The sequence below is a fragment of the Dama dama genome, chromosome 23 (genome assembly GCF_033118175.1).
Source record: "Dama dama isolate Ldn47 chromosome 23, ASM3311817v1, whole genome shotgun sequence".
NCBI lineage: Eukaryota > Metazoa > Chordata > Mammalia > Artiodactyla > Cervidae > Dama > Dama dama.
Window position 1 is genome coordinate 72723374 of NC_083703.1, and position 286507 is coordinate 73009880.

The 286507-nt window shown below is 48.7% G+C and overlaps 6 protein-coding genes, 1 non-coding gene and 1 pseudogene across 10 annotated transcripts in view; 4 read left to right on the forward strand and 4 right to left on the reverse strand.

Annotated features, from left to right (window-relative positions):
- The window catches only part of SERINC3 (serine incorporator 3), a 17657-nt gene extending 16940 nt beyond the window's left edge, over window positions 1-717 (reverse strand). Inside the window, exon 1 of the mRNA XM_061127336.1 lies at window positions 561-717. Within this exon, the coding sequence (XP_060983319.1) occupies window positions 561-599 (39 nt within the window). The 5' untranslated portion in view covers window positions 600-717. The remainder of the gene's footprint in view (window positions 1-560) is intronic.
- A 13044-nt stretch (window positions 718-13761) lies between these two features.
- Window positions 13762-90429, forward strand: PKIG (cAMP-dependent protein kinase inhibitor gamma). 3 transcript variants are annotated; one of them, XM_061127339.1, is made up of 4 exons: window positions 13762-13862; window positions 68138-68207; window positions 86078-86251; window positions 89699-90429. In XM_061127339.1, exons 3-4 carry the CDS (start codon window positions 86101-86103, stop codon window positions 89776-89778), a joined length of 231 nt encoding a protein of 76 aa, XP_060983322.1. In that variant the 5' UTR covers window positions 13762-13862; window positions 68138-68207; window positions 86078-86100; the 3' UTR covers window positions 89779-90429. The 3 variants fall into 3 exon arrangements, with proteins under 3 accessions (XP_060983322.1, XP_060983321.1, XP_060983320.1); XM_061127338.1 differs by lacking the exon at window positions 13762-13862 and adding an exon at window positions 58085-58305; XM_061127337.1 differs by lacking the exons at window positions 13762-13862; window positions 68138-68207 and adding an exon at window positions 80019-80233.
- A 489-nt stretch (window positions 90430-90918) lies between these two features.
- ADA (adenosine deaminase) lies at window positions 90919-117219 on the reverse strand. 2 transcript variants are annotated; one of them, XM_061127340.1, is made up of 12 exons: window positions 117048-117219; window positions 106319-106380; window positions 100722-100844; window positions 97643-97786; window positions 96797-96912; window positions 95461-95588; window positions 94476-94547; window positions 94286-94387; window positions 93909-93973; window positions 92447-92576; window positions 91722-91824; window positions 90919-91239 (listed from the first exon to the last, which is right to left on the reverse strand). In XM_061127340.1, the coding sequence occupies exons 1-12, from the start codon at window positions 117078-117080 to the stop codon at window positions 91226-91228; spliced, it is 1092 nt and encodes a 363-aa protein (XP_060983323.1). In that variant the 5' UTR covers window positions 117081-117219; the 3' UTR covers window positions 90919-91225. The 2 variants fall into 2 exon arrangements, with proteins under 2 accessions (XP_060983323.1, XP_060983324.1); XM_061127341.1 differs by lacking the exon at window positions 100722-100844.
- Window positions 117220-136191: 18972 nt separating this feature from the next.
- On the forward strand, window positions 136192-136264 carry TRNAG-CCC (transfer RNA glycine (anticodon CCC)). Its single transcript has one exon. It is a non-coding gene; the product is annotated as a tRNA-Gly (tRNA).
- Window positions 136265-137560: 1296 nt separating this feature from the next.
- On the reverse strand, window positions 137561-137678 carry LOC133045372 (U2 spliceosomal RNA; annotated as a pseudogene).
- Window positions 137679-176454: 38776 nt separating this feature from the next.
- CCN5 (cellular communication network factor 5) lies at window positions 176455-190402 on the forward strand. Its single transcript, XM_061125854.1, has 5 exons — window positions 176455-176539; window positions 176697-176811; window positions 180847-181063; window positions 187257-187511; window positions 189492-190402. Exons 2-5 carry the CDS (start codon window positions 176752-176754, stop codon window positions 189710-189712), a joined length of 753 nt encoding a protein of 250 aa, XP_060981837.1. The 5' UTR covers window positions 176455-176539; window positions 176697-176751; the 3' UTR covers window positions 189713-190402.
- A 15996-nt stretch (window positions 190403-206398) lies between these two features.
- KCNK15 (potassium two pore domain channel subfamily K member 15) lies at window positions 206399-211770 on the forward strand. Its single transcript, XM_061125855.1, has 2 exons — window positions 206399-206681; window positions 211088-211770. Exons 1-2 carry the CDS (start codon window positions 206399-206401, stop codon window positions 211768-211770), a joined length of 966 nt encoding a protein of 321 aa, XP_060981838.1.
- Window positions 211771-214667: 2897 nt separating this feature from the next.
- On the reverse strand, window positions 214668-282748 carry RIMS4 (regulating synaptic membrane exocytosis 4). The gene is made up of 6 exons (XM_061125856.1): window positions 282652-282748; window positions 236738-236876; window positions 223573-223685; window positions 223189-223290; window positions 222449-222588; window positions 214668-217375 (listed from the first exon to the last, which is right to left on the reverse strand). Exons 1-6 carry the CDS (start codon window positions 282746-282748, stop codon window positions 217157-217159), a joined length of 810 nt encoding a protein of 269 aa, XP_060981839.1. The 3' UTR covers window positions 214668-217156.
- Between the last annotated feature and the right edge of the window lie 3759 nt (window positions 282749-286507).

The window sequence follows — 286507 nt, forward strand, 5'->3', positions numbered from 1 at the left end:
GAATAATAATCCACAAAGCCTTCTTCCCTTGAGCCAGAATCGCATCCAGGCCTTGGTTAAAAATCTCACCTCTGCCACATACTCTGTAGCTTTGGCAAATCCTGTGCAATGGGATAAATATACTATCCACACACCCCCCCTGCCCCCACCGCCCAAATAAATGACGCCACCCTAAGAAGGCGCTTGGAAATGAACCAGAGACCCCGCCCCAGGGAGCCCAGACCCGGGTTGTCCCCCCCAACCAGCTCCAGAGGAGTCCAGAGCCGGAAGGCTGGCGGGGGCGGGGCAATCAGATTGTAAACAATGGAGACCTGGCCTCTTACGTTCCTCAGCAAACGCAGAAGGAGAACCGCCGCATCCGACCGCAGCGCATCGCGGATTTCACCCTGGACCTCCCGGGATATATCTACCCTCTGCAGCCCAGGGCCGGACCCCCAACCCCCGGGCCTCCCGGGCCCAGGCCCGTTCGGGACTCACGGCTTGGGGAGCCCTATCGCCGACCCCCCCCACCCCCGCCCCCAAGCCATAAGACCAACAGAGACACCAGACCCCGAACTCACCCAGCTGGCGAGGGAGAAGACGCCCAGCACGGCCCCCATGGTGACGCGGGTGATGGAAGTGGCCGATACCGGGGTTCCGAGCACGGCGGTTAACTGCCGGCTGAGGCGTCACCCCAGAAACGCGACGGTTTCTCGGGCCGGAAACGTGCGGCCTGCGTCACCGCGTGGCCCCGCCCACCAGCCTTGGGGATTCGGGGAGAAGGCGGGGCTCCACTGGTAGGGGCGGGTGCAGAAGGCGAGCTGGTTGCGTTCGTTCACCGCGTTTGTATTCCGTCGCGCGCGCTCTATCAAGATCTGGGGTACAGGAGTGCACGAGAAGTAAATATATGGGTGAAACTAATGGAAGATAAGGATTGTTTCAGTCAGTTTGTTTTGCTTGTTCCTCTCACTGATAAGAGTCTATCTAGAGTTGTCTCTCCTGTGATTAACTTTTGCTCTTCCTGGTAGAGAGGAGATTAGGGACACCTCCACGAAGGGAAATTCTTAAAAATTAATTTATTTTAATTAGAAAGACGGTAACAATGATCCTACATACAGGGCAGCAAAAGAGACACAGATGTAAAGAACAAAGGGAAATTTACAAGGGGACGGCAGAGAGCTTTTCTGCATCTGCTTCTCAGTTGTCTTCAGCTGGAAATAATCCTTATGCCAAAGTGGTGTATTTGGGGGTGAGAATGATCTCATCACTTATATTCCTATATATTGTTTGAAAAGGTAACCCATGTATTTGATTTTTTAAAATACCGCATAAAAGAAAGTCGGCTGAAAAAAAACAAGCACAACCTAAAAGCTGAGAGTTGTTTTATTTGGCGGACATTCATGGAACTTCAAGCCCAAGCCCGGGACGCAGCATCTCAGATAAATGCTGAGAAAACTGTTGAAAAGAAGAGAAGAGGCCAGGATATATAGAGATTTTGTGACAACCGCTAGGTAGTCAGAACAAAAGGTTACTGTTGTTCAAAGAAAACTAGATATCTCAAGTTAAGGAATTTAGCGCTTTCCTATGTATGGGAAGATGCGAGTCTAGGCTCACTGAAATCATTCCTTTGATAAGCACTTCGGCTATCTGTATTTATCCTGTGTTTTCTCATCCTGAGATTCCTCAAGATGACTGCTAGATGGCTGGCAGTCTGTTTCCTTCCTGAGTTCCCTCAGGGCTCACTGCCTGAGGAGGCTGTAATCTAGTGGCTGGATCCTTTGTTTACTGACCTGACAGGCAATATTTTATTTCACGAGAACATACAGTGAAAATGTATGAGCTTACTTCCTCCATCTCCCAAATCTGTTTCCAGAGTTCATGTATGCCCATGCCAGCACTATGTGTATTATCTACCTCTCCCTTTTTTACCTATAGTCGCAGTCCAACCACGTGGTGTTGCAACATTGCTTATTTCACATAACTTATTCATTCATTTAAGAAATATTTACCAAGCTCTTACTATGTGCCAGGCACTGTTCCCAGTAATGAGAGGAGAGCAGGGAGCAAACAAAATGCTTGCTCTTAGAAGAGTTTATGCTGTTGTCCACTAAAAAATATGCACAATATGAGAGTGGCAAGTTTAGTTTTATTGGGGGCAAAGCAAGGATTGCAGCCTGGGAGATAGCACCTCAGATAGCTCTGAGAGACCCCTCTGAGGATTTTGTGATATGTGATTTTGGCAAAGGGGGAAGTACATGCAATCAAGCACATCTTTTTTTGTAGGAATTTTCTGCTGCTCTCAAAGTTTGTGCTGGTCATGAGAAGCAATAGCCACCACGAAGGATCTTAGTGCTTCTCTAGATTGAGGAAATGTAAGAACTGGGCTCATAAAATCAGCTCCCGAGAATATCTAACTATCTGAAGACCTGTCCTGCCAGTTTCCCAAAGCGCAAGGTCCCTCATTTCTGCTCTCCACCCTGAGCTCCTTCGGGGGTGTTGGAGGTCAGCAGCTGCAGTGCCACATGATTTAGTCCTTGTAGGGGTTGATGGCAAGCACCTACAGCAAGTGCCAATCCGTGGTTGACACTTCCCAGGTGGTCTTAGCGGTAAGGAACCCGCCTGCCAATGCAGGTTAGACGTAAGAGACGTGGGTTCGATCCCTAGGTCAGGAAGATCCCTTGGAGGAGGACATGGCAACCCACTCCAGTATTCTTGTCTGGAGAGTCCCATGGACAGAGGAGACTGGCGAGCTACAGTCCATGAGGTCGCACAGAGTCGGGTACAACTGAAGCAACTTGGCACGCACGCACCGCATGCGTTATACTGAAATGTTAGAGCAGGTAAGGAGCTAGGTTTGAGCAGAAGAATAGGGGCGAGAGGGCAAGAGGCAGGACAATGTGGCCGAAATCTTGGCTCCCTGCCCACTGATGCCAAATAGAAATACGAGATAGAATTGGAGAAAATAGAAAAGAGTAGCTTTATTATTTTTGCCAGGCAAAAGGAATACGCACTAGGCTAGTACCTCAAGAACTGTGCCCTGTTCTCTTGGGAATAGGGAAAGGTCATGAAGGTCTTGCTTTTTTTTTTTTCTCTTTTGTGAAGTTTTAAAACGGCTACAGCTGGCACCAGGCAACTCAGCAACCAGGTCTAGTGTCCCTGAAGTTGTCGGCCCCCGACCTTTTTGAAATACAGAATGATACAACAGAGTGTAGGGGGAGAAGGATGCCAGGTGCAGAGTACAATTCATAAGAAGTCAGAGAGTAATTAGCTTTGTGAAGGACAAGCCCAGCTACAAGTGTTTGTGAGTAGTAACAGCTAAAGAATAACCAAGGTTGTTTAACTCTTCCAAGCCTCTTTGGTTTGTATGTGCCAAAGGCCTTTCACTCATTTCTGTTTTTGCTGTAAACAGCAAAAGTCCAGTGACAGACAAAGAAAGGCAGGAACCTCCAGACTGACAGGAAACCACACCTTTTGGGTGATAAGTATCCTGCAAGCAGAAAAAGAAAGGCGAAGAAAGGTGGGAATCTCCTGCATAGGCATGTAACCTGTTGCTCATTATGCTCTCATCACAATAAAATTAGCTTCATTAAGTGAGCAGATAAGTTCCCATCATGCACCAACGCCATGACCCCTGTGATCCAAGCTGAATAAGGACAAAAACCCTTCCTCTGCTTGGTAAGATGGCGCTGGGATAAAAATCAGGGACTATGACCTCCAAACTCCCCCTTCCCCAGTGAATATTCCACCCCTTCATTTGTATGCCCCTCATATCCGGCTTGCCAGAGAAATCCAGGGCAGCAGCTGCTGACCTGTCTCCCCGCCCTCCCTCTGAGGGCATTGTAGTTCAGTCCCTAAGTCATGCCTGCCTCTTTGAGACCCCAAGGACTGCAGCGCGCCAGGCTTCCCTGTCCGTCACTATCTCCTGGAGCGTGCTCAAACTCATGTCCATCGAGTCAGTGGTGCCATCCAACCACATCATCCTCTGTCGTCCCCTTCTCCTCCTGACTTCTATCTTCCCCAGCATCTGGGTCTTTTCCAATGAGTTGCCTTTTCGCTTCAGGTGGCCAAAGTATTGGAGGGCATATTCTTGCTTAAATAAATTCTCACTTTACTTTCTTAGCCTCCTTGCTTGTCTCTGAATTCTTTCAAGATGAGGCAAGAACCTTAAATTCACTGGGAACAAAAAGAAACAGGCAACAAATAACTGTATAAAATTGTTAGGGGAAGCATACTGATTGAAACCGCCCACCCTGGCCAGGCACCATAGTAACCATTTGCATGAGTTGTTTTATGGCAGGAGATCCTGATAAGGAATACAGAACTAATAGGCCACCACCAGCCAGAAGAGTTCGAGAAAGATCGGAAGAGTTCGGGAAAGATCAAGAGGAGACACTACCTGTCCGTCCACTTCCCAGAATCCCTCTTGCTAGCATCCATCTTGGCTGAGCGATGCGTGCACCACCAGGAAAGACTCTAAATTAGAATGATTGGCCAAAGACCACCCGGAAACTAATCCCATCACCATAAAACCCAAGACTGCGAGCCATGCGGCAGAGCAGTTCTCCTGGGTTCCCTTACTTAGTGCTCTCCACCCGGGTGCCCTTTCCCAATAAAATCTCTTGCTTTGTCAGCATGTGTCTCCTCGGACAATTCATTTCCGAGTGTTAGACAAGAGCCCAGTTTCGGGCCCTGGAAGGGGTCCCGCTTCCTGCAACAAGTGGCGACCACGAAGGGACATCTTCTTCGCTGAGACTGACATCCTGACCACTCGGGGTACTCAGGGGCCAGCTTGCCTGCCAATGGACCAGACCCAGCGGCCGCAACTGGGACCCTTTTGTCCCTGGTCTCCTCCTGACGCGGACAACTGGCCAGAGTGCCCCGACCGGTAAGGAACAAGAGACTTTATTGACCTCCCTCCCCTTCCCTCTCTCTTTCCTCTCCTTAGCCCTTCCTATCCTTCCCGTTTTTCTAGTCCCCCGGTCCTGGACGCAGGAATCTGGTCGAAGGGCCTCAGCTTGAGCTGAGGATTAGAGACTGATCACCTCCTCTTGGCAGAGAACTCGAATTTTCTGGTCTGGTTTCTGGTAGGGCCGAGTTCCAGTCCTCCCTTTTCTGGAAGCCCAGGGAAAAGTCCCGTAACGCCTGGGTGTCTGCAGGTGGCAAGAGACGTCTGTGAGGCCACCCCTTTTACCCCCCTTTCCTGCCTCCTCCTCCTTCTTTCAACCTGGCTTCCTTTCCTCCTTTTGAAATCTTTGAAGACATCTGAAGTTTTGTGTCTCTATAAAAGGTTTTCTGAGAGACTGTATTCTTGTATTTAAGAGAGTGTCGGATGAGGACTGCCAGGTTTATATGTGTGTGTTTTAACTCTGTTCTGTGTTGTGATTTGTGATGGCCATTTTGCTTTGTTTGGCTACCATTTAGACCTGCCACCATTTTGTTAGAGCTTGATTTTCTTTCCCTGTGACTTGAGACCAGGGCTCTCAGGAACACTTATCTAGACCATCTCTAACTCCTGAGACTGAGAAAAAAAAAAAAAAGAAAAAGCCTTTAAAAATGTTATTTATTTCAGCTTATTTTATAAACTAGTAAATTTTATATTGTAATATCTAATTCATGGCCAAACTTAGAAAATGAAGCGAGATCTTACAGTGTGTCTGTCTAAATATGTCTTGGTATGTTTCTGTCTCTGGGTAATATTTTTTAGGTTAATTTGTAAATGAGCTCTATTTAACTGGCTTAAAAAAGGTAAGTGCTTACAAATCAAATAATTCTAAATTAAACAATAAATTCCAGGTTCAGGTGAACTGGGAAATATTCAGTATTAAATACCTGATATTAATGTTTTTTGTTGACCTATCTAATATAGACATGTCTTAGAGTAATTAACATCAAGTAGAATATTTTCATTGTACCTAGGTTTAATATAAGTTAAATATTATACCTATTACAAGTTTGTCAACAAAAAAATTACCTCGAGTAAAAGAACTTCTAAAAAATGTAAATGAGGTATGAGTTTATATATAAACTCTATTAAAAATAATTATTCTTTAAAAATATCTGTCTACAATAGTCTCCCCAAATTGGCGTAACTTAAATTTCTAAGGGTTGTGCTAAACTAAGTATTAAAAGTCTATTAAATAATTAGGTCATTTCCAAATAAAATAAGATTTTAAAACATTTACTACTAAACACTGATTTCCTTTTACAGAAAAACTAAAGAGATTTGAGACTATAAATAAATAATGTTTGATGCCATCCTAAAATGTTTTTAAAAAGCAAGGGTTTTAAAAATTATCACTGGTATTTATTCTCACCAATCTTTAAAATGCTAATATAAAAGTTAGCTCTTGGTTGCTAAAGGAAAGCAAGAAGTGTGCTTTCAGTAAAAAAAGAATAAAAAAATACTAAAAAGAGTTATGCATGATCAAGATTTTCTAAAATTAGATTACAATTAGTTAAATAAATAGATTTTGTTAAAAATGACGCGGTCATAAGAAAACTGGTTAGAGCCAATTAGGTCCAAGATGGCAGAGCTGACTTTCACTAGACCTTGAGCCTTGGTATTTGCGCCCATTGTGACATACTTACAAGCTAAATGATACACCCATCAACATTGACTGAATCTGACCAAATGTTCTAAAGCTTTTAATTGATCTTTTCGATAAAACTTCCTAAATCGAATTCTTTTAAAGTTTCTTTGACATCTAGCTAACTTTGGGGTGTTTCAGAGGGCCCCTGAAACATCCCAAAGAGAGATATTAAACTGTTTATTTGGTTGGTTAAATTACATAAAAAAGATTATCAAATGAGTAATAAATCTGCTCATGTTATAATGTATAAAAAGTTACTAATACAGATAGCCTAAAAATTATATAAAGTTCTTAACATTTTGATATGTCTTGATATTCTGATGAAAAACCTGATGACTTCACAAAAGTTAACAAAGGACTGAATAAACCAGCGAATATGCTTATAACTTTTATGGTTTCTATCTGAAAAATTACAGGTTTAAATCGTGTTTTTTCTGAAAATAAAAAAAAACCTTCCTCTTAAACTAATTATAAAAATAATTTGGTAAAATTACACGTTATAAACAGAACAATTATATTTTCTCTCTATCTGACTCCTCCAGAAATTTAAAACTCTTAAGTTTCCAGTAAGTTTATCAAATGAGCTAAAAAGGTTATCTCACTAACAGGTACAAAAATCTCAAGAAATTTTTGAGACCTTAAAAGAGTTCATCTAGATTTGTTAGGCAAAATCTGTGATAAGCCTTTGGTGTGAGTTTCCCAGTCCTGTTTTATATTAAAAGTTCAGTCTGAGATCCTATAAGTGTTTCAGCAAAATAAAAAGTCTATGATCAATTCTGTTATGTGATATTAATGTAAAAGTTTATTTCTGAAGATTATCTCAGTAATCTATCTTTGGACGAAGATCAGATGCCTCGTGACCTGCAACCAGGACTGGAAAAAGACATAATTTAAGAGACTGTCTCCAACCTGGATGGAAAGACTTTTTATCAGGTACTCTTAACTAGCTCATGCACAATGAAACTGAAGGGAAATTAACTCTTAGATTAATTCCCACTTCCAAAGGCCCCTACACTGGATTGGTCCATAGAAAAGACAGCTGACCTGATCTCACCTTAAAATGATGCTCAAACAAAAAAAACTACAGTACACCAGGATGAGAAGACAACGACATCAGAGGTAGACAGCTTGTCCAAGATACTGGACCTGATTCGTATGATCGTTTATAGTGTTCTCTTGACTTCTTAGACCTTTGTATATAAATCAAATGCTTTTCTATCATAGGCCTGATACTATGCTAGTTTTAAAAATCAATCCAATTGTTGGGTTTCTGGCCAATTATCTGTGTCTAGCTCTGGGTTACCTTGGTAAATTTCTCTACCTACAAGACTCTAACTGGTTGGCCCTGAGGAAATTTACTTGGAAAAATTATAGTCATATTCAGGTTACTATGATACTACCAGATGGGATCCCCTCACTGGGCCAATTAATAATGCCTACTCTGACTCTGGCTATAAATTTGAGCCTTTTTCTATTCCTCAAGCTCAATCAGAGCAACAAAAAAGGTTTTAGCAAAAAAAAAAAAAAAAAATCTCCCACAATTATGAGATAGATTTATATAGATAACACTAAGCTATGGTAATTTAGGTTTAAAGTCTCCTCTGTGTTAAAAACAATTAAATCATACTAAGGATAATCAGTCTAGTAACACTAGAAAACTGGGCTATGTGCCTTATAGATGGTGGTGCCAATGAATAATTTCCCTGAAAGATAAAGATTCGTACAGAGTAGACTAAGTCAGATGACCTGAGATATACTGGGCTACATCTTATAGAAGCTCTTAGGTCTTACTTGTGACTTTACTAATACTGCTGGCTACGTTCTTTGTATTTCACCTGTTTTACAAAATTGCTATTTCTTACAGTGCCAAATGTGTGACTGAGGCCTCTGATAAAATAATATATAGTTCCTTATGAAATCGATGATGATGACAGTGTAACTCTAGATATGAAAAAAAGCAACAAGAGAAAATGTTTTCCTGGACCAAGAAGCTAATAAGACAGGTGGTCCAGAGAGTTTTAGATACTGTTTTATGGCCTAATCCAGTAACAGCACATTGAGAGGCCGGTCGACAAAATCTTTGCGAAACCTGAGAATGGACATTCTCAGCACCGTGGGATAAAATGGTCATGAAATGCCCCCCTCAAAGTCGTGGTCAAGTTTGTGAGCAAAAAGGGGCTTTGCCAACTGAAGATTGACACTTGCCATCTACATCTACAGCGATTCTATCATGGCCACTGCAACTGCTGACTTCCAACGGCCCTGCAAGGACTTCAGGGTGAAGATCAAGAATGAGGTGCTCCGTGCTCTGGGAAAAACTGGCAGGGCAGGCCTTCAGATAGTCAGATCTTTTCAAGAGATTTTATGAGTCCCAATTCTTGCATCTTCTCATACCTAGAGAAACACTGACATCATTAATAGTGCCATCTGCTTTGGCTATTAAAGAAAAAATTTTACAATTAAAAGTCAAAATAGAGTACTCAGTTATGGTTCAGACATTCTGGAAAATAACCAGGTGTTACTATGGGTGTAATTTCAGATTAGACATTATATTGCTAAACACTTGAGTTTTCTGAGTCGTGTCAGGCTTAGATGCCACCATTCTCAAAACAATGTCTGCTAAAAGCTAGTAGCTTCTACCTTACTTTTTATAAAACTAGGCAACTGGCCACCTGGCTACAAGTCTCCGTGAAGTGCCAGGTCCAGACTGGATTTCAGGTCTATTCTTCTAAAAGAAAGAGATTTACTTTGTCTATTAAAACTCCAGTTATCCCTTCTCCAGCTACTACTAACTGGATATGTTACAACAAAATGGCAGACCAAGGGATTGAGATTTTAATCATACAAGGCTCAGATCTAAGACTTGAAACTCAAAAATACTTCCAATTCAGTGTCTCTTCTCCAAGCTGAGGCGGTCCTATGCCCCATTTTGACAAAAAGTTATCACAGTCATAGTTGCCCTGTTCCCTAAATAAAACTGAGCAGGACTCTGTGGGGTGGCGACTCTGGAGTACAGATCTGCTGTACTGTAAAATATAGGCTTTATTCAGCCTCCTTGACCTTCCCTGAGTTCCAAAGGGTAGATTCAAACAATTGCCAATCAAAAAAAAAAAAAAAAAAAAATACAAAAACAGAGGGGAAACAATCAAATGGTGGTACAGCCTTGAGACAGGTCCTGGTTCCTACTCAAAAAAAAAAAAAAAAAAAAATGCATAACAATGTCTTTTGAGTTCTTCTACAGAACTAGAGCCGCCACCCAGGTGGAAGATGGTAACTTCAGACTAAACATAAGATTCTTAGAACACAGCTCTGTTGCTTGACCACCAGCCAATCATCCCAGCAGTGCCTCCTGTTTCTAGGGACCAGTGATGACCATCCTTTTAGGTCTGTTTGGCCCCTGTCTATTTTACCTCTGAGAGGTGCTGACAGTTCCAAACTAAGTGGCTGTTATTACAAGAGTAAAAGCTGGTTTCAGATATAAAACACCCCAACTTAGGTCAGGTATAGAGAGACTTCTGCTCTGCTAGGCAGGCCTACGCCCAGGCACAGCAGGAAAAAGTTACAGAAGAAAGAGACCTCCGCCCCAATTCCCAAGAAGCATCTTGAGTATGAAGTCTCTCAGGGGGGGAGTTGTTAGGGGAAGCACACTGATTGAAACCGCCCACCCTGGCCAGGCACCATAGTAACCATTTGCATGAGTTGTTTTATGGCAGGAGATCCTGATAAGGAATACAGAACTAATAGGCCACCACCAGCCAGAAGAGTTCGAGAAAGATCGGAAGAGTTCGGGAAAGATCAAGAGGAGACACTACCTGTCTGTCCACTTCCCAGAATCCCTCTTGCTAGCATCCATCTTGGCTGAGCGATGCGTGCACCACCAGGAAAGACTCTAAATTAGAATGATTGGCCAAAGACCACCCGGAAACTAATCCCATCACCATAAAACCCAAGACTGCGAGCCATGCGGCAGAGCAGTTCTCCTGGGTTCCCTTACCTAGTGCTCTCCACCCGGGTGCCCTTTCCCAAAAAAATCTCTTGCTTTGTCAGCATGTGTCTCCTCGGACAATTCATTTCCGAGTGTTAGACAAGAGCCCAGTTTCGGGCCCTGGAAGGGGTCCCCCTTCCTGCAACAAAATGACATCAGATACTGACAAGAGCTGTGAAGAAAAAATAAGCCAGGAGAAGACAAGACAGAGTTGGTGGGCCTTTTTTAAAGAAAGTAGTCTGGACAAATCTTTTAGAAGACCTGACATTTGAGCAGATATTTGAAGGAAGTGCGAAAGTCATGGGAATATCTGGAGGAAAAGTGGTTCCAATGTGGAACAGCAGGAGGGAAATCCCTGAGCTAGAAGTATGCATGCATGCCCACTCGCTCAGTTGTGTCTGACTCTCTGCAACCCCATGGACTGTAGCCTGCCAGTCTCTTCTGTCCTTGGGATTTTCCAGGCAAGAGTCATTTCGTCCTCCAGGGGATCTTCCCAACCTAGGGATTGAACTTGCGTCTGCTGCATTGGCAGGCAGATTCTTTACCACTGAACCACTTGGGATTCCCATGATAGAAGTTTGCTTAACTTAAAAACCACAAAGCCAGGGAGACTGGAGCATGGGCAAGAGGGAACATGGTGATAGATAGTATTGGACTGGTATGCGTGGAGATAGTTCACCGGGGGGTGTCTGTCGTTGACCATGGTAACTCTAGATTTTATTCAGTACAAAGTTTTTGAGCAGGGGAAGGATGTGACCATGTTTACATTTTGAAGGGATCATTTTGGTTTTGGGGTAGAGAGGAGACCGAGGCAGGGCTGGAGGTTAGAGCAGAAGCAAAGACAGGACTAGTTAGGGGACTATTAATGTGTGAAATGAAAAATGTTGCCTGCCATGTGTCGACTGAAAATAAATGCACGTGAGAGCAAAATGAGGACTATAGCCTGGGAGACAGCATTTCAGACAGCTCCGAGAAGCTGCTCCAAAGAGGTAGGCAGGGGGGCGGGGAGGGGGGTAGTTCAGTATATATGTGATTTTGATGATGCGGGAGTACATAAAATCAAGCATGCATTTTTGCTGAAGGTTGCTGCTGCTAGTCTCATGAAGACTACTGTTAGTCATGAGAAGCTGACATCACCATCAAAGATTTTAGTGTTTTTCTTGATATGATGAAATGCAAGACTGGGGCTCATTAAAACCATCTTTTGAAACTATTTAACTATCTGGAGACCTGTTTTGCCAGTTTTCCCCAGAGCACAGAGTGCCTCATTCCTGATCTCCATCCCTGACTTCTTTCAGGAGGTGCTGAAGGTCAGCAACTGCAGCAGCTCTTAACTGCCACAAAGGTAGACAGCAAGTACCAGTGGTAAGTGCCAACTTCTAAGTGACACATGTCAGAAAACAAAGGATGTTGCAGCCATTAAGCCATTACCAGCACCTAGGACAGTGAGCCCTGAAGGAACTCAGGATGGAGACAAAACCCTTGGCCACTGCAGTCACTCCAGCTGTGCGCCTGAGGGAATTCAGGATGGAAAAATCTGGATACTGGCCCTAGGTAGTTACGGTGCACATCAAAGGAATGATTTCAGTGTGCTCGACTCTTAACACAGAAAAACCCATACGTAGAAGAGCGCTAAATTCTTAAACTTGAGATGTCTGGTTTTCTTTAACAGTAATCTGTGTTGCAAAAACTCCAACATATCCCAGATCCTCCCTCATCTTTTCAGAGCAGTTTCTCAAAGTTATCTGAGAGGGTGTGTCCTGGACTTAAATCCTCAATTTTGTCTGCCAAAATTCTCAACCTTTAGGTTGTGCTTTTTTTTTTTTTCCAGTTGATAGCTGTATGCACAGCTTGAAGACCCGTCTATAACTACAGTGTATCTATGTCTGTCTCAGTCCTCATTAGTTCTTTCTATGATAATCCATTTTATGGATGTACTATAAAGTACTTAATTCGTTGGTCCTGGATGTTTAGCTTCTTCTCAGCTCTTCTACTGTTATAAACAATGAACCAATGAATATCCTTTATGTTCATTTCCCAAGATTATCTGCAGGATTATTCCACGAACTATAACTGCTGATCACAGGTTACAGTATGTTATTTCTCACACTGAAATTAAATCTGGTGAACTCATTCTCACCATGAACCCAAAGAAACAAGGGGTTTTGTTTGGTTGGTTGGTTTTGTCAGGCAAGTATATGCTCCTGGGTTCTTTGCCTCCTCACACCAAAAATTTGGAGTGACGGATATTAAAGCCCCCTCGGCGGGTCACAGCTCTCGGGTCTTGGACAGAACGTGTTATAGCTCTTAAATAAATCAGTGTTACAGCTCTATTTTATTCAGATAATAGTAGGAAAATCCATCTTCAAGGCGTGAGGGCACGTCGATCCAAAGACGTGAAGAGAAGAGCGCCCCATCGCGGGGGAGAGAGAGAGGGAAGAGGGCTTTGGCTCCTCTTTTTATATGTTTCTCTGTCCCTGGGCCTGTCCTATGTAAATTGGACCAGCCAGAGTGTTGTTTGTTTTACCTGAGGTTCTCATTCCAGTACTCGGACCTTTCTTTGTTCTATTTTCGTGGGCTTTTCCCTTCCAGGTCTTTTAGTCACCATCATTCTGGACTCCTTTTCCCTATTCTAACTACCTAAGTTTGGTTTTGGTTTCAGTTAAAAAAAAAAAAAAAAAATCTTTGGGGAATTGGCTGGCCATCCAGTGGTTAGGATTCGGAGTTTTCACTACCCACGGGTGGTGGGCATGACCAAAAAAAAAAAAAAAAGAAAAGAAAAGAATTCTTTGTCATACCACTGCTTCGGAAATTAAAGAGAGGCATGCGCCACCCCTCCCACATCAGTTTTCTTCTTTAAATATTCCCAGTCTAGCAAGATTCCGCCTGCGGCTCCGTCATCTCTCCCAGAATAGTCTCCATCTCAGGTGCCAGAAAGAGAAACTGAGGCACAGACAGAATCCGAAGCACAAGTCCTTCCCCCGGTCTGGCTGTCCCCTTTTCCCCCTTAACATTTCCTTCCCTCTCCCATCCCTCCGGGCCAACTTTCAGGCTGCCAACCCCAACCCCGGTCCCTCGCGGCTCAGAAGCAGGACTTGCACCCGCTGCCCCTCCTCGGCGCGCTCGGGGGCTGCGGAAGGGGCCGCGACGCCTCCTGGTCCCCTCCGAGCCGCCGTAGCGCGAGTCTCGGGAGTTCGGCAGCTCCAGTCGCCAAGGCAACGGGCTCCGCTGAGCTCGGCGGGCGCCTGGCAGCCCTCGGGAGGCGCTGCGGGCCGGCGGCCCGGGCTCGGCTGGCGGCGGGTCGGCAGGTGAGCAGGGGCCGGGTGGGCAATCGCGGCCCAACGCCCGGCTCCCGGCGTCGATTCTTCGCAGCGGGCGAGGGGCTGGGCGCTGGGGTTTCCGGAAAGGAGACAGGGCCTGACCTTTATCCGCGGCTCCCCACTCCTCCATCCTTGGCGCCGGGGAGGAGCCCCTGGAGCAGTTTAATTTCGTCGGGCGCGGGCGGGGAGTCGCTTTGCGTTGTTCATTATGTTGGGGGTGGGGGTGGGGGCAATTGGCCTGATTCAAAAGTTTTTTTAAAAGCACCTCTTATTTGGGGGTCGACAAAGAACTCCGAACTGCCGAAAACGAGCATCTGTGCGACTCTTCTGGGGCCAGAGAGGATTAACTTCTTTGTACATCAGTTTTCCCATCTGCAGAATGGGGACAATCACAGCACCTGTTTTAGAAGGTTCAGTTCAGTTCAGTTTAGAAGGTTATTACAAAGTAAATAATATATTTCAGATCTTTGCAGCTAAACCCTCAATCCTTGGGAGCTTTTATCATTACTACTACTACTAAAGAAGGTCCATTATCGAGCATGTGTTGTGTTCCAGGGCCTGGGCTGATCGCCAGGGGTAAAAATAAGTGAATGAGACATCTTGTCCTCAGGGAACTCCACAGTGTTAAGGTATAAATAGGAGCGCATTGTGGTTCCAGCTATGATTTTGGACATTCAGGGGGCTGTGAATACACAGAGAAGGCAGTTAACCCAGATTTCTGGAGATGAGGTTGGGGAGGATGGTCAAAGAGAGATTCCAAAAGAAGATGCTTTTCAAAGTGAGACATGACAGCTACCTTTGTATTGGCCGGAAGATGAAGCTGGTGGAGTGCATAGTGTTCTGGGCAGAGAGAACCGACCAGCGTAAGGTCCTGGGGAGAAAATGCAGGCTTCTTGGACATCTGTTAACATTTCATAGCCTGGTTAGAGACGGATTCCGGGAAGTGGAAGTGGTCTAGCTAGGTGTGTCTGAGAGAGAAGCAGGTGCCCTTCTGAAAGACTTTGTTGTATCTCCCTGTAAGTTTGGACTTTGTTGTGAGGGTTGGTGGGGAACACCAAAGGATTTAAATCAGGGCAGTGAGTGTGTGTGGGGGGTGTGTGTGTGTGATCAGAAGTGTGGTTTCCAAAGATCAGGGGTTTGTGTTCCCTCTTGGTCTCGTCACTCCTCCAGTCTGTTTTTCACGTTGCAGCTATTCATTTATGGTGATTAAAAAAAAAATGTATTTATTGAACATCTGTTATGTGCCAGGCCCTGTGTAAGGAATCAGGTTCCTACCCTCATGGCATGTATTCTAGACATGTTCAAAGGTACATCCATGGTGATGGAAGTAGTCCAGTACAACTAGAACTGAATCAATACCGGAAGAGACCCATCCAGAGAGTGTTTTTTTTGTTTTTGTTTTTTTAAGGCCCTGATCATTCAGGGTCACTATCTTGTACACTCTTGGCAGAACCATTCACTTAGAACTACACCAAGAAGAAATGGCCAGAGAAGTGGGAGGAAAACTAGGAGAGTGTCGTAAGGAAAGCCCAAGGAAGAGATCCACTCTGTTGGATGCAGTTGAGATTTCAACTAAAATAAGTTACATGTTAAAATGCGCCTTTTGCTTAAGTAAATATAGAGGTCACCGAGAAACCCAATTGAGCAGATTTGGTGAAATGATGGGGGTGGAATCTATAATATCGGCATCTTCCAAAGGTTCAGTGTAATATGTCAGTGGAATGAGGAGCGAGTGGGATGTGAGAAAGTAACGTGTAGGCAGCTCCAAGAAGTTTGGCTGTGAAGAGAGGCGAGGAGAAGGCTGGAGAGCAGTTGGGGAATCAGGTGAAGTCTTTTTAAGCAGCAGACAGACAGGAGCAGATGTCAATGCTGATGGTAGAGCCAGTAAGGGAGGGAGAGACTGAGAAAATACAGGAGATTTTCTCAGGGGAAAATAAATGGCACAAACAACTTGCCAAAAATGTGAGCATGGATACGATCCACAGCACAGATCCCTTACAAAGAGTCTGATGACGTGTTTCTTGTTTTTTTTTTTTTTTTCCTGGACATATGGTAAGCAAGGTAATTGCTGAAAAGGAATGCGCCGTGTAATGCCAGCAGAAAAATAAAAGGTGTAAATGTGGAAAGTTCTATATTCCTTCTCATCAGATAGGAGACATTTATTGAACTAGCATTGTGTTAAGCCCTCTCCAGGTACACTAGTCTCCATTGAAAGCATGCTCTTTACAACAACCCTGGGAGAGAGAGAGCCTCTAGTGTAATTCCCAGCTTATGGATGAAGACGTTGGGGTATAATGCTTAGCCCGGGTCACATAGGATTTGAATCCAGTCCTGAGCCCAGAACTTTTGCTCTTAATCACTCCTTAAATGATGTGATTGTCTCCCTATGAGATGATTATCTGCTGAAAAAAATCCAAGCGAATTGAGTTAAAAATAGGCAAGCTACAAGAGAGACAAAAAACAATAGCTTTATACCAGCAGTAGGAGTAAGAAAATGGAATTGTAGGTGAATTGGTAGTAGCAACATGAAAAATAAATACTTAAGAATAAACCTTAAAATAAATGTACCCAGGCTAGTCAAATAGGATAAGAGTTGGCTGGAGGTTGGGGAGTATAGGTCAGGAAGTGTGTTTGTATGCAGAGGAAGCAATTTTTTCTTTGGGAAAATCAGGGTATTGATACCGGGAACAAAGCATGTAAAAAACCCAGATGTCTATTATGAAACATCATGAGAAAATAGGCAAAGATGTTGACTGTGATGTTTTTATAATATTGAAAAAGTAATAACAGACTGGCTACATTATGATGCAGTCATGTGATAGGTGCAATCAGCCATTAAAAAAGAGAAAGGTGGTAGCCATATATATATATGAGAAAGATGTTTACATCACATGGTGTGAAAACAGATTTCACTTGGTTGGTTTGGGAGTTTTTTAAGTGTATACATGTATATTGATAGGAAAGATGTCTAGAAAGATGAGTTCTTTATTTTTAAAAAATATTTATTTTTTATTTAGCTGTGCTGGTCTTAGCTGGGGTCCACGGGTTCTTCAGTCTTCACTGTGGCATGAGGGATCTTTTTAGCTGTGGCACGTGGACTCTGTTTCCCTGACCAGGGATTGAACCCAGCCTCCTTGCGTTGGTAGCATGGTGTCTTACCATTGCGTAGAGTCGCTACCATAGTGTAGTGACTTACCACCAGGGAAGTCCCAAGATGAGTTCTTTAAAACAGTTTTTTATTTTTTATTGTGGTAAGCAATCCATACATTTATCATAACCATATTTAAGTGTACAGTTTAGTAGTGTTAAGGATAGTTACATCCTTGTGCAATCAACCTCCAGAATTTTTTCATCTTGCAAATCTGAAACTTTATGCCCATTAAGACAATCCCACATTTACCCCTCTCCCTAGTCTCTGGCAACCACCATCCTACTTTCTGTTTCTATGAATTTGGTTACTCTGAATACTTCATATAAGTGAAATCATTCAATTTTTATCTTTTTGTGCTTTTTTTTTCCCCATTTAGCATAATGTCCTAAGGGTTTCCCTGATGGCTCAGCGGTAAAGAATCCGCCTGCCAGTGCAGGAGACATGAGTTCCATCCCTGGGTTGGGAAGATCCCCTGGAGAAGGAAATGGCAACCCACTCCAGTATTCTTGCCTGGCAAATCCCATGGACAGAGGAGCCTGGCAGACTATAGTCCATGGAGTCACGAAAGACTCAGACACTACTTAGCTACTAAACAACAACGGCAGCAACATAATGTACTAAAGGTGCGTCATTGTTGTGGTATGTCAGCATTTCCTTCCTTTTTGAGGCTGAATGATATTCCACTGTATGGATATATACATTTTGTATATACATTGTATGTATGAACACGTTTTGTTTATTCATTCCGTAGATGGACATTTGCATTGCTTTCCCCTTTTGGCTATTTTGAGTAATGTTGCTACAGATGATGAATGTGCCAGAAAGATAAGTTCTTTGTGTCCTGAGACCCATGGGGAGCCTTTTATTCCTTTCCTTATTGCCTTATTTTTCTTTTTTATGAGCATGAATGGCTTTCATAATCAGAAAAGAACAATAACGATATATCCTATTTGGGGAGATGGGGGAATAAAGGTTAAAAAAAAAGAGAGACAGAGAGAGAAAAAAGAGTCAGACCTAGGGCAGTGGCTGCAGGAATGGAATGGAGTGGGCTGATTTGAGAGACCTTTTGGGACAATCAACAGGACTTGACAACCAAGAGGTAAAGGAGAAAGGAGTTAAGGACAGAACCCTGGGGGCCTGTGGGGAGAGAAGGCTTAGACTTGGGGAAGTGAAGTAAAGTGAAAGTCACTCAGTCCTGTCAGACTCTTGCGACCCCATGGACTGTAGTCTGCCAGGCTCCTCTGTCCATGGGATTTAGACTTGGGGAAAAGAGAGGGAATAAGGTTGGAGAGCCACCTGAGCCTTTTTGTTCAGTGGTTTAGACTCTTTCCTGATAGTAGAGGGAAACCGTTGAAATGAAGGGAAATGACTTAATCACATTCGAGTTATAGAAAGATCACCGTGGCCAATCCATTCTGTGAGCTGAAGCCAGAGTGCAAAATTTCCCTTTGTGTTACTTAGACTTGAACCTTTGTTCATTTCCCGTTATTTGAGACAAAGCATTGGTGTTAAAAGATGCATATCTACTCTTCTAAAAGCACCTGAAATATTTTAAACAAAGTCCTATTTAGGTTACATTGATTCTTAATTGCATTCAGTTTTATCTTAACAACACAGTCTCCTGTTACTTGACTTTCTACCTTTAGCAGGGGAAATATAATTGGGAAAGCAAACAAGAAATATAAACAACTCAAGTTATAGACCTTCAGTTAATTGCAAATATCTTTGTCCTTTGGGGAGAAGAGGGTCAATGAGGTAAACAGTGTCTTACCAAATGCTTACTACACAGCAAAAATTGTTAAGAGTCCAAATGGACTCAGCTCATTACCTACTTCTCTTCCCACAAACCTGTAATGTCTCTGCTCCCAGAGCCTCCCAGAGAGGGAACTAACTGTTGTGCTGACATCTAATAAGCATTTTGCAGTTTTTAAGAGCTTCATGTCCAAAAGATGTGAACCCACGATCTCATTTCACTCCTTCCAATAATCCTTAGATAGGGATTATCATTCCTATTTTCAGATGAGGAAATTGAATTTCAGAGGATTTAAGAAACCTCCTAGCTCCTACATCTAATAAATTCTGGACTTTGAATCTAGGTTTTCTTATTTTCTTTTTATATTATAGCCTCTCCTTATGTACAGTTTTAAACATATACAAAAGTAAAAAAGATGGTATAATACATACCTTATACTCATACCCCAGCTTCAACAGTTACCAACATATGGTCAGTTTTATTCTATCTATACCCTCCACTCCCTCGCCACCACAGATTATATTAAAGCAAATCCTAAGACATCATATCATTTCATCTATAAAGACTTAAATATGCATATGAGAGATAAGGATTTTTCTTTTCCCCCCTATAATCACAATATTATGATCACACCTAAGAAAATGAACAGCAGTGATTCCTCAACATTACCTTGTATCCGTTTGATGCTCAGTTTCTCATTTTCTCATAGATGTTTTTGCACACTTGGTTTGTGTGAATTGGGATCTGAACAAGGATCACATCTGGGTGATAGTTGCTTAAGTCTTTGAATCTATAGCAATTTTGCCTCTTCTTTTTTCCCCTTACCTTTCATTTGTGGAAAACTCAGGTCATTTGTCCTGTCCAGCTACTCTGGATTTGCCTGGTTATATCCCTCTAATGTCCTCCTCCATTCCCTTTATTATTTTTGGCAGTTGCTCTTTATGGCCGGTGCTGTGTATCATGTCAGCAGGCAGTAAAGGCTGATTCTCACCTGGTAAGACTGATCATGGGTTCGGGGGTTTGTTAGCATGATCCCTTCATTTTAAGTTTCTCATCAGCCTTTCACAAAATGGTTTTAGCAGCTGTTGATGATCATTGCCTCGATCTATTTACTACTTCATTGCGTGTGTGCGTGCTCAGTCATGAAGTCATGTCCGGCTTTTTGTGACCCCGTGGACTGTAGCCCACCAGACTCCCCTGTCCGTGGGATTCTCCAGGCAAGAATACTGGAGTGGGTTGCCATGCCCTCCTCCAGGGGATCTTCCCGACCCAGGAATCGAACCTACATCTCCTGCACTGGCAGGCGTATTCTTTACCACTGTGCCACCTGGGAAGCCCCGATCCTGAGTCATGTTCTCAGTATGTGCTCAGAAAACAGAGCCCATATATTCAGTTCAATACTGGTTACTCACAGCATTGCTTTCCTGGGTTGGTCTTATGTGTTGGCAAAACCACACTGTGAGGGGCTGCTTGTATCCGTGCTTTTCAAACTGTACCTGCAGTTGGTTGGGGATTAGTAGGTAGAGGAACTGTTTGGGAGAGACGTTCCAGCGTAACGGGAGTTAATCCGCTTTTCTCCCATTCTCAGTTCCATAAGCCTGCCTGCTGTGTGCCTCTGCCTACCACCAAAAGGAAGCTTGAAAAAGAAGTGCTGGTGATCTAATTTGCAACACAGATTAGTCACTCAGTTGTGTCCGACTCTTTGGGACCCCATGGACTGTAGCCCTCCAGGCTCCTCTGTCCAATGGAATTTTTCAGGCATGAGTACTGGAGTAGGTTGCCATTTCCTTCTCCAGGGGATCTTCCCGACCCAGGGATTGAACCTGGGTCTCCCGAATTGCAGGCAGACGCTTTACCACCTGAGCCACCATAGAAGTCCCATGCAGTTATATTGTCTTGTGTGCATAGGGTTTAACATGCAGTGTTTCTTGATGAGCTCTGCTTGTTGTATGTGGCGCATATGGCCGTCTTTTCCAAACCAAACCACTGGGACTTTTATGGTCTGCTGAGTATAGTGTACTTAGAGGGTCAAGAGAACAGATTATTTTAAAACAGTGCAGTCTCAGGAAAATCATAGATGTGTTTTTATGTATCCAGAGGAAGCAATATGAAGGCATGATTAGGAAGTATTGGAGTCCTTTGGACATGGGTTCAAGTCTTGGCCCTTTCTTCTACAAGTTACTTAGTCTTTCTTTCCTTTTTTTTTTAAAAATGTGTTAATTTCCTTGATAACGTGTAGAAAAGCCCTTATTGTGATTAGCATTTGAATAGGAGGATCATCTTTTTTTATTTTTAATTTTTTTATTGAGTGAAAGTTTCTTTAAATTCTATCATGCTTTACAGTTTTCAGAAGCCTCACAAATATGGTTTCATATAATCCCATAATAACCCTTTTTCTCCCACCCCTATAGTGCTCCTCCCACTTCCCTTGCCCCACTAGTAACCACTAGTTTTTTCTGTGAGTCTTCTTCTTTTTTAAAAGAAAACCTTTCTTGCTAAGCTTCAGCATTTCCTCATTGTAAAATGGACATAATGAAAGTTCCTCGTCTCTTGTGAGGATTGCATGAAAATAAAAGGCTCAGCACAAGGTCTGGCAGGTAGTTAGCAAGCACTTGACATTATCTGCTAACTGTTAGGGTTATTATAATGCCTTTGAAACATGTACACTTATTCAGTGACCTTTTTTTATATATAAATTTATTTATTTATTTTTGGCTGTGCTGGGTCCTCCTTGCTTTGTGGGCTTTCTCCAGTTGCTGTGAGCAAGGGCTACTCTCTGGATATGGTGCACGGGCATCTCGTTGCAGTGGCTTCTCTTGTTCTGGAGCAGAGGTTCAAGGATACGTAGGCTTCAGTAGTTGCAGCTCATGGGGCTTAGCTGCTCTGAGGCATGTGGAGTCTTCCTGGACCAGGAATCGAACCCATGTTCCCTGCATTGGCAGGGGAATTCTTAACCACCGGGCCACCAGGGAAGTCCTTTCTTGGCAGAAGCCTGTAGAAGACCAGAAGAACAAAAAGTTCTGCTAGATAACTCAGTATTTGGTACCTTCCTGTGTGTGTAGTAACTTCTTTATCAGACCTGGTATGGAAAAGGCGTGTGCTTCCCTGGTGGCTCAGATGGTCAAGAATCTGCTTGTAATGCAGGAGGCCTGGGTTTGATCCCTGGGTCAGGAAGATCCCCTGGAGAAGGAAATAGCTACCCACTCCAGTGGGCTTCCCAGGTGGCCAGTGCAGGAACCCACCTGCCAATGCAGGAGACATAAGAGACATGGGTTTGATCCCTGGGTTGGGAAGATCCCCTGGAGGAGGGCCCGGCAACCCACTCTAGTATTCTTGCCTGGAGAATCCTATGGACAGAGGAGCCTGGTGGGCTACAGTCCCTGGGGTCATAAAGAGTTGGACACAGCTGAGTGACTAACACTTTCACTTTTCATGGAAAAGGCACAGAACTGTTAAAGACCCAGTGCCTGACTTTGCATGCCCCTTGGGAAGACCTCCCTTATTTGCCTTTCTCACAATATTTGAATAGCACTCAGCGCCTAGTCCCTTGCCTCTAAGATGATCTCTCTGTACTGTGGATATTTTTTGGCGCATATAACATATAGGCCCCAGAGGTAGCACAGACTTCATCATTAACATAATCCACTGTCTCAGGCCGCTCTGCCCTCCCTGGGGTGTTGGCTTCATCCTCAGCCCAGAAGCAAAATATGGGCAGCAATTCCCGGCCCCAGATCCATGGAAAGCACCTACCAAAGGAATAGAAAGATTCTTACTTCCTCTGTTCTCCCAAGAGTGAGACTCTTTCTCACATCCCCCGCCCCCAGTACTAATCCTGCAATGTCATTGGCCTGAATCGAGTCATGTGCCCACTTCGTGAGCCACTTCCTGTCGCCAGGGCAACGCCATGCCTTGTTGACTTCAGCCTGGTCCTTAAACAAGTTATTTACAATGGGGATGAAATTATCTTTAGGCCAATCCCGAACAGAATTGTGTGTCTGTTAGGAAGTTTTCCTGTGGGTAGGAGGAATGGACACCAAGTAGTTTGGTCAGCTAGGATTTGGGTTGGCTTTAAGGCAAATTATTTTTCTTTGAAAAGACATCAAGTCCAAAATAGGCAATCTGTTGCTGGCATGGCACTGCCACAGTCTAGATCTTTCTCTCTTTCTGCTTCACTGTCCTCATAACATGGCTGGCATGCTCCTGGTCACCTTGAGGTCACAACTGGACTTCTGGCTCTCCAACCAAACAGTCCTTCCTTGAAGCAGGAAGAAGTAGAAGGGAGGGCCAAGGACACCCTTTCAAATACCAGAAACCTCAGCCAGCACATACAGCTTACACCTCATTAACCGTTTATGTCTGTGAGGAGGCTGCTGCATGTCCTTTCTTAGCTGGACACACCACTGTCCCCAACAGTAGAGGGATGCCTTGCTGCGAAAGAGAGGGAAAATGTCAGCAGATATGGTGACGTGCAGTGCCCGCCTCTGAAGGCAGCCAGCCATGACCTCGATACTTTCCATTTGGAGGAAGCCAGTCTTGAATGAGTGTACTGTCTTTTTAGTCATGTTTTTTTTTAATCCAGTAACGAGACATACTTGATATAATGTTTTATAATCTCATATTTTCCATTTAACAACATCACAAGTGTCTCCTCATTCGGTTGATATTACAGTCTGTCTGTGTTAGTTGCTCAGACTCTGTGTGACCCCGTGGACTGTAGCCCACCAGGCTCCTCTGTCCGTGGGATTCTCCAGGCAAGAATACTGGAGTGGATAACCATTCCCTCCACCCAGGGATTGAACCCAGGTCTCAAGCATTGCAGGCAGATTCTTTACCCATCTTAGCTATCCAGGGAAGCCTTAATATTACAGTGAAGTGAAGTCACTCAGTTGTGTCTGACTCTGCGACCCCATGGACTGTAGCCTACCGGGCTCCTCCGTCCATGGGATTTTCCAGGCAAGAATACTGGAGTGGATTGCCATCTCCTTCTCCAGAGGATCTTCCCGACCCAGGGATCGAACCCAGGCCTCCCGCATTGTAGGCAGACACTTTACTGTCTGAGCCACAAGGGAAACCCAATATTACAGTAGGAGCTTTTAATCCAATCTCCACTTAATGAATGCTAACAAAGCCTCTCCTTTGTCCCTGTAAAACTTAGTGTTTAATTTTCGCACCCTTCTGAACGTTCCCAGCTAGTAAATAGCTCTACTTTGCTGTCTGATACAATAGCCACTGGCCATATCTGACTGTCTACTTTTTTTTTTTTTTTAAAGATTTGTTCGTTTATTTATTTATTTTTGGTTCTGCTCTAGAGCCCCAGCACACTGCTGTGCTCACCATTTGGTTTAAGCAAGTCACTAAGCTGGAACCAGATGGCCTGGGTTTGAATTCTCAGTCTGCTGTTTACTAGTTGTATTATCTCAAGCAAGTTACTTAACTTCCCTGTGCCTCAGTTTCCTTATTTGTAAAAGACTGTTACTGTGTATTAAAGAACTTCTTATACGTACAATGGGTTTCTTAGAACAGCGGGCTTCCCTGGTGGCTCAGTGGTAAAGAATCCGCCTGCCAATACAGGAGACTGGATTCGATCCCTGGGTCAGGAAGCTCCCCTGGAGAAGGAAATGGCAACCCACTCTAGTATTCTTTGCCGGGGAAATCCATGAACAGAGGAGCCTGGCGGGCTGCAGTCCATAGGTCACAAAGAGTCAGACATGACTGAGCCCATGCACCCCCACCCAAAAGGTGAATGAGTATTTAAAAAGTTCTTGTCAATTTTAGAGGTAGAAGAGACCTCTGAAAAGATTGAGAGAAAAAAAATTCATCAAAATGTAGAATTTTTGCCATGTCCAGCTCTTTTCAACCCTATGGACTGGACCCCGCCAGACTCCTGTCCGTGGGATTCTCCGGCAAGAATACTGGAGTGGGTTGCCATGCCCTTCTCCAGGGGACCTTCCCCACCCAGGGATTGAACCCAGGTCTCCTGCACTGCAGGCAGACTCTTTACTGTTTGAGCCACCAGGAAAGCCCTTTTGCCTTTGTACAACTTCACAAGTGGCTTTTCAGTGAAAACTGGAGGTCATTTCCTGGGTGTGGTCATGCAGAAACTTTAATTGCTAGAACTTATTCTCAAAGAAACCATCTCCGTCCCTTATCAAGTATTTGGCAAGTGAACCTACATTTCCAACGATTTCTCTTTTTTAACTGGCTGTTTTTGTTTTTAATGGATTCTACTGTTATTAGTCCTGATCCCATCAAGAAGAGAGCTTCTACTTTATTTCATTTTAAATTCTTATGTAGGGATTACTGTGCATCAGTTGCCATGAATGATGATCACCAAACCCTGTTGTTGGACATTTATTTCTCAGTTTTTCGTATTTTGGGTGTTGTGCTGTTGATCTTTACAGGAAGACCTTCTCTATCAGTATATTTTAATCCAAGGACTTGGGAGGAAGGCCAGCCGCTTTTTACTGAGAGGCCTGAGTTTCAGTCTGGAAATCATCATAACACTGTAAAAGAGGGTGTGTGGGCATGCCAGCCCTAACTCTGCTTTTGGATTTAGCTCCAGTTCTCCTTGTGGGCCACTCTCAGAGTCTATATTATACTTACTGTTTGGTACACAGAAATTTCATACTGTCCTAGAAAAATCTGTAATGCAAGTTGTTCTGATGTAACTTCTTTTCTCAATTCACATAGCACTTTATTTGAACCTTTTTTAAAATAGCATTTGTCACAAATAGTCTCCTCTATAATTATTTTTGCATCTGTTTTGTACCTACTCCTAAACTCTTAGCCTGTTGAGGGCAGCAGTCTTTTATTGGACCTTTATAGATCCTAACCTATGGGCCCTCAATTTATGTTCATGGAATGAATGAATGAATTTGTCATTTTCTGTTATTACATAGCCATCTTTCATAACATTTCCTTTGAATTCATTGTTAGTGGATAGTCTTCTAGTTAAGTCAGATTCCACAGGAGAGCAAAAAAAAAAAATGTTTATAAGGTGATGTTCAAACGTAAACATACATAGAGGGACTCCCCTGGTGGTCCAGTGGCTAAGACTCCACACTCCCAGTGCAGAGGGGGGCCTAGGTTTGATCCCTGGTCGGGGAACTAGAACTAGATCTCGCACGCTGCGACTAAGACCTGGTGCAGCCAAATAAATAAATATTAAAAAAAAAAAAAAAAAACAAAGCTAGAGGAGTGTAAAGAAACCCCTACTGCACATCCTCTAAACTTCAACAATTAACATTTTAGAACCAATTTTTGATTTGGGTAGAGAGAACATGAAGGCTTTGGGGTGCCCACTTTGATTTTGGGGGGAAGGCTGCTGGGCATATGTGATGGGCAGTGTGGAGAAAGAGGAGGCTGGTGGTCCACAGACAAACCTGCCTGCCGCCCTCCCAGGGCTGTGGTGAGGGTTTCATGAGCTGACACACACACAGTGCCAAGAGCAAAGCCCAGCCACATGGTGGGTGCAGCTGAAGAGCTGCCCCTGCCGCCACCGTTCCTGCTGTCCACTGCTGTCTCTGTGGCTCGGGTTCAGGGTGCTGAGTTTGGCGGCTGTGGCGCTTACCTTCTGTGGGAGCCTTGGCCATCAGACTTTCTGAGCTGCAGTTTTTTGCATCTGAAAAGTAAGAATGATAATAGCATCTGACCTGCTACACAAGGCAGTGGAATCATGCCTGTAAATGTGTTCTGGGTTAATTAACATTAATCCCAGTTTTCTGGGGGTGGTGTTCCCATCTGGTGAGACCCTTTGGAGCTCTTGGGAGCTTTTTGTAAGTCAAGCTTGTCTCTCGTATGAACTCTTGTTCTGAGATTTTCTGAGCCCCAGAGTCATTTGTCAGTCTAACAAGTACTATAGCACAATAAGCTTCATGTTTATTTGCAAAATGTTTGTTCCTGAAGCATGACAACAATTTTGCTTTATATAGCTTGTCCATACTTGCGATGGAAATGAAATACTTATCAACCAAGTTGATAAAGGGATAAAAATAGTTTTCCTAAGAAACGGTTTGCAGGGGATTAATGTTGGAAACAATTTCATAGCAGAATCTGTTTCACCATCTTTGAAATATAAACAGTATCTTCATTTGTCTATATTTTTCTTATAACACTTTGCTCAACTCCTAATTAAAAATAGCTTTCCCAAAGCCAGAATTCCTCTAAAAAAATCCATTTTCTTTTAAATGAAGGCTAAGTTTTAAACACTCTGCTTTCTCCTTAGCACTGCAAAGAATTCTAATTATGCAGAACATCCATCCAAACCACACACACACATATCTGTCTGAGATAAGAGTTAGGAGATACTGTGGGAAGAGAAATGGAATATCCCTGATGGTTATAATAAATTTCTGCAGTGTTTGTTTGGACAGACAATCAACTGTTAGGTCTCCTGGGTATGAGAGTTAAATAAATCCAAGTCAGAAAGTCAGTGCCCCAAACTTAATTTCTCAGGAAGATAGTCCCTTCTCAAACCATTACTTGCCATTAGGTTTAGCGTTTTAAAAAAGTTCTATTTTTTAAAAAAGTTCTATTTTTTAAAAAAGTTCCTTCAGTTAGTAAAAAATGTTGTCTTTTTACCATTTATAATTTATAGCATCGTAAACTTTTATAAACGTCTTCATTCAAAGAAACTAAACACTTGTTCCGTATCTCCAAATAACAAAAACAAATAAAAACAAAAATGCAGTTTTATGTCAAAAAAGAGCAAGCTCTTAATTCCACTATCTGGCCCCAATGACATATGATCTCTTAGCTTTATTTCCCATAGACTGTTCTATTTAAATGTTTTATTACCCAGGCTCTTGACTATTTTTCCCCTGAAATCCAAGTATATTTTGGTGATGGTTCTTTTCAAAAGACCCAGCACAAATCATCTTTGGTAGTTACCTAGCCAGTTAGAAGGTATGCCACTTCTCATATAAATTTAAATCTTACTGAAACTTGTAGATTGAGAAGATTGGCCGAAAGAATTTTGGATTTTTATAGCCACAGGGCTCCTTTACTTCACTGGGATACGTGTTTATGTCTTTTTGATTGAAGGGGATGTTGGAAAGGGGTCTAAATGTACTGCTTGATCCTCCTTGTTAAATGTTGAAAAATGAAGTCAGGAACTAGTTTTAAATTCTAGAGGAACTGGGAGATTTTATCCAGTGTCTGAGATTCACCTTAGTTTTTTATATGCTGGAACTTCAGGCTCGAATTTTTCTTTCACTTTTCACATATATTGAGCATCTTCTGTGTGCCTAGCAGTGTGTAGGGCGTCTTACACATCTTGGCTCCTTTAATCTTACAGCAGCACTGGTGGTTAGATAGGACTCAAATACCCGGTTGCTTAGGCTGCAAACCTTCTTCCTTGATCCCTTTCATTGTTCTGTCCTCACCCAGTCCATTTGGTTGTGTTGCTATAGAAGCAAATCACACCCTTCCCCAGCTGCCAACTGCGAGCTGCCAGATAGCAGGAGTGGCCTGCTTCCTGGTCTCCCTGGTTCCCTTCCTGTCCCACTGCAAGAGTTTTGGTTGGACACCTAAAACTAATGCACTGTTGTATGTCAATTATATCTCTAAAAAACTGGGGGAGGGGAGGAGAAAAGTGAGCGTGGACACAAATGAGGGTCGAAGTTCCATGCTCACGATCAAAGGCCTTGCTTGGAACTCTGTAGTGGGGCTGTCCAGTATGGTAGCCGTTAGCCGCACGGGACTACTGAGCGCCTGACGTGGCTGGTCCAACCTGAGATGTGTTGTGCACAGTGGATTTCAAGACTTAGTACAAAGATGAGGAATATGTCATTAATGGTTTTTACGTTGATTACATGCTGAGATGATGTTTTGGAAATACTGGGTTAAATAGAACAGATTATTAAAGTTAAAAAAGTTTTGTGTATGTATACATATTATGTAGGTTTGTACACAGTAGCCTTGTAGTAGTAGCCATGGTGTTTGTTTTTTTAAAAACTTTTTGAGATAGTTGGAGACTCATATGCTGTTGCAAGAAATAATGCAGAGTGATCCCACGTGCCCTTTCCCCAGTTTACCTTAGTAATAGATCTCAGCTCAAATGTCACCTCCTCCAGGGAGCCTTCCCTGACCACTCTAATGTAGCCTACTTTCCCCACTTTTGTTCACCTGGCCTATTACTCTGTTTAATTTTATTCATAGAATTTGCTTATGTTTGAAATTATCTTTTTTTTAAATTATTACTGTTTAATTGCCTTTTGCCCAGTAGAAGGTGAACTAAATAGAGTGGGAACCTTGCCTGTTCTATTCATTGCTTTATCTCCTGTGGGAGAAGAAAAACTCTAGAGTCTGTGCTTGTTGCCTCTTTTAGGACCTCTCATTTAGTGGGGGCTGGATTGATTCCCACCCCCCCAGATTTTTATTATGAAAAACTTCAAACATACAGAAAAAATTTTTAAAGAGTACAGTGAGCATCTGTATCAAATACCTAGATCAAACAACATTAACATTTTGCTGTATATGCTTTATCAACATATGTGTCTGTGTTTCAATTTTTGCTGAACTGTTTGAAAATATGGTACTGACATAATTCACCTATGAATACAAAGCAGAGCATCGTCTTCCTTGATATTTACATCCACAATATTTCCATTCTTCCTCCCCCATGCATTCTTGGAAAATACACTGTCTCCATGTAAAAGTATTTTGTTCCATGTGAAAAGAAGTTCTAGGCTCAGATAATTTTAAGCCATCTTTCAACCTACATGAAGGTCTTGGTATTTGAAAGATAGCCAGGGTAAGGGCAGTGTTCCTCTAAGAGTACCTGACAGTTTGCTGGACTTGTAACATCTTGTGTGTGTTAAACACTCAGTCATATCCAACTCTTTGTGACCCCATGGACTGTAGCCCACCAGATTCCTCTGTCCATGGGATTTTCCCGGCAAGAATACTGGAGTGTGTAGCCATTTCCTTCTCCAAGGGATTGTCCTGACCCAGGGATAAAACCCAGGTCTCCTGCATTGCAGGCAGATTCTTTACTGTCTGAGCCACTGGAAGAAGCCGTCAGAAGACTTGTAACATCTCGGGCCTCACCTATTAAATACCCATTTGAGTGAGGAAGCCGTCAAATGTTGTGACAACCCAACATGCCCTCCCCTTCTTCCCCATTTCCAAAAGGCCCTGCGGTGTCTGTGTACGGAGAGTCATTGACTTAGCTAGTTCCCTCAGGAAAGAGCTATAGGTCAAATGAGAAGAAAACTTGGATTCACAGAATAACTGCACTCACTGTAACAATTCAGTATTGATGGAATGGAGGTGGTAGAACCTATCTGCAGCACTCCTTTTGTAATAGAAGCACGTGTGTTCTAGATTTGTATACATATTTATTCAGTTTATTTAATTGAACAAATGTATCCATTTATTTGATTCTACCCCTATACCACCACCACCACTCTGCTCCAGAAAGACTATATGATAATTCTTAATTTATTTAACCACTAAGTATGTCTTCTGTACTGTTCTGAATCACCTAGGGAGTGTTTGTAATTCTTGTGCTTTTCCACACAAAGGGACTTGAAGCAGACCCAGGGCCCCCTCAATTGCTTTATTTCTCCCTGTTTAGCTGGAGGTGCCGAAGGATGTCTCTCAGTGCTTCTGTCTGTTCTGCACTGATCTCTTTACTTTTCACTGTCGCCTGTCAAAGTCCATTTGTCAAGCTTATCTCAAATGCCATGTTGGCTGTGGGTCTTCCTCAGAGCCCTGCTTCAAGATCTAGTCTAAACCCCCCTAACACATTCTTTCTCGTGCCACTGACCACAGACTGCCTTGTGTTATTTTTGAGTGTGTGTTTCCCTTATCTCCTACATATGTTTCGGTCACCATTCCCTGGGCAACTCCTATGTGATAGGCCTTGTTCAAGATTCTGGAAATGGCGATGACTGTCTCCTAGAGAGTCCCATTTTCTTCTTACTTTTCTCTCCTGAGAATAGGGTATCCTCTTGTTCCTTTGTATCCCAGGTGGTGCCTGGTAAAATGCCTTTGCAGTGATTCATGTATATTTCTGAATTGGGCCTGGGATCCAGGCAAAGCAAGCACTTCCCAATGAGATCTGAGTTCAGTCATAGACTGCCTCTGTGCAAACCTGGGTAAATCACTTAACTTCTGTAAGCTCCAGGTTCCTTATCTAGAAAACACTGAGAATGATATCTATCCTACAGGATTGTTGTAAATTTAAAGATGAATAATATGAAGTGCCAGGACTGTTTTCAGCACATAGTAGGTGCTCATTAAGTGGTAGTTATTATAAGGGAAGCTCAGTGCTTCCTTTAGTCACTCCAATGAACAGTACGATTATTTAGGCTCTTAGTTGTCTTAAAGGAAGCACTGACTTTGTCTTGGGGGCTTCTCCCAGAAGAAACAAGCCCTAGGGATGGTCTGGCCCATCACTGATTAACTGTTCCCTTTTTAGAGTCAGTGATCTGAGTCTCTGTTTTTGAACTACTTATATAATATATACCACCTGTTATTTGTGTATTTTTAGCAGTAGGAGCCGAGTAATCCCAATCCTGTCTGTAAAAGAGCAAACTGTTTACCAGAGCAGAGGTTTTTTTTTTTCTTTTTCTTAACACTGACTCACACTGACTCATCCATCTCATTTTCCTTCCCTCCCCTCCTAACAACCTTGCAAGGGAGAGAGTTTTTAGGGAATTTAGTTGGTTTACCTTTTTTTCTTTTTACTTTCCAAAGATGAAAGCTTGAAGGTGTCACGGTGTCACATGATTAATTTCATCTCAGGAAGGGCTAAGGTCTATGCTGCCCTGGGGTGGCCAGAATGACCAGTGCCATGTAGCCAAACATCTCACGTAAAACCTTGTCTAGACAAACCAATTCTGTTGGCTGAGAGATTGGACACGTGCCTGAAACGTACATGTTAATCGGCTTAACACATGTTGTCAACTCAACTTCAGTTCTTTTTGAACCTAGAAAATTTCTTCTGAGCTAGGAAACCTGAACACAATTATTAATAGAACCAGAGCCTATGATGCCTTAAACTCAGATTTGAGATGACAGACACAAAATTCAAGCAGCGGCATATTAGAGTCAGTAAAATGGGGAAGGAAGGTTCTAGATCAGAATGACTGATATCCTTATGCCTCCATCTGACATTTGTTGTGTGAATATTGACTGATCATCCATGATGTGCCAGGTGCTTGGGCTACAACAGTGAAAAATAAAAAGACGATGCCTGCTGTCATGGATCTTCCCTTCTGATGTGTGTTTCTAATAAATGCCGTGGTGCTAGGAATAGAGGATGCTGAGGAAGCAGAGAAGCGCCTTGGCCTGCATGTGTGAGCACGTGGTCGTCCATGAGGATGAAGGGAGGAAGGAAGGCTTCCTGGAGGAAAAGGTACCCAAACTGAGACTGGCTAGATGAGGAAAGGTGTAACCAGAAGAAAGGCAATAGGATGGGGCCAGATGGCAGCAGAGATACCAGATGGACAGGGCCATGGGTGTGAAGGCCTCAAGGTGGAAAAGAGCTTGCCTTTGGAGGAAGTAAAACAAGTTCCAGTGTCAACAAAAGACAGCTGAGTGAGGGTGAAGTTTGGCACAAGCTAACTTTGACAGGAGCATTGTGGATCTGTTTATTGTCTCAGACTGTAAAGAATCTGCCTGCAGTGCAAGAGACCCGGGTTCGATCCCTGAGTCAGGAAGATCCCCTGGAGAAAGGTACAGCTACCCACTCCAGTATTCTTGCCTGTAGAACTCCATGGACAGAGAAGCCTGGAGGGCCATAGTCCATGGTGTCACAAAGAGTCAGACCTGACCGAGCGACTAACACCTTATTAATTAAAAACAACTTATTTTAACTGGGGTAAATTTTCCATACAGTGAAATGTGCATGACAAGTACATATATTTATCCTTGTAACCAATGCTCCATTTTTTTTTTTTTCTTGGCCACACTGCACAGCATGCTGGAAATCCCCAACCAGGGATTGATTCCAGGCCCCCTGCAGTGTAAGTGCAGAATCTTAACCATTGGACCACTAGAGCTTTATTTTTTAAATGTTATATTGGCTGCACATGTCACAGATCTCCTTTGGAGGAGGGAGTGGTTATTTTGAGATGTACTTCTGACATAACTTCATAGGTAAGCCTGCTCAGGATGATTTGAAGTCCTGGGGTATGCTGAAGTGATGGAAAATGGGAGAGAGCAGGAAGACAGACAGTGATAGGTGTAAGAAGGGGAAATGGAATATGAGATGAGAAAGCCAGCGTGCATGCTCAATTGTGTCCAACTCTTGTGACCCCATAGACTATGGCCAGCCAGGCTTCTCTGTCCATAGAATTTTCCTGTCAAGAATACTAGAGCAGATTGCCATTTCTTATTCCAGGGAATCTTCCTGACCCAGGGATCAAATGCCATTTCCTACAGTTAGGGATCTTCACAACCCAGGGATTGAACCTGCATCTCTTGTGTCTGTTGCGTTGACAGGTAGATTCTTTATCAACCGTACCACCTGGGAATCCAGAGGAAAGCAACAAAGGGAAGATGGCATCCTTCCATTTTTTTTTTTTTTTTTTTTTTTTGGCCATGAGGCATACGTGATCTTAATTCCTCAACTAAGGATTGAAGCTATGCCCCCTGCAGTGGAAGCAAGACATCTTAACCACCAGGGAAGTCCCAAGGGATGGGTTTTGAGCAGGACCCTCACTGCTTGCTAGCTTAGAATGCCCTGAGGCTGGGGAGGGGCGCCAGTCAGACAGGACTGGAATGGGTAGTGGTCTGCTGGTGGGTGGGGAATGGTCTGTTTTCCTAAGATATTTTTAGCAGAGGACAAACCCCTACATGCTTTGTAGGATCTGGAGCATCTACACAGAGCACAGAAGACTGGTTTTCCAAGGTCTTCCTGGAAGGAGTCCCAGGCCACCTACATTTTGAAGAAAGCCTCCTGAAAGCATGCCTGGCTTTCCAGGCAGTGTTTCTTCCAACTTCATTGATGAAACACAAGACAACAGTCACCTTATTGGTTTTTTGTTGTTGTTGTTGTTACCTACCATACACGTGACATTTCCCTTTTCTAGAAGTTGGGTATTAAAAATATTGTTACAGTTTGGGGTTTTAGGGATTTACTGAAGTTTTATCATTTAAATGTTCTGACTATTTCAATATCTAGGTTTTTGACATAGTGCCAGAAATCACTGAACGTGTTACTATGCTCTGGCTAGGATTTCCAGGACTATGTTAAATAGACATGGCAGGAGTGGGCATCCTTGTTTTGTTCCTGATCTTAGAGGAAAAGCTTTCAGGTTTTCACTGTTGAGTATGATGTTAGCTGTGGGCTTGTCATATATGGCCTTTATTATGTTGAGTTACATTTCTTGTATACCTTATTTGTTGAGTGTTTTTATCATGAAGGGATGGTGATTTTGTCAAATGCTTTTTCTGAATCTACTGAGATGATCATATAATTTTTATCCTTCATTTCTGTTAATGTAGTATGTCGCATTTATTGATTTGCTTATGTTAAACCATTCTTGCATCCAGGGGTAAATTAAATTTGATCACAGATCTTTCAATGTGCTCTTGAATTCAGTATTCTAGATTTTTTTTTAAGTCCGTATTAAAAAAAAAATTTTTTTTATTTATTTACTTTTGGCTGCATTGGGTGTTGCTGCGTGCAGGCTTGCTCTCACTGTGGTATGCTGGCTTCTCATTGAGGCGGCTTCTCTCGTTGTGGCACATGGAGCCTAGGACTCATGGGCTTCAGTGGTTTCAGCTTGGGGACTTAGTTACCCCGAGGTGTGTGCGATCTTAGTTCCCTGACCAGGGATCAAGCCCATGTTCCCCGCACTGCAGAGAGGATTCTTAACCACTGGACTACTAAGGAAGTCCTATGCTTAAAATTTTGATGGCTATTTCCGTTTTCATCCTTGGAAGTTTTCACTAGTTTCCACTCTAATCTGCAGACTGCAATGGCTTTCTTTTGACTTACAAGATTCAGAGTTCCTTATAACCAGATATTCTATGAATGTCACAAAATATCAAAGCAGGTGGAAAAGCTAGTCCAAATGGCTAGAGTATATAATTTCAAGATTTACCAAGGAATATGTGTATCAAGGGGTTTTGATGAGCTCCTTTTATTTTTCCATTAAAAAGTAACATGTTCGTCAGTATCCAAGATATTCCTGTAGCTATTCTATAAAATGCTAAAAGGTAAATCAACATCCCTTTCTTTTCTCCTTTCCATGTTTATGTTTTCTCAGTGTTGTACCCTTCTATCACTCTACTTCCTATCTTTTCAAAAATATGTTTATTTATCTGAGTAGACAATACCATTTTATAGTACAAAATTCGCAAGTTATTTCAAGACATATGGTAGGAATTTTACTTCCAGTCATGGCAGTCTAGGTCATTTGAATCAACCATGCTGATGACAGTTTAGAAAGCTGGACAAGACGTAAAAACATTTTCTCAGAAGCTTTAATAACTTTGCAAGATATTGGAGGATTCCCATACCAACATCTGGAAGAATGAAAAAATCAAGCAGGTAAGCCTTGCTAGCAAAATCATTTTTGCCCTGAAAACATTTGCTTATCCTAAGAAAGCATCAGTGAGGTTAAGCAGTGCTTTTGGTAGACTCACCCATGAGGGCAGAGTTTATAGTTTGTTGACTGTCAAGGATAGAGACTCGAATAAATCACCCCTCCAGTTTGAATGGAATCCCTAAAACATGAAGGGGATCTTGAACATAGCCTTACCACTAAGCTTCCAGGTTCAGGGAAGCTTTATCTTGATTGTCCTAAGCTAGTAGCATCATTGGGCAACTGATAGAAGCAAGTGACAAAATCCTCTCTAGGGGAAGATGTTATCATCCTGATCATCAGAATAATCATCCTCTCAATATTTTTTTTTATATAATGAGCAGCACATAAGTAAAAAAATTGATTCACAAGGAAATAGGACACCCATGAAAAGAACTAGAACATGAAAACAATCAAAATATTCTCAAAACCATGAGATATTGGAGTATCAGACACAGACTCCAGAACAACCACATTCACTATCTAAAAAGAAACAGAAGTCAAGAGTGAACATGTCAGTTAGTAACTGGACACTGTTAAAAATAACAAGAGGTTTGAAAAATAAAAACCAAATAGACATTCTAGAACTGAAGAATGTAATGACTGAAAACAAGAACAGTGGATTTAAAAGCAGATTACGTAGCTGAAGAGAGTTCGTGAACTATGAGATAGATTAGAAGACAGTGATCCAGAATGAACCATCATGAGACAAAAATATAAAAAATACAGAAAAGATGGTAAGATAATTTAAAAGGATACAGTGAGAAGGTCTAATATACATTTACAGTTGACCCTTGAACAACACAGGGGTTTAATCTGTGTATAACTTATAGTCACCCCTCTGTATCTGTAGCAACTCCACGTCTGTGCAATCAACCAACCATGGACTGTATAATACTGCAGTATGTACTATTGAAAAATATTCACACCTAAGTGTACCTGCGTAGTTCAAACCCTTGTCATTCAAAGGTCAACTGTAACTGGAATCCCAGAAGAAGAACAAAAATGGTACAGTGGTAATACTTGAAGAGATCATTGCTAAGAATTTCCGAGAACTACTAAAAGAGGTGAATTCACAGATTCTAAAGTATATAACCTTAAATGCATATATTAGGGGAGAAGAAAGGCTAAAAACTGAACAAATATTTATCTTAAGTTAGAAAAAGCACAACAAAATAAAGAAAATAAGGGGAAAGAAAGAATAAGGAAAAGAGGAAGAATGAAGTATAAAGCAAATGTATAATAGAGAATACCAATGAAAGCAAAGCTTGGTTCTTGGAAAAGACTGATGAAAATTACATACTTCAATGTTGATCAAGAAAAGGAAAAAAGGGTACACATAACCTGTCAGGAGTGAAAAGGGGGATCACATAGTTATGAACAAGGTAAGCTATAATGAGCAATTTTATGCCAAAAATTTTAGAAATTTAGGTGAATAGATAAATTTATTAGTAATATAACTGTTAATAAAAATTAAATCACCAATTAAAAACCTTTCCACAAGGAAAATTGCAGTCCTATATGCCTTCACTGGGAAGTTATATCAGACACTTAAGAGAGAAAGAATTAATATTACACAAACTTTTCCTGAGAGTAGAAAAAAGGGTTAGTAAAACTAAGAAACCTGATAATGACGTTATGAGAAAAGAAAAATCACAGGCCATATTACTCATGGGTATTTGCTAAGCTAAATATTAGCAAAGCAAAATCCAGTATTTCACTTACTACAGTGGTATAAGAAACTAACCAAAATGCTGTGGCTTAAAACAGCCATTTGATTACGATAGGGATCCTGTGAGTCAGGAATCTGGACAGGGCAGAGTGGTGACGGCTTATCCCTGCTCCATGTTGTCCGGGCCCCGTGTTCGGAAGTCTCAGAGAAAATCTTGGAATCATCTGGGGGCATTTTCACTTGCAGGTCCTGCAGTTGATGCTGCCTGTCACAGAGACCCTCAGCTGGCTGCTGTGTAGAACCTCAGCTTATCTCAGCTGCAGTGGCTGCATGTGACCTCTCCTTGTGGTCTGCCGGAGTGGGGTAGTTCAAGCTTTCTCACTGCATGGCAGCTGGGTTTCAAGTGCAGGGTCCTAAGAGAGCAAATTGGAAGTGCTTAGCATTTTTATAATCTGGTCTTAAAATTCACATACTGCCACACCCATAGTGCTGTCTTGGTTGAAAAAATTGCAAAGGTCCCATCCCGATTCCAGGGAAAGGATCATAGAACCTACCACCCAATGGGAAGGGTGTCGAGGTCATGTTGTAAAAGCATGTGGGATGGGATTATATTGTTGAGGCCATCTTTGGAAAATACAGTTTGCTCTAACATAGGTGAAGTGAAAGTCACTCAGTCATGTCCGACTCTTTGCGACCCCAGGGATATTCAGTCCATGGAATTCTCCAGGCCAGAATACTGGAGTGGGTAGCCATTCCCTTCTCCAGGGGATCTTCCAAACCCAGTGATCAAACCCAGGTCTTCTGCATTGCAGGCAGATTCTTTACCAGCTGAGCCACCAGGGAAGCCCAAAAGGGATAGGACCAAGTTGGGTTTATTTCAGAAATGCAAGATTCATTTCACATGGAGGACTCAGTATAATTTGCTGACACATTAAAAGGGGGAAATGATGATTGCATGATAAAATTCAGCATCCACTCCTGATTAAAACAGCAACCACAGTAACTCTTAGCTGCCTAGGAATAGATGGGAACTTTATTACTCTGGTGAAGGAGTAACTATAAAACAGGTACAGCAGACATCATACTGAATGGTAAATTTTCACTTTGAGTTCGGGAACCAGAGTTGCCCATTCTCATCATGTCCACATTTCTTGGAAGTTCTCGCAATTGCAATGAGAAAAGAAAGATGAAATGTGTAAGTATTAGGAAGCATTAATAACTTACTGTTTATAGATGACATGATTGTTTATATAGAAACCACAGAAGAATTCTATATAAACATTACTGTATTAAAGTTGAAAGTTTTGCACATTTGCTCAATACTAAATCAATATACAAAATCAGTTGTATTTTTTATACACCAGCTGTAAATAGAAAATTGAATTTCTAAGCCACAACATCCACTCTAGCTGGTTGAAGCAGAAGTAGTTAACAGTGTCCAGGAAGTTGATAAGTCTGGACTTTAACGTTACACAGATGGAAATAAAGCAGTCAGGGGCAGTGTTTCCATAGAAATGCCCAGTCACACTAAGGAGGACTGTTTTAGAGAATACACCACTGCTGCCTTGACTCAGTTATTCAGCGCAAGTAGCATAGATGCTGGACATCAGAAACTCTGCCCCAGAACAGCTCTATAACCTGGGTTCATAATTTTATTTAAGGTCTTCAGTGCAGTTAAATGCACTTTCATGACTTTTATGTTCTTCATGCCGTCATTGCCCTACAGCACCACTACCTGAGTTTGAAAAAGGTTTGCATTTAGTATGTACTTTACTTGGGATGGCCATAGGTGATGACTTTTACAACTCTTTCAGCACTACATGCCTTGACTACCAGCATCCCATCCTCTAATGACGAGTGGGCATGCTCTGGCCTGCAGGTCAAATCTGACCTGCCATTTGTCTTGGTAAGTAAGCTACTATTGTAATACAGTCATGCTCATTGGTTTAATACATGGTCTATGGCTGCTTTTGCACTGTGACGAGTTGAGTAGTTGCAACAGAAGTTACTTGCTGTGCAAGTTTTTTAAGACTATTGGCGACTTGTTCAGGGAGACACACTCTGTGCAAGAGGCTTCTTAGAGACAGACAGAGCTCCAACACTCATTCTGGGCCTCTTGGAGCTCCCTGAGTAACATGATGTCCTCATCAGGGTTCCCTTGAGACATTAGCCCCTTCAGTCAAAAGCTTCACCGGGAGTGTCAGTGTTGATCAGTACATTCAGTGCTACAAGCCTGTCTTGATTGCTAGGGTCCAAAGAAACTATGGGCTTCCCAGGTGGCTCAGTGGTAAACCATTCACCTACCAATGCAAGAGACGTGGGTTCAGTCCCTGGGTCAGAAAAATCCCCTGGAGAAGGAAACGGCAACCTAATCCAGAGTTGACCCAACTGAGCCACTGAGACAACAACAAAGAAGCTGTGGGCTCTGTTTCTGTGATTAAAATGTTTTATTTTATTTTTGCCTTTGCTCTGTTAAAGTGTCCCTTTTAGCCCTCAGCTTCAGATAAAACAGTGTCTTCAGCTCGTAAGAGGGTTCCATGGTTAGAAGTCCGAGAAACGCTCTGTGATAATGTATGGATAATCTTGGTATGTGGCCAGAAACTAATGGATACTGAAGAGTCCTTGGAAGAGCAGTCTTTCCTGTAGCTTAAGGCCATTAAATCAGAATCATTCTTGCTGAATTTGTAAAAAATGGAGTTAGTAGTTAGTGCCTTAGAATTGTACGGACCAGAAACTTTGTTCTTCTCCTCTTTGACCACATGTAATATATTTAGCCCACTTTGAAGTCTTCTGATCTTGAAAAGTGAAAATGTTAGTCACTCAGTCATGTCTGACTCTTGGTGACCCCATGGACTGTATGTAGCCCGCCAGGCTCCTCTGTCCATGGAATTCTGCAAGCAAGAATACTAGAGTGGGTAGCCATTCCCTTCTCCAGGGAATCTTCCCAACCCAGGGATCGAACCCAGGTCTCCTGCATTGCAGGCAGACTCTTTACCATCCAAGTCACCAGGCAAGCACAAGGCAGTAGCCTGGTTCTCCTATCATGAGATCCATGGGATAGAGAAGTCTCAGTGTATTTTTCCTCTCTAACTTTTTTTTTTCTCAAATTCAAACTGACTACTTAAGGGCTTTTGGTCAGCTTGGGCTAGTTTCTCTCATAGAAGCATCCTGTCTGCTTTTGTTCTGTTTCTAATTTGTTGCCTTTAAATTTATCTTTAAGTGTATCATCTTTCTTTTTGTTTTCCTTATTGGAACTTTAAAAACTTGAACCTAAGTATCTGCAGAGTCTTCTTATCTCTCAGCCAACAGCCTTTGTCCTCCCATGTCAGAGGGAGGATCCCTTTGATCTTTTGCCAGTCTGCTCTCTTTAAAGACTGCACTGCTTCTGGCCTGGAATTTTTTCCTGGCAAAGAATTTTCATCTGTGGACACGTTAGCCTCTTTGCATCCCTTTAATAAACAGTCTTTTATAAATCATGACAGTGGTGCACATCAGTTTGAAGCTACCTTTAGTTCAATGGGCTATCAGCCTTGTCCTTGATCTAATCTTTCGTTGTATTGAAACCCACTGGATGTATAAGTATCACGGAGCTGCTGGGAGCAATACAGTCCATCATGGGAAATGAGAAGAAGGCTCCGGGGTCCTTTCTCTGTGATTGTCTCATCAAAGCTTTCAAGGCGAGGCTCTGTCTAAGGAGTTCTGAGGCTGCTCAGGGCACTTCCATCTTACAGGCCCTGCCTCACACTGTCACCTCTGTCTCACTTTTCTCAAAATCCTCCTTTTTCTTCACTTATTTTGTTTTCCTTTCCGAGGACCTGCTTCCCTCCATCCTGTCTCCTTTTCCTTTCTCTCTCCTTATGCTTGTCAATCATTCCAGTCATTCAGGTGGCCTGGGTCATGGCTGAGGGACCTGGGCAGAGCTTGAAGACGTCCCCCACCTTCCCCCACCTTCAGTGCTCCTCTCCTTGCTCCTTCTACAGATCTTGGTCCTTCTGGTTTTCTTGTACATCTCCCACGTGTAGGAATGATTCTCTGTGCCAGGCCCAGGCTGGCAGCTCACCTTCTGGGCCAGGTCAGGGGGACAGAGGTCAGGAGCAGGGCCCTGACAGAGTGTGGCTCATGTCTCTCTCCATTATTTTAATGGCCAGTGTGTTTGATATTTTGACTGTTTCCATCTTTTTTCACTATTATGAATAACTACCAATGTCTCTCTCACAAGTTAGAGTGTATGCCTATTTGTAGCAGTTGGTATATATTGACCAAAGGAACTCAAAAGTAACTTTCTATATGTTTTCATTTTATAGAAATAATACTGTATATTTGTTATAAAAAGAATGCTTTGTCATTTAAAAATTTAAATGCCAATAAACTGAAAGAAGAAAATAAAAAGTACCTGTGATATTACTAATAGTTTCATTCATTTTTAATGCAAAATACTATTTTCCCTTTTACAAACATGAGCCCCTTTATATATATTATACACGCATAAACATTAAATGGGGCTTCCCTGGTGACTCAGATGGTAAAGAATCTGTCTTCAATGCAGGTATACCCAGGTTCGATCCCTGAGCTGGGAAGATCCCCTGGAGAAGGAAACAGCAACCCGCTCCAATATTCTTGCCTGGAGAACTCCATGGATGAGTTCTCCTCCATGGAGGAGCCTGGCGGGCCACAGTTCATGGGGTCGCAGAGTCAGACACAACTGAGCGACTAACACTTAAACATTAAATGAGACTTTTCATGTTATCAGGACTGCTTCTATACTTATGACTGCTTAATATTTCATTCTATAAATGCACTAGAGTTTACTTAGCTACTCCCTAATATGGACTTTTAGAATTGCTTTCAGTTTTTCACTGTTCTTAGCCGTGCTGGAGTGAACAACCTTGAGTCTCATCTTTGCACACATCCATAATGCCTTCTCTAAGCAAATTATTAGAAATGAAATGGCTGGGTCAAAGGGCATGTACGTATTTTTAAATTAGTAAACTTTATTTTTTAGACCAGTTTTAGGTTCAAGCAAAATTGAGTCGAAAGTACAGTTTCCATGTCCACAACCTGCCCCTCCAACCTGTGCATGTATAATTTTAAAAATTTCTACATATGTTGCCAAATTGCCTTTTAGGACTATTGTACCAGTTTCCATCCTTACCTACATGTTCCCAGAGCCCCACAACACTTGAGTATTATCGTTAAAAAGAAATCTTTGATACGGCACATTTAAAGCAGAATACCTTTTCCTGTCATCATAAGATTCAATTTTTTTTCTTCTGAAATATATATTTACATTATTTATAACATTACTATTTATTATGGTTCCTTTGCCAGTTTAACAAAAATATAAAAGTAATACATGTACATAAAAATAAACACCTAGATAGGATAGACAGATGCAGAGCTGTCTGGGAGGAAGGTTTCAGGATATTTGGTTCATCGTATTGATTGAAGTGGCCAGTGTCCTAACCCACTCACTCTGTATCCTTTAATTCCCCTCTGTGCAAAATGAAATTATCATGCCTCCACATTACTCTACCTGCTGTTCTCCCCTCCGCCTCCTTACATTCAAATGAGATAGACACTGTTATGTTCGTCATTTTACAAATGAGATGACAGAATTCAGAGCGGTGAAGTGATTTGCCTGAGGTCACGCAGCTAGGAAGTGGAAGAGGGAGCCAAGATTTTCCTTTAAGTCCATACGATTTCAACACCTGTACTTAAAAGATGCCACAGTTCTCCCTCTTCCCTGTCCCTCAAATCTGCTGCCTTTCCTGACGTGCCTGTTTCTGTCATTACTGTCATCTTCCCTAAAGTTTGGGAAAAGGTGAAAGTGAAGTTGCTCAGTTGTGTCCGACTCTTTGCGACCCCATGGACTGTAGCCTACCAGGCTCCTCAGTCCATGGAATTTTCTAGGCAAGAGTACTGGAGTGGTTTAGGTAGGTCTGTATTTTTATTTTGGCTGTAGGACTTAAAAGCTGTATATGACCCTAGGTGGACTTCCCTGGTGGTCCAGTGGTTAAGAATCTGCCTGCCAATGCAGGCAACACAGGTCCAATCCCTGGTCCAGGAAGATTCCACATGCCGCTGGGATGCTAAGCCCATGTACCACAACTACTGTGCCCACCAGCCTAGAGCTAGTGCTCTGCAACAAGAGAAGCCACCGCAATGAGAAGCGCATGCATCACAACTAGAGAGTAGCCCCTGCTTGCTGCAACTAGAGAAAGCCCAGCAACGAAGAACCAGTGCAGGCATAAATAAATAAAATTTTTTTTAAGTTGAAAAAAAATAAATAACCCTTGGCCAGTCTCTCTGCCCTTCTTTGCCTCCATTTCTTCTTCTATAAAATAGGAGTATAATTATCTGTGACAGGATGTTTTGTAGAAAAAGGGACACAGTCCATGTGAAAGTCCCATGTAATGCAAATATCAAGTATTATTATTTCAGAGTCTGGGAAATAATTGCTGATCTAACAAAGTAAACTGGCTATGTGGACATAGGCTTCTCTTAGCATAGATGACTTTTTCAGAAGAATCTTTGAGTTTGCTTTTTTTTTTTTAAAGTACATTGAAAAAAATCCATGGTTACTCTTTATTAAGGAAAAGAGCTCTATTGTTAACTCCTTTTTAAAAATGTAACATTGAAAAAAATTCATGGTTACTGTTTAAGGAGAAAAGCTCAGTTTTTTGTGGGGGGATGGGATATTTTTATGCAGACACAGGGAAATCCCAAGTCCACGGAAGAGCCAGCTGGCTGTTTCCGTGGCCCCAGTGTCCTGATCGGGCGCTGCTTTCCTCTGCTTGTCCTCAGTATTCGTGTAAATCTGTTCCCACCTGTTGTTTCTCTTGTAATTAACAAATCCTGGAGCCAAAAGTTGAGGGGTGAAGTTAGTCTCAAACGTAGGTGGCTCACCCATCCTCTTGTAGCGGTCTTTCTTCTCATTTCCTCCCCTCAGTTGACCGGAATTCCATGAATACAGGGGTCACATTGCATTTACACCACCAGGACCTGGTGTATTAGGTCTCCAACAAATGTTTATAAACGAATGAATGCTGGCAGTGTCCTTAGGCCTTCTGCAAACTACAAGATGGCTTGTGGTCCCTACGGTCAACAACAAGCAGTGTCCTTCAACACTGTTATGGTTTCCCTAGAGCAAGAATTCTTGAGCTTGATCTCTGGACCTGTCATGGATCCAGAGAGGGCCTTCAAGGGTTCCCACAGACCCCTTTAAATCAGGTCCATTTGAAGACAGGCATTTTCGGAAGAGCAGCATCTTAGCTTTCATTGCCTTCTCAAAGGAGGATGTGACCAAAAATAATTAGAAATCACCGTACAAACTGTGGAAAGCTTTTCAACGGGGTGGAGTCCTCTGGCCTACTCCTTTTCCTGCGCACATGCTCATATTGACTCGTACCTTGATCCCATTTGGTTAATGAACCATACCGTAACCAGGAGGAGTTAGCACCTTAAGATCTAGATCAGGTTAGCATGACCCCTGGCTTCACATGCTATAGATAAGCATGACCTCAGGCTTCCTGCGCTGTACAAGTCCAACGTTCCCCAAGATTGTAAAAATTCCTTCTTGAAGCAGGAGTGACTTATATTCTCCTGGTTATCTCTGCCACCTCTTTCTGTTTCTCAGCCTGTCAGCTCATAATAGAAACTCAGTCCCCTCTGGGTTTCCATCAGGAACACAGAGCACACCCACAAAGAGCATCTGTGTCATCATCTTTGCTGATGTTGGAAAATCCCAGAAAGAGGTCACGGTGGCAGAAAACCCAGACCTCTGACATCTTCCGGGCTTCTAGCTCCATCCCCTTCTGCTGTTCCTCACAGATTTCCCTTAGAAGTCCAGTTCACCTTTCATTACTGCGCAGAGCTACTTGGCAATAAAAGCCTTCAGCTTTTATTTCTGTCGTTTTTTGCATGGCTGAACCCCAAAAGAGGATTAGCAGCCAGGAGGGCCTTCCACTTGACAGGAACCTTTCTGTTCAGAAGGCAGATGTGGTTATAAAGACTTTCTTCTTTTTGTACATGCATTTCCTTAAATTTCATGAAGCCATCTAAAAAATTCTTTAGACCTGTATTCTTATTAAGAATTGCTCTCACTTCACTGTGAATGTAGACTCTGCCATGAGATAGAGCCTATAAGCACATTGAAGATCTTGTTCTTACATAGAACAAAAAGGCAGGAACATTTTTATTTGAGATCTACTAAACTAGTTTCCCTGTCCTAAAAACTGAGTTTTTTCTTCTGTTTAAGTTCCTCCAACTTTATTTTCCTCATTATCTTTTTTTTTAAGTAATATATTTATTTTTGAAGAGTATAACACTAATATGCATCTTATAAAGATTAGAACAACGCGGAAGTATACTACTTAGTGAAATCTGTAACCCAGTTTGGTATATTCTGTATCCTTTTAGAGATTTAAATGCATACAATAACAAAACAGTGATTGTGAGCCAGGTACAGTGCATTGTCTCATAAAATTCTCACAGTCTCTGAGATGGGGCCCCTGTTTACCAAAAAGCAAAGTTGAGGCTCACGGCTAACTGGTGACTTGCCTAAACATATTTCCAATAGATTGCTACTTAAGCAATCTGTGATAAATCGAGACGTATCTAACTATGTGTTCTTGTCTGATTATCTCCATGTAATAAATTTCCAAAACTGGAATTGCTTGGTCAGACAGTGTGCATGGTGATGGGACTTCCCTGGGGGTCCAGTGGCTAAGACTCTGCTCCCAGTGCAGGGGGCCCGGGTTCTGTCCCTGCTCAGGGAACTAGATCCCACATGCTGCAGCTTAACAGTTCACAGGCCCCAAGTAAAAATCCTGAATGCCACAACTAAAGAACTCTCATGCCGCAACTAAGACCTGGCACAGCCAAATAAATAAATTTTTTTTTTTTAAAAAGTGTGTACATTGAAATGTTGGTTCATTTGGAGAAAGGTAGTTAAGAGCTTTGGGCTTCCCAGGTGGCACAGTGGTGAAGAACCTGCCTGCCATTGCAGGAGATGCGGGTTCGATCCCTGGGTAAGGAAGATCTCCTGGGGTAGGAAATAGCAATCCACTCCAGTGTTTTCACCTGGAAAATCCCACGAACAGAGGAGCTTGGTGGGCTACAGTCCATGGGGTTGCTAAGAGTCAGACACTACTGAGCGTGCACACACACACCAGTGTTCACATTCCCACTGCCGATTTGCTGGCCACTCACTAGACTTAGAACTTCCTGGTGGCTCAGACGGTAAAGCATCTGCCTACAGTGCGGGAGACCCAGGTTCCATCCCTGGGTTGGGACGATCCCCTGGAGAAGGAAATGGCAACCCACTCCAGTATTCTTGCCTGGAAAATCCCTTGGACGGAGGAGCCTGGTAGGCTACAGTCCATGGGGTCACAAAGAGTCAGACACAGACTTAACCTGAACCTCAGTTTGTTCTTATGTTAAGTGGAGCTGATAACAGAAACCTCTTGTGGCCATGAGGACTGAAAGAGATGATGAATGGTATGTCCCTGGCCAGTGTCCAACACATAGGAAGAGCAGTATATTTAGAAAGACTGGCCCCTGCTCTTACAAAGTTGGCATTTTAATGTGGGGGTAGGGGAGGGAACAGTGAAAGACTGGCAGTAAACAGATTAATGAACAGGGAAAAGAACAGTGCTATTCAGACAATTAAAGTGATGTGATAGGTAGATGGGTGTTTCCTGGTGGTTGCCAAGGGGGAAGGGGTTGATGGAGGAGGGATGGAGTGGGAGGTTGGGGTTAGCAGATATAAGCTTTTATATATAGAATGAGTCAACAACAAGGTCCTGCTGTATTCAGTATTCTATGATAAACCATAATGGAAAAAAGTTTTTTTTTTTTTTTAAAAAGAATGTATATGAATGTATTTAGTTGTATCCCTATCTGTACAGCAGTAATTAACACAACATTGTAAATCAACTACACTTCCACTTTTAAAATTTTAAAAATTAAAAAAAAAGTGGGGGTCATAAATTGACTAAATACTGACAAATTGACCTGCAAAAAATTTCCTAAAATTCCATTCCCTCTGTGTATAGGCGTGTTTCTTTTCTTCACCCTCACTAGCACCTTTCTCCTGATTTTAAACAGGGGCGTTAAGAGATTGTCTTAGAGACCTTTCTGTTCGTCTTCTAAGGAGCTTCACGGGCAGGGGGAAGAGATAAGAAAACCAGCTGATACCTCCGAGGAGTCCCTTCTGCCCCCTCTCCCTCTGAACGGTCCAGCACCAGCCCGCGCACTCTCAGCCTCCCTTCGCCCTGCCCCTTCTGTGCCAGTTCCCGCCTGCACCGTGTAATAGGACTGGAAGCCACCAGCGTTTTAGCCAATATCCATGTGCGTCAACCGCCGCTGTCCCCCTCCGGAATTAGGCAGTGCCTGGCTCAGGGGAGACGGCTGATCAAACATCGCTTTTACTATACAAACAAGGCAGCTTTTAGAGACAAGCTGGTTTTTCCAAGCGAATTTGTTGGCAAGGATCTAGTACCTCCTGTGAGTTAAACCTACACAGAGGGCTCCGTGCCTCTTTCTGTTACAGTCAGACCCTCTCCTGCTTGGCAGCCAGTAGAGGGGGCCTGCCCAGCTCTGAACCCTACATCTGCTTCTGCCCCAGAGTCAGTGGGTAAGAAGACCTCCTTTGTTTGTTTGTAATGCATCTATGATTGCATATTGTTTGTGGACCTGTTCGGTAAAGCCTTTCATCATCCCACACAAACTGTGTCATAAGAAACATTCTCTTCCTAGGTCTTAAGCTTGGAGCCGCAACATTAAATGATACAGCACATGTTAAATTACAGACCTCATTCAGGTCCTGTTTTTATTTCAGTTTTGTTTTTTTTATAGCAGTCACATGGTATTAGAATTTAATGTCTGATTCAAGCCTTAGAATAATATTGTGTAGCTTAAGCCCGTAGACAAATGGATTAAACATCACTAGTTCTTAAAATGCGATTTCTTTTTAAGATCTTTTTAAACTCACTCAGCAACTTAAGTAAAACATCCCGAGGGCAACATGTGTTCGTGATTGGGTGGTGGCTGGGTCGGGGTGGGGGGGTGGGGGGGGAGAGTCTGGGGGTGGCGTGGGGAGGGAATGTGTTCAGTGAAATTGTCCAGGAGCAAAGCACCGCTCACTTGAAGCCCAGAGATTTGTCATCCAAATATGTGCAGATTGCTGGCGCTATAAATAGTTTGAGCTCAAGTAAACAGCTTTCTTCCCCCCTAGCTGCGGTTTGGTCATTGTTCAGATGCCAGAGCTGCCCGGGGAGCAGCAATAGCTTGCGCCCTACTCTTAGGCTGCCGTCAGCGACCATGGTACCCAGGGCTTGAGATGACGGGGGGCCCCCATCCTCAGGCCTTTCAGTTCCCCACCTTCGCTTCCCACCCTGCCCCCGCCTGTCCTGCAGCTCTGCAGAGGCAGAGGAGCCCAGACCTGAGATTCCCAGCAGCTCTAGAAAGCCCCGGGGTCACCTGGTCGTTGACTGAAGTAGACTGAGGCAACACAGACGTTCAGTTTTCAGGGCAGAAGCACACACGACTCGTTCCCTTCTGTTGGAGCTAAGAAGAGCGGTGCGGTGGTCAGACCTGCCATGGGCTGCCGATGCCAGCAGCTGTCCCGCCGTGTGCCAGGCAGAGAGGCAGGCAGGCGGCTGACATTTCCAAAGCCCCATTGGGGACTCAAACAAAATGCTGCCGTTAGAGCAACTGAGGACATTCCACGGTTTATTACTCTACTTCCTTTGGAAAAAATAAGTCTCTCTCTCTCTTAGAATCCCTGCTGCAGCCACGTTCATCTGCTGTGGCTCTCATGTCAGATACCCACGAGGAGCCTAGGAAGATCTTGACATTTTGTTGTTGAGGGCGCAGGGGACAGAAATGCTAGCAAGGACCGGACTGGGATCAGGAATCCTGGGATCCTTGGGCAAGTTACCCAACTTTTCTTAGCTTTAGTTGCTTCATCTGTCAGGTGAGGATAGTCCTGTTTCATGGAGTTGATGAGAAAATGGATGTAGCAGTACTTTCTGGATTGTCCTGAACAGTAGGCTATAAAGGAGAGGTGGGGAAGTGGAAGTCTGGCCTTGTGGACTGTGTGACCTCAAGCCCATGAGCCTGTGCCTCTCGGCCTCAGTCTTTTTATCTGTAAGATGGTAATGTCAATACCTGCCTTGCAGCGGTGTTGTGAAGATTAGCAATAACACATGTAAAGCTCTGACAAATGGCAGATAATAGATAAATGGCAGTCCTGGTGTTGTTACATTTCATGTGGAGATAATCACTCTGGCCACTTGAGGATTCTTCACCTGGAGAAACAGCTTCAGTTTGTAGATGTTGAGATTACCGAAAGGCTCTGCGAAATGCTCATGGCAATCAGTGGTAAAAATAGATAACATTTAAAAAAAAATCAAAGTAATGAAATTATTAAAAAAAATAAAATCCTACAAGTCCAGAAAGGCATCAGTCTACTGCTTACGCCCTCACCTGACACAACCATTGAATTTTTCTGCTTTTAGCCCTTCAAGTGGGGTTTTTTTTTTCCATTTCTTTAAATAAAATTACCTCTCTCACTTAAAAAAAAATGTTTCATTTATTTTATTTATTTATCTTTGCCTGTGCTGGGTCTTCACTGCTGTGAGGGTTTTCTCTAGTTTCGGTGAGCGGGGGCCCCTCTGGCGGTGTGCGGCTTCTCTTGTTGCAGAACGCAGGCTCTAGGGTGCTTAGGCGTCAGTAGTTGAAGCCTGGGGACTCAGCAGTTACAGCTCCCTGACTCTAGAGCACAAGCTCAGTAGTTGTGACTCACAGGCTTAGTTGCCCCGTGGCAGGTGGGATCTTCCCAGATCAGGGATTGAACCCTGTGTCTCCTGCATTGGCAGGCCGATTCTTGGCCACTGAGCCACAGGGAAGCCGTCTACTACTTGAAAAAAAAAAAAAAAGTCAAAATGACACGTGCACACAGGTTTGCTTTGTTCTTTGTAAGGTCAAATATCTTTATAAATTTACACTAGAAAACAGTTGTCCCCTGCTCCCACCCCTTCTTCTTGCTCCCGAGAGCACACACTTTTGACCCTGTTAGCTGTTTGTCCTAGCATTTCTCTCTCTATATCTAAGTAGTATACAGCTGTCTCCCTCTCTTGTAAATTTTTTTATTATGGAAATTTTCAAACATGTTATCATAGAATAGTACAGTGAGTTGTCCTGGACCACTCATTGCTCAGCCCCAGGGTTCATGACCATTTTTGTTTCCCCTGTGCTAGTGGCCATTTTCCCCCTGCTCACAGATAATTTGGGCATAAATTCTAGACAACATTTCATCAATAACTACTCGAGCATGTATCTCTAAGAAAATAAGGACTTCTTTAAAAAAAAAAAAAAAAAAACTACTCTACCATTATTATGCAATAAAATAACTAATAATCCGTTATTACTAGCAAAGATCTCTGATGAACTAAAAATATTTGTTTTTCAAATCAGATCCAAACAAGGGCCACATGCAGCCTTGCTGCTCTTTCTTTGTCAGTTTTCGACATTGCCTGTTGACTTCCTTGGCTGGCGCGTGAGGCCTTAGCCTTTGTTCAGACACCTCAGCCTCGCTCATATTCTTTTCTCCCTTTCCTCCTGGCAGCACAGTTTTTTGGTTAAATTCATATTCAGTGTTTTCAGTGTTACGGCACTGTAAATATTATTTACCACCCAGCCAATAACATTCTAATTATTTTTTTTTCTGTCTGATGGTTTTTCTGGACTTGTTGCTTCTGCTTTAATATGCTCAGTTTTCCTTGTTCCATCGGGCTGAATCTTTCCACACTTCCCTTAGTCTTTGAGTACAGTTTTTGGCAGGCTTGTCAAGGAGTTCCATGAGGTCCATTTCCCTGGAGCTTCCACCTTCCTGCTTTAATCAGGCTGGTGCTCCCCAGGCTCGAGAGTCAGCCAGGCCCTGAAGCCACCTGCTTCATCATCATCGCCATCATCCTTGACGTGTCTTTCACCTCTCTTGTTAGATCCTTCTTGTCAAATTCTTACTTTTTAGTTTAAACCCTTGTTTAGGTAAATTTCTCCTCCAGAAGTTTACTGACAAAACCGTGTACAAGTAAACTTGTTCTAGGTCCTGGCAATTCTGAAAAAGTCTTTATTTTGCCTAGCTGAATATACATTCTATGTCCTGAATCATTTTGAACTTTTTTCTTGGAAAGCATTGCTTCTTTTCTTCAGTCACCAGCATTGCTGGCAAGAGGTCTGATACCAGTTTGATTCTTTTCTATTGAAATAATCTGTCTCTCTACAAAGGTGTAGCTGTTTTTCCTTTTTGAATTCTGAAAGGTCAAGGCACTATGTCTTTTTTCATCCTCTTGGTGCTTTTTAAGCTTTTCAGTTTGAAGATGCAGTCTCCCTTTGTCTCTGAGAACTTTTCCTCATGATTTCTTAGATAACTTCCTGTTGTACTTTCTATTCTATTCTTTTTCTGGAATTCCTATTTAGTCTGACGTCGAACTTCCTGGACTGTTGTTCTATGTCAAGATCTTTTTTTGTCCTATGAATATTTTTTCCCTATATTTTGAAAGATTTCCTTTTCATGTTTTCCAGCCCTTCTCCTTAATTGTCAATTTCAGTTTTCATGTTGTTAATTTCTAAGAGCCCATTTTTGTCTGTTTATTTTATGTTTTATGGACACAGGATCTTCAGAATCTCTCTGAAGACATAAGAATTTTTTTTAGTAAAGCTTACCATTTGTCTGAACCTTTTTACTCATGGTGGAGTCTATTTTTCTCTTTATTTCAGTCTCTCTCATGCTGTTGGCTTTCATCAGATGCCCTATGATAGTTTTTTCTTTCTGCCATTTATAGTCAATAATAAAAGCCTCCTTTTAGGAGTGAGGCCTTGAGTTCCTCCAGAATTGGTTGTCTGTTTGCCCCCAGAGACCCTACCGCTGCCTAGGAAGCTGCTGGGAGCTCTCAGTACAATCCTGAAGGGTGCATCCTACTCTAGGGCACCTGATTCTGAAGGTCCTTTAAAAGTTAAAATAAGGATGCCCACTCTCTTACTCGAAGCCCTAGCTCACCCCAAGGCAGATCATTCCGTTTATTCAAAGAGCCCTCCCGTCTGCCTGGGGTTCTGCAGAGCTTGCTGACCCTCCGTGTGCTGCGGCTGTGTTGTGGGCAGCTGGCTGGCACAAGGCCTTCAGTGGGTTCCCCGATTTTCAGTCCTCTTCCCAAATCCAACTGATGCCCACCGTCCCCAGTCCCAGAGCTTCCCTGGGCTTCCCACGTTTCCACGGGTGCTTTTCTGTCCCTGTGTTCTGGACTTCATCTTCTGTCATCCTGAACATCTTTTAGAAATTATTTGGAGTGAAATCTTTTGTTCTCTAATGATTCTAGCTGACAAGAGGGAAAGCCTGGTTTAAAGTTTAGAAGACATGGTACTTTTTTTTTAAACATCAAACAATTGCATTAAGGGCTTCCCTGATAGCTCAGTTGGTAAAGAATCCATCTGCAATGGAGGAGACCCTGGTTCGATCCCTGAGTTGGGAAGATCTGCTGGAGGAGGGATAGGCTACCCACTCCAGTATTCTTGGACTTCCCTTGTAGCTCAGCTGGTAAAGAATCCACCTGTAATGTGGGAGTCCTGGGTTCGATCCCTGGGTTGGGAAGATCCCCTAGAGAAGGGAAAGGCTACCCACTCCAGTATTCTGGCCTGGAGAATTCCATGGACTGTATAGAGTCCACGGGGCTGCAAAGGGTCGGACAGGACTGAGTGACTTTCACGTACATTCATAAGCCTGGACAATCCGGGATATGTGTGTGTGTTTAGAAAATATTTGTTGAGTTTCCTGTTCTGTACCAGTGAATGAAGGAGACATGTCATTGACCTTGTGGTGCCCACAGTACCTGTAACGTGTTAACAATAACCTGTGTTAGCAAGTTAGGGGAGAGAGGCAGAAGGTTCCTGGAGACGCTGAAGCGTGGGGGAGCCCACGTGGTTCAGAGGGAGACCTCCAGAAGGAAGTGACGTTTAATCAGATCTGATGGCTGAGTAGCAGTTAACCAAAACAAGAGGGTCGGGGAACCTCCCTCGTGGTCCAGTGGCTAAGACTCTGCTCTCAAAGCCGGGGGCCCAGGATTGATCCCTGGCCAGGGAACTAGATCCCACATACCGCAACTAACATTTCACATACCACAACTAAAGATCCTACTTGTTGCGAGGAAGATCAAATATCCCGCATGCCACAGCTAAGACCTGGCACAGCCAAAAATGAAGAGAATAAATAAGTATTAAAAAAAACAAACAAAGAAAAAAACAAACAAATGGGTGGGGCCAATCAGATGCGTGTTCAACAGTGCGGTGTCAGAGAGAGCGCGCCTGAAGCCAACAGAAGGTCTTCCTACGGTTAGAGCACCAGACTGCTCAGCCTCAGAAAATACCCCTGCTTTCTGGGGCCTGGCATTCCCCATCTCAAAAGTGAGGAGACCACATGCTCTTTTCAGCTCTAAAAGTCAACACGTCTAAGATTGTTTAACTCAGGAGTTGGAGATCACACCTGTCCCGCAACTGCTCCCATCTGAAACCCATCTCTTGCTAGGGGGAAGCAGGTCCTTAAGAAAGCTGGAAAAGGTAGGGAGGGGCAGTGTGGTGGTCGCATATCTTTTGGGGAGTTAACCGCCCCCGCCCCTGTTTTGAGTGATGGTGCAGTTCTTTCTGGGTCGGTGCCCCCAGGAGGTTAACAGGCTGTTCCTAGTGATAGAATGATGGGTCACCTTCCTTTTTTTTCTTTTTTCCTGATCTTTTCTACTTTCCTATTTTTATTTTCTTTTTTACAATGAACAAGTATGATTCTAATTCGAAAGTAAACAAAATCTACTTTGATTTATTAAATCTCAGGCCATATGTTTCTCAATTTGTCTGAAAAAAGGGGAACTTACAGCTGTGTGGCATAGGGAATAAGTGCGTTTGAAACGGCATGACAGCTGAAACTGGCCTTTGAGTGGGTGAAAAGTTAATTGTATTTTAACAACACGTGTTTGGACTAGAGGGTAGGTGCTTGCATGTGTGTTTAATTACTTACTCTTGTCCAACTCTGTGACTCCGTGGACTATAGCTTGCCAGGCTTCTTTGTCCATGGGGATTCTCCAGGCAAGAATACTGGAGTGGATTGCCTTTCCCTTCTCCCGGGGATCTTCTCGACCCAGGGATCGAACCCATGTCTCCTGCATTGCAGGAGCCACCTGGGAAGCCCAGAGGGTGGGTGGTTTAGTGGTGGCCAGAATTTGTTCATTCACAACCTCCTTTCAACAGATATCCACCATGTTAGATGTTTACCATCTAAACAAGTTATTCAGGTGATCTGTGTCTGGAATTTTGTCCTGTGTCAAGTGGAGATAATAAATATACCTGCCTCGTAGGATCCTTGTCAAGATTAAATGAGGTAATTTATGTAGAGCAGTTAGAATGTCATCTGATATATGACAAACATTCAGTACAAGTTTTTGTTATTTGTGGATTTCCTTATTTTAATAAATGTCTTATAACATGTACAAAATGCTCATAAACTGGACAGAGCTTTTGCTTAAGAAGCTCAAATTCTACAGCAGAATAAGCTCTGTCCAGATATAAATATGCCTCGAAGGAGAAAAGGATAAGTCTCTTAAGAGAGAAACAGATCAAGTACTTAGAAAATTCAGGGAGAAATCCCTTCAGGACCAGGGTTGAGGGGATGGGAATTAAAGGCAGCTTTGGGGCCAAGGGGCTTCTGGGCCCTGCAGGCCAGCCCTGGGCGCCGAAGCTGCCAGTTTCCTTTATCCTCAAATGGGGCCAGTGCTGCTGGCTGGGGAAGTCCACCGAGTTCCTCCAGGTGAGCATTTAGAAGGCAGCAGAGGAAGGGGCTCAAGGAGACAGGTCTGGCCCAGGCAGCCCCGGCTTGGAGCACAGGCTCCATCTCTTACTCCAGGGGGCCCTCCGGGCAGCCCGGCCAGTCCACCTCGGCACGCATTGGTTTCCACAACTGTCGAGAGACCGTGAATAACTTTCCTGTCGTTGATTCAGGTAAGGATGCCATCCAGCGGGGGTTTTATAGCTCGGCGCGTGGCCCCGGTCCACGCAGCGTGTCCCCTGCCGTGGTCAATAGAGGACAGACTGGGTGTGCTGATGTCATCACAGTTCTCTCTTCTTGGCTTCTGTCACAAATGGACGGTTATTCGGTCCACAGGGCTCGTGTGACAGAATGCGTGTTGTCAAGGAAAACGCTATCTTTGTTTTTATGAATGAGCACCTTCCTAGTATTTTTCGTTCAAGTGACAAACTGTGCTTCAGCGCGCCGAGGGTGATGTCAGTAGACTGACCTGTCAGGATCTGGCCCCACTTCCTGACGCCCACTCAGATGTCTGGAATAAAGGCCCAGCCGAGCACCACCCCGCCTCCGGGCCCTGCACGCGGGAGAACGTCAGAGGCTTTGTTCCTTACTCATCCTGACTTTCTAGACAAGCACCAGCCCTCCTCTCTGGCTTCCCGACATTCTTGACCTTATTCATTGTCACGTCGTGCTCAGGGCAGAGGGTGGTGGCACGGAGTCAGACTGAGAAAATGATGTCTTTAGGATGTGCCAGCTGATTTTTACAAGTGTTTTTGAACTTGTACTCTGTGCTATAAGTCGCCCAAGAACTTTGAAGGGGGAAGCTGTTATTATTCTCATTTTCCATTGGGAAGCCAAAGCCCAAAGTAGGCAGGGTCCTGCTCAGGCAGAAGGTCCAGGGACGAGAAGGGAGCGGCCTCTCCCATCTGTGGACCGCCGCTCTCTGTGGGTGACCAGGCTGGCGTCCCGTGTATTCTCCCGCAGTCTCACACCAACCTGTGGGCAAGCCTGCGGAGTGGCACACTCCCTCCTAACACACACTCTGTTTGCTGGGGCCTTTTCTGATTAACACCAGAGTTTTCTGAGCACTCATTAAAATTCTTGTTCAGTCACACACTGCCACAGCCTTCCTCCCACCTGTAAATAGCTTCTTTCCCAACAGGGCCTAAGTCCCAAATGGCTTTAAGGCAAATCAGGTCTGTGTCTTTGAGGGGAGGAGCCCCTGAAGCCCAGATGTGCCTCAGGCCACACAGTATTTTGGTAGAAAAGCAGGTAAGCACCCCTCTTACCTAGCTGCTCGAGTGTTTCCTGTCAGCCAACAGCCTGACGACCTTTCCCCGTCCCAGGCCTGGTTGAACCCAGGAAGACTCTCCCTCCCACTGCTTCCCCACTGGTTTGAAGAAGCTTCGCCTATTTCCCAAAGTGGGGATGATCCCATTTAGAACTGAGGGCCCGGCTCGGCGGAGTAGCCGTTTTGGGAAGGAGCACTGGCTGTTGCGTGGCTTGTGTGCTGACCTCAGGAGGAGTTCAAAGACTCCGTTTCCAAGTCTGGTCCTCTCCTCTTCAGCCGTGTGCCCTCAGGCACATCTCTTAACTTCTCTGTGTTTCATTTTCCTATCCAGGAAAAGGAGATTAGCAATGACCTAATTCTCCTCAAGTGAGAGTCAAAGATTTTTTAAAAATTTTTTTCTTTCGTTATTCCCGGCCGTGCTGGGTCTTCGTTGCTGTGCCTGGTCTTTCCCTAGCGACGACTGCTCTTCGTCGTGGTGCGCAGGCTTCTCATTGCGGTGGCTTCTCTTGTGGAGCACGGGCCCTAGAGTGTAGCTTCAGTGGTTGTGGCACATCGGCTTAGTTGTCCCTAGACACATGGGATTTTCCCAGACCAGGGATCAAACCTGTGTTCCCTGCATCGGCGGGCAGATCTTAACCGCTGGACGCCCAGGGAAGTCCTCAAAGGAGAATCGTGTACAGCAAGTGAGAGCCACCATCTGTCGTCACTCACGTGGCCAAATACCTTCAGGTCCCTTTCATTTATTATTTCATTCTTAGTGTCCTCAAAATGGAGTCCCTCATATCCCATTTTGCAATTAAAAAAAGAAAGGTTCAGAGAAGTTAAGTCACACAGGAGTCGGAGCAGCTGCGTCCCTGGCTCCGAAATTGATGCTCATAATCGCTATACATGTCACATTGCTTCCCACTGTACATCAAAGCACAGAGGCTTTATTTGTCTTTCTTATCAAGCACTCTTCAGACGCAGGAGATTACTTATTATCTCTCGTAACCATGACTGTTTCATGTTAGTCCCTTAGGACAGTTAAATTCTCTTGCTGCTCTATCTTATCTCATAGTTTATGCTGCCTCTTTCCATATCCTCCAGGACTTGTTCAGTGAATTCTTGGGGGTTTTCTCCCAGAGAAACTGTTCAGCTCCACCAGAAAGGGGGTTGAAGGGGCCTGAGCTGAACCAGGCATCTTGAGCGGTAGCCTCTGACCCCTCCAGGGTTCCTCCTTCCCTCAAGCCTGTGATCAGCCTCTCTGTAGTAAAGTTCCTTATGGTGAATTTGTTGATTAAGCTCATCCGTTACTGAATTCTAGAAGTAGAAGATACCAAAACTCTTATTTTATTGATGAGAAAACTGAGGTCCAAAGAGAGAGGTGACATGTGTGGGGTCATTCGTTCAGTTAGGAGCGTGTTGGGGACCAGAGCCCAGTTCCCAGGCAACAGCCCAGTGCCTGTTCTAAGCCTCCGGTGTGGACACGTGCCATCTTCTAAGAAAAGGACAGACTGTAGCCCTCTGTCCAGCACGCACCTAGGAAACTTTCTGGAGAAATTCCACAGCTTGGAAAATTGAGCAGGAAGAAAAAAGATGGGGACGGTATGCGGTGGGGGTGGGGGTGTGCGGCTCCCCACCCTAACTAGCGTTATCATACACCCAAGAAGTGAACCGGACCACGGCACAGCACCCTGGATCAGCCCAGGGTCAGCAGTGACCAAGAGGCAAAGGGATTCGCGCCGGGAACCCCGGCCCAGGGAGCGAATAGGAAGCCTTTTGTCACTGAGGCCGAAAATGGAAGGAAGGATGTTAGCAAACGTGCCAGCCCGGGATGCAGTTCAGCCCCCGCGGCTCATTGTCCGGAGGAAACGGATCTCTCCTGTGGACAGAGAGGTGGAAACTGAACCAGGGAGCTGAGTGGTTGACATCATCAGGCCGAGCATTGGGTTACAACAAATGGGGACTTACTTGGCCCGAGACGTGGGAAACACCCACTAAAACCTCGAAGTGCATTTCATTTAGGAGAGAGGGAGAGAGAGAGAGGGGGGCACGAGAGAGCCCGCCTGCCCCCGCTGGCCTGCCCTGCTAGTCTTGCTTACCCTCCGAAGGGAGGCATCCTGAATGCTGGCTCCTTAAATTCGACCTTCCCTTCTGACCGATGACTGCTGGTCTTGGAAGGAACTCTCTGCTCTCGTAAGTAGGACTTTCTTCTCTGCCGCCCCCAACCCCAGGGAGAAGCAGGCTGGGAGGCAGGGCTCTCCGGAGAGTTTGCTTTCCAGCCCGTTGGTCACCAAGTGTCTATTTTTATATTATGATATATTATTGCTCTGAAAACCATGGCTTTGTCTGAAACCGCCTAGGGCTAGAGTCTGAACTTCAAGGCTCACAGACAGGGCTCCAGTCAAACGCTGTCTTACTTTGTTTCCCAAAGAACTTGGGCAGAGTCGCTCGGGCTTTAAAGGCAGCTCCTTGCCCCAAATATAGATGAGGAAAGAAATCCTCCCTTAGAAACTGGTGTTTGGGGAAGCTTTTCTTAATTTATTTTTCTGATGACCAAGGTGGGACCCCCAAATATCTTAAAGATTTCTAGAGAGAAATGTCTCTGCCGATGAGAATTCTCTGTAATCTGCCGCTCTCAGAGGTAACAGGGGGTATTTTCAGTTTAAGAATCAGAGACGGTTAGATTTCATGATGTTACCTCATCACTTCTGCCCAGTGCTGCAGGAACTGCCCAGGAAACTCCAAGACAGAAATCTTTACCTTTGGCTTTCTGATCTTTTAATTGCTTCCTTAAAAAAAAAAAAAAAAAAGTGCTGCTTATTCCTAGAAAATAAACACGACTTTGTAAGCCCTTGGGCATTTTCTCTGTTGGGTCCTGTCCTTAGGATTTTAAACCGAGGGAGGCACTCGGGGGGTGGGGGGGCAGCCGTACCTGCGGGGGCTGAGCCGAGGGTTCTCAGGTGGCTGAAGATACAAAGCTTGCAGGTGCTGTGTGTGCTCCGCTCACCCTCCTCGCAGGTAAAAATGGTTGAAAAATCACAGTTAAAGAAGAAAGCCCCCAGCTTTAAAAAAGGAAAAAAAAAAGCAAGAGCCACTATATAACAGAATGGCCACCCAAGGAAACTGTGGGGCCCTGGGCAGGTGTTTTATCCTCTGGACCTCAGTTCCCTTGTTTGTACCTAAATGAGGGGCGAAACTAGATGATCACTCCATCTGAACAACATGCCTTTAAACCGTGAGGGTCCGCTATCCTGCAGATGTTTTCCCATAAGTAACGCGCTACAGAACCAGGAGCTGCCGTTGGTTGAATCCACGGATACAGGCCCAGGATGCTGCGGACACGTGGATACAGAGGGCCGACTGTAAAGTCACACTTGGGTTTTCAACTGCTCAGAGGATCGGTGCCCCTCACCCCTGTGCTGCTCAAGGGTCAGCTCTGTTCCTAAATTCAGCCTGAAAGAAACCACCAAAGCCCTTTCCCCTTTGAGGAGAGCCCTTAGGGCTCGAGGAACAAAGGGCCCTTGGTTGTCAGCATCCCGGAGTGGGTGAAAACTGGTGCCTGTAGGAGAACTAAAAGAGGACACCAAATAGGCACTGTGGTTACTTGCTGAGTTTAAAGTTTGCCAGAGTTTGTGCTCTGGAAGGAGAAATCCTCAGTGTATGTGCGTGTATACCGGGGAGCGAGGAGGAAAAAGAAGCAACAGTGAGTATAGAGCGCCTGGTAAGAGCCAGGCTCTGTGTTACGCTCACCCTTTCACAGAACGCCAGGCGGTCGGTGTCAATATTCCCCAACTCCACCGACAGGGTCACTCTCCACTGTGTGTTACCGTGTTTTCCTGAACTCCTTCCTGTGTTTACCCGAGCTGTGAGAGACCGAATCCTAACCTCTCGACCGTCAGGGAGTCACACCTGAGCTGTGCTGGCATGCCATCCCTTCACTGCTTCCGCTGGACCGCAGGCCTCGTCTCCTCGTTGCCTGGTAGAGAACTTGGGATATAGGTACAGAGGAGACACATCATACTCGATTTCAACTTCAGGCCCGCTGTCCCACTCGCTAGCTTGGCCAGCGAGAGGGAGAAGAGGAGAGGGAAATCTCTGTTTGCCTTCCTCCCCTCTCTTTCACCTCGACACAGTCCGCACCGCTGCAGAGAAACGGGGCATGAGTGTGCCTGCTCAGTCGCTTCAGTCTGACTCTCTGCAACCTCGTGGACCGTAGCCCGCCAGGCTCCTCTGTCCATGGGATCCTCCAGGCCAGGATGCTGCAGTGGGCATTGCAGGGAAAGGTTGGCCAGGGCCAAAGTACAAAGAAAAGCAAAAGAAGCTGTCAGGTCTTGGACTTTGGGTTTCCAAGGCTCCAGGTCTTAGCAGTTGAAGGGTTTTTCTTCTCTTTAAGAGCCTATCAGAGACCCTAACCCTAGGAAGATGCAGTATTTAAGACTATTTGGGTTAAGACCATATTGCAGTACATGGGGTTGCAAAGAGTTGGACATGACTGAGCGACTGAACTGACTGGATTAAGATCGTGGTGAACTGGAGGGCTCGTGAAGCCCCTTGGCAGATCTGAGAGCTGCAGCGTATCTCCTCCCAGCAGCTGAGCCCTTTGAAAGTGGACCGTTGCCGCCAGGGCACCGCCCCGGGGTGTGGGCACCGTCCCAACCTCACCCAGGACCTCGAGCCCCCAGGGCCCTGACACTTGAGCTGCTTAAAAAGTCCGTCCCTCTCCTAGGCTGGTGGTGAAGAGGAGGTGATACCGTGGAAGGAAGGTACCTGGTTTGCGTTTTATTTTTGTTGAATGTGAATGCTTGCCTGGTCTGTCTGGTGCTCTCTAGGCTCCTGCCTGGCGCTTGGCCCCTGTGGGCACTTGTATTTGTGGCCCCCGGGCTGACTGGTGTCCGCAGTGCCTGTCTGTCATCTTAGACAGTCTAGGGTTCCATGAGAGGTTGAGCCATCTCGGAGAGATTCCTCCCCACCCCCCTTCTTTTCTCAGAAATGTGGGGTCACAATTTTACCTACCTCAGGGGGTGCCGGGGCTTCCCTGGAGGCTCAGCAGTGAAGAATTTGCCTGCAGTGCAGGAGATGGGGGTTCGATCCCTGGGTCTCCAGGGAAGATCCCCTGGAGAAGGGAATAGCTACCCATGCCAGTATTGTTGCCTAGAGAAGCCCATGGACAGAGGCGCCTGGCGGGCTACAGTCCATGGGGTCGCAGAGAGTCGGACACAACTGAAGCAACTTAGCAGGCAGGCAGGGGTGCCATGAGGACAAAGCAGCTTAAAGCTCACAACACGCTTAGTTGACTTAGTAATATGTGCTCAGGATTAGCCGCTTTATGGTTTCCAGAAAGAGAATGTTAGCTGACATCCTAGGATGTGAGCTGGCATCCCCTGGCCCCTCAGTCCCAGGATGGCATTTGTGTGAAGAGCCGGAAGTCATCTCTGAATTCCTCAGTCTTCACACACACACACACACACACACACACCCACACACCCACACCCCCACCCCACGCCAAGATGGCCCTGGGGCCGCCATGCTGGCTCTTTAACCCTAGCCCCAGCACCATTTCCTGTCACCCACTGAAGTGCTGAGGCCAGAAGCTGAAGTGGGTGCTTTTTCCTGACACCAGAGGTCCCCGGTCCACCCAGCGACCAAAGGGAAAAGCTGGTGGCAGGCGTTCCTTTCTGAGCATAATGGGCAGCTGAACTCCCCCAGTCCACTCCGCTAGGCTTTCACGAGCGGCCAGGAGTGATTCCTAAGTGGAGACAGACGTGGAAAGTCTAAGGTTCTCGGAAACAAGTCATCAATCAGGACCCAAGGCTGAGCTCACTACCTCCTGGAAATCTTTCAGAAACGCCTCATGAAAACTTTTAAGTACTGCCCCTTCAAAGAATGGTTTCTTTGGGAGTTGCACTCAGCTGCCGCGCTAAGTGATTCTGAATTGCCGATGATAATAAACGCATCCACTCTGACCGGAGGAGGCCAGCCTCTCCTAACTGTAAATGTAGTCTCTCATCTTCCAAGAAATTGCTGTCCTTCAACTTGGCTCTTCCGAACTGAATAATGGACCTTCAGGGCACTCGAATAATGAAGCATTTGGTTGCTAATGCATTCTTACTATGTCCCGGGGACCTGGGTCTGTTATTTTGTTTAGTACTGTATGGCTGTGGGCCCTGCCAGTCAGGGAACCGTGCTGAGGGCTGGTGGGCCCTAAGCGCGAGGCTCAAGGAACAGTCTGATGCGGAGACAGTCTGGTGCAGTTCTCAGAGCATCGTGAGGACAGGCAGATGAGTGAATAATTATGGCGGATCAGCAGCAGGTGGAGGAGGTCCTGATCCTGAGCTGGGTTGATTACCCCCACGCTCCCCTCCATTTCCTGACGCCCAGAGCTGTGCCAGCACTTGCCTTAAGGAGAAATGAGAGCCGCTCCTGGTGAAGCCTTCACCCCCAGCACCTTCCTCTCCCCCAGGGTTTCAGAGGATAGAAAGGAACTCGTCATGAAAATGCAACGGCCCCAACTTAGAGGACACGGAATCCTCGGGATGGGTGATTCTGTCATCTAAAATCACCACCAGGCTTTCTGTTGGTTTGTTTTTACAACATTTATTGTGGCTTTTTTCTTTTTTTCCGGATTACAAAGTTAGAACACCTTCATGGAAGGATAAGCTAGATCCAGTGGCTCAGCCGGTAAAGAATCTGCCTGCAACGTAGGAGACTGCCTACAATGCAGGAGACATGGGTTCAGTCCCTGGGTTGTGAAGATCCCCTGGAGAAGGAAATGGCAACCCACTCTATTATTCTTGCCTGGGAAATCCCATGCACAGAGGGGCCCGGCAGGTACAGTCCATGGGGTTGCAAGAGTGGGACACAACTTTGCAACTAAACCACCCCCATGGAAAGGAAAAGCTAGACAGTACAGAAAAACATACTGAAATCATCACCCAGTAATTTCAGTTCTCTGAGTTTTAAATAAGACATGGTGAGGTCAAAGAGCATGAATCTTTTAGGTCTCTGATCCGCATTTACAGTTAGCCACCGGGAAGTTTTCACCTGTGTGAGTTCTCATTCACAATCCATGGTTTTGCCCCCATCCCCTTCTTAGGTGCACACCCGCTGCATCGGGAGTTGAGCTCGTTTTACTCTCTCCCCGGGCAGAGTCCCTGTTTGTGTATCTCAGAGGTGCTCAGGTTCTCTGTTGCTCTCCCCTTGGGGGGGGCAGAAACCAGGTCTGCCGTTGGTTAAGGACCCCAGCTTTCCTTCGTATTTTCCTGTATGGATGTGTGAATGCACCCATCATTAAGAACCCTTGTGTTTTCAGCATTAGGGGCAAGGTGCTGTCGGCAATACCAGGGTAAGTAAGACTTGTAAGTAGCTCCCAGCCTGATAGGAAGAAAAACTCTTAACATGTGTGATCACGTGCCCCAAGAGAGGGCTAGTGCTATGGAAGCCTGACAGAGCAGCATTTAAGCCGAGCGTTCGATTCATTTCAGGAACTCTTTCATGTATCCAGCCAGTATTTATTGAGCACCTAATATCCGCCAGGCACTGGGGGAGTTGATAGTTGGAGAGCGCTGCACAGAACAGCCATGACCCCTCCTCACCCGTAGCGTCCAGGACTGATAGTGGTATTGTGAAATACCCAGGACGAGTGAGGGGTGCGGAGGAGTGTGTGGTCAGGGCAGGTCTGCCGCAAGAGGTGGTGTTTGAACCCAGATGCGTCAGTTATGCTGAGAGCTAAGGCGGGAGCAGGGGGCTGGGGCGCAAGGGTGCTGCGTTCTGGGAAAGACTGTTCCAGATAGGGGAACACCGGTGAAAGGCCGGAGGCAGGAATGTTGGGGAAACTGAAAGGAGGCCGGTGGGGCTAAAGCCTAGAGGGAAAGGCAAGAGAGAAGATGGAGGCAACGAGGATGGGACCCAGGAAGGATTTTCCTTCTCTTCTTCAGCAGCTGGATTCCAGTATATGAGCAAAATTTATCCCTGAGGTGGCATAGAATAGTCCTCTTGGTCTATAATTTTTTCATAAGGGGCAGGAAAAATCTGGTATTCCCAAGAGCCAGTGTTTTCATTCATTGGCTTGCCTGTTAGTTCCCTTTCTCTCTGATTTCAAATGTGAGCTCCTGACTGGACTTGGGTTTGGAGAACAGAGTTTGTGTTGCCATTCTATCACCAACTTGCTGTGTGACCTTAAAAGATTCTTAACTTCTCTGGGCCTCATTTTCATCTCCAAAGGAGGATGATGCTGATCTGATCCCAGGTCATTGTGAAGATCGAAAAAGATAAAGTATTTTAAAGTGCTTTGTAAAATACGAAGTCTTATAGACACATGCAGTATCATTATTATTTCAGTGAAAGATTTCTTATTAGTGAAGTGAAATAAAATTAAGCTAAAAGCAAAGCCCGGCACCAGGAAAAGGCAGACTGGACCCTTCCAGGTAACTCAGAAGCGGCAGAGTCCACCTAGGGGGCTCGCCCTCCAAAGCTGCTTGTGAGTGCTGTTCCTCTTTCCTCTTTCACTTCATCCATTGGAATAAACCATCTCCTTCCTTTCTGCTTCCGTCAGAATGGGTCACAGAACAATCCATTTCACTTCTCTGGATTCCAGGACCCATTTGATATCGAAGCCAGAGAATCTGCTTGGAGGCCATGAGAGCCTTGTGAGCACAGCCTCTGCGGTTTACTGGGCCCTGGTTCCCGGCAGACACAGGCGCCTGGGAGTGCATTTATTTGGGTTTGGGGAGGAAGGTAACTGGGGGCAGGGAGCCACAGAAAACAGTCAACGGTGTGGAACCAGCCCACACACCACCTGAGCAGGGCAGTGGATTTTTAAAGGGGAGCTTTTTTTTTTTAAGTGAAATAAAACACATAAATGCTTAGGGGAAAAAGTGCACCTTTTCCCCATCTCATGAAGCTTTTAAAAATGTCTTCCAGGGGATTCCCCTGCTGTCCAGTGGTAAAAACTGGGCGCTTCCAATGCCCAGGGCGCGGGTTTGATCCTTGATCAAGGAACTAAGAGACGACATGCCTCAGAGCATGGCCCCAAAAAAATGTTTTTTAGATAAATTGTCTTCCAGCTGTTAAAATGATAGGTTGGAAGACCGGTTCTATTTGGCCAAAAAAAAAAGTGAGAGGAAGTACAGTTAACTGTGCCATGTAAAGATGAACGGGTGGCGGGTGACATAGTTTGCTGTACTGTATGGCTCTGCGCTCGTGTGTTTATTTCTTTGTTGTTGTTTTTGCTTTCTTCATTGATTTCCCCTGGAGATGCATGTGCTCATTGTAACTAACTGAATAATTTGAAGATGTATACAGAGAAAGTTTATAATCTCTCCTCTCCTCCTGCTCCCCATTTCCATCCTTCTGAGATACCCAGGGTAGTTAGTTTGGTGTACATCCTTCCATACCTTTCTCCGAGCTCCCGTGTAGATGGATATTTTGTGTATGTATGTGGTTATTGTGTTTTGTCAGAAGTGGGATTGTACTTCGTTATTTTACAGTTTATTTTTCCCACTAAATAATGCATCCTGTGTAGGTACAAAGCCAGTTCAAGCTTAAATAACTTCAGGGCTATAGATCTAGAGGTACCACAATATATTCAACCAGTTCTCCTTTGGCAGATACTCGAGTTACTACCATTTTTTCTTATTAAAAATCTTGTTGCATTAAATATCTTCATGTACATATCTTTCTTCACTGGTGCTTTTACTTTTATAGATTATATTTTCAAAAATAGTATTGCTGGGTTAAAAGGTATTCATACTTGATATCTTGGTTGATAATATAATCCTACTTTACAAAGAGTTCTAATAGTTTACGTTCTCCCCGGCCACATGTGAGCACTTCCATTTCCTTAAGTCTTTACCAGCATTAGGAACTCTCTCTTCTGTCCATCTCTCCCTTCATCTCTCTTGTTTTATTTGTGACCAAGCTGATGGGGAAATGGCATCTTACTTTTGTATATTCTTTGGTGAGATTGAGCATTGTTGCATGTTAAGTGAGCTTTTCATTTTCCTCATCTGTGAATTTCCTTTGCCCATTTTCCTATGAATTGTTTGCCTTTTCTCAAGCACAGGTAGGAGCTCTTAATGTGTTTATGTATTAAAGATCCCATATGTGTTGCAAATAATTTTCCTAATCTATTATTTATTAATTTGTTTCTGTATTGCTCTTCATAGTACCTGAATTTCTTGCCTTGTTTAGGAATAATTTCCCCACCTCAAAGTTACATAAATATTTTAGTAAATGTTTTTCTAATACTTATACGGCTTTCATTAATTTAATCCTGAACCTTTAATCCCTTTGGAATTTATGTTTGTGCATAGTGAGGAGTAATGATCAGGCTTTGTTCTAGATAGGCCAGCAGCATTTATTAAATACACCATCTTTTCTGTTTTGTATTGAAACCCATCTTTGTCATTAATAAGTTCCTTTATGGTATGTTTCTGAACTTGGTATTCTAGCCCACAACTTATTTGTCTATTCTTCTGTTAATTCTGTATCTTTTTGTTATTATGTCTTTATAGTAACTTTTTAAAATTTTAAGACAAATCCTCTATTTACCTTTTATAATTTTCTTTAGTCCTTGGCTAATTTTCTTGAATGCTTACTTTGGTTACCTCATGCGAAGAGTTGACTCATTGGAAAAGACCCTAATGCTGGGAAGGATTGGGTGCAGGAGGAGAAGGGGACAACAGAGGGTGAGATGGCTGGATGGCATCACCGGCTCAATGCACATGGGTTTGGGTAGACTTCGGGAGTTGGTGATGGACAGGGAGGCCTGGCATGCTGCGATTCATGGGGTTGCAAAGAGTTGGACACGACTGAGCAACTGAACTGAACTGAACTGATTCCATATGAACTCTAAAGTAATTTTTTTCATTCCCCCATCCAAGAAACCTATTGGTATTCTTATTGGAATTTAATTAAGATTATATAGTAAATTTGGTAAGGATGGCATTTTGGGATAACTAGACTTTTCTACCCAGGAACATACTAACTGGTTTGGACTCATGCGTTCTATTTCTATATTTTGTTGTTTTTAAAATTTCAGTATACATCATGGATGAGTTATCTAAAATAAAATAGCATTTCTTTGTCCTGAATAATCAAGGGCCTTGGAATATTTATCTCTGATTTCGGTTCCATCTTACATGTTATCATTGTCAAATACTGTCAAGTTTGTTTTTATCTCCTCGTTTAGCTTTGTTTCACTCAGTCGGTACTTGTTTAAATGTAACCATATTCTTACTGCTTTTGCTCACTGTTGATCCTAAAATCACACTGATACTCTGTGTTCACTTTCTCTTCTGTTGGAGAATGTTTTGGAGTCTGTCAATGGTAAACTTGCTTAGTCTTTGTCCAAAAATGCCTTTTGCCCTTACTCTTGATACTTTAGCATTTAAATAGTATGTATAGTGACTACGAAAAATGTGTGTGCCTCTAATGAAAGTTTTCAGCTGCAACAGAAACAGTTTGTGTAAAAACTGAAAGCCTTTCATTTCTCTCCCCTCGGTTTCTGAGTCCCAGGGGGAGCTGCTGTTTTTGGTTTGCTGTTTGCCTTTTTCTAATATAGATACAAAAAGTGTGTATATACACAAATGCTGTACTTTTTTTCTAAGGATAAACAATCATGTTCATTTTTAACTAGATAGACAATAGTATATACAATTTTACAGTTTTTTAAACACCAGAGTATGTACGTTTTCCCATGTCAGTACAACAAAATCTCCGCTGTTCTTTGTAATGGCTGTATAGTTCCTCCCTGCGTTGATATCATAATTTAACTCTTTTTCCTAGTAACTTGTTTCCTTTTTTTTTTTTTTTTTTACTTTTACACATTATGTTTTACTGGACATTTTTTTTTAAACTTATGTGAACCTATCTATAGGATAAATTTTCAGATGTTTGAGTGAGCCAAAGGATGTACACAGTTAATAGATTGATAGATATTGTGAACTTGTATTCGTAAAAGACTGCTTCAGTTTACAGCCCTAGGGGATGTCTGGCTCTAATTTTTGTTTTTCTTCTGGTTCCTTAGAATTTCCACATTGATTAGTCAACAGTGGAAAATCTGAAGAGATGCGAGCAGGAAAAAGAAACTAAACCAGGTGGGTAGTCCCATTGTTCATACCACTCTGCTGTAGCATCACGAGTGTTTGCCTGAATACTCTTACTTCCGTTTGAAGAAGGAAGAGGAATTGGTTCCAAATGAAATCAGAGAGGACTCAGTGTCCCATGAGGGAAAGGCAGGATGGCCCTTTTCAGAAGTTACGTAAAATCGCACTACAGTTTCAGTCATGATTCCATTTACACCATTTCTCTGATGCTGTAGAGAATCAGAAAGACAATTTACCTCGGTGGCTTACAAGAGAATGGGTTTCTTCAACCATCTACTTAAGCAGATGGACTCATACACAGGAGTTATTAGCAAATCTGGGTGCGATGCCAACTTCCTCATCCACCAGTTGTTTGTTGTAAAAGTATTTTCATAAAGACCAGGGCACATGATGGGGATTTTAATACTGTGGTACAGAAGCAAAAGCAGGCAAAACCAAGCCCAAAGAAGCAAGTACAGCCCAGTGATCTGATGAGGAGAGATGGTGCGGGTCCCTTCCAGCTGGAAGAAGAATGCAGTTCATAGATCCTCTGCCTGGAAGTATGGCTGCCTTGGGTCAGTGTTCGTATCTTTATGGTATCTAAACATTTTTTAACAGCCTCTGATCCGTGGCCCACCCACCTCCCTTGCCCCCAACTTTTCTACCCCTTTCCAGCTCCATCTTCTTGCATTTGGGCAGAATCTCCATTTTTTATTTCACTGTCCAAGTCCTAGTAGTCCTGGGAGTTTGGGGGATTTCCAGCTCCTTCGATTTCCCTCTCATGGCCCAGCCTGCCTCTAACACCACTCCTAAGATTCCTCTTCTGTTGGCAGAGAAAGGATCTTATCTGGCAGGCAGCTGCCCTGGGTCTGAAACTCCCCAGCTGCTTATCAGCAAGGCATTTGGGCCTTGCCCTGTAGCAGCTTCCCATGCCACCAGGCTTGTGTCCTGTTCTGACTCGATGACGCTGGGAAGCCCCTGGATACAGATGTTTGCAGTGACTTGGATGTGGCAGCCAGCTCCCAGGACTGTTTATCTGGCCAAGGTCAGAGGGCCTTCTGTTCCAGTTGCTGTGGGAGCACTGGGACCTAGCCACTGAACCTTGAGGATGCTAGGGTTATGTGAGGTTTAGAGCCAATGGATTTAAACAGGCTTCTTCTGGGATTCAAGATTTTCCTGTAAACATGGGTACAGTTTTGTATGTATACACACACATACTCTCCTGGGCTAAATATCTATAGCTTTCCTTGGATTCTCAGATGTGTCTGTGACCTCTGAATGTTAAGAATCAGTGGTCTAGAGAGGGGCTTCCCTGGTGGCTCAGTGGTAAAGAATCCACCTGCTAATGCAGGAGATGTGGGTTCAATCCCTGATTTGGGAAGATCCCCTGGAGAAGGAAGTGGCAATCCACTCCAGTATTCTTGCCCGGGAAATCCCATGGACAGAGGAGCCTGGCGGGCTCCAGTACCTGGGGTTGCAAAGAGTCGGATACGACTTAGCGACTGAGCACGCACGCATGGTCAAGAGACAGCCCCGAGTGTTTCAGGGTCCCGGGTCTCCTTAGGCACCAGCCTTCCTTATGCCAGGATATCTTGGGCGACTTCATCTAGGTTTTTCTGTTTAGGGGTGAACTGGGACAAACTAGCTAATATCGCTGGAGCTTACAGCCATCTGATGGCATGTCCCAAAGTCTAATCACAAAATTGCACCCCAGCCCCTGCTTCATCTCACTGAGCACACTTTGGGGGTTTTCTGGTTTCTGAGTCTATGGCTCAGAGGGGCGTTACAGCAGTGGGAACAGTGCTCTTTCTGTATGCTCAGGCGTGTCCAACTCTCTGCGGCCCCGTGGACTGGAGCCCGCCAGGCTCTTCTGTCCATGGGATTTTCCAGGCAAGAATACTGGAGTGGGTTGCCATTTCCTCCTCCAGGGGAACTTCCCAACCCAGGGATCGAACCCGAGTCTCCTGCATCTCCTTCCTGAGCCGCCAGGCTTGTGTCCTGTTCTGGTTCAGTGCCACTGGGAAGCCCCTGGACGCAGATGAATCTGCAGGCAAGTTCTTTACCGCTGAGGCACCTGGGAAGCCAGCCAGTGGGAACAGTGTTGATGGATAGCTGAATTTCAGTCTGGTTTACCACCACCAGGAACAGCATCCAGTGCTTTGTATACCCTATCTTATTTGATCATCACAACTTCCCATGTAGGTTGAAGCTCTTATTTTACGTGTGGAGAAACTGAAGCACAGAAAAATCTTGTAATTCACCAGGGGTCACACAGTCAGTAAGTGGTACATGACCCAAGTACATGAGCTTAACCACCAAGCTTTATGGTGAAAGTAAATTCACCGATTTTAGAAAAAAACAGTGCATTCTGCAGAGTAGGTCAAATCACTCTGTATCTTATAATACTGAGAAGATTGCCACGTTATACAAGATACTAAAAACTATGCACACAGCACTGATCTTAAATCATTAAGAAAAGGTTAGTGGGTAATACGCTAATGCATTAGCGCAGTGCCTGAGAAGAGTCTCTCTCCATTTTAATTCAGATACAGGTTTTTTTTTTTTGGTACAACTTTACTGAGATAATTAACATGCCACACAGTTCACCCATTTAAAGTATGTACAATTCATTGGCCTACAGTATATTTCAAAGTTGCATATCTGTCACCATGATCATTTTAGAACCTTTTCATTCCCCTCAGAAGAAACCCCACATTCTGAACTCATCACCCTCCCAAGCCCCCCAGCCTCCCCAGTCCCAGGCAACCACCAGTCTGCTTTCTGTCTCCACAGAAGGTTCTGATGCTTAAAAGAGTAACAGTGTGGGAATCTTGGTGATCTGGAGTGAGTCATTCCCTGAGGAATAATTAGACAAATGAAATTTGACTCTAATGTATTTTATAAATGGTTTTATTAGCTAAAGAAGCTACGAGCTTATCTTTGATATGCTCAAATTTAGGACTGACAAGAGACAAGTTTCTCTGAGTCATTTCCACTTCTCAGCATCACCTGTCGAGTGGGCTTTTCTCAGCGAGCAGCTGTAAGACGATGATGGTCTCCAGTGGCGTCAGAACCAGCGGCGGTTCGGCCATGGGATCTCTTTCCTGTCGCCAGAGTCCCCGGCTCGCTTTCTCTCTCTGCCTGGCTCTAGCTGTCTAAATGAAGGGGCCCTACGCTTGTTGCCCATCACTCTGAGATTCAGGGCAGGACCTCGTCAGGCGCGTGGCGGTTGCGTGCGTACCACACACGCTCTCTTGGACTCTTTCAGGTTGGCGGATCCACTGTGTGTCTCTCCTACCTCACTCGTTCCTTCCGAAAGCATTTCCTGGGTGCTGTGCTGCGGGCACAGTGTGGGCGCTCGGTCAGTCCCTCCGCACACTCCTCATCCCGGTCAGTAGAGCGCCTGGCCTTCCTGGGCCCAGGGGGCCGGGGTCATTTGCGCTGAGACCAGCCAGAGGGGCAGGGAGTTTGGTGACAGAACAGTCCTCTGTTAAGGATGAGACAGATGCCGTGTCCACCCCCTCGATACAGAGCCATCCCCAGAATGCACCATCCTAGAGAAGGCGCTCGGAATCGGGGCGGAGGAAACCCAGGTTCAAGGCCTGATTCGGTCAGTAACTGGTCAGAGGACCTCAGGGGACTCATATGACTTCTCCGAGCCATGGGCTGTCCATTGTGAGGGTTCAGTAATGCAGGGCCTCCCAAGGTAGCTTCAGTCCCAGTGCTGGGAAGAGTGCATACTCTGTAGGTGTTGAAGGGGTCCCTCAAGGAGAGAAGGAGCATCCTGTGATTCTCAGAGCTGGAGCAGAGCCCTCGAAGGTCAGGTGACTAGGTGGAAAGAAGGTCTCAAGGAAGACCAAGGGGAACCTCCTTCTCCTTCTCCAGGAACCTCAGTCCTTCCTGCCGTTTCAGCCCCTTTCAACTCACCTGTCCTCTGCTTCCCCGAGCCAAAGGGAGCCACCACCTTTGAGGCCTTGGGCCTAGGAGCCAGGCACCTGGGCGTGCAGGGCGGGGTGGGTTCCCATACATCCTCGCCGTGTGTAAAAGGGGCCTAATTGTACAGGGCTACCAAGAAGCACTTCTTGACCATACCCGACGCATAGCACGTATACCCTGTAAATAGTACCATTTTTAGTTTATTATTCCCTTTGTTATTTGTTGGGTCAGGGACCAGGGCTCGGGTGGTTGTTTTCATCACTGGCTTGAGAGTGCACATGTTCATTGCTTATTTTGTTTGTTCATTAGTGCGTTCTTATGGATGCATTTACTGAGCATCTTCCATGTGTCACACACTGTGCTATGTGGCGGGGATAGTGACCAGAAGCGATGCCTGTCCTCCTGAAGCCAGTGGGGAAGGCAGATATGGGACAGGTGGGCACATATGGGCAGATATGGGACACCTGGGACAGCAAAGCAGGAAGCCCTTATCTTCTGCTGGGTCAGGGAAGGGGTCACTGGGCCCTGGGGGCTGGCCATCCCCTGAAGACCCTATGCCTGGAGGTAGGGGGCTGAGGGCTGGGGTACTGAACCGAGGGACTGGAATCTTGTGCAGACTCTGGGCCAAAGGCACAGGAGAACCTGATGTTGTTGAGTCACTGTTGTGTCTGACTTTGTGCAGCCCCATGGACTGCTGCATGCCAGGCTTCCCTGTCTGGAGCTTGCTCAAACTCATGTCCATCGAGTCAGTGATGCCATCCAACCATCTCATCCTCTGTGGCCCCCTTCTCCCCCTGCCCTCAATCTTGCCCAGCATCAGGGTCTTTTCCTGTGTCTCTGCTCAGGTCTTTGGAGAAGGAAATGGCAACCCACTCCAGTGTTCTTGCCTGGAGAATCCCAGGGATGGGGGAGCCTGGCAGGCTGCCGTCTATGGGGTCACACAGAGTCAGACACGACTAAAGCGACTTAGCAGCAGCAGCAGCAGCTGCTCAGGTTGGACGGTCCCTGGCTTGGAGACATGTGACTCTGCCAGGTTCTCTTGTTGCCTCGGTCCTCTCCAGTGTTGTGCTGTGTGGATTCTGAGCTCTGCTTCTCTCCAGAGACAGGAGGAATGGAATGAGAACCTTGTCTCTCCTTTAGCTGAAGACTGGAGGCCCCCCGCCACCCCAGCTGGCCCTGCTTTTGGGTCAATAGTGTCTGTGCCTGTGAGGGGTGTGTGATGAGATGTCCTCAGGCCTAACTCCCCGTCCACTCGAGGTTGGGGGGTGGTGTGGGGAGGGGACTCTGAGAACTGGCGTGGAAGGGAGCATTAATGCATTCGTCTGGGAATGGCCCTGAAAGGGTGAAGTCAAAATCGGAGCAAAACTCCAGGTCAGCTCTTATCCTCCAAGGCCCTGCAAGGCCCCAGCCACCCTCAGCCTTCTCTCTCCCCAACTCGCTGCGCACCAGCCCCACGGCCTCCGTGTCCTCTTGCTGGACACCAGGGGGGCCCCGCCTCTTGCATGCTGTTCCCTCTGCCTGGCACACTTACCTCGGTATCCCCCCCAAGGCTCTGCACCCATGTCCCTCCCCCAGAGGGGCTCCCCGTCTGCTCTGAGAGAACCCCCTGCCCCTTGCCCTCTTGCAGTTTTCTCTGAGGCACTGGTGCCCCTGATGGTTGTTCTGTTTGCTCGTGAGTATGAGTCACTCCAACAGAGCGTGAGCTTCCTGAGGGCAGAGACTGTTCTATTCCTTGCTGAATCCTGGGTGCCCAGTGAGCAGTAAGTATAAAGGAGTGGAGGGGGTTATTTCTTTAAAGTTAGTGACTGTGTGTAAGTGGCTGGTTTCTGAGCCCACTCTGCCTTGTACATCTTATTGTTACAGCTCCTAGCAACCAAGCTTTTCAGACTCTTAAAGTTTTAAAAGATTCCTGTGCAGAATCAGTCCCTAAAGTCTCTCCTCTCTCATCATGTGTGTGGGCCATGACACCTTCCATCAGGAACAGAGGCTGATATGGGCAGTGGTCATCAGCGACAACACACACACTGCATCCGCCTCTGGATCATTGTCAGATTCCCCAGGGGAGGCAGAAGGGATAGTTTGAAGCTGTGGTTCACCAGTGATTTTGGAATTCTGGTATGTGCACCCCTGCCCTTCATCCCTGGTTAAGAATTACAGTGTTTGAGTCAACCTCCCTAAGTAGACCTTGACTGTCCCTCTGGGGCCCCTGGTGTCTCACTGCTTTTGTATCTGTGGCACCTGGTCCCAAGCCTGGTATACACTGAGTGATCAGTAATATTTCATTACATGAATAGATGAATGAATTCATATTGTAGATTATATCTTGCTTCTTTTCATTCTCCATCATGGCTTTGGGGCATGTTTTCTGTAGACTTTTAGAGGTACTGTAGAGGGACCCCTAGCTGGAAGTCACGTTAGAACTCACCCTGTTTATCCACTGCCACGTAACACTCCACTGCCAGTATTCAGTGGTTTAAAACGACGGCAGTGACGCGTTAGCTTCCATGCTCTTTCCTGTGGGTCAGGAATTTGGGAGCCGCCCAGCTGGACACTTCTGGCTTGAACCTCCCATGCAGTTGCAGGTGGTGGCTGGTGTCGGAGCCTCGAGGAGCCGGCTTGGGGCCACCTGCTGTATCTCCCTCCATGGCCACCCCAGGACCTTTCCATATGACTGGTTTGGGCTTCCCCAAAACGTGGCAGCCTCAGATTTCCTACACGCAGCTCAAAGCTCCCAAGACAAGTGTCCCAAGAGAGAGCCAGATGGCAGCTGTGAGACTTTTTCTGACCCCATCTTGGAAGTCACACATCATCACTTCACTTGTACTCTGTTAGTTAGAGGCAAGTCACGACAACCAGCTCATTTACAAGGATACAAATTACACTCCACCTCTTGACAAGAGAAATGTCAAAGAACTTGTAGATGTGTTTCAGAAACACCACAGGGATGCCCAGCTTACCCCTTCCTTCTACACTTGAGACCCCCGAGGTTGGAGAGACAAGAACCTGGCCCAAAGGCCCCCATCCTGGCATCGGCAGAGCTGGAGCTCAGTCCAGCCACTGGAGCTCTGGCCAGCCTGTTGGGAAGTGATCTCACTTCACCTTCCGGTCCTCCTTCCACATTCCAGCCGGGACTGCTGGCCTCTGGGAACCTTGTGTTTTAGCAGAGCCCTCACCAAGTACAGATAATGTGCAAACCACAGGAGACCCAGGGAGACTCAGTCTCCAAGCAGTAATATTGTTGGGCTATATTCTGCTTCTTTCCCAAGGCTCCGTAGAAGCCAGACTCCCGTGGATTGAAGAGCTTGTATCACCATCCCAAAATCCCAACCCCAGCCCTCCATGAAGTGCTGACACTGCCTAGCCATAGGGGGAGACACAGTGGCAGAGTGGGCGAGGGTTTTTGAAATGTGTACCCCCAATACTTGTTCACCAAAGTTAGATTACAAAAATTAGAATTTGTTGTGGCAGAGTTCAAAGAATCAATTCAACGTCACTGAATAGGTTCGTAAGATTTTACATTTACAGTCAAACATTCTCAACAGATTTTGCTTAAGCCTGGGTAAAGTGCATCTGGGTATATGCTTTCGCCAGCATTGTAAAATGGTTTCCTAGGACTTCATTGCTTTCTTGTCCTTCCTTCAGAAATGCCTTGTTATGAGGTGGGGGATAGAGGAGAAAAAAGGGGAGAAAGGGAAGTAGACGGGTTTCAATGAATCCTTACTGCCTGCCAGGCCTGATGCTCATTTCTGTGCTTCCTGTCCCAATAGTACAGGCTCCCTCCTCCTCCACACTCAGAGGATGGTATGACCTTGGGCAAGTACTTAGCCTCTCAGTACCTCAGCTTCCTCCTGTGTAGGACAGAAGTAGTAATGCTTCCTACCCCAGAGAGTTGCTGTCAGATTAAGTGAGATGCCTGTAAGATGCTCAGCAGTGTGGCAGGCAGTCAGGACTTGGTAATTGCCGGCTCTGATTATCCCCCACGAGCTCCTTTCCAGGCAGTTGGCACACCCCCATTTTCCAGAAGAGGATTCTGTGGCCATTGAGGTGCGCAGCTCTAGGGACAGCAGCTGAGCGACCCCAGGCCCTCGCGGAGTCACCGTACCACGCAGGATTCCAGGTGTTCAGCCCACACGCAGCTGGGTGACCTGCAGGGCCCCGTGTCAGGGTCCCAGAGCAGGAGTGCCTAAAAAGGCAGGGTCAGGAATCCATTTAAGAGGCTCTATAAAAAGAAAAGTGACAGAGAACGTTCCAGGCAGAGCACGCTGTCTCATGAAGGCCCTGAAGTCCGGAAGAGCTAGTATGAGGAATTAAAGACCCGAATGGGCTGCGAAGAAGGTGGAAACGAGGCAAAAGCTCACAGAGGGCGGGGCCGGGTCAGTGCGGGATGTCAGGGGCTGGTGTAGAGAGCTTGGACTTGGCCAGATGTGAAAAGCTATAGCAACCAAGGCCGGATGAAGCGGGGGAACCACGGGACCCAGTGTCTGAGGCGCGTACCGTGCCCTGGCCCTCGTGGCGAGCGCAGACCTTGGGTCGAGGGCAAGCGGGGAGCAGCGAGGTGGCGAGGCGATGCCGCCGCTAGGGGCGCACGTGAGCAGGGATGGAGAGCAGGAGGTGGACAGGAGACGGGGCCCATTCAGGCTCAGTTACGCAAGTAGAAGCGACCGGACCCGGTGACAGACCGGACCGGGAGTGAAGAAGGAGAATACTCCGTTCCCCAGGGGCGGCCCCAGGTTTCCAGCTTGAGCAGCCTCGACATCTGGTTCCGTCACTGACCTGGGGGGTGGCTGGGGGGAGCAGGCTTGTGACCGGACACGTGAAGCTGGAAATGCTGGTGAGACGTTCAGGGGAAGGGCGGAGTAGGCGGTTAGACTGCCCGTTCTAGAGCTCTGAAGAGAGGCCTGGGGAGCCATCCACACGGACTCTTAGGGGCAGAGGCGGCCTGGTGCTAGGGTGGGGGCCTCTCACGTGGAGGACCCTGACAGGCGCCTGCACGGACCAGGTTAAAAAGTGGCCCGTGAGGCTGGAGGGAGGCCCAGAGGGTGTGGGGTCTGCAGGCCCCCCGCGGAGAGTGGCCTGAGGAGAAGGGCGTCCGTGGAGACCTCTGTGAGTCAGCACCGCCCCACTTCCCTCCCAAAGCAGGTCTCTCCACCGCCTGCCCCCCGGCCGCGTGGCTTGGGGCCCCTGGGTGCAGAGGCCAAGGCCCTGCCCAGCTGCCTCGAAAGGATGCCTCCCTGGGGGCATCAGGTGCTGCCCTGGTAGGAGGGTTCCTCTCTGGAGACTCCGCCCTGGGTGTGTCCCTCAGGGACTAGGTAGAGCTCGGGGCTGGTCCCCAGCAGACGGAGGCACGTTCTCAGAACCACTGCCCTGCCCTTTCCCAGGTTCTGGGAATGCACTCAGTCTGGGGCCCTGGCCTTTTTTTTTTTTTTTTGCCTGCCTCAGTGCTTCTCTGGGTCTGGCTTCTCATCACAGAGAAAAGCCGCTTCCTCTGAATTTGAGGAATGCCAGCTCGGCAGGCCCTGGTATTTCCATCAGGTTTCCACAGCCCTTGCTTTCCCTCAGAGGAGCCTTAGAAAGCATGTTCACCCCTGAGGAGGCCTGTCCCAGGGGACTAAGTCCCACTGTCTGCTCCGTGTCCACTGCAGAAGGGTCTGCTTTCTTATTTGTACGGTCTCTGCAAATACTTAATTTTTTAAAAAGAAAAAAAACAGGAAATGACCTTTCTGGTATATTTGGAAAACAATTTGGCGCTGTCATGGAATCTGCCTGAGCTATGAGGACTAATAGCTGCAGACTTGGAACAGACTGTGTAGCTCTTGGCAAAGGCTGGGGCCTCTTCAGTTTACAGAGCTGGGGGGAGAATAACAACCAAAGGGAGAAGACGGCTTCCTGTGGGGAAACCAGACAGCACCTGGGCAAGCACCTGCGAGCGCGCAGCCTCTGGCCCCAGGCCACCAAGGGTCTGGGAAGGTGAGCCCAAAGCCTCTTCCTTTTCAGGGCCAAAACCTTCACCCCAAGGAAGGCCCCCAAACCTCCCAAAGATGAGGAGGAGCAGAAGAGCGTCAGGCTTGAGCACTGCTCAGGGCTCAAGCTGAGATAGAAGACAGTAGATCACTTATTCCCAGATTGGCTGTTGACTCTGCCTAAATCACCCTCTCTCTGACTTTCCTGTGGACCTCAGTGCAGGATCACATCTTTAAGGAGGCCTTTCCTGACCATACAGTGTTGAACTGAACCACCCCCACACAGAGAAACCTGTTCTCTTCCTCCACAACACTTACCACAGTCCCTGATGATAGATTTGTTTATTTGTTAATGCCCCTCTCTCTTTTATTAATTAAAGTATAGTTGAGTTACAGTGTTTCAGGTGTATAGCAGAGCGATTCAGTCTCTCATATATATATATATATCTTCAGTCTCATGTATATATATATGCACACAGATATATATTCTTTTTCAGATTCTTTCCCATTATAGGATATTACAGGATACTGAATATAGTTCCTTGTCTAATATAGTAGGTCCTTGCTGGTTATCTATCATATGTATAGTATAGTATGTACCTGTTAATTCCAAATTCCAAATTTATTCCTCCCTCCCCTTCTCCCTTTGGAAACCCTAAGTCTGTTTTCTATGTCTGTGAGTGTCTGTGAGTCTATTTCTGCCTTATAAATGAGTTTATTTGTACCATTAGTTTAGATTCACATATAAGTGATATCATATTGTATGTGTCTTTCTCTTGCCTGACTTACGTCATTTAGTGTGATAATCTCTAGGTTCATCCATGTTGCTGCAAATGGCATTATTTCATTCTTTTTTATGACTGAGAAATATTCCATTATATATATATGTGTGTACATGTATATACACATACTACATCTTCATCTGTTGATGGACATGTAGGTTGCTTCCATGTCTTGCCTGTTGTAAATAGTGCTGCTCTGAACTTTAGGGTGCTTGTTTCTTTTCAAGTTAGAAGTTTCTCCAGATATATGTCCAGGAGTCACATGGCAACTCCGTACTGTTCTCCAAGCTGTATCAATTTACATTCACACCAACAGAATAGGAGGGTTCCCTTTTCTCCATACCCTCTCCATTATTTATTATTTGTAGGCTTTTTGATGATGGCCATTCTGACCGACATGAGGTGACATCTCATTGTAGCTTTGATTTCTGGTGCCCTTTTCTGTTATCACATTGTAAATATCTTTTTGGCTCCAATGCATACCCCATACCTGGCGTAGTTCCTGGCATATAAAAAGTACTCAGTAAACACTGAATGAATAAGTGAATGAAATTTCAGGACTGGAAGACATTTAGGGACCATATTTCAACCTGATTATTCTGATGGAGGGAGAGGAAGCTGGGAGAGAGGGAAGGTCCCAGGGGTCGGGGAGCGGTGGCGGGTGGTCACCCTGCTGTGAGGAGACTGAGCCAGACCTCTGGCCCCTGTTATAAGGCAAAGCTGCATAGTCTTTGCTCTGCTCTGGAATCTAGACCGTCTTCTATTATTCACTCATTTATGAAATATTCATTGGGCTTCACCTCTGTGCTAGGTCTATCAGATGCAGCAGTCCACATGTCAGTCAGGGCGTCACTTTTGTGGAACTTAATTCACTCAGCACCGTGAAGCACAAAAGCAGGAAGTGTGAGTTTTGGCTTCTGTGCATCACTAAACACAGAGTGAAAACAAAGAAGCTGAAAGAAAGCGTCAGTAGGACAGTTTTACTGATAAGTCACCCAGTGAGAATGGACTGTAGTAATGACTTATTGTGAGCCTCTTCCCTTGCGCGCATCTTATCAGACTCTTTTTGAGCACACTGTCCCGTTGACTTCACAACAGCCCCCTAAGCAGAAGGTGTTACTGTTATCCCTGTATGGCTGGGGAGGACACTGGGATCCTGAGAAATGGAGGCAGTTGTCCAAGGTCTCTGAGCTCATAAACAGTGACGTGGGCTGCACACTGGTGCTGGAGGCCTCCTGGCAACCACACGCCCTCGAGAGATGGGTCGTATCACTGGGCACCACGACCCCCAGGGGTGCAGCAAGGCATGAGAGAAAGAGCTCTGGACTAGGAGGTCAGATGGCTGGATCAAGAACTTTGGGTGAGTCACTTTCCTTTTCTGAACCTCACTTTCCCCCAGCTATTAATGAGAAGTTTGTCTCTGTGAGCTCAGGGAGCCGTTTCAATTTGATGATTCTACAAGATGTTTTGAGACAAGTGGGAAAAATTAAGGTAGATTCCCTACCTCATACCTCATAGCAAACTCGAGCTCAATCGAAGATTTAAATATGAAAAATAAAGCCACGAAAGTACAAGAAATAAGCAAGAGAGAATTCTTCACTAATCTTGGAGTAGGGAAGACATTTCTAAGTATGATCCAGAACCCGAAAACCATGCAGTAAAATATGGATCAGTTTGACTACATGAATATGAAAAAAAAAAAAAAAAGTGTGCACACAGAGAAATAAAATCAGGGAACAAAAACCAAAAAATACTTGTAATGCTTCTTATTGTAAAAGACTGATTGTCTCAATATATAAAGAACTCCCACAAATCAGTGGGAATGCTACCATCTACTAGAAAAGTGGGCAAAAGGATTTGAGTACAGTTCAAAGAAAAGGAAGTACACATGGAAAGATGCTGTGTTTTACCCCCAGGAGCAGTGCAAGCTGATACAGCCAGGGACTGTTCTCACATGTCAGCTTGCTGACTTACTGGCTCAAGGGTATGAGAAAAGTTGAGGTTTCTTGGTGTATCGTGTCAGGTCACTCCTCAGAGAGTTTCTGGCGTTGATGCTGTCGTTAACAGAGTCTGAGAATGACCGTTTGCAGATACAGCTTCCAACTCTGAGGATGGTTGCTCATATTTCCCCACTTGCTGTTGACTTTTAAGAGCAGAGAGTGAAGGGAAAATATACAAATATTGCAGAAAAATGAAAATAGTATGTTCCCTAGACCTATCCCTGCGGAGGTGGAAGCGGGGAGGCAGCTAGAGCACGCTCGTGGCGGTTGGCGTCTTCCAGGATCGGCCTTTGAGCTGGGCACACTTCCCTCTCTGAGCCAGGGAGGTTGGCCTCCTGCTCTGGGCAGCTTGTAAGGTCAGCTGGGCAAGGGCAGGAGCCAAAGCCCCAGGGTGCCAGTTCGAGCAGGACGCTGGCCTTTCCGATGGAGCCTGTAACTCCATCCGTCCCACAGTGTCAGATGCTGGAGACCCTGGACAGGAACATCAGCAGAGCCGTCTACGGCCAACAGAGGCCTTTCCCACTGGTTCCCACAGGCAGGGAAAGAGGGCTGGAGATGAGACAGAGCGATGGACAGACTCAGATTTAATCTGACAAGTGTTTCCTGAGCACCTGCTGTTTGCCAGGCCCTGGGCGAGAAGCTGGAGACAGAGCAGCCAGAGCATATTTTTCAGCTGCTTGGGGTTAGACCTTTTGGCCTGGCCTGGTGACAACCCAGACAGAAATACCGGTTCTCGTGGAGCCCACATCCTAGTTGGGGGAAAAGCCCTGAGGAGCCGGGGCTTGGTTGCTGGTGTGGCCTGCCCAGGGTCTCCCTCCCTCCTGCCACCTGAAACAGACCTTCCCAGGTCGTGGTGATAAACTCACCTCACAGACCTCAGAGGCTGCTGTGGAAATTTAGTAAGTGAGGTACAGGAAACATAATGACTTGATTACTGTTGCTTTTACTGTTATGGTTAGACCTATCATTATAAATTTTATTCTGTTATTACTGTTATTACCACAGGCCACTCCCCAGTTCTGAAGCTTTGAGCAGTTTCCCCAGAGGGAGAGTGTAGGAGTGAACCTTCCGTGACCTACGGAAGAACCATCTCTTGGCAGATTCAGTCTGGAGTTGGTTTTTTTTTTTTTTTTGGCCAAGAAGCAGCCTGCAGCACTAGGGCAACTTCTTTCTTTCAAGGCAGCTTAGAAAAATTGGCTTGGTGCGCCCCCTGCTGGAGCTGCAGGGATTGCCTTGGAATTCTGGCCCAGCCTTCATTCTGTTTCACAGACCTGGAGGCCCAGAGGGGGCAATCTTGCTCAAGGTCTGACAGCAGAACAGGTCACGTGTCTTTTTCTTTACTCTTCCTACTACGGGATGCCTCCCTGTCTCCTCCTCATTCATTCTCCAGGTGTCTCTTCTCAGCCTGGGGTTGTGGGGAGATGTGGGTGCCGCCCTCCATACTGGCCAGTCCCTCTTTTCTCTCTTTTTTCACACACACACACACACACACACACACACACACACACACACACACACACCACTTACTGAGCCCCACCCTGGGCGCTTTCCGGGAGCTTCCTGCCAATGTCGGTTACTTTCTGAAAGCATTGCACAATGACTTGGGCTTATACAAACTCCTTCCGTTATAAAAAATTTAGTCTTAGGCGTGGAAGTTCCTCTTCGTCATAAAGTACCACATTCGGCAAGGTGTTTTTCTTGTATCTCTCTGTTCTCCACAGAAACTGGGTTATCTTTCTTTCTTTTCTTTTTTTTTAAATTGAAGTGTGGTTGATGTACAATATTTTGTTAATTATTTCTATACAGCAGAGTGATTCAGTTATACATACACACGCACATATACATTGTTTTTAATATTCTTTTCCATTATGGTTAATCACAGGATATTGAATATAGTTCTCTGTGCTATACAGTGGGACCTGGTTTATCCATTCTATGTATAAAAGCTTGTATCTGCTAACCCCAGCCTTCCACTCTGTCCCTCCCAGCCCCCTCCCCTTGGCCACCACTGCTCTGTTCTCTGTTTCTGCTTCTGTTTTGTAGGTAGGTTCATTTGTGTCATATTTTAGATTCTACATATAAGTGATAGCATACATAGTATTTGCCTTTCTGACTCACTTCAGTTACTATGATCATCTCTGGTTGCATCCATGTTGCTGCAAATGGCATTATTTCATTCATTTTTATGGGTGAGCAGTATTCCATTGTGAGTATGTACCACACCTTTATCCATTCACCTGTCAATGGACATGTAGTTTGTCTCCAACGTCTTGACTGTTGTGAGCAGTGCTGCTATGAACATAGGAATTCATGCATCTTTTTGAATTGGAGTTTTGTCTGGATATATGCCTAGGAGCGGGATTGCTGGATCATGTCAGTTTTCTGAGGAACCTCCATACTGTTTTCCACAGTGGCTGAACCAAGTTACATTCCCACCAACAGTGAAGGAGGGTTCCTTTTTCTCCATACCCTCTGTGAGGTGGTACCTCGTAGTTCTGATTTGCAGTTCTCTAATAATTAGTGATTTTGAGCATCTTTTCATGTGTCTGTTGGCCCTCTGCATGTCTTCTTTGGGGAAATGTCGGTGTAGGTCTTCTGCCCATTTTTCGAATGGGTTGTTTTTCTTTTGGTGTTGTTGAGTTGTATGAGCTGAAACTGAGTTTTCTTTAAGGTGTTGCAATCTGCATTTTTCTCTTTTTTAAATTTTTTTTTTTGAGGTGGATCATTTTTAAAGTCTTCGTTGAATTTGTTACAATATTGTTTCTGTTGTATGTTTTGGCTTTTTGGCCATGAGGCATGTGGGAATCTTAGCTCCCGGACCAGGTGTCTAACCCACACCCGTGCTTCAGAAGGCTGAGTCTTAACCCCTGGACCACCAGGAACGTCCCTGAATTTTTCAGCTAATAGTTTATCTCTGACACTTTGCCATCAGTATGTGTCCACCCAGTTTAGGTTATTTTTTGAATACTCTATATTCATGCAATGCCTAGCCTTTTCAGGGACATTTGGGAGCTTCCCTGTCACTGACTGTGTACAGTAAACATCCTCACACTATGAAGAGCATTGGCATTTGCCTTCATATGTCTGGAATTGGGATTTGCTGGGCCCATCTCAACTAGAGTACTGTGAACTCCTATGGTCAGGCCAGTGTCTTAGACCCCACTCCCCCACCCCTGCTTCCTAACTCAGGGTCTGCCCAGTGGCCAGAATCCCTGTGGTGACTGTGTGATTTGATTGCCTTCAGAAAATCATCGGTGCTCAAAGGGAGATACTTCTATTCCCTTAGCAGATTAATCTTTTAAAAATATATATAATAGCAGTATCCATTCTTGACAAGGGTGCAGATAAATGGATAGTCTTACAGGCTGCTGGTGGGAATATAAATAGGAAGAGAACTGAACTTATGAGTTTTATATACTCATCTTCTTTGGTTATTATAGATACCATTATGTCATTCAGGAAGGCAAATGTGTCAAAATATTGTGTCTTAAACATTATTTCACCCTTCCCTTTAGCTTAGCAATTCTACTTCTAGGAATGTACTCTAAAGAAATAGCTAGACACAGGCTGAAATATTTACATAAAGACCTAGTGCTGCCTATTTGTTGTTGTTTAGTCGCTAAGTTGTTTCTGACTCTTTGCAACTGCGTGGACTGGAGCCCGCCAGGCTCCTCTGTCCATGGGATTCTCCAGGCAAGAACACTGGAGTGGGTTGCCATGCCCTTCTCCAGGGGATCTTCCCGACCCAGGGATCAAACCTGGGTCTCCTGTGTTGCAGTCAGACGCTTTACTGTCTGAGCCAGCAGGGTTGTGTTCATGTCTAGGGGACTCTTCAAATATCTTATGATATACCCAAGCACATGTGCAAAAATCATCTATAGAGAACCTTCATGACATGCTTTAGGGAGTTTCAAACAGTAAACTATAAAAGACAGCATACTATAGTATGATCTCCAGGTCTTTTTTCATATGCATGTGGTTCTTTATATATGTGGCTCTCCTCTCTCTCAGCTGTAAAATCAACCAGCAGGGCTGTTGACCACCATCTCTGTAACCGTCTCTGTAACAACAGTGCTTCTTTCTCTGCTGGCTCAGACAGTAAAGAATCCACCTGCAATGTAGGAGACCCAGGTTCAATTCTGGGGTTGGGAAGATCCCCTGAAGAAGGGAATGATTGTCCACTCCTGTATTCTTGCTGGAGAATCCCATGGACAGAGGAGCCTGGAGGGCTCCAGTCCATGGGGTCACAAAAAGTCTGACATGACTGAGCCACTATCTCTTTCACTTTGACTGTAGTAATAAAGCCTAATTACCTGTCTTTCTTCCCCGCCCACCCGGTGTCTCACAAGCCATCCTCTGTCCACCTGCATTATTCACATCAGAAACATCAGCTGCACGTCAAGTCCTGGTGATTGATCCACCAGATCACATCTAGAATCTGTCTGACCATCACCACCTCCTTCCTTCACCCACCATCTTTCTCATACCGTAACTGGCCCCCTTTTGGGCCTGCTCACTCCAGGGGCCAGAGTCATCTTTGGAAATGCTGATCTGATTGTCCTGAGGGAGAAGCTGCAGATGCGAACAGGCCCCTGCCCAGCTCAGCGGTGTCCTGGGTGTCTCAGTGCCACGGCCCTTGCATTTCTAACACCCACCATGCCTTCCCTCCGCAGAGCCTTTGCACTTCCCTGCAATCCCAGACTCCTCCTCTACCTATCCCTCCTGGAATCTCAGCTAAAATATCACCTCCTGTCCCCCAGCCTTGGTCAGGCCCTGGTTGTTCCTCTGGCACACTGCTTTCTCTCTGCAAACCCCGAGCACCGTGGCTGTTACTTAGGTGTTAGAACTTAATTACCCTAAATGACCCAACAGACTGTAAGCTCCCTGAGGGCAGGGACTGGGGCTGACTTGTTCATTGCTGCATCTGTGGCCCCTGGCCAGTGCCTGGTACACAGTGTTGATAAGCGTGTAGAGGGTTATCATGAACTTTAGAGGAAAAAGAAGATGTCCTTTAAAATGGTAGTGGTAGCTGGGGGTATAAAATTATGCATGACTTCATTTGTTCTTTGCAGTTTCCTGTGCTTTCTGTTTTATGGTCCATGAGCAAGGCAGCAGTTGTCATTTTGTCAGAAGCTGCCAGTGCTGGGTCTTCTCTGGAGGGTACGCCTGGGCTCACCTCTGCCCTCCTGCCCTTGCCTCCACAGGCCTGAAGAGCTATGCGACAGGCATGATGGAGGTTGAGTCCTCCTACTCGGACTTCATCTCCTGTGACCGGACGGGCCGCCGGAACGCGGTCCCTGACATCCAGGGAGACTCCGAGGCCGTGAGCGTGCGGAAGCTGGCTGGTGACATGGGCGAGCTGGCCCTCGAGGGCGCAGGTCGGAACCCACGGGCACACTTGGGTTCGAGCACCTGGGGCAGGAGACCCTCTTCTGGGCTCCAGGGCCAGCCTCTTAAGTCCCAGGCTGCCCCCTCTTTCTCAGAGAAGAAACTGCCTTTAAATCGGGCCCCCTGCCCAGGGTCAGTGGCGGAGGGCAGCCAGTCCCCAGGCGGGAGGGTGCCAGCGTCTCAGGCCATCCTCATGCCCTCTGGCCAGGCATCCCAGCGCTTCCCTTGCCCCTCAGCCTCCCTGCCCATCCACAGGCCCCGTCGGTTCCCCTCCGCCATCCCTCCCGGTCCCTCTGCTCCTCTCTGTCCCCACGGCCACCACCGGGCTCAGGCCGCTCCCAGCAGCACAGCAGCCTCTGCCCGGGCCTCCCTGGCCCGCCCTCACCGCAGCCTTCCTCCCAGACAACTGCCAGCAGGATTCATCTATAGCCCCCATCCCACCGTGCTTCTTCCAGTTCATCCCCCGGCCCCCTTCATCTCCCAGTTTCCTCCGCTAGAACGTCCTTCACCCAGTCCTGGCTGCCCCAGGAGCCTCCCCCTCCATCCTCACACCGTCCTATCCATCTGTGGTCAGCCCTCCCTTGTCCTGCGGCCCGATCTCCCCAGGCTCTGGAGCCTCCCCGGGTCTGAACCTGCTCTCCTCCACCCTCCAGGCCCATCTTTCTCCCCTGTGCCTCTGATCCAGCCGAGGAAGGGACTTCCGTTTCTTGAAAATCCCCAGTGGGCCTCCGTGCACTCTCCCTGTCTGGTCCTTCCTGGCCTCCCCGTGCCAGTCTGGCTGTTCCTCTTTGTTCTATAGCCCAGACTGCTCTGCTGAGAAGTCTCCTCTGACTTCATCGCCCTCCCAGGACGGGGAGGCGCCCTCTCTGGCCACCTCCATGATCCCACAGAGCCCAGAGATCCTCTGGGATCCGCGTCCTGACCTCTTGGGGCCTGGCAGTGTTTGGTTCATATCAGGGGTGCCTGGTTGGTGGCTGTTCGCTGACCAGCATATCCAGCTGCCATGCTGGGCCTGCGGCCAGGGGACTGGCTGCCAGGCCTCTGCGTCTGCCTGCTGGACTGTTTTCTGCCTCCCTCGACCTCAGTGTAGCGGCTCATCCACCCACCCAGGCCCTCTACTGCCTGCTCCCACCCGCATCTGATTTGAAATCCCTGAGGTTATCTGGGCGCCTTGGCATCTGTCTGCCCAGGTGACAGACCGTTAAGAAGGGGACCTGAGGAAGGAGTACTGCTAGCTGCAACTCAGTGAAGCCCTCCTGGTGGAGTGCAAGCTACAGTGAGTGGCCAAGGAACCTTCTAGTAGGCCCTGCAACGAGCAGCTTCCCCTGCAAGTCTTACAAGGCGTGCTCAGTCCAGCGGACTCACTAGGTTACAGAGGTTACAGGTGCTGAAGGCCCCGGAGCATCTGCTTGCTTAAATCTCCTGGGAGACAGATGCCCAGCCCGGGTGAGGGAGGAGGAACCAGGGCTTTCACCTGTCCTTGAAGGCCTGGCCTCCAGGCTTCCCCAGGTCACCTGTGTGTTAAGGCTTCTCAAGCCCTTTGCATGCAATCCTTTGTCTGCTCCCGTATTTCCTTCTGTGGGGAGCACCAGTGTTTCCTTACTTGGCCGAATAATGAGACATAAACCAAGCAGGACCTGAAGGAATACGAATGCACCCCCTGGCAGTATGTGACTGGAAATTTTCCAAATCATGCTCTGAAACTGGCCCCAAGGGAGTCCGTTCCAGGGGGGCTTGGGGACCTTCTCTCTGGGCCAGAAGAGAGCTGGGACCTGCAGAGGGGAAGCCCTACCCCTGGGCAAGCTGTCCCCCGGGGCCCTGCGACTGCGGAGGGCTGGAGAGCCGGAGGTGTCGTCATCCTCACTTCCTGGATCAGGAATTAGAGGCTCAGAGAGGTTAACTGTGTTGCCCGAGGCCCTACAGCAAGGACATGGCCAAACAGCAGGTCCTGGGAATCTGACTAGAATGTTCTGCTTGCCAGGGCGGGAGCTTAGGACCCAGCAGGGTGTCACACGTTGGGAAACCTGCCCCAAGTGCCGGCTGCTTTGTCAGGCTTCTGGCGGGCCAGGAGGACCCTATGGGACCAAGTCTTTGCTGCAGGCAGCGCCCCAGGATAGGCAGGGTTGGAGGGGCTGGTGGCCAAGTTCTTCCCACATCCCCGCCCCACCACTCACCCCAGTCCCCAAGACAGCTGCCAGGGCAGAAGGAGGTGGCAGCAGTGATGGGCCTTTACAAACCCTAGAGAGAGATGCTTTAGCGACCGGGTTCAGTCAGGGGAAAGGTCACTGCTCCCTCCACCACTTGGCTCTCAGGCAACTCAGTTCACCTCTCTGAGCCTCAATTTTCTCCTCTGAACCTCAGTTTTTCTCACTCAAATCGTATCATGACCCTCATCATGCCTCCAGGCTGCTGTGTGACCACCTGGAAAGTACTTGTTAGCCTGCAGTCTAGGGATCCTGGTACACGGTAGTTTCTCCTTCATCCTGTAAAGGGCTCAGCCTAAGGATGCAAAGACGGGGCCCAGAGAGGGAGATAGGCGTGGTCTAGGGAGAACACAGCACAGTGAAACAGCCTAGACCCTCTGCAGGCCACCCTTGGTGCTCCCCTGAGTTGGCATCTTCATTTTTAAAATATTTATTTATTTGGCTGTGCTGGGTCTTAGTTGCAGCAGGCGGGATCTTCGATGTTTTTTTTTTGGCATGTGAACTCTTAGTTGCTGCTGATAGGATCTAGTTCCCTGACCAAGGATTGAACCTGGGCCCCGTGCATGAGGAGCGTGGAGTCTTAACCACTGGACCACCAGGGAAGTCGCAAGCCAGCATCATCTGATGCCCTTTTCCCTGTCTTGTAAGAATTACTGTTTGCTGAACACCCATCACATGCTAGAACCTCACATGCCCTCTCCCCCCTACCCCAACCCACACAAATGGTGGGTGAACCCACTCAAATATCCTGACCCTCAACAGCTCTTCACCTGATGCTTGTAGCATCCATCCATGATCCTGGCCCTTCATTGATTTTAATTATTCCCCCGTGGCTTAGTTGGTAAAGAATCCACCTACAATGCCGGAGACCTAAGTTCAATCTCTGGGTTAGGAAGATCTCCCGGAGAGGGACATGGCAACCTACTCCAGTATTCTTGCCTGGGAAATCCCATGGACAGAGGAGCCTGGCGGGCTACAGTCCCTGGCGTCACAAGAGTCAGACACGACTTAGACTAAACTACCACCACTGCATACCAGTAACAGCAGATGCATTTCCTTTGTAGAAATTAAAAGGATGCAGACCCGGATAGAGTTTCCTTTGGCCGCCACAACCCCAGTCCAGCTCCTGTCCTGCTCCCCAGGCTTATCCACACCGTTCCCATTGTGGCCAGGCCCTGCCAGACCTTCTACCCTTTAAGTTTGTGACTATGTCCCTCTCCCTCTCCTCTGCAGAAGGACAGGCGGAGGTGGGCACCTCAGACAAGGAAGCCAGCAGCCAGCCCAAGAGCAGCGATGGCACCACCTCATCTTGAACGTGACCTTGCCCGAGGAGGCTGGACGGGAGATGCGCCGTGGGCCCGGAGCCCTGGCACTGCTCTGAGCAGTGTGTTCCAGGCAAGCAGGGCCAGACTGAAAGGCGGGCCCAGGGGCTCCTGCGGCCCCCTCCCTGGAAGGCCCTCTGCCCGCACCCCCAGGCTCCACGCCCCCACCACCTCCCCCCGCGCCCGGGTACATTTCAAGACACTGTAACCGCAATGATGTAATTTATCCAGGGGGTGCCGGGACTCAGGGGCTGGGTCCTGGCCCCAGGGGTGAGCGGCCCGGGCGGGATCAAGTCCCAGCTCAGCCCCCTTGTCTCCAGCCTTTCCAGCCTTCTGAGTCAGGACACCTTCTTACCCTGTTTTTTAAAAAGCACTTTTAAACTTTTTAGAAACTTTCAACCTTTTCTCAGCAGAGAAGGGAGGGAGCTGACAATTTACTTTTTTTTTTTTTTTTTTGGAAGCCATTGTGAGCTAAACTCTTGGACCATCTATGCAGCTCTGAGGTTCCCTCCTGGAGCTTCACAGATCCATTTTTAGGGAAGGGATTTTTGTGCTCAAAACCATCTTGATTAACTCTCTGCCCTTTCTACCAAGATAAGTGACACCTAGAACCCAGGAAATAAATGCTGACGATTTGTGTGACTGGTTTACGATGACTGTTTCTCCTGTAAACAGCGAAAAGCAGGAGCTGGGCCTTGTTTCCCCAAGGCCACGACTAGCTGAGACCCAGTGCTGCCCCAGGCTCCCACGTACCTGGGAAGTAGCTGAGAAGATGCCGGGGTTCCACAGAGCCGCCACTCCTCGGCCCAGTGGCTAATGAGTCCTCTTCCACCTCACCCTCTCCCACCCCACTTCACAGCTATGGGAACCCAAAAGGAAAGTTTCCCCCTTAGGACCTAGGGTAGAAGGGGGTTAAGAGTTCAGGGAGCATTTAAGAAACTGACTCTTCAGGAGAAGCCTGGTTTTTTCTGGAAACCTTTCTGTCCTCCCTCTTCCCATTCATAACCCCCACCAGGCTCTCAGGACACTGCTGCTGGGCAGACTGCCTGCGACTGGGGGCCCCAAAGCCCCTTCCATTCTCTACAAAACCCAAGTCGCCCGCCCCAGACCGCAGTGCACACACCGTGGGGCTGCACGACCCCAGCCATTGGCTTCTTTATTGAGCACCAGATTTTCAGCACAAGTCACCAGAGGAGGAGGAATTCAGATTCAGCCTGCCCTAGGCCCTGATCCCGGCCCAGTCACACAAAGGAGAGCCACGGCCCTGCCGAGGTATATGTGTGTACGGAAGGAGGCACGTGGGCTTCATGATCATCGGTAGATGATTCTGGAAATCACAGTCTCCCTGGAAGGAGTAAAGGTAAGCGTGTCGCTTGACCCCGGAGCTGTGAAGGCTCCATCCACAGGGCCAGGACTTGGAGAGGTAGCCACGGCGTCTTCACGGACGCTGCTCTGCTTGACAAGTCAGAGAAGCAAAAGATTAGGCAACTTGTAGTATCCAGGACATCAGACAAACAAACAAACAGAAAAAATCACAGGACATCAGAGCCAGAGAGGAATCCCTTTGTACAGATGGGGAGACTGAGGCTTGGAGCAAGGAGGGCTCTGTCAAGGCCACAGAGGAAGGAAGGAGCAGAATAGAGCTGCAACCTGGGCTCAACTCCCTGCCCTTGACTTTGGGCAGCCCTGGAGATGCCCCAGATTGCTGAGACCTTGGGCAGTGGGTTTCAGAAAGTCTTGTCCCCAGACCAGCCTCATGAGAGCCTTACGCAGAACATAAGCTGGTCTTGTGAGGGGATACCACCAGCCAGGGAGTCATCACCCAGCCTTGGTGCTGCCCAGGAGAGGAGTGGAGAGCATCCTGCTAGAAGCCCCCAGAAGCCAGGCGGGAGCCAGGGCAGGACACCAGCCCAGCAGGTCCACCAGAAACATACCTGCAGAGGCCGAAGAGGGCATCCCGTAGGCCTTATAGAGCAGATCCAGAAGCTCCCTCTTCTCATCTTCAGGGAGGAAACTGGACTTTGCCGCATTGATGTTCTGGAAGGGCCAGCACGACAGACAGCATGTAAACCAGACAGCACGGGAGGAAGCCCTTGGCAATCTAGTGACAGTGCAGCCTCTTCATTAAACACGGGCAATTCGTTAAGCTCAGTGTGGGGAGCCCTTGTCCAGGCTCACAGGCAGCAAGTGCCAGAGCAGAGACCATGAGGGTCTGTGTTGTTAAAGTGATGGGACGTGACACACAGATGCGGGAAGAAGGCTGGAGAAACCTTTGAAGACAGGGCAGGATGTGTGGGGCCAGAGAGAGAGTCCTGTGGGGACAAATGGGGTATCAGAACCACTGAAATCAAGGGCTCATCCTGGGGTCCAGAAGTAGCCTGCAAACCACATGTAGGATGTAGAGCTGAGCCCCTTTCTGGGGAGATGTCAGGATGGCTGACAGCATTGAGGGTCTCTCAGAGCACTTGACCCAAGCACAGGATAGAAAATCCAGTCCCAGGTCAGGATCTCAGCCACAGATGTCTTCTCTGTGGAAGACCTCAAACTCTGGGTCTGGCTTGGCCTGGCCTGTTGAGACTCACCCCTAGTTCTCCAGAGGTTCCAGGACCTGCAGGCCACACACTCACACAGCCCAGAGTTAAGGCTCACAGCCACTCACCAGTCTCTTAAACTCCTCTTCGGTGAAGCCCATGTCGCGCTTGGTCATCTGGTAATCAGTGTCCAGCGTGGACTTGAAGATGAGCGGGTCATCCGTGTTGAGTGAGTAGTTAGCCTGGTCGTTTTTGAACCTGGATATGGGGGAGGGGAGCAAGGGAGAAGTGCCCCCCGCCCCATTACTCATGGACGTCCACCCTCCTCTGAGCCTCGTGGCACCCTTGGACATGCCTGGAAGATCTCATCATTGTACAGAGGAAGAAACAAATTCAGAGAACTCCGGTGACTTGTCTTAAGGCCACAAAACCAGCAACTCAAGACTGAGAGCATCCAGCCAGGCTTAGAGCCAGCTAAAGGCAGGAGAGGAGCCAAGCAGAAGGGGGCTTGGGGTGGGCTAGAAAAGCAACACCCACCCCCAGCTACCACCCTCTCTAGCCTTCCCCTTCATAGCCGCCACTCTGGAAGAGTTGTCTGCACCCCTCCTGCCCCAGCCATCCTCAGTCCCACTGGGATCTGACTCTTCAGACCCACCATGGAAACTGTTCTTGGCACCGTCTCTGACTGCCATCTTGTGGAGGCCAGAGGGCTTTTCCTAGCTCTTACCTCACCAGACTTGTGTCGCAGAATTTTATACTGTTGACCTTTTCCCTAGAATTCTCCGACACCACCACTTGGCTTTCCTTCTACCCGTCCCTTCAGTATCACTGTCCTTCTGGGTTTCTCTCCTAGGCCCTCCCGCTCCACCACCTGCTGAGGGCTTCCCCTCTCCTTCAAACACCATGTCTGCTTAGACGACTCGGGTCTTCCTCCAGCCCACAGACTGTAGGAAGTCCTGTAGGTACCACTCACTTCACGTGCTAAAGCAGACTTTGGGCCCCTGTTGTAAATGGAGCCCAAGCTCCTTTCCTTGTTATAATCTTGGCAGACAGACAGACCATCAGTGCTGGCCTGACTGTGATCACCCAGAGTTCTTGGTGAACTTCTCCTGGGTCAGCTTTGCCCTCCTGAGGCTTCTTCCAGGACACCCTGAAGAAGGGCCAAGGCCATGGGGTGGGACTGGATGGATGGGTAGGGGAACAGACTCTCCAGGGGGAAGTGTCAAGATGGTGCTGGGGGAATGCCCAGAGACCACGTGGGCAAGAGAGACTCATCTTCCTCATTGCTAGGAGGCAGAAGTTGGAGTGTGGATGTTCCCTTGTGGGTAACAGAGCATTCTGCTAGAGCTGGATGGGGCTATAGGGCCCCCAGCTCTGCTTTCCAACAGCTGAGTGACCTTGGCCAAGTTATATCACATCCAAGCTTTGGATTCCTCACTTGTCATAGGATGAGGACAATAATTCCTGCTTCCCAAGCACTGGAAGAGATTCTATACCCGAGAGACCCAGCGGGGCCAGCGCCCAGTGTCTGCACCCCCTTCCCACCCTTGGCTTTCCTAGTAACAAAAACTGAGTGGGACCAGGCCTCACCGAACAACCGGGTGCTCCGTGTCCGGCTTCCAGGCGCCGGTGAGGTAGCTGGACCAGGGGCAGACCTGGAAGAGGCGGCGGGTGGCTGGCACGAACCTCCACATCCTCCCGGGCCACGCTGACCCCCTCCCCCTTCCCCTGGCCCTGGCCAGAGCCACCTGCCCTGGCAGCATGCTTGCCCTGGTCACGTCAGTGGCCTTGTAGCTGAGTCCAAAGAACCTGTCAGCCCTGGTTTTCTCCCCCACCTAGCAGCAATTAGGCCAGAGCCCACGCTCCCATGGCCCCTGACCCCGCCCATGTGGCCCTGGCCACGCCCCTTACCTCTGGCCCCGCCCCACTTACACCGCCTCCCTGTCCTCCCCTCCCCGGCCCCTCACCTCGAAGTGCATGTTTTCCTGCCGCAGCCTGTTGTAAAGGGCTGCATCCTCCAGGGTGTGGTAGCCGTGCCCCAGCCTCTCGGTCTTGAGCGTGTCCACGGCCTGCGGACAAGCAGCGTGGAGCCCAGCGTGGGCCTCGGGAGCGGGGGGAGCAGGGAGAAGGACCCCTCCACCAACCCGTACCACTCACCTCTTTCACCACCTCGGCCGAGCCCACCTCCCCGGCGTGGACCGTGCGGTGGACACCGCTCTTCACGGCCTCCTGGAAGGGCAAGGGCAAGTTCAGGGGCGGCCTGGGGTTCTCCCCGCGGGCCTTGCCTTCACCGCACCCTGGGGCTGAGTCAGCTTGGCCTGCTTCCAGAAAGGGAGGTCTGGGTGGGTTTTGTTTTTGTAACCACGTGTAAGTGGTCGCTCTCATTTATTAGACAGTTGTTACGTGTCAGGCACTGTACTTGGTCTGGATACCCGATGGTAACATTCGCAACTGCTCTGATACTTATCTTACAGGGAGGGGCAAGGGATCACAACGGAGGTCAGACAGCTAGGAAGTGGGGGCTGAGCTCTGAAGGCAGGCAGACTCCAGAGCTTCTGTTCTCCACCCCAAGCTTCACCCCTTCCACAGGAAGGATATCATGAGGTTTTAAGAGGTTGGCTCCATTCAACCCCGTCATCCCACCAGTTGGAACAGGGCCAGAGAAGAGACCGTCTTGCCCAAGGTCACAGAGCAAATCATTAGGCAGAAAGGCTCCAACACAGGACCCCCAGCATCCAGTGGGGTTTTTTCCTTCATACCAGAGTTCCAATTTCTAGAGCCCCTTAGATAGCTTCCCTGGTGACTCAGATGGTAAAGAATCTGCCTGCAATGCAGGATACTGAGGTTCAATCCTTGTGTTCAGAAGATCCCCTGGAGAAGGGAAAGACTACCCACTCCATTACTTTTTGCCTGGAGAATTCCATGGACAGAGGAGCCTGGCGGGTTCAGTCCATGGGGTTGCAAAAGAGTTGGACATGACTAAGCCACTAATACTTTAGACCCAAGTCAAGAACACTTGGAAGCCCAGGGGGCCTTAGGATCCCCGGTGCATGTGACCGCTCCCTACTAGGGTGGAGATAAGCTCCCTGCATGCGGCTTCCCCATGCCTGCAGCTCCCCGACCTCCTTCCCCCAGGACCCACCGTGTAGGCCTGCATGTGTCCAGGGAAGAGGCTGCTGCCTTCAATGGTCTCATCTCCGGCCAGGTCAATGGCCACCACAGTCTGCTCTCGGTACTTCTTACACAGCTCCACCACCTCGGAGGACCAGCCTGTGGGCGAGATGCCCGCTGGGCCTCTGGCAGCAGCACGGAAGAGAAAGACCTCCCACCCCACACACCCCTGCCTCCCACCCAAGGCCAGTGCAAGGCAGAGGGCCCTGGGTTCCGTCTTCCAGGCCTGACTCCATAGCCTTCTGGGCCTCAGCGTCCCCTCCTTGCAGAGCGGACGCCACCCACTGTGGCACAAGGTCACAGGGATGCTTTTGCCAAGGCCCCACGGGTGAAACCCTGAGGGTAGGGCCTGGGCTCAGTAAAGGACAAAAGGCAGTTCTCTTTCTCAATCCCTGACACCACGTCAACTCAGCAGAGGGGCTGGAGGTCCACACAGGTTAACATTTAAACCTGAAACGTAACTCACACTCGTGTTACTAAACGTATTCCTAACTACTACACACTTGCAACCAGTGAGGTCATCGTAAAGAATGAACCACACCACAGACTTTGCAACCAGATGGCCCTGGCTTCCGATCCGGGCTTTGTGCTCTTCTGATTGAGCCTCTACCTCAGTTTCATCATCTGTCGAATGGGGGTAAATGGTGGTCGAAATTATCGACTGCCAATGTCAAATTGGTCCTGCCTCCTAGGCCCCTGCGAGGATTAGAGAGAATACAAGCCACTCTGTCCAGGGAGGCCCTGTGGGTTGACATTAGCCCCTCACTGAGGTCTCACTCCTCCGTAGGGCAGAGAATAGGGTGAGTACAGTCACCTCCTGTGACAAGGTGTATCTGAAGTCCAGAGAGGTGATGTGATCTGGCCAGAGTCACCCAGCCTTGGAAGCACAAACCCTGGAGATGTGACCGGTGTCAGCCATAGGGAGACCCTTCAGGCCCCAGAGCTCAGACCCTAGTCCCAAGTTCTGCAGCTCCAACAGGAGGGGGCGCAGCCCACAGAGTCTCCAGCGGGGACTGCGCACTGATGGGAACCTGGCTTAGGCGTCTGTCTATTGCGCAGGCTCCCTTGGTTTTGAGCCTTCTGCAGGTCACATGGCTCTCAGGCTCAGCCTCCCTGGGGAGCCAAGTCTGTTGCAGGAAGTTCTGAGCCTGCCTGGAAGGAAGCCCCGCCACGGTCCAGCTGATGGGCTCAAGGGAGACCACGGGGTGGGGGTGGGGGGACACAGAGGAGACCAGGTACGAAACCCGTGCCCGGCCAGGTCACGGTGGTGGCATCAGATGGGCGGCCGGGGCCGGGGTCACACTCACTGGGCTGGTGGCGCATGCAGCACAGGATGGACCGCACCTTCACACCGAAGTCCCGCTCCCCCTCCTGCAGACCCTGGCTCACCAGCGACACCACCTCATCCGGGGTAAGGTCCCCTCTGTGTATGGGGAAGAGAGGCGTGGGCCCGAGACAAAGGCAGGCGTAAAGGACAGAGGCTGGGACGGAAGAGGGAGGAGAGAGAGGAAGGAGGGGTCTTCCAGGAGAAGCCCTCGGCCCCACTAACCCACTGCCTCTGCGGAAAGGCCAAGGGAGATGGCCCCAAGGCCTAGGACACCCCCTTCCATCTTCCTTGGGTCTGTCTGGGGGGCTTTCAGACCCACAAGTGCTATCCCAACTTGGGGGGTCATCAGACAGCCCCCTACTCAAGATGAAGAGCTCTGCTAAGCTAAGGTGCTCTGATTCCCACTTGTCCACAAGTATCAGAGTCATGGCTAGAAGGGGGCAAGGCGGTTGAGAGGTACCACGGGGGTCATCCCTGGGGTCTAGGCAAAAGGGGCAAGAATGGGTCATATCGCTTCAGCTACTGGGTGAGGAAGTGACCCCTAGATGTCACTGGATATGCAAGTTCACGTTCCTAGACCACAGGCCTGTGCCCAGGACTATGGATGGCAAGACACAGCCAAACGCTTCTGCCCAAGGTAAGACCAGAAGCCTGGGTGAGGGATGGGGACCACGTCCCTCGTGGCAGAGTCAGGCCCATCTTGCTGAGGCTGTGGACCAGCTCAGGATGCAAGATCAAAGTCTTGTGTGGGCCAGGGCTCCCAGTGTGCCCCTCGGCCCCGGGCCCGGCCAGGCCACCCCGCCACGGCCCTCCGGGGGTCACTCACTCAGCCTGGTTCCAGGGGATTGGCTCCACCTTGGAGTTGGCCAGCAGGTGCGGGCTGTAGCGCACCTCCACGTACACCACGCGCTCCTTGGCCTTCATCTCCACAAACTCATAGGCAATCCTTTTGACGGCCTCCCGGCAGCCCCTGGGAAGGGAAGAGAGGACTTCGAGACAACCTTCCCCAGGTCCCTTGGGAGCTCCAGGAGTGACAAAGCTGTCCCCAACCCATGGCAGACCAAACCCACGTGGGGCCCCCAATCTCTCATCCCCCAGCCACAAGCTCTGGGCCTCAACTGGAGAAGATCCTAGAAGCCCAGCACATCCTGTCAGCTCTGCTTCCCAGCTCGATGCCAATCCTCGCCCCCTCCAGCCCGGTTCAACCACCTCACCAGCCTCTCCATCTCCACACTTGCCCGGGTACAGCAGCTCCTGCAGTTTTTTAAAAATGGAAATCAAAGAATACTGCTCTGGGACTTCCCTGGTACAGTGCTTAAGAATCTGCCTTGCAGTTCAGGGAACCAGGGTTCAATCCCTGGTCAGGGAACCGAGATCCCACAGGCTGCCGAGCAACTAAGTTCACGTGCTGCAACTAGAGAGACCCCGCACCGCACCTAGAGAGTCCTGCACCAAACTAGAGAGACCCTGCACCACAACTAGAGTCCTGCACCTCAACGAAAGATCTCACATCACACCATGAAAGATCCTGAGTGCCGTAACTAAGACCCGATGCTGCCAAAAATAAGTGTCGCTCCTCCACTCTGAACCCTAATGGCGTCCCACCTCATAGAGGAAATCTCAACTCCGAGACCCTGCCCACAAGGCCTGCATGATCCGGTCCCTGCCAACCTCCCTGTTCCTTCCTTGAGGCCTCCAGGGCCACCTTTGCACCCAGCGAACAGTCAAGCTAGTTTGCAGGTCGGGGCCTTCGTGTTTGCAGCTCCCTGGCCTGCAGGCTCCTCCTCAGATCACCCTGTCCTCCCTGCCCCCTCCATTCAGAGCCTGGCTCCAGCCTCACCTCCTCCTTCCCTGGCCACTTCATTTTAAAACAGCCCCTCGCCCGTCTCCAGCCGCTTCCCCTGGGCTTCAGTTTTCTCCCTGCCGCTTAACGCCAGCTGACATGACAGTTCACGTGGTTTCTTTATTAGCCGGGTTTCACCTCCCCAACCTAGAACATAGTCTCCATGAGACAAGGACCCTTCTGTCTTGTCATGGCTACGATCCCTCAGCCAAGGACAGAGTCTAGGACACTGCAGCCGCTGAAATATTTCTTGAGTGATAGATGTAGGCCAGCAGGGAGGAGAAATAGGAGAAAAGGACACACAGAGGCAACAAAAGCAAAACTAGAGGAGGGGGACTGCACCAAACTGAAGCGCTTCCACGCAGCAAAGGAAACCAGGAGCAGAGAGACAGGCAACCTACCGAAGGAGAGAAAGTGTTTGCAAACCACACATGCGGTAAGGGGCTAATGCCCCGAATGTGGAAGGAAGTCCTACAACTCAACAGCAAAGCAAACAACAACACAAAAACTGATTTAAAAAAAAAAAAATAGGCAAAGGGGACTTCCCCGTTGGTCTAGTGACTAAGACTCTGTGCTCCCAATGCAGGGGGCCCAGGTTCGATCCCTGGTCAGGGAACTGGTCCCACAGGCCACAACTAGGACCCAGCACAGCCACATAAATAAATAGTTTTAGAAAATAGAGGACCTGAATAGACATGTGTCAAAAGACATACAAATGGCCAACAGGCACACGAGAAGGTGCCTGACGTCACTAATCACCAAGGAAATGCAGATCAAAACTGCCTTAAGCCTTTAGGAAGCTGGCTGTCTTCTGTCTTGTGGCCGAGAGACGGGAGCTGGGTAGCAGCGCAGGAGAGGCACCTCCGCCTGTATATGAGCTCTGCCCGTCCATGTGTCCTGGTGCGGGGTGTCCAGGGGGAGGCAGCATGTGTACCACAGCATCTACTGATGGGCCGAGGATGGGCACCCTGGGGGCCCTCCAGGCTGAGTCCAGAAGCTTCCAGAAGCAGCCAGCAGCCTTGGCACACATCTTCCTTCCTTCCCCAGGACTCCTCATTCCTGTCCTGCCACTTACGCAGGCAAGTCTATCCGACTCACACACCCTCCTCACTGGTCCTCCAACAGCTTGTCCTCCAGACCTTTCCTTAGGTCCAGCCCTCTGGACAATAGCACACCTTTCCCTCCCAAGGATCCGTCCATACTTCCTCCTCCAGGCAGCCTTCCCTGCCTCCTCCAGCCCCCTCCACCTCATCCCCCTCTGATCTCTGGGAGCACTGACTGCCAAGGCCCAGTTATCGCCTGCCTTGGGAAACTCTGCTTCATGCCAGGAAGCTCTAGGTGACACCAGGACGAGAATCTGGGCCTCGCCCCTTGCCGGCTGTGTGGTCCTGAGTAAGGTCCTTCAATTTTTCTGAGCCTTCATCTCCTCCTCTGCCAACAAGGAGGGGGTCCAGCTCTCAGGACTGTGAACAACTACAAAGAGGACAGTTCTGTGAGCTGTACACATTACCTTCTTCTATATCTAAGATAGTCTATTTTTTTTTTTTAATGGAAGGAATGAAAAATAAATTTAAAAATGGAAGGAATGAAAAGTAACATCAAACCAGCAGTGCCTGGCTGTCAATAAAGGTAGCAACTGTCCTAATAGTAACAGGGGGCTTGCTGAGGACAGCGCTGTGTCCATTCCAAACCCCAGCCTGGGAGGGAGAGGGTCATAAGCCTCATTGTCTAGATGAGGGAACCGAGGCCCAGAGAGGGCAAATCTCCCCAGTGTCGCAGTTATCTCATGAAAGATTCTGATACTAGGATCTGTGTTCTCAACCCCCCACATCCTGTCACTTTGCTATGGAAGGAGAGGAGTTTCAGCCCATCACACCCACTTTCCAGAAGGGAAAACCAAGGCCCAAAGGCATGGGAGATTTGCAGCAGGCGTGCAGCCAATGCTGAGAGGTAGAGCAGGGTGGCTCAGTGCCTTCCCCTGCCCCACAGGCTGAGGCATGCAGGCTGGGGGCCGGCAGCATGGCATGACGCTGCCCAGGGCCTAAGGGGTGGGAAGACTCACGCGATGGCAGGCATGTAGTAGTCAAACTTGGCCAGGAAGCCTGGGAGGCTGAGTGGCTTGTCCATGCCAATGATGTTCTGTAGCCCCTCTGGTGTGTCAGCGGGGAGGGGGACGCCCCTCTTCCTGGGGACGAAACAATGAGGATGGTGGATGACCCTGGGCAGGACCCTACCAGTTCCATTGGACAGATGGGAAAACTGAGGCCCAGGGCGTATAGAACCAGGACCCAAGTCCTTCCAGGACCTCCTGCCACCGAAGCCATGACCAGCCAACAAATCTCAAGGAGGACAACTGGTGTTAAAGCCCATTTAACACATGAACACACACACACACACACACACACACGGGTGTCTGGGGACATGCAAGGTGCAAGGGCAAGCTCGCTGTAGAGCTAGCTGATCCTGTGCCAGGTCAAGGGTTATCAGGGGCAAGAACTGCAGCACACAATGCCCGGGGCAGGGGCAGGCGCCGGACTTCCCCACCCCACCCTCCGGTGGCCAGCACATCAGAGAGGCTGGCCCAGCCCATTGTCCCGGCAGAGCACTGGGGCCTCCCCAGCTCTCTCCCCTCCCTGCCCACAGCCCCCCACACGTGGCCGCTCAGTACAGGCTGGCTGAGAACAGCCTTTGTGCTCCAGGGCCTCCGATTCTCCGCAGAGCTCCCGGCCTCCTCCCAGCTGGGGCCCACTGGGTGCAATGCTGGGCTGGCTTCCTCACTTCTCTGCTCTTCTGGGCCCTGTCCCCAACCATGAGTGACCCCGGGCCTCAGTTTTTCCACTTGTAAGATAAAAGTGACAGGCAAAGAATCCCAGACAGTCAAGAGAGGCTTCTCCCATGAGGGTCAAGAGATCAAAGGAACTGTAGGAAACAAACAGGCAGAGAAAGTTTAAAAACCTTAAAACGAACAGCCTCAAGGAGAGGAGACAATGCTCCATCCTTGAAACGAGAACAGTCCTTTTTAAAAAGGGGACATTCAAGGAGGAAGAAAGAGCTTTCGGAGATCTAGAAGAATAGGGCAGTGAACATCAGAATGTAATAATAAAAGGAATGGAAAATAGAATTGAGAAAATCCTCCTGCAAGTAGAACAAAAGACAAGATAAAAAAATAGGAGCAAATGATTAAGAATATTAAGTGATTCAACCAAGAGGTTCGGCCTCCAGTGACCGGCAGAGCAAGAACAGAAGACAGAAGGGATGACACTGTCAAAGAAATGGAAAATGGACCAAAGTGTTGCAGTCCTTTTAATAGCTTGTTATTAAAATACTAAAATGTTTCTCTATATAAATACCTGTTCCCTAAATCTCCCTAAACATGTCCTCTTCCACTTCAAGGTGACCCCAGGCCTCATGAGTGTCCTGTGGGTATCACCAGGGGTCACCCTGGTGCTCAAGCTCCTATCAGGCCTCCATCCCTGCCAGGTGTTCCCAGGGAAGATGATGCTCATGGTGTGGTCCTGGCACCAAGGTCAGGTGCTCAGTGCCCCCTGGGCCTTCCCCTGCTGGCCAGCCTGCCTCAAAGTCACCCTCATGAGGCCATCCCCAGTCACCATGGCCTCTGCAGAGCCCATACCAGTTGTTAGATGCTATATTTGGCATATCTTTCTGGGAGCTGGTGGGTGGAAGGCAGAGACAGTAAGGCTAAGCCTCCAGCTCCCACATTTCCAAACACAGTGGCCACATTTGCTGCAGGCCCCCTGGACCAATCCAGAGATCCAGAACTTTTTTTTTTTTTTCTTTTTCTTTTGCTACTCCATATAGCATGGAGAATCTTAGTTCCCTGACTAGGGATCGAACCCGTGTCCCCTGAATTGGAAGTGGAGAGTCTGAACTGCTGGACCACCAGGGAAGTCCCAGATCCAGAGCTTTCAATCTTCTCCCTCTTCCCATTGCCATCTGAGGACCCACAGTGTGCTGGCCCTGGATAGATAGCCAAGACCAAAGCGACCCTTGTGTCTGACCACCCACTTTGTGCCTCCCCAAAGCCCCACCCTCTCCTAGGCTCCACATTTCCTAATGTGGCTCATCCTTCCTGGCGCTAGTTAGGATAAAGACCCCACCTGCCAATGCAGGAGACACAAGAGACACAGATTCGCTTCCTGGATTGGGAAGGTCCCCTGGAGGAGGGCATGGCAACCCACTGCAGTATTCTTGCCTGGAGAATCCCAGGGACAGAGGAGCCTGGCGGGCTACAGTCCATGGAGTCGCAAAAGAATCAGACATGACTGAAGCAACTTAGCACGCACACACTCCTCCACACACTCAGTTGCCTGAACCCGAGTCAGGAGCCTCCCCCAGATGCCATCTCCCTTACTCATCAACAGCTGGTCCCCAAGCCCCAGTTATTTCATCCTAAATATTTCTCCTATTAGTCTCTTTTTCTCCACAGCCACCCAAGAGAGATCTTTTTGCCCCACAGATAGAGTGACCTGGGAAGGCTTTTTGGAGGAGGTGACAGTTAAGCAAAGAGTAAGATTGTCCTTTTCCCCTGAGGGAGCAGAAAGAGAGATACGGGCAGGTAGGATCAGAGCCCCGCTAGAGCCCCAGGAAAAAGCAATGAGAAAATTCCAGAGCAGGGCAGCTGCAGATCAGAGCGGGGCCAGTGGTAGATGAACCAAGGGGTAGGCAGGGCCAGATGGGGGCTTCGCAGGAGCTGGGACCTTATCCTGAAAGCCCTGGGAAGCCACTGAAGGATTCTAAGCAAGGGGGTGACATGCAAAGATGTACTTTTTAAAGAGCTCCTCCTGGCTGGGGTGTGGGGAACAGAGGAAAACCAGGGCAGAAGCCAGAGCTGCTGCAGCGGTCCCCTAGGAGACGGTCCAGCACCGCTCAGGGGACTGGGCCTCTGGAAGCTGCTAGACTAAGATGTAAAACTCCTCCCTGGGACCCAAGGTTGAGACAGGAAGGAACGGTTCCTAGGTCCCTTGCCACCCGGTGGCTCAAACAGTAAAGAATCCACCTGCAATGCAGGAGACCCGGGTTTGATCTCTGTGTCAGGAAACGCCCTGGAGTAGGGCATGGCAACCCACTCCAGTATTCTTGCCTGGAGAATCCCATGGACTGCGGAGCCTGGAGGGCTGCATACAGTCAGTGGGGTCACAAAGAGTCAGACATGACAACCGAGTGGCTAACACTTTCACTTTTCACTTTCCCCTGCCACCCACAGCCACTCACGGCAGCCAAACCTCTCTCCACCAAGGGCCAAGCTCAGTTCTTAGATGGCGCCCCAATCAGCCATGGTCATGCCCTGGTTGTTGCTCAATTCTCTGCCTTGCTTGGTGTTGAGATACACTAAGAGCCAAGAAGATTTCCTCTTCTTAGGCTCCAAAATCACTGCAGACAGGGACTGCAGCCATGAAATCAGAAGACAACTGCTTCTTGGCAGGAAAGCTATGACACATCTAGACAGTGTGTTGAAAAGCAGAGACATTACTCTGCCCACAAAGATCTGTATAGTCAAGGCTATGGTCTTCCCAGTGGTCACATATGGTTGTTCAAGCTGGACCGAAGAAAAGGCAGAATGCCGAGAACTGATGCCTTCAAACTGTGGTGCTGGAGAAGACTCCTGAAAGTCCCTTGGACAGCAAGATCAAACCAGTCAATCTTAAGGGAGATCAGCCCTGAATATTCACTGGAAGGACTGATGCCGAAACTGAAGCTCCAGTATTTCGGTCATCTGATACAAATAGATGACCCATTGGAAAATCCCTGATGCTGGGAAAGATTGAGGGCAGAAGGAGAAGAGGGCATCAGAGGATGAGATGGCTGAACAGCCTCACCGATGCAATGAACATGAAGCTGGGCAAACTCTGGCAGATGGTGAGGGACAGGGAGGCCTGGAGGGCTGCAGTCCATTGGGTCACAAGGAGCTGGACATGACTGAGCAACTGAACAACAGGAACAACAAGAGCCCAATAAAGAGGATGAACACAGGCTTTGGTGTTCAAAGTCCATCCTCCTCCAGTAGGAACCAAGTCACCTTGGGCAGGAGCTGTCCCCCTGAGGACCTCCACATCCTTGTTAGTAAAACACAGATTGTACTTTCTTTTCAAGGTACAGGAAAGAACAAATGAGACTATTTGTGTGTCCAGGGAAAGATGGCAGACTCTCAAGTCCAATGACCTGGGTTTAAATCCCAGCTCTTATTTAAAGGCTGTGTGATCTTGGGTAAGTTACCCAAATTCTTTGCTTATGAGGTCTGGCATGTTTGAGAACATTTGGCATTAACTAACCAAGATGTAGTAGAAGAGGTCAAAGAGATTAACACAGGCTTTGTAGAACTGCAAGGGCCATGTGTGGACACTGGCTTTGACCCCAAGCAAGTGGGGAGAGTTTGAGCAAGGAAGCGATCCAATTGCACAATGTTCTAAGATGATTGTTCTGACTCCAGTACTGTGGGGACAGTAGATGGGGGAGGTCAGGGTGGACACCTGGAGACCAGTCAGGAAGTCGTTGCACTAGTCCAATGGCTCAGACCAGGATGGTGACAGGGAAGAGACAGTGGTCAGATTCAGAATGGGCTTTGGAGAAGAGTGGCAAAGTCAGGAAGGAGATTGAGAAAGAAATTAAAGCTCCCAGAGACAAGATAGAATAAGAAGAAACAGGTGAGGGGATTCTCTAGTGGTCCATTAGTTGGGACTCTCTAGTCTCACTGCCGAGGGCGGTCAGGGAACCATGATCCTGCAAGCCATGTGGCATGGGAGCCGAAATAAAAAAGAAAGAAACAGGTGAGAACATAGTCAATGAAGGCTCAAGGCACAGGGCAGGTAAAAGGCCACTGGATTTGGCTGGGGTGGAGGAGGCGTCCGAGCATGCTTCTCCCTCTCAGCCCCAGCCCACCCCACCAGGGAGGCCTCCAGCATGTTCTGTCCATATTCCAGTCTGACTGACTCCCCGGTCCCCTGCCTGCTGACCTCACGATCAAACTCCAGCTGGATCAAACCCACACCCCTTCTCTGGAGCCCAAAGAAGTGCCTAGATGGTTCCCAGCATGCCAAGTGGACGTGGGAAACAGAAAACCCGACCAGCTGCCCTACAAGAGCTCCTTCCTTTCCTCCTCCCTCTAACCTGCCCTGGACGCTCTCAGATTCTTGCTCCACTAATGAGCGTGATATGACCCCTCAATCGGTGCCCGCGATTAGATCCCATCTGGGTACCTGGTTAACCCACCCTAATGGCCTCATTAGGGACCCTGTGTCAACAGCTGGTACTTGACATTGGGCAATGGACAGGCAGAGATAAGCCCAGTGGCTTCACCCCACTTAGTCAGAACTACAGGTTATAATTAATAATAGTAATATCATTATAAAGTGACATTTATGGAGCTCTTAGCATGCTTGCCCTCAGCTAAGTAGTTTTTGTGCAATACTTCATCGAAACCTCCAGCTCACTGGGGCAATGGTCAGGGGCATGGACTCAGGATCACACCTGTTTACATCACAACTCACTTCCCCTACCCTGACTTGGTTTCCTTGCTGGTACATTGGGGACAATAATATACCCACCTCATAAGTTGTCACGAGATTTCACTAAGTCAATCCAAACAACGTGGAACTCTCCAGAGGCCTCCTGGGGAAGAAGGCCTCTTATCTGTGGACTTACCTGCCATAATATAAGATGGTTTCGGGCTTAATGGCGCCATCCAGGTGGACATGCAGTTCTACCTGCAAGGGAGCAGAGGGGAAAAGAGAAAACACAAACACCCATAAACTGGAGAACCCTGTGGACAGAGGAGCCTGGTGGGCTATAGTCCATGGGGTTGCCAAGAGCTGGACATGACTGAAGCGACTTGGAACGCGATGTGTTTGTTTCAAGTGGACAGCAAAGGGACTCAGCCATACACATACATGTATCCATTCTCCCCTTGTGTTCCAAGTCACTTCCCCACAGGGAAGACCAAGCAAGAATACTGGAGTGGGTTGCCATGCCCTCCTCCAGGGGATCTTCCCGACCCAGGGGCTGAACCAGAGTCTGTAACGTATCCTGCATTGGCAGGTGGGTTCTTTATCACTAGCACCACCTGGGAAGCCCTAATTGGCTATACTCCAATACAAAATAAAGTTTTTGCTTTTTCTTAAAAGATCTTCCCACAACCCCAGAAAGGGCACTAACTACTTGGCTATCTTGGTGATCCTATCCCGTATGCTCATCCCCACCAATGACACTCGGGACCCAAAGCGAAGAGCTTATAGACAGGGACTTGGGGACCAGCTCATCAGACTGGACTCCCAGCTCTGCCTCTTCTCCAGCTGTGTGATCTTAGACAAGACACTTGAGCTCTCTGAGCCTGTTTCCTCAACAGCCAAAAAGATTGCCTCCCTGTCCAAGAACAATTTAAGGATTTTAAAAGGTGGCAGGTTCAGCCCATGGGCAAGAGCCCCTGCCTCTCGGCTAGGGTCTTTCGCACAGGCTGTTAAGAAAAGCAGAGCAGGTGCTGGGAGATGGTGGGGAAGCAACTGTCATCTCTCTGGAAGAGCTTTTCCCCAGCCAGGGAGAGACTCAGACCATTTTTAATATCTCTACCAGGGTGGGGCCTTCTCTGGAACTTGGGAGTTTGGACAAGAAGTGGTCACCCTGGCTGGGGAGGGAGTAGCCAGGGACCCACTGGCCCAAGCGCATCCTGGGAACACCCACATGAGCTGTCTCCTGTGCGGGAAACCCAGCCTGGGGCCCCCAGGGGGCCAGCAGGGCCAGGGCCGCCAAGCCCCCCATCAGCAGGATATCAGAGTAATCAGATCTCTCCGGAAGTCATTCAGCCGACAAAGAACCGACTCTGTCGCAGACTCTGCATCCAGTGAGTTGTTGGATTCCCTGACAAGATGAATTGAATGCCCACTCAGCCAAAAGTTGATTGGATTCTCGAAAAGTACTCTGCGCTGGGAACACTGAAGGGCGGGGAACTGCCAACCAGCTGTTTGACCTTGGACAGGTGACCTCACCTCTCTGAGCCTCCAGTTTCTTTCTTCTCTTCTTTTTTTAAGTCTTTATTGAATTTGTCACAATATTGCCTCTCTTTTATGTTTTGGGTTTTTTGTCCACAAGGCAAGTGGGATCTCAGCTCCCTGACCAGGGATCCAATCCACACTCCCTGCATTGGAGGAGTCCTGGTCCCATGAGGCTTACAGTTCAGCAAGAAAGACAGACGTTAAGTAAATGTCACACTGGTGAATGCACAGTCACAAGCCAAGTCAGCTCCTGGGAGGCATGAACACAGACCTACCAAAGAGGTAACAAACAAAAGAACTCACTCAGCTAGAGGGCTGATGATGGTTTCCCAGAGAAAGCAGAGGTTGAGCTAAGAGCTAAGGATGAGATTTCCTAAAGGAAATCAACCCTGAATATTCATTGGAAGGACTGATGCTGAAGCTCCAATACTTTGATCACCTGATGCAAAGAGCTGACTCACTAAAAAAGACCCTGATGCTGAGAAAAATTGAGGGCAGGAGAAGATGGGGGCAACAGAGGATGAGATGGTTGGATGGCATCACTGACTCAATGGACATGAGTTTGAGCAAGCTCCCAGAGATGATGAAGGACAAGGAAGCATGGTGTGCTGCAGTTCATGGGGTATCAAAGAGTCGGACATGACCTAGCGACTGAACAGCAATAGGCAAAAGCGGGGGTGAGCAGGAAGGCTGGAAGAGCATCTAGACAGAGGGAACAGCATGTACGAAGGCCATGCAGTGGGAGTAGAACATGGTGTGAGAGGGACTAAACACACGTCCAGAGAGGGGAGCACTGGTGGGACTGGAGAGGCTGTAGGGGCACAAGGAGGATTGGGTTCTGATCTGAGAGTGACAGAGACATGGGTTTGATGCTGAAGAGGGCAATGCCTAGCTAGAGACAGCTGCAGTCAAGTTTTTGAATGATGATGGTGTCTCGGACTGGGATGGTGAGGCCGACATGCCAGGTGGACAGAAAGGGGTGTCAAGGAGGATGTTTCAGGTCAGGCCTGGGTGAGAAGCGATTCTGACTCTGAGACAGAGAGCCCAGGAAGAGGATCAAGCTCTGAGCAGGGAGGAGGGGTGGAGGTGTGGGGAGAGAAGAGCAGTCGGTGTGATCTTGGGTATGTGAAGCGGGGACGCCGCTGAGACCTTCACGTGCACGGGGACTGAGCCAGCATCTGTGCAGGTCTGGAGCTCCCAGAGAGATCCAGGCTGGAGCTATGAGTAGGAATACGGAGGCTGTGGTCTTGAATGAGCTCCCCCAGGGAGGGAATGTAGAGGAAAGAGCAGGAAAGGAAGCCTGGGCAAGCACCAGCGCCCAGTGGCTTACAGAAGCCTGTGAGCCTGGAGAAGAGCTGCCAGAGAGATGGAAGGGAAGCCAGGAGCGTGCGGGCTGCAGAAGGTGAAAGGTGAGCAGATTTCAAGAGGGAGGAGTCCCCTCCCCAGCCCCTGCGGCTGGTGCAGGGGGCTGAATGGTGAGCCCCGCAAAAGACAGCTATATTCTAATCCCCAGAACACAGACTTCTGTACAGGGCAAAAGATGGGATGAAAAATCTTGAGTTTTTCCTGGATTATCTGGGTGGCTGCTGCTGCTGCTAAGTTGTTGCAGTTGTGTCTGACTCTGTGACCCCATAGATGGCAGCCCACCAGGGTCCGCTGTCCCTGGGATCCTCCAGGCAAGAATGCTGGAGTGGGTTGCCACTTCCTTCTCCAATGCATGAAAGTGAAAAGTGAAAGTGAAATTGCTCAGTTGTGTCCGACTCTTCGCGACCCCATGGACTGCAGCCTACCAGGCTCCTCTGTCCATGGGATTTTCCAGGCAAGAGTACTGGAGTGGGTTGCCATCGCCTTCTCCATATCTGGGTGGGCCCTACACCCAATCCCCTTTTCCTTCATGAGGGAGGCAGAGAGTTTTGAGAGACACACACGAGAGGAAGCAGCACTGGGACCACGGCAGCAGGTGAAAATGAGGTGACCGCAAGGGACACCTGGAGCCCCCAGAAGCTGAAGAGCTGACAAATGGTTACAAGAAGGTAGGAGAGGTTCCCTCTAAGGAGAAAATAGAGGAAGAGTCAGCAGGGGGAAGGGACAAGGAAGGAGAGCTATCAGTCGCCTATCAGAGGGACATGCGGGCGTTAAGTGTCTGAATCAGATGGTGAGAGATGAGGCCAGAGAGAGAGTTAGGTGGGTGGAGGGCAGGGAGATCTCACAAGTCACAGGAAAGGGCAATCTGCTGAAGGGTTTCCCACAGGGGAGTCCTGGTAAAAGCTTCCGCTGGCTGCTGTGTGGAAAACAGGATGAAGGAAGTCAGAACAGAGGACAGAGACCTGAGGGTGTGGTCCAGATGGGAGACGAGCCCCACAGGGAAGCCTGGCTGCAGCACCAGACACGGTACATGTTCAGGGAGCAGGAACTGGCTGGTTCCCCGGGGAAGGAGGCCTCAGGGAGCCCGCAGGATACAGGTGGCAAGGGCGCCCCGGGGGAAGGGAAAGCAGAGCCTGCCTCTTGCGCCCACCCCCTGTGCTCTTCAGGGCTTCCTGGGAAGCTGCCCAGACACATTTCAGGGGAGGAACAAAGGCCAGGAACTGCCTGCACTGGCGGTCCATGCTCAGGCAGGCCTCCCACTGCACTTTCTGGAAAACAGGTGACCCATGAAGAAAGCTGTCAGCCTAAACCAGATGATAAGCAGGCACAAGCTCAGAGACAGTGGGGGTGGGGGGACCCAGCTCTGTCGGCCCCCTTCAGGGGAAAGAAATAGCAGTGACCTCCAATTTACCATCTCCTATGTTCTGGACCATCTATATCCATCATTTTATATCATCCTTGCTGGGAAAGATTGAAGGCGGGAGGAGAAGGGGACGACAGAGGATGAGATAGTTAGATGGCCTCACTGATTGAAGGACATGAGTTTGAGTAAGCTCCAGGAGTTGGTGATGGGACAGGGAGGCCTGCGTGCTGCAGTCCATGGGGTCGCAAAGAGTCAGACACTACTGAGCGACTGAACTGAATATCATCCTTACAACCAGGGAGGTAGGGACTTCACTCCCACTTTACACATGAGGAAACTGAGGCTCACAAAAGTATCCAAGGATGCAGAGGCGGTGATGGAGTTAGGATTTGTACCCAGGTCTGAACTGAGCTCCTGTTCCACTGTCTCTGCAGGCCTAACCTCAGATGTAAGGAGCTGCTTACTGTTATCAGACCCTTTATTTCCTTTCATCTTTGCCCCTAGGCAAGCTCCTCAGGGGAGCTTGCTCCATGTTGCAGATGGGGAAATGGACTTGCCAAGCTGAGCTCAGAGAAATTCAGGAATCTGCCGGGTTACCGAGACCAACAGGGGCAGAGCTGGGGCAGAACTCAAGCCCCTCCACCTCTAACCCAAGTCCTGTCCGCAGGCCATACTACCTCCCTAGAGCTTGCAGCACACCTACAAAGACCTCCTGAGTGCCGGGATGGGGGGTGGGGTGAGGGAATCTCAAACCCCGCCCGCTGCACTCACTCTCCACGAGGCTGACTCACAGCGAGCATCTGACAGAACTGCAGGAAATCCTCCAGGTCCGAACAGGAAACATCCCCAGTTACCAAAAAATATTTACTAAGTCCCCCCACCCCCAGGTGCCAGGCACTGTGGGGAACACAGGGAATCTGTGCTCTCAGGAGATACCAGGCAGGCAGGTAAGGCCCAGGAAGGAATCTGCACTCCCCAAGGTCCCTGGTGACTAGTGGTAGAGAATCCGCCTGCCAATGCAGGAGACCTAGGTTTGATCCCTGGGTCGTGAAGGTTCCCTCGAGAAGGGAATGGCTACCCACTCCAGTATTCTTGCCTGGAGAATCCCATGGACCGAGGAGCTTGGTGGGCTATATAGTCCATGGGATTGCAAGGAGTCAGACATGACTTAGCTACTAAACAACAACAACCACAAAGGTGTCACGCAAGGTGTCAGTGGCAGGGCCAGGATGAGGACCCAGGACTTGAACTCTAGGACCAGACACTCCCAGATCTGACTCCCACTCACGACTGGCCAGGCTGTCTACCTTCAAGGCACGCCTGAACTGAGACTACTTCTCCCCAGCGCACCCCACCCCCAACTCACCAAACATACCCATTTTGTTTTCATCTCCCTGACTTTTATTTTTATTTATTTATTTAATGTTGTAGGCCACATTGTGCAGGATCTTAGCTCCTCAACCAGGGATCGAACCCAGGCCCCCTGCATTGGGAGCTCAGAGTCTTAACCACTGGGACCACCAGGGAAGTCCCCATCCCACTGACTTTTTCAGTCCACCTACTTATCATGCCTGTGTCCCTGACTCTCAGTTCCCTTAAAGCGGGGACTCTGTGCTATCCTGCTGTGCCCCCAGTGCCTAAGACAGAGCCCCGCAGAGCAGGAGGTGCTCAGGAGGTGCTGAACAACTAAGTGGTTGTTTTCTCCTCTCCCTGTCCTGGGTCAGCAGGGCTGTGTCCTCTTTCTGCAGCAAGGGAGGGCTGACCTGCTCGCCTTGGGCCTGGCAGAGAACCCGGATGGGGCAGAGTAGCCAGGGTGGCTTGACCAGCCCCCAGGACCCGGCGCTGCAGTCAGTACCGGGAGGAGCCTCAGGTGCCCGTGACCCTTCTTAGCCCCACTCTCGGCACTGAGTTGGGCAACACCAGGGGTCGGTGCCCTCATACCACCACAGCCTCTCAGCCAATTTTTGGGGTGATGTCAGGAGACAGAGTAGCCTCAGGGCTGCCATTGTTTCAACCACACCTCCTCCAAGAAGTCCTCTGGGCTCAGCCCCATCTGCACCTGTGGCCCCGAGGTACAGAGAGAAAGGGCCGAGCAGTCAGTGCCTCTGTGACTGACTCGGGGCCCAGCTGAGCTCCCTGGGCCTCTGTGAGCTTCCCCAGGGGGTTTCACAGATGGCAAGGTGTGTCCTCAGCCAGAGGTCAACCTATGGGGCAACAGCCTAGGAACTCAGGGAGGTTACCCCCATTTTATAGATAAGAAGACTGAGGCTCGGTGAGATTTAAGAACTTGCCCTAGGGCACAGTCTAATGAGTGCCATGCCCAGAAGCTGTTTGATTCTAAAGAGGGAGGTCGTAACCACCAGAGCACACTCTGTTCATCCTGCATGTCCGTGCTGAGTCAGTGCTGGTCAAATCTAAACAGGATGATTAATAACCATAATGAGGGTGATCAACAGCAGCTAGCATCGGCCTGCCCACTCACCCAGGCCTGCACTTGGTGTTTTAGGTAGGGTGGATACAAATATGATTTCCGTTTTACAGATGGGGAAACTGAGGCACAGAGAAGCAACTCTCTTAAGAACCCCAGAGACTTTCTCTCCCCTGACCTTGCTCCTCTGGGGCCTCAGAACCTAAGTAGTGAGGCTGAGATGGCCCCCAACCCTCTCTAAATATAGGCTTGACCCTCACCTTGGCTGCCCTGGCCTTTCTTCTCCCTTGTCCAAATCCAGGCCACAGTCCTACCCTTCTCCAGCCCAGGGGCATCCCCCAGGACAACAGGGCAGGCAGACAAGCTTCTTTCAGCTCCCAGGGGCCCTTCCCACGCAGGCCAAGCCCACCCTGAGGTCAGATGTAGACTCGGGGGGCTGTCTGCCCCGCCTGCCCTGCCCAGCCTCGCTGTGTGACCCCAGACACCGCACCTCCACTCTCTGGCCCTTGCTTCTTCCTCTGTGAAGCACAAGGCTTCAGGAAACCCAACCTCTCGCTTCCCCTCCCTCCCACGTGCATTGTGACGGGTAAGGCCGGAGGGCTCCTCCCGGCCAGGCCGCATTTTTCTTTTAAACAGCAAAGCCCCAGGAGCCACAGCGGTGCTAAGCCAGCGGGCTCTGTGGCCGGAAGACGCGAGGCGCAAGTGAGAGCTGCAGGTGCAGGGGGAGAGCCACCGCAGCCCCACCGCGCTCCCCAGGGAGGAAATGCACCCCCGGGGACCTCCCGCCAGCCAGGTGCTTCACCGGCCCCAGTCAGCATCCATTTCCCCCCAAGAACTGCGTGACCCTGGCTTTATCAGCCCACTTTACAGAGAAGGAACCTGGGGCTCAGGGAACTGTCCACCAGAGCCCTTGTAGCTGCTAAGCGGTGAGGCAAGGATCCCTGCTCAGTCTGTCTGAAGCCCACGACCACCCTGATTCTAACTCCGCCCCGGCCCGCACAAAGTGGGGTGTAGATCTGCAAAGCAGTTAACAGCATCTACCTCCATCTTGGGTGGGTCTGGGTTCACGTCTAGCTCTGCTGTTTTCTGGCCGTGTGACTTTGACAAGTTCCTTCCCCTCTCTGAGCCTCAGTCTCCTTATATGTATATGAAGATAATAACAGGACTGTATTTCTTTTTTTTTTAATATTTGCAGCATATATGTCCACATTTCCCTGACCAGGGATCCAACCTGCGCCCCCTGCATTGGAAAGTGGAATTTTAACCACTGGACCGCCAGGGAAGTCCCATAATAGGACTTACTCTAAAGGACTGCTGTGAGCATTAAATGAGTTAATATACACAAAACAGTTAGAACAGTGCCTGAAACAGAGTGAACATTCAAATAAGAGAAAGAAAAAGGTATGTTAGACATTGAGCCTCAATACTCTGCATGAGAGGGGGGCCTGGGCTGTTGCAACCCGGACTGGCTCCCTCCGCAGCCTACAGCTTCAAGGCTGTCAGATTTTGCGTAGCATTGAACAAGCCACTTCACCTGTCATGCCTTAGTTTCATCACCTGTAAACCCGGACGAAAACATCTGCTTTGTCGAGCTGTCCAGAGGATTCTGCGAGATAAATCACCCAGGTGCATGGTACCCACAAACACTCAAATGGCACATCGTTACTCTTATTACGGTGACAGCCGTGTATCAGGATCGCCCTCCATGGCACTGAACACCTGAGGGCCATGAGATTTTCCAGCCTTGCCTCCTGTGGAAACAGACTGATAAGGGCCACCCCTCCACCCACCTTTGTACCTCCTCCAGTGCCCAGCAGGTGTTCAGGAAGTTATTTGTTGGAATAACATAATCAGAGCAGGTAGGCGGCTGCCTAGGATTTTGCTCCTCAAAGTGTGGTCCGTGGCCCAGCCATGTTAGCCCCTCCTGGGAGCTTGTTAGGAGCTCAGCATCTCAGGCCCCAAACCCAGATCTCCTGATTCAGAGTCTGAACACCAACAAGTGTCAGGTGACGTGAATACACTTGGAAATTTGGAAGACATGGCTTTGCTTTGCCTTCTCAAAGTTGGCCAGTCCTGAGAAACCAAAGAACCCAGCAGTGGCTTCTGTCCCAGAGAGGCCACAGCTGGGGCACACCACCCCCAGTGGCTTTGGCACAGGCAGTTCAGGAAAGCTGGCTAGGGCACGGAATTTTTGAAGCCAGCCCACCCTGGGCTCTAACCACATCTTAACACATCTTAAATGTGTGATCGTAGGCCTCATTAATTTCTGTGTCTCTCTGTTCATCTGTAAAATGAGACGACACCAGCTACCACCCAGAGTCACTGCTAGGATCAAGTGAATTAATGAAGGGTAGTATATTCAGAATGGTGCCTGGCACAGAACAACAATTCAACTCAATAGGGTCTAGCTATTAATTCTAGTGGTTCCCCATCCTGCACACGGGAAGGCAGGGAGTTGGCTCTGGTCACAATGGCTGAGATCCACACCCCTGGCTTCACTGACCAGCTCGGACGCATTCCATCCTCTCAATTATGCAAAATGTATTGCATCTCACGTACGTAGTGGGTGACACTCTATCTTCCCTCCCAAGCATTGCCTTTTAATCTTTGGACACCTCTGTTACAGGTGGAGCCCATTTCCCAGCTGCAGAAACTGAGGCCTAGAGAGGGGAAATGGCCTGCCAGCTTGAAGCAGAGAGGATTGGGAGAGGCCCAAATAATGGGCACAATAATAGTCCCTCCCTCACAGGGCTGTTACAGATGTGTTGTAAGGATCAAGCCGGTGCATAAAGCAAGTTCTACAGAAGGGTCGTCTGTGATCTGTCTCCATAACCCCCATTTCACTCCCAGTCAAGAGGTTTTGTCTACTGCCTTGGGATGCATATTAGGGTAAGGTGGTTCTCCAGCCCAAAGGCAGGGGGACTCCCAAAGCATTGAAAACAGGGAATTCCCTGGCAGTCCAGTGGTTTGGCTCTGTGCTTTCACCAAGATTCTTACTGCACTTCCCCTGCAGTAAGACATTGCACTTCCACTGCAGGAGGCATGGGTTCCATCCCTGACTGGGGAACTAAGATCCATCATGCTGCATGCACAGCCAAAAAAAATAAATTTACAAAAGGGGGGGAAGCCTTCAAAGGAACAAAACACTAGTGATGGGACATAGGGCATCCAGGTGAGCTGCGAAGGAGGCATGTGGATGGCAGATGTTCAATCCCAGTGCCTGAAACATCTGGCAGGAACAGCAGAGGCGTTTGCCCTCTGGTGGGGGGGCGGGGGGGAGCATCAGAAGTGGGGACCAGGCTTTACCTCGTCAGAGTCCCCCTCCCCTTCTCCCCCACACCCAGGACTCTCACCCATGCTTTAGCGATACCTGCCATCATCATTCACACCTATTTCTCAGAGAGGCAAGTTAAGGCTGATTGCAATTCCTTCCTCTGACCCCACCCAATCCGTCTCAAACCCTACAAGCTGATTCACTCTGCTGGACAGACTCCTGGGCTCCTTTCCCTGGACTCTCTCAGTGCTCCCAAGCCTGCCAAGTGGCCCCAGACCCTCCCTGACCCCACCATTCCCAAGACACCACAGCTGGTGGGAGAAGGGACAAGGAATTTATCCCTTGGTGGCTAGTGGTCATGGCTTGGCCCAGAGTGAACCCTATGGGGGCCCAAGGCCTAAGGCCCATCCACCCCCTCTAATGTGGGGAGAGGGGTTACCTGTTCCCCCTTCCTACCCTTTCTGGCATGGCCCACTGCTCTCACAGGCACATCCACAAACCGGGGTTCCTTGGTGCTCACAAAACAGTCATAGTGTTGGAGCATAAAGCTGTTTCCATTCACCCTGCACTCATGTGTTGTTCACACTAGGTGCCTGTGGGTGTAGACACAGGGGCCGGTTTGACAGCCATGGTTCAGAGAGGTTAAGCCACCTGCCTAGGCTGCTCAGCGCAGGCATTGCTAGGATGCCCATTTGACAGACAGTGAAACTGAGACCCAGATGGGCCAGATCAGAGGCAGAAGCAGAACTTGGAGGCCAGCCAGGGGCGCCTCCAGATTCAGGACCCTTCCTGTCTCACTGCCTCTCATTAACCGGCCTGGAGGCAGGCAAGGACTTGAGCTGAGGGAAGAACGCGCCTGCAGCTACCCTGTTCGCTCCGGGAGCTGCGGATGCCCCCGAGCCCTCCAGCCAGACAAGGAGCCGGACCCCGGAACCCGAGCCCCCTCCCGCGCTCACTTTGGGCTTGTCGAAAGCTGGCGTCTGGGCCATGGTGCCAAGCGTGCGCCCCAGCGCTGCTCGCTCTGCCGAAGGAAGATGGGTGGTCCCCGCTGGGTCGATGGCCGGTCCGCTTCTTCGGGGGCCCGCAGTGACCGCGGCCCGCCACGCTCCTCTTAACGGGGCCCGGCCCCGCCCCCACCGTCCGGGCCCCGCCCCGCCCCGCCCCCTCGCCGGAGCCCCCGCCCCGCCCCTCCCCATCGACCGGCGCGCTGCGCATTTCCTGGAATTCCTGCCGCTCTGGGTGGACAGATCCGAGTCCCCTCGGAGCCTTGACCGGCCTCATGTCTCTGGCCCGGAACCCCGGGTTGGAGCCACCTGTGGGCTCAGACTCCAGCCGCCTGGCCGGGCTCTGCGCCGGCCCGGTCCCTCCTGAAGGGTCACAGGACTGCCTGGGCGCCTACATGTGCCAGGCCCCAGCTGGAAACTGGGAAATCGGTGCGCTTCACAAACTTCGTGGGGCTCACACTCTACCGGACAAGACACACGCTCATCGCAGAATCACACAACAGAAATGTATAATCAAGAAGCTTTAATGGGGACCAGTCGTGGCCGGCAGGTGGGGGAAGGCTTCTCCTGGGATCTTAAGGAGTTTATCAAGTGAAGGGGGTTGGGGTGGGTGGGGGTGGAGTGGAAGAGGGCAGCCCGGGTGGAGCGGGCCTTCTGTGTTGGAGACTCCAGGGAGCTGGGGAATGAAAAGAGGAGGGGGCATACAGCAAATTCTCTCCTAGGCGTTTACCCTTGAGAAACGACCCACAGTACAGCCGGAGAACGCCTACAAGAATGTTCCCACAGTGCTGTTTCTAATGGCAAAAACATTCCAAACACCCAGATGCCCATCCCCAGGCAGGTGGGCAAATAAACTGGAATATTCACACTGTGGAATATTATACAGCAGTGAAATTGAATGAACTTCACACAACAACACAGATCTATCTCACAAGCAATGCTAAATAAGTAGCAGAAAACTACAAACACGATGATGCAACATCTAGAACATTTAATGAAAGCAACACCCAAACTATGCATGTTTAGACAAACAGGCATCAGTAGAAAAAAAGCAAGGGAAAATATTTGAGAAGAATGGTTATCTCAGGGGAATGGGGAAGGAGAGGAGGAGGGAGGAGCATACAGGTACTTTCAGGTTATTGGCGATGGTCCAGTACTTGGGTGGGGTGATGGTTCTGTTTCATTTCATTATAGAATAAATACAGTAACAATACATAAGGGAGAAAGAGGGGGTAGGAGAGTGGAGGACAGGGGCCAAAGTCAGGCAAGGAGCAGATCGCAAGGGACCTGTTGGATTTGGTGAGGATTTGGTCTTTTCCCCTCCAAGAGCACTGGAAAATCAATGGAGGGTTTTAAGTGGAGGCAAGATAGGATGAAACTTTCATTGAGAAGAAACATTCTCCAGCAGCTGCTGTGAAATTCAGAGTGTAGTCCTGAAATCATTAGCATGATAACCACCTAGGAGTCGATCTGAACCGCAGACTCTCAGACCCCATTCTAGCCCTCCTGAACTGGAATTTGTACTTGAATATCATCCCCCATGTGGTTCCTATGCAGATGGAGGGGAAGCCCAGGCTCGCTGCTGTGAGGGAAGGCACTGCAGAGGGGCCAGAGGAGGAAGGCGGTAGCTGCAGTGATCTGAGTAGAGATGGCTGTGACCGTGGGGAAAATCAGATTCAAGCCACATCTAGGGGGTAGGATCAATGAGGCTTGGATTGAATTGTGTGCGACAGTGAGGGTGAGAGTGAGTTAAAAATGACCCTTTTTGACTCTATCACCCTAGAACTTCCCTGGCAGTCTAGTGGTTAAGACTCTGGGCTCCCAAAGCAGGGAGCACGGGTTATCTTACCTGATCAGGGAACTGTGATCCCACATGCCACACAGTCAAAAAGTTTTTTTTTAATAAATAAAACACATTTACTAGTGGAAAGAAAGAGTAAGACAACTATCTCAAATAAAAGTGAAATTAAAAAAAAAAAGATCCTTGATGCATTGTTGAAGCCAGAGGAGTTTTCTGTAAGACCGTTTCCTGGCTTCTCATGTCACTTAGAGTGCACGATAATGGCTCCTGTTTACTGAGACATACTTGAAGTCAGGTACTCTGGGAATCACTTCTTAAGCACCATCCCATTTAGTGTCTACAGCAATTCTGTGAAGTAGGATCAGATCCCATTTTACAGATGAGAACACTGAGACTTAGAGAGCCTGCTTGGCACACGTGTTGTATGTGAGGGAGCTAGGATTTGAATTTGAATCTGATTCTAGAACCTTCCTCTGTACCTTATTACTGTGTCCCCATCCCCTGTTATGACAATCCAGTCCCTCTCCAACATCAGTCTCATCACTTCCCAGCACATTCCCCAAACACCAGTCAATCTGGATGGCTTTCTGGCCAGCGAAAGTTGACCCAATTCTTTGCTATTCCTCCCACTGTCCGATGGAATCTAATTTTCCTCCTTCTGTTCCTGCGCTGTGCTGAGTGACTTGTTTGATAGAACGTGATGAACGTGACATTCCTGGACTTTGAGCCTAGATCAGAAGAAGCCTTGAAGCTTCCACTGGGGCCTAGTGAACATTCTTTCTGGAAGCCCCAAGTCGCTATGTAGGAAATCCAACTGCCTTGAGACCATCACACTAAAGAATCCTGTATTATCACTTCAGTCCACCAGCCTTTTCATTGTCTCCACCAAGAAACCAAATACACTGGTGGAGCCACGTTGCACCCTCCAGACCAGAAGAGCTGCCGGCTGAACTTGTGACTTCAGTCTTGCTGTGTGGAACAGAAGAATCACAAAACAGCCAACCCCGGGTCTGGGGTCCTGCCCTACACAATTGTGGTTTATAATACCTGGCTGTTATTTGGAGCCTCTGAGTCTCGGGGTGGATTATTAGGCAGCCGTAGATAACAGAAATGCTGACCCACTCCAGCCCCCCCAGTCTCTGCTCTTAGTTTATTCCACTCTGACATCTGGAAAAGCCTTTTCCTGGATCCTGGAAATTATCCAGATTATGCTTTCCATTCCGGTCAAATGCAAAGGAAAATTATCAGCCTATATGCTGCATTTATATCTCCTGTTTGCCCTCCCAGATGCATTTCCTGCCCTTCTCATTGCTGCTCTGTGCCAGGCAGCCTGACCATCAGCAGGCTCTCTTGCCCTCTGACTTCTGGTTGGATTTGGTCGATAGGGGGCACCACTAGGAGATCGGAAGGTGGGAGGAGGGAGAAGTCAGAATGTTTATTCCCTCTTTTCTGCCGCTTGCACAGTCCCTGGGTGAGCTCTTGTCTCTCTACCAGGGTCAAGGCTTCCAGCAGGTGGCTCTCTCCACACCATTCCATCTCCAGGTTCCCTCCTGCCCCTTGGGCTACTGCACTGGCCTTTATTGATTTCCCAGAACTCTGCTTTCTGGGTTAGGGTCCCCCGCCTGCCCCTCCCCCCGGCCTTCCCCCACCCCAGCCCGGGCCCCAGAGCTTGAGATAAAAGAGTCAAAACACAAGTAGTTTGGGAAGACATCCCAGGAAACACGGGAAGGGGAGGGCAGCAGTGAGACAGGATGTGAGAGCAGCGGAAACTTCCAGGCAGTTTACCAGACGGGACCCTGGACCTCAGCCCCTCAGGGACTCGGAGATTATACAGACGTGTCCCAGAGGCAGCTCAGCTGAGGGGCGAGGGAGCTGCCGGGTTTATCCACCTTCTGCATGCTGTCATTGTTGGGAGGGTTGCTCCAAGTTGTTAAGTTCCTGGTGCTTTTAGCTTGCTCAGGACACTGGCTAAGCTTACCCCCACAGTTAGAGAAAACACCTGCAGGGGAAGAGTGTGGAGGGAGAGGGGGGCAGGAGAGAGAGGTGCTGACTCAGGTGTTAGCAGCAAGTAGCTTCTGGCATGTAGAGGTGATGGTGAGGGCATACAGGCAGTGTACTGACAGCTATGCCTACCTAACTCTTTGTAAATAATTCCTTTTTAAAAATTTTGTGTTTTTTCAGCTTTACTGCTACTGCTAAGTCACTTGAGTCGTGTCCGACTCTGTGCGACCCCATCCCTGGGATTCTCCAGGCAAGAACACTGGAGTGGGTTGCCATTTCCTTCTCCAATGCATAAAAGTGAAAAGTGAAAGTGAAGTCGCTCAGTCATGTCTGACTCTTCATGACCCCATGGACTGCAGCCTACCAGGCTCCTCTGTCCATGGGATTTTCCAGACAAGAGTACTGGAGTGGGGTGCCATTGCCTTCTCCGCTTTACTGAGGTATAATTGACAAACTGGTAAGATATTTAAAGTGTACGATGTGATGATTTGATATACATATCCATCATGAAAGGATTTCTCCCCATTAAGTTAATAATGCATCCATCACCTCACATATTTACCTCTTTTTGTGTGTGTGAGAACGTTTAAGCTCTATTCTCTTAGCAAATGTCAGCTGTACAATAGAATTATCAACTAAAGTCACCATATTACGCATTAGATCCTCAGACCTTATTCATCTTGTTGTTGTGTAGTCACTAAGTCACGTCTGACTCTTTGTGACCTCATGGACTGTAGCCCGCCAGGTTGCTCTGTCCATGGGATTTCCCAGTCATGAATACTGGAGCAGGTTGTCATTCCCTCCTCCAGGGATCTTCCCTACGCAGGGATCAAACATGCATCTCCTGCACTGGCCGGTGGATTCTCTTCCACTGAGCCATCAGGGAAGCCTCATTCATCTTATAACTGAATGGGAATAATTCCCCTATTAAACTGTCCTTGATTACTCAATTTGAGTGAATCACCTGGTTCCTACCGGAACCCTCAGTGATACAGGCTGGTGATGAATCTATCCACATTAGTACACAGTGGGTCAATGTCTACAGAGTTGGAGGAAGGATGGAGAGAGATACTCTCCCCCAAATTCATTATCCACAAAATTCATCATTCATGTGTGAAGAAAAGCAAGACCTATCCTCAAACATGCAGGAACTGTAACCCTCACATACCCTTCCTGAAAAATCTAGTTCAAGATTTAATTCCAGCCAACAGCAACACACACACACAAAAAAAAAAAAGAAAGAAAGAAAGAAAGAAAAGAAAATGCAGAATTAATGAATAAGAATATCCCAATCTGAACCAACCCTGGTCAGGGGTATTATCTCCAGTTAAAGAATTAAGTTGTGACAAAGAACATTGGTAACTTACAACTACAGCACTAAATGTTAACTGTCAAAGTTGTAAAGAGGGAAAGTGACATAATGAAAACAGATCTGATTTTCAAGGCCAGTGTCTTAGAGTTAAGGTAGCTACTGTAACACACAGAGTGTTACAAATACCTGGTAAATAGAGGAGAAGAGTTTCTTTCGTGTAACAATTCTGGGTGGGCAGAAACTCTCCATTCAGTCCTTCTGGAACTCAGGCTGAATCTACAATATGTGGGTCTCAAAGTCACCCCGGGGGTCATCTTTATTAAGGCGCATTGGGAATTTTGAGGGGCCAGGCTCAGAAGCGGCACACAATGCTTCAGTCCACGCTCAGTCTCCACCCCTACAACTGGGTCCTGTGGTCACACTGGAGCGGAGACTGGGAAACTTAATCCAGTTTGGGAAGGAATGGAGAGCCAGGATGTGGGTGAGCCTCTAGCAGTCTCTGTGGGGTTGGGAATGCATCTTCCTGGAGGGAGCACCTTTGCTTCCCTTTCCATAAGACTTGTCATCATCCACATATCGAAGAGTCATGTGACCTTGTCTAACCTCACCAGCCAGCTGGACAGTCTTCAAAGGCAGGACAGTTTCAGTTTCCTCAAAGTCTCCAGCCCTGACGCAGGGCCTGTTGGAGAGTAGGAACTTGTTATATATTGGTGCAGAGATGCAAGGGAAGTTTCGGGTCATTACTCACAAGCTCCTGAAATATGCAAAGCCCTCTGCTAAAGCGTGATCTTGTGTCCAGTCCTTTGAAGGGTTCAAGCTGCCTTGGGTTAAGGGAAGGCAAGTCAAAGCACAAGGGAAAGGATTTCAACCCACAGGCAAATTAATCCCTCCCCACCCCACGGCCTCATACAAAATACGTGTCACAGTAGTAGCTCCCATTTAGTGAGCACCTATTATGTGCTGGTCATTGCGGGAAGGCATGTGGCTTGATCTCATCAAATCCTGCCAGCGGCCCGATAAGGTAAGTGATTAGTTCCATTTTCTGGGGCAGAAACCGAGGCTCAGAGAGGTGAGAGATGAAGCTGGCATTTGAGTGAGAACAAGCTAGGCTTCAGCCTGTGCCCTTGCCCTCTCTCGGCATCCTGAAGAAAGCGGGGCAGGCTGGGTGACAGCCAGGTCTGGAAGAGCCCTAGGTGGGCAGGTGGGAGCCTGGAGCTGGCATCCCATCCCTGCATCAGGCTCTGTCTATGTGACTGAGAGCGGGTCACCTCATTCGTTCAGCACAGAGTTCGCTGGCTGGCTCTGTACCAGACACACGATGTAGAGAGGGGAAAAAAACAAACCATTCTTGAGTTGGTTTGCTCACAGTGTAGCAGGGGAGCCAGGGCCGTTGGTTTGACATGACATGATAAAGGTCATTTAAGTATTTCTTCCTCTTCGGCTGTGTTGTGTTCCTCTGAGGAACTTCAAGCAAGGGATCCAGACCTCAGTGGTTGCAAACTCAAAGGCTGACAGGGCCAGCATGGAATGCAGACGGTCTGGAGTTTCAGGTCCAATGCTTCCAGCTTTGTGACCTATGACTTGGGCAAATCCCCTTTGAGCCTCAGATTCCTCGTCTGTTGACTGGAGACAATACATACGTACATACCAAGCTCATAGAGTACTGTGTATATTGTTTTGTTGTTCAGTCGTTCAGTCGTGTCCAACTCTTTGCAGCCCCATGGACTGCAGCACACCAGGCTTCCCTGTCCTTCACCATTTCCCAGAACTTACTCAAACTCATGTTCATTGAGTCGGTGATGCCATCCAACCATCTGTGTGTGTGAATATATACATATATATATATATATATATAGCCAATACTCTGGCCACCTGATGTGAAGAGCCTTTTCACTGGAGAGTCTTTTCATTGGAAAAGACCCTGATGCTGGGAAAGATTGAAGGCAAAAGGAGAAGGGGATGGCAGAGGGTGAGATGGTTAGATAGTGTTACTGATTCAATGGACATGTATTTAAGCAAACTGTGGGAGATAGTGGAGAACAGATGAGTCTGGCATGCTACAGTCCATGGGAACTGGACTGTACATGTACAGGGAACATGTACAAAGAGTCAAACACAGCTTAGCTACTGAACAGCAACATATGTGTATTAATATATACCTAGCTCATAGGGTTTCTATATAATATAGGATTGTGCTCTGCTTAGTCGCTCAGTCATGTCCAACTCTTTGCAACCCCATGAACTGTAGCCCGCCAGGCTCCTCTGTCCATGGAATTCTCTAAACAAGAATACTGGAGTGCGTAGCCATTCCCTTCTCCAGGGGATCTTCCCAACCCAGGGATTGAACTAAGGTCTCCCACATTGCAGGCAGATTCTTTACTGTCTGGGCCACCGAGGAAGCCCCAAACTGCAATTTTAATATTCAAAATGTGCTCAAATAGCTCCTGATTTTAAAGACTCTGTATGAGCTAAAGAAAATATCTTGAGGTCAGATTTTGTCCCTGGTCCTGTGGATTCCGTAACAGCTAAGTTCTCTGCTGATTCTCATCTTCTAGGATCTCTGAATAGGAAAGAGGACAACAAGGGAGGGATTGCTCCCAACTCAAGTTTACAGGATTAGGATCAGAGGAGAATCCTAAACAGAAAATCCCAAATTTATAGTAGCCAAAACAAGAAAGAAGTTTATTTCTTTGTCATGTGAAAGAAGCAAAGGTGGGCAATGCAGGCTGGTAAGGCAACTCCATGAAGATGGTTTCTTCCATCTCTAGCAAGTGGCCTCTTTCCTCATTGCCCAGTATGGCTGCTGGAGCACTGGCCATCACATCTGCAGCCCAGAGAGCAGAATGGCGAAAGACCATTTCTCTTATAAAAATAGTTCCTCACTTGCTCACAACACTACTATTTATATAGTCACATGGCCATATCTAATTGCAAAAGACTGGAAAATACCTTGGAGCTAGGAACAAGATAGCTATCTAAAAAAGAGATTGTTAATGAAGAAGGAGAAGATAGTAGATAGTAGAAGGCAAATAACCTAGTGTGTGAGGAGGGCATGTGACTAGCTGGAGAGGATGTTACCAGGCAGTCAGCCTCTGCCGCCCACGTGACCTCTTCTGCCTCATGTCTTTGAGCCTCTTTCTGACTCCAAGAAGAAAATTAGAGAACCAGACAGAGAGAGGCCAACTGAATACAATGACAGCAACAGCTCACCCAGGACCTGCTATATTCCCTGCCCTTGCTGAGCCTTGTAAGAACATCCTCTCAGGTCATTCTCTCTCCCAAGAGGCAGCCTTCTGCTCCAGAAGGGAGGGGTCATGTCCTGCCTGTACCTGCTGTGGTAGGAGAAATCCAGTTGTCCCACAGACAGTTACTAACCAGCCTTTCTGCTTTTATCTGCTCTGCATCTCAGCCTTTGAAGATTCCCGGTTCCTCCAACCCCTGAGCCTTTCTGAGGATCTTAAATTGTCTTGTGTCCTGATGAAAGTGAAAGTGTTAGTTGCTCAGTCATATCAGACTCTTTATGACCCTCCTGGACTGTAACCCACCCAGGCTCCTCTGTCCATGCAATTCTCCAGGCAAGAATACTGGAGTGGGTAGCAATTTCCTTCTCCAGGGGATCTTCCCAACCCAGGGATCAAACCCAGGTCTCCCACATTGCAGGCAGACTCTTTACCGTCTGAACCACCTGGCTCCCCCTAAATTGTCAGGTTTTAACCTCTCGGGTTTCTTAAGTCGGTCCCCACTCACCATCTGCTTTCCAACTTACAGAATGTGGTTGACTCTCCAGATCTGCTATCATGGCCTCACATGGTCTCCACATGGTATCCCCAGTGGATTAGTGTGTATTTCTTTTAATGCCTTTATGTCATTATACTGGAACTCCAGAGAACAGTGAAGGTAAATATATGTGCCATGTTTAACTGGCAACCTCCAGCCTGCATCCTTGACTCGGGCAGCCCTCAGCAATCTGAAGGATTCCATAGCATTCCCATCCCACCCCTCTTCCTCCTCACCAGCTCCAGGAGCCTGCTGGACCCGCAGCACATGGGGCTCTCTTTCTCCCACTGAGCCTGGTTGTATATATCTCCTGCTTCGACAGCCCCAGATTTGCTTCTCAAGGTCGAGGTCTTGCCTCTTTCTTCTTTGCCCTCCGACAGGTCTGGGCAAGCCCATGGCAGGTAGCTCTGAGTCTCTGGTGTGGCTCATTCCTGAGAGGTCAGGTGTGGGCCTTCAAGAGTTAAAATTCAAAGCTGGGGATGCAAGCTAGCCATTTCTAAATTGGAATTGCAGAGTAAATCTCTCCCTAAGGGTATATCCCCACTGTGATTACAATGGAATCCAAAGTCAAAAACCTGATAGAGTGCACTCCTCCTTGTAAACCCCTTAAGAAGGTGCTATCCTAAAGGAAATCAGTCCTAAATATTCATTGGAAGGACTGATGCTGAAGGTGAAACTCCAATACTTTGGCCACCTGATGCAAAGAACTGACTCATTGGAAAAGATTGAAGAAATCTCAGAATCACCTGATTCTGAGAAAGATTGGCAGGAGGAGAAGGGGACAGCAGAGGATGAGATGGTTGGATGGCATCACCGACTCAATGGACATGAGTTTGAGCAAGCTCCAGGAGTTGGTGATGGACAGGGAGGCCTGGCGTGCTGCAGTCCATGGGGTCACAAAGCATTGGACACGACTGAGTGACTGAACTGAACTGACGGTTCACACTGCTGCTGGGTGCAATTGACCTGGCCGGCACCTCTTCCAGGGTTTCCTCCCCATGTCTTGGTTAAGCGCCCCCAGGAGGTCCCAGTTTGGGTTCAGAAGCCATGTTGTATGAATGTCTCCAGACCCCTGAATCCCCTCCGTGGGCCGTGATGCTCATGATACTCATAGAGTAAGAGGCACATGGTCCTCAAGAACTAAGTGAGCATCCATCCCTTCTGTTGGGCCTGAGGACTGTTCTGGGATGCAGGAGTTGGCTGCTGAATCCAGGACAGTAGCAGGGCAACCCAGATGCTGGTCCCCCTGTGGGGACACCTGTAGCGGCAGGTTTGCTCCTCATACGCCATCCAGGCTGTGCACTTGTTGCACATGCAGCTTAAAATAGTTACCTCCCATTTCCCAACCACCCCACCCCACTTTGCCCAGCAAGGCAGATGGTGGAGTGGTTCAGAGAGTGGGCTCTTGAACTGGGATGCCTGGGTCCAAACTCGGGCACCAACACCAGCTGTGAAACAAGTCATTTCACCTCTTTCTGCCTTGGTTTCCTCGTCCATAAAATGGGGAGACAAAGTCCAAATTCTACCCTGTAGGGTTACTATAAGGATTAATGCATGTAAAGCACTTCGAAGTTTTATACATTCCTTGCCTAAAATCCCTTACCTAAAATACCAATATCTCATGATCCTCATGCATTTGGGGATTTGGGGAGTTTCGGAGTTTTAGAAAGCATATGCTGCATGTTATATTAAGACACTAGGGAGAGGGATAAATTAGGAGTTTGGGATTAATATATACACTTGTTGTTTTAGTCACTGAGTTACGTCTGACTCTTTTGCGACCCCACGGACTGTAGTCCACCAGGCTCCTCTGTCCATGGGATTTCCCAGGCAAGAATACTGGAGTGGGTTGTTGTTTCCTGTTCCACGGGATCTTCCCCACCCAGGGATTAAACCTGAGTCTCCTGCATTTTGCAAGTGGATTCTTTTCCACCAAGCCACCTGGGAAGCCCAACATATACATACTACTATATAAAAAATAGATAACCAACAAGGACCTACTGTATTGCACAGGGAACTGTACTCAATATTTTGTAGTAACATATATGGGGAAAGAATCTGAAAAAGAATAGATATATGTCTACATGTAACTGAACCACTTTGTTGTATACCTGCAACTAATACATTGTAAATTAACTATACCTCAAAATAAAAAAAAAAAAAATTTATGATACTAGTGGGGACCTGGGTGAGCATGCCATAATTAAACAGATTAATATCTCTGCAGAGTAATTATCAATATTCATACAACTGTTCAGGTTGGGTTTTTACCACCAGAGGAGTTTTGATGCTAACCTTAAATTATTTTGCTCACAACTTTTTCGGCTCCCAGACTACAGGTAGGGGATTGTAAGCCTCTGTAAGGGTTTTTGTTATTAGTGTTTAATGAACATCCGGTGTCATGGCCATGTAATCACTTCTTGACAATTCAGAGCTTTCACGCTCAAGGCTCTTCTGGGTTCATGGAGTTTTCGAGCAGAACCTTTCTGCACCAACAGCTCTGAACAACCTTCAAAGGCAGAGCGGACTCTCTTCTCTCCTTTCTCTACCCAGGCCCTCAACTAAGTGGTTTCCCTCTGTGCCCTTCAATGTGGTGGTGGGCTGTGGACACAAATTCAAGTCTTCAAGAGCCTTCCCCAGGGAGCCAGCTGGCCCTCAACAGGAGGGGGGTGGATAAGCCACGAGAAACTGTTGTTTCTGGCAAAGATGCCGTGGGTTTCAGGCAGGAGTCTGGTCTGAGCAGGAGAGATCATGGAGCCAGAGAAGGATTTACAGCTTCTCCACAGCCCCTGGGTGTCCACAAACATCTCTAGGGCGGATGCAGTCACACTTGTGGGAAAGCTTGGGAAGGGATACTGGGAAGTTTCCTCGGGTGAGCCTCCAGAAAACACGTGTGTGACAGGTGCTCAAGGCATTAAGGGGGCTTCCCAGGTGGTAAAGAATCTGCCTGCCAGTGCAGGAGATGCGGGTTCAGTCCCTGGGTCGGGAAGATCTGGAGAAGAAAATTGCAACCCACTCCTGTATTCTTGCCTGGGAAGTCCCGTGAACAGAGGAGCCTGGCGGGCTACAGTCCGTGGGGTCACAAAGGGTCAGACACAGCGACTAAACAGCAACAACGAAGTATTAGGGAGTTAGAGTGACTGTTGCCGGGGGCAAAGCCCCTACCCCAGCATGGCCACGGAGAGAGGCTTCACCTGGACAACTCTGTCCACATCTCACAGAGTTCCCTCCCCTGCTGCCTGCTTGCTCGAACATTCCTGGCACAGCTTTCTCAATGTGGGACTTTATTTTGCAAATTCATTTCTTTTGGGATTTGTCTGGGAGGGAAAATTCGTTCCTGCGTTCCTGCGTCTTGTCAGTGGAGCTTAGGCAATCAAAGACACGAGCCCTTTCCTAAGAGGGGGAGAAGAGGGTATTTGGACTCAAACTTCTGTACTCAAGCCCAGCTCCTCAGTCCGCCTGTTGGGCACTTCTAAGCCGTATGCCAACTGGAGTCACAGAGGAGCCAGTGTTTCCCCTCCTCCTTTCATCCCCTCCACCATCTGGGGTGCCCCCTTTTCCTCTCGGCCACTTAACGCCCCCTCCACCCCCAAAGGACCTGAGACTTGGAACAGTCCCTCTTTTCTCACTTCCTAAGAAAGGACCCCCCACCCACCCAGGAAGAACCCCGGAGTAGGAGTTAGGAGAATTCAGTCCAAGTTTCAGCTCTGCCCGTCTCACACACTGCGACCTGGAGCTGGTCCCTTGTCCCCTCCGTGCCTCAATATCCCCATATACTGGAGGGAGAGACTGAATTTGAGCAGAAGCTGTAAAATCAAATAGTCGGGGAAACCAGGCAGAGGGAGAGCAAAGATCAGATGAGCTTAGAAAATGCCAGCCCAGCTGAAGGGGACAACAGCTACCAAAGTCCAGCTCCTCACTGCCGTGTAGAAGAGTAAGCCCAGTGTTGTGAGATTTTTGATTTTTCAAGAGAAGATTTACTAGTCAGGATAGGCTGCTATAACAGATAATCCCAAAGCGCATTGCCTTAATATTGTAAAGGTGTTATTTCCTGTTCCCATCACAGTCCAATGTGGGTCAGCGGGGGGCTCCCCACAGCCATGGAAGGGCCCCATGCCTTTCATCTTGTGTCTCTGCCATCTCCTCAGGCCTAGGGGCCTCCCCTGGATCTTCCCCACCTGCCCCACAGACCCAGAAGAGAGTGTGCAGGATCGGGAGGGAGGAAGTGGGCAGTAAGTACTACATATTGTTAATACTTCTGCCCACATTCCACTGGCTACAGTGTAGTCACATGGTCCACATAACCACGAAGGAGGCTGGGAAACTGAGTCTTGCTCTCTTCAGGGGAAAAATAGGTTATAGGTTTGGTGAAAGGCAGACTTTTGGTGCAAGTCTCTGCCACAAGGTGAAAATCTGGATTATATGTGAAATTTTCTAATTCTTAAATATTGGCAAGTCATTAAATTTTTACAAAAGATATTATGTGGATTAAACAAAGCCTTCTTATGAACGGTATAGCCCACATGTTATGTCTGTGGCCACTAGGTTAGAGGGTCTCATCTTGCCCAAATGATTCTACATGGATGGGCCATGGATTGGTGAGGTGGCTGCTTTCAATTACTCACTTACACGTCCACACAGTCATTCAACAAACATTTATTCAACTCCTGCTCCATGCCAGACCTTGTGATAGTCAGTGAGGACACAAGAACAAAAACCCCACTCCTTCCCTTGAAGAGTTCACAGTTGTTTTTACCCCCGGTTCAATTTTTAAAATGAAATTTTAGACTTATTTGACATAGTGCTAGATTTTAGCAGAAGAGCACTCCTTAATAGGAAAAAAATGACTTCCTAGGGGGAATTCTGGGTTAAGGACTGATAGGGAGATAGTGTCAGGAGCCCTGATTGGAAAGCTTGTCCCCTCCAAGCTTTACCATTCAGCATGTGGGTGGGCTCAGGCAAGTGGGTTGTCTTGTCTGAGCCTTAGTCTCCACCCCTGTGAAATGGGGATGATAGTACTTATTTTACAGGACTTCTGGGAAACAAGAGAAGCAGGCAGCAAAGCTGAGCTTGGTGCCTGACACATAGCGGATACCTTACCCCTTGTTTCCCAGCGGCCACGGTGGTGAGCCAGGGGTGATTAGTTTGGGACAAGCAGTGTCCTAGCATCTCATTTAATTCCCAGTCGGCATTTACTGGGTGTGACCCTGGGCCAGGTCCTATACTGGGTGCTGGGGACACAAGGTGAGAAAGGGCTGGCCCACCGAGAGGAATTCATAATCTAGAGGCAGCTGCCTTCTGACCTCGGTGGGTGTGAGGCTCACCCATCACAGATGTGTGCCCTTCATCACCTCAAATCAAGAGGCAGATGGGAGGGCAGGATGCTTGGTCCAGAGTTACTTTACCAACAAGCATGTTGGTCATCTCGGTTGACAGGAGCTGGGGACTGCACATAGGCATGACTATATATAAAATAGATAACCACTCATAACCTACTGAGGAGCACAGGGAGCCACTCAATATTCTGTAATAACCTATATGGGAAAAGAATCTGAAAAAGAATGGATGTGTGAATAACTGAATCGCTTAGCTGTATATCTGAAACTAACGCAACATTGTAAATCAACTATACTCCAATACAAAATAAAACTTAAAACAAACTAGCAAACAAACAAAAACCAAAGAGCTTTGTGACTTGACACTGTCCCCAGGGCCAGAAAGCTTCCTCTGATCTAAGGCTGTCCACAGTCCTCCAGCCAGCACTGCGTGGGGAGGGACAGTCATAAGACTCAGCTGAGAACATGGAATGAAGAAGCAGAGAGATGATTCCAGTTTGTCCAACGCTACCCAGCTGCTAAGGAGTGGCCCGGAGATCCGAATCCAGGTTCGCACTCTTACTACGCTTCACAACAGCGCCAGGGAGAGAGATTTCTGCCGTAGGGCTCAGGTGACCTTCTCTGGGGGATCCTGATCAGCTGCCCCAGGATGGTGGGAGGGAAGCCAGCCAGTGAGGGCTCTGAGGGGTCTGGCAAGAGATAAATTTTTCTGTCTGAGGCCTGCAGGCTGTCTGAAAACTGGAGTTCCTCCCTCCCTTCCTTGTTGACTGCCAGCTCTGACTGTTACGGTGACCTTGGCAGGTCACTTCGGCCTTCCGAATCTATGGTTCTACTATGCACCAGGCTCTGCTCACTCACTGAAGTACAGGGTGAGCTAGACAGACAGACTGGACTCCAGCTTCACGGGGCAGCTGACCTATTCTGGAGGCCTCGTGGACCAAGCGATGCTTGAACACAGATGAAGAAGATAAGAAGCTGTAAGCCACATTCAACAGGAGTGGGCAGGGCAGAGGCTCCATTCTGGGAAGAGGCAGGAATGGATTTACCAGGCTTACCTTGAAGCTCGGAAGCTTAAGCTCCAGAGCCCCGCATTTGCCAAATGCCTTCCAGTGACCAGGCAGGAGCCCAAGCAAGACCCATTCAGGATCATATGCTGACGCAGAGTTTGCCAAAGCAAGCTAGTTTAACTGCAGCTGATTAAGAATGTTGCCGCTTCACTCTTTGACATCCCCCTTGGTCATAGTTCCCCTCACTGGGGTGTCACTGGCACGGCAGGGGCCTTTTTGGGGATCTAGCTAAGGGGAAGCTGTCACAGAATGCCACATCGATGAAAAATAAAACTCAAAATATATCATTGCTAAGAGGACATTAGCAACAAACTGCTTAATAGGCAGCATCTTAGTCAAAGGGTTTTTAAGATGCATGATCAAGGAAACATGAAAAGTCCTGAAATCTTACAGCTCCCCTATGAAAGAAACTTAATACATGTTTTTCTAAATTTGACAACAGTCTTAAAAATTTATGACTTCATCTATCATGAGTTGTGAAGTTGGGAAGAAACTTTTCTAAACTATCAACAATTAAAAAAAAAATCTTTTGGTCAACTGTGCTAGAGAAAAGACTAAGTGCTCTTGTTTTCTCTAAAGAAAATGACACTACAAAACCAATGTCATATGAAGAGGTGATCCTATAAGTATACAGCCAAAACTTAGGAATAAAATAAATATTATGGATGTGTATCAGGCAATAAATATTATTATTTTTCTAGATATTGTCTAGGGTCTATCAGCTTGTTAAAAAATATTCATTTATTTGATTGCTCTGGGTCTTAGTTGCAGCACACAAGAACTCTTAGTTGTAGCATACGAACTCTTTGGGGCATGTGGGATCTAGTTCCCTGATGTGATCAAATCTGGGCTGTCTGCACTGGGAGCACAGTTTTAGACACTGGACCACCAGGGATGTCCCTGTTTATCATCTTCTAAAAATTTGTTGTGGTGGCTTCTCTGGTGCCTCAGTGGTAAAGAATCTGCCTGACAATGCAAAATTTGTTGTGATTTTGTTTCTTATTCTAAATATTCACATTCTCATCTGATTTTGTCTTCTTTTTTCTTAAAGAAGGTCTCCCACCTGTATGTTTCAGGTCCACAAAACCTGGCTATCCTCTTATGGAGAGGGTAAGGCATGTGCAAAGGCCCAATGGCAGTGGGGTGGGAGCTGGGCTGTGATCAAGAAATAGAATCACAGAGAAGACCAGCAGAGGGGAGGGGGGCATACTGCCTATAACCCCGACTTGACTTCTCACTGACTGTGTGGCCAAAGACAGGAGGGAGCCTTCGGACCCTGATCCAAAGAGACGAAGGCCAAAGAAAGGACCTCATAAGTCATTTCCTCCATCTCCTACCAGTCCTGGGATCCTCTTCTTGACAGCTGCCTACTGAGGCTTGGCTCTGCACACTTCCTGAGTTGGGGAGCTCACTTCCTCCCCCAAATCTGATACTACCACAGGTCAAAACCCTGGTTGTTAAACTTCCTTCAAGTTGACCCCGTCCGTGCTTCCTTCTTGGGTTGTCTTCTTCCCTAGTGTCCTCAGAAATAACTGGTTGCTTCTCATCTCATTATAGCACTGCAGACACGTGAGACCAGTGCTCAAGTTTGTTCCTGCCCAGGATTACAGGGCTTCCTTCAGAGATTCTTCCTATGACTTGACTTCTAAAGATTTCCCCACCCATTATGTCGAAGATTTCTAACCACACATACATATGTGATGATGATGATAATAGCTGACACACCTTGAATGCTTACTGTGTACTAGACTCTGTGCTGGGTGTTGTTTGTGCTTAATCCTTATGACAGTCCTGGGAAATAGGGGCAGCTATGAAGCCCATTTTACAGATGAGGAAACTGAGGCTCAAAGTAATTAACCTTTCCGGGTTACATAACATATAGGTGGTATAATCTCCAGCTTTAGAGCTCATGCTTTTAATCACCACATGAAGTAGCTGGAAGTAGGGAATTCCAATTTGTGTAATATGAGAATAATATTGATTGGGCTTTCCTGGTGACTCAGCTTGTAAAGAATCTGCCTGCAATGCGGGAGACCTGGGTTTGATCCCTGGGTTGAGAAGATCCCCTGGAGAAGGTAAAGGCTACCCACTCCAGTATTCTGGCCTGGAGAATTCCATGGACTGCACGGTCCATGGGGTCACAAAGAGTCGGACATGACTGAGCGACTTTCATTTCACATAATCAATGTAGGTCATTTCATCAGGAATCTCTGACAGTTTATAGTTGTACAAGTGTCAAATAACTAAACTGTAAAATACACAATCCAAAATTTGACAGAATTGAAGGGAGAATTAGAATCTATAATAGTTGAAGATTTTAAAAATATTTCTGAATTATAATTATGGTAGAAGACACATAAAAAGTTTACCATCTTAACCATTTAAAGTGTATAATTTTGTAGTATTATGTATATTTACATTTTGTCTAAATGATCACAAAAGTTTTTCACAGTGTACAGCAGAAATTCAATTCGTTAAGCAATTTCCCATTTCCCCTCCCTCAGCCCCTCACCATCATCCTTCTACTTGCTCTCTTTTTTTTAACATGTGTATGACATACATTTTATTTTGTTGACGTATAGTCAATTTACAATGTTGTATTAATTACCGCTGTACAGAAAAGTGACTCAATTATACACACACACACACGTCTTTTTTCATATTCTTTTCCATTGTGGTTTATCCCAGGATATTGAGTACTGTTCCCTGTCCTATACTGTAGGACCTCATTGTTTATTCATCCTATATGTAATAGTTTGCATCTGCTAATGCCCACCCTTCTGCTATGAATCTGACTAGTCTAGGGAACGCATATAAGTAGAATCATATAGTTCTTTCTTTTTGTGACTGTTTTGTTTCACTTAGCATAATGTTTTCAAGTTTCATCATGTTGTAGCACATGTCAGAATTTCCTCTTTTTTAAGGCTAAATAATATACCATTGTATGTAGATATGCATTTTGTGTGTTCATTCCTGTGTGTACAAATATCAGTCGTGGAGATTTTAATACCTTTTTCTCAGTCATTGATGGGTCAGGTAGTGATGAACCAGACCAGTAGAAACATAATGTGGGGCTTCCATGGTGCTCAGTGGTGAAGAATCTGCCTGCCAACGCAAAAGGCTCCGGTTCAACCCCTGGTCCAGGAAGATCCCACGTGCCTCAGACCCCCTAAGCCTGTGCACCACAACGACTGAGTCTGTGCTCTAGAGTCTGGAAACCACAACTACTAAGCCCTCAAGCCACCACTGAAGCCCACACACCCAGAGCCTGTGCTCCACAACAAGAAAAACTACCACAAAGAGCAGCCCACGCACCGCAACTAGAGAGCAGCCCTCACTTGCTGCAACTAGAGAAAAAGCTGCTCAGCAACAAAGACCCAGCACAGCCAAAAATGAAATAAATACAAATTTTAACGAATAATGGGGATATATGGCATCTAGAAAAATGGTGTTGATGAGCCTGCTTGCAGGGCAGCAGTAGAGACGCAGACGCAGAGAACAGACTTGTGGACACAGCGGGGAAGGGGAGCGGGGGACAAGATGAAAGAGTAGCACTGAAACATATGCGTCACCACGTGTAAAATGAATAGCAAGTGGCGATGAGCTGAATGATGCGTGGAGCTCAACCCAGGGCCCTGTGACAACCAGAAGGCTGGGATGGGGAGGGAGGGGGAGGGAGGGGACATGTGTATACCTGTGGCTGGTTCATGTTGGTAAATGGCAGAAACCAGTACAACATTGTGAAGCAATTATCCTCCAATTAAAAATAAACAAATTAAATTAAGAAAACATAATGGGGACTTCCCTGGTGGTCCAGTGGCTAAGACTCTGCACTCCCAATGCAGGGGACCTGGGTTCAATCCCTGGTCAGGGAACTAGATCCTGCATGCCACAACTGAGACCTAGCACAGCCAAATAAACAAATAATAAATATTTTAAAAACATAATGATCTAGATAATACCAGCAACCACCTTGAGCTAATTGATACTTATGGTTCATTATAACCAATGACTTCTCTTTAAGTGCATGGGGTACCTTCACCAGGGTAGATGTATGTGCTGCCTTAAGCCAGTCTCACTATATTTCAAAATACTGAAATCTTACAGAGTGTTCTCTGATCACAGTGGGATGGAATGATATATTAATAATGATATATCTAAAACAAACCCACATATTTAGAAATTACACATTTATAAATAACTCGAGCATCCAAGAAGAAATAATGAAGAAAATTTAAAATATTTCCAACTAAGTGAAAATGAACAAACAGTATGTCATCACCTGTGGGATGCATCAAAAGCAATGTCTAGGAGAATTTTTAGCTTTTAATGCTTATGTTGGAAAAGAATAAAATTCTGATATTCTGGCCTTTAATGAAGAGTCTCTCAAATATCCTCTAATAAATCTCTCCTATTCAAATTAGCTAGAGTGATTTCTTTTGTTTTCAAGTAAGAATTTTGGTTGATCAAGTAATTAGTACCAGGAGTGGGGCCCATGATGATTAATTTTATGTGTCCACTTGGTTGGGCTCTGTTGTCCAGTTGTTTGGTCAAGTATAGAGGTTGCTAAAGGTATTTTATCGATGTGATTAACATTTACAACCAATCAACTTTAAATAAGGAAAGTTACCCTCCATAATGTAGATGGGCCTCCTCCAGTGAGCTGAAAGTCCTAAGTGCAAAAAATGAGTTTTCCCAGAGAAGAAGGAAATCTGCTTCAAGACTGTAACATAGACCCTCTCTCCCTTTCTCTCTTTCGTATGTGTGTGTGTGTGTGTGTGTGTGTGTGTCTTAGTGAGGCATCTAAGATGCCTAATTCTTCCTGATCACCAAGTCCTGTTAGCATGATGTCATCAGTGAATTGGACCAGCGTGGTACTCATGCCACAGTGAGATGGACCCAGGGAGCTGGAGGACTGACCTGGCACTAAAGCGGGGGGTGAGGCTGAGCCACTCTCCCTGCCAATGAAATCAACCTCCTCTGGGGCAGGAGAAAGAGCCCTGAGTGTGATTTTGCTGATTCTGTAACACTGGTAAGTCACTTTCCTTCTCTGGATCTTAGTTTTCTCATCTGTAAACTGAGAAGGCTGGATAAGACAGCCTCCAAAGACCCTGTTTTTCCTTCTAATCCTGAACTTCTGCCAATGATCAGAGCTTCCTGTCTCTCCAGCTGTGGGATGCTGTCCAGTCTACTAATCTCACTCATTCTCAGTCTTCTTCCTTGAGAAATATATTAAACTGATAGGAACAAATACTACACTTGATCTTAGCCAAAAGGCCAAGAAGCGATTCCTTGAGAAATATAGTTAATAACCTACTGTCTCTCAGCATGGCTGTGGAGCTGAAATGCAGCCCCAAGGCAGTAAGCTCCGTGATTAAGGGCACTGGCTTTAGCCATGGTCCAAACTTGACTTTGAGTCCCAGACCCACCACCGCTTGGCCGAGTGAACACCTTGGGCAACATTCTCCTCTGTCAGCCTCAGTTTCCTTATCTGCTAGATGAAGACAATAGTACCCACCTCAAAGGATTGTGTGAGGATGAAATGAGATCCTGATTGTGAAGTGCCTGTCATATCTTAGGTGTCTGATGAGTTTGGGCCTCTTCTTTGCCTGAATCCACATGCTCATTTTCTTTCAAAGCTTGAATTCCCTTGTATATGAAAAGGGAATAGGGACTCCTCATTACAATCACAGTAACTTCATACACAGTTTGAATCCACTGAATGCTCCTGCTAGACAAATACAAGGTTCAGTTGTCTTTTCCACTAGGGACACAGGCATAAAAGGATTCTGTAGGGTAACAGATGAGTCTAGGTGAAGGACACACACTCGGCTTCCTTAAGCACTAAGGGGGCCAGGAATGGGCCAGAAGAGCAGAGGGCGGCACCTGGAACTGGTTATTTAGAGCCTCTGGCATCCTACTGCCCCCTGGGGCTCCCTCTGGGAGGAGAGGAGGAGAGCCGTCAAGTCGGCAGCAATGAGAGACCCCCAATGGCAGAGGCATCAGGGCTGCCCACCCCGCAGCCCACCCCAGGCCCTGCTGGCTCAGGAAGGCGAGGTCAGCTGTCACCAGTTATCTGACCCCACGGAGGCCCCGCCAGCCTCAGCTGGTCCATGCTACAGGCCCGGCCACATCTGGTGGCAATGATCTCAGAGCAATGATCTGTGGAGGCCAGACACGTGCAGCCTGGGGCAAAGTGGGGGCCGGCCTGCCAATGCAGTCCCTCCTTCCCTGACCCCATCCCTCCTGATCATCCATCAGGAAGCTGGGCCCCCAGCTCTCAGCACATTATAATAACAACCATTCTCCCTGCACGGTTCACCATACAGGCTCCACTGTGGGCCTCAGCGGACCCTCCTAAAGGCCTGCAAGGGAGGGAGGGAGAGGAGGGCAGAGAGAGACTGGGCAGATGACCAACTCCACTTTACAGGCGAGGAAACCGGGGCCCAGAGAGGGCCAGTTTATCTGTCTGCCTCCCACTGGACTATGAGCAACTTGAAATGAAGGATTAGGTCCTGCTCATTCTGTCATTTATTCCTGGCAGAGGAAATAGCAAGTGCAAAGGTCCTGGGGCAGAAATGCATTTGGTACCTTAGAGAATGATCTCAGTCAGCAAATGAGAATTACAGGAGATGAGCTGGTGAGGTAGACACTGGCCAGACCACACAAGGCCTCATACAACATGGAAAGGAGGCTGGCTTTTATTCCAATTGCCAAGGAAATCCCTGGAAGGTGTCTACTCTGAGAACAGACACTGAGAAGACAACAGCCAGTCAGGCGGGTCTGTTCTCATCTTCTGGTGTCAAATGTGAGAATCAGGCAATTAAATGTCCAGTCACAGAGCATGACCCATGCCATGCTGGGGACCCAGGGGAGTGGCGAGAGAACATGGGGTCCTGCCCCAGCCCAAGTGGCCAAGAGTACTTCCCAGGAAAAGAGGCGTTTCTGCTGAAACCTGATGGCTGACCCAGAGTCAGCTGGTTTGAAAGAGTTGCAGGAAGGGACAGGAAGGGACATTCCAGGCAGAGGGGACAGTAAATACAAATGCCTGAAATGAGGGAAAGCCTGGGGCTTTAGGGGACCGTAAGAAGTTTAATATGGCAACACAGTAGATGGCAAGCAGGAGTTGGCCTGGGTGGTGGTGAGGTGTGGGGAGGCCTAGCACGTGTCTGCTTCTCTCATTTGACCTTGACATATGAGCCTCGTCCTGTTTTAGGAAGCAGTCCTCTACCATAGGACTTGACTTCTAAGGGCTACTTTGTATTATTCCATTGTACATTCTGTTGTACAGTAACCAGTCCCCCGGCGTTGACCATTCAGAGTCTCTCTAGTTTTTCCCTATTATAAACAATACTGTGATGAACATCTTTGTCCATATATCTTGGTGCACACATATTATTATCTCAGTGTAGCAAAGATGGAAGTCGTGGGGGCTGACCAGGGCCCAGTCCTGGAGGCCTCTTGGGCAGCCCTTTGTTGAGTATCTGCCTAAAGGGCCATAAACAAAGAGATGCTGGGAGAAGGCTTCAGGGAGTGATAAAGAGCCCTGACCATGAACTCTGGCTGCCCAGGCCAGATAAAGACTAGGAAGGAGCCCCAGGCCTTGGGCCCCACATGTACTGTAAGCTGCATGTTTGTCCAGCTGGCCTGGTGCACCGGCCACTGGCCCCTTCCAAGAAGCAGCAAAAATACTTAAGATGCAGGTCTGAAAAGTTAGCATGCCAGATGTGGGGTTCAGACCTTTCACTCCTCAGGGAGAAGGTCAAGGTTTAGAATTCCTTCTTAATTGTGAGTCACCATGCCAGGGATGGGGTCTGTGATGAGATTGTGTCCCAGCCTGTCCTACCTGCTTCCACGTGGGCTTTTTCATGTTCTCCTGATGTGCAGGAGTCCCTCAGCTAGTTTTAGAGGATTTTTCCCATAGGAAACAGTTCCATATGTAGCTGGAGATTCAGTGAGTGTGTGGGAGAAAGTGAATTCAGCATCCTCCCAGGCTGCCATCTTGCATCGGAACTGCAACAAAATACTGCAGGCTGAGCATGGACCTAAAAATGATCCTAGATTCAAACCACAGCTCTACCACTAAAGAGCTGAGTGACTCTGGGCCACTTACTCAAACACTCTGAATCTCAGTGTCCTCATCGGTACAATGGGGAAAATAACCAAGATGTTTGTGAAAGTTAAATGAGCTTACCAAGCACTTGGCCCGAGGAGGAGCCAAGATGGCGGAGGAGTAGGACGGGGAGACCACTTTCTCTCCTACAAATTCATCAAAAGAATAACTGAACGCAGAGCAAACTTCGCAAAACAACTTCTGATCGCTAGCTGAGGTCATCAGGCGCCCAGAAAAGCAGCCCATTGTCTTCGAAAGGAGGTAGGACAAAATATAAAAGATAAAAAGTGAGACAAAAGAGCTAAGGACGGAGATCCGTCCCGGGAAGGGAGTCTTAGGCGGCATTGCTTGGGGTAGGGTCCGGGCCTGAGTGCCCTGAGGACAATTGGAGGGAGCTTCTGTGAGTTGCCAACTTGAACTGTGGGAGACCAAAGGAGAGAGAGTAAATTAGCCGGCCCGAACACACTGCCGGCCGTTCGCAGAACAAAGAGACCGAGAGGGTCCAGAGAGGAGCTCGCAGGCTGCGGACCGGCCCAGCCCCGCCGGAGGCAGGAGGCAGGGGGGAGGGGAAGGTCGCGGCGAGACACAGGGCGCAGGCACCCGACCGGCGCGGGCGGGGACTGGGGCTGGGGACGCGGAGGGCAGAAGGCGCGCGCACCCGACTGGCGCCAGCGGAAACTGAGACTGGGTCCATGGAAGGGAGGGGGCGCGCCACACCTGGGGAGAGTGCGCCCACCAAGCCCCTGGCTGCCTGGACCGCTCTGACGGGGAAGGCACAGAGAGCAGGCGCAGCTTTTCCTTCCGTGCTTTTGTGGAACACCCGAGGGCTGGAGCCTCGCGCAGCGTGGGGCGCGCGCCATATAGAACAGCCGGGAGCCTGAGCAGCGCAGACGGAGAAAGCAGAGTCAGCCTCTCCCGGCAGCGCCAGCCCATCCCCGCGGCGCAAGCCCCGCGGCGCAAGCCCCTCCCCGCGGAGCGACGGACCTAGCTACCTGAATAAGAGTCCACCTCCGCCCGCCTGTGTCAGGGCGGAAATGAGGCTCTGAAGAGACCGGCAAACAGAAGCCAAATAAACAAAGGGAACCGCTTCAGAAGGGACTGGTGCAACAGATTAAAATCCCTCTAGGAAACATTGACTACACCGGAGGAGCCTGTAGATATCGAGAAGTGTAAGCTGGAACGAGGAGCTATCTGAAACTGAGCCGAACCCACACTGACCGCAACAGCTCCAGAGAAACTCCTAGATATAATTTTACTTTTTTCTCTTTTTTTTTTTTAATTTTTTTTATTTTTTTCTTTTTTTTCTTTTTTATTTTTTCTCTTTTATTTTCCTTTAAAATCCTCTATTACTCCCCCATTACTCCTTAACTTTCATTTCCATAGACTTTTACGATTTTTTAATTGGGGGAAAAAAAAAAATTTTTTTCTTTCTTTTTTTTCTTTTTCTTTCTTTTTTTTTTTTCTTTCCTTTTTCTCTTCTATTTTCTATTTTTCTTTTTCTCTTATTTCTTTTAAAGTCCTCTAGTACTCCTCTACTACTCCTTAATTTTCATTTCCAATACACTATAACCTTACAAAAAAAAAAAAAAAAAGAAGAGAAGCCCTATTTTTAAACCGAAGATTATTCTCTCCCAATCTTGACTCTCTGTTTTCTACCTCAGAACACCTCTATTTCCTCCTTTCCCCTTCTCTTCCCAATCCAATTCTGTGAATCTTTGTAGGCGACTGGGCTATGGAGAACACTCTGGGAACAGACAGCTGCGTAGATCTGTCTCTCTCCTCTTGAGTCCCCCTTTTTCTCCTCCTGTTCATCTCTATCTCCCTCCTCCCTCTCCTCTTCTTCATGTGACTCTGTGAACCTCTCTGGGTGTCCCTAACGGGGGAGAATCTTTTGGCCATTAACCTAGAAGTTTTCTTATCAGGGCTGTATAGTTGGAGAAGTCCTGAGACTACAGGAAGAATAAAACTGAAACCCAGAGGCAGGAGACTTAAGCCCAAAACCTGAGAACACCAGAAAACTCCTGACTACAAGGAACTTTAAGTAATAAGTGACTGTCCAAAAGCCTCCATACCTACACTGAAACCAACCACCACACAAGAGCCAATAAGTTTTAGAGCAAGACGTACCACGCAAATTCTCCAGCAACGCAGGAACATAGCCCTGAACATCAACATACAGGCTGCCCAAGGTCACACCTAACACATAGACCCATCTCAAGACTCATTACTGGGCACTCCATTGCTCTCCAAAGAGAAGAAATCAAGCTCCACGCACCAGAACACTGACGCAAGCTTCCCTAACCAGGAAATCTCGACAAGCCAATCGTCTAACCCCACCCACTGGGTTAATCCTCCACAACAAAAAGGAACCACAGACCTCCAGAATACAGAAAGCCCACTCCAGATACAGCAATCTAAACAAGATGAAAAGGCAAAGAAATACCCAACAGGTAAAGGAACATGAAAAATGCCCACCAAGTCAAACAAAAGAGGAGGAGATAGGGAATCTACCTGAAAAAGAATTTAGAATAATGATAATAAAAATGATCCAAAATCTTGAAAACAAAATGGAGTTACAGATAAATAGCCTGGAAACAAAGATTGAAAAGATTCAAGAACTGTTTAATAAAGACCTAGAAGAAATAAAAAAGAGTCAATTACAAATGAATAATGCAATGAATGAGATCAAAAACACTTTGGAGGGAACCAAGAGTAGAATAACGGAGGCAGAAGATAGGATAAGTGAGGTAGAAGATAAAATGGTGGAAATAAATGAAGCAGAGAGGAAAAAAGAAAAAAGGATCAAAAGAAATGAGGACAACCTCAGGGACCTCTGGGACACTGTGAAACGCCCCAACATTCGAATCATAGGAGTTCCAGAAGAAGAAGACAAAAAGAAAGGCCATGAGAAAATACTCGAGGAGATAATAGCTGAAAACTTCCCTAAAATGGGGAAGGAAATAGCCATCCAAATCCAAGAAACCCAGAGAGTCCCAAACAGGATAAACCCAAGGCGAAACACCCCAAGACACATATTAATCAAATTAACAAAGATCAAACACAAAGAACAAATATTAAAAGCAGCAAGGGAAAAACAACAAATAACACACAAAGGGATTCCCATAAGGATAACAGCTGATCTATCAATAGAAACCCTCCAGGCCAGACGGGAATGGCAGGACGTACTGAAAGTAATGAAAGAGAATAACCTACAACCTAGATTACTGTATCCAGCAAGGATCTCATTCAGATATGAAGGAGAATTCAAAAGCTTTACAGATAAGCAAAAGCTGAGAGAATTCAGCACCACCAAACCAGCTCTTCAACAAATGCTAAAGGATCTTCTCTAGACAGGAAATGCAGAAAGGTTGTATAAACGTGAACCCAAAACAACAAAGTAAATGGCAACGGGACCACACCTATCAATAATTACCCTAAATGTAAATGGGTTGAATGCCCCAACCAAAAGACAAAGATTGGCTGAATGGATACAAAAACAAGACCCCTATATATGCTGTCTACAAGAGACCCACCTCAAAACAAGAGACACATACAGACTAAAAGTGAAGGGCTGGAAAAAAATATTTCATGCAAACGGAGACCAAAAGAAAGCAGGAGTCGCAATACTCATATCAGATAAAATAGACTTTCAAATAAAGGAAGTGAAAAGAGACAAAGAAGGACACTACATAATGATCAAAGGATCAATCAAAAAAGAAGATATAACAATTATAAATATATATGCACCCAACATAGGAGCACCGCAATATGTACGGCAAACGCTAACGAGTATGAAAGAGGAAATTAATAGCAACACAATAATAGTGGGGGACTTTAATACCCCACTCACAACTATGGATAGATCAACTAAACAGAAAATTAACAAGGAAACACAAACCTTAAATGACACAATGGACCAGCTAGACCTAATTGATATCTATAGGACATTTCACCCCAAAACAATCAACTTCACCTTTTTCTCAAGTGCACACGGAACATTCTCCAGAATAGATCACATCCTGGGCCATAAATCTGGTCTTGGAAAATTCAAAAAAATTGAAATCATTCCAGTCATCTTTTCTGACCACAGTGCAGTAAGATTAGATCTCAATTACAGGGAAAAAATTGTTAAAACTCCAAGCACTTGGCCCATAGTCTATGTCCTTAAATAAACGACGGTGTATGTTTTCATTGTCATGTTGGGTCTCTATCCCTTTTAAAAAATATTATAGCAGTTTTGTTGAGATAAAATTTGCATGCTATACAATTTACTCATTTAAAGTATATAATTCAATGGTGTTTACTATATTCATCACAATCAATTTTTCATCAACCCCCCCTCATAAAATTCTGTACCCATGAGGAGTCACTCCCCAGCCACCCCCCTCCCTGCTAATCTCCCACCCCTCCCAGCCCAAGGCAACCACCAATTTATTTTCTGTCTTTGTGGATTTGCCTATAAATGGAATCATACCGGATAGAAAGCATACAGAGTCCTCTTGTGACTGGCCTATTTCACTGAACATAATGTTTTCAAGGTTCATCAATGGGTAGCATACATCAGTACTTCATTCCTTTTTATTGCCAGGAAATTGTCTATGGTGTGGATGGACGGTGTTTAATATATCCATGCATCACCTGATGGACATTTAGATCATCTCCATCTTTTGGCTCTTGTGAATAATGCTGCTGTAAACATTTGTATGTGGACATATGTTTTCATTTCTCTTGGGTATAGACCTAGGAGAGGAATTGCTGGGTCATATGGCAACTCTATTTTTAATCTTTTGAGGAACTGCCAGACTGTTTCCCAAAGCAGCTGCACCATTTTATTTTCCCACCAGTAGTGTACAAGGGTTCCCATTTTTCCACACCCAAACTGACAGTTGTTATTGTCTGTCTTTTTGAATATAGTCACCCTAGTGGGTGTGTAGCGGTATCTCACTGTAGTTTTGACCTGCATTTTCTTGATGGTTGTTGTCTCATTTTTTCAATGGAATCCCCTTCTTGTCCAGGGACAGATAAATCCTGGGACATCCCATTCCTAATATGGAAGCACTAACTCATCACAAAGAAAGAAAAAAACCTTACAGGTCCGTTATTAACCCACAACATTTCTTAAAGTGGCTCTTCCATAAATCAACTATTTCCCAGCTTTGGGAGCGTTGGGACAATTCTAATTTTCTTCTATTATTTCTAATAATTATAAATTACTGGCCATTCCATGGAAAATGCCCATAATAAGTGAACACAAGCAGGATAAAAAATACAGTTTAGTTGATATATATACACTACTAAGTGTGAACTAGCTAGCAAGTGAGAAGCTGCTCAGAGCCAGGGAGCTCAGCTCAGTGCTGTGATGACCTGGGGGGGAGGTGGGCGGGAGGGAGGGTCAGCAGAGAGGGAATATATGCATACACAGAGCTGATCCATGTTGTACAGCAGAAAGCAACACAACATTTTAAAGCAATTGTACTCCAATTAAAAAATAATAATAATAAAGGTACACTTAAAAATTCTCAGTTTAACCATCTAAGCTGAAAAAAATGTTTAATCCACCCAAATATGCTTTAAGCACCATCCTGGTGCTAAGGTTCATGCGATCTTATTTATGGACAAAGTCTGAAAAGGAATAGCAAAAACGAAACTACTACATGGGGGTAGAGAAGTAAGAAGTACAAACTACTAGATATAAAATAAGCTCCAAGGATATTCCCTGATAGCTCAGTTGGTAAAGAATCTGCCTGCAGTGCAGGAGACCCCAGTTCGATCCCTGGGTTGGGAATATCCCCTGGAGAAGGGAAAGGCTACCCACTCCGGTATTCTGGCCTGGAGAATTCCATGGACTGTATAGTCCATGGGGTCGCAAAGAGATGGACATGACTGAGCAACTTTCACTTTCAAGGATATATTCTACAATATGGGGAATATAGACAATGCTTTACAATAACTATAAAAGCAAAGCAAGCAAAGTCGCCCAGTCGTGTCCGACTCTGCGACCCCATGGGCTGTGGCCCACCAGGCTCCTCCGTCCATGGGATTTTCCAGGCAAGAATACTGGAGTGGGTTGCCATTTCCTTCTCCAGGGGATCTTCCCGACCCAGGGATCGAACCCAGGTCTCCCACATTGCAGGCAGACGCTTTACCCTCTGAGCCACCGGGGATGCCCCTATAAATGGAGCATAACCTTTAAAAATTCTGAATTGTTATGTTGTACATCTGTAACTTATATAATATTGTACAGAAACCATACTTTAGTTAAAGAGACTAAAATACTACTTGTGTTGAGGGTGACAGGAATTCTGGGTGAGAGATGTCCCACCCTTCCCCACCTCTATTTCCCAAAATAGAACATTGTTGTATTACCTTTGCAATGATAAAACCAAGGGAAAAGGAAAAAGAAAAAAAAAAACTACTAATCTAAGGACGATGGGAGGAACAATTCTTGAGCCAGACCCTCAAAGCCATTATTTTGTGGAATCTCCACACAGCCCCTGGGAGATTATTGGTAATAATAACAACCAACATTATGGAACTTTCTGTGTGTCTAGCACTGTTCTACCAGTTAGGGACCAGTATTGTTCCCATTTTACAGATGAAGAAACTGAGGCTAGGCAAAGAAATGCCCTTCCACTTCGGTGCTCTGTTTTTCCACATCACATACATGTGCAAAGCCTCATATAAACTCAGGCTCACATTTAAGTCCACACGTGCACCCTCAGACAGGAGCACACATACCACGGCCAGATACACGTGTGTACTCACACACGACGGCTCATATCCAAAGGCATGTGTATGGGAATGCATGTGTACATGTGGGCTCATCTGCATATATGTATATGTGTGTCATGTGCACACAGCCCATACACTACTGGACAAGCATCCGTCTGAGAGTGGGAAAGGGGTGCAGATGAAGGGGCCAAAGTCCGGCCTTGCCTCCTCCCCACACCCTCAAAGCGCTGCTGCCGGCAGGTGTGTACAGGCCTGGGTGGGGCACGGACAGGTAGGCCTAGACTCAAAGGGTAGAGCTGACCTTGCACTAGAAACCCAGGATCACCAACTACCTTCCAAACGGGGCTACAGTTACCAAGGGGCCTCACCTGATGGCCACCGCCCCCCCCCCCCCCGGACCAGAGGACCCGAACTGAAGGCCTGAGGTGCGCCCAACCCTGTGCCCGGGACCGCACAGAAAAAGGCATGATCCAGGGCCTCCAGGGCTCCCCAGGGTATCGAGAAGACAAGATTCACATCCAGCCACCCCTCTGGGAGGCCGCATGGCAGAGCGGTCACCTGCGAGCGTTGTAGCAACCAGCAGGCTTAGAATCCTGGTCCCATCACTTACTGGCTGTGTGATCTGAGCAAGCTGGTTAACTGATCCGTGCCTCAGCTGTCCTCCCTGTAAACGGGGTAAATTCTGACACCTGCCCCTTGGGGTTGTTGCTTAACCAGAACCACCAGAGTCTATATTTGTAAAATAAGCTGTTTGGGGCAAAGAGAGAATGAGGATGGAGGGAGGTAGGACAGACACTGAGTGGAAAGGAGCTCCTCCGGATCCCAGCCCTGCGTCCCACTGGCTGGGTAACCTCGGACAGGCCGGACCACCTCTCTGAACCTCAGCTCCTCCTTTGTAAACATTGCCCAAGTCATTCTTGGTCATTAGACATGTTTCTATTGAGGACTTACTACGTATCAGGCATCATGCTAGGCATGGAGAATGCGGCAGTGAGCAAGCCAGCTGGTCCCCGTCTGCCTGGAGCCCGCAGCCCTAGAGGAAGGATAAAGCAGAAACGTCTGGTACATAGTAGGTGTCCCATCAGCATTCCTCCCTGTCTTCCTTTTCTATCACTGTAAAGTCAGTGCATCCACATTGTAGAGAGTTTGGGGACTTCCCTGGTGGTCCAGTGGCTAAGACTCTCTGCTCATATTACAGGGGGCCTGGGTTTGATCCCTGGTCAGGGAACTAGATCCCACATGCCACAGCTAAAGATCCCATATGCTGCAACTGAAAAAAAAAAAAAAAAAACCCACATGCCAATCCCACATAATGCCACTAAGACCCGGCGCAGCCAAAAACAAAAAACAAACTTTGCGTAGAGTTTGGAGGATACAGAGGGGGGCTGAGGTGGGGAATATCTATCACCCAGAATCCCACTACCCCTAACAAAACCCCTAGCTTCATTTTTGCCAATCTTCTTAAGCAGTACAGGGCTAGGTTCATGGTAAGATGCTCAGTACAATGTTCGGATTAATCAACACATTACCTTTGTCACCAACAGGAAACAGCTGATTACACTGTAGTATATTTACTGACTGTAAGCAACACAAACCATCAAGGCTGTACCTTCTCCACAGAGAGGCTTTTCCCTTCATTGGGACCAGTAACATTTCCATTTTATAGAAAAGGACGCCAAGGCTCAGAGAGGTCAAGTCACTTGCCCAAGGTCACGCACACTGGAACATGAAAAGCCCTCTCAGGAAGCCAGAGTCTCTTACCCACACTGTCCTGGGCTGTGGGATGCGGTGAGGAATGGACATGAGGGCTTAGGGAGTGCGAACCAGCAGCCCAAGGTTTGGGGAGCCCTTTTAGGCCGGATGCAACCTGCCCCATCATTGCTCCAGACATAGAAGCACAGGAAACTACCAGGCTCGAGGCTGGCCTTGTGGAATCTCTTTTGGGTCCAGAAACCCCTTGCTCTCACCAGCTTCAGGAGCTCCGGGACGCCTGCTTAGCCAGGGTACAGAGACGGCATGTCATTTGTGGTTTCTGGTGCCCTCCAGTGGGCAGAGGGAGCAAATCTCTGGATCCCTCAAATTGCCGGGATTATCACTTGTTATAAATAATCTGAGACTTGGGAAAACGGCTTTCCAAGGGCACACAGGTGGTTGGTGACAGAACCAGGAATCAAGACATTGGAGCTCAGTTCCTGCGCTGGGAGACAGTCCCTTGGGGCTGGACACAGAGGTGGATTTACACCTCTCTCCCTGGCAGCTCGGCAGTAAAGAATACGTCTGCAGACACGGGCGATGCAGGAAACACGGGTTCAATTCCTGAATCAGGAAGATCTAGAGAAGGAAATGGCAACCCACTCCAGTACTCTTGCCTAGAAAATCCCATGGACGGAGGAGCCTGGTGCAGGCTAGTGTCCATGGGGTCGCAAAGAGTTGGACACGACTGAGCGACTTCACTCACTCCTGTATTCGTGCCTGGGAAATCCCATGGACAGAGGAGCCTGGCAGGCTACAGTCCATGGGTTTGCAAAAGAGTGGGATACAACTTAGCAACTAACCAACCAAGACTTTTGCAGGCTGGGGGGTGGGGTGGGGGGGAGGTTCTGCGATGCATTTACAGGGTCACATTTGAGAAAATGTGCAAAATTAAGACATTTTAGTTACAGTTGGTTAAGACCACTGTCTCTTTCTACTCCAGCCCTAGAACGATGTCTTTGTTTGGTAGGTGATAAAGATGTATTAATAAATAATTTATGTGTTTAATAGATTGTGTTGAATGAGCAACTGCATGATAGGGGAATAAATGACTAAAGTGCCCTTTAATCTTAAAGGAAGCACAGGGTTTTAGTGAGTGGTCCTCATGCAGCCTCGGGGTGCCCTTCACAGACAGATCGAAGTTGGGCCATGGGCGACCTTGAATGTCAAGGCAAAGAATCAGGCAATGCGCAGTCACGGGAGGTTTTAGAGCAGAGGACGGACCTGAGGGTAACCGTCAGTTAGGCAGGAGTTGACTGTCACGTATGAAGACAGGGCCCTGTGGCTGTTTGATTGGCTCATGTGAAAACATTCCTCACCCAGCAGCACCAAAGAGTGTGATCACAGGGGTCCCCTCCATCGGGGTGCTTCTTGGGGAAAAATGCCTCCAGGAGGCCCCCGTGGGTCCCTGGGATGGAGAGTCCAGGCTAGAGGAGCCCGAATGTCTTGGTGGGTGTTCAGCCTGGATTTGCTCAGCCCTCTGTGTGCCTGGCCCAATGTAGGGGGAGGCTGGGGCCCTGCCCAGGTCAGGCATGGGGTCCCAGGGCCCCGGGCATTGCTGCATGTCCCACCCGTGCTGTGAAGTGCAGTGGCCATTCCTCAGAAGAGGAAACTGAGGTCTGGAAGCTGGCGAGGCAATGGTGAACCCGTGGAAATCCAGCCCCAACTAATGTCTCCTTTACTCAGCTCCAGGTCAGCCTTTTTCTCCCCCTCCCTGGTCTTTCTAAACGTCAAGAATTCCAGCTACCAGCAAAACAAACAAACACCCCCTCCCAAGAAAACCCCCAGCTATTATTTATTTAGCTTGTTTTGAGCCATCTCCTCTGTTAAGCTCCTGCACATCCCATTACCTGATTATTCCTCCAACAAAGCTGTGAGTGAGACGAACAGTTATTATTCCCATTTTGCAGATACAGAGTTAGCCCAGAGAGGTGAAGCTATTTACCCAAAGCCACACAGCGGTAAACAGCTGAGTGCAATCAAACTGGGAGTCCAGAGGCACCCGCAGATCCCCCTACCACCCCGCCCCATCACAGAGCTGCCCAGCCTCCTCTGCTGCTCCAAGCTAAAGTGGAGAACTCATCTTTGCCAGCAGAGGGCAGTATGCCCTCAAAAATTAAACCCTGCTCTTCTGGTTTGCTCAGACAGAAAAGAATCTGCCTGTAATGCAGAAGGCCTGAGTTCAATCCCTGGGTCGGGAAGATTCCCTGGAGAAGGGAATGGCAACCCACTCCAGTATTCTTCCCTGGAGAATCCCATGGATAGAGGAGCCTGAGGGTCTACAGTCCATGGACTTGCAAAGAGTCACAACCCAGTGACTAACTTTCTTCCCAGAGGCTGGCCAATTGAATTCTCACACCTGGGAACAGCTGCTGCTGCTGCCCAATGATTCAGAAATCCTCAACTCTGAGAACTGAGTTAGTCCTTAAACCTTAGTCCCAGGTTCTGGTCAGGGTCTGGGGAGCATGGAGAAATGTGTAGAGAAATGGAAAACACAGTCTTCAAACGAGGTGAGCCAGTGGTTCGTGGAAAAGGAAACGCAATGGTTTTAACGTACGAGATGCTTAGCTTCACTCTTAGTAAGAGAAACGTGTGTTAAACCCACAAGGAGCAGGCACTTTATCAAACTGGCAGTTACACAGCTGAGGGCGTGGAGAAACACACTCACAGGCTGCTGGTGGGATTAAAACCTGGTTTAACACCTCTGGAAGGGAATCTGAGAATAGCTACCAAAATTAGAAACACATGCGTCCCACTGAAACAAAATGCCTTCACTGGAAGACTTGACAGAGAAGCAGAGGGGGCATTTCCAGGGGGTGGGGGAGAAGTTTCCAGATCAACACTCCCTGAGTGGGGGGGGAGGTGTGTATGGGGGGGAAGCTGGCAGGGGATCATCTTGGGTCCAGGCCTGTAGGACCTCCCAGAGGGGCAAGAAGCTGGCACTGAATGCTGAGTCCCCAGGGCTGAGCAAGGATGGTAGGACCCCTCGGGAGGAGAAGGGCTGCCCTGCAGAGATGACCGTCTCCAAGGGGCACAGGTCAGCGCTGCCATCCCCAGCCACTGTCTGCAGGGGAGGGGAGGGGAGAGGGAGAAGGAGCCGCACCCCACCTCGTCCACCTTCCCCGCTGCTGGGAGGAAGCGAGGAGAGAGGGTCTAACCCCAAATCAAGCTACAGTTTCCATGAATGTCTTGACATTTAAAATCTGAATGCATGCTTGTGACTTAAAGCCACAGTCCGGCTGTCTGTCATCTAAAAGCTGGCTGAGACAGTGTGGCTTCCCTCTGCATGCCCTTCCATCCTCACATTCTATTGATTAGAGGGTGCTAAGGCCAACCCTTATTTGAGGGGAATAGAGTTTGCCTCTTGAACAGGGGAGCCAGGGCAAAGTTACATTGCAGAGAGGCATGGAAAACCCCTACCCAGAAAGGGCTTACTCCCCTTGCAAGGGAGGCTGGGAGATGTCGACCAGCCCTGTGCCCAGAAAGAGGAGGGAATGGGTTCAGAGAAGAGCTTGCACCAGCCTCTGCCACACTTGCCCCTCCCTGATGATGCACGTTCAGACGGGTCCTATGGTGTGCTTAGCCCTGCAGGGAGGCTTGGTGAGAGCAGGGACCCCGGGGAGAGGCGTCCCGACTCCCCAGCAGCGTGACCACTTGCTCCTGCTCTTGGGACCTCCATTTTCTCATCTGTAAAATGGGCACACTCATCATCCTCTCTTCCCACTGATACAGTGGTCGTGAAGGCATTCTGATTTGTGAAAGCCTCCAAGTCGGCAGAGAAAAGGATGACACTGTCCTTGCCCCCAAAGATGGTCAATAACAAGAGGAGACAAGAATTCAAGACATGTCCAGACCTGGGGTAAGGGTAAGGGTCCTGTGAACAGGGGCAGAGACCAGAGGAGCTACTGCAGGACAGGGCTTGTGGCTGAGCCTCAGTAGATGATGAACAGGCTCAGAATAGACCTAGGGCACAGGGTACCGTATGGCAGGAGGGAGAATCAGCCCTTGTACAGATGTGGAGGCTGGGACACACGTGGTTTATTGAAGGGTCCTGCACCCCCCTTTAAAGCAGAAATTCCCAAAGGGTGAGATGTTGGCTGGGCTGGGAGCTGATGCACACTTTCATGCTTGTTTCTTGGCAGAGTGAGTTTGAAAAAGGAGAGGAAAAAAGGGAATGAGATTGAAAACAGATTATTGGGGAGAAAAGTATTTCAGACTCGAGACAACTGTCTCTATAGCCTCTGGCCCCTGTCCCACTCATTCCCCGGCCCTGACGCAAGTCTGGCAGGAAGAAGGTGTTTCTCCTGGGATTGTTCAAACCGAGGACCAAACCCTGCCTGAGGTTTAAATATCTGCATAGGCTGACAGCATGCCCGAGGCCATGCTAAACGGGTCTCCAGGCTCCTTGAACTCTCCCCTCGAGGTACATGCTGTTATTGCCCCATTTCCCAAATGAGAAAACTGAGGCTCAGAGAAGTTAGCCGGCTTGTCCACAGGCACACATACAGTCAGGGGTGAATCTGATTCTATTGGTTTTTCCTGCAGTTGGGGTGCAGACAGAGGAGGGGGAGGTTTAGGACAGCAAAGAAGAAGGTTCCGGGGGCAGGGGGTTGGGTGTAAGAGGCAGTATGGGACAGTGGTTACGTGCTTGACTCAGGAGTCAGATTTGAGAATTGTTTGTTACAGCAGCATGACCCAGACTATCTGACTGATACAAATCCTGGTAACTAAGTTACCAGTCAAAATATTAGTACTAAAAAAAAAAAGGTACTTTCCATCTTCTTCTTAGAAACAGCAATTTTTTTCATTTTAAAAATTTTGCAAAAAGCACATAACAGGAAATTTGCCATCTTGACCATTTTTAAGTGTACAAGTTCAGTGGCATTAAGTACATTCAAGTTGTGCAATCCATCCCCACCATCCAGCTCTAGAACTTCATCTTGAGACAGAAACTGTAACCATTCAACACTAACTCCCTATCCCCTTGCCTCCAGCCCCTAACAACCACCCTGCCACCTCTGTCTCTGTGAATCTGATCGTTCTAGGTACCTCATATAAGTGAAATCATACATTATTGGTCCTTCTGTGACTGCCTTATTTCACTCAGCGTAATGCCCTACAAGCCTATCCATGTTGTAGCCTGTGTCAGAATGACCTTCTTTCCTTTCCTCTTGCTGTCTTTTTTTTTTTAGTTGAAGGATAATTGCTTTACAGAATTTTGTTGTTTTCTGTCAAACCTCAACATAAATCAGCCATAGGTGTACATATATCCCCTCCGTCTTGAACCTTCCTCCCACCTCCCACCCCATCCCACCCCTCTAGGTTGATCCAGAGCCCCAGTTTGAATTCCCTGAGCCTACAGCAAACTCCCCTTGGCTATCGATTTCACAGATGGTAATGCAAGTTTCCATGTTACTCTCTGCATACACCTCACCCTCTGCTCCTCTCGCTCCGTGTCCATAAATCTGTTTTCTATGTCTGTTTCTCCACTGCTGCCCTGCAAATAAATTCTTCGGTACTATCTTTCTAGCTTCCATATATATGTGTTAGTATACAATATTGATCTTTCTCTTTCTTACCTCACTCTGTATAACAGGCTCTAGGCTCACCCACCTCATTAGAACTGACTCAAATGCTTTCCTTTTATGGCTGAGTAATATTCCATTGTGTATGTGTACCACAGCTTTCTTATCCAAACATTTGTCAGTGGACATCTAGGTTGAGTCCATGTTCTAGCAATTGTAAATAGTGCTGCAGTGCACATTGAGGTACATGTGTCTTTTTCAATTTTGATTTCCTCAGGGTATATGCCTAGGAGTGGGGTTGCTGGGTCATATGGTGGTTCTATTGATTTTATTCCTAGTTTTTAAGGAATCTACATACTGTTTTCTATGGTGGCTATATCAATTTACCTTCCCACCAACGGTGCAAGAGGGTTCCCTTTTCTCCACACCTTCTGCAGCATTTATTGTTTGTAGGCTTTTTGATGATGGCCATTCAGAATGACATTCTTTTTAAAGGCTGAATAATATTCTGTTGCACATAGAGACCTCATTTTGCGGATCCATTTATCCGTCCGTGGACACTTGGGTTTGCTCACACATTTTGGCTGCCATGGATGGTGCTGCATGAACATAGGTGCACAAAGATCGGGCAGCATTTCTCTCTTTTTTAAAGTTATTACTATTTATTTATTTTGGCCATGCCACATGGCATCTGGGATCTTGGGTTCCCAACCAGGGATGGAACCTACTCCCCCTGCATGGGAAGCACAGGCTTTTAACCACTGGACCCCCAGGGAAGTCCTGGGAGGGGGCAGAATTCTATCATATATTAATGCCTAGATATGAGATCTGGTACTGATGAACCTACTTCAGGGCAGCAATGGAGACGCAGACATAGAGAACACACTTGTGGACCCTGTGGGAGAAAGAAAGGGTGGGATGAATGGAGAGAGTAGCATTGAAACACACGCATCACCAAATGTAAAATAGAAAGCTAACGGGAGTTTAAGCCATAAGACACAGGGAGCTCAAACCTGGTGCTCTGTGATAACCCAGAGGGGTGAGATGGGGTGGGATGTGGGAGGCAGGTTCAAGAAGGAGGGGACATATGTATACCTATGGCTGATTCATGGTGATGTATGGCAGAAACCAACGCAATATTGTAAAGCAATTATCCTCCAATTAAAAACAAAGTTTTTTTAAAAAGAAAGTTGAGAGGGAAACAGCACTGATGAAGAAGCCAGGAGACAGGAGGCTAGACTTCGCTGGGTAGCATCAGGTACCTCGCTTTCTACATCTGATCCTCGCTTTCACTGCCTACTTCAGAGCAGCACCCTGAGACCAAGTGAGACCCAGGGCTATCAGCAAAGGAAAGCCACGAGGGACTGTTATTGTTATTACTCAGTGGGGTGAGGGCAATGATTTCCCAAAGGCATGATTCACGAACGGTGGAATTCCAGGCATCAGGAGAGGCAGTTCTGGGCAGCAGAGCCCAGATTCCACACAGAGCCATGACCCTGACCTGGAACCGCAAGGGAGCCGCACCCTCCCTCCTTGGCCCCTGGCCGGTGTGAGGAAGGAATCAGTAAATGTCATAAGCAGATGGGTCCTTAGGCTAGAGCCCACGGTCCCATTGCCTCACACGACTGTTAAGGAGGCCCAGAGAGGGTGATGCATCTGCCTGGGGTCACACAGCCAGAGGGCAGTGGACGCTGGACTAGACTCCTAACCCCGCACCAGGCAGCCTCCCACGTGGCTCCAATTCTAGGGAGAGATGTGAGTGTTAGAAGAGCCATTTGAGGCAGGGGTAGTGGGGGGCTCAGAGGGCCTCTAGGGGAGGGTGGAGCTTTCCTCTTTTGTATCTCATGGAGACTGACCTGAGAACTTTTCAATTCAGAGCCCTCTCTGTATTGGCCCAAATCTTGAGACTAGTGGTAACAGCAATAACGGGTACTTTTAAATGAGCCCTTCCAAGTTCAGCTCTATGAACACTTTATATCCCTGGTCCCTTTTATCTCTCCTCGGAGGTAGGAGCCAGTATTACTCCATTCAGATGCCTCCCAAGGGGCTTCCCTGGTGGCCCAGTGGTTAAGAATCTGCCTTGCAATGCAGGCACCTGGGTTGACTCCCTGGTCTGGAAGCTAGGATCCCACAAGCTGCAGAGTAATTAAGCCTGCGTGCTGCAACTGTGTGCTCAACAAAAGATGCCACATAACCCAACAAATATCCCACGTGCTGCCACTAAGACCCAACACAACCAAATAAATAAACACATTTTTAAAAAATGCCTCCCAAACCTTAGACTGGCGCCGTTTTCAAGGTCACAAAATGAGAGGTGGTCAGAGCTGGGATTCCAACCCAGGGTTGGGCACCTGTGGAGTCTGTCTGTTGGAGCACAACGATTCGCTTCCTCCGTTGAGTTCTGTGTGATGGAGGCAGAAAGAGGAATGTGCTTGTGGTCCAGGTGGAGAAACTGAAGCCTGGCAAAAACTGAGATCGGTGACATCCTGGTAAGAGGAGGAGTCGGGGCTGGGACCCATCTGCCAGGGCCGGCTTCCATGCTGCAGCGAAGAGAAGCTCTTCTCGGGGTGCTGTGGCCCCTGGCAAGCCTCACCTTGGGGACGCAGGATGGGGAGAGGGTGCTGATGGAACCCAGAGGTGGACCCCTCCCCCCAGCGATGATGAGGGCAGCCAACACTTAAGGAGCTGTGACTGAGTTCAAGTCTTTGGCTCAATGCTTTATCTTTTATATTACTTATTTTTGTGCTATGCTGGGTCTTCACTGCTGCACGGGCTTCTCTCTAGTTTCAGAGAGTGGGGGTACTCTCATTAGGCTTCTCACTGAAGCGGCATCTTTTGTTGCAGAGCACCGGATCTAGGGCACCGGGGGCTTGAGTAGTTGCTGCTCCCAGGCCGCTGTGGCCCACGAGCTTAACTGCTCCGAGGCATATGGGATCTACCGGGATCAGGGATCGAACCTGTGTCTCCTGCATTAGCGGGCAGATTCTTCACCACCAAGCCACCAGGGAAGCCTTAACACTTTATGTTGGTGATTTCCTTTCCTCTTCACCCATGTGGATGGAGTTCATTTTATTCTCCCTCTTTGCAGATGCAAACCCTTCTGTTTAGAGAGGTGGACTCACCTGTCCAGGGGAGCAGCCTAGGTAGCTGTGGAATTGAGATGCTAAAGTTTGGCCTCTTATGACAATATTTTCCCCTCTGCATGGAGAGGAGGGAGAAGCAGCCCGAACAACCCTGCCCCAGCCCACCAGGCCCCAAGGGCCTTCGCACCTGAGATTCCGTGTGCTAAAAGTCCCTGAGCACAGGATCCTAAGGAACCCAATTTAATGATATTAACCCCACCTGACAGGTGGGAAATCTGAGGCTCAAGGAAGTGAAGACCCAGGATGCACTTTGAACCAGCTCTAGTTGAGTATCTCCTATGTACCAGACATTGTGTCAGGTGTTTAGATATAGTCTCCCATTAGATTCACAAAGCAGTCCTGCATAGGAAGTAATATTATTGATATTACCCTTGCGGGACAGATGGCAAACCATGGCTCAGAGAGGTGACAAGACTTGCTTACAGGTAGTGTCAAAATGTCCACATTTGAGCCTAGGTCTGACTCCAGCCTTTATTCTTTCTACTATGTATAAGCCTCCCTAATAGAGACCATATCTTTTTGCCTTTTCACACTGTTCATGGGGTTCTCAAGGCAAGAATACTGAAGTGGTTTGCCATTCTCTTCTCCAGAGAAGGGAATGACAGAGGATGTGACGGTAGGATGGTATCACCAACTCGATGGACTTGAGTTTGACCAAGCTCTGAGAGCTGGTGATGGACAGGGAAGCCTGGCGTGCTGCAGTCCATGGGGTCTCAATGAGTCGGACACGACTGAACTGAACTGAATAGAGACCCACAGGCTATTATGATGGTGTTTCAGGCATCAAAGGGATAATAGATTTGGCTCTTAGGGCTGTTCAGGGTTTCATGAAATCATTCCTGACTTCTAGCTGGCTGCCTGCTCAGCCTGTCTGCAAGGTCGTGCTGGTGACAGCTGCATCCTTACTTTCCCAGGAAAACAACAGGAACTTGGGCTGGAGGTTCTCAAGAGAAAGTCTGGCTTGCTCTAGAAGGCAGAACGTTTGAACGTTGTTTTTTTTTTTTAATTAATTTAATTTTGTATTGAAGGACAGTTGCTTATTTGAGCCGATCCATAATGGAGGAGGTTGCCTCTGGATGTGGTGAGTTTCCTAGCCCTGGGAGGGTACAAGCAAAGGCTGGGAGCTGCCTGTGAAGAAGGTGATAGAGCACCTCCGGCATGAAAAGTGATACTGTGGGGACTTCCTGGCAGTCCAGTGGTTAAGATTTCAATCTTCTAATGCAGGGGGCATGGGTTCGACCCCTGGTTGGGGACCTGAGATCCCACATGTCTGCCACATGGTATGGCAAAAAAAAGAAAGACTGATACTGGATTCAAAGACCTTGCCATTTTGAAAGTCTGTAATTGTAAGATTCTCAGATCCTGTTTGCTCAGACCGAGTCTAAAATTGCACAATACTCAAAAGCTAGGAATCAAAGACTGCATGCATTTATCCTTTTTGTGTTTTCTAGTCCCTATGTGGGCAGGTAGACTGTGGAACATCTACTTACTCGGGCAAGAGACAAGTCAGTTAAATCAGTTTGGTTCAGTTCAGTCGTTCAGTTATGTCCAACTCTTTGTGACCCCATCCATCACCTGATGGACAGGCCTCCCTGTCCATCACCAACTCCCGGAGTTTACTCAAACTCAGGTCCATTGAGTCGGTGATGCCATCCAACCATCTCATCCTCTGTCGGCCCCTTCTCCTCCCGACTTCAGTCTTTCCCAGATTCAGGATCTTTCCCAATGAGTCAGTTCTTCACATCAGGTGGCCACAGTATTGGAGTTTCAGCTTCAGCATCAGTCCTTCCAATGAATATTCAGGACTGATTTCTTTTAGTTAAATCAGAGAACAAGTCTTTAGGTTTTAAGAGCACCCCTTCCTCCCCCAAAACACCATTCCTGAAGGGACCTGGGACACAGTGAAACCTCATGAATCAGAGAAAGGTGGGATTTGATACCTTTCTGTCCCTCTGCTATACAATATTTGGGGTGGTGGCTGTTCCATCAACCTGGATCCTGGAGCAAGGAGATCGGAACTATACGGGACACACAGCAGGAGTGGCTGAGGAACAAGACTGGGGGTAGTTGTTACTGCACCCTAACCTGGCTGACCCTGACTGATACACAGCCCTGCTCTCCCCTCTTGCCTTTTTTCCAAATAAAAAATCAGGGAGAGAGCCAGGGAAAAAAGCCATGAGTGAACATGTTTTGAATTTTGTGGGTCAGCGTGACCCCAGAGAACTTTGAAGAGTCCAAAAGTAGACAGTGGGGAAGGGCTGGAGTGATGAATTGGTCATGTGGTGTGTTGAAGCCAAAAGAGCCTGAAACAACCTCACAGTGAGCTGTAATCACAGAGATGCACGCGTGAATGATGGGCCGGGGGGAAATAAATCAAAGTGATCAGGATTAATTTTCTGCCTGCATAGGAAGTAGGGTATGTGTGTGCTAAGTTGCTTCAGTTGTGTCTGACTCTTTTTGACCCAATGGACTATAGCCCACCAGGATCCTCTGTTCATGGGATTCTCCAGGCAAGAATACTGGAGTGGGTTGCCATGCCCTCCTGCAGGGTATCTTCCCAACCGAGGGATTGAACCCACATCTCCTGCATTGGCAGCCAGCTGGGTTCTTGACCACTAGCACCACCTGGGAAGTCCAGGAAGTAGGGTATGGTCATAGAAATTAACTCAAAATTCTGTTTATCAAAATTTTGATTTGAGACACATAATTCGGAAAGTTCACCATCCCAAGGGTCTTGAATTCGGGGCTTTCACCATCCCTCTTTCACTGAGTGGGTAGAAGGTGGATGTGGACACTGGAAGCACCCCAGGCTGGAAACCAGGAGAACTGAGCTCTGCTCTTAGATTTCACCTTCCCAGGGAGACCTTCCCTGACCACGTGGTTTAAAACATAACTCCCCCCACCCCGACCCCACGGATGCCTGATCCCTCTTCTTTCTTTTTCTCCAAAGTACTAATGGATGCAGCATTCTTTACTTATCTCTTTATTGTCTATTTCCCCCACTTGATTGTAAGTTTCAAAAGGGCAGGAATTGTCTCTCTTCCTTCTTTCTTTCTACCTTTCTATCTCACTGCTTTCCCCCCCCCCCACCCTCTTTCTTTCCTAGTTATAGAAAAATTTCAAGCATTCAAAAAATCATGGAAAACAGATGATGAACACCACTTTGCCATTTGTCCATCACCTAAATTTAACAACTGTTAACATTTAATCATCCTCGCTTCATTTTTTTAAATTTTTTTGGGTGCCAGCGTTTTCTAAAGAAAATAATACTCATCATGTTATTTCCTCTTTAAAAACTTGAAGGAAGAGAGCTTTGTCTCTTACTTGTTGCCATGTTACTCACTGCCTGGAAGCTGGTAGAGCTCCAACAAACAGTTGTTGAATGAGTCTCACTTAATCCTCACGGCAACCCTATGCAGTAGGTGTTGTTATTATCCCCATTTTACAGAAGAGGAAACTGAGGCACAGAGAGGTTAAAGTAACTTGCCCAAGGGCACACTGCTAGGAAGTAGTGAAAGGAAATCGGGGGCCCAGGCAGCCTGAATCCAGAGTCCACACATTCATATCTCTCTGGGGACTCCTTCAATTGAGATGTTCATTCATCCTCTGTCTACCTGTCCCATCCAGACACTACCCACAGAGGAGACCCAGAGGGGTTCACAGGCCAGAAACAAGACATCCCCGTCTGGGAACCCAGGTGGTCTCCAGAAAGGCCAGGGCCCTCTTTCCCTCCTCCCTGGGGAGGAGACAGAAGGCTCCTTCCCAGACAAGTGACCTTTGGGGTTTGTTATGAGTAGAGATTCCTTCTGGGGAACGTGATGGCTGATGCCGGGAGCCTGGGTCCTCAGACTTAACCCCCAGGAATCTGGAGAGGAATCGCCAGGCTTCCGCCCTGCAGGCCAGCGTTCCCAACAACCCAGGCCAGCCAGAGGAGGCCACGCTAGGCTGCTCTCCAGGTTGCTGGGCCTTCTGGGGAGATGAACTGAGACCTTCCATGCTAGGCTGGGAGGCAGCTCCTCAGCGTAAACAGAGCTCCAGGCTTCAAAATCAAAGAACATGGCATCTGTCTCTTCCTTCCTAGTCGGGTGACATTGGACAGGTGCTCAATCTGGGGAAGGCTCAGTTTTCACATCTATCAAATGGGGATAATTACTATCCCAAGCTTAAATAGATCCAGGACTAGGGTGAAGCAAGCCAGGTGCCCAGGGCATGGCCTTTAAGGAGGCGCTGGCTCTCAGGTTCAGACCCTGCACTTGCGGGAGCCTGAGGATGAACACCTTCTTAAACATGCACCAAGATGGTCTAATCCCATAACCCACAGATGGCTCCAGGAAGGGACCCCAAAGCCCTTTGGGAGAGATGGACCCCTGAGCTAAGTCAGGTCCCTGGTGACTGGGGACAGGCAGATGGCCCAGAAGCCTTCTGGGCATTATCAAGCCACAATAGGCATTTCTGAGTTCTTCCCAGGTCAGAGAGCAGCCTCTGTCTCCAGGTTGTGATAATAATGACATTGATCTCATATTTATTGAGCTTTCACTCTGGACCACACTGAGATCTTGGTCAATCCTCACTACAGCTTTCTCATGTATTATTGTCTCTATGCTGTGAATGGGGCTTCCCAGGTGGCACAGTGGTAAAGAATCTGTCTGCCAATGCATGAGAGGAAAAAGAGGTGGGTTCAATCCCTGGGTCGGGAAGATTCCCCATAGTAGGAAATGGCTACCCACCCCAGTATTCTTGCTTGGGAAAAGTGATGGAGAGGGGAGCCTAGAGGGCTATAGTCCATGGGGTCACAAAGAGTCAGGCACGACTGAGCACACACACACACACACACACACACACACACACACACGCTATAAATGAGGAAGACCTCAAGGCGCCAGGTCAGGGTCATAGCCTAAGTATATAGTAGGTCCAAGATCCAGACTCTTATTTGTCTGAATTGCAGGTAGGCTGGGGCCTGAGGTTTGCTGCTGAGGGCTTTGTGGGCCCTTGACCCCGTCACCTTTATTTTCTTTGCCTTCTCCCTCTGCTGGCAGCCACTGTGGCCAAAATGGAATTAACCTCAAAGGGTTAACCTGCAAAGTCATTGCATGGGCCAGGCTGGGGTGGGTGGGGAGGAAGGCACGTTTCTGGGCTCTAAGGATCTGAAACCTGTGTGCTCTATGCCCAGGTCCTGGGTCCCCAAGGCAGGCACACGTGGCTCTGGATGAGGTGGAACACGGGGGCAGGTAAGTTTCGATCTGGGGGAGATGGCTCAAGAATGACACTGAGCTTTATTTGTTCATGTTCATTTTCTCCCTGCCTCCGACCTCCTTTCTTGGGAATTCATCTTCCAGCCTAGCCATGTGCTAACTTCGCTCAGGACTCTCCAGGAACTCCCTGGTCACAGGAGCCTCTAAATATTTTCCTGGCTTTCAAGGCTATCTGCGGAGACTAGAGTAGAGGGCTGATCCTGCCTCTTAGCCTTTCCACAGGCTGGTCCCTCTGCCTCAAGTGTCCTCCTTCCAGCAAGATCCTCCTGGATCTCCTTCTCTGGCAGGACTGGGGAATGTAAAATGGTGCAGCTGTGAACTCTCAGACCTGAGGGGGGCTGTGCAATTTTTTAAAGTAATTAATCGATTTATGCAGTTATTTATGGTGGCACTGGGTCTTCTCTTGTGAAACGCAGGCCCTAGAGTATACTTAGTGCACGTAGTTGGGGCGCACAGGCTTAGATGTCCCAGGGCATGTGGAATCTTCCCGGATCCGGGATCAAACCCATGGCCCTGCATTGGGAGGTGGATTCTTAACCGCTGAGCCACCAGGGGGATCCAAGGGCTGTGCAGTTTGATGCCACGCTGGCCTCTGGGGAAGACAAGAGGAGCTTAGCGTTTTAAAAGGCAGGTTTTGAACTTAGACATGAGTTCAGTCCCAATCCCTCCACTTACCACCCGGGCCTCAGTTTGCCTCTCTGAACACAGAAAGAATGATCTTACTTTCTCCACTGGGGCACTGAGGGGCAGGAAGCGGGCCATGCACGTGATGCTCTGGAGTCAGGGCCAGGTACCATGGTCAGAACTCAAAAAGCACCAGGTATTCACCCACTCATTCCACACCAGGTTTAGGCACCCACTTGGTGCCAGTGTTTGACTGGGTGCTGGGATGGAGCTGTGAATGGATTCATGTGGCCCCAGCTCTTAGAGACTGGAGGGGTGGATATTCACCAGTTTGTTGCCACTGTGACTATGATTGGGGAAATCACCCCCTTCCCAATCTCTTAACCCTCCGACCTCCATCCGTCACCTTGACTTTGAAGCACCCTGGGCAGGATCTAAATCAGATGTAGCTCCATAACCTTAGCTCCTCAACTGAGGCCTGGAGGCTCAATAAGTATTTAAACTGAAAAGATTTCTGTAACAAACACAGCCCTGAGTGTGTGCAAGCCACGGTTCTGAGCACTTTACAAATATGAAATCATGTCACTGTGCCTGGCAAGGAAGTACTATTATCACCACCCCCATTTTACAGATAGGCAAACTGAGGTTCAGAAAAGTTAAGCAAACTACCTTAAGTTACACAGCCAGAGAAGGACACAACCAGGATTTGAACTCAGGCCGCCCGGCTCCAGGGGCCACTCGTTCCATGCCTCTCCCGAGCTGATGCCACTTCCCAGTAGGGTCCAGAAAGGGCCTGATAGGTCCACAAAGGGCCAGGTAGAGACCTTGCCTGTCTCTACCACTCGCTAAACCTTGGCGTCCTCAGCTCTCCATTCCCCAGGTGGGCTCTGGAGGAAAACAGGGTCCCCGCTGCAGCCTTTGATGTGCCCTGCCAAGCTGGCACTCTGAGGCCTCGGGCTGCCTCAGGGGATCCCAGGCCAGCAGCTGGGCCAGCCCCGGGGCCAGTGTTTCCGTAAACATCCCCGCGAGCCAGCCCCGCGTGGTCAGACTGTGGGCCGCTGGCTTCGGGGGCTGAGGTTTGGCGGGCCCTCCTCGGCTTCCTCCAACACAGCCACTTCCACCCCCTCTGCCTGGCTGAGCTTCCAGTAATGAAGTGTTTTGCTCTGGGGCTGGTGGGGTCGATCAAATGGGCCATCAGGGCCTCTCTGTCTCACTTGCCCCTACTTGGGCTCCTGGAAGCTGGTTAGATGCCCCTCACCACAGCCTGGGCGACTTATTGGCCACCCTGGGGGTCAGAGGAGGAACTGGTCTCTAAGGGGACAGGTCTTGGGCTCTGAGTCAGGAGAGAGGGTGTGGCTGGAACCGACCCTGTGGTCCTTTCGGAGGGGTTGGGAGGTTGGGGAAACAGCTCCTGGAGACAGAGCCAGGCAGCTTGGTGACAGAAGGGAAGGTGTCTTAACCATAGCCACCGCCTCTCCCCACCAAGACAGTGGCTGCAGGGAGGGGCAGTGGGTGGAGACTGAAGAACCGTCAATCACCACGAGTGTGCCATCCCTGAAGGAAGAAACTTTACCCCAGCCCTTTAATTTTCACAGCAACCCTGCTGGGAAACAGAGGCCCAGAGAGGTGAGGTGACTTGCCCAAGGTCACACAGCAATTGACAGAATGAGAGTGTGACTGATTCTCTCCCTTCCCACTGAACCACTTCTAGCTCACTGTCTGAATCCCAGACAGGAGGGACTGGAAGGTGAGTCCAAGCCATATTTTGAGAGGCAGTATAGCACAGTGGGTAACCACAGGGCTCAGGGGCCAGCTGCCTGGGTTCAAATTCCAGTTCTGCCTGCTTCCTGCTATGTGAATGTAGGCAAATTACTTAACTTCTTGGTGCCTCTCATCTGTGAGACAAAGATAGTAATGATGCATCAATTACAGCAGGGGTCCCCAACCTCCGGGATCTAATGCCTGATGATCTGAGGGTGGAGCTCATGTCGTAATGATAGAAATAAGTGCACGGTAAATGTCAGGCCTTGAATCAACTGAAAACCACCCCCGCCCAGGTCTGTGGAAAAATGGTCTTCCACAAAACTTCTCCCTGGTGCCAAAAAGATTGGGGACCTCTACCTTAAAGGGTTGCGGTGAGGATTAAGTTCATGCCTGATACCCAGAAGCCTTCCATGGATGCAAGTGATTTCCAGTCTCTCCCCAGTCTTCCCACTGCAGAGCTGGGGAGACACAGCCCAGAGATGAAGGCAGGAACTGCCGGGGTCTTATCTGGGGCAGAGCTCAGCTTTAACCCCCGTTCCCTGTGGTGTCACTGAGAAGCTATGATGTTGGGGCTGAAGGAGACCCCAAGAGAGGAGGGGAAGATGGAAGAGATGCTTGCTTTGATCCCCATCCTCCAGGGCTGGAAAAGGGCAGGGTAAGAGCCCCAGGGGGAGAGTAGCAAGGCCACGTGATAGGTGACCCAAGGGGCAGCCCCTTCCCCCTCTGGGTCCCAGTCTCCCCTCCTGGGGACGATTGGACCCTTGAACCCAAGGGGGCTCCTTGGTAGGGCCTCAGGAGCTGCTGAGAGGTGGGAGAAGGTCCGGAGCCCCAGCCTAGGGCTCCCACCCTTTGATTTATCTCAAATAATTTTCCTTAGTGGGAAGCTGCTATGTAACACAGGGAGTTAACTCGATGCTCTGTGATGACCTGGGGGTGGGAAGGCGGTGGTGGTAGGAGGGAGCTTCAAGAGGGATGGAATATTTATATATATATGGCCCATTCATGTTGTACAGCAGAAGCCAACACTACACTGGAAAGCAATTATACTCCAATTTAAAAACTTAAAAAAGAAACAATTTTCCGTGGACTTGCTTTTTGCTGAGCAAGGGACTGCTGGCTTGAGAAGGGGGCTCTGGGCAGGGAGAAGCAGGGGATGGGCCCCCCCTTCCCACACCTGGGGACCCTGGGGCCCAAGCGGATGACTGACTGATGACTCACTCCCCACTCAGCACATCCTGCAATCCCATGACTGGGAGCCCCACGGGGCGGCCCCTAACCAGGGCCCCTAACCAAGGCGCTCCCTCCTCGACACGCACAGGGACTGGGAACAATTAACTTGCTCCCCAGGCCAGGCCAAATGTTCACATGGCTGTTGGTTTTGCTGACCACATGTGGCTCAAGGACATCCTCAGCGCTGGAAGGGTCCCAAGAGGCCACAAAGGGCAACCCTGTCACGTCACAGCAAGGGGACTGAGGCCCAGAGAGGTGAGGGGACTTGCCTAAGGTCCCTCAGGAGAAGGAGGAAGGAACCCAGCCTTCGATGCCTGACCCAGAGCTTTTCTACAGCTCCAGATGGTCCCTGGAGACCCCAAGGTCTCGGTCCCTCTTCCCAGCCCGGGTCCAAGTGTCCTCCCAGACCAACACAGGCCAGGCTCCTCCAGCCTCACCCACCCCCCTTCCTCCCGCCAGGCTTCATCCAGACTCAGCCATGCACAGCGCCCCAGACACCCCGGGTCTTGTGATGACTTCTGGCCTCTATTCTCTCAGTCCCCCTGTGTTGACATTTTGCTTGGACTCCTACTTTTGCTTCAAAATTCAGCTTGGATGTCACCTCCTCTAATAAGATTTCCAAAGCCTCCTCTCCCTCCTCCCAGGCTGGGTCCTCTTCTCATTTCCCTCAGTGACTAGTACTCCCCACTCACTGTTCTGCCATCATCTCTTTGCTTGTCTCCATCTTCTCCTCTAGTCTGTGAATCCATTGTGGACAGAGACCTTGCTTTTTTATTGTGTATCTAATATGAGGGCATGGTCCCTGCATTCAGCGTCTGTTAAATGAATGAATGGATATACGAATGTACAGATGAATGGGTGAATGGATGGATGGACAAATGGGTAGATGGATGGATCATTAAAAGAACAGATAAATGGATGAATGGATATCCTGAATGATGAGGGGGCTCCTGGATGGGGAGGCAGTAACCTAACCTGTTATCTGTCTCCTCTAAGGGATGTCTGGCCAAATGCAAAGCCACTTCTGCTCTGGCGTCTGGTTCCTCCTGACCAGCTAATTCTAACTCAGTGGGGTCCCCTGAACTCTGATAATTATTCAGACATCAGAGAATCTATAGGAACCACCTCTGCTCCTGACCTTTCAGAATTCTGCCTTCTTGAGGGCCCATACTGCATACTTCCCTCTGGGTCAGAGCTGCCACTCCAGAAATGCTTCCAGAAATCCCTAGAGAAAGAGGCACTATAAGATATGGAATCCACCCCTCTCCCATTTTACAGATGAGGAAACTGAGACCAAGCAAGGCCAAGAAATTTGCCCGAGAATGTACAGAGTGAAAAGGAAATTAAAGCTTGGGTTCCTCCATTCATTCATTCATTCATGTATTCATTCATGCAACAAATATACATCTACTATCCAACACATGCCAAGTTCAGTGTCTTTTCTCTGGCATTCCAGGCCTGTGAGTAAACTCTGGTGCCAATTTCTGAATCCCATGTTCCATCATGACGTCTCCCAGCTCCCCAGCCCGCTTGCCTTTGCCTCACCAGCTGCATTCTCGGCCCCCTGTTCCAACCCCCTCACCCAGCAAATGAGGACCACCCCAGTTCACGCTGGCATGAGCATCCATGTACAGAGGCAATCACACGTGTGACCCGAGAGTACCACCTCTCACCCCCTCCTTGCAGGACCGCCTGGTCCCTCACTACACACAGAAGCACACCAGTTCAGACTGAAACCAAGTGTTAAAGCCCCATAACTGTACTGGGGTGTTGGGGGCAGGGAAGGAAGTTCATGGTGGCACCTGGGATCTCAGGGCCAGGAACAGACCTTTGAGCTTCTGCCCAGACTGAGGAATGTGCGGAAGAGGCCACAGAGGGGCACCTGGGGGCTGACTATCTGCAGGCTGGATGAGCAGGCAGCAGCAGCAATTCGCCCACCAGCCCCTCCCAACCTGACCAGAGGCGGGGGCAGTGTAGGGGCTGCCAGTGTAGAGGAGATGGAGCCTCGCCCTCTGGGGCAGGAACCCAGACTGGAGCAACTCATGGCCATTGGCGGGGCCCCCTCTCTGGACCTTCCCAATGGAGGTGGCCTCGCTGACAATGTAGAACACCTCAGGACTGCAAGGGCCAAAATAAGATTCAGCTGCACAATGCCCTGCCCATTCAGAACACCTTCTGGGAATGAACTAAAGAACAAAAGACTATGAAAAAACAATGGGACCCAAAGCCACTTCTGGAACGGAATTCATCTGAGACAGGGTCCTCATAAGATTGATCATGACCAAAGAGTTAAGGTACAGTAGATAAACTATAGTGTGGAAAAGGAGAATAATATTGATTTAACAGGGACTAAGCATAACTTTAAAACTACTGTGAACAGTTATATTGTTAGGAATTTGACAGCTTAGGGAAAATGGATACATTTCTAGAAAGTTATAAGATGCCAAAAGATGGGTCCAAGAAGAAATAGAGAATGTTAATAGGTTAATTAGTATTAAAGAAACTGAAGTGGTAGCCAGAGCTCTCCTGCTGTCCCAGATCAGACCCAGACATCCTTATAGGTGAGTTCTGCTGAATTTTAAAGGAACAATGAATGCCTAGCTTATACAAGTAGCTACTCCACATCCCCTCAAAAGCCAACCTAGTTTATTGATGAGACAAGTGTCATCTTGGTTGCCAAAACCAGAGAAGACAATACAATAAAAGAAAACCATAAGCTCATTTCACTTATGAATACAGGATGGAAAAAATACTAACTACAGTATTAGTGGACTGAATTCAGCAGTGTGTTAAAACAGTGATAATACCTTACCATTAGGAAGGGTTTATCCCAGAAATATATTAACATAAAAAAATCCACCAGTATGATTCACTGAGTCATTAAATCAAAAGCGAAAAAAAAAGGCCAAGGACTTCCTTGGTGGTCCAATGGCTAAGACTGTGTGCTCCTAATGTAGGGGGCCCGGGTTCAATCTCACATGCTGCAGCTAAAAAAGATCCTGAATGCTGCAACGAAGATCAAAGATCCCATATGCCTCAACTAAGACCCAGTACAGCCAAACAAACAAACAAATATACAAAAAATCTTTTAAAAATCCAATGATTGTCAACTGATGCAGAAAAAACTTTTGATAAGAACCTTTGGTACTTATTTAAAAACCTTAGATATTTATTTTTTTTTAATCTTAGCAAACAAGGAGCATAAGAGAAGTTTCTTCATTTGGTTGATAGGTCAGTATCAAAAAACCTCAGAAAATATGATTCCTAGTGGAGAAACTTCATGTGCGTGTTAGGATCAGGAACAAGCCAAGAATGCCCATTATCACTGCTAATGCTTAACTCATCTGGAGAAGGAAATGGCAGCCCACCCCAGTTTTCTTGCCTGGGCAATCCCATGGACAGAGGAGCCTGGTGGGCTACAGTCCATGGGGTCGCAAAGAATAGGACTCAACTTAGTGACTAAACAATAACAAAAAATGCTTAACACATAGTGCCAGATTCAGACTACAGCTAAAAGGAAACAAAATAAGAGGTATAAAGATTGAAAGGGAAGAGAGAAAACTATTCTTTGTTGATGGTGTGATCCATTACCTTGAAAAATGAAATAAACTGACAACATATCAGAACAAATAAGAGAAATGAGTAAATTTGCCAGATACATGATCAATAATAAAAATCAATAATACTTTTACATCAGCAATACTCAAAACAATGGTGGCTTAAACAAAGGGGCATAAACATGCACCTATTATATGTAGACAGAATAATAATAGTAACATTATATTATTACTATATTAATATTCTCATAGTATTCTTGTAGTAATATCTATACTATTTTTAAAATCACGTGAATGGCCTCTGTAGGTGGAATCCAGTGTGCACATGGCAGCTCTGATGTCATCAGAGATCCAGGCTCTGTTTTTATTTCTCCTCTTCCTTTCTCTGCACCTGAGGGCCATCTTTAAGATACCCTCTCAGTCCAAGATGGCTGTCAAGCTTCACCATCACATCTGATGACTGACTGGAAGCAGGAGGAAGGAAGGAAGGGTGGTATTGGGACAGGAGGGATGCTCTTCCCTTTCAGAAGCCTTCCCAGAATTTGCACATAACACTTCTTCATGTATCTCATTGCTGGGACCGGTCACATGGACATGCCTAGCTGCAAAGTTGAGTGCACTGCCAGCCCAAATAAAATCAAGGTTTGATTATGAGGGAAGGAGGGGAGAAAGGATATTGGAATGGGTCTCCATCAGGCTCTGCCATAGATCCCAATTTCCACAAAAGGGAAAGAGAGTCCCAGAGAGGTGAGGGCACTTACAAACAGCCATGTAGCAAGTGTCAGAGCTGGGATTTTCATCTGATTCTTGATCTTCCCATGGTACGGGGTTCCCTCTTACCCGAGTATGTCCAGCCATGACCCTGACTCTCTCAGCCCTGCTGGGGTCAGGGTCTGTTTGGGTTTGTCTGTCCCCACGACCCTACTGTAGCAACAGTGATGTCCCCAGTGTTGAACATTTATTCACACAGACCCACCCCCCCCACCCCAACACACACACCAATCTCTCCAGCTTCTTGCACAGGGCTTGGCATGTAGACGTGCATTGAACACAAAGGAGGAAGGCAGGGAGGAAGCTGACAAGCTGTGAGTGGCTGAAACTGGCTTCATCCTTGCAACTGCAGACACTTGTTCCTGGCTCCCATATGCTGCACCCTGAGCTAAAGAGGTGTTTCCCCAGTTTCACTTTTCAGAGGCATTTCCTAGACTCTCAAGTGTTAGGCCTGGCTTGGGTCTGAAAGAACAAGAAGCCCACCTCAAAACAAACAAAAATGGGTGAAATCAAAGGCCACAGAAGTCTGTGTCCCAGATCCTCAGACACTGTGGCAAAGAATGTGTCATATGTTTCTCACTCTGATTCCTCTTCAGGGACCACAGAGAAAGATCACATTTCCCAGCTTCCCTTGCAGCCAAGTTGGGGTCACGTGACTTGTTCTGGCCAATGAAATATGAGCAGAAGAGATGAGCATCATCACTTCCGGTTTGAGCCAGTGAAGAGCCAGTGTGCCTTCTCCATCTCTCTTCTCCAAGGTGACCTTGGAGCCCACTGGTCTAGAATGGTGATTCACAAACTGCAATGTGCATACGAATCACCTGGGAGTCTTATTAAATGTAGATCCTGCTGTGGGGCGGGGAGGGGAGGATCTGAAATTCTTCATTTCAAACAAGCAACTGAATGGTGTTGCGTATCAGAGCACACATTTGAGTAGGGAAGGGTGGTCTGAGAGGATGCAGCTACAAGATGGAGATGATCTGCCCAACTTCACTGGACCATTTGAACCAAAACTAAACCTTTGTTGGGCTAAGCCATTGAGGTCTGGGAGTTTATTTGTGACCTCAGCATAGCCTAATGTACCCCAATTCAAACATTGGGATAGGGAGTTGTCATTCAGCCAGTCAACCCATATTTCTTGAGTTCCTACCATAAACTCATTTTGTGCAGGTTTTTTTTTTTCCCCTGTGCAGGCAGGATCTTAGTTCCCCTACCAGGGATTAAACATGTGCCCCTGCAGTGGAAGCAAACAGCCTTAACCACTGGACCACCAGGGAAGTATGCCTGGATGCCTCACTTTTAAGGAGTCCCTCACTCTCCCGGTCCTACACGTGCCAGGTTAGCATCTTATAGTGAAAGTTCCTTCCTTTTTTCTCCCTTGGCACCTCTCTTTCTGCATCCTGGTCCCAGTGCCAAAAGTCACTGGGGGAGCCAGGATTTGAAGTGGGGACTTTTTGGCTTACAAGCCTGAAATTTGCTTCTGGTAGTGCAAAGAGCATCTATGCTCATTCTAGGGCCTTATTTAGAGGAACCTATAGCACTAGCCAAAAGTCTCATGGGTTCCCCGGACTGTCACTTCCCTCTAGTGCTGAACTTAGCACTTTGGGGGCCTGAACCCCAGTAACCAGTCAGCACAGGGGCAGCTCCTGCCGCGGATTTTGGGCATTTTGTGATGTGTGTTCATCACGCACACTCTCATCACCCGACGCCGTGATGCCAACCCACGTGCTTCCTGAACTGGCCAGGCCCCAGGACCGCCCGCTGTCCACACTTGCCCAACTTCGGTTATTTAGAGAGAACAAGTTCCAAGCACAAACACATGCTCTGACTCAGAGGGGCCCCTGAGGAAGGAGGCAGCGCTTCCACTGGAGTCTCGTCACCTCCCGGCACAGCACGCTCTGAGCCTCCTTCACTTGCCTCGGAAAGCACACCGGCCTCCCCCCTTGATGGGGGCGGGACTCCTCCTCTGATACGGACACTGCTGTGAACAAAGTGCCTTTCTCCACCTCCCTCTCACACCTCCTAGCTTTTCTATCTTCCTTCTTGCCTCAGAGGCAGAAGTGGTTCAAAGTTGTTCCTCCCAAATGGATACATGTATGTGTATGGCTGAGTCCCTTCACTGGTCACCCGAAACTATCAGCATTGTTAGTCAGCCATCCCCCAACACAAAATAAAAAGTGAAAAAATAAAATAAAAAGCCAAAACAAAACTGTTCCTCCCTGCAAAAGTTAATCCATGGTGATAGAGGTCAGAACAGTGAGTACCTTGGGAGGCAGAGTGTATAGTTTTGGAAGAGGGGTCAGAAACTTTCTGGAAATGTATCTTGGTGGTGGTTACATGGGTGTGTACGTATGTGAAGAGTTGTTGAAATGTGCATTTAACACTAGTGCACTGTAAGCATTTCTGTTTATATGTTACCCCTCAATTTTAAAAAATATATGCCACAGAGAGCTTTCTAAGCAGTAGCAAAAATAAATAACCACAGCATAGGTTTTGGAGTCATATGAACCTCCGCTGAAAATCTGGCTCTGTTTTCTAGCTGTGTGACCTTGGGCAAGTTGCTTAACCTCTCTGGACTTCAGTTTTTCTCTTTTTTTTAAATTAAGGTATGGATGACAAGGATTAGAAACACCACTTTTTATAAAAAGTACTCAGCATAGGGGCAGCTCCTACTGGGTGCTCAATATGTAATCACTTTCATTATTATTAAAACCAAGGACCTAGAACTTCTCTAGCTGTCTAGTGGTTAAGACACTGCACTTCCACTGTGGCAGGCATGGGTTTCGATCCCTGATTGAGGTGCTAAGATCCTGGCATGGCCAAAACATAGAAAATAAATAGATAAATGTGCAGTTGCTTACTCACATCTAACTCTTTGCGACCCCGTGGACTGTAGTCTGCCAGGCTCCTCCCTCCATGGAATTTTCTAGGCGAGAATACTGGAGTGAGTTGCCATTTCCTCCTCCAGAGGAGCTTCCCAGCCCAGGGATTGAACCTGTGTCTCCTGCATTGGCAGGCAGCTTCTTTACCACAAGGGCCACCTGGGATGGTTTAGTTGCTAAGTCATATCCGACTCTTGCAACCCAGGAGACCAGGGTTTGATCCCTGGGATGGGGAGATCCCCTGGAGAAGGGAATGGCTACCCACTCCAGTATTCTTGCCTAGAGAATTTCATGGACAGAGGAGCCTGGTGGACTACAGTCCATGGGGTTGCAAAGAATCAGACATGACTGAGTGACTAACAACAGTTGTATTTTAACAACATGTAGCTAAGCTTCACATCAGCATGTTTTGATTTATCCTTTAATAAACCTCTTCGACATGGAGAATTTCTAGGGATGCAGTTGCCACCAGCACACAGGGTCTCGGGAACACAGGTTCACCAAGAGAGTCAGTTCCTAACAGCTTGGAATCTTTGGTACTTGCTCCAAGTACAGTTCCTGCCTCCAACGCCACAGTATCACATATTTCTGCATCTCACGAGTAGATTAAAAAAAGAAACCAATGACTGTAGAGTGATGGAGAAGATGAAGATACAGGGAGTTCAAGTCTGCCATCCCAGGTGACTTCTTGAAATTTTAATTTGTTTAAAATTTAGAAAAGTCAAACAGTGTAGACTGCGAAGGGTAACATTTTCGCATGGTAAGTGCAAATTCTAGTTCATAAATGAACTATATTTGTTTCTTCTCACATTGATGACTGATAACACTTTGTTATAGGAAGGTGGTGGGTATTCCAAAACTGATCCACCCTGGGTGTAGAATACCCTAAGCCTGCCTCTAACTCAAACACGAGCCTGAATAAACAACACTGTTTCTCCTTCTCTCCAAGTCTGGGGACCCGCAACCCTCACCCTCAGCCACTTCCTCCAGCAGTAAATGATCAAATCCCACATTTTTATCTTCAACCTCTGTTCATATTAACTCCTCGTCCTGGAATTGCTCCCAGTATCGAGTCACTCTTCTTCCGTGCCAACTGTGCTTTCCGGACTCTTCTGCTGGCCAGCTCCATCACTTTGAGATTTGGGATACTGGGGGAGATGATGGGGACCAAAGCCTTCTCCAGCCACACTTGACACCACCTCTAGTATTACCTTTGCCAAATTCTACAGTCAAAGCTCATGTCTTTATACCTTCCCCCTCCTAGTGATACTGGTGGTGAGGTTTTAAAAAATATCTACTTATTTATTTGGATGCACCGAGGCTTGGTTGTGTCTTCGCAGGATCTTCATTGGGGCATGTGGGGTCTGCACTGTTTTTCTTTTACTTCCAGTATTCTTTTTTTAATTGGAGTATAATTGCTTTACAATGTTGTGATAGTTAATGCTGCACAACAAAGTGAATCAGCTATGTGTGTGTATATTAGTCACTCTGTCATGTCCGACTCTTTGTGACCCCATGGACTATAGCCCTCCAGGCTCTTTCATTCATGGAATTTTCCAGGCAAGAATACTGGAGTGGGTTGCCATTCCCTTCTCCGGGAGATCTTCCCAACCCAGGGATCGAACCTGGGTCTCCCACATTGCAGGCAGACTCTTTACCATCTGAGCCACCAGGAAATCAGCTATATGTGTATATATATATCCCCTCCTTCTTGAGCTTCCCTCCCACCCTGACTCCCATCCCATCCTTCTAGGTCATCACAGAGCATCAGGATCTTTAGTTGTAGCCTGTGAACTCTTAGTTGCAGCCTGTGGGATCTAGTTCCCTGAGCAGGGATCAAACCTGGCCCCCTGCATTGGAAGCTCAGAGTCTCTGGTGGTGTGAATTTCATGTGTCTTACCCCCTCATGTGTGACACTGCTTCCCTCCTCACTGTCAGCTCCAGACACAGAAGGCATTCCTGGCTCCCAGAATAGGCCCTGCTATCACGCGGTCCCCCACCTCTAGGCATCTATGTGCTGTTCCCTCTGCCTGGAGCATCGCCCTCTCTCACTACCTTTATCCCTGGTTCCCGCTTCAGAGAGCTCACCCTCACCTTCTGTCTGAACAGGACCCTTCCTCTATATTCCCGGAAATTCCACCTGCCCCCCCTTACTGTCCTTTCCCCCTCTCAGCTTACCTCCTCTCCAGGAACTGGAGACACCACAGAGGGGCCTCAGAGTTGATTGAATTCAACAAAAAGGATTTGGTTCTTGCAGATCTCTGTTGAGGACCCCAGCATGTAGCAGGGCCCAGCAAGAGCACACACTAGGTCCAGCCCGCGTGGGCTCAGCCACCGCAGGTCACCATCCACAGCTCAGCAAGCAGGCCATGGGGAGGCTCCTGATTGCCAAAAGCAAACGGGCCGCCCAGGGAAGTTTTGCTGTGGGTCACACCCGCTTCTGGACGGCTGCCAATCTTCCTGCCAGAAACCGCAGGCCCACTGAAGCCGCCGGGAGTACGGACCATGGGGCTTGGGAGGACTTGGGTCAGCTCTGCAAGGGGGGTGTCTGCAGAGCACTTTCTGGATCCACAGCACCCCGTCCACTGCCGGGGTCGGCCAGGGGGTCTGGGGCAGGGCTCCAGCAGCAGCTTGGGCAGGCCCTTTGGGGCTGGGAGGAGCTAGTGAGGCCCCTGCCAGCCTGTCACAGGCTCTCAGCATTGGCACTGGCTCTGACTTTCACACACACACACACACACACACACACACACGCACACACACTGGCAAGCGCCCCCGTGGTGGCCTCGGAGGTCTCACCTCCAGGTAAATGGGCTCATCAGGGGGAAGATGAGGATGGGAGAGAAACAGGGCTACAAAGGCCAGTGTGTGTGTGTGTGTGTGTGTGTGTGTGTGCGTGTATGTGTGTATGTGTGTGTGTGTGTGTGCCTGGGAGTGACCTCACAGCCGCCGGAACATAAAGACTTACAGGTCCTGCCTCCGAGGCTCAAAGCTGGCTCCGTGGGGGACACAGTGACATGCGAGGCACATTTCAGACCCACCTCCTCGCCTTCTCCCTCCTCTGTCTCCTCTCCAAGGTAAGGGGGCCCCGGGCCTTGAAATGTACTGCTGGTTTCCTTGGTGTGGTGGGGGAGATGTGAAATCACGGTCAAGGACCCCCTGGAAGAATTCCTGTGGGCCTCCTATGATGGGACTCAGCTGAGCTTCCCTCCCAGGTGCCCAGAGAGCTGCCTCCCTTTGGCCAAGTCTGCTCTGTGACCTCAGACAATCCCTTCCCCTCTCTGAGCCTTAGCTCCTTCCTTAGGTAAATGGGTATAATGTCCATGAGGCCTTTGGGAAAGTCATTTATCATAGTTCATCTCCAGAGCCTAGCACAGGACCTAGAATATGACAAATGCTTAAGAGAGGACTTTTATGACTATCAATCCCTAAAGTCCCTTTGCAAACAGAAGTTGGTCCCCTCATTATAAATAGGGAGCCTCAAGAGGGGGCCTGCTTTGTCTAACTAGGAGCCAGGATTTGAATGGATGTTGGGTGCCTAGCCCATTGGAAGGTTCATACAAAGGCATTAATGCTGTTTGTCCCTCGGGCAGTGAATGGCCTGCTGACCCTAGCTGGAGGGGGTAGGGAGACAGCTCTAGAGAATAAAGACCTTCTCCTGTGGGATATTTTCAAAGGGCCCGTTAGGCATCTACCTTGCCTAACATGCCCAACAAACTCATCAGGAATGATTATTTCCTGTTTTCAGTCAAGCAAGGCTCAGAGAGGGTAAGTAACCTGCTTGAAGCCACACAGCATTGGAGCAATAGAGGAGACAGACCAGGACAGGCCTGGGTGTGAGGAGAGGGGACTGCAGTCTGTATCTCTCCACCTCCAACCTGGACCAAGGCCACAGTTGCTGAGCCTGCCATCACCTTAACAAGTGCCAAGTTCCTGGTGTCATGGGGATTGGCCCTGCTGCAAGCTATGATCTCACTATATTTTCATGCTCTTTTGAGAATCACAGGCAGGAACGCCTCTCTCCTGGGTCCAAGCAGTGGTTGGGGGAAGGCTGAGAACCCTGCTGGCATCCTAACCCTGCTTTTTATTCTTCCGAACCAGGATGAGCAGGAGATGATGCCAGGAAGTGTAGCTTGGGTAGTGGGAGCCGGGGACTTGGGGTTCTAGGCCTGGAATTAAAGGCAAGGTCAAAATGAAGCAGTCCTAGACTCCGCGTTCTCTCACCCAGCCCTCCATTCTTCCCAGACCCCAGGGAGCCAGGCAGCATCCCACACAGAACACAGGGACTTAGTCATCACGCACATGAAAGCCGTGACAATCCTCAGAGAGAGAACTGCAAGTCTCGCAGGCGGGCTGTGAGCTCCTGAGCTCAGGCCTGTGGACAGAGGCAGGTGGTAGAGACCTGGAAACAAACCAGGCCACATTGACCAGAAGCTGGCCATGACTTCATTAAATCCCTGACTCCAAGACAGGTGGTCTCCACCCCATTTTCCTGAGGAGGACACCTCCCCTCTCCTGATGCAGCAGCGAAGTGTCCAAGGCCACACAGCGAGTCAGTGGTAGAACTTGGATTTCAACTCTTGCCTGGAAGATTCCTTGTCCAGGGCTCTTGCCCCGCTGGGGACCACAGCAAAGGTCTGGGAGAACCAAGTGTGAAGGGACAGCTTGAACATAGATATGGGCTGGTTGGAAAGGGAATAGAGATAGAGACTAGACAGGACCTGTCTCTCCTTGGCTGTGCTGAAACACCCTCCCTGACTTGTCCCCATCCCTCTTGAGCAAACAGTAAGTTGATGCAGAGGCTGAGCTGGCATCAGAGCCATAGGTGACAAGAGGTGGGTGTCGCAGTTAAGAGCCTGGGCTTGGATCCACATGAGCCTTGATTCTGTTCCTGATCTACCTGTTACTGGTGATGTCACTATACAGCTTTAAGCTTCGGTTTCCCTGTCTTTAAAATGGGTATAATGCTGGATTTCCCTGGCAGTACAGTGATTAAGACTCCGTGGTCCCTCTGCAGGGAGCATGGGTTCAATCCCTGGGGAACTAAGATCCTGCATGCCACAAGGTGAGCCAAAAAAATAAATAAAATGGGCATAACGCTGTAGCTCCCACTGGAGGGTTAAACTAGCACGTTACACAGCTCAGCGCATGGTGCGCCTGTGGTGAATGACAGCCACGGTCATCAGCGGTCCCTCCTGTAGATCCAGCCTTGTCAAGCTTGCCCGGTAGAGAGAGCCCAAAGTGAGAACCCGGGTGCAAAGCACATGGCTTATGTCCTGGCACCTCTGCTTTCAGGAGGAAAGGACCCAAGAGCCAGTTCTGGTCAAAAGCCCACCCCCTCACTCTGCTTACTTCCCCCCAACCCAGGGAGCTCAGCCTCTGAGGGTTTAGAAGGGAAACCCAAAGTCCGGCTGATTGTTTCTCAGGTCAATGCCATGTGGATCACATCTGAATTTATGAAAATGCAGATTCAGAGTCATAAGGAAGGGCCCTAGATGCTGCATGTCTAACAAGCTTCCAGGTGATGCTGCTGCTGTGGGTCCACACCATACTTTGAGGGGTTGAGGCTAGACCATCCTCTCTAGAGCCTGATGTCACCCAGTCTCCTGCTTGAAATGCCCGCAGAGATGGGAACTCGCCCTCTGGCGAGGCTCCGGGCACAGAGCTGCACACTTGCATCTATTGTCACCAGTGCCATCGCTTATGGGCCCTGTCACTGCATCCTGGTCTGCAACCCACCCTCCCACACACACACACCGGAGGTTGGTCTGCTAGTTTGGGGCGGCCCCTAGTGGCCATGATGGGAACTGCATGCCATAGAGAGGTTTGCAGGACTCGGGAGTCCTGGGGTGGGAAAGGCAGGGATTAGGGCAAAGAGGTCATTGCCTGCTTTGGGGCCACACACAGGACATAGGAGGTTATTAATTTCACCTTCCTAAACTGCATCCACTTCTTACATCCTCTATACAAAACCCTCCAGCCCTCCAAGGATCCACAGATGAGGTGGGTCACTGGGAACCTCTTGAATTATGCGTGGCCCTCGGTCCCTACCTTCCAATGGACATATGGGGAACCCAGAGTACCTGGTTTCTGGTTTGGTTGTTTCTCTGTCCTAAGTGAGGAGGGGCAGTCAGGACACTTGGGTTGATACCTTGAGCCTGCCCCCAGGGGTGGGACCCTGGCTGGGGTTTTTCCCTGTTACAGGAAGTCCACACCCACTCTGGGTCCGTGGGTCTTCAGTGGGGAAGCACACTCCCAGCCCTGTAGCTAACCCACGGGGACTGTGTCCCTTCCTCTCTCTGGAACTCAGTCTCCCCATCTTTACATGGTGGGGGGAGGGGCTAGAGTGGAGGTGAGGTACCAGTAACCTAGCTGTGCATCAAATGCCCCTGGATGGCTCGTTAAAAACATAGATTCCAGGGCTAGGCCTCTGGAAGCTCTGATTTGATAAGTCCCATGGGAGGCCAAGTTTCCTGGCTGATTTGAGGCTCATCTGGAAACATATTCTAGATTGTTCCGAAGATCAAAAACATCCATGATACTGTTAGATTTATTCAGTCCTCAGGATAAATATCCACAGTCCTCCTGCTAGAAAACATATAGTACCCTGTCATTTTAATCCTCTGTTCTGTTGCTTTTGCCTCTGTAAGTTCCCAGAAGGCAGAGGCTAAGCCCGCTATTGTAATTCACATAGCAGTCATCATAGCTAAATGCATGGAGCATCTCCTGCATGGCAGGCCGTGTACTAAAGGTTTTATACGCCTCATTTCATGTACTCCTCAGAACAATCCTCTGAGTTATACATTATTGCCCCCTCTTCACAGATGAGGCAGTTGAGGCTCAGAGAGCTTAAGTAACTTGCCCAAGGCTGCTCTGCTAATAAGCAACAGAGTTAAGACTGGAATTCTAATCCAGAGCCCTTGCTCAGGACCACGATGCCATGCTGTCTCATACAGAGTGATGGGGGGGTGCTGGGGTTCAAGGCCAGGTCTATGTGACTCCAGGGCCAAGGTGTGGACACTACTGCACAGCCTGGCAGAGAAGGAGTCAGTCGTGAAGGTCTCACTGCCCGCCTTGAGTGACCTTGGCTGAGGGGGTCTCTGTCTCTGCAGGTGTGTGCCCAGCTGTGTCCCACACCATGTGCCTGTCCCTGGCCACCACCCCAATGCCCACCGGGGGTGCCCCTGGTTCTGGACGGCTGCAACTGCTGCCGGGTATGTGCGCGGCGGCTGGGGGAGCCCTGCGACCATCTCCACGTCTGCAACCCCAGCCAGGGCCTGGTCTGCCAGCCCGGGGCGGGCCCTGGAGGCCGGGGGGCCGTGTGCCTCTGTAAGCAGGTTTGCGGGTCTGGTGGAGGGGGTGGTGGGGAGGGGGTCAAGGCCTTCAGGTCCTGAGTCCAGGAGAAGTCCTTCTCATTCCCAGCCAAACCTGGTGACACAAGGTTCCCTAAGCCCACTCCCCACTTCTTTTCTTTTGTCTTTGCTCGGATCACACCCACCACCCAAACAGCCTACCTCCCTTCTTATCCATCCAGATCTAGCCATCTTTCAAAGCCGAGGGCAAACACCTCCTCCCCCGAGCAGTGCTCCCAGATTCTTCAATCCAGAGGTCACCACCCTTTCTCAGAACCCTGGACACCCTTGGGAATATGAAAGGGCAGCTCTCTATTTCGGGCGTAAGATGTATCAGGCCCTGTGCTAAGCACTTAGCTCCTAAGTCACACAATCCTCACAATAATCCTTTGGGGTAAGTACTTTCAGACCCATTTTATAGATGAGGAAACTGAGGCTCCACAATACTAACAGACATGTTTAACATTACACAGCTGAGGACTGGGTCAAACAGGCTCTGAAGCAGCATTCTATTCTGTCTTTTTCTGGGGTCGGGAGCCCTTGAACCTGTGAATCCTGAGTTTGCTATCTGCTAGCAACCTTGAGCATGTTACAATTCCCACCGCTCTACTCTTGTGCCCTCTGGGTGGGCTTTAGGTCAGGGTTTCTCAACTTTGCTCCCGGGTCATTTGAGACTGAGTGATTCTCTGCTGTGGGATGCAGTTCTGTGCATGGTAGGAATTAAAGCAGCATCCCTGGTCTCTACCCGCTGGATGCCAGTAGCACCCCAAACAGCAAGTTGTGACCATCTCCCTTCAGATGTTGCCTGGGGAGAAAAATCACCCCCAGTGGAGAACCACCACTTTAGAGAAATAGAAAAGGGTGAGGGACTGTTCTGTGCTCTATTTTTTTTTTTTTTTTTTTTAAGTAATAAGCCTTATAGAGCACTTTACCACTCTCATCTTTGTGCATGCAGCACTTTAAAAAAAGAATGGGAGAGAGAAAGGAAGAAAGGTTCATGAATCATTGACAATGAATCGATCTATAGAAAAAAAACTTGTTAAAAAGAAAAACACAACTTATAGGGACTTCCCTGGTGGTTCAGCGGCTCAGCCTCCACACTCCCAACGCAGGAGGCATGGGTTCGATCCCTGGTCAGAGAACTAGATCCCACATGCCACAACTAAATTGATCTTGCATGCCACAACCAAGATGGAAGACCCCGCGTGTTGCAACTAAGACCCAACACAGCCAAATGAATTAAAAAAAAAAAAACTTATAGACATAAAGTTATCAATGGTAAATCCCTGTTAAATACTTTTTTATGATAAGGGGAGTATAATAATGAGAAAGGGAAGATGTGTTTTATAAACTTATAGATGATTGCTAATAAAAAGGTACCTAAAAATGTGGTTGCCCAAGGGAGAAGTGTTGCGGATGGAAGGACTGAAAGTTTGAGATAAGCAGATGTGAACTATTATATATAAGACAGATGGCATGGAGGGGACACATGTATGCCTATGGCTGGTTCATGTTGATGTGTGTCAAAAACCATCACAATATTGTCAAGTAATTATCCTCCAATTAAAATTTTTAAAAAGATGAACAGAAAGAAAGGTCCTACTGTATAGCAAGTGCATAGCACAGGGAACTATACTGGATTCCCTGTAGGCACACCATAGTGGAAAAGACTGTAAAAAATGTCTTTATGTGAATGACTGAGTCACTTTGCCATACAGCAGAGATTGGCACAACATTATAAATCAAATATACTTCAATTTTAAAAATAAAATAAACACCACCTATGAAGGGAGAGAAAAATGTATCTAAAGAAAAAGACTCAGAAAAGCAACACTTAGCTTATAAGGCTGTCATCTAGATAAACCATCACACATGTCAAGCACTTGGCAAAATTTGTTTATTGAACACATGCCTAGCACTTACCATGTGCCAGGCACTAGAGTTTCAAAATATCACCTCATTTAATCTCCCAACAACCATATGAAGTAGCTCCTAATGTCATCCCCATTTTGGAAATGGGAAATAGAGGCCCAGAGAGGTTAAGTAATTTGCCCCAGGTCACACAGCTCAGAAGTGGCTGAGCTGGGATTTGAACTCAAGGAGCTGACTCCACAATCTTTGTTTCTTTCACTCTACTGTCTGACACTCAGTATATGATTAGTTACTGTCACTAACTTTATTACGGGGCTTTTCTTATTCCACCTTGATTCAGACTTTAAATACCTGGAAGCCAAGAATTTATTTGGTCCTTGCTCCTTCCTGCAACTTCCAGCTCTGGTTGGGTGACACCAAATGTGCCTCTTGAATGTATAATGAATTACAGGTGCTCATGAATGTGTAATGATGGGTACTGAATTTGGAGGCTGGGAGCTGGAGAAGCCACAGGTGAGGCAGAACTAAGACTTCACAGAGGCTGAGTCTAGGTCTTGGCTCTGGAGGGAACATGCTGGCCCAAATCTCTCCTCTCACCCACTAGTTGGACAGTCCTTCTCTGAGGGGACCGCCTCTGAGCTGTGTGCACCTTCAGTGTGGCTCGCTTTCTTTTAAGATTTTTTTTTTTTTAATGTGGACCATTTTCAGTCTTTATTGAGTTTGTTACTGTATTGTTTGTTTTATGCTTTGGTTTTTTGACGTCGAGGCATGTGGAATCTTAGCTCCCCAACCAGGGGTCAAACCCGCAGCCCCTGCATTGGAAGGCTAAGTCTTAACCACTGGACCACCAGGGAAGTCCTTCTCCTTCACTTGAAAAGCACAGCTTCTCCCGCTCAGCTAAGGGCAACTCCATCTTTTCTGTGGCTCAGCCTCAAACTCTGAAGTCATCCTTGACTTCTCTTTTGTCTTTTCCCACATCCCACTCACTCCCCAGCAATCAACTCTTCACAATATTTCCACCGGGTCTGATCCCCACCGTAACTCATCTGGATTTTGCAGAAGCCCCTTAACTGTCTCCTTGCTTCCGTCCTTGGCCCCTAGTCTGTTCTCAGCACAGCAGCCTGACGGCTCCTTCAAATATGTCAATAAGATCACAGGTCAAGTCCCTCCTCTGCCTAAAATCCTCCCACAGCCTCCCATTTTCTCAGAGTAAGAGCCAGAGCCCTCTCAGTGAGCGACAAGGACCCTGCTCCTGTTTCCTCTCTGACCACATCTAACTCCCTCTCTCTCTCCTGCTCTCTGCTCCATCCTCACTGGCCTCCCAGATACCCCAGGCATCTCCCGCCTCAGGGCCTTTGCACAGGCTGTTCCTGCTACCGGCACCCTTCTCCCCAGATTTCTGCATGGCAAGTTCTCTCAGCTCCTTCCCATCTTTACCCAAACACCACTTTCTCAGTAAGTCCTTCCCTGATCACCATATTTAAAAACTACAACCCTGCTCTGCTCCTCAACCCTGCCCTCCTTTATTTTTCGAGCACTAATCGCCATCTGACATCACAGACTCAACTTTGTTTCTTGTGTTTGCTTCCACTAGAGCGAAAGCTCCAATGAGGGCAGGATTTTGGCTGGTTTTAGGCATTGCTATGTCACAAGTTGCCTTGAACAGTGTCTGGCACATAGTAGGCGCTCATAATTGTTGAATGCATGAATAATAGTTCTGGTGGGGCTTATATAACAGGTACCATTTGGTGGGGTAATGATGCAGTAACAGGCACCAATTATGGAGCGGGTACTATGAACAAGTCCTTTATATACATGATTTCACTTTATCCTTAATAATGAGGTCCTATTATTATCCTGACTTTGAGTGTGAAGGAAATGGGGCTCAGAGAGGTTAAGTCGCCTGCCTCAGGTCCAACAGTGTACAAGTGTGTGCACGCTAAGTTGCTTCAGTTCTTTCAACCCCATGGACTATAAACCACCAGGCTCCTCTGTCCACAGGATTCTCCAGGTAAGAATACTGGAATGAGTTGCCATTTCCTTCTCCAGGGGATCTTCCCAACCCAGGGATCGAACTTGCATCGCTTACGTCTCATGCACTGGCAGGCAGGTTCTTTACCAATGTGCAAGTGGGTGCAGGTAAAAAAAAAAAAAAAAAATACCCTGTTGCTCCTTCTCCTGCAAGGGACTCTCAGAGGGAAAGAGGGATGCAGAAATTACCAGATCACAAGATTATGCCCTGAAGTTATTTGGGGGAAGTGGCTGGACAAGGAGACCATTGGAGACAGCCCAGAAAGAGAAGGGTTTTGCACGTGTGTATAGGTCTGGGGGTCTCACAGCAAGTACATTGGGAGCTGCCTCATGGTGTCTGGGACCATGCACATGATGCACACAGACCCAGGGTGGGGAGCAGCTGCAGAGGGATCATTACCCCCCCCAACCCCCACCCCAATCAGCTTTGAACTGGAGGACCCAGGAGAGATGCCAGGAAACCTTGCTAAAATTATTACCCCCTGGGATTTGAACCAGGTCTATGTGGTTCTGAAATTCCTGCATGTGTGTGGACCTATTTGAGGTTTTTCTCAGCAGACCTGGGAAAAGCAAGTTCCCGTGAGTCTTGTCCCCCAGATCTAGCTGAAGTGCCACCCACATCTCCAGGAAACCCTCCTTTCTCTGCACTTCCTGAGTGGCTCACCGACACCTCTGCGGGGCTCTCGCTTTATTCTGTCCTGGAGATGCAGCGTCCACACCTGTGCCCTGCACTGACCCTTGAGGCCCCTTGGTAAGAATTGGCTCTCGGTCCTGTCTGGGAGCACAGTGGGTGGTACCCAGGAAGGACGCAGTGTATCTGAAGGGAGTAAGGAATCACAACACTTATCAGTGTCTCTCATGTGCTGAGTCTTGTGCCAGGCATTCATTCCAGGGGCATTTCCTGCAGTTCTGTGTGTCCCACCTCTGCTCTGAGCTGGCACAGGAGAAGCCACGATGAACACTGTCAGCCCCAGCCCCCTCCAGGAGTTCATGCCCAGTGACGGAAGAGGCTGCGATGCCCATAATATTTGAGGGCTTCCTCCAAAGAATGTTTCTTGAATTCCTAACCCCGTGCTAGATGCTGTGTCACTGAAGGTTCTAATTACTGTTCTCATCGTTGCTATTGTTAAAGTGACTCAGAGAAGTTTAGTCACTTACCCCAGGTCACACAGCTAGCAAGTTAAGCCCTGACCTGACGGTGATAACTGTAATACAGCAGATGGACAAGGAAAGCTTGTGGCATGAAATCTCAGTGCGTATATAATAGTCATGATATTTTATATATTTATATTAAATAATGTATATTACTAATCATATTATATATGGGCTTCCCAGGTGATGCTAGTGGTATAGAATCTGCCTGCCAATGAAGCAGATGCAAGACACACTGGTTTCATCCCTGGGTTGGGACGATCCCCTGGAGAAGGAGATGGCAACCCACTCCAGTATTTTTGTCTGGAAAAACCCCATGGACAGAGGAGCCTGGAGGGCTACAGTCCATAGAGTTGCAAAGAGTCAGACACGACTGAGCACTTGTCAGCAATACATTAATATTTATATTATTAATAATATATAATAATTTATACTAATAACAACAACAACAGAGCAGGTAGGTCTGTTGAAGTTCTCCTTCATGTTGTACCCATTACATATACTATTCATTTAGTCTATACCACACGTGTGAAATAAGTACTATTATAACCCACTTTGGGCTTCCCTTGTGGCTCAGCTGGTAAAGAATCCGCCCGCAATGCGGGAGACCTGAGTTTGATCCCTGGGTTGGGAAGATCTCCTGGAGAAGGGAAAGGCTACCCACTCCCAGTATTCTGGCCTGGAGAATTCCATGGACTATACAGTCCATGGGGGTCACCGAAAAGAGTCGGACAGACTGAGCAACTTTCACTTCACTTCAAAACCAACTTTGCAGGTGAGGAAACTAAACCCAGAAGTAGAATCACTTGGCCAAGGTCCATAGCTAGCTAAGGAGCTGAAACCAGGCCAATCTTCCTGCAAAGCGTGTTCCAGGATGCAGCCTGTCACGCTGTCTTCCTGCGGGTGACAGGACAGGACCGCGATGACTGGGGTGGGGGTGGGGGGTGGAGGAGGGGCGGAGCCCCCTGCAGCGCTCACTTTCCCCAAGGGCTCTGCGTCCCCAGCGCCTCCACACCAGCTCTGCAGAGAGGACCCAGCAGAGGATGCGGCGGGCATAGCCGTGCCCAGGGAAAAGTTGGGAGGTCGCCGATGGAGGTCCGGTTTTTCCTCCGCAGGGGGAGAGGATGACGGCAGCTGCGAGGTGAACGGCCGCCTCTACCGGGACGGGGAGACCTTTCAGCCTCACTGCAGGCTCAGCTGCCGCTGCGAGGACGGCGGCTTCACGTGTGTGCCCCAGTGCAGCGAGGACGTGCGGCTCCCCAGCTGGGACTGTCCGCACCCCAGGAGGGTGGAGGTCCCGGGCAAGTGCTGCCCGGAGTGGGTGTGCGACCAGGGAGGGGGGCTGGGGGTCCAGCCGCTCCCAGCCCAAGGTGAGTGCCGGGCTGGTCCAGGGCTGCCTGCGTGGTGGGGGAGGGCGAGGGGCGGGGGGGCGGGAGGGGGAGGGGTTGGGGCGGGGCGGGGGCGGGGCCTCTTAGGTATCAGGACAACTGGACACATCAAAGCCAAGGTTATACTGACAAAAGCAAGGAGGGGCAGGTGGCTAAGGGGACTCTTCGGAAAGTGTAACTGACCAAACAAGATGCAGAGGTGCAAGTGTATAATTTTAAGTGACACACAATTAAAAATAAAAATTGGCGGCAGAGTAGAGAGAGGAAAGGAGGGTTAGGACACTTGAACCAAGTTCTCACATTTCACAGCCGAGTTATAATATGGAGGTAAGTTATTATAATACAGACTATCATTGTACTGACATGGATACATATTAATATAACACAGTTTAAATATTATATAATAGTATTAGTATGTCATTATTGGGGTTTATTAAAAGAGGAATTCTAAACTGAATGAGGCAAGGTGGTTGCCTCCGGGATGGGGGCCTAGGGGTGGGCAGGAAAGACAGTGACCTCAGCCTGTAAACTCTTGATTTGAGAGATTATGTTATGTATGGTAGGTGACTAGGATTTTTGTTTTTTAATTTTTTTAATTTATTTTTAATTAGGGGGAAATTGCTTTACAATGTTGTGCTGGTTTCTGCTATACCACAATGCAAATAAGCCATAATTACACATATTGTCACTAGGGAAACTATTATTATCCGAATATGATTTGTTAAGGCAACCGAAAGGAGCATTGGTTGCATAGAAGACGGTGCCACGGGAGAGGCAGTAGAGCGTGGTGGCCTAAGCACAGAGTCTGCCTGAGTTCTAAGCCCAGCTGTGTGGCTCTGAGAAAATCGCTTAACTCCTCTGAGTCTCAGTTCCTCCAATTACGAGAATAAGAGCATCCGCCTCAGAGAACTGTTGTGAAGCCTGGATGAGTAAATACAAGCAAAGCAGTTAGGACAGAGCCCGGCACACAGCATTCCAGGGGCTGTTAGCTGTTATCCTCCCAACAATGGAATAGGAAACATCTGCTTAAATATTGGGCTGGCCAAAAAATTCCTTCAGGTTTCTCTTAAGCTGATGCAGACAAACCCGAAGGATCTTTTTGGCCAACCCAGTGAATGCCAATGGGTTTGCCTTACATATAAAAAGCAGGACAGGGCAACGTATATGTAATTTGAACTCCACTGTGTGTGTGCATATGTGTGTGTCTACAGTCATATGAACACACAGACATCCTACATACTACACACGTGCATATAACACAAGGTGTATAAACCAGGACACCAGTGACATTTGAGCCGGGTTACGTCTTTGTTGTGAAAGGATGTCCTGTGCAGCGAAGGATGTTTAGCAGCATCTGTGCTAGACTTCAGTGGCCCCCACCCCTCACTGGTGACCAGTAAAAATGTTTCCAAACATTGCCAAGTATCTTCCCAGGGGCAAAATGGTCCCCAGTTAAGAACCACTGGTTACAAAAGAACAGAAGGAAGGACACAAAATATTAACAGAGCCAGCAAGACTGGAGGAGAAGGAAAAGGGGGGCCACGGTGAACCCGCCACCCTGTTCCAGACCTGGCCTCGCCGTCACCAGCATCCCTGCCGCCAGGCCACGGGCAGCGCCACACTCACAGGCCCCAACCTCCTCCCTGGACGATGCTACTTATCACAGGACTTGGAGGATACAGAAGCGAGACACTTGCCCTTTACTGGAGGACCGTCATGGTCGATCCCATCATAGCTTCCTGATAACCAATATTTCGGAAGTGCTGACAAGAACCAGGCACTGTGTTAAGCACTTCACCTCCACTCCTTTATTCACGCCTAACGATCAACTATTAGGAAATTTACATGGGAAGAGACCGAGGTCCAGAGAGGTTAAGCAACGTGACCCAGATTGCACCGCAAGCCAGTGGGTGGATTTGGCTGCCTAACCTTGCCGAGCTGACCCCTCTCTCTCTCCCTCAGGATCCCAGTTTTCTGGCCTTGTCGCTCCCCCAGTCCCTGGCCTCTCCTGCCAGGAATGGAGCACCGCCTGGGGTCCCTGCTCGACCACCTGCGGCCTGGGCGTGGCCACCCGAGTGTCCAATCAGAACCGCTTCTGCCGCCTGGAGACCCAGCGCCGCCTGTGCGTAATGGGGCCCTGCCCACCCGCCAGGGGCCTCAGCCCAAGGAGAAGAGCCTTTTAGAGCCAGGCTGAGGATGGAGACTCGATGTCAGCCGCTGAGGACAAGCGTGTTCCCAAGCCAGCTGGTCCCTCCGGACCCTGAGATGCCGCGGGAAGCATGCCCCAGTCCCTCTCGCTCTCACTCACAGCCTGGGAGAATGGCCAGATTTCTTCTGAGCCATTCACAGCCTTTATCCAAGACGCGCACAGAGCTTTTTCCAGGAGATGGGCAACCATCTCCCCCTTAATCATTAGACTGAAGCAGGTGCTGGGCTGGATGGTCTGTTTTTCTAGGGGGTGCGGCGAAGAGGGGCACAGAGATTCTCAGCCTCCTGCTTCCTTTCCTGGAGTGAGGTAGGAACATCCCTGAACACATGTCTGTGTGTCAGACTTGTGCTGAGAAAACCCTCCCTCCCCACCCTGGGCAGAATTCAGGGATTGAATTCTATGTAAAAATCACAAGGTGAAATCACCCTGTTGTGAAGACAGTCAAAATGGGACCCTTAGATGTCCCTTAAAGGGACCCATCAAACTCAACTCGTATTAGTAAGAATTAACCGTTTCCATGACTCCGCAATGCACCAGGCCAAGCTACACGTTATACAAGTCAGTGCTGGGAAACATTTTGGACCAGAGAAAAACAGGGGAGGATGAAGAATGCCTCCCAGAAACTGGGGAACACGGCCTGAAATAAACCAACCCCCGTGTGAAATCCTGTTTAAGTTGCATGTTTTATTGTTTTGTTGTTGTCCATTTGCTCAGTTGTGTCCGACTCTTTGTGACCCCATGGACTGCAGCAAGCCAGGCTTCCCTGTCCCTTACCATCTCCCGGAGTTTGCCCAAGTTTAAAAGCAAACAAACAAAAATGCCACATACAAATGTTATGTCCTCTTCTGCAGTCTACCTGTATTTGTTTAAAAATGAAAACTGTGTTTTCATCAGAATCCCACCAGGACATTAAAATATATTCTTGGTATTTTACCAGGATTTCTTCTTATTAAACTAATCTGATTGAGGCATGATTCACACCCAGTTAAATGCACAGGTCTTAAGCGCATGGTTTCACAAGTCTTTACAAATGTATGTACCTATATGACCCACATTTCAGTCAAGGTGTAAAACATTTGCCTCATCACAGAACGTTTCCTCTGAGGACTTCCCCAGTGGTCCAATGGTTAAGACTCTGAGCTGCCAATACAGGGAGCACAGGTTCAATCCCTGGTAGGGGAACCAAGATCCCATATGCCGTGTGGCACAGCCAAAGGTTTTTTTTAAAAAGAAGAAAAAAAAGAAGAAAATTTCCTCTGGCCAGGTGATCCCCTCGACCCCCAAGGGCAACTGCTGTTCTGATTTCTATCATAGAGGAAGTGTTGTTATGTTCTTGAACTTCACATACAGGCATACAGTAGGTATTCTTTAATGAAGGGCTTCATTCCCTCAATACCAGCCCTAAGGGTGGAGAGAGGGCAGAGCCCAGAAGCCAGGACCAGAAGGCAGAAGATGGACTCACAGCAGGGCTGTCTGCTGGGAGCGGGAGCCACTATGGAGATGCAGCCTTGATCCTAACAAAAGGCAGATGGAGACCGGGAGAGAGAACCCAGCTTCTGCTCTCTCCCAGCCCCCAGTTCCCAGAAGTGCCTGCCATTGGTCAAACCTCCTGGGCAGACCAGGGAGCCCAGGAATGCAGTGCCCTGAGGTTCAAAGCAGAGCCAGGCGACAGACGATCCCCAGGTGGTCAGTGACCTGCTCCTCAGTACACTGGCTTCCAGCACTTCGGTCGGGTACCACCTCCTTCAGGAATCCCAGTTTGAGAAATGACAGGCAGCATTTGGAACCATTTAATCTTCACAAGATAGAACTAACTCTGATTCACAGATGAGGAAGCAGCTTGGAAGTATGATCTGTCCAGAAGCTAGTTTACAATTAGATGGGATTTTAGTCCAAGCCAAGTTTATCTGACTTTCCAGGCTGGGCCTGTAGTCTCTCAGAGGCCGAGAGCTTTGGTATGTCTGGTTCTATATGAGTAAATTCTGCACACATTACCCAGAACAAGTCTGAGAACATCCTGAAAACCAGGATAAGAGCCATGAACCTTAACTGAACTATTCCTGCATATGGGGCTCTCTCTGCCAAGAGCTCAACCCACATAATCACACATCACCCTTGGGACCTCCCTAAAGGAAAGTGCTACTGATGTTCCCATTTTAGAGAGGGGTAAACTGAGACTCAGAGTGATTAATGAGTTGTCCTGGGGTTATGCTACTGGACTCTGGACCAGGTTGGCTGCAAGGCCCATGACCTCACACCTGAGAAGTTGTGAACAGAGCCATGAAGAGTGGGCCCAGCCAGCCTGCCCGCCCGGTCCTGGCTGGTTGTCTGCTGTGATCTCAGGCAGGGTACTTAACTTCTTTGGGCCTCAGTTTCCTAGTCTCTAAAATGGGGATAATAGCACTACTCAACCCAGAGGGTTGTTGAGAGTATTATGTGATGTAAATGAAAATTTTAGCTATCATTACCTTGACTTGACCTCTTAGTGATTTGGCTTTTTTCATCTGTAAAATGGGCATAAATAGTAATGCCCACCCTACAGCATCATTGTGTTGAGTGAGTACCCATCACATGCTGTGAATGTTGGATGATTCCTTTATGTTCACCTGAAAATAAGCTATCATCATCATCCTGCCTCAGTGAGGCTTTGCAAGTCAGGGACTGATGTGAAGGCAAAGATTGGGGATCTTCTTGTTTGTGAAGAGGGATGGTGCTGGGAACAGAGGTCACCAGGTGAAACTCAGGCCACTCCCACTGAAGCCAGAGTTAGGAGGAACCCAGCCCAGCCATGCCCCATCATATTGTTAACTGCATCCATGATATTCAAGTAACAGTAGTGCCTTCTTTCTTGTCACTGTAGAATATTCCATTATGTGAATAGAGCACATGTTATTTATTCATCCTACCCTCGATGGGCATTTGGGTAGTTTCTAGTTTGAGGCTTCTATGAATAAGGCATTGTGAACATTCTAGGACATGTTTTCTGGTAGATATTGGTCAACATTTCTGTTGGGTACGCGTCTAGGAATAGAATTGCTGACTCAAGGCCTATGCTCTTTCTCCTGGGTCAGATTATCTCTGAGCATGAGGGAGGTCTCTGCACGTAATAGATGCTCAATAAAGACTTATTGCTAAAAGAATAAAAATAAGAGCTAACATTTATTGTGTGCTAAGCACATACCAGCTGTCTTCTATGTAACAGTTCACTTAACTCTCACAATAATGCTTTGAAGTAAGTGTAATTATACCCATTTCATAGATGGAGAAACTGAGGTTCAGAGAAATTCAAGAAACAGCCCACATTTACATAGTTCAAAGTTGGCAAAGCCAGGATTCAAACCCAGAGAGTCCTGCTCCAAAACCCTTGTCTTGGCCACCAGGCTACCCCAAATGCAGTCATGCAGGGTATTAGAGGTAAGGCCCGCAGGAGTGGAAAAGAAGGAACAGAGCAGATGAGAGAATCCAGCAGGGCCTGACCATGCCTATGAGATCTTGCTGAAAGGATGGATGTGAGGACCAGGGGAAGTAAGATGCTAGACACATCCCTGGGCTTTCTGCTGGAGGATGGGGAGAATGGGGGTCCATCGCCAGAAACTGAGAAGGACAGAGTGAGCCTGCATGGGTGGCAGATAGGAGGGGGTGTCCTAGATGTTTTGAGTTTGAGGAAGCATCAGTCATCCCAGGGCAGTGTGGCTAGGGGCAGTTGGAGATGAAAGATGAGACAGATCTGGACATAGAGAAGAGTTCAGGTTGAGAATGTGGGTCACCTGGACAGAGGAGAGGAGTGGATAATTAGACTGACCAGTCGGTTTCATTATGAAACAGCATGCAGGGGTGTGTGTGTGTGTGTGTGTGTGTGTGTGTGTGTGTTGGTGTGTATAACCTTTTAGCACGCTCTCCAGCCCCACTGCTACCCCCTGACTCGGCCACCATCATCTCTGCCCAGATAACTAGGGAGCCTTCTGTTCTCCCGGCTTCACTCTTGCTCCTTACAGAGGGTGCCAGAAGGATTCTGTTAGAACATGTCAGACCATGCCACTCTTTTTCACTCCAAGAAAAGCCTTTGCACAGGCTTCCCTGGTTAAGAATCTGCCTGCCAATGCAGGGGACACAAGTTCAATCCCTGGTCCGGAAAGATTTCACCTGCCTTGAGGCAACTAAGCCCATACATCACGACTACTGAGCCTGCACCCAAGAGCTCAAGCCCTGTGAAAGTAGCCCCTGCTTGCCGCAACTAGAGAAACCCTGTGGGGCATCAGTGAAGACCCAGCGCACTCAAAAATAAATTTAAAAATAACAATTTTAATAAAGAAAAGCCTCTGCAAGATCTACAAGCCCCTCCCCCCTTGCTCCTGTGACTGCTGTGTCCTCATCCTCAGTTATTCTCTCCCTGCTCACACTGCTCTGACCTTATTGGCTTCCTTCTTTTTCTTTTTTTTTTCTTCTTCTTTTTCCTCAAACATGCTAGACTTGCTCACACCCCAGGACCTTTGCACAGGCTGTTTCCTCTCTGCCTGACATCATCTTCCGCCAGACACCCATGGTGAATTGGTCTCTTTCAAGTTTGACTCACAAGTCACCATTTCACTGAGAAATATATCTTTCAATACCCCAGATGCACATAGCCCCTTTTAACATACTAGGTAACCTACTTATTTATAACATTTACAGTTTGTTGCCAGACTCCACAAGCAGTGGGGATTAACTTGTCTGTTTCATTCACTGATGGATTCCCAGGACCTAGAACTGTGCTCGGGATGGACCAAGCCCAGTCATCACTGAAGGAGTGAAATATATCTTGCTTTTTAAAAACGTATTTAATGGGGCTTAGAAAAGTCAATACGCAACTGACCAAGGGGAGTGGCTGTCTATTTCACAATAATTTCCCAGTGGCCCTGTCTGTGAGGGTCAGAGGTCACACTGGACCCTCGCTCCCAATCCTCAACCTTGCTAGTTCTCAAAGTGGGGTCCCCAGACTGGAAGCGTCATCGTAGCCTGGGAACTGGTTCAGTTCAGTCCAGTTCAGTCACTCAGTCGTGTTCGACTCTTTGCGACCCCATGGACTGCAGCATGCCAGGCCTCCCTGTCCATCACCAACTCCCAGAGTTTACTCAAACTCATGTCCATTGAGTCAGTGATGCCATCCAACCATCTCATCCTCTGTCGCCCCCTTCTCCTCCTGCCTTCAATCTTTCCCAGCATCAGGGTCTTTTCCAGTGAGTCACTTCTTCCCATCAGGTGGCCAAAGTACTGGAGTTTCAGCTTCAGCATCAGTCCTTCCAATGAACACCCAGGACTGATCTCCTTTAGGATGAACTGGTTGGATCTCCTTGCAGTCCAAGGGACTCTCAAGAGTCTTCTCCAACACCACAATTCAAAAGCATCACTTCTTTGGCGCTCAGCTTTCTTTAGAGTCCAACTCTCACATCCATACATGACTAGCATTGCAAATATCTTGTGCCTCATGCCAGATCCACAGAAACTCTGGAAGTGAGGCCCGGAAATCTGTATTTTAGCAAGCCCTCCGCCTCCGTTAATCTCTGTGTAAGATTAACAGCGCGGCTTCCCAGGAGAATAGAAAACGATGATGTACTGATGCCCCCTGGTGGCGTTTCGGTGAACGAGCCGGCCAGAGGCCACCGGCAGGGAGGACCCTCAGCGTCAGGAGGGAGGGAAGGGACTTAGCCACGGCCTCAGGGTGAGGCACTGCGGTAGGTATTTAACGCGCGCCTGCTGAATGGCGACGGGAGGCCTGGGTTCTAGCTCTGATTGTGCTTCTTGTTTGTTAGCTTGAGCATCTAATTCTCCTCTGTGAGCTCGTTTTCTGACTCTGCACGGTGGAGATGATTCTCTTGGCCCTGCCTTCCGGGAGGGCTGCAGTGAGGACAAGGTGAGGCCAGGCTTGGAGTTCTCCAGGCCAGAATTCTGGAGTGGGCAGCCTTTCCCTTCGCCAGGGGATCTTCCCAACCCAGGGATCGAACCCGTCTCCCGCACTGCAGGCAGATTCTTTACTAGCTGAGGCACCAGGGAAGCCCAAGGCTTACTAACGTGCTTAGCAAACCCTAGTACTCTGCACACATGGGAGCCACAATTATATTTTCAAGAACGTACATTTTTATCCTAATTTCCTCAGCCTCCTGTTGTCTGTGGGTCCTCGGGGCACACAGCGGGCAGCCTGTTGGAGAGCTGAGCAGAGCGACGCTAACTGCCCCCCATGCCGCCTCCGAGCAACACTAGCCTTGTCGCCCCTAAGGATGAGATCAGCGAGATGGAGCCTGGTGTCCAGCACCTACTTCGCGTGCCCTCCCCGCTAGAAATCCCCGAGACAAGGGGTCCCAGCCTCTCCTTGAATTTGAACACTGCAAATGACATGATAATGATTCAGCAGCTGGCTAGTTGTTCCCCTTCTGGGCACCCAGAGAGAGACCACATCTCCCAGCCCTGGGTGATGGATGACTCCAGACCCAGACCATAATGCCCCTCTCCACCCTCCACACTCCCTCTCTGCCCACATCTGCTGCTCACATGCAGAGGACCCAATGGAGGACTTCAAGGCTCCAGAACATTGTTCTTAACCTTTCTTTATGAACCTAGGACTCCTCGGGCAACTGGCAAAGTCTATGATTGTCCTTCTCAGACTCATTGTATTAAACACATAAAATCAAATATGTGGGATTACAAAGGACACAGTTATTGAAATATGGTAACCAAAACAAAAATGCGTGTGAGATAGTTACATAATTACCATAATTGCAAAGCGGCAATAGTATTTTGCAATATCTGTAATAACTATTTTGTGATATGAAAATACTAGTAATCTCTATTAGTGGCAAATAGGTATTCATAATATCACTTTGTTTTCTCCATTAGTAATCAAAGGAAATGCTAGGTGTTAGCTAGAGGTCAGTGAAAAGATGCAATTATTTTCCCTTTCAAATTCAGGAACCTTGAGTTTTGCCCCAGATCCCCTGGGTATTGTCTCTGGGAAAAGAATCCCTGCATTAGGACAAGACAGAGTCACAAAAGAGAAGCAGGCTTCGTGCCTGGATGACCACGTAGAGCAGAGGCCCCTGCAACGTGTATTCAAACCGGAGGGAAAGACCATATTTTACCAGGAAGATTGAGAGTCTGAAGCCAGGCTTTGTTCCAGCTGGGTGACCCTGAATGAGCCAGCTAACCTCTGAACCTCCATATGAAAGTGAAAATGAAAGTCGCTCAGTCGTGTCCAACTCTTTGCAACCCCACGGACTGTCCATGGAATTCTCCAGGCCAGAATGCTGGAGTGGGTAGCCTTTCCCTTCTCCAGGGGATCTTCCCAACCCAGAGACTGAACCCAAGTAGCCTGCATTGCAGGCGGATTCTTTACCAGCTAAGCCATAAGGGAAGCCCCAAACCTCCATATACTCAAAAGAAAATGTAGACCATGGTCCCAGTCTTACAGGGAAGTCGTGAGAATGAAAGGGGAGAACAGCTCTGGATGTGTGCAAACTCTATGGGAATTTATATGTGAGGTCTTCAAGCTCCAGCCATTCAACTGGTACTAAAAATAAGAACCACACAGTGAAATCTCATCAAGTGAAATGGATTCCATCTGTAAGACCGTGTTTTACTCTGAACTTAAGACCTTCCTCATTTGAAGGGTAATAGAATTCATTCCTTTATAAAATGAGGAGTATAAATATAGTACTTGTGCATTTCCCCCTTTGTTTTTACTTTGTAAATGGAGTTGGCAACGTGATCTGGATTCACAAACATTTTATGCAACTGGGTGGTTTTATGAAGCCCCCAAATTATAAGAATCAGTGCTTTATGCCACCACAAAAATAGCCTTTCTTATTATCCCTCAAAACTAATAAACCTTTGAAAGGATTCAATTTCTGACCTGGCACAAGTTTGAATAATATTAATAATTCCCATGTTTTGAGGGTTTCGGCGTGTCCCAAACTGACCTAAACGCTTCATACGTGTAACTGGCTTATTGAGGAATCTGAACTTGGTGAGGGACACACACAAATGGATCTGGTTTTTCTTCAACCATTGCCTTTGACCACATCCATTCGAATCTCTCCTTGCCCCATGCCTTTCAGTCCAGATTGAACATCTAATGATAAACTATTTAACACATCCTGTAAACCGAGCCTGACCTTTCACCCCAAGAATGCATTGTTATTTAACAAACTATTAAATAGCCTAGTTACGCGCACCTTACAATGCTATGAGGTTACGAAGTACATACTATTATTTATGGCATCTTACAGCTACTAAGGCCCAGAGACGTGAGGTAACTTGCCCAAGGTCACACAGCTAGTGAGGCAGAGACACAGAATTCAAACCCAGGCTGCCTGGCTCCAGAAACTCACCCTGAATCTCTGATTACAGTCCTATGCAGAGAGAGTATGAGGGTCTTTAAAACCCTTTTCCATCCTCTCCTTCTGAGTTCTAGCTTCTCCTGTTTATGACGCCTGGAAAGATCAGTGGAGGCAAGAAGGAAAAAACGTAGTTGGTCCCCTCTCCCTTCGAGTCCCCTCCAGGAGATGGATTCCTTTTCAGTGGCAAGGGTTTAAAGCCTAGTGTTCCTGGACCACATGACCAGCTTATTCAGGGGGCCCTGTAGTGTCTCCTGACTTGGAGGAGATCTGAACCCCCTGACCTCTCTCAGACCCTGTCCCCAAAAGCGCACATCCCAGCCTCTTTCTGCCAGGTTTTGGGAAGCACAAGAATCATTGCTTTGGGGCTGGAGCCTGGTCAGGTGGCCCGGCACCCACTCAGCTCACGGGGAGCTCACTCATTCTTGCTCGGCCAAGTGGTGGGCGTACAGGGTGAGTGTTGTTCTGCCATCTTCCTAATCAAACAGGCGGTGAAGGCGGACCTGCAAGCCTGCCTCGTGAGCCGTCAAGAGTCAGCTGCCTCTCACCACTGCTGGCAGGAACCCCAAACCTCTACCAGTGGGACCTCTCAGGATGGGATGGGGGTTCCTTTCTTCGCCCACAAGAGCAGAAAATGTTGATCCTCTCTCCCCGTTCTCAAATTTGGTCATGGCGGCTGAGGGGGTGGGGACAGAGTGGGAGAAAAGCTGGTATGACACCCCTAAAAAAGCCCCACGGGCTGTGTCTTGTGGTTTCCAGAATATGGGGGTGTTCAGAACCCCGTGCCCAGTGTTGGGGCTCTCACTGGAAAGTCCCATTTACGAGTCTGTGAGGACTCCCCTGGTGGTCCAGGGGTTAAGAATCCACCTGCCAATGTGAGGGACAGAGGTTTGATCCCTGGTCCAGGAAGGTTCCACGTGCTGCGGGGCAACGAAGCTCGTGCGCCACAGCTCCTGAGCCCTGGAGCTCTGCAGCAGGAGAGTCCACCGCCACGAGAAGCCCGTCCCCGCAACGAGGGAGCAGCCCACCCGCCTCCACAACCGGAGAAAGCCCCGCGCCGCAACGAAGACCCAGCACCGTCGGAGATAAACACATGAACAGACGAATACAAGTTTTTGCAAGAGTTTCTTGCATGGGTGTCCTCTCATTTAATCCTCACACTGGCCCCATAAGGGAAGTTTATTCATTAGAGTTACCTTTGTTGTAGCTGCTGTAACAAGCCAACCCCCACATTCAGTGGCTGAAGACAATAGAAGTTCACTTCTTACTCACCTAATATTCCAAGGCAGGTGTTCCTGGCGGGAGGGCAGCTTTCCTTCACATGATGAGCCAGGTGACTCACATGTCACAGCTCCAGCTGCTCCTGGGCTTGGGAACCTGCTGCTTCTAAAGTGCAGGCAGTGATGGAGAGGCTCACCTGCTTCCTAAAGATCCCACCTGGAAGTAAGCCCACGCCCACTCCAGTGGGGTGGGAGGCTGGGAAATGTAGTCTCTGGCTGGGCAAGTGTTTTCCAGAGACAACTCTACACTACAGTCTTTTTATTTTTTTTTTAACTTTTTATTTGGTATTGGGTTCAGACGGTTAAGTATCCGCCTACATTGTGGGAGACCTGGGTTTGACCCCTGGGTTAAGAAGATCTCCTGGAAGTGGGCGTGGCAACCCACTCCAGTATTCTTGCCTGGAGAATCCCCATGGACAAAGGAGCCTGGTGGGCTACATTCCATGGGGTCACAAAGTCGGGCATGACTGAGCTGGTTAATAAACAATACTGTGATATTCAGGTGAACAGTGAAGGGACTCAGCCATATACCCATTCTCTCTCAAGTTCCCCTCCCATCCAGGCTGCCACATAACGTTGAGAAGAGTTTCATGTGCGGTAATATAGGTTCTTACTGGTTATCCATTTTAAATATAGCTGTGTGTACCTGTCCATCCCCAGTTCCCTAACTATCCCTTCCCTCCAACCTTCCCCCCAACCATAAGCTCATCCTCCAAGTCTTACACTACAGTCTTTGACAGAGTCAGTGAGGCAAAGAAGCTCTCTTTATCAATGTCTGTTTAATCAGCTCATAGCCACACCTGTGTGGGAGACACCACTGTTCCCAGGCTGGCGACAGTACTATGACAGTCACTGAGCATGACCCTGTCTCTAGCTGTCGGGATGCACCAGGGCTGCTCAGAGAATTCCTAACACATGTTTGTGGCCATTTGGTTGGAGTCATTGGGAGATTGTTCTTTGCCTTCTCAAGGGTAGATATCTTCTTGCGGCATCTTCACCTGGCAGAGAGCAAAGAAAAGAAGCAAGCTGTCTCATATCTCTTCCTCGGAGGGCACTAATCCCATCCATAAGGGCTTCACCCTCATAACCTAATTACCTCCCCAAAGCCTCACCTCCTAATACCATCACACTGGGGGGTTAGGATTTCTTTTTTTTTTTTTTTAATATATTTTAAATTTATTTGTTTATATTTTGGCTGTGCTGGGTCTTTGTTGCTGGGCGGGCTGTCCTCTAGTTGCCCAGTGTGCTAGGTCTTCTCATTGCAGTGGCTTCTCTGGTTGCTGAGCAGGGGCTCTAGGGCATGTGAGCCTCGTTCGTTTCAGTTCCCAGGCTCTGAAGCACAGGCTCAATAGCTGTGGTGTGCAGGCTTAGTTGCTCCGCAGCACGTGGGATCTTCCTGGACCAGGGATCAAACTCGTGTCTCCTGCTTCGGCAGGCGGATTCTTTACCACTGAGCCACCAGGGAAGCCCGCATTAGGATTTCAATGTATGAATTTGGGGGGAAATACAGACTTTCAGCCCCAAACACCATTCTAAGGGAGAGAGAGCAGAAAGGAGCAAGGATGCCAGGAGTGGCCTCCTAGCTGTGAGCATGCATTATGCCTGGGGTAGGAGTGTTGTGCTCACTTGGAATGGACTGCACTGGCTAGCCTGCTGCAGCTTTTAATTTCTTGCAGCCCAGATCCCTAAGTGGTGCTCAGGTTACAGAAAAGTCACAGCTGCCATCTCGAAGGAGCCGATACCTATCCTCCCCTGAGGCCAAAATAATCCATTCTTTTAGGAGAGAGACCAGAGATCTTATCAGGAAAAATGCTCAGGGCTTCTGAACATCTAGAAAATTACTGAACTATATCCTAACTATAAAAATCAATCCCTTAAGATCTCAGTAGGTCTAGGGAATAACCAGTGTATAAAAGAGAAAGAAGAAATTAACTGGGTGGAGGGGGGGCGCTAACATCTGCTGGGCACCTTATCTGTGCTGAGTGCTCCTTCATGCATTCATTGAATCCTCCCAGGAACACTGGTAGGCAGATACTTTTTAAAAAAAAATGTTTATATTTATTATTTATTTATTTGACTGTGCTGGGTCTTAGTGGCAGCATGCAGGATTTAGTCCCCTAAGCAGGAATCAAACCTGTGCCCCCTGCATTGGAAGTATGGAGTCTTAGCCTCTGGACCACCAGGGAAGCCCCTGGGCAGCTTCTTTTATCCCCATGTCACAGATGAGGAAACCGAGGCTCAAAAAGATGTGGTCACTTGCCCAAGACGAAACTGATGTCTGACTCAGAAGCTCGTGTTCTTTATTAACGCCTGTCCTACCACGTGCTGCCTTAGACAGCAGCCTTTTCTCTCTGTCTATGCCCATTTCTCTCTCTGACGTGGGAATGACAAGGCCTGCCTGGCCTATACAGCTTCCAGAAAGATCTTGACTCATCGGGGATGAGAAGTGCTTTGAAAGGCGTAGAGGACTTATCTGGGGACTGGAACCACCTCTCTCATTGTCCTCAAGGTGGGCAACCTTGCAGCTCTGGAAGAAGACGATCCAAGGCCTGGTTGACGGGTCCCGGGTGCAACTCTAGCCTGGAGGGACGGAGGAAAATCACTAGGTCCGCTCAGGCTCCCAAGAGAAAAAGCAGGGGAGGCAGAGGGAGCAGGAGCTGCAGGGGGTGCCATGGGGTGTTGCTGTTTTTGGTGACTGCTCAGCTGACAGCCCTCCAAGCTGAGAAACACACATAACAAACTCTAACCTCTTCTGGCTTAATATAGAGGTGCTGAACCGAAAATGCCAAGTACAGGGCAGAGTCACCTGCCTCGCAGGGGCAGACAGCTCCCTGTGGCCCCAGTAATACCCATCCCCCCCCCAGAGGGCCCATTTGGCAAAGCACCTTTCAGCTGCATCTCATAAGATGGTCACAAGGGCGGGGGCGGGCAGCCTCCCAGCACCCCCCAAGATCCAGCTTTGAGATGGGGAAAGTGAGGTCCAGAGAGGCCCCCGGAGGGTGATAAAGCCCCCAGCCTCTTGCCTGATGAGGCGGCACCCTGTCTCGGAAGGACTGTGACCTTGGGGGCCAGTCAGCCCCGAGTTCAAGTCCTGACTCAGCTGCTGCCCAACTCTGAGGACTTGGCCCGTGGGGTCTCTTCTCTCCTGCCCCCCAGCTTCCTGCACTGGGAAGTGAGGACCCCCCTTAGCAACATCTGTGAATATGCCTAGTGCAGACAGCGTTCCACAGTCTTAGCTTTGCCCCCCACTTCTGGAAAAAGAATTCAGAACATCTGCAGGCAGATAGTCAGTTGTAAAAAGGGATGAAAAGTGGCTACTGAGCACCCGGAAAGCGACATGCAGCGTCTTTTATAATGCTGGGTGTGGTCCTAGGAGGCAGACGTTACACCCATTTTCCAGATGGGAAAACCAAGGAACACAGATGGGAAAGTCTTCTATCCACAAACTCAGGTAGAAAGTATCCAAACCCAGGCCTTGTTGACTTCAGCTGTGTCCAGGACCAGGACTCATTAGCTGTCCCCTAGGATGGACTCGGCCCTTCTCCTAAGAGCAACCATTCCTCTACCCCCACGCTGTCCCCACAAGCTCTTCCCAGGCCCTTCTCAGGCTGTAGGTCCTTGGTGCCCCCATCCACCCCAGTCTGAGATTGTAGCCAGGTTTCTGATCCTCTGAAGTCTGAGCAGGAATCAGAAAATCAAACTTGCTGATGCCATCAGCAAAAATAAGGCTGACACAGCAGCACCAGCTCCCTAGCTTCTGGGCCACTGAGCTGCCCCCTCCAGCTTCTCAGAAGGGGGGAGGCCTCCAATGCCCCTCTCCTAAGCACTGGACCCCAATTCTGCCCGAGAACTGAGTCAGGGCAGGAGCTGAGTCTAGCCTTGTGCAGACCTGGGCCTTTGCTCTGTTGTGATACTTGCAACACAGGCTAACACTGCTACATGGGTCCTCAGGCCAGGCGCTGCTCTCAGGGCGGCAGGTCTAGCGGCTCGTTTAATCCTTGTAACCACTGTATTAGAGCCCTGTTGCTGCTGTAACAAATGATCACACACGTAGTGCCTCGAATGGGCTTCCTAAGTGGCTCAGTGGTAAAGGATCCGCCTGCCAACGCAGAAGACGGGTTGGATCCCTGGGTCAGGAAGATTCCCTGGAGGAGGAAATGGCAACTCACTCCAGTATTCTTACCTAGGAAATGTCACGGACAGAGGAGCCCAGTGGGCTACAGTCCATGGGGTTGCAAAAGAGTCAGACATGACTTAGCGATTAAACAACAAAGCAGCTTGAACAACACAACCGTATTACTTTCCAGTTCTGTGGGATGGTGGGCTACACAGGTCACACTGGGCTAAAATCAAGACACTGGCAAAACTGCGTTTTTGTTTCCTTGCCTTTTCCAGATTCTAGAAGTAGACTGCTGTCCTTCGCATAGGGCTCTCTATTCCCATCTCCAAAGCCAGCAACATCAGGCCAAGTCCTCCTCTCCTTGGTTTCCTCTCTTCCACCTCCCTCTTCCAACTCTGAGGACCCTTGATCACACTGGGCCCACCCAGAGCATCAGGATGACCGCCCATTTCAAGGTCAGCTGATTCGCTACCTTAATTCCACCTGCAACCTCAATTCCCCTTTGTCACATAACCTAACATAGTCACAGGGCTCAGGAATAGGATGTGGACATCTTTGGGGGGTCCCCAGGTGGCACTAGTGGTAAAGAACCCGAGTGCCAATGCAGGAGACATAGGAGATGTGGGTTCAATCCCTGGGTCGGGAAGATCCCCTGGAGGAGGGCATGGCAACCCACTCCAGTATTCTTGCCTGGGGAACCCATGGACAGAGGAGCCTGGTGGGCTACCGTTCATAACGTCGCAAAGAGTCGGACAATACTGAAGCGATGGCATGGCTAGGTATCTTTGCCGGGGAGCATTATTCTGCTGACCACAGCATCTTCTGAGACTAGAACTTTTCTAACCTCCCTAGAAACTAGGGAGACTGAAGCATCCCAAGTTCATACAACTGGTAAGCAAAAGTAGGATATGACCCCAGGCACTGGGGGTGCAGAGTCCCCGTTCTGAACTTCTATGTACTTCTGCTGCCTGTTCGTCCACAGTCATTGGATATGTGCTCTGTGCCATAGCTGGGTGCTGGGGACAGACCGGTGACCAAGATGGGATCCCTGTCCTCAGCGGGACACACATAGGGAATTCAGTGGGAGGAATGCAAGATGGCAGGAGCCTTAAGCCTCCGAGGAGCCCAGAGGAGGGACACCTGAGGAGTCAGGGAAGCTGTCCCATGAAGGGAGGGGTACAGGACAAAGAGAGCGCCAGGCAGCTGCCTCTACTACATAAAGAAGCTGTGAGGATTAAATGCCTTAACACATCTAAGGTGCTTCAACAAACGCCATACTCCTAGCAGGCATTCAATAAATGTTGGCTGTTGAGTGGGCTGGGGAGAAGGCTGTTCCAAGCAGAGCAAGGGGTTGCAGAAGGAACTGAAAGTTTAATGTAGACGGAGCCAAGAAAAAAGCAAAGGGGCTGTGGGGAGAGGGGCTGGAGCAATCACAGGGGACAAGTGATGCATGTCAAAGACTCAGCAGAGGGACTTCTCTGGTGGTCCAGTGGCTAAGTCTCTGGGCTCCCAGTGCAGGGACACCGGTCACTCCTGCACGTCATGTGAGCATGCGGCTGGCCGAGTGCACCTGGCTCCACCTCCCCAGCATTTCAGACCCACCCACTCATCTCCATCTCCTTCGCACCCTCAGCACAGGTTTGGAGGACAAGAGTCTTCTAACTGGTCTTCAGTCTGGACCACCATCTCTTTCCCACAAGATAGCCAGAATGCTGTTTTTTAAAAAAATGTCAATTAGATCCCTGGCATTTGCCTTCCTACCTACAGCCTTTCCAGGGTCTTCTATTGTACTGAAGAAGTGAAGTCAAGTCAAGTCACTCAGTCGTGTCCAGCTCTTTGCAACCCCATAGACTGTTACGTAACCCACTAGGTTCATCTGTCCATGGGATTCTCCAGGCCAGAGTACTGGAGTGGGTTGTCATTTCCTTCTCCAGCGGATCTTCCCGACACAGGGATCGAACCCAGGTCTCCCACACTGCAGGCAGACTCTTTACGGTCTGAGCCACCAGGGAACTTTTCAGAGGGCCTGTAAAACCCCCTGTGAAGTGGACTCTCTGTCTTCCTTTTAATCCCCCCCCCCACCCTGACCCCCCCCCCCCCCCCCCAGTCACTGTGACTCCAGACACACTGGCCTCTCTGCTTAAAGGACCAGAACTGTTGCCAGTCGCTCCCCAGGGACGCTTTCTCCACCATCTCAGCTGTAAGTGTCCCTTCCACTCCCGCCCTCCACCCGCCTTGCAGGATAGGATGTTTTCCTTCTCACGCTTTTTTTTTTTTTTTTAATTTTTGGCCTGCGGGATCTTAGTTCCCCGACCAGGGATCCAACCCACGCCCCTGGTAGCGGAGGCGCGGAGTCTTAACCGCTGGGCCGCCAGAGAAGACCCTCACACTTTTCTTACATTATCTTTTTGTTTGACTTCCATCCAAGCCTCTATCCGAGGATATCAGCTCTATTTACACCAGGAATGTAATAGACTGTGTGTACCAGTAGGTGCTTGGTAAATATTTGCTGGATGACCGACCGAACGAAGGAATGAATGACTTGCCCAAGGTCACCGGACGAGGAGTGCGGTGGAGATAGGGCGCCTGCAGAGCTGGGCTTTGGGCGCTTCGGTCCCGCTGTCACGACCTGCAGACGCTACAGCCCCGGGGCGCCCCCGGGGAAACCAAGGCAGGGGAGGCGAGGGCAGGTGGCAGCTGCAGGAGCCCTCCGGGTCCTCGTCGCCCCCTCGCCCCGCCCCGCCCCGCCGAGGCGCCGCCCCGGGGTGCCACACCCCAGCCGCCCGCAGCCCCGACTCCTGCCGCGAGGGGGGCGCGGGGCGACCGTCGGGGCGCATGGACGGGGCGGCGGCGAGCGCGGCGCGGGGCCGGGGAGCGGGGCCCGGGGCTCTGCGATGAGGAAACAGAGCGCGCGCACCGCCGCGCTGGTCCTGTGCATCCTCTCCTACCTCCTGGTGGGCGCCGCCGTCTTCGACGCGCTCGAGTCCGAGGCGGAGAGCGGCCGCAAGCGGCTGCTGGCCCAGAAGCGGAGCGAGTTGCGGAGGAAGTACGGCTTCTCGGCCGAGGACTACCGCGAGCTGGAGCGCCTGGCGCTGCAAGCCGAGCCGCACCGCGCCGGCAGCCAGTGGAAGTTCGCCGGCTCCTTCTACTTCGCCATCACCGTCATCACCACCATCGGTGAGCGGCCCCCGGCGCCTCCCCTCCGCGCTCGCTCCATCCCCAGGCGTCCGCGGCGTCCCGGGGTTTCAATCCCACCTCTGCCTCCGCCAGGCGGGGTGACTTTGGAGCAGTCATTTCAGCTCTCCAGCCTCACTTGCCTCCCTCTGTCGAATGGGCTCTCTGTGGTTCCACGCCGGCCCGGCTGGGAGGAGCCAGTAGGTCCCCGTTGCCAACAGGCAGTGGCAGGGGCTTCGAGACTGATAAAGTGGAGTCGGAAGCCCACATCACGTTAGCTGTGTGACCTCAGACCAGTTGCTTAACCTCTCTGAGCCTCAGGTTTTCTCCTCTGTAAAAGAGGGGTGCTAATAGGCCGTATCTCAAGGCGTAGTGAGACAGTTTTCATTAAGGAGATAATATATGTAGAAAGTTTTAGCACAGGACCTGACAAGTAGAAAGCACTAAAAAAAAAGGGGGGGGGGATTGATTTTTGTATTATAACAAAAACGAGAACGGGCGCCTAATCTGTCTTAGTTCCTGCAATATGGCCAGTGCCTAGCCTGTAGTAGACACTCAATAAATATTTGTTAAAGGAATGACTGATTATCACCAGCTTTGGACCTCACCCTCGGGGATTCAGAGCACTTTCTCTGCAGCATCTGGACCGCCAACCGTTGCCATGGCTACCGACTGGTTGGTACCTGCGGAGCCCAAGCCTGGGGAAGCAGAAAAGGGGAGGAGCAGGCTCTCTGGGCTCCATGCTGGGTGCCAGCCAGTCCCCTAGGCTGGCTCTGGAGGTCCCAGTGTCTCTTTGGGCCTGGACCACCACCCCGGAAACCAGTGCTGCGGAGAAAGTTCCTTCTTAACGCTCTTGCAAGTCAGTGTGAGTTTGTGGGTTTAGCAGTGGAGTTGAAAGCCTGCATTCCAAAATTACATAGGCCAGAGTTCTGGTTTTCATCTCTGTTGCCTCCTGCCTTCTCTGGCAATTGATTGTACCTCTCTGAGCCCTGGTTTCCTCAACTACAACTTGCAAATGTTGCTATCTCACTGAGTGATTGCCAGGTTTAAGTGAGGCCAAGCGGGTAAAATGCATAGCACAAGTCCTGAGGCTCAGTAGGGACTGTTAATGAACAATAATGACAATTCGTTATTTGCCAACTGTGGGCCCAGCTCCTGTTCAGCCCTTTTGACCCCTCCTGTCAGCCCGGGCACCCCTGCTTCTCTATCTTGGCTCAGCCGAAGACCCTCCCTGTCACTGCACCCAGTGGTATGCGACCCTGTCCACCTTCTCTGCCTTCCCCCACATTTTGGAGGCCTCCCAGCTGGAGGCGGCCTCCACTTCTGACTGCTGGCCTCTGACCTGCACCTGGGATGGGGAGGGAGTAGGGACCAGGGTGTGGAAAGCGACGGAGGAAATAGCAGTTTTACCGCTTTGGGCCACCTGGGGGCGCCAGTATGGCTGTGTGGCCCAGGCTGCAGAAGCTAGCCTTGCACAGAGCCACGCGACAGAACCCAGGGCTTGAGCTTTGCACCGACAGAAAAGAGCCACTAAGAAGCTATGGAGGATAGTGGTTAATAGCTCAACCCTGTGACCTTTGGGCAGCTTTCTCCCTCTGAGCCTAGTTTCCTTATCTGTAAGATGGGGATAGTAATCTCATACAGTCATTGGGACGATTAAATAAAATAATCCATGTAGAGTACCTAGCATGCTTAGTTATTATCATTATTCATTTTCCTGTCTGTCAAAACCAGACAAGCGGCTGGAAACAGCACTGCCTGGCCTTTTATTCCTAAAGATGCTCCTCCGTTTTGCACTCTGTACCTCCTCCAATCTGGTTTGAGTATTATTGTTATTGGTTATTAAACTTTCATTGAGCTCTTAGTCTGTGCAGGGCACTGGTGATCAGGGACACGGTAAATGACTAGACCTGTCTCTGGCCTCGAGGACCTCACAGTTTAGTGGCAGCAGGGTCCCTGCCCCTCAAATAGATAGAGGCAGACTAATAGGGCCATGACGTAGAAACATGAACGTGGAGTCATAGATCTTTAAATATATATATGTATATAGTGTTGATATTTCAAATGTTATATATGCACACACTTCACACAGTACAAAAGGTATAGGATGAAAAGGAAGTCTCCCTTTCTCCGCATCTGTCAATATAAATTCCTTTCTCTGGATCAAATGCAGTTATCTGTTTTTTGAGTGTCCTTCCAAGTATCTTCTCTGCCTATATATTCCTTTATAACACACACAGGTAGCTCAGTTGGTAAAGAATCCATCTGCAATGCAGGAGACCCCAGTTCGATTCCTGGGTCAGGAAGAGCTGCTGGAGAAGGGATAGGCTGCCCACTCCAGTATTCTTGGGCTTTCCTGGTGGTTCAGCTGGTAAAGAATCTGCCTGCAATGTGGGAGACCTGGGTTCGATCCCTGGGCTGGGAAGATCCCCTGGAGCAGGGAAAGGCTACCCACTCCAGTATTATGGCCTGGGGAATTCCATGGACTGTATAGAGTCCATGGGGTTGCAAAGAGTCGGACACGACTGAGCTACTTTCACTTTTATACATGATAGAGACATTATGTTATACATCCCTTTTTGTCTCTTCCTTTTTTCACTTCGTATATTTTGGTTATTTCTTTACATCAGTCCCTAAAGAACTGTGTCCTCTTTTTCATGGCTGATTCGCAGGGCTTCTCCACCTTGGCACTGTTGACATTTTGGACTGGCTATTCTGGTGGGCTTCCTCGGTAACTCAGTGGTAAAGAATTCACCTGCCAATGCAGGAGTCACAGGTTTGATCCGTGGATCATAAAGTTCCCCTGGAGACGGAAATGGCAACCCACTCCAGTATTCTGGCCTGGGAAATCCCATGGACAGAGGAGCCTGGCGGGCTACAGTCCATGGGGTTGCAGAGAGTCGGACATGACTTAGCGACTGAAAAATAACAACAAATTCTGACTGTGGGGACTGTCCTGTGCATCAAAGAATGTTAACAGGACCCTGGCCTGTACCCACCAGATCCCGATAGCTCCCAGGTGTGACAACCGACACTGTCTCCAGACATGGCCAGTGGTCCCCTCAGGGGCTAAATCGCCCTCGGTTGGAACCACAACCATCATGGGATGGCACCATGGCTGGTTTCCCCAGGCTCTTTTTGATGGACATTTAGGCTGTTTCTTATTTTTGCTGTCACCAACAGTGTGGCAACAACAGCTCACGGGCACACATCACTTTGCTCGTGTGTATGTTTTAGGGGACGACTTTCCTCACTGGGGAACAGCACAGGCCAAAGGTGTATTTATCATTCGGCAGATGGGGCCAATTTGCTAGAAGAGGCATATTCTATTGGGGAAGGGACACCTGACTTTTCCTGGGTTGTGGGGCCCTTTGAGAATACCATGAAAGCTTTCACTCCTTGGGTCCTGGAAGAGAGAACACAGCCACTAATTCCACAATGATTGTTCTGTGTGCTGAGACTCAAGGAAGCCCACTCATGTTCACGTTCCCTACACAGTTCAGGGGACTCAGTGAGGGACTCCACCAGACTGAAGAGGTGTTTCGTGAGAGCTGGCCTGGCACAGGAACTGGGAAGGGCGACATGGATGCGGGCGGGGGAAAAGACCACTGAGGGGAGGGAAGTCACAAGAAAAGGACAGGGTGGTGGGGAAACATGGCGTGAGGCTGGAGGCGGGAAGGAGCTCAGATCCTGACGTTAGCTGAGAACAAGGACTTTACCCTCTGGGTACTGGGGAGCCACAACAGATTTTTTTTTTTCTATCAAGGGCACAATTTACAGACATTCAAATTCATTCTTTTTCAGTGTACACTCGTGCGGGTTTTGCCAAATGAAAACCTGTCGTGTAACTGCAGCCATGATTTCAAGGCAGAACATTTCTATCACTCCCCAAAATTCCATCGTGCTTGTTTGTAGTTCGTTAACTCCCCTTCCTTAACTCCAAGGACTGGCAACCACAGGTCTGTTCTCTGATTCTACAGTTTTGCCACAGAAGTTTTGCCAGTTATCCTACAGAATGTCATTTAAATGGAACCAAGCAATATGTAGCTTTTTGAACTTGGCTCCTTTCACTCAGCATAAAACATTTGAGATCCATCCTCTGTTGCTGAGAAAATAGCAGTTCCTTCCTCCCTGTGGCTGAAAAGAATTATTCCGTTGTATGGACATACCACAGGTTGTTTATCCATTCCCCAGGTGAGGGACATTTTAGGTTGTTTACAACTTGGGCCGATTATGGGTAGTCACGCAAGGTTTTAAAGCCGAGGGAATGACCTAGTTCGAACTAGCATTTCAACATGTTCTGCGGGCTCTGGAGGATGGGGAGAGAGACCTGGCAGGAAGACCTGTGTGTGAGAGTGTGTGAGAGGGACATGGACACTCGTCAGCCTTCCCCTTCCTTCCTGCTCCAGGGTACGGCCACGCCGCGCCGGGCACGGACTCGGGCAAGGTCTTCTGCATGTTCTACGCGCTCCTGGGCATCCCCCTGACCCTGGTCACCTTCCAGAGCCTAGGCGAGCGGCTGAACGCGCTGGTGCGGCGCCTCCTGCTGGCGGCCAAGCGCTGCCTGGGCCTGCGGCGGCCTCGCGTGTCCCCCGAGAACATGGCGGTGGCCGGGCTGCTGGTGTGCGCGGCCACCCTGGCGCTCGGGGCCGCCGCCTTCGCGCACTTCGAGGGCTGGACCTTCTTCCACGCCTACTATTACTGCTTCATCACCCTCACCACCATCGGCTTCGGCGACTTTGTGGCGCTGCAGAACGACGAGGCGCTGCAGAGGAAGCCGCCCTACGTGGCCTTCAGCTTCCTGTACATCCTGCTGGGGCTCACGGTCATCGGCGCCTTCCTCAACCTCGTGGTCCTGCGCTTCCTGGCGGCCGGCGCGGACGCGCCTGAGCGCGCTGCCCGCCCGCTCCGCCGGGGGGCGCCCGAGAGCCGAGCCCCCGCGCAGCGCGCCGGCCGCATCTCCATCTCCTGCCGCCTGCACCCTCTGGAGCTGGGCGCCCGCGACAATCCCGGCTTCTCGCCCCCCGCCAGCCCCGGGGCTGGGGGCGGCGGCAGAGCCGGCAGGCCCCCGGCCCGGCGGAAGTCCATCTGATAGCCCTTCCCTCCTGTGCATCTCTGGAAGTGGTCCTGGGATGGGCCCCGGAAATCCCACAGGATTCATCCGGGGGGTTGAGCCTAGAACCTGGATCCTAGAACCTGGTCTGGATTCACCTGTCCGCGCACCCTCCCCAGAGCTTGGAGAAGGGCTGAGGGGCCGTGGCCTCAATGCCGTCCTCTGCCACGAGCAGTTTCTCACTCCCTTCTGTGGCGCGAGCCCCGCCCTCCTCTCCAAAAATACATTAAAAGTCGCATCATAAGCAAAAGCACGACTCTTAAGTTGCCCCATAGGTGCAAGTCCCCTGTGGTCCAAATTGTTCTAGGAAAGCGTGGCCACACGCTTTCTCCACAGGCCCGTTATTCTGTTGTGTGACGTGGGTTTTCTGTGTTGTGGGGGAAATGCACGGCTTCCCACACTGGAATCCTAACCAGTGAGGTCAGTGGCTCCCACTATGAGAAGCAGGGGGCTCACATGGACCGAAGAGAAACATTTACCATCCAGCGTGGACCGCTGGGCAAATTGTGCACTCTTTAAAGACTACTCATTCTCTTACTCGGCATGTAGAGTGGAATTGGCCCCAGCCCGGAATCTCATATTCTTTGTCCTTGGCCAGCCCGTTTCGGATGGGGGAAGGGGGTCTTGCTGGCACCCACCATGTCACTGGGACCACCTGGGCCAGTCTTCGCCCCCACCCCAGCCCCTGGCTGCTCTGCACAGTTATGTGGGATCTTAGTTCCCTGACTAGGGATCAAATCTTGACTCTCTTAAGTGTGGAGTCAACCACTGGACTGCCAGCGCAGTCCCTGGGCCAGAGTCTCTTCTGGGAACTGTGAGGTCTGGTTATTGCCAATCACCCACAATGGGACTTCAGGGCATCCTCATCCCCTCCCTAGGCCTTAGTTTCCACATCTGTAAAATGGGTTCTCCCAGTGCCCTGTTCCCTCCTGTGCATCTCTGGAAGTGGTCCCGGGATGGGCCCCAGACCCATAAACGGACACTAACAAAGCTGACATCCCACAGCACTCAGGTCATTAAAATTAACAGCCCTCAGCATCCCAGAGAGAACTGCGGCAACACAAAACAGAGCAGGCTGGGTTAGAAAAGCCAAAAACTTTAATTTTCAACATGAGCTACATGGTCATGAACACAATGCAACGTGACCTGCTCCAACCCAGGGGCCCCAGAAACCCTCCCTCCCCCAAAGCCTGAGGGGCTCCTGCTCCTGGAGAGGGAAGAGGGGAAAGGTGAATGGAGAATGGGCCTGAGGACCAGGGGTCTGCCTTCCTGCCACCCCCTGAGGCAGTGGTGGGGTGAAAGGGCTCAGAGATGATGTCTGAGGCCCCGATTCAAGTCTCCACTTTGCCCTCACAGAAGCTATGAGTCAAACGGGCACAGTCAGCGCCTCCCGGGTGGGGTTTGTGAGTCAGATGAGCTCATGGACCTGAAAGCTTTCCGTCCACTCAGAGGTGCCGCTATACAGACATGGGCCTCCTGGAGCCCAGACAAGTCGTTACAGGACAGTGGGCGATGGAGTTGGGGCACCCCGTCCCCTGGGTCTGGCACAGGGCTGCTGCTCAATAAATAAATGCAGGTGGCCTTGCCTAACGCAACAGCTGTGCTCCAAGGGCAGCGGGGCTCAGCGGTGCCTCTCACCGCTGAGATGTGCCCATGACCTCCAGATGTGAGGAGCTGGACGGTGGATCAGCTTGTCAAGTGCATGACCTCAACTCTGCTTTGCCCTGCATTGAAGAAAAGAGATCTGAACCGCTGGAGATCTGGGCTCAGCCATCAACTCACAGTGGGACCTTAGCAAGCACCTTCCCCTCCCCGGGCCTCAGCTTCTTCTGTAAAATGGGGCTGATAACTCACCCAGGCCCCCACTGACTGCCAGGGAGCTCTTGTGAGAGTACATGGGAGATTAAAGCACTTTGAAAACAAAAAGGTATGAAAAGCACTCTGAGAAGTTCCGTTGTTATTCCACCTGAAGGTTTGGGGGGGAATGCCTTAAGGTGAGGTGTACCACCACCCCCCTCACTCCCACACACCCCCAGGAAGTGGTGTTTGGCCCCTCCCTCAGAGTGGTCCCAGAAGGGTTGTGGTCTCTGGATTGGGGAGGAGTCCCCACTTAAGATCAAGACCAGGACCACGGCCTGCACAGCCTCACATCAGTCAAGGCAGACCCTCCTCACCCCAACCCAGGAGAACAAGGTCTCTATGGCAACCCTTCCCCCCAAACCCAAGGCCCAGAAAAACTACTGGCCCATTGAGATGCAAGCAAGGAGGGTCTAAAGGTCACAGGTCCTTATTATGGCAGATGTGCCCTGGAGCAATGGTCTGCTGTCCCCTGGAGTATGGACAGAGCTGCTTCTGCTCTGGCCTCATTGCTGAGGGGTCTTGTCTTGGGCAAGCCACTTACTGATGCTGAGCTTCGGTTTCCTTTCCCCTCAGATGGACAACAATCGGCACTGCCCATCTTTTCAAGGCCCCTGGGGGAAGGCCACGGAGAGAGGGCAGAGGAAATATTGGGGGGGGGTGGGGGAGATGGTGGCCCCACTTAGTGCTGCCCTGGCTCCAGCTCAGCCTCTGGGGGGTTGAGGAGGCCCAGATTGCCAGTGTCGTGAACTCACAGGTGACCCCAGGGGCCTGTGATCTCTTTGTTAAGATGGTAATCATTTCACTGATGGTCCCAAAGCCCCTTTCCTTTTAGTGTGACAGGCAGATTCTGGAGAAGAAAAGTGGAGATGACTCCCTCCCACTGTACACTCCAGCATGTGACCTTTGGCCCAGAGATTGAAAAAAGAACCATCCCCTAGAGACCCCCAGGTCCCCCGCACCCCTAATTCCCCCAGTGCCACCCTCTCAGCTCTTCTCCGAATGGGGGAGTTTGAGCTGGCAAAGGATCAGACAGGAGTGGGCTGGAAGGTTCCCCAGCTACTCCCTCCCCAAGCTCCCATCCCTGGGTGAGGACAGATGGGGCAGGGAGAGGGGGTCCCCACGCTCAATGGTCAGAGCCCCTTGGAAGGCGGCCATGTGCTCACAACGATGATACAAAGAAAGAGGGCTCCAGCCCCCGTGCCACGCCACCCCTCCGGGAGGTGAGCTAAGAAACCACAAAACGAACAGAAAGTCATTGAGGGGGGCCCTCGGTGACCACCCTCAGGATGTTATTGCTTTGGAGCGCCTTCTCTCTTTATAAAGGCTGTGCAGGCCCACCCCCCACCAGGGCAGGCTCAGGTTGGGGGAGCAAGGCTGTGCCCCCCTGTCCTCAGGTTGGGACAACCAGGCCCCACCCCGGCTTTGAAATGCTACCCCTGAACTACCAGAGCAGTGACAGCTGGAGAGAGAAGGCGCTCTCCTGGCTCAAAATATTCCGAATGGTGAGTAATAAACAAACGGCAGAGAAATCACACTGGTTAAAAAAAAAAAAAAGCACAGGGGAGGGGCCAATTCTGAGCCCCGCTGCCTGCCCCCCAGCCTTGGGATTTCAGTTTCAGAAGGCCTCCTGGACCAGGGAGGGGGCGCCTCCATCTCCCCATGCCCATGCAGCGGGGGTGTTATAACTCAACCAGGACTTCAAAGGATGCCCAGGGCTGGGAACAGGCCAGGAGAGAGGAGTTCCAGGTGGAAGGACTCACCTGGTCCACAGCCTAAAGGGGGGTGGGGTGGGGAGTGGGGACAAGGTGGGACAGAACATAGTCGGGCAATCCTCAGTGGAAAACCACCTCCTCTGATGGAGCCCAGGCCCCCTCTGCCAAGGCCCACATCCTCAGAAGCGCTTCCTAAATAAAATCAGTCCCAAGGGTAATAAATCAGAACATCTGAGTGTCAGGGGCGGCTCTGGCTACAACCCTACATGAGGAGGGGGAGGAAAGAGAGGAGGAGGAGAAGGAGGGGCCAGCCTCCCCTGAACCAGGTCCAGGCTTGGACCCAGGCCAGGCCGGCAGGGAGAAGGCTGCCTCCTGGAATTTTCTCCATCCCCTCTGTAAGGACTCTATGTGAAGCTAAGACCAGGCCCAGGGCCAGGCACTCTAAGCCTACCCGGCTAACCAAGACTACGTCCTACACAGCAGGACTGGGGAATGATGGGGGGGTGTGGGGTGTGGGTGGCTGGGTGCCTCCCAGGGGAGGTGGCAGAAATGTGCTTCTACAGAAGGGGCCAGCCTATGTCCTCCCCGCATGCAAAAGGGCTTCCGAAGGCTCCGGGGAGGACCGGGCCGGGCGGGGCGGGAAGGCAGCCCCCTGGGCCTGCTCAAGAAGGAATCTCCCCTTTCTCACACTCCTGTCTCGCCTCACTCTCTTTCTCTCCTTGAGCCAAGGTCACTGAGGCCGGAGTAGTGGGCTCTGCCCTTAGTACAGGATGGTTGGTTTAAAAAGACTAAAACTGGGGAGCTCGGGTGCCTCCCCAGGCCCTTAGCCCGGAGGCAGAGGGCCAGACAAGACGACCTTTGACCTCATTCCACAAGGAGGGATTCTCCTACCAGGGAATCCCTCACCTTGGCACCATCAGTCCCAATCCCAGCTTTCTTCAGAATCCCTCTCCAAACCGGCATCCCCCAAATTCAGAGACTGGCGAGCTCTCTGGGGCTGGGGTTCTTGAAAATTAGGGTCCCGCAGCTCCTAGGACGAAACACAGCCAACAGAGTTCTTTCCAGTCCGCCCACAGTGTGCAAACTAGCTTCTCACAGCCCCACTGAGCCAGGTGCCCTGGGGGTCCCTGCCAGGCCCTGGGCAGCCCCTTCCTTTCCCCTGGTTCCTGCTGGACCCCATGTCCTAGAGCCGGGACGGACAGATGGACTCAAACAGGCGGCGGCAGAGCTCCTTCCATGGGCAGGCGGAGGGAGACCTGAGCTCCTCTTCAAGTCGGGGGCGCAGGGCCCCCGGAGCTGGCGCCGGATCCTTGCAAAGCTGCCCCGTAGGCTCGGGGGGCAGGAGTAGCTGCCTGAACCCGGTGCCGCAGGAAAGACACTTGCTGGTAATTGGCACCATGGAGATGGCCGCTGGGTTCTGGACGTGACTCCGGGCAGCGAGCTTCCAAGGAGGCAAAAAGTGGGTGCGGTCGGACAGAGTCGGGGGCAGGAGGATGGTGTGCTCTGCCGCCTCGATCTTTCCTTTCTCCGGACTGCAGACAGATCCACCAGGTCAAGAACCGGCCAAGTCAAAAGTGCAGCCAATCCCATCGGGAGAGGGAAGGTCTCGGGGAATAGGAGGCAAAGAAGGAGTGAGGAGGGGCCCTGGGGGGTCAGGTCTCCCCATTCAGCTTCCCCACTGGGTGGGGGAGAACCCCGGCCTCCTCTGTTCAATATGCCCCGGGGCCTGGGGTCCCAGGTCGGGGCTGGGCGGTCTCCGGACCATCTCGGGGAGCCCCTCCTCCTCCCCGGCACTAAGATCGCTCGCCGCAGGGCCCCACGGTGCTCTCGAGGGACAGCTGGGACGCCTGCCGGAGCAGGGGGCCCGTGGCTGGGTCCACCATGGAGGAGGTGGGGAAGAGCTTGTACCAGCCCACGGCCAGGGTGGTCAAGTCCAGCTCCTCTAGCAGCACGCGGGCCACGCCCATGAACTGCTTCCGCTCCATCCGCCCGTAGTTCCCCCACACGATCACCTGCGGGGCAAGAGACACAGTGGTTCAGATCCTGCCAACGCCACTCACAGGCCCAGAAACAGAACCTGGGGTCACCGCGTGCCTTATTCATCTCCGGGTCCTGGAAGTCCACCGCCTTAAAATGGCTCAAGTCCCACCAGATGCTCTTGGATGATGGGATTCTTGCCTCCAATCTTGCTCTTTCTTTCGACCTACCCCATCTTTGAGCCACAGCCTTGAGGGCTGACCCTACATTGTGAGTGTCCTACCTACCCCCTCATCCACCTGCCCTCTGCTTCCAGATCCTCAGAAATAAAGGTTTTAAAAGGGGTTAGTAATTGGGACTTCCCTAGTGGTCCAGTGGCTAAGACTCCACTCTCCCAATGCAGGGCCTGAGCTGGATCCCTGGTTGGGGAACTGGATCCCACATGCCCCAACTAAGACCTGGCACAGAAAAATAAAGAAAATAAACAAAATTTTTAAAAAGCTTTAAATAAATTAAAAAAATAAAAGTGGCTAGTAGAACAGCCACATGTAAATCAATAAAGTTAGAACACTCTCTCTCAGCATATACAAAAGTAAACTCAAAATGGTTTAAACACCTAAAACATGACACCAGCGAACTCCCAGAAAAGAACTTAGGCAAAACATTCTCTGACATAAACAGTAGCAATATTTTCATAGATCGCTTGCCCAAGGCAAAAGAGAGAAAAGCAAAAATAAACAAGTGGGACCTAATCAAACATAGAAAAAACTTTTCCACAACAAAGGAAACCATCAAAATACAAAAAGACAAGTGACAGAAATGGGAGAAAATACTTGCAGATAGTAAGACTGACAAAGGGTTAATATCCAAAATGGATAAACAACTCATACAACTCAATATTGGGGGAGAAACAATTAAAAAATGGGCAGATGACCTAAACAGATCTTTTTCCAAAGAAGACATACAGATGGCCAATGGGCACATGAAGAGATGCTCAACATCACTGTTAGAAAAATGCAAATCAAAAACCACAAGGAGGTATCACCTCACACCAGACAATACGGCCATCACCAAAACGTCTACACACAATAAAAGCTGTAGAGGACAGGGGGAAAAGGGAACCCTCCTATGCTGTGCATGAGAATGTAAATTGGTACAGCCCACTATGGAGGGTCCTTAAAAAACTTAAAATAGAGCTACCATATGACCCAGCAATCCCACTCCTGGGTACATATCTGGAAAAAGACGAAAACTCTAATTTTAAAAGATACACGCACCCCAATGTTCATAGCAGCACTATTTACAACAGTCAAGACATGGAAACCATCAGACAACTGGCTTAAGAAGATATGTATACACACACACACACACACACACACAAAATGGAGTATTACTCAGCTTTAAAAACAATGAAATATTGCCATTTGCAGCAAGGTGAATAGACCTAGAATATATTATACTTGGTGAAGAAGTCAGACAGAGAAAGACAAATACTATACGATATCACTTAAATGTGGAATCTAGAAAAATAACACAAATGAATGTATATGCAAAACTGAAATAGACTCACAGACACAGAAAACAAGTTATCGTTACCAAAGGGGAAGGGAAGGGAAGGAAGGGAGGGACAATTAGGAGTATGGGATCAACAAAGTACCATATATAAAATAGAAAAGCAACAAGGATTTACTGTATAGCATAGGGGACTATGGGCTTCCCTGCTGGTTCAGATGGTAAAGAATCCACCTGCAATGTGGGAGACCTGGATTCGATCCCTGGGTTGGGAAGATCCCCTGGAGGTGGGCATGGCAACCCACTCCAGTATTCTTGCCTGGAGAATCCACATGGACAGAGGAGCCTGGTGGGCTACAGTCCGTGGGGTTGCAAAGAGCTGGACACGACTGAGCAACTAAGCGTGCACACGCACATACAGGGGACTATGCTCAGTATCTTGGGATAACCTATAGTAGAATAAAATCTGAAAAAACGAACTGAATCACTTTGGTGCACATTTGAAAGTAACGCAACATTGGAAATCAATTATACTTCAGTTTTTTTAAAAGTGGCTGCCACGTGTAGAACACACATACTAGCCTCCGTCCTTTTTTCCAACAGACTCGTCTGTGCAGTACCTTCCCCACTCCTCGTTCTACCTTCCTCTTAGAGCAGCCAGACGGGTGCTCTCTGTGGCTGCCGGACCCTCATTTGCTCTCCTCAGGTTCTAATGCCCCTCTCTAAAGGTGGGCTGGCTGATCGCTCACAAGACCTACTGTCTTGATGCACACACTTTGGGGTCAGACATATGTAGGTTCAAGTTCCAGTCTTGTCTAGGTCGTTTCGGGCCAAGTCACTTAGCCTCACCGAAACTCAGGGTTCTTGTTTGTAAATGGAATCATCCACACTCAGCTTACCTGGCAGGCGAGGATCACAGGAGATAATAAATGTGGAGGCTCACTGTAAGCTGTAAGCCGTTCCTCAAGCATGCAGAGAGATAGGCAAACAACACGGGCCATGGCTATTGGTTACTGCATGTCAGGAACTGTTCTAAGGCTAAACCAGCCCTAGATTCAATCTTCCCAACAACGCTATAAAAAAGGATTCCAATTTTACAGCTGTTTAAACTGGGACTCAGGGAGGTTAAATCATTTGCCCGAGGTCACTCAACTAATAAGTTGTCGATGCCCCCTTGGTAACTGATCGGATACCACGTGTAAAAGAGTGAGCTAGTGGGAACTGCTGTGTAGCACAGGTGCTCGGTGGTCACCTAGAGGGGTGAGGAGTGGGAGGGAGGCCCAGGAGGGAGGGGCTATATGTACACAGAAGGCTGAGTCACTTCCTTATACAGCAGAAACTAACGTAACATCTTACGGCAACTATATCCTCAATTTAAAAAAAAAAAAAAGAAGCAGCCCAAGTCTGAGTGTGTGAATGGATTTGTTATCATCAGTGTTATGGGCTTAACTGTGTGCCCCTCAATTTCATATTGAAGCCCTAACCCCAGAACGTTGACTGTATTTGGAGACTGGTCCTTTAAGGTGATTACATTAAAATGGGCCATTAGTGTGGGATGCGATTTTAACTGGTGTTGTCATAAGAACAGAAGATTAGGACACACAGTCAGACCCCAGGAATGCCTGGGTGTAGAAAAAGAACCGTATGAGTTCACAGCAAGAAGGTGGCCGTCTACAAGCCAAGGAGAGAGGCCTCAGTAGAAACATAACTTGTGACACTTTGATCTTGGACTTCTAGCCTCCAGAACTGTAAGAAATAAATTTCTGTTGTCTAAGACCCCAGGTCTATGGTATTTTGTTATGGCAGCTTTAGCAAATGAACACAGCTGGCATCGCTCAATCATCGTGGGTGTGTCTTGCCCTGACATTAGTCAGAAGGCTCAGCAGCAAGGACACACATGCCATATTTCTATTTCTCTATCTTTCTGCATCCCAGACAGGATGTGCTCTGGAACTTCTACAAAGATGCTCAGGCCAGAAAACACAGACGTGGCCCCCAGATGGCCTTCTGGTTGTTTTAAATTGTCTTTGAATACCTCTAGATCAGAAAGATTTTTCCAAACTTTATTCTGACTGATATATACAGCAAGATAGACATTTAAATCATCATCCAATGAACACGTGAGATTCACAACTGAAGCACGTGGCTCCACCAAATAAGACTTGCCTTACTAAGAATGAGAAATGTTTTCTTTCCTAGTCCTATTTTCCATTTCTTTCCTATTTCCTATTCCACTCCATTAAAAAAAAAAACAAAACAATCACTAAACCAAGTTCATAAATTGCTGATGGGTCACAACCTACAAATTGAAAGACTGTGTCCTAGACAGGACTTGGACTTTCCAGTTTGCCAACAGCCCACTGTCTTGGAGACGTGTAACACCTTGGCCCTACCCTTATGTGCTTTGCCTGTTCAGGTTAGGAGAAAGGGACTGAGGTGTAAACTAGAGATGCCTAAATAGTGGCTCTGAGGGACCCCCTGGTGGTCAAGTGGCTAAGATTCCACGCTCTCAATGCAGGGCGTCCGAGTGTGATTCCTGGTAAACTAGGGAACTAGATCCCACACGCTACAACTAAGAGTCCATGTGCTGCACTAGGACCCGGAGTGGCCAAAAAGATAAGTATTTTCAAAAACAAAGACAAACAAACAAAAACAAATGGCAGCTCAAAGAGAGTAGGCATGTGGCTCCTAAGGCATCCAGCCTGGGCCCTGCCGACCCCACGATGGGCAGGTATCGCTAGTTTCAGCAAACATCTTTTGTTGTTTTTTGTTTAGTTGCTAAGTCGTTTCTGAACCCATGGACTGTAACCTGTCAAGTTCCTCTGTCCATGAGATTTCCCAGGCAAGAGTACTGCAGTATATTACCATTTCCTTCTTTAAACCCATGTCTCCTGCACTGGCAGGTGGATTCTTTTCTGCTGAACTACCAAGGAAGCCCTAGGTGACCACTGCTGCTGCTGCTAAGTCGCTTCAGTCATGTCCGACTCTGTGCGACCCCATAGATGGCAGCCCACCAGGCTCCCCTGTCCCTGGGATTCTCCAGGCAAGAATACTGGAGTGGGTTGCCATTTCCTTCTCCAATGCATGAAAGTGAAAAGTGAAAGTGAAGTCGCTCAGTCATGTCTGACTCTTAGCGACCCCACGGACTGCAGCCTACTAGGCTCCTCTGTCCATGGGATTTTCCAGGCAAGAGTACTGGAGTGGGGTGCCATTGCCTTCTCCAAGGTGACCACTAGGATCTTCCTAAAAGTCAGGGGGCCAAAGATCTCTGGATCCTCAAAAGGCTTTCCGTCTATTAGCACTGCACTCCATGCTAAGCCCCTGGCCTCCAGAGGTGATGATGGTGATCATCATCATTACTACAGGCCAAACTTGCAAATACCTTTCTCGCACAAAGCACGCATTCCGCTGTCACGGTAACTCTACCAGCGGCTACTGTTACCATCCCCATTTTACAAATAAAGAAGCTGAGGCTCAGAAAGGAACTTGCTCCAAGTCGCACCACAAATGGTGGTGCTCAGATCCACCAGAGTGCTCTGCTTTCTCCAGGTGAGGCCCTGCAGAGGGCACCCCCCTGCCCGCCCCTGGCCCCTCACCTGCAGGACTTTGCCCTGGGGACTCTCCGGAAACAGCAGCACCTGATTATACAGTGGGTCCAGCGACTTGCGAGCGACTTTGGTCTTCTTCTTGGCAATGCAGACGCCGTTCTCCAGCAGGTAGGCCTTGATGTAGGCGGCTGAGGACAGAGGTCAGCTGGGTGAGCGGCAGCCTGGGCCTCCAATGGTGGGCAGAGGGTGCAGCAGAGGGACCCACTGCTGGGAATCGGGGTGCCCCCAGGGAGTCCAGGGACGAGGCAACAGGGGTGGGGTGCAGTCAGGGCTGGCTGGGGTCTACACTACCCTCTTGAGGGGTCCTGCCTGCCTGCCCCTTTGCTCATCCTTTCCCTCTCTGTCCCTGGCCTGCCCACCCTTCCTGGGCTTCAACACTCACGGCTGACCCACTCACTCCAATGTTTGCTGAACACTCAAGGCATTCCATGCACCCTACCAGGTGCTAGGGTAGAATCACAAATGATAGAACCACAAAAAAAAAAAAACCCAAAGATGGTCTCTGAACCTCCAGCTCAGTGAAGTCAAGGAGGTGGACAAGGTCAATGGACAATTTCAACTGGGTCTCCAGAACAAATTCTAAACCGCCAGTGACACAGGAGTCACTAGCTTTAAGGGGAGGGAGACCCAGTTGGACACCATCCTCTCTCCTCTGGACCTAGCTACCCCGCAGGACATCCTCCCAGACCTCCACCCCCGCCTGGCAGACGGGAGGGCAGCCCCCACACCTGGCAGTGTCTTGGAGCCTGGCTTGGCTGTCAGACCCCGAGCCTGGATGATGTCCACTTCCAGCTGACCGTTCCGCTCCTGCAAGCCGATCTCCACGTCCCCTGCAACAGGCCCCGAGAGCTGAGACTGGGAAGCGGCTTGGAAGCTCCATCAGGGACTCAGCTCCTCCTCTCTATTGAGGATGCAATTCCCTTCCCCTGCTCCCAGCCACAAACCAACCAGAACCAACCCCCACGCCGAGCGCCCGGGCTCTGCAGAGTGCCTGGCAGGTGCGACCTGGGCTCCAGGCCAAGTGCTCAGTGGATGTAACCCAGGCAGAGAAGAGACACGGGGCTTCTGGTGGGGACCCCCACCCACTTTGTAACAGGTCTTGGGACACTCACCCATCGGCGTGGTGGCCAGGGTCTGGCGGCCCACAAACTGTGCTGGCCCCATGCTGCCCAGGAAGTCACTGAACTGGGCATCTGATGCCAGGCAAACTCCCCCATAGTTAAGGCTGCAAGAAAGAATGAGACAAAAACAGACGTTCCCAGGGGCCAACTGAGGACTCGGATGACTCAGGCAGTCAGCTCCAGAACCTCCCTAATTCCACAGCGATTCTGTCCACATCCATCTCCCAGTCTCAGGCAGGCCAGTGTCCTCTCTGCTTCTTTCTGTCTACTTTAATGGCCCTAAAATCTCCGCTCTGACTCCAAAATTCTAGGGCTTAGTTTCTATGTCTTGTCTGACCTCTCCTTGCCAAGTCTCAGGTTCTTCTTCCATGAAATGGGTATGATGTCACTTGCCTCTCCAGGTAGGACTCTCAGGAGGTGATGCTTGTCCATGCCTGGCTCTATGGGTTAGGGCTGATACTCAGAGTGTGGTCCAGGGACCAGCAGCACTGCCTGGGAGCTAATTAGAAAGGAAATGGTGGTCCACTCCACTCCCCAGCTGGTGAATCAGAAACTGCCTTTTAACATGAGCCCCAGAGGACTTGTTTGCACTGGACAGTTAAAAAAAGTACACCAGTGGCTCAGCCTCGGAGGTCCACGCTTGTCCTTGCCGTGGGGCTGCCAAATATCCGCTCCCCTTCCTTTGGGAACCAGACTTTAAATCTCCACTGGGGAGCCCCCTCCTCAAGATATTGATTCCCGTGGAGCAGAGCAGACCCAGCTTCAGAGGCCATTCCTTCCTTGGCCAGTGACTGGTTGAGAGTCGGGCGTCTCGCCCAAGCCCACAAGAATCAGCCCAGGAAGATTTCTTTGAACTGCAGGAAGTGACAGACTCTATTTTCTCACGAGGTCTGCACCTGAGACAGAAGCCTGGAGCCTCTCGCTGCTCTTGTTGCCATCGGCAGCCCATGAAGGAGGCCATCACACAGGCAGCACTGCATAAGCTCCTGGATCAAACTCTACCTGAAGCAAGAGATACTTCTTTTTCTTTCGGTTATGTAAGTCAACAACAACTATTATTATATTATTTTGCTAAAGCCAATTTTAGCTTTTTCTTTCCCCATCTCTGAAATGGGAACAATAACACTCCCGTCTCCTAGATCCGATAAGTACTTAACGAGTTATTGTTGTCGTTTGGTCACTCAGTCACATCCGACTCTGCAACCCCATGGACTGCAGCACGCCACGCTTCCCTGTCCTTCACCATCTCCCGCAGCTTGCTCAAACTCATGTCCATTGAGTCAGTGACACCATCCACCCATCTCATCCTCTGTTGTTCCCTTCTCCTCCCGCCTTCAATCTTTCCCAGCATCAGGGTCTTTTCCAATGAGTCAGCTGTCTGCATCAGGTGGGCAAAGTACTGGAGCTTCAGCTTCAGCATCAGTCTTTCTAGTGAATATTCAGGGTTGATTTCCTTTAGGATTGACTGGTTTGATCTCCCTGCTATCGAAGGGACTCTCAAGAGTCTTCTCCAACACCACAGCTTGAAAGCATCAACTCTTCAGCACTCAGCCTTCTTTATGGTCCAACTCTCACATCCATACATGACTACTGGAAAAACTTAATGAGATCAGGCACTAAACACCAAGCTTGATGTACCTATTATCTTCAGAAGTAAAGCACTTGTAACCCATTTTCTCTTAGGAGCCTCGCCACAGCCAAAGGAGGTTGAGGTTTTTTTCATTTTTTGTTTTTTTTTAACCTTTATCAGTATTATGCATGTAAAGAGGCAGATTCGGCCCAGTCTGAAGCCAGAATTCACAGGGCAAAGTCAGCACATGGGTACAACACCTTTAAGGCCAACCCCGGGTGACCTTCCACTTGGGCATGTTCCAAGCACCACAGTTAACTCTGAACAAGCACACTCTGTGCCAGGGTTCACAGCAGCCTGTCCCAGGGTCTTTCAGGAGGAAGGGGCGACCACCTTGGGCTTCGACTGAGGGCACTGCATGCTTCGTTTCCTGCCCTAAGAGCAGCCCCCCACCCTGTCCCCAGCTTCCTTCCAGGGGAACCTGCTGGGCTGTCAGCCTTGAAGGAGCCAGAGGAGAACCCAAGGGGTATCTGGTTCCACCCCGAGGATGTTCCCTTCTGCTTCCAAACCACTCTGTCCACCTTTGCTCCAGTTCTCCAGAGAGAATGACTCATTTACGGTCTTCTATGGCTGTACCCAGCTCTTCACACCCTAGACATGCTCCCTGGTGTTTGAACCACAGCTGTCTGCCTTTATACCTTGCTGCTAAATCACAAATCCTCACAGTTGGCAAAAGATTCACTCTCCAGCTCTGCAAATAGCTCCAGGAAAAGTGTCCTCTGACCCAATTTCACAGATTGGAAGACTGAGGCCTAGAGTGAGAAAGACAGCTGCCTGAGGGCTAGAAAATGGCAGTGCCTGCTGCCCAATTCACGGCACCCAAGAGTCTCTGCATCTTCACGTATAAAATTCCAAGCAAGCTGCAGGAACAAACAAGAGAAGACTCCATGCACAAAGAACTTACCGTTCTGCTGGGCAAACAAATGTGCTGCCCCCAAAGAAACAACTAGAGGACGACTGTCTTCTTACAAGACCACCAGTCCCCTATCTGCTCACCTTGGGTTGTGAGAGCTCAGAGACCATCAGAAGAGAGGAATCACTGCAGACTGCAGTGGCCCAGAATGGACCAGGAGAGGAGAATTTGACCTGGGGGGCCGAAGGATACACAGGGCCCAGTAACAAGGCGAGAGGAAAGGAGGTCACTTCCCACACACTATCTTCTCTCTACACTGAGCAGAGTCATCAGCAGGGGGTCCTGAGGGCCTCAGGACGGTGACACCACAAGAGTGAGGGAGCCCAGTAAGGAGCAGGAGAAAGTACTTCTCTCCCAAGAGGGTGATGGAGACAAGGCAGGGGCAACAGAGTCTAGTTCAGGACCTTGGAGAAGGTCAATGTTGCAGGTTCATACAATGTCATAGAACACAGCAAAGGACAGTCTCAGAGAAAAAAAGAGGGAAACCAATTGTTGTGGGCCTTTGGATATTGAGGAGAAAAGGACCGTATTTAGCCACGTATGATTTTAATAGTGAAAATGGAAACTCTCTAAATATCTGAGAGCAGAGGAATCATAAACACTCATTGGATTATTTAAAAAAAGAATAAAGGAGTTTGGCTAGGTGCAGTGACCAGAACACCTGTGCTGAAGTTTGCGTGAGCAAAAAATAAATGTTTGTATTAAGTCATTGTTATTAACTCATAGGTCATTGACTGAAGAGACTGGTTTGACTTAAACTAAGGCAGTACCTTGTCCCCTGATCAGAGCTGACAGATCCAGGGTCAGACAGCTGATCCAAATTCAGTGAAACAAAAACTCTCTCTGGGAAATTAAGAGAGAATCCTGAAGACCAACAGTCACAAGAACTGAGCCCTGTGAATGGCCTGCCCTCTTACAGAGCCCCAAGACTCTCACAGCGGGTGACCTGGCCTTTCCTCCACACTGGTTTCTTTTCCAGCTCAGCCTCCTGAAGGTCAGGAGTCCATTCTGTGAGGAGAGTCTGGGCTCCTTAAGCCCAAGAAACGGCAGTGCCTCATGGGTTCTAAGGCACCGAAGGGGCCCACCCTCCCAGGCAGAGCAAGGCCTTCTAGAGCCTGAAATTGGAAGTTTCCTCCAACATCGTCACTGTCTGCTCCTCAGTGTCTGGTGGGATTGTGAGCAGACAATAGGGAACTGGCAGGCCTGGTAATTAGCGGTAATTGTTTATAATATCTGGGCGGCTGCCTGATTTCCCATCCCAGGGTGCCTCGCTGGCTGCCAAGGAACCAGGCTGACGCCCCAGAAACCCTGAACGGGTTATCCCCTCCTCCACAGGGCTAGAGGGAGGAAGAATCAAGTGGTGGCAGGTCCCTGCTGGCCAGGGGACCAACTGCATCAGAGACCCCGCTCCAACTCGGGGGTCTTCCCGGGAGAAGGACAGAAGGCAGAAGATACAAAGTCAGGGCTGCTCTAACTCCTAACTGGTCAAGTGCTTGCAGTGTGACGTCTGGCCAGCTGCTGGTGTCTCTGCCCTTGAATCTTATCTGCAGATGTGCCCACACCAACCATGGGACTGGGTACAGCCCTTCCTTCCTTTGCTGGCTGCCTGCACTATACCAGTTTTCAATGATTTGAAAATCTCTACTCAGAGGCTCCATTCCCAACAGGAAAGAGCATGTTGAATTACTATTAAGTGCCACATACTTGCTACTACTGAGACCAAGGCCTTCCAGAGTAGGAACTCAATACATGTTTATTTTTTAAATTTGTGGCTCTTCTGGGTCTTCATTGCTTTTACTGACAAACCCTTGTATGCTAAGTCGCTTTAGTCATGTCTGACTCTTTGTGACCTCATGGACTGTAGTCCACCAGGCTCCTCTGTCCGTGGGATTCCCCAAGTAGGAACACTGGAATGAGTTGCCATGCCCTGCTCCAGGGGATCTTCCTGACCCAGGGATTGAACCCACATCTCCTGGGCTGGCCCGGAAGTGGGAAAGCCTACTGGTTGAGACTGAACTTTGGTATCATATAGACCTTGGATTCCAATGCTGTGCAACCTGGGGTAAGTTTGGTAACCTCTCTGAGCTGCATGTATAAAATCACCCAGCTAAGTTGTTGGAGAGAGTCAATAGGATACTGCAGGCAAGGTGCTTAGCAAATGTACACAGCATTGGCTGGATGAATAAAGGACTGGGACGCTGTGGCCAGCGGGTCTCTGCTGCCTGGCCTGGGAGAGCCTCTTCTCCCTCTCTGTGGTGTTTTCATGGTACTTCTGATTTCAAATCTGTAGGAAGTGCAGTACCTGGGTGCCTGAGAAGAAGCACAGGTCATCTGGGGGTAGGATGGGGGGGCGTGGCTACAGCAGCTGATTCTTCCAAGGGATGAATGTCACGCGGGCAGAGGCAGAGACCCGAAACGGGATTAAATCTCGTGTTCTGCTGGCCTTTTATTTTGTGTTAATGGTGAAATGAGATTTCCTGCCTCTCAAATCCTGTTAGTTTGGTTTGTGGGGCTGAAACCTATTGTCTTTTATTATTAACCTTTGAGCCCGGTTTGGCCCCTGGATTTTCGTGTTTTCCATGGTTAAAGAAATAATTGGGTTATTTGGGGGTTTGACGTCCACTCTGTTTTCCAGATGGATCTCCTGTCTCAACTCATCAGAAATTACAAGGTGGCCCAGCCCTTGTGATGAGCATGGGTTATGTGGTCCTGAAAGGTTCATGGGTTCTCTGTTCATCCATTCACTGCCTACCCCTACCTTTCCATCGTCTATCCGTCCCCCCTCCCACAGCCTGGCAGAGGGTGCAATACAGCCAGTTCTGCTGTAACATGAAATATACATTCCTAAACACTACAGTGCAGGGCAAAGTCCTGCAGTCAAAATCACAGAGAGTATGGGGAAAATATGGTTAGGGGCACAACACCCCAAAAGTTTATCAACAATAAAAGAGATAATAAAAACAGTAGCACAGTCTTACACCTGTAAAATGGTTAAGAAATGCATAGATTGGGGTACAAGGGATACCTTTGCTGAAACTATCACAACACTGTTAATCGGCTATGTTGTTGTTCAGTCACTAAGTCACGTCTGACTCTTTGCGACCCCATGGACTGCAGCACGCCAGGCTCCTCTGTCCTCCACTGTCCCCTGGCATCTACTCAGATTCATGTCCATTGAGTTGGTGACGCTATCTAACCATCCAATATAAAAAAATAAGTCTTTTAAAAGTGAAATAAATGTGTAGATACTGCAATAAATATGGTGCTCTACCTTGAAGACAGTTTGACATTTGCTTGTGGAAATGAGTGTCAGCAGGTCTGCAGTGTGAGTTACTGCGAAGTGGTGATGGAGGGCTCTCCAAACGGACAGGTGGGAACTTGTAACACCTGGTATAGGGGGTGGGGGGCTGAGGGAGCGGGCAGATGCGAGGGCTGTGTTTCGTGCAGTCCCCTACGGGTGTAGTTTCCTGAGTTCCCCTTTTGTTTCTCATGGATGAAATTACACCTGAGCAAAGGCAAAATTTATATTGTGCTCCAATTATTCCAGAATACTTGAATCATGCTGGAACAGATTTGCGTTTTTAAAACAAGCACTGTAGCAGAACTGACCGTGTGCCAGGATATACAGCATCAGCCAACCCTGACTCCAGCTTCTCAAGCTTTCAGGACATTCCCAAACCTGCCTCCTGCTCCCACCCGCCCTGGGCCACGAGAATGTAGCTCCTGGGCGTGAAGCCAAGGATTTGATTTATTTTTTATTGATCAAAAGTTTGCCATGAGCCAAGTGCTGACAGTACTAAGTTATCAATATTAACTCATTTAACAACTCTGTGTAAGCTAGGCACTTACTATATGAATGCCCATTTTCCAGAAGGGGAAACCAAGCCACAGAAATGTTAAGTAACCTGACCAAGATCACATGGCTGGTAAATGGCTGATCTGGGATCTGAACGTGGGAGTCTGATTCTGGGGTTCATCTCAACCTGCTACACTGTCTCCATGTCCCGGGGGACCTCAGGCTTCCCCAAGACAGAGCACGGGGATCTGCAGTCTTGGCCCTGGGGTCAGGCAGGCCTGGATATGAGCCCTGATTCCCCCCGCTCACTGGTCGAACAGACATGGCCTTTGCTGCTTAGACCCTGGGTCTGCTTTTCAGAGAAGCAGGAGTGAACAGTGGTAGCACACCCTTAGTGCGATTGTAAGGATTACGTGAGATAAACGCCTTAGACCCGATTCCGGTGTAGTCAAGTACTCAACCAATAGCAGTGCTTATAAAATAGAAGCAAACAAATCCCCATCTCCTAGCCGCTGGCCACATCCGGTGCCGGTTTGTCCTTTGGGCATGATGTCTGCAAAACAACAGAAGCGGCAAAGGGGAAGGAGGTTCTGACCACTGACCCGAACTCCGGGGCCTTCGGTGATGAGGCAGACAGCCTTGACTGGAAGCCTCCCTGAGGGCGGTTGCAGCGGCCCTGGCGTCAGCTCACACTCTGCTCTCCAGGGCCGTGGGCACCATGACCCGGACACCCAGGGAGCCATGTGCCGATGACCCAAATGCCACAGGACCACGAGGGGTAGAGGGAAGGAGTAGGGCCTCCGGCAGCCAGTGTGGAGAGCTGTGGGTTTACAAGGCGGATGTATGATGCAGGAGGCTGTGGAGGGGCGGGAAAGAGAGGCATGTGTGTGTGTGTGTGCGTGTGAGTGCATGCGTGCATGCATATGTGGGTACATAGTCCCAACCCATCACTCATCCAGATTTGCAGCACCCACTGCGGGCCAGGTCCCAGACTGAACAGGCACCAGACTCAAGTGCCTGGATAGACAGACACGTGTAACAAGTACAGCAGAACTGCTGGGCACTGTGGTGGGGGAAGACCCGGCTGTGGAAGCTGCAGATGGAGGTAGAGGAGTGGCGGATTTCCCCTGCCCACTCCCAGGACGGACACTATCAATCAACCCCAACGCTCCCACCAAGCCTGGACTGGACTTCAGAACCCTTCTCAACACAGCACTTCAGGGAGCCATGATCAATTAGCTGGAGGTGGCACATGGGATAAAATTCATGTTCTTAGCTGAGATCTGGAAGAGGAATGAGTCAGGGGGCTAAGAGGGAGGAGGGGTAGGAAACAGAGTGTCAGGGGGAGGGAGCAATGTATGCAAAGACCAGGAGGTGAGACGGAGGGCAGGGAAAGAGGTTCAGTGATGAAACTGAGGCACACAGCTTGGTGGGGGAAGGGGGGGAGGCTGGCAGAATCCAGAGAAAATAAGTGCTGAGTGACAGACCACCCAGTTCGGACCACAAAGGAGACTTGCAGGTATCCAGATAAGAGTAATGACTGGCCTCATGGCTGGGGGAAAGGGGGGATGGATGGAGTCAAGGACACTTAGGAGTGAAATGGGAGAGCCCAGTTAAGAGTTGGATACGGAGTGACAGAGAGCGAGAGGCGTCTGGGAGAGCCTTCTGGTTTGGGCACCTGGAAGACAGTGGTGCTGTGCATTCAGAAAAGGTACTAGATTCTGCTGTCATCCCCCATATCCTCTGACCCCCACCATGTCAGTGCTCACAGGCTTCTAACTGTTGGCACCTGCATCCCTCTAGCTATGTTTCTCTGGCCCACAAGGAATTTCTCTGGTCTCCGGAGCCCTCATTTCCAGAGGAAGGGCAGGAGACTTAACCGTGAGCAGTTGTCAACCAGTAACCAGTAAGAGTGGAAGTATAAATACCCCAGCTCCCTGGCCTCCCAGGGAGTGACTCCCAGGCACCTGTGTCAGGCTGGTTCTGAGACCCCATCAAGGTTAAGCTCTGGATACACACAGTGGCAGCTGGCTTCTCAACACACATGTTACTGGATGCCTCCCTTGCCCTGTCTCTCTTATGGGTTCCTCCACCATGTTTTCCAGAACCACCTTCCAAGTGAAATGCTTGCACTCAAATCCATGTCTTGCGTCTGGTTTTGGGAAATCCAAACTGAAGCAGATGGTCACCAGGGAGTATCTCAGGATGGATGAGGGGTCTGGGGAGGTACCGTTCTCCTGGCCCTTCCTCAGGAGTATTGAATCCTTGCCCTTTATCTGGGGAGATGCTTAGAGAGGTGGGGAGTGGGAGCTTGGCTGGTTGCCCAACTCATAGCTGTTCCCTTCCATCCTTAACATGCAGAACCAACTTTTCCATCAGGCAGAAAGGGGCACTGGAAAGGAAAACCGTTCCCCAGTCCCCAAGGATAAACCATGACTGGTCCACCATGCTGAAGTCTGCAGAGAGTAAAAGATGGAGAGACCACTGAGCCACCAAACCATGCTGGAAGCATCCACCTCTGGAAATCCTGATAGACACAGCCATTAAATGAGGGAGGGAGTCGAGTAGAATGGTTAAGGGCAGACTCCAAATGCTAGATTTGAATCCCCAAAATTGATGTCACTCACTGGCTGTATGAAACTGTTAGTTGCTCAGTCATGTCTGACTCTTTGCAACCCCACAGACTGGAGACCACCAGGCTCCTCCATCCACGGAATTCTCCAGGCAAGAATACTGGAGTGGGTTGCCATGCCCTCCTCCAGGGGATCTTTCTAACCCTGGGATCGAACCTGGGTCTCCTGCATTGCAGGCAGATTCTTTCCCGTCTGAGCCACCAGGGAAGCCACTCTGGCTATGTGACCTTGGGCAATTTAATTAACCTCTCTTGGCTTTCATTTCCTCATTTGTAACATGAGGATACTAACAGTTCCAGGGTTATCAGCTTACTGGGAGAATTAAATGAGTCAATAAATGTAAAAACAGTTAGCACAGTGTCTGCCCATAGCAAGTGCTCTTATAAAGTGTTCGCTCTAGAACATTATTACCCTTAAGCCAGAGCTTCTCAACCTTAACCCATGAAACACCTGGGGATCTTGTTAGAAGCTTGAGATGATGCATTTATTTTCTTTTTTTTTTTGGATGTGCCACACAGTAGGCGGGATCTTAGGATCTTAGTTCCTGCACCAGGAATGGAACCCCGCCCCCCTGCAGTGGAACTGTGGAGTCTTAACCACTCGACCGCCAGGGAAGTACCAGGAGATGCTATACTTCCAACAAGGTCCCAGGGGATGGTGCTGCTGCTGGGCTAAGAATCACACTTTGAGCAGCAAGGGCTCAACCCACTGTAACTGGTACTGTGTAAGCTGGAGCCCAAGGATCATCACTGGCAGAATGGCCTACTCCAATGTGCACCCCTTCCCCAGCCCTGAGTCCTAGTGAGGACACAGCATTTCCAAAGTTCTCTATGCCTGTCCTTTGCAGCTCTCACTACACTACTAGTTGAGTGGTCGGTGGAAGGCAGGGTCTCCGAGGTGCTCAGTCTGACTGTCCAGCATACTGTAGGTGCTGAATGAAAACCCACATGGTAGCATCCCTGGGCCCACTTGCAGGAATATGCAAGCCCTGCAGCGCCAGGGGCTGCAGGCTGGTGGGGGCTGCACAAAGGCACTGGCTCTCTGTAAGCCTCAGCTGGGCTGGCAGAAGCCCAGGGGGAGGACGGTCACACCCCCTCCTGTTTCACAGCCTGGCATCTGGGTCCTGCTAGTGCCCAAAATACCTCCAAAACAAAGAGGAGGCCAACTACTGCTCAGTGTCCCCACCTGTTCCCCCGTCCCTTCGACCTCCCTTCCTCAGCCAGGTGCGTGTTGGGGGTGGGTAGCAGCACCTGGCTGGGCTCCACCAAGACCTAGTCCCTCTCAGGAGGGCAAGACTCTCCCCTCTGCGGGACAAAGGACCCTCAAATCCACTTGATCCTTCCTCAACTGTCTCAAGACACCCACCACAAACCTTTTAACATCACAGGAGACTTCCCTGGTGGTCCAGTGGCTAAGACTCTGTGCTCCCAAAGCAGGGGGCGCAGGTTCCACCCCTGGTCAGGGAACTAGAACCCACATGCCACAACTAAAGATCCTGCATGCCTCGACTAGGCCTTGGCACAGCCAAGTAAAGAAAGAAATTTTTTAAAAATCATAATCATTACCACCAACATTTATTCCATGCTTACCTTGTGCTAAGCACATTCTAGACACAATTATAACAAGGAGAAAATGCCCAAATAACAGTGGCTGAATCGACAAACAATGGTAATAGCTATAATAACAAAAATGCTTGCAATGTGCCAGCCACTGTTCTAAGTGCTTTGACATATGTTAGTTCATTGAATCCCCACAACAACTCTATTAATGGTCTGTACTATTCTGGACCTCTTTCTATAGATGAAGAAACTGGGCTCAGAGAGGTAAAGTAACTTCCCCTAAAGTCACACAGCTCTGAAGAAGCAGAAATGAGGCCCAATCAGTACGGTCTGACTCCAGAGTCCTGACTTTAAACATGTTTGTAATATAATCTGACTCTCTGGGCCCTTAAAGCAGGTGACAGCAAACGACAAGAGCCATGTCCCAAGCATCTGTCACGTGCAGGCATCATTTTCTTTCTTCCTCACGACGCCCTCCTACGCTGCTCCCCGTAGACAAGTCCTGTGGCCTCTCTGAGCCATCAGTTCCTCTTCTGGAAAACTGGAATGTAGGTTTGACCCCCTGCTGCTGTTCCCTGCACCATGATACCGCCTCCTCAACCTGGTCCTCTGACCTGCCCATGAGGCTAACAGACAAGACGTGTCTCAGCCTCCTTAAAGCTTAAAGAGGACTAGGGACATGCCCAAGGCCACTGGGGGTCAGTGGCCAGGCTGGGACCAGGACCCAAATCTCCCAATCCCCTGAAACTCAGCAGGGACCCACTGCTACCCTGACGCCTAGACTGCCTCCCTCCAAGTTTTGCTGTCTTGCCGAGTTTCTCAGGTTAAAGCAAACATTTGTTCCCTTCATCCTCCTCTTCTCCCTCTGCCTTCCGCATGTCCTCCTCCTCTTCTCGCCCTCCGGAAAGTCTCCCTAGGAGGTGGGCGGACCAGCAGCATCTGCCAAGGCAAGGCCATTCAGAGAGACCGGAGATGCCCAGTTTAGGAGGGGCTGGAGGCGGGAAGGCTTTCAGGCGGCAGAGCCCCCAGCTGCAAGGCAGGGCAGAAACTGGAGGGTGTCTGCCCGTGGACAAGCCACTCAGCCAGAACCATCCAGTGGAACTTTCTGCGCCAATGGAAATGTCCAACGCCTGCACAGTCCAATACGGTGGATGCTGAACACAGGCTGCCACTGAGCACTTGAAATACGGCGAGAGCGACAGAGGAACAGAATATTTCATCTTCATTCACTTACACTTAAATAGTCACATGCGCCTGGGGTCTACCATACTGGATAGCAGGGAGCTTAACTTTTCCACGCCCCAGTCTTCCCGTGTGCTTGAGAAGGGTCATGATACCCCTGTCCTCCCTGGCTGAGGATGGCTGAGATAATGAAGCAATGGGGTACTGTGATACAAGCCCCACTAAGAGTCTGGATGCCTGGGTTCCAGACCTATGAACGTGCTGTGTGATCCCGGCCAAGCCCCTCAACCTCACTGAGTGCCCTGGTCATCTGTACAATGAAGAAGTCACTGGGGATCACAGTTTCTTTGGCAGAGGGATTTGGGGGAATCTGAGACCCCCCTACAGTTAAAATGAAATGTGTCTGTGTGACCACGCATGTGAGAATGAGTGTGTGTGGTGTGCGTGTGTTAGGGTGCACATTTGCCTATTTATCAGGGGAAAGCAGGCTCCAAGCTTTCCCAAAATTCTCAAAGTGAAAGTGCAATGTCAGTCGCTTCAGTTGTGTCCGACTCTTTGCGACCCCATGGACTGCAGCCCACTAGGCGCCTCTGTCCATCGGATTTTCCAGGCAAGAATACTAGAGTGGGTAGCCACTGCCTTCTCCAGGGGATCTTCCCCACCCAGGGATTCAACCCGGGTCTCCCGCATTGCAGGCAGATTTTTTACAGCCTGAGCCACCAGGGAAGCCCGACAGTGAGAGCCTCAGTCGAGACTGACCTTGTCCCAGGGAGTCTTTTAAAATTGGAACTCCCAAGCTCCACCCTCATGGAGTCTGAGTCAGTGGCTTGGATTCAGGGTCCCAAGATTGGTATTGGTAACAAGTTCCCGGCAATTCTGATGTACAGCCGGGGGAGAGAAATAGGCGAGGAGCCAGCTGGACCTCATGTGCTACTCCTTATCAGGCAGTAGTACATATTTTTAAAAACCAATTGGGATTTAAGGCGACTAAGAGAGTTAAAGAGGAAATAACCACCATCCCAACAAAACCCCTCTCAATCCCCTTTTTTCATTAACCTCTGCTGTGGCAGCCATTGTGCCAGGAGTTTTATAAATATTAACCCATTTAACCCTCCTACCACCCCCTATGAGGTTGGTACTACTGTCTCCATGTTATAGATGAGAAAACCAAGGCCCAGAGAGGTGACTTGCCCAGGATCACACCGTCTGTGAGTAGTGGAGCTAGGGTTGAGACCCAGATAGTTGGGTACCAGATCCATGCCCCGCTCACACCTCCTCGAAGAATCATTGGCTTTCATCACCTCCCTTCCGAGGCTGAGGATGACCCAGGAGCCCAGAGTGAGCACCCCTCCTGGCCTGAGGCTGACCCAGGGCTCCTAGAGGGCACTGTTCCGTCCCTCCCGCCCACCCCACACCCAAGACGACCTCGGGCCCCACACTCACTTGCCCTCGGAGCCGTAGCTGTTCATGCTGTCCTCGATGGACTCGTGGCTGGCCTGGCGCAGGGTCCGGCTGGGCATCTCCACAGCCAGGCCAGTCTCCGTGCTCCTCTGGATGGCCCCCTTCAACCTCCGGCTGTCCCCTTCTGGGCAGAGTGGTCCAGAGAGACGGGGAGAGATACACAGGGTGGGAGAGAACAGAGAGACCAGTCCTCTGGTTAGTCTTTCAGAGGCTAGTGGATGCCCAGCGTGGGTTTTCACGCCGCACCTGGTTCATCAACCTCCTCTAACCACCAGCCTCACCTCTACGCACCCTCCCAGGGGTAGCTTGCCCAAATACTCACCCATCAAACAGCATCACATGAGTTCTATTAACTGGCAGATTCATTTACATGTACTTTTTTTAAAAAAATTGAAGCATAGTTGATTTACAACATTGTATTAGTTTTAGGTATACAGCAACGTGATTCAGGTTTTTTTTTCTTTTTAAATTAAATTCCATTATAGGTTATTACAAGATATCGAATATAATTCCCTGTGAAGAAGTGAAGTGAAGTGAAAGTCGCTCAGTCGTGTCTGACTCTTCGCAACCCCATGGACTGCAGCCTGCCATGCTCCTCTGTCCGTGGAATTATCCAGGCAATTCCACTGGAGTGGGTAGCTATTCCCTTCTCCAGGGGACCTTCCCGACCCAGAAATCGAACCCAGATCTCCTGCATGGTAGGCGGATTCTTTACCATCTGAACTACCAGGAAGTCCTATAATTAATTCCCTCTGTTGTACAGTACATCTTTGTTGTTTATCTATTTTATGTACAGTAGCTTGAATCTGTTAATCCCATACTCCCAATCTCTCCCTCTCTCCCCTTTGGTAATCACAAGTTTCTTTTCTACGTTTATGAATCTGTTTCTGCTTTGTATGTAGATTCATTTGTATTATTTCTAGATTCCACATATAGGGTTTATCATATAGTATTTGTCTTTCTCTGTCTGACTTACTTCACTAAGTATAATATTCTCTAGGTTCATCCAACATGTACTGTTTCTTGAATTCATTTCTGCCCTGCAATCTTCTCCAAATCATTTCCCTCCTTCTCTTCAGCTACTATTTATCGAGCACCTACGATGTATCATATTCTCTGTCAAGCGCTTTTCGTGGATTTAAACCAGGGTTTCTCTACCTCAGCACAGCTGGCAAGGGGACACATTATTGTTTAGTGGTCAGGCTGTCCTGTGCACTGTGGGAGGTCTAACCCGTCTCCCTGGCCTCTGCCCACAGATGCTAGTCCTCCTTCCAGGTCAGTCGTGGCAGCCAAAAATGTCTCCAGACATGGCCAAACATCCCCTGGAGTGGGAACAAAAATCACCCTTGGTCGAGGATCACCCAATTAGATCACTGGCTCTGAAAGCACACCGCCCCAGGTTTAAGTCCTGGGTCCCCTTCTCACTGACGGTGAGACTCTGGGCAAATTATTAACCTCCCTGTGCCTCCATTTCCTCCACTGTAAAATGGGAGAACAACGTGGTCCTCTGCCCTTCTTTTCAATTTTTTGGCTGCACCATATGGCATGTAGGATCCTAGTTCCCCGACCAGGGATTGAACCCATGTCCCCTGCAGGGGAAGTATGAAGTCCTAACCACTGGCCAGCCAAGGAAGTCCGATCCTCTGCCCTTCTATTCACTGCCTCTCAACATCCTCTCCCCATCCGGCAGCTCTCACTTTCGCTTCCACTGTGAGCAGACATCATCCTATCCAAGCTGTCCTTGATCCTCTCCTGGCCCGGCCTCTCTCCGCCCCGTGCCCTGCCGTGGTTTTCTTCCTGATGCTCACCACCTGTGATGTGTTCTACACCATCGGTTTACTGCCTAGCTTCCTCCACACAGAAGGTAAACCCCGTGAGAACAGCGAATTTCATTGTGTCGAATGTTGAAGCCCCAGGGCCAAGAACGGAGTCTAGCCGTTGGAAAGTGAAAGTGAAAGTCGCTCATGTCCTGCTCTTTGCGACTCCACAGATTATACAGTCCACAGAATTCTCCGGGCCAGAATACTGGAGTAGGTAGCCTTTCCCGTCTCCAGGGGAATCTTCCCAACCCAGGCAGTGAACCCAGGTCTCCTGCACTGTGCCCTGCAGACAGATTCTTTACCAGCTGAGCCACCACGTAAGCCCAAGAAAATTGGAGTGGGTAGCCTATCCCTTCTCCAGTGGATCTTCCCAACCCAGGAATCAAACCAGGGTCTCCAACACTGCAGGCGGATTCTTTACCAACTGAGCTAGGAGGGAAGCGCCTAGCCTTTGAAGTGCTCAAGTAGTAACTGCTGGATGAACGGGTATCCGCCCCGAGAGTGGGGCTAATCCTCAGTCACCCAGGAAGCAGTTGCTCCTGCTTCCTCCATATTTAGCACCGAGGACATGGGGTTAAGGGGCTGGTCCATGCCCTAGGCCCAGAAGGTGGAAGTGGAGGCATGGGGGTGAGGATTTGACCCCAAAGGGGTCTCTCTGCTCCGTGCTCCACAGCCTGGTGATCAAGGCAAGCTTTACATCCCCCACCACCCTGGAGGGTGTGGCTTCTAGGGGTGGAGGTGGACCTTTAGTGGGGTCTTCCCTGCCTCCCCAGAGTCTGGGATGAGCTGATAGACCTCAGGGCCTTCAGCAGTGCTCGCAAACGGACCCACCCAAACCCCATCATCCTGCTGAGTAAGAGGATGGGGAGCTGGGTCTGTGTGAGGAGAGAGGGCGAGGCCAGGGCACCTCCTGCTGGACTTCTCCCTGTCTTCCTCCTCCCAACTCACCGATGGTGCCCCCTTCCTCCCTGGCCTGCAGGCAGACAGACATGTGCGTACACACACAGAGATATAGATGCTTTGTGTGTGCTTCTCAGAGGGTGTACCCACATGTTTCTCTCCTACACACATCTGCGTAATTCAGGCACACAGATGCCCACGTACTCAGAAAATCACACACACACACGTGGAGGAATATACCTGCAAAGATGCAGTTTGTTAACCTACGTCTGAGTGTCCACATTTGTGTGTTGCCATGGGTCTTGGCCCTGGAGGAGAGCATGGCAATTCACCCCAGCTTTCTCACCTGGAGAACCCCACGCACTGAGGAGCCTGGGGAACTGCGGCCTATAATGTCGTGCAGAGTCAGACACAACTGAAGTGACTTAGCACGCACGCACCCCTGGGTCTCTGCACCCCTGCCATTCTGCTTCTGAGGCTCAATGGGCAGGTGTCTGGGCGTGTGCCTGGCACACACAGACGCATCACCGCAAGAAGTGTACACCAACCCACTCCAGAAAGCCCACCGGGAAACTGACACAGCATGCGTGCGTGTGTGTCTGTGTGTCCGCGTGTGTCACTCTGCTGTTTCTTGTCCTTATGGGGGAAGGCGTGTCTCCCTCTGTCTGTTTCCTGTCATCCCACCCCTTGCTCTTTCCCTCATTTGTATCTGAAGTCCCTCTCCCAACAGTTCTCTGTTTCTCTGTGTACAGCAGGGTCAGGGGCACAGAAAGATTCAGAAACACACACGTGTTCACACAGACTCACAGGCACAGAGGAACATCCCTCCACTCACACACACACGCGCGCGCACAGTCATCTCCAAGGACAACACCCTCCCTACACCGGGGTTACACCTACACACAAATCTCATCTCTGGGTCCTCTTGGGAAACCTTGACCTAAAACACGTGGCTAAGCTGTTATCCTAAGGAAGTTAAGGTTCAAACATCATTGCACAGGTGGGTTCCAGCACCACAATGGAAACACCATTCCCTCCAAGAAAACCGGTGATAAAAAGAGCAGATGCACAAAGATGAAGGCATGAAGTTCCGAGGGGATGGTTAACGGGGTCAGATGAGAGGTCTGTCGTCCATGGTTATCAGAAGGCTCCACTGAAGAGACCCCGAGTTTGAGTCCTGTACCCTCTGGGTTTCAGCTATGAGGCTGCCCTCAAGCTGGCCACAGTGATGCATGAGTAAATGGAGTGTGGATGACCTATTTTTGGCGACCCACTCCTGCCTGCTCTACCCTGCGGGTTTGAAGTCCCTCCTCTCCCAACCTGTGCGGAGTGAATGTGTGTGTGTTTGTGTGTGTGTAGCTGGGGGTGGGGGAAGGCAGCAGGCAGAGGGTGTGTGTGGATGGCCAGAGTCCCATCAAACCCCAGCAGCAACTTTTCGGGTACCAACACGACTACGTGCTAAACACACACCTGATGAGGACGGAAGAGGGAACAAGAAGGAAGGGGTTCCTGCCTCCCTGGAACTCACAGTTCAGAGGTGGAGGTGGACATTAAACACAGGATCACGCTGATTAATCACAAGTATGTAAACGGTTTCTCGGAGCAAGAAAAAGATGTAATGACAGCACCCAGCAGGGGAGGGTAATAGGAGGGAGACTAATGCAGGCGACTGATTACTTCATCGTTCGAATGACAGTCACTTCAGACCCATCCCTTGGCCTCCGTGACGGTGGATTCTAGTAGATCCCTCCTGTGCCTCAGCATTGCCAGCACCCTATACATGAGACCCTGGCTACCCAGTCCTTAGGTTTTCTTTCTCTTTAGAGGCTCTCCCTTGCTGATTTCATTCCCCTCCCCCATGAGCACCACCCTAAGCAAAGGAATCCTACGCCTCAATCTGTGGCCCTTAACTCTATCAAGAGCAATACTTTGGGGCTTCTGTGGTGGCTCAGTGGTAAAGAATCCGGCTGCCAGTGCAGGAGACCTGGGTTCGATGCCTGGTCTGGGAGGACCCCACAAGCAACCACAACTACTGAGCCTGTGCTCTAGGGCTCAGGAGCTATAACTACTGAAACCCACACGCCCCAGAGCCCATAGTCTGCAACAAGAGAAGCCACCATGGAACTTCTCTGGCGGTCCAGTGATTAAGACTCCAGGCTTCCAATGCAGGGGGGCACAGGTTCGATCCCTGGTGCAGAACTAAGATCCCACAAACTGCGCCACATGTCCCCCAAAAAAAGAAAATAAGAAGCTCAGATACCACAACTAGAGAGTAGCCCCTGCTTACTGAAACTAGAGAAAAGCCCTTGCAGCAACAAAGACCCAGCACGGCCATAAATAAATAAAATTATATATCAAAAGAGAGCAATTCTTCCAACTGCATTTTGGACATCACTACCTGGATGATAACTGGCTCCCTGAATGCAACTTGACCCACCCCACTCCCCACAAACAATTCTTTTTGACTTCTGTTCCCAATTTTCCCAGCCACCCAGACTCAGAACCCCGAAGGACATCTCTGACCTTTCCCCCTTTCTCACTAGATGCCAGGTTGTATCAAATCTTTGCCCTTAATATCTCTTAGCTCTCTCCTTTTCTGTCCATTTTCGCTGCCAACCACCCTAATTACCCCAAGTCTAAATTATTTTAACAACCTCCTAACTAGTCCCCCTGCTTCCAACCCACCCACTCAGCAAGTCATTAACAGATTAACAATCTTAAAATACCACTTCAGACCAAGAAATTCCCTTCCTAGTAATTCATAAATTCACAAACAGACAAGTACACCAAGCTATGCAAGAAGAGACTTCCCCACAGTATCATTTACACCAATGAAATGCTGGAATTAAAGGTCTGTCAATGGGGATGGCTTTACTAAACAGCACATCCCCACAATAAAACACTGCAAATGTTAGAATCATCAAGACCTACATCTACAGTGACATAGAAAGGCTGCCTCAGCATACTGTGGAGTTAAAAAAGCATGCTGCGGGACAGTATGTAAAACAGAAGACCATTTTTGTAAAGCTATAGATAGTGTATGTAGCTTTATCCTTCTCTTTATGCACAGACACAGAAAAACCTGGGAGGATGTGACCCAAACTGTTAATGGGGAATAACGATACGAAGGAAGATCGTTAGAGGGGATGCGAGAAGATTGTTTTTCTGGTAACTTTTTAAAAATTCATTAATCTTTGGCTGCACTGGGTCTTCGTTGCTGCATTTTCTCTAATCGCCAAGAGCAATGGCTACTCTGGTTGCAAGGCACGGGTTTCTCGCTGCGGAAGCTTGTCTTTAGAATACAGGCTCTAGGGCATTCGGGCTTTAGTAGGCTTGGCTGTTCCGTGGCACGTGGAACCTCCCTAGACCGGAGACCGAACTGTGTCCCCTGCACTGGCAGGCAGATTCTTTTTTTTTTTTGGCAGGCAGATTCTTAACCACTGAACCACCAGGGAAGTCCTTTTGTGACTTTTTCATCTAAGTGTATGATACAGACAGAAATGTGAACAAACCTTTAGTGTACAGCTTGATGGGTTTTCGCAAAGTAAACACCTGTGTAACCAGCAGCCAGATGAAGAAACAGCGTTGCCAGGACCCCTGACGTCCACAGTGCCCAATCTTCTAGGCTATATTGCTCCATGAGGGCAGCCACTATCCTGATCTCAAACATCGGATATTAGTTTTGCCTGTTTTTAAACTTTATACACAGAGCATGGTCTTTGGGGGGGGCGGGGCTGGCTTCTTCTGCTCAACATTATATTGACTATATGAGATGCACCCACATTGTTGCACGTACCTGTAGACTGTTTATCATCACTGCTATACAGTCTTTCACTCTATGAATATTCTGTAGCACAACCTACTTATCCATTGTACTGTTGATAGGCATTTCATTTTTTTCCCCCAGGCTGGGGCTATTAGAAATAATCCTGCTGTGATTACTTTAGTGCATGGCCTTTGCTGAATATTTGTACCTGTGTATCTCAGAAATATACCTAAGGGTGGAACTGCTGGGTCATAGGGCAAGCATCTCTTCAGCTTGCCAAATGATTTTCCAAAGGAGCTGTACCAATTTACACTCCAATCAGCCCAGTGGGGATATTTTATTTCTCTTTTGTAGGCTGTGGTATCTTTTCAAGGTTTTATAGTTAAATGTATGAATTCTAAAATGGAAATGAAGGTAAAATATAAATTTATAAATAAATCATAAACTCATGCCATGATCCTATTTAAAACATTAGAATGGCTCCCCACTGCCCCTCAAATGAGGTACCCCCTTCACACCCAGGTATTCACAACTCTCCATTACCTGATTCCCCTCCATCTGTCCTGGTTTCCTGTCCATCTCTGCACTCCAGCCCAGCTGAGCACCTCTTTGCTCCAGGTACATCCTCAATAGCTTCCTCAGCCCCATTCTCTCTCCTTTACTTTCCTGCCATCCTCATTTTCCCTATCAAAATTTGAACCATACTCCAGAGTTAAGCTTTAAATAATAGTTTATCAGGAACTCACCAAACTCTTAGGGCTGTTAGGAGGATTAAGTATAATAAGGTAATGTAATAAAATAATGGCATTTAATCCTCTGGACATCCTAGGTGGGCTGTGGCACACAGTAAGTACTCAAGAAGATGACTATTATTAACATTAGTATCACCAAAAAACTATTAGTATCACCACTGTGCCAGATGCTATGCCTAGTGTTTTACATAGGCATCTTCTCATTTTAATTCTCACAATAAGTTGTGAGATAACTACTATCCCATTTTAGAGGGTAAGAAAATGAGGATAAATAAGATTAAGTAACCGTCCCAAGGACACACACAGCTATCAAGGGCAGAACCGGAATTCAAGCCCATGTCTTTCTGACTCATGTTTTTAATGAACCACTAAACTCACTATGCTCTATCACAGAATTCAAATGCCATCTCTTCCACAAAACCTTCTCTGATCAAACTCTCTGAGTCCCAGGGGGCACTTCATCTTCACTCTTATTGGGTATCTATTCCACTGCACCTTGAAATACAGTCCTTGGTCAACCTACTTGATATCCTGTCTACTGTGTAAGCTCATTCCGCCTTCATTTCCCTTCAGAACCATGGACAGCACCCAGCATTGCCCATCCCACTAACTGTGTTTAATTGAATTGCTTTTATTTTTAGAACATCCTCAAGAAATGTGTAAATCCTCCAGTAAAGAAAACAAGTAAGTCTCATTCAGTTGTCCATACTGAGTATGAATGTGTTACTGTACCTCCTCTCAAAAGCAAGTATCCATGAAGAAACAGGATAACAAAATGACAATAAATTATTAGTTGACATTATTTCTGGCACTTACTCTTTAGCAGACACTATTTATATATATATATACACACATGGTATTTTACATGTGTTGTGCTTAGTCGCTCAGTCGTGTCCAACTCTTTGCGACCCCATGGACGGGAGCCCACCAGGCTCCTCTGGCCTCAGGGATTCTCCAGGCAAAAATATTCGAGTGGGTTGCCATGCCCTCCTCCAGGGGATCTTCCCAACCCAGGGATGGAACCCAGGTCTCCTGTATTGCAGGCAGATTCTTTACCGAATGAACCACCAGGGAAGCCCTTATGTATGTTAAATTAATATAAATTACAACATACAAATTGTACATGTGTGTGTATGCCAGGTCGCTTCATTCATGGCTGACTCTTTGTGACCCCATGGACCACAGACTGCCAGACTCCTCTGTTCATGGGAGTCTCCAGGCAAGAACACTGGAGTATGTTGCCATTTCCTTCTCCAGGGGATCTTCCCGATCCAGGGATCAAACCTCTCTATCTCTTCTGTCTCCTACATTGGCAGGCAAGATCTTTATCACTAGCACCACCTGGAAAGCCCAATATACAAATTGTAAATTTATAAATATATATTTATTTACTTATATATGTTCTTATATGTGTGTGTACATGTAAAATTTAGCCATAACTCTGAGAGCCAAGTATCATTATCCTAATTTTACAAAAAGGAGCCAAGCTCAAAACAGTTCAGCAACTGGCCCAAGGTTACAGAAGACAAGACAGAGCGAGGTTTTAAATCCAGATCTCTGTAAGACCATATATTCTTAAGCACTTAAGACTGCAGTGATGTGGTAACGGGAGGGAAAGGAGGGAAAGAACACGACCGTTCTCCACTTTGACATTTTATCCAAGATGGATCTTTACAGCTTTGTTTTCTAAATGAGAAGCCCAAAGCTGAGATAGGTTATATGACTTGCTGCAGGTCCCCAGGCTCTAAAACCCCTAACCATGTCACTGTCCACAGTATAATCCCATGTCTGTGAGTGGTCCTCCCTCAGTCCATATGATAGACTGTGAAGTCCTCCATACATAGAGCTCCGGGTCAGAAGGTTACTTCAAACTAGGATAATCCCCTGGGGCTCACTGCTCTCCCTTCCCACAGCTCCTGCCTTTCCTGTCCCTTTGAGATAAATACCCTAGCAGTTCCATGGTCAGCCTCTTCCTGACCTAGCCATTCCCAATGACTTCAAGTCTCATGTCTCGCCCCTGCCCAGGTCCTAAAACTCATCTGAAAACCAAGGACTGACCTGACATGCAGGAACTCAGGCCTCCACAGCCCTGATGCTGCTTCTGGCTGTGTCTCCAAGGACAAGTCAAGGAACCACAAACCCTCAGTAAGAACCCTTTCCCTTTCTCCTCTTCTCTCCAGAACTGGCAACATCTGCCTTCCCTTAAAATCAGAGAAAATTTCTTTTGGGTGGAACTTAGTGGTCATCCACAGCAATGCCTTCCTTGTGCAGAAGGGCTACTGAGGCCCAGGAGGAACATGGGGCAATGGTCATGTTGGCATCAGGATTCAGGTCTCAGGTGATGCTAGTTGTAAGAGACATGAGTTCGATCCCTGGGTGCGGAAGATCCCCTGGAGGAGGGCATGGCAACCACTCCAGTATTCTTGCCTAGAGAATCCCATGGACAGAGGAACCTGGTGGGCTATGGTCCATAGGGTCACTAAGAGTCGGACATGACTGAAGTGACTTAGCATGCATGGACTCCTAATTACCAGCCTCTCAGCTCCTTATCACAGTAAACAGCCATTCATGACTATTTCTGAAGCATTTTCAAGGGGCAGCAAAGCATAGTGGTTAAAAGAACGGACAATGGATGGAACTTCCCAGGTGGTCCAGTGGTTAAGACCGCGCTTCCACTGCTGTGGGCCCAGGTTCAATCTCTGGTTGGGAACTGAGATCCTACATGCCACATGGTGCAACCAAAAAAGAAAAAAAATCAAAGCATGGACAACGAAGCCTGATGGCTTGGGTTGTATAGCTGGCCCCAGTCACATTATTAGTAGTGCAACCTTGGGCAAATTATTTAACCTGTATCTCAGTTTTCTCCTCTTAAAAAAAATGAAGACTATAATAGTACGTGCCTTGTAGGATGTCTATGAGGATTAAATTAGTTAGCATTTTTTCTCTTAAGTACTTAGAATAAGGCCTGGCACATAGTAAGCACTATTTACTATATGACACACAAATATGTATCAATCAATTAAGTAAACTGTCTAGAAAAAGCAAGAGAGTTCCAGAAAAACATCTACTTCTGCTTTATTGACTACACCAAAGCCTTTGACTGTGTGGATCACAACAAACTGGAAAATTCTGAAAGAGATGGGAATACCAGACCACTTGACCTGCCTCCTGAGAAATCTGTATGCAGGTCAGGAAGCAACAGTTAAAACAGGACAAGAAACAATGGACTGGTTCCAAAATGGGAAAGGAGTACGTCAAGGCTGTATATTGTCACCCTGCCTATTTAACTTATATCAGAGTACATCATGAGAAACACTGGGCTGGAAGAAGCACAAGCTGGAATCAAGATCGCTGGGAGAAATATCAATAACCTCAGATATGCAGATGACACCACCCTTATGGCAGAAAGTGATGAGGAACTAAAAAGCCTCTCGATGAAAGTGAAAGAAGAGAGTGAAAAAGTTGGTTTAAAACTCAACATTCAAAAAATGAAGATCATGGCATCCAGTCCCATCACTTCATGGCAAATAGATATGGAAACAATGAGAGACTTTATTTTCCTGGGCTCCAAAATCACTGTAGATGGTGACTGCAGCCATGAAATTAAAAGACACCTGCTTCTTAGAAGAAAAGCTATGCCCAACCTAGACAGCATATTAAAAAGCAGAGACATTACTTTGCCAACAAAGGTCCATCTAGTCAAAGCTATGGTTTTTCCAGTAGTCATGTATGGATGTGAGAATTGGACCATAAAGAAAGCTGAGCGCCGAAGAATTGATGCTTTTGAACTGTGGTGTTGGAGAAGACTCTTGAGAGTCCTGAGGACTGCAAGGAGATCAAACCAATCCACCCTAAAGGAAATCAGTCCTGAATATTCACTGGAGGGACTGATGCTGAAGCTGAAGCTCCAGTACCCTGGCCACCTGATGCAAAGAACCGACTCCTTAGGAATGATTGAAGGCAGGAGGAGAAAGGGACGACAGAGGATGAGATGGTTGAATGACATCACTGACCTGATGGACATGGGTTTGAGTAAACTCCGGGAGTTAATAATGGACAGGGAAGCCTGGCGTGCTGCAGTCCATGGGGTCACAGAGTCAGATACGACTGAATGACTCAAGTGAACTGAAACTGTCTCCATGCCTCCTTTTTGGGGATACAAATTAGAGTCTGCTCTGCATCACCAAGGTCATAGCTCACATCCCCACTTACTCTGGCCTGGATGACTGCTAGAGTCAATTAATTCAGGGGCTCCCAAGCACCTGCGTAGAGGCCAGTGTGAATTTGTTGAGAACTTAGTTAAAACAGATTCCTTGGTCTTCTCTTGTGGAGATTCTGGTTCAGTAGGCCTAGGGTGGGAACCACAAATCTGAAGTTTTTGGAAATCTCTGGATAACTCAAATGTTTGGTCAGGAGATCACCCTTACTCTAGCTGGTGTCGCCAGCTGAGAAATGTCCTTTTCTGTCAGTTTTCCACTCGGTGGCCTGCATGAACTTTCTAAAACTCAATCCTGAATATGTCATCTCTTCGATTTAAAATCTCCAATGGTACTCCACTGCTGGCAGAATAAATCCCAATAGCATTAACACACACTGCCTTTCTGACTTGGGCCCAAACTACATTTCCGGTCTTTTTTCCTCCCTTTCCCCAGTGGGCTCTGCATTCCATTCACACTGAATAATTCAGTTAACTCCAAATAGTCCACATGACCAACTACCCCCAAATATCTTACCTATCATCTCACATAGGAAATTCTCAGCATTCTCCTCTCTGGAGAAAGATGCTTTTAAAAACCACTGCTTGTTGATGTATAATATACATAAGTGTGTACAATTACACAGTGTACAACTCTAAGCGTACAGCTGGCTGAACATTACAAAGTGCACTCAATTACAGAACCAGAACCGAGACTAAGAAACAGAGGATTATCAATGTTCCAGAAACACCTCATGAGTAGCAGTTACTTCCCCGCCAAGAGTAGCATTATCCTGGCTTCTAACAACCCAAATCGGCTTCATTTGTTTTGTACTTCCATATACACAGAATCACCTAGTAAATACTCTTCAGTGTCCGACTTCTTCCACTTAACATTACGTTTGTGAGATTCATCCACGCTGATTGCTTCATTGCAGTTCATTTATTCTCATGGCTTCATTGTCTAACATTGTATGAATATATCCAAATTATTTTTATTCTTTCTACTGTCGATGAGCATTTGGGTAGCTTCCAGTTTGGAGATATTACAAATAGCTCTGCCAGATACAATCTTGTGCATGTCTTTTGGTGACCATCTGTGTACACTTCTCCTGGCACATACCTAGGAATGAAATTACTGGGTCACAGGGTATGCATCTGACATGGTCTTTAAATGGGTTAAGCATGATGTGGCCTGGAAAGCTTAACACGTTAGATTATCCTTCGGCAAGAAGCAATACTCTGAAGAAATGAGGCTCAGGGCTAGATTATTTTGGGAGCAATACTGAGAAAACTGTTAAATGTCTTTCTAACTTACATTTATATTTCTCAAATGTAGTGTTTGTTAAGTGAATGTACAGAGGGCAGAGAGCATCAGGACAAGAGAAGGAGAAGTGGAAAAGGCCTGAGACACAGTAGGCTTTCAAAAAAAGCTGGGGATTATAATTAACCTCTTCAAGGGTCAGGGGTCAATGGCCCACTGATACTATGCATGCATACTTAGTTGTGTTCCACTCTTTTGTGACCCCATGGACTGTAGCCCGCCAGGCTCCTCTGTCCATGGGATTTTCCAGCCAAGAATACTGGAGTGCGTTGCCATGCCTTTCTCCAGGGGATCTTCTGGACTCAGGGGTTGGACCTGAGTCTCCTGCATCAGCAGGCAGATTCTTTACCAATGAGCCATCCGGGAAGCCCACGGATACCACCTCTCACAAAGTTGTCATTATTTCACTGATTCTAAGACACATTTTCCAACATCTATGAAGTTAAGATGTGAATGACAACTGAGCATGTCAGAGTTAAATTCTGACATTTTTTTTTTAATCTCTCTTGGTGGTACAAAAAATAAAAGTTGTGATGTAATTAGCCTGACAGCCAAGTGCAGGTGGAACTGTCCGTGGTGCTGACTGGGGCGGGGGTTCTGGGCTTGCCTAGGGCAAGAGGCTCACAAGGAGGGGAGACCTCAGAACCAAGGAACCCTATCCCCTGTTTGTTTCAGAACCACAGTCACTTCCCACAGGCTTGCTGATGTCTCAAATTCCACCCTTCCATGTAAAGACAGGATCTCCTGCTTACTCGGCTCTACCAGAGCCTATGATAGGTGCTCAGGATCCATTACTTCCTCCAAGCCACACAACCACTATTGTCTCCATTTGCAGAAGAGGAAACTGACTTAGGGAGGTTAGTGAATCTACCCAAGATGGCAAAGCTGTTACCTGGAAGCATGATCCTGGTTCAGGGCAGACCAGAGTGTAATTTTTGCCCTTTAGACCACTTTTCACCAGGCAAGGGGGGGCAGAGTCCCACAGACTTTTTTCCAAGAGGATTTGAAGGGGAAAGAGGGAGAAATCATGAAGATGCACAGAGGGAACAGGTAGGAGCAAGGGAGGCAAAGAGCACACGAGAAGGATTTGAGAACACTAGAGAGGCAGAATTTGAAGATTTCAAGAGGATCAACTGGATAATGAGCTTTGTGACTCTAAAGGGTTCTGTTCCCAGAAAGAAATGTCATTCTCACTTATCCAATGAAGTATATATTTATTGAGCTCATTTTCTATACCAAGCTTTTCTTGGTCTTGCAGATTCTTTTTTTAATATTTATTTTTATTTATTTGCCTGTGCCAGGTCTTAGGTGCAGCATGAGAATTCTTCATTGTAGCACATGGGATCTAGTTCCCTGGCCAGGAATCAAACCTGGGCCCCCTGCATTGGGAGTGTGGCATCCAAGCCACTGACCACCAGAGAAGGCCCTGGTCTTGCAGATTCTAAGACACAGTCCTTGCCCTTAAGGGACTTATAATTAACAGACAGGGAGGGGCGATGAAACAGAAATATTGATCATTTATTCAAAGAACTCTTACTAAATGCCTTTTCCATGCCAGGGCCTGTGCTGAAGACTCCTAACACAGGTGAACTAAACCAAGACCTGCCTGAAAGTCCCAGTCTACCAGGAGTCAGCCAAGTAAAGCGGCAATTTTTAACACAAGCCATTATAATTACAACATAGTGTAGTTCAAGGGCAGAGATACACACCATATTACAAGAATTGAGGAAAAGAGTAATTAATATAGCACTGGAAATAGAGGCAGGGTCTGGGTTGTAAGCATTACTTAGCTACTGAGTTATACTTGACTGCAAATAAAATCCTAAGATTTTATTGCTGACAGAAGTGCTACCTTTTAGGAGACTACAACCAAAGGCTATACCGACAAATGGAAAACATGTAGAGGGAAGGCAAAATGTGAAACCAAAATATACACTGAGGGCAAAGAGTTCTGAAAGCAGAGGAAATGCATTTGGGGAAGGGGAAGGTCATGTAACTTAGCTGGGATGGCCAGGGAAAAGCCATTCACTCTCCTCAAGCTTCCAGTCTATTGCAAGCGTGGGAAGATTCCAGAGTGGGAAGATTTCCTGGAGAGGGGGCATCTCAGCAATTACTGGAAGGAAGATCATTTACAATTCCCACAAGTTTCCACAGGAAGCCATTCCCACCAGCTCTTGGGACAAGCTGAGCAAGCTTTGGGAGAGTTGTGCTGTGAGCAAAAGGTAGAGTCTATGGTTCCATCTGGCACTAGGAAGCTTCACAATCCACACAGCTTTCAAGGCTTCCAGGATCTGCCCCAAACCTATACTACAGGTCTGACGTCACGCACATGCCAGGTGTTCCACACCGATTACTCATCACTCACCAAACAGCCCACATACTTCCGTCTTAAGAGCAGAGGCTCTGAAGTCTGAATAACCAGTCTTGGGACTTGAAACACCCCTCCGCTACTATCTGAGTAAACTAAAGGAAGTTACTGAACCTCTCTGAGCCTCGGTTCCCTCAAAAAACTGAAATAGTCATAGAACCCATCTTACATTGCTGCAAGGATTAAATGTATTGGTCAGCCCTCACTAGGATGTGCTGCAGTAACAAATGACCCCCAAATCTCAGTGGCTTATAGAACCATGGTTTAGTTCTTCCTCATATTAAATGTCCTCTGTGAGTTAGGTATGGCCCTACTCCATGAATTCTTCTGGAATGCAGCATGAAGAAGGAAGAGCAAGTCTTACCTAGGACATGCTCTTCTCATGGCAGAGAGAAAACAGAAATGATGGAACCATGAGACAGCTCTTCTAGTTACTGCATTTTTCTCTCTTGTTGCTGTTTAGTCTCTAAGTCCTATCCAATTCTTTGTGACCCCATGGACTGCAGTGTGCCAGGCTTCCCTGTCCTTTACTATCTCCCAGAGTTTGCTCAAACTCATGTCCATTGAACCAGTGATGCCATCCAACCATCTCATCCTCTGTCACCCCGTTCTCTATGTATATTTCTCTAGTCTTATTTTTTAATTTTAATATATAAAAGTAAAGATAAAAACATGCCTCCCAATAATGTGAAAAGGCCAAAGGTACAGGGGAGCTAAGGAAGTTCTCTCCCTAGGCACAAACATTGGAAGGAGACCTCATCAAGCTACCAAATGATTTGCTGTAACGAGGCAGCATGTTTAGTCCATTATAGCACAAGCCCATTATTTCACATTAAATGTGAAATAAATCTCCTCATGCCCCTCGTGGGGCTGAACTCTAGAATGTAGCACATGTACAGTGTCTGTCATGATAAGATAAAGGCACTCAGGGGAATTCCCTGGCAATCCAGTGGTTAGGACTCAGCACTCTCACTGCCAGGGACCCAGGTTCAGTCCCTGGTCAGGGAACTATGATCCCCAAGCTGCACAATGTGACCAAACAAACAAACAAACAAACAAAAGATAGAGGCACTCAGTAAATGATAGCCACTGTTTTCAATAATGGCTTTCCTGATAGCTCAGTTGGTAAAGAATCTGCCTGCAATGCAAAAGACCCTGTTCAATTCCTGGGTCAGGAGGATCTGCTGGAGAAGGGATAGGCTACCCACTCCAGTATTCTTGGGCTTCCCTTGTGGCTCAGCTGGTAAAGAATCCGCCTGCAATGCAGGAGACCTGGGCTTGATCCCTGTGTTAGGAAGATCCCCTGGAGAAGAGAAAGGCTACCCACTCCAGTACAATACTCTAAGTCAGACAGCAGCAACCCCATCCCCAGAAATTCTCAGAAAACTGAGCCTCTGAGAACTGAAGCAGTTTGCCCAAGGTCCCACAGCAAGTGAGTGATGGAGGGACAGTGCAAAACAAACCCGTCCTATCCATGCCTGGAGCCCAACACCGTGCTCATAGCAGCATTATTCACCATCATCAAAAACTGAAACAACCCAAAGGTCCATCAACAGACGACTACATAAGCCAAATACATATTCAGCTATTGGAATATTATTCAGCCATAAAAAGGAATGAATTACTCATTAATGCTACAAAAGATGAACCTTGAAAACATGCAAAATGGAAGAAGCAAGTCACAAAACAACACATATTCCATTGATGTGACTATATGAAGTGTCCAAGAGGAGGCAAATCCACAGAGATAGAAACACAGACTAGTCGTTGCTAGGGGCTGGGTTGAGGGGGGACGAGAGTGCGACAACTTATGGGTACACGTTTCTTTCGGGGGTGACGAAAATGCTCTACAACTGACTGTGGTGATGATTGCATACCTCTGCAAATGTAGCAAAACCCACCAAACTGTATACTTTAAATAGGTGAATTGTACGGTATGTGAATGATCTCAGTAAAGCTCTGTGTGTGTCTGTGTGCATGTGTGTGTGTGGTTTCCCAGGCCCTGCTGTTAACCCCTAGTCTATACTGACCCCAGAGAATCAGGCGGCTGGCAGTGTCAGGGTGAGTAGGCTTTTCAGGTCATCACTGACCTTTGCCAGGGGCAAGAGAGGACTCCAGCTAAGCAAGAGGCCAGAACACAAAGCCTGTCGCAAAGGCCAGATGAATCCTGGGCTGTGCGGTTTGGACCTCAAAGCACACACATGGACTCGGATCTCCACCGTGGCCCATGGAAGAAGCATGCGGTGATCACATGGAGGACAGGGGTTGAATGCCTTAATGACAGCCCCACCACAGCAAACCTCCTTCTGTGCCCCACTCCCAATACCACCTTCCTTGGTCTATGCAGGGTCAGCTTCCCTCAGAGCCCATCAGACCCAAAAAAACTAGCCAGGATCACCTGAGACCCACTGGTACCAGCTGGAACCACCTGGGACAAGTACTCATCAGTGCAAAGCCACCTTAGATGAGTGGCTCTCGGCACCAGAGGCTGCTGGAGATGCTGGCCTCAAGCATTGCCGTCTCTCTCAGTTCAGTTCAGTCACTCAGTCATGTCCGACTCTTTGCGACCCCATGGACAGCAGCACGCCAGGCTTCCCTGTCCATCACCAACTCCTGGAGCTTGATCAAGCTCATGTTCACTGAGTCGGTGATGCCATCCGACCATCTCATCCTCTGTCGTCCCCTTCTCCTCCTGCCTTCAATCTTTCCCAGCATCAGGGTCTTTTCAAATAAGTCAGTTCTTCGCATCAGGTGGCCAAAGTGTTGGAGCTTCAGTTTCAGCATCAGTCTTTCCAATGAATATTCAGGACTGATTTCCTTTAGGATGGGCTGGTTTGAACTCCTTGCAGTCCAAGGGACTCTCAAGAGTCTTCTCTAACACCACAGTTCAAAAGCATCAGTTCTTCAGCTCTGCTCCCACTCAACTCAACCAAATCCCATGAGTGCTTAAAAACCAGTCCCTCCAGAGACAGACTTTATTTTCTTGGGCTCCAAAATCACTGCAGATGGTGACTGCAGCCATGAAATTAAAAGATGCTTGCTACTTGGAAGAAAAACTATGACCAACATAGACACTGTATTAAAAAGCAAAGACATCACTTTGCCGACACAAGTCCATATAGTCAAAGCTATAGTTTTTCCAGTAGTAATGTAGGGATATGAGAGTTGGACTATAAAGAAAGCTGAGTGCTGAAGAACTGATGCTTTCAAATGGTGGTGCTGGAGAAGACTCTTGAGAGTCCCTTGGACTGTAAGGGGATCAAACCAGTCAATCCTAAAGGAAATCAACCCTGAATATTCACTGGAAGGACTGATGCTGAAGCTGAAGCTGCAATACTCTGGCCACCTGTTGCCAAGACCCAACTCACTGGAAAAGACCATGATGTTGGGGAAGATTGAAGGCAGGAGGAGAAGCGGGAGACAGAGGATGAAATGGTTGGATGGCATCACCGACTCAAATGAGTTTGAGCAAACTCCTGGAGATAGTGAAGGACAGGGAAGCCTGGTGTACTGCAGTCCGTGGGGTTGCAAAGAGCCAGACACAACTTAGCAACTGAACAACAAACCAGGCACCACCGCACGGGAGGGCAGCTAAGCCAGCACCTTCCTAAGGCTTTCCAGGTGAGAACCTCCCTACACAGTCAATCAGTGCATGCTGGGGTCTCCTATTCGCTGGATGGAAGTTCTATCCTTTTCCTTTCAACAAGTCTCTCCTTTGATCTGGTCTGTTTAAACAAATCCCTCCTTTTAAGCAAATCCCTCCTTTGATCTGGCCTAAACAGAGTCACAGAATAGCTGGGACCCATCTTGGAGAAGGGGCCTAGGTTTCTTCCCACTCCCTCAAATGACAGCAAGGATCATGGCCCTCCTGTAGACCGGCAAGGGTGTCTAGACCTCAGCAAGTACTCCATACACCTTCAAGAAACCAAAGGCGACACTTTCCAACTCCAGACCTATGCTTCTCAAACTTTAAAGTGCAATTGAACCAACTGGAGATTTGGTTAAAATGCAGATTCTGATTCGGTAGGTGCGGGTGGGGCCTGAGAATCTCCATTTCTATCAACTCCTAGGTGAGGCTGATGCTGCTGATCTGTGGCCCACACTTTGAGTAGCAAGACATTAATCTGTTCCTCTCTTTTCTGACTGCTTTGCCTTTCTTAGGTTGTACAAGGCTCTTCTTGAGAAGCTGATGGAAGCTATTCTCCTTTTCCTTAGAAAAGCACCTGTCAGCACATACACACAGAACACTGCATAACATTTTCAGGCTTGCAGTCCCTGGGTTAAAAAAACCCTTCTTTTGGACAAACCTTAGTTCTCATGGAAAAGAGGATATATATGTTAGAGGACAGATGGAAAAAAGTCCCAGCAGAGTTAGGAGTCCTGGGTCTGGTCCCAGTTCCACTATGGACTCCTGTGTAAAATCCACTAAGTTTCTGTCCCCCTCTGAGCTTCAGTTTCCCCACCATGAGGGGACTGGACTAGACTGTGATGATAAATAGGTTTTTTTCTTTTTTTGCCAACTCTGATAGCTGTTACCTAAAATATTCATTGTTAAGAATTCTTAGACTGTGTCTAGATTTGGCAGAAAGGGTGCTGTGATTGATTGGTGATGCCTGCCACGGTCCCAGGAAAGGTGGGGGGGGGGGTGGTGGTAATTGATTGGTAATGTCTGCCAAGGTTCGAGGCCTGGAGGGCTATGGGCTTCCTGCCAGGTAACTAGCCTACACTGGAGAGCCCTTCCAGCTGCAACAATCCATAACTCATTTAGAGTCACCCCAGATTGGGGAAAGTGAGGTCTGTGCTTGTCCTCAAGGGGGCAGGAAGGGATAATTCTTTAAGCTGCTGGCTTCTCAACCTGCTTTCCTGCAGCCCCCTTTGAGAGGAGGTAGCAGAATTCTGGGTTCATGGCAGAGAAGGACAGTGTGTCCTTGCGCTCCCATGTTTGGTTATTTTTAACTCCAAGGACAGAGACGCAAGCAGGAACTGAAATATAGAAGGGCTGCAGTGGGCCACCCAGCCTCCTGAGGGAGGGGAAGCCCCCACCCTCCCATCATCACCAAGTTGTTCCATCACTGGCCAAGTGAGAGTCAAGGCAAGCCGCCAAGGGACAGGGGAGGGTTCCTCGCCTCCCGTGTGAACTCTTCCATGGCTCTGCAGGCCACAGACCCTCAGCCAGTTCCTACCCCACCACCAACGTGTCCTATCCATTCATACATCCAGCGCTGGCCTTGTCCCAGTGCTGAGGACACAGTGTCAAGCCAGAGAGATGGGGGTCCTTGTCCACTGTGCCCTCCAGTCTAGGGTGGAGGACAGAACAGGATGGCAGGACAGTTCGGAGGTTACAACTGCAGTAAGTGCTTGGAAGAGAGCATGGCTGTGGCCACCCCACCCCCACCCCCAGGCCCATGAGCTCTCAAGAGCGGAGATGTGCTTCATCTTCCTATGCCTAGAACCTGAGACTTAACCTGGCACAGAGGAGCGATTTATTGATTGCACATATTACATAGGTTTGTGATTCATCCAGCCCGGCATTTCACATGATGTTCTCTGCATGTGTTAAACAAGCAGGGTGACATGAATTTGAGCAAACTCCCGGAGAGAGTGGAGGACAGGGAAGCCTGGCGTGCTGCAGTCCATGGGGTCACAAAAGAATCAGACACAACTTAGCAACCGAACAACGTTACATCGGTGACATCGCCTGGAGTTTGAGGATCCTACGGGTGCCTGCCTCAGACTAAAGGAGATCCATTGGCTCATTCACTCTCTCACCAAGCATTTCTCTGAGCACCTTCTATATGTCAAGTACTGTTCTAGGCACTGGAGCTAAAGCAGGGAATAAAAATAAGGGAAACCATCTGTCCTCCTGAAGCTCCGATCCAGGAGAGGCAAGCGAACACCAAAGCCCACAAATACATGAAGACAGAGCGGGTGTCAGAAGGTGGTGTGCGGAGGGGCGAGTGTTTCAGCTTTAGACAGAGGTCGGGGGAGGGGCTCCCCATGACACACGGAGAGGGTGAAGAAATGAGTCATGTGGCTATCTCAGGGGTAAGTGCTCCCAACACAGAGGACACAAACATACAGACCCCAGGGTGGACTTACATCTGGCAAACAAGGAGGCCAGAGCAGCCGGAGCAGAATGAGCGAGGGGAGTGGTCTGAGACGAAGTCTGAGACGATGCAGCAAGTGAGGAAGGACAGACGGGGAAACAGACATCAAGCGTGGCATACAGCGCATGACAACAATGGTGATGGTGAAGACCACCCGGATGACGACGGTGACGATACAGGCAGCTGGCATCTGCTGGGCGCTATGCTACCCGATTAACAGGGACTCGTATATTGAATTCTGTAATTGAAACCGCTCCGATATTACCCCATTTTACAGATGGGGAAGCTGAAGTTCAACAAGATTTATGCAGCTGAGAGGTGGCGGGGCTAGAACTGGAATGCTGGCCATCTGGGGCCAGAGTCTACTATCTTCTGATCAAACCAGCCCTGTTGCACAGACCCTGTGAGTTACACTTTCCTTCCCTCCCTGAATTCTTAAACCTTTTGGACTCCTTTAAAAATCGTTTGAAAGCTGTATATCTCCATTAAAAAAAAAAAAATTCTGGTTTTTTACAAAAAAAAAAAACACAGATGCACAACAACACAACTTGTACATGATTTCAAGAAGTCAAGGTGATGACTTCTGGCCCCCAAAGGAAACCCTTTACAAACATTTGTAGCAAAAGCAAGAATTGTCAGAGTTTTCCAAAGAGGCAGGAGGGGAACCTGGGTTCCTATAAGACTTGTTAAAAATACCACAGTTTGTCAAGAGTCTATCAGGAGTAAGGCTTAGAGAGTTGTTGTAGTTCATTTAGCCCTGAGAGGTGATGGTTAGTAAGCCCACTTTACAAATGGGGACACTGAAGCACAGAGAAGTTAAATGACCTGACCAAGATCACACAGCTGGAATTGGGCAAAACTGGAATCTACTCCAGATGTAGCTGACCCCAGACCTCAGTCTCTATTCCAGACAGCCTCTTTCTGGGTTCCTGAACTGCACACCTCATCTTCCCAGAGAGGGCAAGAAATATGCTCCAGGTCTCAGAGTTCAACCTATTCAGAACTGGGTCTAGATCTATATTGCCCAATACAGCAGCCACGAGCCACATGTGACCACTTAATTACAACTTTAAAAAATTCAGAATTTGATCCCACAGTTGCACTAACCACAGGTACAGTGCTGAACGGCCACATCTGGCCAGGGCTGTTTTGGACAATGCAGAAACAGAACTTTCCATGGCAGAAATCTCGTATCGGACAGCACCGATCTAGAACTTTGTTTCTTGACCCTCGGCCCAGTGTTTCCCCACTGTCAGAGGCTGTTAGAAATTAGATTTGCCTGATCAATGAAATGGATGGAAGTAGAGACAGGAACAGGGCAGCTAAAGTTATGCAAGGGAGACAGCAAGCTCAGAGAGGCTTGAACGAGGGAAGCTTAAGTCGACATCTTGTACAGAATAAAAGACATGGGAACCATGGGCTGGGGACCCACCTTGCCAGCAAGGAACCCACCTGTATGTCTAATTACAGGGACCTTCTGCTAGCCATGGGCTTCCCTGGTGGCTCAGATGGTAAAGAATCTGCCTGCGATGCAAGAGACCCAGGTTCAATCCCTGGGTCAGGAAGATCCCCTGGAGAAGGATTAGATGGAAGACATGGATTAACTTCTCATCCCACCTCTCAGCAGCTGAGTGGGCTTTAGAAACCCCTTGCACCAAGTCACTTCAGCCATTGTCGGTCTCCTGCTGCCCCTATGGACTACAGTCCGCCAGGCTCCTCTGTCCACGGGATTTTCCAGGCAATAGTACTGGAGTGGGTTGCCATTTCCTTCTCCAGGGGATCTTCCCGACCCAGGCATTGAACCTGTGTCTCTTATGTCTCCTGTACTGGCACTAGCGCTGGTTCTTTTACCACTCGCGCCACCCCTCTGAGCTTCAACTTCCTATCAATAAAAAGTGGGCGACTTTACCACCTTCTACAGCAACTCTGCAAGGCTCAAATCACCCTGCATGTCTGTTAGGCGCTTAGTAGTGCCCGACTCTTTGCGACCCCATGGACGGTTGGCAGCCAGGCTCCTCTGTCCACGGAATTCTCCAGGCAAGAATACTGGAGTGGGTTGCCATGCCCACTGAGCCACCAGCAAGTCCCCAAATCACCCTAATGATACTGATAATGACGACTGCCAATTAGTGAGAACTTTTTAACAATGTAGCTCATCACCCGCAGTAGGGCCCATATTCAGCACTCAATGAAAACCTCGTGGATATTGAATTTACCATGTAAATATTTTACATAACAGTAATAGCAGTAATAATCATCATAATAAATTATTGAGGAGTGAGTGCCTTACTACTGTCGTGAGCCTGTAGAATGCATGTTAGTCAATTCTCCCACTGACCTGAGGGGTAAGCATCATTATTATCTCTATTTAAGTGGTAAGAACACTGGAGAAGACTTCCCTTGTGGTCCAGCGGTGAAGACTTTGCCTTCCAGTGCAAGGGGTGCAGGTTTGATCCCTGGTCAGGGAGCCACATGCTTCGTGGCAAAAAACCGAAACATAAAACAGAAGCAATACCATAACAAATTCAAAGAAGACATTAAAAATGGTCCACATCAACAACAACAGCAAAAAATCTTAAAAAAAAAATATAAGGACACTGAGACATGGAGAGGTTAAGTCATTTATTTAAGGACACAGCCAAGAGAGCAGAACAAAAGAGGGGGATAGGGTTTAAATGCAGGTCTGTCTGAATTTAAAATCTATCACATCTCAAATTCAATAAGCGTTTTGCAGACAACAAAGGACTGTACAAATTTGATTTTTCAGTGTCATTGCCGTGTTAGGATTAATGGTGACGGTGACTCAGGGCACAAGGGGAGAGGACCTTCCTATAGTCAGGCTGTCTGTCTGTCAATGCAAGGAACTGCTCTGAGAGGGTGTGAGCTCCCTTCACCATCATCTGAGGGAGACTGGACCGGGGGGTCTGAGGCTTTGGTCTCCAGATGGGAGCCTGGGTCAGCACCACGAACCTTAAATGTGGTCAAACAACAGAATCACCTGGGGAGCTCGTGAAGCAGTAGATTTCCAGGTTCCATTGAGGTTTTTAATTGAGTGGCTCAGGATCTTAGTTCCAGATGGAAGTGCATGGGCAGAGCAGGTGAGGAATCACTGGGCCAGTGAAACGCTGAGCAGCCTCTTTACCCAGAAGGATCCTAGAAGCCATGGATCCTAGAAACCATGGGAGCCTCCAAAGAAACCCATCATATGCTCTCCAGAAGCATGCGATCACTGATGACAAAACCTTGCTCTGTGCCAAGCACCACACCCATGGGCCCACAGACTCCTTCTCCTAGGTGCCCCCTCTCCAGGTTCCCATCTCCTCTTTTCCTTTTCCAGCTTCAGCGTCCCCTCCTCCAGGAAGCCTCCCCTGATTCCCAGAACTAGGGACCCCACCCCACCCCCCACTTTGTGCTTCCCCCATCACCAGATTTTCATTTGCAGACGTGTGTGTTCACATCCACCCCCACCACCCCAGGCTGTGATGGGGCTGGTGGTGGCTTGCTCAAGTCCGTGTGCCCAGGACCTAGGCCCAGTGTAGATGCTCACCAAGCATCTGCAGAGAGGGACCTGCTCTGTTCCACGAAGGATGGGGCAGAGGAGGCAGCGAGGGAAGTAACCACTGCAGGAAGTAATCCAGGTCACCAGGTTCGGAGGGAACAGGACCTGCAAATTCTCCCTGCCACTGTTCAGAAGCAGCCTGGTCTATTTATAGTTCGCAAGCCTTCTGCTTCTCGCATTTAAATGCCGGGCCAGGCATGGAATAAAATCCTGGGTAGGTCTGTCAGTTTTTAAATTTATTTTATTTTAACAAGAACAGGAGCAGAAAGCAGGGACAAAAATGAACCAGGGCTATTAGGGTGAGCTGCCTGCTGCTGTCTCGGGTCCTGCCTTGGCAAGCCTGATGTAGTTTTAGACCTGATCCTCGAAATCAGTGCCCCTGTAGAGACCAGCCTGTGAAGGTGCTTTTAAGGTGATTGTTAAATAGTGGCTTTGGTTTACAAAACAGTATCACAAGCATGACCCTGCCTTGGTTTAAACACGCATTTCTGCACACACTCATTGTATGCACGCTCACGCATACACACACACACACACACACAACTGGAGAGAAACAGCCCCAACGGTTAAACATTCTGCTCTTGGATTATAGAACTGGAGTCATTTTAATTTTCTTTCTGTGTGCTTTCTCTGCATTTTCCCAAAGTTTGGGTACACAGAGCATAGACTGAGGAGGTTGGGCTCGAGGAAACTGGTTCTGCCATTTGCTAGCCAGGTGATCCTAGGAGAGGTCCTTCATTTCGTCATCTGTAACATGGGAATAACAACAGGACCCCCCTGCAAAGGTTCATTCTGAGCACTGTCCAAAATAACATGCATGAAGTCTTAGCACAGCACCGGGAACATGGCGTGTGCTCAGAAAACGCAAGCTAGACTGACTCTACCAGCAGCGTTTGTAACTTGTGAAAGTGCGAGATGGTTTTAAGAAACCAAAATGACAGGGAGTGACGCTTGCAGCTCGTGAAGGGACTAGACTACAGCCGGGGGAGGGGATACCCGGAGGCCTGGGTCCCAAACCCAACTGGCAGGAAATGCACAAAAGGACCCTTCCCTCCCCTTTCAATCTCACTTTTCTGACGTTGAAAAGGATGGTGCTGGCGGGTGGATGGTAAGTACCACCCCTCTGGGCAGGGGCCCAAGAGGATGATGACACAGCTCTGGTCTTCAAGAAGGGCCGGGTCCTGGACATAGCTCCAGAGCCTTTCCCGACCTGCCCATCCCCCTTTCCTGGCCCCACCTCTTCCCCACACTTCTCTCTCTCTTTTTCTAAATTTTTATTGGAGTAGACTTGATTTACAAGGTTGTGTTAGTTTCAGGTGTGTCAGTTTTCTAACTGTGTCAGCAAAGTGAGTCAGTTACACATATCCACACATCCACTCTTTTTTAGATTCTTTTCCCATATAGGTCATCACAGAGTACTGAGCAGAGTTCCCTGTGTGATACAGTGCTGTGTGCTTAGTCACTCAGTCGTGTCCAACTCTTTGCGACCCCATGGACTGTCACCCGCCAGGCTCCTCTGTCCATGGGGATTCGCCAGGCAAGAATCCTGGAGTGGGTTCCCATGCCCTCCTCCAGGGGATCTTCCCCACCCAGGGATAGAACCCAGGTCTCCAGCACTGCAGGCAGATTCTTTACTGTCTGAGCCACCAGCGAAGCCTGTGCTATCCAGTGAGTCCTTATCCACTTTACGTATAAAATAGTGTGTATATGTCAATCCTAATCTTTCAATTTATCCCTCTCCCCCAACCTCCTAGTAACCATGTTTGTTTTCTACAGCTTGGATTCTATTTCTTTTTTTTAATAATTTATTTACCTATTTTTGGCTGCGGTGCATTTTTGTTGCTGCGCGGGCTTTTCTCTAGTTGTGGCAAGTGGAGGATACTCTCTGGTTGCAGTCTGCGGGCTTCTCATTGCGGGGGCTTCTCTTGTTTCAGAGCACAGGCTCTAGGGTGGGCAGAATTCAGTAGCTGCGGCTCCTGGGCTCTAGAGCGCAGGCTCAATAGTTGTGGTGTACGGGCTTAGTTGCTCTGAGGCACGTGGGATATTCCCAGATCAGGAATCGAACCCATGTCTCCTGCACTGGCAGGCGGATTCTTTACCACTAAGCCACCAGGGAGCCCTTCTAGACCCCCACCTATCTCTTAATGCACATACCCACAAGGTGTCAATAAACCTCAGAGTGCTCCTCCCTGACCACATAGGACCCCCAGTGGCCTATAGCACTCCCCCTGGCCACCCCCTACTCCACCCTGGTAAACAGCTCCTCACCCTTCTAGGCTCTACTGAGCACCCCCTGCTCAATGGGGTCACCCAGTTACCTGCTCTGCTTGTCTCTCCACTTTGGCTGAGGGAGACCCCCGTCTTACTCGACATCTACCTCCACACCCACCACATCGGAGCAGGGGGTCAGTAAATATGCTGAGTGCATAAATGACGCTTTTTAAAACAAGAAAGGGTAGGGCAGAGCAGTGGTTTAGGCCTATGGATTCACAGGTCAGGCAGATCTGCATTTCACCTTACTGTTGAACGAGCCTGGGCCAAAGATAAGCCTCTCTTCTCAGAGCCTCAGTTTCCTCATCTGTACAATGGGCATGACAACTGTACCCCTCCCCATCCCCACTTCATATCCTGGAGGGGGTTTCAATAGGCTAATGCAGATAAAGAGCTTAGAATACTTGGCATGTAAGAAACACAAAATAAACATTTGCTATCATGATGAGGACGATTATTGAAAATGTAAAATGACTTAACCTTGGGACCTTGGAGTCTCAGCACTTTCCCTTCTGGTCTTGCCCAGGGACCCTCTCTGCTTCAGGTCCAGGGAGCACTATGGACCATTGAACAAGCTGCTCCTGCACAGAGGTGCCCAATTGAGGTGGGCAGAAATACAGCCTGTTTTCAGTGGCCAGGCAGCACACCCCACAGGCGCTGGAGAAGGGGAAGCCTTCTAATTCATCCTCCTACAGCAGCAGTCCAACTCTTTTGGCACCAGGAACTGGTTTCATGGAATACAGTTTTTCCACAGACCAGGGTAGAAGGGATGGTTTCAGGACAATTCAAGTGCATTACATTTATCATGCACTTTACTTCTATTATTACATCAGCTCCACCTCAGATTATCAGGCCTTAGATCCCAAAGGTTGGGGAGCCTGACCTACAGGAGGTACTATTCTTTTTTTTTTATTTTGGTTGTTCGATGTCTCAGTTGAGGCACTTGGGATCTTCAATTTTCGCTGTGGCATGTAGGATCTAGTTCCCTGACCAGCGATCAAACCCAGGACCTCTGCATTAGGAGTCTGAGCCACTGGTCCACCAGGGAAGTCACAGGAGGTAGTACTATGTTAAATTCCATCACCTGGAATGGGGGGTGGCGGTGTCTTTGTCTACCTGGTACAAACATGCTGTGCAAACCATGTCTGAGGACCCGGGCCCACGCGTGGCATCCGGAGGGAACGGGCCACCCCTGGGCAGCTCTCAGCCTCAGCTCAAAGGATGACGCAAATCACCCACCCAACAGTGTGGGGTCCAGGGCGAAAGGACCGTAGGTCACATTTATTCTAAATACCTAAAAGTTATAAATCAAGCTCTTAAATAAAACATGTTCTATCCTTCCACGCTGACAAGTATGCCTTCATAATGACCTTGAAGGCCAGGACAGGTTCAGATTTAGACTCCTCAGAGTTCCACGGCTGAATATGGACAGAGGGGTTGAATATGATGGGCCCTTCGGCACTGCCCCCCCTTCCCTTCATCCCCCCCATGAATCCGGAGGCCCACTCTCTACACCTGTGCTCTGTTCTCACCTCCACACACAGCTACTTCAGGGCCATGTGTCAGGACACCAGTGACAGAGGATGGGCCTAGGGGAGGGGTCTGGGCAGGCACCCTAGATACTGACTCAGGGCCATCTGGATGGGGAATTCCAGGGTCCCACATAGCTGGAATGTGGCCTAGAAAGAGGGGTTCAGGTGGGCATGAACCCACTGCCCCAGAGATTCCTCACCCAGTGAGGAGGGCTGGAGACGACCCAATAGTGCTGGGGACTCCAGATCAGAGCCCTTCTCGCCAAGATCAAAGGCGGGAGCAACACAGCCCATGGTTCGGCCAGCAGTCAGGTTGACCACCCACCAAACTGGTCATGAGAAAACACGTCAGAGCCTGACACAGGTCAATCCTCCTAAAGACTAAGGTCCAACGTTTAACCAAACCTTTTCACAAACCTACAGGTTTGGGAGTGAGGTGGGCACGCGGCTTCTCCCACTTTTCTTTCCTAGCAAGGCCCAGATTTAGGGGTTTAAATATCCTGGGAGGCCCAGGGCACCTGTAGGCCCCGTTCTACTCCGAGCCTTCTCTAGGGCTGGAAACATAACACACCCCACTCTCAACTCTTGCCAGGGCCGGGGTTGCAGACAACCCTTAAAACCCAACCTTTAACTAAAGAGTGGTTTTCCTTTATTATTTTTTTTATTTTAATTTTTTTAAGGATGTAGACATTCACCTCTGGAGAGAAATTATGGGTTTCAAGAGTCCCTGACAAAGGGCTTCATTCCAGAAATGTAAAGCCGGCATTTTAAATTTGGTTCTTATTCACTGCTGGGAAGTATTAGAATGAAGATTACAAATTTAATAATGCAACACGACAGGAACTGGCCCGGCCTCATCTCCAGGAGAGTAATTTGTTCCTGCCTTCAAACTGGCACTTCCCAGCCCCCCCGCATCACCAGACCAGCCTGGTGACACGCTCCTGACTTCCTGACGTGTGCTCTGACCCGCACGGCCGGCCTAGTCAGCCGAACATCATCACAGCCAGGGCCTGAGGAGTCCACGCTGGGATGGTCCGATCCACTTGAGGAGTGTCATTATCACTAAAGGGAGCCTCTCTGGGCCTCTTGGCTCCATTCTTCCAATCCACAGCCACGGAGGTCTTTTTAAGCCCCAGATCTGAGTCTGTCACCTCTCTGCCACAAAAACCTGACAGGTGTTCAACTGTCCTGAAGTTCAAGGCCAAGATTCTTGACTTTAAAGACCTAGCATGATCCAGTCCTGGTACTTCACTAAGCACATGTGCCTCTGAAACCATATGCTCTTCCTACCCCAGGGCCTTGGCACAGCTGCTAATAATAATAATGCACTAGTATCTACAGCACATTAACTGTAGCCAAGCACTGTGCTAAGGGCTTGAAAGGCGTCCTCTCACGGATTCTCATCCCTACCCCGTGAGGCAGGTGGCAGAGTCACGTGGGTGAGCTCAGACTCTGGAGTCAGACATCTGGGTTTCAATGCCGCTTCTGACACTAAGCGGTGTCCTCTTGAGCAACATGCTTCACCTCTCCAAGCCTGTTTCCTCATCTAAAAAACAGGGACGGTGACAGCACCTGCTTCACAGAGTAGCTGAGGCTCTAATGAGTTAAGGGAGGTGAAGTGTCAGGATGTGATGTGATGTGATGGGCACCGTATGTTAATCATCACTGTCTTCATCTTATAGAGCAAGAGACAGAAGCAGGAGTGATTAGACAGCATGGTCAAGGTCACACAACTACCAGTGGGAGTGTGGTCTCTGGATGCTGAAGACTTCATTTATTGCCATGACACATCCACTGTGGAAAATACCAAAGAAGTGCAAACTATAAAACAAAAACTGTCCATAATTCAGCAATTACAGACAGTATTTCCTCCCCTATGCAGGTGTGTATGTGTGCACGTTAGAGAGAAAGAGGAGGGAGAGAGACAGATTCGGGGGTGGGGGAGACAGCCACACAGACTGACAGAATCCAGGATTCGATCCCCCCAACTCCCATAGCTGGCTCCCAAGTCATTCTGTCTCATTTCCCTCCCCTCCCCTGCCTTCATCTGGCCAACTCCACTCATGCCTTAAGTCTCAGCTTAGCTGCCTCCTTCCCACCCCTCCCCCAGGTCATTTCTTCCAGCTCCACAATCCTCCTGCACCCTGCACTTGACATGCATGGCACTTAGCACAGTAATGATCAAATTATTCACTGTTCCTTTGGGTTCTCGAATGTCTAACCCCACCCCTACCCCCACCAGACTGTAAACTCCATGAAGGCAAAGACTGGGCTTTTCTTGATTCACCAGCACCTAGGACAGGGCCTGGCCATCAGCAACTACTGGAGAACAGGGAGACACGGAGGGGAGAGGATGGAGGGAGGGTGGGAGGGAGGCAGGGGAAGGTTTGGGGTTCATTTCCACCCTTCCCAAATCAGTGCCCCCACTGGAGTGCAGCTGAGAATCACACAGTCCCTGACCTGGAAGGGCTCTCAGGGTGGCAGTGAAAACTGGTATCAGTCAGACTTTGTAACTGCTGAGAAAACACACTCAGGTGAACACCCAGGAGGAACAATCAACTCCACCTGAGACAAGAGAGGTATGCTTCCTGGAGGAGGTGGCATCGGAGCCCTGAAAGGGAAGGGCAGGGCATCTTGGAAGATGAAATTGCTGAAGCAGAGGCACGGGAGGAAGAAAATGCTAACAGGACTGCCAAGAATGGAGGAGCTGATTTTTGCCTGGAAGTAACAACTGGCTGAAAAGGCTAGAAATACAAAGTTAAATCATCTGGCCCTCCTAGAAATTCATTTTCCTGTTCATCATGCCACTTTCTCTCTGATACACTCTCCAAACACAGTCAGGCCTTAGAGCTGGCAAGAGTCATTGTCCCCTACCCCATCCACCTTTCCCACTTCAGTGACCACTGGCCTGACCTCCTGGGGCCAGCCCCTGTTTTTCTTGGCTGAGGGTTTCAGACAAGCCCTGGCACCCACCCTATCCCCACCCCTCAACCAGTGCCTGATGGGGGTTGTATAAACACCCCAGCTCCCTCACTCCTGGGTGAGATAACAGAGGTATATGTTCTACTCCAGGGGTCTGCACACTAGGGCCCATGGGCTAATCCAGCTCGCTGCCCATTTTTGTAAATAAAGTTTTATTAGAACACAGCCCCACACATCCATTTATATACTGTCTTTGGCTGCATTCCAACTGTGTAATTGAGCAGCTGAGACAGGGACCTTATGACTCATAAAGACTAAAACATCCAGGGTCTGGTCTTTTACAGAAGTTTGCCGAGCCCTGTTATATCACCTCCCAGAGCCCCTGGTACAACCTGACTCGGTTGCCCTTGGTCAGGGGTAACATGGCTGATAATACTGACTGCCTTTCTCACTTCCCTCCTGGAGATTCACCCATCACCGTCATGAACCACATAAACCACATACAACTGCTATTCGACTGTTTCGACTCCCACAAATGGCAGTTTCCTATGGTTCAACGTAATAATTTTAAAAATATTTATCTATTTGGCTGCACCGGGTCTCAGCTGTGGCACACAGGATCTTTTAGTTACAGCATGTGGGATCTAGTTCCCTGACCGCGGATGGAACCCGGGCCCCCTGCATTGGGAGCATGGAGTCTTAGCTACTGGGTGACCAGGGAAGATCCCAACCTAATACTTGTACTCAAATGCTTGTTTCATGGGAAACACAAGCTAGGACAGCAAGACGAGCGTCACTGAGCCCATTTCACACGCAGGCCCTGATCTGACTCTTGTTTCTGCACACACACACAGCAGAGGTCTGCTCTGGGTTTTGGACTCCTTGTCCCCACCCCCAGTCAAAGCCTTGCCAGGTAACTGCTACATGCAATGTCCTTAGAACACCTGCCAGGCTACCCAAGGCTTAGAGTCATGGACTTGTTTCACCTAAAGAGGAAAGCAGGGCTCAAAGAGACCTACCCAGATTCACTCGGCTGGCAAATGGGAAAAATGAGGTTTCAAACCTAGGTTTTCTTATGACAAATTCCTGGCTCATTCCCTGACAAATCAGCTACCCCTTAGTCTTTCACCTCAAGCAGCCTGTCAGGGCCCCTGCCCACCTCTCTGGAAACCAAGCCGATTTTCCATGAGGCTCAGCTGAGATCAAACAGGCAAACATGCTCTATCAGGCCCAAAACGTTTTTATGTTTGCAAGGTGCCAAACAGAAAACCAAGACAGACACCTTTCACAGAGGTACCTGGAAAGAAACCCACTGGGAAGCACAAAATATACATCTATAGTCATGAACAGAATCAACTGCAGCACAGACTGTTTTTATTTTCTTAGTTTTCTGGCTGTCCCGTACAGTACATGGGATTTTAGCTCCCCAACCCGGGATTGAACCGACGTTCCCTGCACTGGAAGGCGGATTCTCAACCATTGGACCACCAAGGAGGTCTAGCACAGAGTGTTGTAAAGATCAGAAGTGTTGGAGGCAGGCCTGGTGCAGTGGTAAAGAATCCCCCTGCCAATGCGGGGGATGCCAGAGACTGGGGTTCGATCCCTGGGTCAGGAAGATCTCCTGGGTAGGAAATGGCAACCTGCTCCAATATTTTTGCTTGGGGAATCCCATGGACAGAGGATCCTGGCAGGTTACAGTCCATGGGGCTGCAAAGAATCGGACCCAACTGAGCACACACACTCATACACACTGGGATTGAAGCCCTGTCCTACCCTTCACTAGCCTGACAGTGGCCAAGCCAGGAATCCATCCAGACACTTGATTCTTCCAGCCCCACCTAGCCCTATGGCCATGCACATCTTGCAGGACTGTAGAGAAGGTGACCTGTAACAGGGGTGGACATTGCCCAGCACAGAGCTGGCCACACCTGTTCTCCCCACTCTGTCGCCAGAAGTTCCCAGACAGTGGATGGGTGCACCCGCCCCGCCAGAGCCCCTCCAAGGACACCAATCCCACAGCTGCTGTGAATTTCTGCCATTCTGGCTCCCAGCTGCCCGTTCCTTGGAAAACTTCTCTGAGCAAATCTGAGTTGCCTTGCCCAGTTATGTCCCCACCCTCCACGTGTGGGGCTGTCCACAGCCCATGACTGTCTGATACAGTAGGACAGAAGGCTGATCAACTTTCTGATGCCATCTGCCCTCCAGAGATTTCCCTGGGTCAGACTGAGACTGGCCTGGGGGAGAGTGACTGTTATTAGCTGCTTTTTTTTTTTTTTTTGACGTGGACCACTTTAAAAGTCTTTATTAAATTTGTTACTATGTTGTTTCTGTTTTATGTTTTGATTTTTTTGGCCACAAGTCATGTGGGATTTGAGCTCGCCAATCAGGGACTGAACCGTAACCCCTGGACTGGAAGGTGAAGTCTTAACCACTGGACCACCAGGGACATCCCCAACTGCTTCTTTTCCTGCTCATCCTGCATCCTGGTCTCACCTGAGATCACTGCGTGTCACCTGCATCTTTTATAATCTTTTCAATTTGAAGACCACCGAGAGGAGTCTAAGAACACCACACATGTTCACTTCTCCCTCCCTCGCAGCACCCACCTGATTCCCATCAGAACGAGGCTCCCCAGCCTGGGGGTCCCTCTCCCCAGACTCAGCACAACCAACAGAAGCTAAGCAGAAGTGGCTGCAGCTTCCAGGGGCCAGATGGCTGCAGGGTGGGTTGGCTGGGTCTGGGTGGGCCCCCGAGGCCCCTGATCCAGTCTTGGTGTTGGGCCCAGGCAGATGAGAGATGTTTCTTGGGGCATTTGCTGAGGAAGTAATGAATATCCATTCCAGGCCCCAATTAAGGACACGTCCTCCCACCTACTCCCAAGGCACCAAGCAGCGTTTCTCAGGGACCCCGAGATCTGGAAACGCAGGAAACGGACCGGAAGCCTCGGGTGCCAATAGGGTCCAGGGTGGCCACTTGGGTCACCTGGGAGAGAAAGAGGCCCTGGCTGGCATCCAGAAACATCCATTCTGCCCCTGGTTTTGCCAGAGACCTGCTGCGAGGCTTTGGGCAAACCATGCAATCCCTGTCTGGGCCTCAGTGAGAGGACTTCAAGAGACTTAAAGGTTCTGAGACAGTAACAATACTCTGAATACACCCTTACTGCGGGCAGGCTCTCCACAAAGCATGTCACAAATATGTACTCATTTAATCCTCCCGACACCTTCAAGGCAGGAAGGAGCGATTACTTGCCCTTTTCGCAGCTGAGGAAACTGAGGCTCAATGAAGTAACTTCCTCAAGATCACGCAGCATTAAGTGGCAAAGCCAGGCTTCAAACCCAGGACATCCAGCGATGGATTGTGTACCATAACCACCGCTCTGGTGATCCACAGTGCGTATCATCTGACAACTCTTGAATCCTCACAGGACTGGGCACCGCCAGAGTTTCCTCTCAGTCGTGTCCGACTCTTTGCAACTACATGGACTGTGGCCCGCCAGGCTCTTCTGTCCATGGAATTCTCCAGGCAAGAATCCTGGACTGGGTAGCCATTCCCTTCTTCAGGGGACCCTCCCAACCCAGGGATCGAACCTGGCACCAGCATAACAGCTTAATAAGAATTTGCTAACTGGAAAATAAAGAAAAACCTGGTAACCTAAATGACCGAGATGTTGGGTTATGGGAGTGGGACAAGGTAGCTGAGGTGTCAGGGAGACTGATGGTTCCCTGGGTGTCCTTTGATGCTGTTTGGCTTTTCACCACGTAACAAGCTGCAGTCAGTAACGGCAGAATAAAGGGTTGTGAAAGCCGGAAACAGTGTTTGTCCAGGGGAGGGGACAGGAAACCCAGAAGACGGAGGTGCCTGGGGCCCTTTTAGCTGGGTAATTTTTGTGCTTCTAAAATGTACCATCTGCACATATTACTTAATCCAAATAATACTCATTCTTTTAAAAAGTGTTCAGGGACTTCCCCGGTGTCCAGTGGCTAAGAATCCGCCCGCCAACGCAGGGGACATGGGTTTGATCCCTGCTCCAGGAAGATCCCACATGTCTCGGGGCAACTAAGCTTGTGAGCCACAATTCCTGAGCTCACGTGCCTGGAGCCTGTTCGCAACAAGAGAAGCCTCCACACCGCCACTCCAGAGGAGTCCCTGCTCACCGCAAGCAGAGAAAGCCTGCCCACAGCAACGAAGACCCGGAGCAGCCAAAAAAATTTTTTTTGAATTTTAAGTAGTAGTAGTGTTAGTTGCTCAGTCATGTCCAACTGTGATCCCATGGACTGGCCCGCCAGGCTCCTCTGTCCAGGGGAGTCTCCAGGCAAAAATGCTGGAATGGGTTGCCATTTCCTTCTCCAGAGGATCTTCCCGACCCAGAGATCTAACCCAGGTCTCCTGCACTGCAGGCAGATTCTTTACAGTCTGAGCTACAGGGAAGACTCATTTAAAAATAATGGTATTCAATGACCCATCAGCCAAGAATCAACTAGAGAGAAACAGGTAGGGGAGGAACACTAAGAAGGAGATGCAGGGTTGGGAGACTCTGGTTGTATATAAACCAAGCCCACTAGACGCCTCGCTCTGAAAACGGGGATTCAGAGGCCCAAAAGAAAATGCAAAGTGGCTTCAGGAGATGCTGCGATCCAGTGGCTGAATGGAGACCTCTTCTCCTGACTCCTAACGCAGCCTCTCAGGCTCCACCAGGCACACAGTAAATTTTACCAACTGTGTTTGTGTTTGGGACCCGAGCCAGGAGTCCCAGCCGCAGGGAATGCACTCCCACCATCCCGCCCCTCCTGCACCCAGGATGTCTCCAACAGCAGGAAAGGCAGCGCTGCAGCGGCCCAGACGCCTTCTATGCGCCACACTGGCATTTTCCCTCATTCTCACAAGGTAGAGTTACTCACTCCAGTTGACAAAGGATGAGGCTGAGGTCCAGAACAGTGACACATCGAGAGACACAGCTAGGATGCAGCAGAGATTCAAACCTGGGTTTGGGGGCCTTCAAAGTCCGTGCTCTTTCGCGATCCTGAGCCACCCCTCTTGGAAGAGTCCTTCCCATCAGTTGAGGACAAATCCCAACTGGAATGTACTGGTGAATGCCTTTGTCTTCAGACTCTGAATTTTGTCGGACTGGATAAGATTCTTATCACATCATAAAGTTTGTCCCCACCACGCCTCGAATCTGAGCTAAACCTCAACCTTCCCTAAGAAATTACCAGCGACCCCTTTCTTAGAAACATCTAAATAAACTGACTCAGTAAAGTCCCTCGGAAGAATTTCCCTACTTTTTACCCTTTTACATTGATGGTTCCTTTAATTTACTTCTTCCCAGTGGAGACCTGTCCTCAAATGAACCTCCTGGTTATAACACATAGTTCTGCCTTTCCTCAATGCAAGAAAGGGGTGGCATCGTATTCCTTTTGGTAAAAGGGGCTAGGCCTGGGCCCCTCAGAATCTCCAGAGCTGTCTGAGGCCAATATGTCACAAAAGGATATTATGGGTTGATGCGTTATTCATGTCGACTCATTTATCATTTATACCGATGGCTTCCAAAAGGATTGATGGGGTCCTTCACATTAAACCCGGTGCAAAGCAGGGCAGCAGCTGAGCCTCATCTGATCTGAGACCTTGTGATGGAAACAGGTGTGCCTGAAGATTACATCCGGGTACCGAATCTGGTACCCAATGTCCCAAGCATCTAAGACATCTAAGGAAACATCCCAAGTTCAGAAGAACCCTTCATCTCTCCAGCTTTTTTCTTTAACCCAGTGATTCTCCAAGTAGGTCTGGACCAGTATCAGCATCACCTGGGAACTTGTTAGCAATGAGATTTTTCAGGAACTTCCTTGGCAATCCCGCGGTTAAGACTCTGAGGTTCCACCACAAGGGGAGTGTGTTTGATTCCTAGTTGGGGAACTAAGGTCCCACATGCTGTGTGGTGCGTCCAAAAAATTTTTTTAAATAAATAAGAATTTTAGGTCCCAACCCAGATTAAAGGAGAAACTTGGAGAGAGGCCCAGCAATCTGTTTCAACAAGTCAACTTGAGGATTCTGACCCAACAGGAACAACCACAATGACAGCGGTCACCTCTAACTGAGCACCTACTATGTGCACAGGATTAAACCCATCATCTCATTGGTCCTTATAACTGAGGACCACATGCCCAGCTCTGAGGTAGGTGTGTTTTGTGCACTATGTCAATTTACTCCCTACAATAACCTTTTGAAGAACTTACTTTTTTTTTTTTTTGGCTGCATCACACAGCTTGTGGGATTGTAGCTCCTCAGCCAAGGAGCAAACCCATGCCCCCTTCAGTGGAAACACAGAGACTTAATCACTAATGAGACAGCCAGGGAAGGCCATTATTATGCGCCCATTTTACAGAAGAAGAAACTGAGTCCCAGAGAGCTGAAGCCACTGGCCCAAGGTCGCACAATTTAGAAATGGCAGAGGTGAGATAAAAATGCAGGTGTGTTGGATTCCAAAGCCACATTCTTTCTGTCCCACCCTGGAAGCTCCCCAGCTATATCACCCCAAGAAGTGATACAGCTGGGTCAGATGAGAGCTGAGGAGGAGAGAGGGGGCAGGCAGGGAGAGCCTGCCTGGGCAGAAGCAGCCCAGACTCCACACTACCTTCCAGCTACAATGGGAAAGGAAGCCATATGACGCATTTAAAGTCACCTGTGTCTAAGGAACTCAAAAGACTGGGATTCAGGAGGCGGGAGTTCTTGGCTTCTGAATTTACCCAGCTGAGGGTCTTTCTCCTTCCCACTCTGAACCTCAGTTACCCACACTCATATTCCTTGTTCCTATCTACAAGGCTCACTTGTGCCCCCAGCTTGCTTATCTGACCTCGTCTCCCCTCATGCAGCTTAATCACGCTGGTCTGCTGTCTGTTCCCTGAACACCCACATTCACGCTGACCTCAGGGCCTTTGCACCACCTGTTCCCTACGCCTAAATCCCTCTCGCCCTTCATACTCCCATGGCTGGCTCTTTGTCAGGTAGGGCCTCAACTCACCTGTCACCTCCCAGTAAGCCTTTCCTGACTACCTTACTTCATGTCCTATCCCATCAACCTGTCTTCTTTTCATTTCACTTAACACAGTCTGAAATTATTTATTGCTTAATTGCTTCCCTGTTTATTATCTGTCTCCTCCACTCCAGAACATAGCTCCATAAGAGCAGTAACTGCCTGACTTGTTCCCCAGATATAGCCCCAGCACCTAAAGAGACGTTTGGCACTGAGCAGCTAATTAAATATGAGTTGAAGAAATAATAACACCAAAGAAGAAAACCTAGACTCAAAGTCCAGAGCCCTGGATCCTTAACATGTGACCCTGGCAAGGTGCTCTGCCTCATAGAGCCTCAGTTTCCCTCCTTGCCTAATGAAGAGCATGGACTAGATGCTCTCCAAGAGGCCTTCCAAGATCGCTAGTCTTGGAAAGCCAGGCCTGGAAGCCACCCAGCTGGTCCATCCAGAAGAGGCACCTGGCCAGGGTCTCTGCAGCAGCTGCCCCCTCCCCACCCCCACCCGCATCCCTGCCCAGCCACGCACTCATCTCACTCCCCCGTCGCAGAAACTGTTAATGAAGTGCGCACTGCTAAATGCAGTTACAATTACGGGGGCTAAGAATAAGGCGCTGACATCAGCCTTGTCAGTTTCCGAGTGAATCAGAAGGGGAGGGGGGAGGAAGGAGAAAAGGGGAGGGGGGAACGGTGCTCCTGAGCTGTCAAGTGGAAATAGCACAGCGTTAAATATAATCCAGCATTGGCCTACATCGGTCTGGAGAGGCAGGTGATAGATCGGCCCCCAGGGCTGGGGCAGACAACTGGATTCTTCAAGGAGGCCAGGCAGCCCCGTGATGGAGATCATCCAGGAACCGATGGGCAGGAAGGCACTCCAGTGAGCTGGGGTGGAATGGAGTGGGATGGCAGATCCCAGAGGGGCGCATCTGAAGCTGAACAGGCCCACACACCCTTGCCTTTGTCAGTGGCTGTTTTGCCAGCCCAAGCACAGCCGCCAGGCCTGACACTGCCCTTTCCCCCCTGGAATCTCATTTCAGGCCAGGAGGCAGAGGATGGTCTCTGGAGTCAAACACGCCCAGGTTTGAATCACTACTGTGCAACCCAAGAAAGTCACAAAACTACACCAAGCTGCCTGGCTTTTCCTCATCTGCAAAATGGGTACATCGACAACAGTAGCTACCCCTTCTGGCTGCTGTAAGATTCAGGGAGACTATGGAAGGCACTGAGCGCAGGAGAACAAGCCCTTCAACCATTTTTATTTTTACAACCCTGATACATGCGCAGACAAGGATAATTAACCCCTTTTTCAAGAGAGGGAAACTGAGGCCTGGGATTTGCCTGAGGCCCTAACACCAAAGTAGAGTCAAATCCAAGCCGCATCGAGTAAATGGGGAGGGTAGGGACCGGGAGGGAATTCCCATTGGTCTTCCAGGGGACTGGGGGTGAGGGTGGGAACTGAGCTTCGACAGGAAGACAGAAGGCTTGACTGCCAAGGGGGGGAGGGGGTACACAGACGACAGTGTGTGTGCGGGGGGAGGGGGGGCGTCTACACCCTTCTGAGCACATTCTCCAAAACTGGTGCCTTTCCAACAATTCTTAAAAGACATGCTGAAGCGATGGTTGTTAAGGCCACCGTGAAGAGATGTTAGGGGAGGCAGAGAGGAGAAGGGCCCTGAGATGAGAGAGAGGGTTAGCTGGCTCGCATCTGCTCTCCACCTCTCTGCCCTGCACTCTCCCAGCCCTCAGTCGGAACAGGCTCACCTCTGGGTGGAGGTGGGCAAGGAGGAAGGCAGCGCAGAGTTCTCAAAGGGAGACAAGGCAACGGGTCCCTCCTTTTCCCTTCCCACCAAACACAAGCAGGGGGGCCTCTCTGATAGCTGCAAACGCCAAGGAAGCTGCAGCCATGAGTCTGGCAGCCTGGGGACAAGGAAGAGGGGGCGCCAGAGAGGGGGGAGAGAATTTTCGGAAAGAGCTCTAACAGCATCAGAATAGATCTGGAGGCCAGTGAGCTGTGCACCGGGGGAAAGGATGACTCCTGTGCATGCTATTTTTCTGAGATGCCTCTTTCAGGGTCATTCAAGACAGCGGAGTTTGGGGTCCGCACTCTCACCCCACCCACAGCCTGAACTATGAGAAGAGCTGGTTCCATTCTTTACTGTGCCTCAGTTATCCAAATCCAGAAGAGTTCTGCCCAATTCCCAGCCCATAAAGGAGATTACAGCACTTGGTGGTAACTTAGGGAAAGCGGCAGAGGGGGAACAGGAAGTGGCGTGCCCCAGGGATGAAGGTGGGAACAGAGGCTTCCGAACCTCTACCTCGTGCCCTCCAGCGGCCCCGATCCTGAAGGATATTTTCAGGCTCCTCCCCTCACCATTTCCCCTCATCCACCCAGCCCCAGCCCCCCTTTAGGGACGAAGTCCTCTGTTCCCACCACCTCAGGGTGGAAGGGGTGGTTCAGCAGGACATTTTGTTTCCCAGGAAAAGCTCAGGTCAAATTTCAAGGACAAAAGTTAGCACTGGGGCTGGGAAAGAAAACTCTGCCAAGAGGAGAAAACTGGGGAAGGGAGGGGGAGTCCAGGGCGGGTCATTCCAGGTGCCTGGGGTGGGGGCGGGATTTGGAGCTCTCGGTCCCCCTGCTGAGATCTGTCTGGCGAGACATGAGTTATCTCCTCCCCACCAGCCAGGAGAGGTAACGCAGACAGCCCCCTCCATCTTCCCTCCGTCCAAAAATAGGGGGACTGGGTTTCGGCACTAGTTGGTAGGTCCCAGCCACCAGGCCACCCCACCCACCAGATTTGGCCTGATCGGAAGAAGGCGGTACCACGAAGGGCTTTCCAGCTCAGAGATGTGGCCCGAACTGCTAGGAGAGGGACCGGTAGCCGGCCGGTGTTGCCATGGCAACTTCCTCCCTGCACTGGATCGAAGCATCCTATGGGCAAATCGGAGCTGGCTGCTCCATCTTCTCCGCCCCTCTCCCGAGCGGGTGGGGGAGAACTGGACGCCAAAACCACTTGGTCAGACTCAGGGACACCATCCTCAATTTCAGACCCTGATGTAGCAACCCCCTTTGGCATTTGCTGGAAACTGGAGACACTCTCCAGACACACTCCCCAGCCATGCCCCAAGGCAGACTGGCAGGTCTGGGACTGTAGATGTAATAAAAACGAACTGTTGAAGAGAACAGGGACATGGGGAGCTGGGTGCTCCCCACCCTCTTGTTCCACATGTAAGTCCCCCAAATCCCCTTCTTTAAACCCCTCCCAAGAAGGAGGGCCCAATTCTGCCTTAATAGCTATAACAATGCAATAAAATTAGCTTATAAGTTAACGTTTTGAGAACCAGGCTTCCCCCCTGTCTCAAACCCACAGATTCCTTTTTACAATCTTGCTCAGAAACAAGCCTTACTTCTTGGTAAGAAGAAAGATTAATAGCTAACAGCTACTGAGAGCCCATCTCGTGTCAGGCGCTGTACTCTGCCCTCTGCACACACAGCGTAACAATCAACAGCATAGATGCTTGAGGCAGACTGCTCAAGTTCAGATCCTACCTCCCTCATTTCCTGGTTCAGTGACCTTGAGTGAATACTCTGTCTGTCTCAGTTTTCTCCTCTGAAAAATGGGGATGTTAACATGAATTCTGTCTCAGTTTTCCCATTTGAAAATGGGGACTGTCAAATGTTAATTTTATAGACTTGCTGTGAGGAAAGAAAGCAATATTGAAAGTGCCTAGGAGAATACTTAGCAGAAGGAATCATTTAAAAAATGTTTACCCTCTGTGGTCCATACTCTTTATTTTCTTCCTGATATAAGAAAGCAGAGGTCACATGTCTAACTCCCCACTGCCCCATCCCTCCTCAATTACGAAGCCAGAAGGAGCCAGGTTGAGCCATGAAGACACAAACATGAAAAATGCCTCCCAAAAGCATGCCTCTCTAAAGCCCCAATATCTTTTTTTTAATTAATAATAATTATCTATTTATTTATTTTTTGCCTGCATTTTTTTTTTCATTTATTTTTATTAGTTGGAGGCCAATTACTTTACAACATTATAGTGGTTTTTGCCATACATTGACATGAATCAGCCATGGATTTACATGTGTTCCCCATCCTGATCGCCCCTCCCACCTTCCTCCCCATCCCATCCCTCTGGGTCTTCCCAGTGCACCAGCCCTGAGCACTTGTCTCATGCATCCAACCTGGGCTTAAAGCCCCAATATCTTTCTAAAAAGGGGCAAAGCAGTGTAAGAAGTGGGTTCAGAGTGCACAAGGGAAGATGCTTCTTGGGAAGAATTCTAGGAATCCGAGGTTACCAGCCTCCTGAGCCCCAGGATGGCTAGAACGGGGAGGAAGGGGCAGCTTCCTTTGCTGACAAAATGTCCAAGGCTCCCAAGCTCAAGGGAACAAAGTGCTCTGGCCCAGTTAAGGCTAATGAAAGTCTCCTCCTCACAGTTTCTCAGGAAACCAGCTGAAGGGTAGCATATAAGCTCTGAAGATGGCTCTGAGTCAATCGAGTTGATGAAAAAGATGCAGTGGACAGGAGGTGGAAGCAGCAACAAAGGGAGGACCCTAGATAAGCCAGAGGACCATCGGGGGCCCTTCTGGGCCACCGGGAACAGAGAGGGGCATGAAACCGGCCAGGCGAGGGAGCAGAAAAGAGAAAGGTAGAGTCAGGTCAGTTCTGACAGCCCTCCGACTAGAGCAGTCTCTGTCCACTATCTGAGACATATTCAAACTGCTTTTTGAAATTAGTTCAGTGCAGCGCCGCTCTAAAAGAATGAATCTAAAAGGCTTCTTTTCTAAAAGAGGAAATTAATGACTTTGAGAAGAACAAGAAAAATTAAGAACCAAGACGACGTTCCCTACTTCTGATTCTCACCAGACATTCATTAGCCTTCCAGAAATGAAACTTCACTTTCTTCCTCCCCCTCCCAAATTTGAAGCATCTCTTAAGAAGAGCAGTTGAGCACAAGACGCGCAAACCAAACTCTTGGCTGTCGGCCGCTCCCTGGGGCCTCTTCACCTGGGAACCATTTTCTACACAGCAAGATCTGACTTTAAAAAAAAAAAAAATCATCTTTCAGAGACAGGACTAGTGCTTTACTGGAAAGAGAACCGGAAACCTGATTTTAGTCTCGGCTCTATGCCCGACTCACTGGGTGACCTTGGGTTATACACACACACACAGGGACTTCAATCTCACACACATTCACACACACAAACACACACACATCCATTTGGGGGCAAAGAGATGTTGGACAAGATGATTTTGAGGTCCCCCAAGTGAAAAAAAAGTTAAGAATTTGAAGAAATCTGCTGGGGGGAAAAAATCAGGTGGACCTTTAAAAATCTCTAATATTGCATGAAGTTACCTATTGTAACTTAAGTAAAACCAGAGCAAGTCGCCTGCAACCAACGATAATAACCAAAGCGTCTGAATCATGACAAGGAGCATGACTCTGGAGAAAAACCCAACTGTCCCTACCACAGCGACAGTTGGCTCTTGAGACCCAAGTGGCCTGCTGAACTTCAGGATTGTCCTTGAACATCAAGGGAGGGATAGGGGAGCCTGCCCACCGAGGCAGGTGGGGCTCCGTCCCCAAGCCCTGAGTTGAGCCAGATTTCCTCTCTCTGATTTTGCTCCAGGGGAGGCCACTGGGTTAGGAGAGCCCCTCCACCCCTCCTCACCTTGCCTTGTCCATAATAATAATAATACTACGCTCCCTCAGCGGCATCAAGGGGGAAGCGAAGCCTCAGTTATTCTTTCTGTAAAATGGTGATTCTGTAAATTGGCTCTGCAGTAACCATTTCACTCCACCCCCTCTTCAGGTCAACAGCAAGACAGCTGCGTCAGGGGTCAACCTCACACGCCCCCATTCACCCACTTAGCCAACACATTCTGCTGTAGAACTTTCTCCCCACTTGCCTCCTGATCCAACAGGAAGAGGTGAGCACCCATCACCCACCGCTCCATCCAAGGCTTATCAGATAACTGGCTGACCAGAATAAGCGTCCCCACAGGCAGAGAGTTTTAAGCAGAGCCCTTGAACTCCCTAAAACTATGGACAAAAATGTTTGGATGGTGCGTGTATGTATTTGGGGGAGAACTCATCCATATTGTCATCAAGTTTCCCAAAACGTCTAGGAAACCATTTTGCTCCTCCCCACCACACACTCCCCTCCCCTTTCATCCCCTCACTGAACTAAAATACTCTCAGATCAGCGTACAAAACACTTTTAACTTAACCTTGTGTCTGAGGTACCGTCATCCCATTTTACAGATCGGTATATGGAGGCTAGGGGAGGCAAGACTCACCCAAGGTCACGGCTAATAAAGAGATAAGCACGCCCAAGGCCGGAACCTGATTCCGACTCCCTCTCTGGCACTCTGGGGAACTCTCACCCAAAGCCCTCTAGCTACCCCACCTGTTGGTGGATTCGCTTCCTCACCGCAAAAGCGTATCCGAAGCCCTTGTTTCCTCTGCCTGGTCCCAGGGCCGCCAGGAGCCGGTTTCTCCACATTTCCCCGCCCCTTGGGCTCCGGCTGAGGTTGCGCGCAGGCCTGGGAGCCTGAGGTTCGGGCCGATGAATGATGGCCCGGTCCAGCCCACCCAGAAAGGCCACTCCAGGCCCAAGAGCACCCGGGATCAGGGGCACACTCGGAAGGGCGCGCAGGTGTAGAGTCGGCGCCGCCCTACGCCTCCCTCCGGGACCAGCCGGGAGGAACCGAGAGGAAAGGCCGTCCCCCGGCCGGTCCCCTCAAGGTCCACCCCAGTCCTGGAGCCCGAAGCCCCCGCCCCTGGGGGAGGACGAAGAGAGACAAACGGGGGGCGTTCAAGGCCCTGGGCGCGGGGCAGGGGTCTGGCCCAGGGAGTCTCAGGATGCAGCCAAGACAAAGATGGAGCAGGAAGGTTGCGCGCCACCTCCAATGGCGGGGGGCGCGTCGGAGCCCTGCGGGTGAGGCGGCCAGAGCCCCGGGGTCTGAGGAGGGGGCACTTACAGGAGGCTCGGGGAGGGCGGCAGGTCGGATCCAGGGACAAGAATGGGAACATTCAGTAGGCGCAGGTGAGTAGGGATAGCTAAGTCCAGGAGACCCAAAGGGCCCACCTGCGGAAAAGGGGTGAATGCAGAGGATCTAGGTCCCTGGGGGCGGCGGGAGGCGAGAAGATCCCACACCCTAGAGACTCTGAGGCCCCGTGGGTGGGAAATTAGACCCTGGGGGCGCATCCCCGAGGGTGTCTGGGATTGGGGGTGGGGAGGAAAGAGTGGCCACCTCTTAGGGCGCACCGGATCGGGGATGGGGCCTCGGGATCCGGCTCCCGGGACGCCCCCCGGGGGTCGGGGGAGGGCAGCGCGCTTACCCGCGTCCTCATCGTCGAAGGAGTTCATGCACGGGAAGTAGATGGCGAGCGCCTCGAAGGAGGCGGACAGGCTGAGGCGGCTCTGCGAGCGCTCCATGCCCGCGCCGGCGCCCGGCGCCTCGGCCGCGGCGGCGGCGGCGGCGGCCGGCTTGGGCAGCTTGGCCGCCCCATTCTTGACGCGGAGTACGGCGCGCGGCGTGGTGGCGGCGGCCCGGGGCCGGGCCGGGACTCCGCGGCGGGGCGGGCGGGCGCGGCGGGGCCGGCGGGCGGGCGGGTGGGCAGGCGGGCCGGGAGCTGGCGGCGCGCGGAGCCCGAGGCGCGCGGTGCTCCCGGCGGCGGCGGCGGTGGCGGCGGCAGCGGTGGCGGCGCAGCTCGCTCTGGCCCGCGGCGCCCCCAGCCGGCCGCGCGGGGCGGGCTCCAGCCGCCGCCGCAGCCAATCGGCGCCGCCCGGGGGAGGGGGCGCCGCGCGCGGGGCGTGGGAGCCGGAGGGCGCGGGCGGGGCCCCTCCTCGCCTCCGGGGCCCGCAGGTTGTGCGCGCCCCGAGCGACGAGCGCGCCCGACTGCTGCGCCCCCAGTCCCGGGGTGCGGCCCCACGCTGTCCCCACCCCCACACTGAACCCCCGCAGACGCCTCGAATTCCAGGCGTCCGGTCCCCACCTGAGACTGGCCAACCCCAGGGACAGAAACGCACTCGAAAGGGACACAGTCCCGGTGACCGGCGCTGGTGACCCTCAGGTTCACACGTGAACCCGCAGAGCAGCTCAAAGAGGCACCCCCACGACTGCATCCACTTGTGCAAGATACACCGCGGACACCCTCAGACTTACACACCCAGAGAGACTCACCCAGGCTCACTCATAGCGACACTTGGAGAACCAAGCGCCAGAATCCCCTAAGACCCCCGCAGGTAGATACGTCCACGGACACACACGGATTCACACCCAGAGACCTGCAGACACAGTCTAAGCAACAAATAGGCACACCCTTGGCCACACAGGAGACCCTCGGAACCCACACGAACTGAGACGTTCAGGTGGGCACACACACTATCGTGAACCCACCGTATCCAGAGAATCCACACTCACAGACACACCTACTCAGTGACACACTCATAGTGACCAGACCTTCATGTAGAAACACCAGTGCCCCTCCAACACTGACCTCTCTCACAGGGATTCGGGCACACCCAGAAATACCCTGGCAAACACCATCGGACTCACACAGTCACCCTCAGACTCAGACACACCTCAGTGGGCACACACAGGTTCACACCCAGACACAGTCGCACAGACTTAGTCACTGCTGGTGATGGATACATTCTGATGCATAGACACCCGCAGACTCATACAGGCTCACTGATAAACACTCCACCAGACTCACATGTTCACCCAGACACGCCCACGTATAAACCCCCAGGGACTCTCACACACACACACACACACACACACACACACACACACACACACACACACACTCAGATAATGTAGAGCCCCCTAGGTGAACACAGTCATAACTCAAAATCTGCACTCCATTCCCTGGCCTTGACCCAAGACCTAGGTCCCTACATAGTTGAGCCCAGATGTCTAACTTTTCCCAGCTGTTCCTACATCTGCTTCAGGAAGCAGCCTGCTGAGATGGCAAGAAGAGCACAGTTTCAATCCAGACTGTGATGCTATCCTTCACCTGCCTGTTTTTCCATCTGTACAAGGGGGATTCAACCCGCGCCCCACTTTTGGATGGTGGTGAGGATTAAGTAAGATAACATGTCCTAGTTTTTGGTTGTTGTATAACAAAAAGACTTAAAAGAAACACACCCATTTATTAGTTTACCATTCTCTCAGAGGTCTGAGCAGGCTTGACTGGGTTCTTTGCTTAGGACTTCACAAGGTATGGGCCAGACTGGGTTCTTATCTGGAGGCTCTTGAAAAGAATTAGCTTCCAAGCTCATTCAGGTTGTTGGTAGTATTTGGTTCCTCGGAGCTGTAGAACTGAGGGTCCCATTTCCTTTCTGGCTCTTAGCCAGAAGTCACTTGCCATTCCTAGAAGCAGGTCTGTGGTCCTTGCACATGGCCTCTTCATCTTCAAGATCGTTATTAGGATGTCGAACACTTCTCCTCCTTAGCATCTCTCTCACCTCCCTTCTACTTCCTGGACTGAGAAAGCTCTGCTATTAAAGTGCTTGTGTGATTAGATTAAGAATATACATGCCTGTGTGTATATATATTAGTAGAGAGAGAGACAGGCTTCCCTGGTCACTCAGCAGCAAAGAATCTGCCTGCAATGCAGGAAACGCAGGTTCCATCCCTGGGTGGAGAAGATCCCTTGGAGGAGGGCAACCCACTCCAGTATTCTTGGAAATCCCATGGACAGAGGAGCCTGGCAGGCTTCAGTCCATGGGGTCACAAAAGAGTCAGACTTGAGTTAGCAGCTAAACAACAGCGATAATATAGATAGACACACATATATATGTATGACATATTGTGTATATATCACTTGTAAGATATATATGTATGTATGTAATTTATAGTGCGTGTGTGTTCATGTATTTGCACCTGCATGCGTGTGTGTGAGGGTATCTCACCCAGCCCGAGGGGATTTAAGAAGGCTTCTTTGGAGAGGTGACATTTAAGCTGAAAATGCTATGTGCCTGGCACTGTTCTTGGCCCTGGGGATATAAATACCAGCAAATGAAATAAAGCCACTGCCCTCACATTTGCATTTAAAAATCATCTCTGGGACTGCTCTGGGAGGAATAGATTGGAGTGAATTTAGAGGGTTGCTTCCCCCTCTTCTCTTCAGATAAATCCTGATTTGAACCCAAAAGCCACTGATTGTTTCTAAAATGCAAATGGCAGGGGAGGCTGAGAAAGCATGTCCCGTGGGAAGGTGAAATGGAGGAGGTGGGGGGACCGTGGGTCCCGAGGCCAGATGGGAGGCTGTGGGCCCGGGGTGGGAGGCAGCAAGGGCCAAGGCTGGGGAGAGGGCAGGAAGGGCTGAGCCTGAGAAAGTTGCTGAGACAACGTTGGGCAGGATTAAGAGGCAGGCTGGATGGGTGAGGATCGAGAAGGGAAGAGGGGAGCGAGGCTGCCAAGCTTTGCAGCATCAAGAGAAAACGGCACAGATGGATGAAACTCCTCCTCTTCAGCATCCGTCCTCTAAGATGAAGAGCGCAGCGAAGTGGCCCCGAAATGTTCTGTGTGTAGCAAGACTCAGGTGAGCACCTTTCTAGAGGAAGGGAGAGGCGGCTGGAAGGTAGCTGAACCCAAGAGAGCCCTGGTTGCTGCTGATAAGGAAAAGACTCATCCTGTTTGTGTTCCGCCTGCTGGGGTAGGGGTGTGTGGATTTGTGTGTGTGTGCACGTAAATATCTCTGTGGGTGTGTCTCTGAATAGATGGGCACTTCTGCATATCTGTGTCCTTGTCTGTGAATGACCTTGTCTCTGAATATGACCTTGGAAGATGCATGTCTTTGTGTTAAGTGAATCCAATCTAGCTTTAAATGCAACATACATCCTGGTCTTTGTATGCACTGGTGTGTGAGTGTGTGTGTGTGTGTGACTGTGTGTGTGCATGTGTGTGACAGAGACACAAGAGAGACAGACACACAAGAGAGCACTTGTCCATTCTTTATGTGTGTAACCCGCGCCACGTGTCCCAGTCTGTGTGGGTCTGTATCTGCTTGAGTGGGCTGGTGTCTCCTACTGATAGTGTGTGCTTCTCAGCATCTGTTTTACCTCTTAGTGTATCAGGATCCATGTGTGTGTGTATGTAACTAGGCTGTATTGGTTTTATTTGGGTATCAATGTCAGATGTCTCTTCTTGTCCATGTGTGTATGTATCTGTCCCCTTAAATCCTG

Excerpts from the sequence above, each read along its gene's own strand:
- PKIG (XM_061127337.1), top strand. The coding sequence starts at position 80,212 with ATGGCTGGATCAAGAACTTTGG. Across the intron at positions 80,234-86,077 it reads GGCTGGATCAAGAACTTTGG|GCCTGAAGAGCTATGCGACA; the intron begins GTGAGTCACTTT and ends TTGCCTCCACAG. Across the intron at positions 86,252-89,698 it reads GCTGGCCCTCGAGGGCGCAG|AAGGACAGGCGGAGGTGGGC; the intron begins GTCGGAACCCAC and ends TCTCCTCTGCAG.
- ADA (XM_061127340.1), bottom strand. The coding sequence starts at position 117,080 with ATGGCCCAGACGCCAGCTTTCGACAAGCCCAAA. Across the intron at positions 96,913-97,642 it reads ATCCCCTGGAACCAGGCTGA|AGGGGACCTTACCCCGGATG; the intron begins GTGAGTGACCCC and ends CCCCATACACAG. Across the intron at positions 95,589-96,796 it reads CTGCATGCGCCACCAGCCCA|GCTGGTCCTCCGAGGTGGTG; the intron begins GTGAGTGTGACC and ends TCTCGCCCACAG.
- CCN5 (XM_061125854.1), top strand. The coding sequence starts at position 176,752 with ATGCGAGGCACATTTCAGACCCACCTCCTCGCCTTCTCCCTCCTCTGT. Across the intron at positions 176,812-180,846 it reads TCCTCTGTCTCCTCTCCAAG|GTGTGTGCCCAGCTGTGTCC; the intron begins GTAAGGGGGCCC and ends CTGTCTCTGCAG. Across the intron at positions 181,064-187,256 it reads CCGGGGGGCCGTGTGCCTCT|GGGGAGAGGATGACGGCAGC; the intron begins GTAAGCAGGTTT and ends TTTCCTCCGCAG.
- KCNK15 (XM_061125855.1), top strand. The coding sequence starts at position 206,399 with ATGAGGAAACAGAGCGCGCGCACCGCCGCGCTGGTCCTGTGCATCCTC. Across the intron at positions 206,682-211,087 it reads CACCGTCATCACCACCATCG|GGTACGGCCACGCCGCGCCG; the intron begins GTGAGCGGCCCC and ends TTCCTGCTCCAG.
- RIMS4 (XM_061125856.1), bottom strand. The coding sequence starts at position 282,748 with ATGGAGCGCTCGCAGAGCCGCCTCAGCCTGTCCGCCTCCTTCGAGGCG. Across the intron at positions 222,589-223,188 it reads AGGCTCCAAGACACTGCCAG|CCGCCTACATCAAGGCCTAC; the intron begins GTGTGGGGGCTG and ends CTCTGTCCTCAG. Across the intron at positions 217,376-222,448 it reads CCCAGGGCAAAGTCCTGCAG|GTGATCGTGTGGGGGAACTA; the intron begins GTGAGGGGCCAG and ends CTTGCCCCGCAG.